Source organism: Eulemur rufifrons, chromosome 24, assembly GCF_041146395.1.
Source record: "Eulemur rufifrons isolate Redbay chromosome 24, OSU_ERuf_1, whole genome shotgun sequence".
NCBI classification, from domain to species: domain Eukaryota; kingdom Metazoa; phylum Chordata; class Mammalia; order Primates; family Lemuridae; genus Eulemur; species Eulemur rufifrons.
Genome location: NC_091006.1, coordinates 6,751,825 through 7,028,036, shown reverse-complemented (window position 1 = coordinate 7,028,036; position 276,212 = coordinate 6,751,825). Strand labels below are relative to the sequence as shown.

General features: G+C 50.2%; 17 protein-coding genes and 1 non-coding gene across 26 annotated transcripts; 8 read left to right on the top strand and 10 right to left on the bottom strand.

The window, feature by feature from the left end:
- The first annotated feature begins 71,044 nt into the window (after window positions 1–71,044).
- Window positions 71,045–73,066, top strand: LOC138374176 (galectin-16-like). The gene is made up of 3 exons (XM_069456892.1): window positions 71,045–71,101; window positions 71,331–71,572; window positions 72,892–73,066. The coding sequence occupies exons 1-3, from the start codon at window positions 71,045–71,047 to the stop codon at window positions 73,064–73,066; spliced, it is 474 nt and encodes a 157-aa protein (XP_069312993.1).
- A 3,836-nt stretch (window positions 73,067–76,902) lies between these two features.
- LOC138375091 (large ribosomal subunit protein eL39-like) lies at window positions 76,903–77,097 on the bottom strand. The gene has a single exon (XM_069458467.1). The coding sequence runs from the start codon at window positions 77,087–77,089 to the stop codon at window positions 76,934–76,936; it is 156 nt and encodes a 51-aa protein (XP_069314568.1). The 5' UTR covers window positions 77,090–77,097; the 3' UTR covers window positions 76,903–76,933.
- A 4,776-nt stretch (window positions 77,098–81,873) lies between these two features.
- Window positions 81,874–84,720, top strand: EID2 (EP300 interacting inhibitor of differentiation 2). Its single transcript, XM_069457043.1, has 2 exons — window positions 81,874–82,034; window positions 83,568–84,720. The coding sequence occupies exons 1-2, from the start codon at window positions 81,902–81,904 to the stop codon at window positions 84,110–84,112; spliced, it is 678 nt and encodes a 225-aa protein (XP_069313144.1). The 5' UTR covers window positions 81,874–81,901; the 3' UTR covers window positions 84,113–84,720.
- Window positions 84,721–88,721: 4,001 nt separating this feature from the next.
- On the top strand, window positions 88,722–90,250 carry EID2B (EP300 interacting inhibitor of differentiation 2B). The gene has a single exon (XM_069457689.1). The coding sequence runs from the start codon at window positions 88,729–88,731 to the stop codon at window positions 89,422–89,424; it is 696 nt and encodes a 231-aa protein (XP_069313790.1). The 5' UTR covers window positions 88,722–88,728; the 3' UTR covers window positions 89,425–90,250.
- A 4,000-nt stretch (window positions 90,251–94,250) lies between these two features.
- SELENOV (selenoprotein V) lies at window positions 94,251–97,573 on the bottom strand. Its single transcript, XM_069456891.1, has 5 exons — window positions 96,340–97,573; window positions 94,794–94,818; window positions 94,602–94,655; window positions 94,424–94,498; window positions 94,251–94,328 (listed from the first exon to the last, which is right to left on the bottom strand). Exons 1-5 carry the CDS (start codon window positions 97,464–97,466, stop codon window positions 94,251–94,253), a joined length of 1,359 nt encoding a protein of 452 aa, XP_069312992.1. The 5' UTR covers window positions 97,467–97,573.
- A 7,244-nt stretch (window positions 97,574–104,817) lies between these two features.
- On the bottom strand, window positions 104,818–112,885 carry DLL3 (delta like canonical Notch ligand 3). The gene is made up of 9 exons (XM_069457950.1): window positions 112,794–112,885; window positions 112,374–112,655; window positions 111,317–111,374; window positions 109,742–109,984; window positions 108,543–108,760; window positions 107,368–107,590; window positions 105,672–106,260; window positions 105,387–105,471; window positions 104,818–105,038 (listed from the first exon to the last, which is right to left on the bottom strand). Exons 1-9 carry the CDS (start codon window positions 112,860–112,862, stop codon window positions 105,033–105,035), a joined length of 1,773 nt encoding a protein of 590 aa, XP_069314051.1. The 5' UTR covers window positions 112,863–112,885; the 3' UTR covers window positions 104,818–105,032.
- A 4,509-nt stretch (window positions 112,886–117,394) lies between these two features.
- On the bottom strand, window positions 117,395–125,293 carry TIMM50 (translocase of inner mitochondrial membrane 50). Its single transcript, XM_069457097.1, has 11 exons — window positions 125,168–125,293; window positions 124,168–124,318; window positions 123,581–123,612; window positions 123,337–123,358; window positions 121,534–121,592; window positions 121,322–121,441; window positions 120,824–120,928; window positions 120,623–120,721; window positions 119,607–119,763; window positions 119,147–119,253; window positions 117,395–118,086 (listed from the first exon to the last, which is right to left on the bottom strand). Exons 1-11 carry the CDS (start codon window positions 125,273–125,275, stop codon window positions 117,985–117,987), a joined length of 1,062 nt encoding a protein of 353 aa, XP_069313198.1. The 5' UTR covers window positions 125,276–125,293; the 3' UTR covers window positions 117,395–117,984.
- Window positions 125,294–126,665: 1,372 nt separating this feature from the next.
- On the bottom strand, window positions 126,666–154,550 carry SUPT5H (SPT5 homolog, DSIF elongation factor subunit). Of its 2 annotated transcripts, XM_069458247.1 has the most exons (30): window positions 154,460–154,532; window positions 154,125–154,208; window positions 148,935–149,100; window positions 146,590–146,655; window positions 146,031–146,042; window positions 145,472–145,541; window positions 145,296–145,364; window positions 145,133–145,198; window positions 144,815–144,845; window positions 144,427–144,495; window positions 138,801–139,052; window positions 136,933–137,022; window positions 136,765–136,835; window positions 135,169–135,274; window positions 134,912–135,005; window positions 134,685–134,821; window positions 133,614–133,769; window positions 133,361–133,507; window positions 132,379–132,525; window positions 132,161–132,286; window positions 131,184–131,268; window positions 130,771–130,890; window positions 130,585–130,687; window positions 130,372–130,499; window positions 130,176–130,281; window positions 129,594–129,752; window positions 129,312–129,480; window positions 128,999–129,202; window positions 127,169–127,264; window positions 126,666–127,087 (listed from the first exon to the last, which is right to left on the bottom strand). In XM_069458247.1, the coding sequence occupies exons 2-30, from the start codon at window positions 154,197–154,199 to the stop codon at window positions 126,944–126,946; spliced, it is 3,264 nt and encodes a 1,087-aa protein (XP_069314348.1). In that variant the 5' UTR covers window positions 154,200–154,208; window positions 154,460–154,532; the 3' UTR covers window positions 126,666–126,943. The 2 variants fall into 2 exon arrangements, with proteins under 2 accessions (XP_069314348.1, XP_069314347.1); XM_069458246.1 differs by lacking the exon at window positions 146,031–146,042 and having other exon boundaries at window positions 154,460–154,550.
- A 5,896-nt stretch (window positions 154,551–160,446) lies between these two features.
- Window positions 160,447–163,034, top strand: RPS16 (ribosomal protein S16). Of its 2 annotated transcripts, none has more exons than XM_069457074.1 (5): window positions 160,447–160,555; window positions 160,694–160,744; window positions 162,477–162,573; window positions 162,671–162,718; window positions 162,824–163,034. In XM_069457074.1, the coding sequence occupies exons 1-5, from the start codon at window positions 160,508–160,510 to the stop codon at window positions 162,967–162,969; spliced, it is 390 nt and encodes a 129-aa protein (XP_069313175.1). In that variant the 5' UTR covers window positions 160,447–160,507; the 3' UTR covers window positions 162,970–163,034. The 2 variants fall into 2 exon arrangements, with proteins under 2 accessions (XP_069313175.1, XP_069313174.1); XM_069457073.1 differs by having other exon boundaries at window positions 160,448–160,555; window positions 160,694–160,795.
- Window positions 163,035–167,479: 4,445 nt separating this feature from the next.
- On the bottom strand, window positions 167,480–177,090 carry PLEKHG2 (pleckstrin homology and RhoGEF domain containing G2). 2 transcript variants are annotated; one of them, XM_069458586.1, is made up of 19 exons: window positions 176,535–177,090; window positions 175,752–175,880; window positions 174,678–174,949; window positions 174,500–174,600; window positions 173,636–173,702; window positions 173,460–173,506; window positions 173,062–173,212; window positions 172,587–172,724; window positions 172,190–172,390; window positions 171,681–171,773; window positions 171,504–171,590; window positions 171,082–171,115; window positions 170,889–170,990; window positions 170,742–170,789; window positions 170,624–170,662; window positions 170,458–170,474; window positions 170,149–170,325; window positions 169,113–170,028; window positions 167,480–169,036 (listed from the first exon to the last, which is right to left on the bottom strand). In XM_069458586.1, exons 2-19 carry the CDS (start codon window positions 175,858–175,860, stop codon window positions 167,532–167,534), a joined length of 4,104 nt encoding a protein of 1,367 aa, XP_069314687.1. In that variant the 5' UTR covers window positions 175,861–175,880; window positions 176,535–177,090; the 3' UTR covers window positions 167,480–167,531. The 2 variants fall into 2 exon arrangements, with proteins under 2 accessions (XP_069314687.1, XP_069314688.1); XM_069458587.1 differs by having other exon boundaries at window positions 174,678–174,946.
- A 600-nt stretch (window positions 177,091–177,690) lies between these two features.
- On the top strand, window positions 177,691–177,783 carry TRNAI-UAU (transfer RNA isoleucine (anticodon UAU)). The gene is given in 2 exon segments: window positions 177,691–177,728; window positions 177,748–177,783. It is a non-coding gene; the product is annotated as a tRNA-Ile (tRNA).
- Window positions 177,784–181,147: 3,364 nt separating this feature from the next.
- ZFP36 (ZFP36 ring finger protein) lies at window positions 181,148–183,694 on the bottom strand. Its single transcript, XM_069457098.1, has 2 exons — window positions 183,613–183,694; window positions 181,148–182,824 (listed from the first exon to the last, which is right to left on the bottom strand). The coding sequence occupies exons 1-2, from the start codon at window positions 183,652–183,654 to the stop codon at window positions 181,877–181,879; spliced, it is 990 nt and encodes a 329-aa protein (XP_069313199.1). The 5' UTR covers window positions 183,655–183,694; the 3' UTR covers window positions 181,148–181,876.
- Window positions 183,695–189,903: 6,209 nt separating this feature from the next.
- MED29 (mediator complex subunit 29) lies at window positions 189,904–194,590 on the bottom strand. Its single transcript, XM_069457300.1, has 4 exons — window positions 194,350–194,590; window positions 192,104–192,162; window positions 191,820–191,904; window positions 189,904–190,202 (listed from the first exon to the last, which is right to left on the bottom strand). The coding sequence occupies exons 1-4, from the start codon at window positions 194,563–194,565 to the stop codon at window positions 189,960–189,962; spliced, it is 603 nt and encodes a 200-aa protein (XP_069313401.1). The 5' UTR covers window positions 194,566–194,590; the 3' UTR covers window positions 189,904–189,959.
- A 293-nt stretch (window positions 194,591–194,883) lies between these two features.
- Window positions 194,884–199,974, top strand: PAF1 (PAF1 homolog, Paf1/RNA polymerase II complex component). 2 transcript variants are annotated; one of them, XM_069458346.1, is made up of 14 exons: window positions 194,884–195,171; window positions 195,711–195,740; window positions 195,836–195,928; window positions 196,249–196,370; window positions 196,460–196,526; window positions 196,623–196,724; window positions 196,808–196,913; window positions 197,005–197,073; window positions 197,159–197,262; window positions 197,345–197,461; window positions 197,556–197,684; window positions 198,781–198,886; window positions 198,997–199,087; window positions 199,166–199,974. In XM_069458346.1, exons 1-14 carry the CDS (start codon window positions 195,125–195,127, stop codon window positions 199,582–199,584), a joined length of 1,602 nt encoding a protein of 533 aa, XP_069314447.1. In that variant the 5' UTR covers window positions 194,884–195,124; the 3' UTR covers window positions 199,585–199,974. The 2 variants fall into 2 exon arrangements, with proteins under 2 accessions (XP_069314447.1, XP_069314448.1); XM_069458347.1 differs by lacking the exon at window positions 195,711–195,740 and having other exon boundaries at window positions 194,915–195,171; window positions 199,350–199,600.
- Window positions 199,975–200,652: 678 nt separating this feature from the next.
- SAMD4B (sterile alpha motif domain containing 4B) lies at window positions 200,653–237,843 on the bottom strand. 3 transcript variants are annotated; one of them, XM_069458344.1, is made up of 14 exons: window positions 237,691–237,843; window positions 227,298–227,390; window positions 224,999–225,398; window positions 215,165–215,635; window positions 208,922–209,161; window positions 208,297–208,406; window positions 208,049–208,135; window positions 206,988–207,327; window positions 206,123–206,208; window positions 205,534–205,652; window positions 204,751–204,949; window positions 204,437–204,560; window positions 202,262–202,345; window positions 201,990–202,053 (listed from the first exon to the last, which is right to left on the bottom strand). In XM_069458344.1, exons 2-14 carry the CDS (start codon window positions 227,373–227,375, stop codon window positions 202,025–202,027), a joined length of 2,367 nt encoding a protein of 788 aa, XP_069314445.1. In that variant the 5' UTR covers window positions 227,376–227,390; window positions 237,691–237,843; the 3' UTR covers window positions 201,990–202,024. The 3 variants fall into 3 exon arrangements, with proteins under 3 accessions (XP_069314446.1, XP_069314445.1, XP_069314444.1); XM_069458345.1 differs by lacking the exons at window positions 201,990–202,053; window positions 227,298–227,390 and adding an exon at window positions 200,653–201,846; XM_069458343.1 differs by lacking the exon at window positions 227,298–227,390.
- A 3,995-nt stretch (window positions 237,844–241,838) lies between these two features.
- Window positions 241,839–246,077, top strand: GMFG (glia maturation factor gamma). 3 transcript variants are annotated; one of them, XM_069457690.1, is made up of 7 exons: window positions 241,839–241,908; window positions 242,317–242,413; window positions 242,532–242,581; window positions 243,499–243,548; window positions 245,113–245,195; window positions 245,666–245,739; window positions 245,889–246,077. In XM_069457690.1, the coding sequence occupies exons 1-7, from the start codon at window positions 241,906–241,908 to the stop codon at window positions 245,958–245,960; spliced, it is 429 nt and encodes a 142-aa protein (XP_069313791.1). In that variant the 5' UTR covers window positions 241,839–241,905; the 3' UTR covers window positions 245,961–246,077. The 3 variants fall into 3 exon arrangements, with proteins under 3 accessions (XP_069313791.1, XP_069313792.1, XP_069313793.1); XM_069457691.1 differs by having other exon boundaries at window positions 242,294–242,413; XM_069457692.1 differs by lacking the exon at window positions 242,317–242,413.
- A 6,134-nt stretch (window positions 246,078–252,211) lies between these two features.
- On the top strand, window positions 252,212–264,393 carry LRFN1 (leucine rich repeat and fibronectin type III domain containing 1). Its single transcript, XM_069457065.1, has 5 exons — window positions 252,212–252,263; window positions 254,695–254,727; window positions 256,916–256,970; window positions 257,365–258,807; window positions 262,565–264,393. The coding sequence occupies exons 4-5, from the start codon at window positions 257,402–257,404 to the stop codon at window positions 263,469–263,471; spliced, it is 2,313 nt and encodes a 770-aa protein (XP_069313166.1). The 5' UTR covers window positions 252,212–252,263; window positions 254,695–254,727; window positions 256,916–256,970; window positions 257,365–257,401; the 3' UTR covers window positions 263,472–264,393.
- An 8,241-nt stretch (window positions 264,394–272,634) lies between these two features.
- On the bottom strand, window positions 272,635–274,384 carry LOC138374174 (interferon lambda-1-like). Its single transcript, XM_069456890.1, has 5 exons — window positions 274,199–274,384; window positions 273,931–274,008; window positions 273,008–273,151; window positions 272,824–272,907; window positions 272,635–272,733 (listed from the first exon to the last, which is right to left on the bottom strand). The coding sequence occupies exons 1-5, from the start codon at window positions 274,367–274,369 to the stop codon at window positions 272,635–272,637; spliced, it is 576 nt and encodes a 191-aa protein (XP_069312991.1). The 5' UTR covers window positions 274,370–274,384.
- Window positions 274,385–276,212: the final 1,828 nt, after the last annotated feature.

Genomic DNA, 276,212 nt, shown 5'->3' with positions numbered 1-276,212 from the left:
GAGGCTGAGACAGGAGGATCGCTTGAGCTCAGGAGTTTGAGGTTGCTGTGAGCTAGGCTGACGCCACGGCACTCACTCTAGCCTGGGCAACAGAGTGAGACTCTGTCTCAAAAAAAAAAAAAAAAGAAAAGAAAACACAACCATAATCCCTTGCCCCATGTCGTTCCCGTGCTGGCAAATTGACCACCTTCCTGATCCTCCATCCTTTCTGCTCATTTTCAAATGCAAAGTTTGTGCATGGTGTGACATTATCACCCCAGCGCCGTCCCTGGCTCGTTTTCTGTAACTCTGCACTCTAGACATTTCTCCACATCGCTCTGAAGCCTGAAAACAATCCTTCTTAATGACCGTGGACAGGCTGGGGGTGCTTGGCAGCCCTGGCCCTTGCGGTAGGACATCTAATCTGCTTGTGGCTTTCTGCCGTGATCATGGCTTCTTACCTTATTGGGTTTATTCTCTGGATCCCTCTCCACTCAAGCCAGGTCCGGCTTCTCTTAACGCTCTTTGCGCACTGTAACTTCACGTTAAGCATGTTCTGTTTACCATAGTCAAAATGAGACAGTGATTTGGGTACTCATTTATTAGTTGCTTGGGGGCTCCAGGAGGGCAGGAATCAGGCCTGTCTTTATCCCTGCGGTGTCCCTAGCATCAGTCGGCACAGGGCCTGGCACTCAGTAGGTGCTCAATAAATGTGTGAGTGAATGAATGCCAAGCTCAGTAGCTGGACATGTGTCATGAGGGCAGTTGGAAGCCACAGAAATGTTTTAAGCAGAACTGGACCCATTTTTCTCAGACTTTAGTGTGCACATAAATCCCCCAGGATTTTGTCAAATTGCCAGTTCTGCTTGAGTGGGTCTGGGAAGGGGCCTCAGATTCTGCGTTTCTAACAAGCTCTCAGGCAGTGCCAAGGTTCTGTGTAGCAAGCGCCTTGCTGTGCTGTTCAGCGCAGCAGCCACTAGCCACACGTGGGCTTGAGCCCTCGAAATGTGGCTAACGTGACTCAAGATGTACTTTAACACACCCACCAGATTTCAAAGACTTGCTACAAACATTTCTTTATATTGATCACATGTTGATATGGTAATATTTTGGATATCTTGGGTTAAATAAAATATATTATTAAAATTAATTCCATCTGTTTCTTTTTTTTTAATTTGGCTACTATCATAGAAAATTTTAAATTACATTTGTGTCTCACGTTTATGGCTCATGCTGTGTTTCTGTTGGATCATGCTAGTCTAGAACACTGCAGACTCACCGTGACCTCTAAGCATTTGTACATGTTTTCCCCTCTTATTGGAGCACTCCTCTTTCTCTCACCCTCCTCCCCACAACTAATTGCATGTATCTTTCAGGTCTCAGTAAAGACGCCACCTCCTCTGGAAAGCCCCCGTAGGTTCCCCAGGGTGGGTCAGGTGTCCATCCTGGGTTCCCACAGCTCCTAGGGTTCCCCCAGCCTGGCCTTGACGCCGCTGCCTGCGCCTCCCCAGACCCAGCCCCGACCACGATATCGGCATCTGGGTGCCTGACTCCCTCTTTGGACTGGCAAATCCGTGAAGATGGGGGCAAAGTCGGTCTTGGTCGCCACATTATCTCCAGAACCTGGCACAGAGTCAGGAAATATACTGAATGAATAAGTGACAAGTAAGCTGTGGGTTGTGCACGTTTTACAACTCTCGAGCTGGACTGTGAAGCCAGCTTTGGAGGTCTCGTTTTGATATCCCCTGCCACCAGCTCGGCCTCTTAAACTGCTTTTACTACTCTGCCGGGTGTACGGTAGGCATGGCATGCATCCCATCTGCCTCTGTCCAGAATGTTCCGTCTACTTGTGCCTGAGTTACCCTGTAGCTCCTCTCTTGGGACTTGTGCCAGTGGCACATTTCTGAGTCGGGACTTGGTCTTTTCCTTGTTAATTTTGTGTCAGCTTTTGATACAGCATAGATTTTGACAAAGAATTTTCCTCCCCAGAGATTTCCCTTATTATTTTCTTTCTTTCTTTAATTGCATAGAAGTATTGCTTTAAATAAACAGTCATTAAAAAATGGTCTTTTCCTTTGAGATTCTCCTGTTGCTTTAATAGTTTTACAATGAGATACGAAAAGATGTTCTAACTCATCAGTAATCAGAGAAGGACAAAGATATGGCAATTGGCCAGGCACAGTGGCTCATGCCTGTAATCCAAGCATTTTAGGAGGCCAAAGCGGGAGGATCACTTGAGTTCAGGAGTTCAAGCCTGAGCAAGAGCAAGACCCCGTGTCTACAAAAAATAAAAAAATTAGCTGGGCACTGTGGCACACACCTGTAGTCCCAGCTACTTGGGAGGCTGAGACAGGAGGATCGCTTGAGCCCAGGAGTGTGAGCTATGATGATGCCACTGCACTCTAGCTGGGGCAACAGATCGAGACTCTGTCTTCAAGATAGACGGATGGATAGATAGAAACCGAAACCAGCTTCCTTGCATTCCAGCTTGCTTGTTGGAGTCCCCCCACTGCCGCCTCTGCGACAGCACAGCCTACAGGCCATGTTCCCACTCTGTCCTTGCCCACCGCGGCTCTCCTTTTCTCATCCCACCCTGTCCGCTCTCCCCTACCCATTATTGATTGATAATTAAAATCACCCTCTAAATTCCCTGCCTCCTCAATCTTTTGTTCCCACCCATCTGACTAAAAGCCAGCCCTTAATTATATGAACATCTACAGAAAAAAAAAAAAAAAAAGCCATATTTAGATTCTATTTTACACTCTCAAACTGACAAAAGTTACTATGACCGTAGGTAAAAATGGGGATTAGCAGGACATCTCATGTGTTGCTGATGGGAGTGCAAATTAGCACAGCCCTCTGAAAAAGAGTTTTGTGTTATTTTGAAAAATTCAGCCAAATTTAAGATTTGAGTCTTCATTCCCAGGTACTTACCCAAGAAGAAATACTTGAACATGTGCCCCAGGTGAGTTGTCCGAGAACATTCCTAGTAGCACTGGTAGCAAAAAGTCAGAAACACACCTGATGTGTGTTATAAAGAGGATGGATAAGTAAATTGTGATATATCCACATGATGGAATACTGGACAGCAGTGAAAATGAAGGAAATGTGCAAGAAGATGAATCTAACAAACATAACGTTAGTAAAGCAAATTCCAGACGTCGTATAGGATGATATGATTTTTAAAAAGCTCAAAACCAAGCAAAAGGAAACATCCTTTAAGCATACAAAAGGCCAGGCACAGTGGCTCACATCTGTAATCCAAGCACTTTAGGAGGCCAAGGCGGGAGGATCGCTTGAGGCCAGGAGTTCGAGACTGCAGTGAGTTATGATCCCAACACTGCACTGCAGCCTGGGTGACAGAGTGAGACCCTGTCTCAAAAAAAAGAAAATTGTGATAAAACTGTATCTTAAAAGGAATGAGGGAACCTTTTGGGATTCCTTGGATTTTACACTTAAAGTGGGTATATTTTATTGTGGGTAAATCATATCTCAATAAAGTTGAATTACAAAAAAAGACACAGGCTAGAACAAATTCCCTGTTCTGCCCCTGGATATGGTGTGTAAGGAGGTGATGCTAGGGGCGGGGGCTGCTGTCTGATGGTGCAGTTGTCATGCCGAGGGTGACAGAGTGGAAAAGAGAAAGGTCCTAAGTTCTTGGTAATGTCACTGAGCCACCTAAGGGACTTTGCTTTCTTCTCTGCTATAACTCCAAGCTCCTGGAACAGTGCCTGGCATTTTGTTGTCACTCATCTGTATTTTTAAATAAAATTTTTATTGAAGTATAATTAAAATGTTTTAAATGTTTGAGTAGGTAAATTAATGAATTTAACAACCCTGGAACCCCCCTCTGCATTTCTTGATATGTAGAATGATACATTTCCTTTGGTTCAAGCCCTTTTGATTGGGGTCTTATCTGTAGCTAAACAACATTTTACCTGGTGACCTCCATGATAAGTGTGTTACAGCTCACAATTTAGGGGACACCCACTATATGTTAGGCCTTGTGTTGAGGGCTTCACCTGCATGATTTCCTTGAATCTTCACAACATCCCTGTGAACCATTTTACTGAGTGGGCCCTAGAAGAGACCATAGGTTATCATGCTTAGTCTTGTCACCCGTTGGATGCCTCCTGGGTGTAGACAAATTGTTGTGTCCACCCATCACCTTCAGGGAATTCCAACATTGCAGTTACATATTTAAGATTAGGAGAAAGCTTTCCATATTTATCCTACAGAAGCCATGGGAGACAGCCATGGTTCTATTTATCTACTGCTATGTAAAAAACCACCCCAACTCTTAGCATTTAAAACAACTTTGTTATTCTCTCTCACGGTTCTGTGAGTTGACTGGGCTCAGCTGGGCGGTTCTTGCTTAGGGACACTCATGCCATTGTGGTTGGATATCAGCTGGGACTGCAGTCATCTGAAGGTTCTACTGGCTGGACACCAGGATGGCTTGCTCACCTGGCTGACAGTTGATACTGGATGTGGCCTTGGGCTGTGGGCTGGAGTGCCACCCATGGCTCCACATGGCTTGGGCTTCTCACAGCATGGTGACTGGTTCTGAGAGGGAGCATTCCAAGAGTGAGCTTTCCAAAAGACCCAATCAGAAGCCTTCTTAATGGTCTAGCCTCAGAGGTCCCAGAATGCTACTTCCCCTGCATTCTATTGGTACAGGAAACCACTAAGGGCAACCTGGATCCACAGGGACGGCAAGCAACCATCCCTCGGTGGCAGGAGCAGTATGTGTGCCACACCAGGTGTCTATGCACAGTGACTTCTTACAGTCAATTATAAGTCATAACCAAGAATTACCCAGCATCAACCCCTTCTTATCTGGCTTCCCTCTCTCCATGGTGCCACTCACTGTCCAGGGCTCTTGGCTGGAACCTTCCAATATCAAGTCTTCTGCTGGAGAGGCCAGAGGTGATTTAAGTTTCATACCCCTTTGCTGTATCCTGACTTTTTTTCTCTGACGTCCTTCAGCTTTGAAAATTTTTATCTTTTTTGTTTCTGTTGTTAAGTAAACTTTTTTACTGTAGTATAATAGTACATACTAAAATGTGCACAAATCATAAGTTTGGTGTATGGTTGAATAAGTTTTCACATCTCGTTCAGGGGCTGGAGATATTGAGGTGGGCAAGACAAGGTTGTTGCCTGTCCTTGTGGAATTCATGGTCACAATAATAGCCTGTGAAGAGCATCTGCTTCTCTGGGTTTTCAAGACAAACCTTTTAGGTACAGGAAATATTAGAAAGCCTATTTGTGACCATGTTTATCTCATCCTTCAAGCATTTCTATTTTAGTATGTGATTGATATTGTGCATATTATACAGTACAACTTGTAAATCAGCTACATATACATATGTATACATATACACACATATACTACTGGAGGTGCATGCTCAGAAACTTTTTACTAATAGGGATGTGGTCAAAAAGCTATGAGGACTACTGGTCTAGAGTGGGGGGCAGACGTATAAGCCAGATGACTTAAGGAAGGTGATGTGTACTATAATAGAGGTGTCACTAAACCTGTGGAGCTGAGAGAACTAAGGTTCGGGAGGGAATGTAGGATGTCTAGTGGTTTTGTGGAGGAGAGGACAGTGAAGATTGGCAGTCTGGGACCGTATGTGCAGAGACCCCCAGAAATGACAATGTGGGGTAGTTAAAAAATTATGCAACTGTCTGTAAGCAGCACTCAGAGCAAGCAGAGCATTAATAGCCCCCTGGGATAACTCCTCATGCCTCTCTTCCAGTTGTCACCTCCCTGTGGCATATTTTACAAAAATGACTGTGGCAATGTCTCCTGTTCCACATGCTCTTCTGACAATATGCAACTCCCACACCAAGAGTGTGAGTCTGTGACCACTCCTCTTGATCCTGGGCAGACATTTATGACCAAGACAACCAAGAGAGTATGGCAGAAGTGACACTAGGTGACGTCTGAGGCTAGGTCATAAAAGACAGTACAGCTTCTGCCTGGTTCTCTTTCTTGGAATGCTCACCCTTGGAACCCGATTAGCATGCTGTGAGGAAGCCCAGGTCACATGGACAGTTAACATGTGCGTGTTCTGGCCAACAGCCAGCATCACCTCCCAGACACATGAGTGAAGCCTCCAAGATCCCGAGGCGTTGGTGGTATAGCGGTTAGCACAGCTGCCTTCCAAGACGACCTCAGCTCCAGTCACCATCTGACTATAACCGCATGAGGGACCCAGGGTGAAAACCTCCACGCTGGGCCCAGCCAACCCCCAGAAACATGAGTGATAATGATAATAATAAATTATTGTTGTTTTATGTCACTAAGTTTAGGGGAGGTTCATTATGGAGCAATAGATAATTGATATACCCCCTCTCCCCAAGGGCAAACACCATGCTGTCTTCTAACACCACAGATTATTTTTGCCTGGTTCTTTATATAAATGAAATAATAAAATACATCAACCTCTGGGTTTTCCCTTTGACCGTGATCTCTGTGCTTGGGCCCATCTTATGAGAGTCCAATGAGCTGGACACGTTTTGGCTTCCTAGTGCTTGGTCCTTTGAGGATGGTGTTGGACATTGGTTATATTGGCCTGTCCAACCTCTACTCCCTTTTTGGGTTCCAAAACCCCAGTTATTCTCCCCTGCTCTTGGTCTGTGTGCTTTGGGTACAGCTGAGCCCACCTTCTGGCTCTCTAGGGGTGAGAACTTACTAGTAAGAACACTCCATCTCCCTGACCACAGTGATTGTTCAGAAACGGGCCTGTGACCCAGGCCTGGCCAAGGAAAGCTGGGTGGGCTCCTGCTGGGATCATAAGGAAGGGGGACTCCTTTTCTATTTTTTTTTTTTTTTTTTTTTTTTTTGTTGAGACAGAGTCTCACTTTGTTGCCCAGGCTAGAGTGAGTGCCGTGGCGTCAGCTTAGCTCACAGCAACCTCAAACTCCTGGGCTCAAGCGATCCTACTGCCTCAGCCTCCCGAGTAGCTGGGACTACAGGCATGCGCCACTATGCCCGGCTAATTTTTTCTATATAGATTTTTAGGTGTCCATATAATGTCTTTCTATTTTTAGTAGAGACGGGGTCTCGCTCAGGCTGGTCTCGAACTCCTGACCTTGAGCAATCCACCCGCCTCGGCCTCCCAGAGTGCTAGGATTACAGGCGTGAGCCACCGCGCCCGGCCAGGGACTCCTTTTCTAATGTGGTTTTCCAGCTGGTAGAATCTAAGGCCAGAGCAGCTGGGGGCCCTCATGAGAGGAGAGCTTGCCTGAGAAAGAGGAAAGCAGAGCTGAGAGATGAAGAGAGAAGAGAGACTCCCAGCTACCTGCTTGACCCCTGGGTCCAGCTGTGCCTGAAGGCAGACTTACCCCATTTCAATTAGATGAACTATAGATAATCTTTTTTGCTTAATGCAATTTGAATGGGGCTTTCTGTCACTTGTAGCCAAAAGATCTGAGCAAGGGGCTCTGCACACGGATTTTCTCAAAAACACGTGGGCAGCAATTCCATTTGTTGACCAAATCGTCATGTGGGAAAGGCAGTGTGACATAGCACAGTGGTTCTCATAGTGTGGGGTCGGACCAGGAGCATCGGCATCCCCCGCGGCCTGGTGAGAAATGCAGATTCCTCACCCCAACCCCAGTGAATCACAGACTCTGGGATCAGGTTCCAGCAACAGGGTTTTGTTCCGGATCCTTCCAGGGGCTGTGCTAGGTCGGAGCATCACTGCAGTAGAGCACAGCAGTGAAGGACGGGCACGTGCTCTCGAGGTTCAAGTTGTGCCTCTTGTTCTGTCCGGCTCTCTGATTTTAAGTGAGTTACATAAATTATCCTGCCTCACATCTCCTGTCTGTGAAATGGTGTGCCTTCTATTTTATAGTGCCGTTATATGGATCAATGAGTTAACGGAGGTAAAACACTCAGAGTAGTTACGTTCTCAGACTTTATCAGGCATTGGAATCACCTGGGAAGGCTTGTTAAAATACTGATTGCCAGGCCCACCTTTTCCCCCAGATTTTCTGATTCTCACTGCGGGGAGCCTGAGAATTTCCATTTCTAAGGAGCTCTTTGCTCAAGCTGAGGATGTTGTTGGTCCAGGGTACCCTACTCTGAGAACCACTGAGTTAGGTGTTATTGTTACTGATCTCCAGCTCCCTTTCTGGTGGTTCTTCAGTCACCTTAGGTGCTCCGGACTTGCTCTTTCCGCTGACTCAGGCCTCTGTCTCCTCCTCTCCCTCCCCTCTGGCATCAGCTTTGATAGTTGGATTCCCCACGGCTGGTAACTGGAGCTCTGAGCCCAGCTTTCCGCTGAGAGTAGCCCCAGCCTCCACCTGTTCAGGGCCCCTGATTGATGGTTCCTTCAAGAGCAAGTGTTCCTTTTTGGGCAGCCTTCAGAACTGTCTCCAGCTTTCTTATATAAGCAGACACTTTTCCTCGTAACCTCTGGGAGGTTGCAATTGCCACATCACCCTTGGCACTCTGGCTGTCCATTCCAGTCCTCATTCAACCTCTATCACAGGCATTTCCTTGCACTGCTAATACAAATGCTTTTAAATACGGGCCAGTTAAATCTCCTCCCACACACTCCTCTGTAACTTGGCCCTGCTGGCTGGAGCAAGAAGGTCGATGTGAGTGGAGCTGAGAGTGAGGGGGAGGATGGCAGGAGATCAGGTCAGCGAGGTGAGCAGAAGATAAGATTGTACGAGACTTTATATGTTATAGAAAGAGCTGGGGCTTTATCTTAATAGTGGTAGAAAATTTTAAGTCATTTTAAAGAATTGTGAAAAATAGTACATCTGTGTGTGTGCTTATATTCATACATACACATGCACATGTTTACATGCAAATATAGTCAAAAACTTATACAATGAACACACATGTAGCCAAATGTAGATTAAAAAATAGGACATTTCGAGTCTCTAACATTTGTGGATTCCAGACCAAGAGTACAATGGAGGTTCCCTGTCCATAGCTCACGCACCCTTCTCTTGCCATCCCTGTCTATGTCCTGCACCCTTGTGGTGCTGACACCCACATCTGCACATTGGAGCTTGGTCCATGTCCCCCACATCAACTCTTGCCCAGCCCTTGGGTCCTGGAGTGCTCTGAGCATAGGATCGAAGTTGGACTGGGAAGAGTCCCAAACTGGTGCTGAAAGCAGGCTCAGGAACATTTGGGTCGGGAATTCTAGGGCATTGGTACTCGGAGCATGGCCTAGAATGGCAATGTTCAAGACAGACAGCCACTAGTCACGTTTGGCTATTTAAATTTAAATTAATCAAAATGAAATAAAATTCAAAATTCAGTTCCGCATTTACACTGGCCACATTGCAAGTGCTCAGTGGCCACATTTGGCTAGGGGCTGTGATATTGGACAGCGCAGATGTAGAACATCTCTGTCATTACAGGCTGCTGTATTGGACAGTGCTGGTTAGGAAGGAGAAGTGTATGGATTCTGGGAGAAATGAGAAAGTTGACCCCTAGGCTGGAAAAAAGGCAGGCAACAGCAACTTCCTGTGGGAGTGAGCAGGTGTCAGATTTAAAAGACAAAGACTTCAAAGTAGCCATTACAAATATGTTTAAATCACTAAAAGGAACTCATTTTTCAAAAAGTAAAAGAAAGTTATGATCAAATTTAAAAAATCAATAAAAAGTTAGATATAAAATAGAATGAAATAGAAATCTGGAGCTAAAAAGTATAATATAAAATAAATATATTAAAATAGATAATATAAAATATATTTATTTTTATATATTTTTAAAATATATTTTAAATTTTAACATAAATAAATACATAAAAAGTACAATAACTGAAATGAAAAATTTACTAGAGGAGCTCCATTGTAGATTTGAGCTGATACAAGAAAAAATTAGCAAACTTGAAAATAAATAGAGTTTATACAATCCAAAGAATGGAGAGAAAAAATAATGATGAAAAATAAACAGAGCCCTAAAGAAATTTGGGACACTATTAAGTAAAACAACATACATGCAGTTGGGAGTGCCAGAAGGAGAGGAGAGAGAGAAAGGAGAAGAAAAATTATTCTAAGAAATAATGGCTGAAAACTTCCTAAATTTATTGAAAAACAATAACGTACCTATCCAGGAAGCCCAATGAACTCCAAGTAGGATAAACATGAAGAGACACACAAACAGACACATCATAGTAAAAATGCTGAAATCCAAAGACAAGGAAAAAAATTGAAAGCAGAAAGAGAAAATGTCTCCTCACTTACAAGGGAACCCCAGTAAGATTGACAGCTTCCCAGCAGAAACGATGGAAGCCACAAGAGAGTAAGATAACATATTCAAAGTCCTCAATGCAAAAACAAAGTCAAACAAGAATCCTATATCCAGCAAAGCTATCTTTCAAAAATGAAGGCAAAATAGAGACTTCCCAGATGAACAAAAACTGAAAGAATTTGTGCCCCCAGGCCCACCTGACCAAAAATATGAAAGACAGTTCTTCAGGCTGAAAGCAAGTGATGAAAGCAAGTGATCCTCAGTGATAATTTGAATCCGCACTAAAAAACAAAGAGCACTGCCAAAGGTAATTGTGTAATGATAAAAGAGAGTATACAAGCATATTTTCTCCTTTCCTCTAACTGATTTTAAAAATAATTATTGTTAGGTCTAAAAGATATAGAAATGTAATATAATTGCCAATAACAGCACAAAGGAAGTACATTGAAGCAAAGCTGTATTAGGTGAAGGAAATAACTCCAGTTGGTGACTTGCAATGAAGAATAACAAAGGAAGAGAACCAGAAATGGTAAGTAAGAAGGTTAATATAACAAAAACCATAAATGTATACTTACCCTCCTTTTTTCTCTCAACCTCTTTAATAGCCATAAACCCATCAGTTATATTTCCTAGCTAACACCAGTTCTCTGTGGTACCTGTGTCCAAGCTACTAATACACACACCATTATGGTTAATTCTCCTATAGAAATCCCTTGATCCTCTCGTGACAGCTGACTATGGCCTGGCCACTCCAGTTTAAAAGAAATGTTTTAAAACTTTTGTATCTCAAAATGAGGGAGTCTGGATGCCAACCCCTTTCCTCCCAGAAGACCCATGTCCCTTAAGGGAATTTTGCTTTCCTGATTCCGTAGCAATCAGGGACAAACACTTGCTTTCCGTGTGTGTGACTCAAGATTCATTTTAGTGACTTTCTCAGAAGAGAGTTCTGTTCCAAGAAGGCTATTTCCACTGTCCAGAAGCAACTAGCCAGGATTTAAAAATCTTCTTTTTCCAATAAAGTAAAACATTAAAATGACAAAGGTTTTTAGGTACTGAAGGATACGAAATGAAAAGCAAAACATTCCTTTTTCGTTTTTTAATCCTATCTCGGTCTCTCTCATCAGGAAAAAGAATTTAGTGCACAGAACATCATGTAACTGTAAAAATAATACAAATAAAAACATTTATACAATGCTCAATGTGAGCCAGGCACTGTTCTAAGAGCTGGATACATTTTAATGCATTTACTTCTCATGGCAGTTCTACGGGGTGGATATTTATTATTATCTCCATTTCACAGATGAGGAACTGAGGCTAAGAGAAGTGAATCACTTGCTCAAGGTTACCCAGCTAGAAGTGGCAGAGATGGGACTCATATCTAAGCTGGCTGGCTCCATGGTGCTCACCCTTAACCACGATTGTGTCATCTCAGATGGAGGAACCAGAGAAGTGAATGATCTGGGGACTAGGGGCAGAGGGGAAGTGGCTAACTCTACCCCAGCACCTCTTGACACATCTGCCAAGGCACGGAGCAAAGAGGACCAGATCCCGGGTCACTCCCTCCTCCTCACCACTGCCGTCCCCCTCCAGGTCCTCCCTCCCTTCAACCAAAAGGCTGTAAACTGTCAAAGGAGAACATATTATAAAAGCCAGACAGCAGGTGGAGTGACATGATGCTCTCTGAACCTCTCCTCCCTAGGACTCTTCTCTTAGCCAGCGGCACCCTTTGCCCTGAGCTTTGGAAGAGCACCCAATTTTCTTGTCCATCAAGCAGTGTAATAAACCTACTCTTCAAATTAAGGCAGTTCATTACGAAGACTAGGCAGTAATGTGGAAATGGCCTGGAGTATAATACGATTTTTTAAAAGGCAGGAAACAAACTGGTTAATCACAATTTGCCCATTATGTGAAAGACTGTAACTGAGAAGTGTGAGGAAAAAGGGGACAGTCCTTTTGGACAGTGTAACAAAACTCACTCTTCAATAAATACTTTGTCTTAAAAGCAAACAAAAACCTTTACAGAACAACCAGGGATATTGGGAATTTTAAAAAAGCCTTTAGTGTTTCTAAGGGGTATTGGGTGGGGGCGTGTTGGATACTTTTTTAAAATAAACTTTTTATTTTTACAATAGTTTTAGATTTACAGAAAAATTAAGAAGAGAGTGCAATTAAGATCTGTCTGAATGCATGGTAGAATTGGCCCATAAAACCATCCAGTGTCTTTCTTGGAAGTAGATCTTCTTTGGTTATTGGTCTATTCAGATATTCAGATTCTGCACTTTTTCGTATGCTTTTTCGTAGGTATTAATACTTCCATGGAGAATTCCCCCATTTTCATTCAGATTTAAAATTTGGGGTACAAAAAAAAAAAAAAGCCTGTGCCCAGCCGGCTCCTGAAGGGAACCAGCCAGCCCTCGCTCCCGATTGGGCATTAAGGGTAAGGGCGGGTCTTGAGCACTGAGTGACATCTGGAAGCAGAGCGGGGAACTTCGTCAGAACGTGCTCGTGGAAAGCGAGTTGGGGCGGCTGGCTCTTCGCTCTGGTCGACACGTGTTTACCGACCAGCTGTGGACCTGGGAAGCAGCGGTCCCTGCGCACAGGGGAGGATGCTGCTTTGTTCCACTACCAGCATCGTCACCTAGCAACCAGGACACCATCTTTTATGATACGTGCGAGTGGCGCCCCCTGGAGCTCAAAGGTTGGTGGTGACCCTGGAGTTAGACCTCGCAGCAGCCCGGGCAGCGCCCAAGTGTGGGCTGCATTCACTCTCCCAAACTCTCAGGACGGGGCAATACTGTGAAAACCCGATACCGAGGCACGTGTACCCCATTTCCCCTCCCCCAAAACGCTCTGCGAGGGAACCAAGGCAACTTCCATGGCGGCAGTGGTACCATCTGCCTCAGTATCTTGACATTTGCTCTCTGTATTTAGGTGCTCCATTGTTGGGTGCACATATATTGACAATTGTTATATCCTCATGATGCATTGACCCCTTCATCATTATATAATGACCGTCTTTGTCTATATTTAAGATACACACATGATGTTATGGGATACATACAGATAGTAAAAAAAAGTTACTATAATGAAGCAAATTAACATACCCATTATCTCACATAGTTACTTTTTTTATTTTTGTAGCAAGAGCAGCTTAAATCTACTCATTTAGCATTAATCTCATCTACGGTACAATTTTGTTACCTATAGTTCTCACGTAGTACATTAGATCTCTAGATTTGTTCATCCTACATATCTGCTATTTTCCATCCTCTAGCCTACATCTCCTCATTTCTTCCTCCATCCCCCCAACTCCTAGAACCACTGTTTTTTTTTATCTCTGTATATTTAATTTTATTAAAAAGAGTCCTCGTATAAGTGAAATCATACAATATTTTTATTTCTGTGTCTGACTTATTTCACTTAGCATAATGTCCTCTAAGCTCATTCATGTTGTATCAAATGGCAAGATCTTGTTCCTTTTCTTAGGGCTGAATAACTTTGCATTGTATATATGGACTATACTTTCTTTATCCATTCATTCATTGACAGACACTTAGGCTGTTTCCATATCTTGGCTATTGTATATAGTGCTGGAATGAACATGAGCATTCAGAGCTCTCAACGGTGGTGATTTCATTTACTTTGGGTATATACACAGAAAAGGGATTGCTGGGTCATATGGTAGTTCTATTTTTAATTTCTTTGGAAACCTCCATTCTGTTTTCCACAATGGCTGGCTGTGCCAGCCTACATTCCCACCAACAGTGTACAGCAGTTCCCTTTTCTCCACACCTTCACCAACATTTGTTATTTTTGGCTTTTTGATTATAGCCATCCTACTGGGTGTGAGACGGTATCTCATAACCGTTTTCATTTGCATTTCTCTGATGAATAATGTTGTTGAACACATTTCATATACCTGTTGAGCATTTTGTCTTCTTTGGAGATATGTCTGTTCTGGTCCTTTGCCCATTTTAAAATCAGGTTATTTGTTTATCCACTATTGAATTGTATGCATTCTTTATAAATTTTGGACACTAACCTGTTTTCAGATGTATTGTCTGAAAATATTTTTTTTCCAATCTGTAGGCTGTCATTTCATTTTGCGGATTGTTTCCTTTCCTTTTGCAGAAAATTTTTAGTTTGATGTAGTCCCATTACTTATTTTTGCTTTTGTGGCCTGAGCTTTGGATATCATTGCCAAGACCAACATCCAGGAGCTTTTCCCCTGTTTTCTTCTAGGAGTTTTATAGTTCCTGATCTTATATTAGGTCTTTAATCCACTTTGAGTTGACTTTTGTGTATGGTGTAAGATAAGGATCCCATTTAATTCTCTCACGTGTGGGTATCCAATTTTTCCAGCACTCTTTCTGTGTTGAAGAGACCATCCTCTCCCAATTATGTCCCCTTGGTGCCCTTGTCAAAAGTTAGTTGACTGTATATGTGTGGATGTATTTCTAAGCTCTGTATTCTATTCCACTGGTTTATGTGTCTGTGTTTATGCAGGTACTATATTGTTTTGATTACTATAGATCGTATCTGGAAGTGTGATGCCTTCAACTTGGGTTTTCTTTCTCAGAATTGTTTTGGCTATTCAGGGTCTTTTTGTTTCCCCCTACCATCCTTAATTTATTTGTGGCAATGCAACTTAGTACTGTTTTGCAAACATTGGCATAAGTGCTGTGGAGTCCCTATTCAGTTTTAAGCTGAAGTGTAGGGACCACATGGGTTCCCAGGAACTGAAACTGTTTCATGGAGGAGGATCCTTTGATTCAGTTCTAAGCCAAGGGTGTTGCTGTCATGACATAGATTACTGCTGAAAGTAGCGTAGGGATGGCCCTTTGGTGGTGGCTGCAATGGGCTGGGCAGGCTACTCTCTAGGCCCACAGGTTGGTGCCACCTGAGATGGTAGTCGCCAGGTGGGTAGGCCCAACCTCAGGCCCCCAGGAGTGTTTGGATGCCCTGGAAGTGCTTGTGTATCGGTTTCAAATCCCTTCTTTGTTCTGTGATCTAGGGAGACTAGCAAATGCTAAGTTCCTCCACTTACCAGAGACAGGCAATATAGGAGGCAGTCTCTCAGGTGGGAACTGCAAAAGTTGGGGTGCTCACTGCATGCAAAAACTCCTTTCAGGAAGAATCTGTAGACCTGGACTTAACAGAGTAGGCCAGGGGGAAGGCTTAGGAAGCAGCTGATCTCCCACTTAGGCTCTCAGGGGTCAAGGGTTTCTCCTGTTAACTCCAAAGTGCAGGCTCATCAGAAGCCTGACTATCAAGCAGCAACTGGAAGAGCCTCTTGGCAAATCTTTTAGAAGAGAAACTGGGAGCTGTGCATTTTGGCCTCTTCTCCTCACTATTCTTGGTAGGGGGGATGTAGCCCTGACATGCTAGAGCACCTGTTTAAAACCACCTCTTTGTTCTGTGTTCTAGAGAGACTCACATGCCTAGCCCCTTCCATTCTCAAACCTAGGAGGCTTAGTTAGGATGCAGTCCCTCAGGTGGGAGCTGGAGAAGGTAGGGTGCTCCATGTGTGGACAAACTCCTTCCACGAAGAATCCGTAGACCTGAATTGATGGCTGGGCCGAGCTTGGAGAGAAGGCTTGGGAAGTGCTGAGCTCCTGCTCAGGCTCTTGTAGGTCTGTAGTTTGCCCAGTTAACTTCCTGATAGCCTAGTTAGGAACTCACTCGTCGGCAGCAGCAGTTGGAAGAGTATGCTGGCGGACCTCTTCCAGGGAGCAAGTGGGAGCTTTGAGTTTTAGCCCTTCTCCGCCCTGATCCCAAGGGATGAAGCCCCTGGAAGTGAGAGCTTCCATACAACATGCCCCCTTGTTCTGTGGACTGTAACAATTATGTATGCCTAGTCCTTTCCACTCCCAGAATGAGGAAAACGTAGAATTAGGGCACCAATGTGTGGTCCAAACCCTTCTCTCCTCAGGAAGAAGCTGGGTGTTGGGAATTCCTTCTTGATAGTATGGCTCAATGTCCACTGTGGGTTTTTTTTTTGAGACAGAGTCTCACTCTGTTGCCCAGGCTAGAGTGAGTGCCGTGGCGTCAGCCTAGCTCACAGCAACCTCAGACTCCTGAGCTCAAGCGATCCTCCTGCCTCAGCCTCCCGAGTAGCTGGGACTACAGGCATGCACCACCATGCCCGGCTAATTTTTTTTATATATATAGTTTTAGCTGTCCATATAATTTCTATTTTTTAGTAGAGATGGGGTCTCGCTCTTGCTCAGGCTGGTCACGAACTCCTGAGCTCAAACGATCCGCCCACCTCGGCCTCCCAGAGTGCTAGGATTACAGGCGTGAGCCACCGCGCCCGGCCGTTTTTTTTAATTATTATTTTGTTGTGTTTTCATTTTGAGACAGAGTCTGACTCTGTCCCCCTGGGTAGACTGCAGGGGAATCATTATAGCTCACTGCAACCTTCAACCCCTGGGCTCAAGCGGTCCTCCTGCCTCAGCCTCCCGAGTGGCTGGGAATGCAGGCACATGCCACCACAACCGGCTAATTTTTCTATTTTTAATAGAGACTGAGTGGCTGGGCGCCGGGGCTCACGCCTTTAATCCTAGCACTCTGGGAGGCCGAGAGACAGGTGGATCATTTCAGCTCAGGAGTTCGAGACCAGCCTCAGCAAGAACAAGACCCCATCTCTACTAAAAATAGAAAGAAATTATATAGAAAATTAAAAATATATATAGAAAAGATTAGCCAGGCATGGTGGCACATGCCTGTAGTCCCAGCTACTCGGGAGGCTGAGGCAGAAGGATCGCTTGAGCCCAGGAGTTGGAGGTTGCTGTGAGCTAGGCTGATGCCACAGCACTTTAGCCCGGGAAAGAGAGTGAGACTCTATCTCAAAAAAAAAACAAAAAAAAAAAAAAAAGAAAAAATAGAGACGGGGGTCTCGCTCTTGCTCAGGCTGGTCTCAAACTCCTGAGCTCAAGCAATCCTCCTGCCTCAATCTCCCAGAGTACCAGGCTTACAGGCGTGAGCCACCGCGCCTGGCCTCAGGCTGGGATTTGTTACTGAGGGCCTCGGCTTTTCCTACCTGTCTGGTGTGGATTTGTTCTTAATTGCCTGTTTCTTAGGAGTCTCTCACCTCATTTCTGATTTTCTCTCTCAGAGAACTGAGTCATGTGTAGATATTCATTCCGTGCATCTGTCGGTGAAGGGAGAGTCAGGAACCTCCTATTTTACCATAATGCTGACAATACTCCCCTGATGACTATCTTTAATACTGAAATTTGGGGTTGGCCCAGTGGCTCACTCTGAAAGGCCGAGGCGGGAGGATTGCTTGAGGTCAGGAGTTCGAGACCACCTTAGAAAGAGCGAGACCCTGTCTCTACTAATAAATAGAAAAACTTAGCCGGGCGTGATGGTGTTCTCCTGTAGTCCCTGCTACTCGGGAGGCTGAGGCAGGAGGATCCCTTGAGCCCAGGAGTCTGAGGTTGCTGTGAGCTACAATGACACCATTCTAGCTGGGGTGACAGAGTGAGACACAGTCTCGAAAAAAAATTACTGAAATTTGGGTGAGGAGGCACTCAAATGGAATACAGAAAATAGAGGCAAATCATCAAAGGAAAGGAGATTTTATTTTTTTCTTACAGAAAAAGATAAATCCCTAGGCTCTGATCTGTTTTGACTTGATTCTCTCAGGTAGCCAGGATGTGGGTCACGGATCTTTCTCATGAGCCGCAGGGGTGGATTTACCCTGCAGATCCGTGCCGGCCGTACCTCCCTGACCAAGGACCGCTGGGAAGAGGTACTGATCCCAGGTGCTGGGATCCTCCTCACCAGGTAGTGCATATAGGTCTACTAGCTCTTCTATGTCATAGGGAAGGGAGGCCCAAGGAGGGTCAGAATCCCCCAGATCGATCTGTTCAATGTCCCAAAGCTGAGAATCCCGTGATGAGTTGCACACGGAAGCACCAGCCCCTCCAGCTGTCTCGACACCATAAGGCTCCTGTGGGTTCTGGTTAAATGCATCAGAAACTGCAGGACTCGGAGGAGGGTTTGCTGCCCTTGTGGGGAAGGCGGTCTCCTCCTCCTTCTCTGCAACAGTCTGCTTTGATGCTCCAGCTGATGCCCTAGGCTGCGTTTGCTGCTGCCGCTGCAGCTTCCTCTGTTTGGCACACTGGTTCTTGAACCACGTCTGCGGAGAGAGGAAGAGGATGGTTAAAATAGTGAATGGAGTCCAAAGGGGAATGTTGCTGTTCCTCAGAAATTGGGTTTTTTGGTATGAAAAGCTAGTCTCATCTGTTTCTACTTCTCTGAACAAGGTCAGTCCTTCCTATCCCCTGCTGTCCTGGGGAGCAGAGGGCAAAGTGGGTGTGGGACTGAGGTAGCAATGGGTGGGATGTGACAGACAGCTGAAACCCTGGATCATGATGTGTGGAGTAAGGGGGGGGGTCTGTATGAACGGGGGCTCTGGGTGTTCAGAGAAAGAGTTCTAAGGTCTGAGAGGATGGGGTGGGAGTGTCGCCTGGGATGCCCTGGGGTGCATCCAGGACTTCTGCCCTGTTTACTCTGTGGGAACTTACTCGCCAGGCATCCGCAGGAGGATGAAGGTCCTGACTAAGCCGTCCCTAGAAATACACAGGAACAGACTCCAATGGGAGTAGCTGGGATCTGGCCTCAGAGAGTCCCCTGTCACACTGTGGGTCTGGAGCTGGAAAGGCATGGGTGCAGATTCCAGCTCTTGTGTTTATAAACCTCGGAAGACAATTCCTCTATGTGAGCCTCACTGTGCCTCCATAAGGTGGGTGGTCATGAGAATAAACATAGAAGAGCTTAACGTCTGTCCCGCACATCGCAATAAATAGCAAGTGTGAGAATGATGATTAAAAAGTAAGTGTGCTACTTACAGACACACCTGGGGACAGACCTGTATGACTGATTCCTCAAGGTGGAGCCTTGAAGCCAGGGCCAGTACGGCGTCCCAGCCTGGGTGCGTGGTCTTTGCGAACTGTGCTTCCAACACTCTGAGTTGTTCCGGAGTAAAGTGCGTGCGCGGCCGACGACTATAACGCTGAGGCTTTGCTGCAGAGACAACAGACCAAAGGCTTTCATCAAACACAAACCCATAGAAAATCCAAAGGCAAACTTCCTTCCTGACCTTGACCTGGGAATCAGGGGTTTAGGCTGAAAATTTGACTCATGGAATCCACTCCTCACCGTCTTCCTAGGATTGTTCTGTTCTCCCGGAAAATCATCTACCAACTTCCACGGAGTAAAGTATGTTTTTACTTCTTGTGGCCTCGCTCTACAGCTCCCTGTCTCAGTCCATTTGTGTTTCTATAAAAGACGACCTGAGTCTGGGTAATGTGGAAAGAAAGGAGGTTCTTGGGCTCCCAGTTCTGCAGGCTGTGCAAGAAGCAGAGCACCGGCATCTGCTTCCCGTGAGGACGCCAGGAAGTTCCAATGATGGTGGCAGGTGAAGGGGGAGCAGGTGTGTCCCATGCTGGGAGAGGGAGCAAGAGAGAGGGGAGAGGAAGGTGCCGGACTCTGGCAAACAAGCAGCTCTCAAGTAATATCACAGAGCGAGACCTCGCTCACTGGCTTGGGGAGGGCACCCCATTTATGAGGGATCCTTCCTCATGCCCCAGACACCTGCCACTAGAGCCACCTCCGACCCTGGGGATCAAATTTCAACATGAGATTTGGAGAGGACAGATAATTCCAAGCACAGAAGCACCCAAATGTGTCCTTTGACGTGAGAAGAGGTAAGGAGGGTTTCAGATACTCATGCACTCAGCAAACTCACCCCCCATGTACCTTTCAAAAAGCCCTGTGAGAATGTAGTTCAACTTGACAAAATAAAAAAGGGGGAGGACTTGTGTGGCAGGAAAGAAGGTCCACACAAGAGAGCAGCACAGGGAAGTCCCGGGTGGTGTCGGCACAGCAGCCCAGACGGCAAACTCGGCAGATCCAGGGGGGCAGGGGCAGTGCACTGGAGAAACAAAGTTTATGGGAAAAGAGTTTCCCTAGAAACATCATCATCTTCGATTTGTTGTCTGTTTATTGGACTGGCCTCCTGCACTGAGCCCCAACAGACCCCATCAAATCAGAATGGAGTCCTTTGTACCAAGTGCCGGGTAACCAAACCGAGCTTTTGAAATGCACCAGGTTTCTCAGAAAACTGGAGATTCCAGTGGACCTGCAGCAGCAAAATAAGGAAGTCCCTCTGTTTTAACCCTTTAGGGAAAGTCCATGTCAAATGACCAATCCACTTTTTGTCTCCTGTTTCTGATTTCTTCAGGCCTTTTCTGCCTGTAAAGTCAACCCCTTTGGGTAGCTCATCAAACAGTCACTCTGTTTCATACAATGAGGTGTCCCCCATTCTAGAATTCCAAATAAGAGCCCCATAGCCAGCCTGAGCAAGAGGGAGACCCTGTCTCTACTAAAAATAGAAAGAAATGATCTGAACAGCTAAAAATATAGAGAGAAAAAATTAGCGGGGCATGGTGGCGCATGCCTGTTGTCCCAGCTACTCGGGAGGCTGAGGCAGGAGGATCGCTTGAGGCCAGGAGTTTGAGGCTGCTGTGAGCTATGCTGACGCCACGGCACTCTACCCTGGGCAACAGAGTGAGACTCTGTCTCAAAAGAAAAAAGAAAAAAAACAAAAGAGCCAATTAGATCCTTCAACTAAGTTTGTTGTAATTTTGCCTTTTGGTAGAGACAATTAGGATAACAGGTTCAACTGAATACCTGATAGATTTGGGTATTAGGAGAAAATTCTGAAAATATTCTGGGCAGAAGTGATGGATTACGGACTTGAAAATCAAGATGAGTCTTAAGCATATGAGAAAAGGAAATTATTCACACCTCAGATTAGGAAGTTTCTGTTAGAGGAATCATTCTGGTGTTGACAGATTCATCTGTGAACCATATTTACATATGTAGATTAAAATAAATTGGAACTTATTTATTCAAATTTTTCATTTACCTGCCAGGCATGGTGGCTCACGCCTGTAAGCCTAGCACTCTGGGAAGCCAAGGCAGGAGGATTGCCTGAGGCCAGGAGTTCCAGACCACCATGAGCAAGAGGGAGGCCCCATCTATACAAAAATAGAAAAATAAGCTGGGCGTGTTGGCACATGACTGTAGTCCCACCTTCTTGGGAGGCTGAGGCAGTAGAATCATCTGAGGCCAAGAGTTTGAGGTTTCAGTGAGCTTCAGTGATGCTACTGCACTCTAGCCCTGGCAGCAGAGCGAGACTCTGTCTCAAAAAAAAAAAAAAAAACATTGGTTTTAATGTCGCTGTGTTGGTAAATTGTAAGGGGGAGAAATTGAGCATGAATGTGGTTTTGAGTCTAAAATCATCATCTACCAAGCTGAGAAGTCAATATATAAAATTAATTCACACTTTCATAAAGTTAGTATTAAGCACTACGGAAAATGGATAAGAGGTACAAGCTTTGATAAGTGGGCTTGTTGCTGCACAATTTTTCTATTAAAATAAAATCATTTAATGCCGAGTGAGATGGCTCCCGCCTGTAATCCTAGCACTCTGGGAGGCCGAGGAGGGTGGATCGTTTCAGCTCAATAGTTGGAGACCAGCCTGACCAAGGGGGAGACCCCGTCTCTACTAAAAATAGAAAGAAATGATATGGACAACTAAAAGCATATATACAAAAACTTAACCGGGGTTGGTGGCGCATGCCTGTAGTCCCAGCTACTCGGGAGGCTGAGGCAGGAGGATCGCTTGAGCCCAGGAGTTTGAGGTTGCTGTGAGCGAGGCTGACGCCACGGCTCTGTAGCCCCAGCAACAGAGTGAGACTCTGTCTCAAGAATGAAAAAAATCATTTAAAAAACTTTTTTTAAGAATAAATAAAATTATGTTTATATCCCCAGAGAAGAAATCAACTTCTAAACTAGGTTTTACAAATACTATTTTAAAAGGAGAATACTGATAAATATCACATCAACCTTTAAAATATGTGCACAATAGAACTCATAAGCAAATTGAAAAACACAAGCCACAGACTGGGAGAATATATTGGCAACCAAAACAAGAGATAAATGTTTAGTGTCTAGAAGACAACAAAAATATTCTACTAAGCGTCAGGGTGGAAAAGAAAAGGGAAACGATAGAAATAGGAAATTGGTTTAAGAGAAAAACAGAATGCAATTTAAAATAGAGTGGAGAGGCTTAATCACACTGATTAATGAAGAAACAGAAATTTGTTAAAAGACCAAGTACTACTTTATAGCAACCAATGGTTGACATTTAGACAGTATTACAGCACCAGGCATTAAAAGGATGTGGAGCCAGGTGCGCTGGCCTGCACCTGTCGTCCCAGCTACTCAGGAGGCTGAGGCGGGAGGATTGCTTTAGCCCAGGGGTTCAAGACCAGCCTGGGCAACACAGAGAGACCCTATCTCTAAATTTAAAAAAAGAAAAGGATGTGGAACTCCATCACAAATTGATTTTCAGATGCTCCGTGTGGTATAACCCAGTGGTTCCCAAACTGCATACGTGGTGTTGGCAAAGTCTAGAAGCTATTAATACCAAAGCCCCCCATCTCTCACCTGAATTTGCCCACAACCTAAACCCCTGGACCCCGGGCCTCCTGCCTTTGCCCAGCTTACCCTGCTGGAGAGTAGCCATGATGTGCCTCAGCCGTGTAGCTCTCCGGACTTCACTCTATGTGTCTGCTGGGTGTGAAGGCCCAATTTAAGCACAATTTTGATACAATCGAGCCCCCCCTATCCCACCCTAAATTCACACCCTCCACTAATCCAATATGACTGTTGAGAACCTATTCTATGCCTTGTGTGCGTAAGGCACTGGGATTCCAACTGGGATTCAAAACTGATTCCTGACCTCACATAGTGGAGTCAAGAAAATAAAAGTCAAGGAACCAGAAAATGGGTTAAATGTTCAAAGATTTGAGGCTGACGCCTGTATTCCTAGCACTCTGGGAGGCCGAGCGGGGTGGATCGTTTGAGCTCCAGAGTTAGAGACCAGCCTTAGCAAGAGAGACACCCTCTACTAAAAATAGAAAAAAATTATATGGACAACTAAAAGAATATATAGAGAAACTTAACCAGGCTTGGTGGCGCATGCCTGTAGTCCCAGCTACTCGGGAGGCTGAGGCAGGAGGATCGCTTGAGCCCAGGAGTTTGAGGTTGCTGTGAGCTAGGCTGATGCCACGGCTCTGTAGCCCCAGCAACAGAGTGAGACTCTGTCTCAAAGAAAAAAATCATTTAAAAAACTTTTTTCAAGGATAAATAAAATTATGTTTATATCCCCAGACAAGAAATCAACTTCTAAACTAGGTTTTACAAATACTATTTTAAAAGGAGAATAGTGATAAATATCACATCAACCTTTAAAATATGTGCACAACAGAACTCACAAGGAAATTGAAAAACACAAGCCACAGACTGGGAGAATATATTGGCGACAAATACAAGAGGTAAATTTTTAGTGTCTAGAAGACAACAAAAATATTCTACTAAGCGTCAGGGTGGAAAAGAAAAGGGAAACAATAGGAATACGAAATTGGTTTAAGAGAAAAACACAATGCAATTTAAAATACAGTGAAGAGCCTTAATCATACTGATTAATGAAGAAATGGAAATTTGGTAAAAGACCAACTACTACTTTATAGCGATCAACCGTTGACACTTAGAAAGTATTACAGCACCAGGCATTGAAAGGATGTGGAGCCAGGTGCGCTGGCCTGCACCTGTCGTCCCAGCTACTCAGGAGGCTGAGGCGGGAGGATTGCTTGAGCCCAGGAGTTCAAGACCAGCCTGGGCAACACAGAGAGACCCTATCTCTAAATTTAAAAAAAGAAAAAGATGTGGGACTCCATCACAAATTGTTTTTCCCATGGTCCATGTGGTAAAACCAGTGGTTCCCAAACTGCATACGTGGTGTTGGCAACGTCCAGAAGCTATTAATACCAAAGCCCCCCATCTCTCACCTGAATTTGCCCACAACCCAAACCCCTCGACCCCGGGCCTCCTGCCTTTGCCCAGCTTACCCTGCTGGAGAGTAGCCATGATGTGCCTCAGCCGTGTCTCTCTCTGGAGCTCACTCTATGTGTCCGCTGGGTGTGAAGGCCGAATTTAAGCACAATTTTGATACAATCAAGCCCCACCCTATCCCACCCTAAATTCACACCCTCTGCTAATCCAATATGACTTTTGAGAACCTATTCTATGCCTGGCGTGAGTAGGGCACTGGGATTCAAACTGGGATTCAAAACTGATTCCTGACCTCACATAGTGGAGGCAAAAATATAAAGGTCAAGGAACCAGAAAATGGGTTAAATCCTCAAAGATTTCACTTGGGACAAATGGGTAAATAGGGTATTGAGGGGCAGACTAGGTTCTGGGCCCGGGGTGGTGACTCATGCCTGTAATCCTAGCGGTTTGGGGGGCTGAGCTGGATCACTAGGGGCCAGGAGTTCAAGAACAGCCTGTGCAACACAGCAAATCCCGATCTGTGCAAAAAATGGAAATTAAAAAAATAGCCGGGGACTCCTGAGCTGACGGGATCCCTTGGTCCCAGGAATTTGTGGCTGCAGTGAGCTATGGTTGCGTCACCGCATTGTAACCTGGGTGACAGAGTGAGACCCTATATCAAAATGAAGTAATTAATTGTTTTATTTAATTTAATAAAGAATAAGTAGGTGAGAATACTCCAGGTTGGAAGGTAAGCAGGTACTCCGTGCTAGGGCAGCTTGTAGTGAAACCTGGAGTGCAGCCGGCACGCTGCAAGGAGCGTGGGGAGATGCCCGGTTCAGCCCTTCAACCACCCAGCGGTGCCTTGCCCAGTCCAGAGAGCGACAGATGACAGGAGAGACCTTGGCAGAGCCTGAATCATAGGGGACCTTGTAGCTTCGGTTGAGTTTGCATTTAGGGCGGTCGAGAGCCCATCAACAGTTTGAACAAGGGAACTCTCCATATGAATTGCATTTTGAAACAATCATGCTTCTCTCTTGCCTCTGAACATCCCTTTCTCTGTTCCTCTGCTACCCATTTTGTCCGCCTTCCAGGTGCCATATTTACCCAGTTAGTCGCTCTTCTTCCTGATGTTCTGTGTGACAGTTCTTATCTGTGAGGCTGGTGTAATTTGGAGGATCGAGCCCTTTTCCGTGAGGTCCTATGTGGACCTAGGTTCTCTGAAGTTATCCAGAGAAACGACTCTGCCTTTGACCCGTGTTTTCCTTCCCTCTCCATCCTCTCCCTCATCCTGCATCCCACCGACCACCAGCCTGGTTTGAGAAGGCTTGGACGAGCAGAAGAACTCCGGCTCTGGAAACATTGCAGGTAGCTCTAGGCAAAACGATGGAAAGAATCATCTGTGACTTTCAGAGGAAGAAAATTCTGGAAAATGTCTAAAGGTGTCAAGATTGGAAACGACCTTTTCAAATACTTATTTGAAAGGATAAAATGTGCCTCAGATTTTCTTAATAAATTTTAGAATCAGTCCCTGGAATCTCCCTATGGCACTAGCGAAGGTGAAAAGAGGGTGATATTTTCCAAGGGTGTGAGCCCCAAATTAGCAGGGGAGTTTGCAGGAGTGCAAGTTAAAACACCCCTGGCCCTTTTCATTGATTCCCTTAGCAATTCTTTTGGTGCCTGCTCTGCTCAGTTTTGTTTTGGTGAATAGGAAATCAGGATTTATAAAAATAGGACTCATCCCTGTCCTCCCAAATGCCGGCATTCTAGGGAGCAGAGGAGAACATTAAAAAAGCAAACAAGCCAATAAATAGTGTCTGATTATGATGCTACTGGAATCATGAAGGCCACCAACAGCACTGCGTTAGAGGGAGCACATTAGGTTGGAAAGCCGGGGAAGACATTTCTGAGGAAGTGTCATTTTCACTGAAGCACAAGGAAGAGCGTTCTAAGCAAAGGGAACATCCAATGCAAAGGCCCAGAGACACAGAAAACCTTTTAATCGACTGACTGCCACACTGGAAAATATTTTTTTCCTTGGGCCCATGGTGTTTAACTAGGAAAATACAATAAAAACTTTGAAAACAAAATGATCCTCTCTAATTTAAAAAATAATTTGTTATTTTTCCTTGTTTTGTAGTGTTTTTCTTTTCTTATTTTAAGCTTCACATACATACAGAAAATTTCGCACATGATTAGTGTATGGATCCATTATTTTTCACCCCTGTGTCGTAAGATCTAGAAACAGAACGTTTCCGGCATCCCAGAAGTCTCTGCTCATGCCATGGTAACTACGGACTTAGGACATCACACATCACTTATGCCTGCTTTCCAACTTCATGTAAAGCTCTTTCTTATTTTGAGTTGGCACGTAACAATTGTACATATTTATGGGATACAGAATGATATTTTGATACGAGTATACAATGTGTAATGATCAAGTCACAGTAATTAGCATATCTGTAGCCTCAAACATTTATTTCTGTGTTGTGAATATTCAAAACCCTCTCTTCTAGCTTCTTGAAAATATTCAATCAATTACAGTTAACCATATTCACCCTACGGTGCTGCAGAACACCAGAAATCATTCATTCCTCCTGTCTATCTTTAATCTTGTATTCGTTAACCAACCTCTACCCATTCTTGCCTCCCTCGTGCTCTTCCCAGCCTCCAGCACCCACAATTACCCTCTCTACTTCCATGAGCTCAATTGTTTTGAATGAGAACTCGCATTAGCTAATCTTTCTGTGCCTGACTTACCGTGATTAACATTGTGTCCTGCAGACTTATCCATGTTGCCACAAATGACAGGATTTCATTCTTTTATGGCTAAATAATATTCTATCGTGTATATGTACCACGCTTACTTCATTCATTCACCTGTTGATGGACATAGCTTAGCTATTGTGAATCGCGCTGTGATAAGTTCGGGGGTGCAGGGATCTCACTGATATACTGATTTTTTTTCCTTTCAATCAATATTCAGTTGTGGGATTGCTGGATCATAGGGTAGTTCATTTTCAGCTTTCTGAGAAATGGCCACACTGTTTTCCATGATGGCTGAACTAATTCAGATTCCCACCAACAGTGTATAAGAATTCCCTTCCAACCTCCTGACCACCAGAGGGTAATTTTTGTCTGTTGAGTAGTAGCCATTCTAAGTGGGGTAAGATGATATCTCATTGTGGTTTTGATTTGCATTTCCTTGCTGATTAGTGATGCTCAGCATTTTTTGGGAAATGTCTATTCAGATCATTTGCCCACTTTTCTTTTTTTTGAGACACAGTCTCACTCTATTGTCCTGGCTAGAGTGTTGAGGTATCAGCATAGCTCACAACAACCTAAAACTCCTGGACTTAAGCAATCTTTCTGCCTCAGGCTCCCGAGTAGCTGGAACTACAGCCGTGCGCCACCATGGCTGGCTAAGTTTTTCTATATAATTTTAGTTGTCCAGATAATTTCTTTCTATTTCTTAGTAGAGACGGGGTCTCCCTCTTGCTCAGGCTGGTCTCGAACTCCTGAGCTCAAGCAATCCTCCTGCCTAAATCTCCCAGAGTACCAGGCTTACAGGCGTGAGCCACCTCATCTGGCCTCAGGCTGGGATGTGTTACTGAGTGCCTCGGCTTTTCCTACCTGTCTGGTGTGGATTTGTTCTTAATTGCCTGTTTCTTAGGAGTCTCTCACCTCATTTCTGATTTTCTCTCTCAGAGAACTGAGTCATGTGTAGATATTTATTCCGTGCATCTGTTGGTCAAGGAAGAGTCAGGAACCTCCTGTTTTACCATAATGCTGACAATACTTCCCTGATGACTATCTTTAATACTGAAATTTGGGGCTGGCCCAGTGGCTCACTCTGAGAGGCCAAAGCGGGAGGATTGCTTGAGGTCAAGAGTTCGAAACCACATTAGAAACAGCGAGACCCTGTCTCTACTAATAAATAGAAAAACTTAGCCAGGCGTGATGGTGTTCTCCTGTAGTCCCTGCTACTCGGGAGGCTGAGGCAGGAGGATCACTTCAGCCCAGGAGTCTGAGGTTGCTGTAGGCTACAATACACCATTCTAGCTGGGGTGACAGAGTGAGACACTGTCTCAAAAAAAAAGATTACTGAAATTTGGGTGAGGAGGCAATCAAATGGAATACAGAAAATGCAGGCAATCATGAAAGAAAAGGAGATTTTATTTTTTTCTTACAGAAAAAGATAAATCCCTAGGCTCTGATCTGTTTAGACTTGATTCTCTCAGGTAGCCAGGATTTGGGTCACGGATCTTTCTCAGGAGCCGCGGGGGTGGATTTACCCTGCAGATCCGTGCCGGCCGTACCTCCCTGACCAAGGAGCGCTGGGAAGAGGTACTGATCCCAGGTGCTGGGATCCTCCGCACCAGGTAGTGCATATAGGTCTACTAGCTCTTCTATGTCATAGGGAAGGGAGGGCCAAGGAGGATCAGAATCCCCCAGATCGATCTGTTCAATGTCCCAAAGCTGAGAATCCCGTGATGAATTGCACACGGAAGCACCAGCCCCTCCAGCTGTCGCGACACCATAAGGCTCCTGTGGGTTCTGGTTAAATGCATCAGAAATTGCAGGACTCGTTGGAGGAGGGTTTGCTGCCCTTGTGGGGAAGGCGGTCTCCTCCTCCTTCTCTGCAACAGTCTGCTCTGATGCTCCAGCTGATGCACTTGGCTGCGTTTGCTGCTGCCGCTGCAGCTTCCTCTGTTTGGCACACTGGTTCTTGAACCACGTCTGCGGAGAGAGGAAGAGGATGGTTAAAATAGTGAATGGAGTCCAAAGGGGAATGTTGCTGTTCCTCAGAAATTGGGTTTTTTGGTATGAAAAGCTAGTCTCATCTGTTTCTACTTCTCTGAACAAGGTCAGTCCTTCCTATCCCCTGCTGTCCTGGGGAGCAGAGGGCAAAGTGGGTGTGGGACTGAGGTAGCAATGGGTGGGATGTGACAGACAGCTGAAACCCTGGATCATGATGTATGGAGTAGGGGGGGTCTGTATGAACGGGGGCTCTGGGTGTTCAGAGAAAGAGTTCTAAGGTCTGAGAGGATGGGGTGGGAGTGTCGCTTGGGATGCCCTGGGGTGCATCCAGGAGTTCTGCCCTGTTTACTCTGTGGGAACTTACTGGCCAGGCATCCGGAGGAGGATGAAGGTCCTGACTAAGCCGTCCCTAGAAATGCACAGGAACAGACTCCAATGGGAGTAGCTGGGATCTGGCCTCAGAGAGTCCCCTGTCACACTGTGGGTCTGGAGCTGGAAAGGCATGGAGGCAGATCCCAGCTCTTGTGTTTATAAACCTCGGAAGACAATTCCTCTATGTGAGCCTCACTGTGCCTCCATAAGGTGGGTGGTCATGAGAATAAACATAGAAGAGCTTAACGTCTGTCCCGCACATCGCAATAAACAGGGAGTGTGAGAATGATGATTGAAAGGGTAAGTGTGCTACTTACAGACACACCTGGGGACAGACCTGTATGACTGATTCCTCAAGGTGGAGCCTTGAAGCCAGGGCCTGTACGGCGTCCCAGCCTGGGTGCGTGGTCTTTGCGAACTGTGCTTCCAACACTCTGAGTTGTTCCGGAGTAAAGTGCGTGCGCGGCCGACGACTATAACGCTGAGGCTTTGCTGCAGAGAGAACAGACCAAGGGCTTTCATCAAACACAAACCCACAGAAAATCCACAGGCAAACTTCCTTCCTGACCTTGACCTGGGAATCCGGGGTTTAGGCTAAAAATTTGACTCATGGAATCCACTCCTCACCGTCTTCCTAGGATTGTTCTGTTCTCCCGCAAAATCATCTACCAACTTCCACGGAGTAATGTATGTTTTTACTTCTTGTGGCCTCGCTCTACAGCTCCCTGTCTCAGTCCATTTGTGTTTCTATAAAAGACGACCTGAGTCTGGGTAATGTGGAAAGAAAGGAGGTTCTTGGGCTCACAGCTCTGCAGGCTGTGCAAGAAGCAGAGCACCGGCATCTGCTTCCCGTGAGGACGCCAGGAAGTTCCAATGATGGTGGCAGGTGAAGGGGGAGCAGGTGTGTCCCATGCTGGGAGAGGGAGCAAGAGAGAGGGGAGAGGAAGGTGCCAGGCTCTGGCAAACAACCAGCTCTGAAGCGAACTCACAGAGCGAGACCTCGCTCACAGGCTTGGGGAGGGCACCCCATTCTTGAGGGATCCTTCCTCATGACCCAGACTCCTGCCACTAGAGCCACCTCTGACCCTGGGGATCAAATTTCAACATGAGATTTGGAGAGGACAGATAATTCTAAGCTCAGAAGCACCCAAATGTGTCCTTTGACGTGAGAAGAGGTAAGGACGGTTTCAGATACTCACGCACTCAGCAAACTCACCCCCCATGTACCTTTCAAAAAGCCCTGTGAGAATGTAGTTCAACTTGACAAAATAAAAAAGGGGGAGGACTTGTGTGGCAGGAAAGAAGGTCCGCACAAGAGAGCAGCACAGGGAAGTCCCGGGTGGGTGTCGGCACAGCAGCCCAGACGGCAAACTCGGCAGATCCAGGGGGGCAGAGGCAGTGCACTGGAGAAACAAAGTTTATGGGAAAAGAGTTTCCCTAGAAACATCATCATCCTCGATTTGTTGTCTGTTTATTGGACTGGCCTCCTGCACTGAGCCCCAACAGGCCCCATCAAATCAGAATGGAGTCCTTTGTACCAAGTGCCGGGTAACCAAACCGAGCTTTTGAAATGCACCAGGTTTCTCAGAAAACTGGAGATTCCAGTGGACCTGCAGCAGCAAAATAAGGAAGTCCCTCTGTTTTAACCCTTTAGGGAAAGTCCATGTCAAATGACCAATCCACTTTGTGTCTCCTGTTTCTGATTTCTTCAGGCCTTTTCTGCCTGTAAAGTCAACCCCTTTGGGTAGCTCATCAAACATTCACTCTGTTTTATACAATGAGGGGCCCCCATTCTAGAATTGCAAATAAGAGCCCCATAGCCAGCCTGAGCAAGAGGGAGACCCTGTCTCTACTAAAAATAGAAAGAAATGATCTGAACAGCTAAAAATATAGAGAGAAAAAATTAGCCGGGCATGGTGGCGCATGCCTGTTGTCCCAGCTACTCGGGAGGCTGAGGCAGGAGGATCTCTTGAGGCCAGGAGTTTGAGGCTGCTGTGAGCTATGCTGACGCCACGGCACTCTACCCTGGGCAACAGAGTGAGACTCTGTCTCAAAAGAAAAAAGAAAAAAAACAAAAGAGCCAATTAGATCCTTAAACTAAGTTTGTTGTAATTTTGCCTTTTGGTAGAGACAATTAGGATAACAGGTTCAACTGAATACCTGATAGATTTGGGTATTTAGGAGAAAATTCTGAATATATTCTGGGCAGAAATGATCAATCACGGACTTGAAAATCAAGATGAGTCTTAAGCATATGAGAAAAGGAAATTATTCACACCTCAGATTAGGAAGTTTGTGTTAGAGGAATCATTCTGGTGTTGACAGATTCATCTGTGAACCATATTTACATATCTAGATTAAAATAAATTGGTACTTATTTATTCAAATTTTTCATTTACCTGCCAGGCATGGTGGCTCACGCCTGTAAGCCTAGCACTCTGGGAAGCCAAGGCAGGAGGATTGCCTGAGGCCAGGAGTTCCAGACCACACTGAGCCAGAGGGACGCCCCATCTATACAAAAATAGAAAAATAAGCTGGGCGTGTTGGCACATGACTGTAGTCCCACCTTCTTGGGAGGCTGAGGCAGTAGAATCACCTGAGGCCAGAAGTTTGAGGATTCAGTGAGCTTCAGTGATGCTACTGCACTCTAGCCCTGGCAGCAGAGTGAGACTCTGTCTCAAAAAAAAAAAACATTTGTTTTAATGTCGCTGTGTTGGTAAATTGTAAGGGGGAGAAATTGAGCATGAATGTGGTTTTGAGTCTAAAATCATCATTTACCAAGCTGAGAAGTCAATATATAAAATTAATTAATACTTTCATAAAGTTAGTATTAAGCACTACGGAAAATGGATAAGAGGTACAAGCTTTGATAAGTGGGCTTGTTGCTGCACAATTTTTCTATTAAAATAAAATCATTTAATGCCGAGTGAGATGGCTCCCGCCTGTCATCCTAGCACTCTGGGAGGCCGAGGAGGGTGGATCGTTTGAGCTCAAGAGTAGGAGACCAGCCTGACCAAGGGGGAAACCCCGTCTCTACTAAAAATAGAAAGAAATGATATGGACAACTAAAAGCATATATAGAAAAATTTAACCGGGCTTGGTGGCGCATGCCTGTAGTCCCAGCTACTCGGGAGGCTGAGGCAGGAGGATCGCTTGAGCCCAGGAGTTTGAGGTTGCTGTGAGCAAGGCTGACGCCACGGCTCTGTAGCCCCAGCAACAGAGTGAGACTCTGTCTCAAGAATGAAAAAAATCATTTAAAAAACTTTTTTTAAGAATAAATAAAATTATGTTTGTATCCCCAGAGAAGAAATCAACTTCTAAACTAGGTTTTACAAATACTAGTTTAAAAGGAGAATACTGATAAATATCACATCAACCTTTAAAATATGTGCACAATAAAACTCATAAGCAAATTGAAAAACACAAGCCACAGACTGGGAGAATATATTGGCAACAGATACAAGAGATAAATGTTTAGTGTCTAGAAGACAACAAAAATATTCTACTAAGCGTCCGGGTGGAAAAGAAAAGGGAAACGATAGAAATAGGAAATTGGTTTAAGAGAAAAACAGAATGCAATTTAACATAGAGTGAAGAGGCTTAATCACACTGATTAATGAAGAAATGGAAATATGGTAAAAGACCAAGTACTACTTTATAGCGACCAACCGTTGACATTTAGAAAGTATTACAGTACCAGGCATTAAAAGGATATGGACCCAGGTACGCTGGCCTGCACCTGTCGTCCCAGCTACTCAGGAGGCTGAGGCGGGAGGATTGCTTGAGCCCAGGGGTTCAAGACCAGCCTGGGCAACACAGAGAGACCCTATCTCTAAATTTAAAAAAAGAAAAGGATGTGGAACTCCATCACAAATTGATTTTCAGATTCTCCGTGTGGTATAACCCAGTGGTTCCCAAACTGCATACCTGGTGTTGGCAAAGTCTAGAAGCTATTAATACCAAAGCCCCCCATCTCTCACCTGAATTTGCCCACAACCCAAACCCCTGGACCCCGGGCCTCCTGCCTTTGCCCAGCTTACCCTGCTGGAGAGTAGCCATGATGTGCCTCAGCCGTGTAGCTCTCCGGAGTTCACTCTATGTGTCTGCTGGGTGTGAAGGCCGTATTTAAGCACAATTTTGATACAATCGAGCCCCACCCTATCCCACCCTAAATTCACACCCTCCACTAATCCAATATGACTGTTGAGAACCTATTCTATGCGTGGCGTGCGTAGGGCACTGGGATTCAAACTGGGATTCAAAACGGATTCCTGACCTCACATAGTGGAGGCAAGAAAATGCAAGTCAAGGAACCAGAAAATGGGTTAAATGTTCAAAGATTTCAGGCTGACGCCTGTAATCCTAGCACTCTGGGAGGCCAAGGAGGGTGGATCCCTTGAGCTCAAGAGTTGGAGACCAGCCTCAGCAAGAGGGAGACCCCGTCTCTACTAAAAATAGAAAGAAATGATATGGACAACTAAAAGCATATATAGAAAAACTTAACCGGGCATGGTGGCGCATTCCTGTAGTCCCAGCTACTCGGGAGGCTGAGGCAGGAGGATCGCTTGAGCCCAGGAGTTTGAGGTTGCTGTGAGCGAGGCTGACGCCACGGCTCTGTAGCCCCAGCAACAGAGTGAGACTCTGTCTCAAAAAAAAATCCTTTAAAAAACTTTTTTTAAAGGTAAATAAAATTATGTTTGTATCCCCAGACAAGAAATCAACTTCTAAACTAGGTTTTACAAATACTATTTTAAAAGGAGAATACTGATAAATATCACATCAACCTTTAAAATATGTGCACAATAAAACTCATACGCAAATTGAAAAACACAAGACACAGACTGGGAGAATATGTTGGCAACAAATACAAGAGATAAATGTTTAGTGTCTAGAAGACAACAAAAATATTCTACTAAGCATCAGGGTGGAAAAGAAAAGGGAAACGATAGAAACAGGAAATTGATTTAAGAGAAAAACAGAATGCAATTTAAAATAGAGTGGAGAGGCTTAATCACACTGATTAATGAAGAAATGGAAATTTGGTAAAAGACCAAGTACTACTTTATAGCGACCAACGGTTGACATTTAGACAGTATTACAGCACCAGGCATTGAAAGGATGTGGAGCCAGGTGCGCTGGCCCGCACCTGTCGTCCCAGCTACTCAGGAGGCTGAGGCGGGAGGATTGCTTGAGCCCAGGGGGTCAAGACCAGCCTGGGCAACACAGAGAGACCCTATCTCTAAATTTAAAAACAGAAGAGCATGTGGGACTCCATCGCAAATTGATTTTCAAATGGTCCGTGTGGTATAACCCAGTGGTTCCCAAACTGCATACCTGGTGTTGGCAACGTCCAGAAGCTATTAATACCAAAGCCCCCCATCTCTCACCTGAATTTGCCCACAACCCAAACCCCTGGACCCCGGGCCTCCTGCCTTTGCCCAGCTTACCCTGCTGGAGAGTAGCCATGATGTGCCTCAGCCGTGTAGCTCTCCGGAGCTCACTCTATGTGTCTGCTGGGTGTGAAGGCCGAATTTAAGCACAATTTTGATACAGTCGAGCCCCACTATCCCACCCTAAATTCACACCCTCCACTAATCCAATATGACTGTTGAGAACCTATTCTATGCCTGGCGTGCGTAGGGCACTGGGATTCAAACTGGGATTCAAAACTGCTTCCTGACCTCACATAGTGGAGGCAGAAATATGAAGGTCAAGGAACCACAAACTGGGTTAAATGTTCAAAGATTTCACTTGGGACAAATGGGTAAATAGGCTGTTGAGGGGCAGACTAGGTTCTGGGCCAGGGCTGGTGACTCATGCCTGTAATCCCAGCAGTTTTGGAGACTGAGCTGGATCACTGGAGGCCAGGAGTTCAAGAACAGCCTGTGCAACACAGCAAATCCCGATCTGTGCAAAAAATGGAAATTAAAAAAATAGCCGGGGACTCCTGAGGTGACGGGATCCCTTGGTCCCAGGAATTTGTGGCTGCAGTGAGCTATGGTTGCGTCACCGCATTGTAACCTGGGTGCCAGAGGGAGACCCTATATCAAAATGAAGTAATTAATTGTTTTATTTCATTTAATAAAGAATAAGTTGGTGAGACTACTCCAGGTTGGAAGGTAAGCAGGTACTCCGTGCTTGGGCAGCTTGTAGTGAAATCTGGAGTACAGCCGGCACGCTGCAAGGAGCGTGGGGAGATGCCCCGTTTAGCCCTTCAACCACCCAGCGGTGCCTTGCCCAGTCCAGAGAGCGACAGATGACAGGAGAGACCTTGGCAGAGCCTGAATCATAGGGGACCTTGTAGCTTCGGTTGAGTTTGCATTTAGGGCGGTCGAGAGCCCATCAACAGTTTGAACAAGGGAACTGTCCATATGAATTGCATTTTGAAACAATCATGCTTCTCTCTTGCCTCTGAACATCCCTTTCTCTGTTCCTCTGCCACCCATTTTGTCCACCTTCCAGGTGCCATATTTACTCAGTTAGTCGCTCTTCTTCCTGATGTTCTGTGTGGCAGTTCTTATCCGTGAGGCTCGTGTAATTTGGAGGATCGAGCCCTTTTCCGTGAGGTCCAATGTGGACCCAAGTTCTCTCAAGTTATCCAGAGAAGCGACTCTGCCTTTGACCCGTGTTTTCCTTCCCTCTCCATCCTCTCCCCCACCGACCACCAGCCTGGTTTGGAGAGGGCTTGGAGGAGCAGAAGAACTCCGGCTCTGGAAACATTGCAGGTACCCCTAGGCAAAACAATGGAAAGACTCACCTGTGACTTTCAGAGGAAGAAAATTCTGGAAAAGGTCTAAAGGGGTCAAGATTGGAAACGACCTTTTCAAATACCTATTTGAAAGAATAAAATGTGCCTCAGATTTTGTTAATAAATTTCAGAATCAGTCCCTGGAATCTCCCTATGGCACTAGCCAAGGTGAAAACAGGGTGATATGTTCCAAGGGTGTGAGCCCCAAATTAGCAGGGGAATTTGCAGGAGTGCATGTTAAAACGCCCCTGGCCCTTTTCATTGCTTCCTTTAGCAATTCTTTTGGTGCCTGCTCTGCTGAGTTTTGTTTTGGTGAATAGGAAATCAGGATTTATAAAAATAGAACTCATCCCTGCCCTCCCAAATGCCGGCATTCTAGGGAGCAGAGGAGAACATGAAGAAAGCAAACAAGCCAATAAATGGTGTCTGATTATGATGCTACTGGTATCATGAAGGCCACCAACAGCACTGCATTAGAGGGAGCACATTAGGTTGGAAAGCCGGGGAAGACATCTCTGAGGAAGTGTCATTTTCACTGAAGCATAAGGAAGAGCATTCTAAGCAAAGGGAACATGCAATGCAAAGGCCCAGAGACACAGAAAACCTTTTAATCGATTGACTGCCACACTAGAAAATATTTTTTCCTTGGGGCCATCGTGTTTTGCTATGAAAATAGCATAAAAACTTTGAAAACAACAGGATCCTTTCTGATTTTATAAAAAATTGGTTATTTTTCCTTGTTTTTTAGTGTTTTTCTTTTCTTATTTTAAGCTTCACATACATACAGAAAGGTTCACCAATGATTAGTGTATGGATCCATTATTTTTCACCCCTGTGTCCTCAGATCTAGAAACAGAACGTTTCCAATATCCCAGAAGTCTCTGCTCATGCCATGGGAACTACTGACTTAGGGCATCACACATCACTTATGCCTGCTTTCCAACTTCATGTAAAGCTCTTTCTTATTCTGAGTTGGCACGTAACAATCGTACATATTTATGGGATACAGAATGATATTTTGATACGTGCATACAATGTGTAATGATCAAGTCACAGTAATTAGCATATCTGTAGCCTCAAACATTTATTTCTGTGTTGTGAATATTCAAAACCCTCTCTTCCAGGTTGTTGAAAATATTCAATCAATTATAGTTAACCATATTCACCCTACGGTGCTGCAGAACACCAGAAATTATTCATCCCTCCTGTCTATCTGTAATCTTGTATTCGTTAACCAACCTCTACCGATTCTTCCCTCCCTCGTGCTCTTCCCAGCCTCCAGCACCCGCAATTACTCTCTCTGCCTCCATGGGCTCAATTGTTTTGAATGAGAACACGCATTAGCTAATCTTTCTGTGCCTGACTTATTGCGATTAACATTGTGTCCTGCAGACTTATCCATGTTGCCACAAATGACAGGATTCTTTTATAGCTAAATAATATTCTATCGTGTATATGTCCCACGTTTACTTCATCCATTCACCTGTTGATTGACATTGCTTAGCTATTGTGAATAGCGCTGTGATAAGCTCGGGGGTGCAGGGATCTCATTGATGTACTGATTTTTTTTCCTTTCAATCAATATGCAGTAGTGGCATTGCTGGATCATAGGGTAGTTCATTTTCAGCTTTTTGAGAAATGGCCACACTGTTTTCCATAATGGCTGTAGTAAGTCACATTCCCACCAACAGTGTGTAAGAGTTCCCTTCCCACCTCCTCACCACCATAGGTAATTTTTGTCTTTTGAATTATAGCCATTCTAAGTGGGGTAAGATGATATCTCATTATGGTTTTGAATTGCATTTCCCTGATAATTAGTGATGCTGGGCATTTTTTGAGAAATGTCTATTCCGATTATTTACCCACTTTTTATTGTTTGTTTGTTTCTTTTGTGACAGAGTTTCACTTTTTTGCCCCGGCTAGAGTGCAGTGGTATCAGCCTAGCTCACAACAACCTCAAACTCCTGGGCTTAAGCAATCTTTCTGCCTCAGCCTCCCGAGTAGCTGGGACTACAGGCGTGCGCCATCATGGCTGGCTAAGTTTTTCTATATAATTTTAGTTATCCAGATAATTTCTTTCTATTTCTTAGTAGAGACGGGGGTCTCGCTCTTGCTCAGGCTGGTCTCGAACTCCTGAGCTCAAGCAATCCTCCTGCCTCAATCTCCCAGAGTACCAGGCTTACAGGCGTGAGCCACCGCGCCTGGCCTCAGGCTGGGATTTGTTACTGAGGGCCTGGGCTTTTTCTACCGGGCTGGTGTGGATTTGTTCTTAATTGCCTGTTTCTTAGGGGTCTCTCACCTCATTTCTGATTTTCTCTCTCAGAGAACTGAGTCATGTGTAGATATTTATTCCGTGCATCTGTGGGTGAAGGGAGAGTCAGGAACCTCCTGTTTTACCATAATGCTGACAATACTTCCCTGATGACTATCTTTAATACTGAAATTTGGGGCTGGCCCAGTGGCTCACTCTGAGAGGCCGAGGCGGGAGGATTGCTTGAGGTCAGGAGTTCGAGACCACCTTAGAAAGAGCGACACCCTGTCTCTACTAAAAAATAGAAAAACTTAGCCGGGCGTGATGGTGTTCTCCTGTAGTCCCTGCTACTCGGGAGGCTGAGGCAGGAGGATCCCTTGAGCCCAGGGGTCTGAGGTTGCTGTGAGCTACAATGACACCATTCTAGCTGGGGTGACAGAGTGACACACTGTCTCGAAAAAAAATTACTGAAATTTGAGTGAGGAGGCACTCAAATGGCATACAGAAAATGCAGGCAAATCATGAAAGGAAAGGAGATTTTATTTTTTTCTTACAGAAAAAGATCAATCCCTAGGCTCTGATCTGTTTCGACTTGATTCTCTCAGGTAGCCAGGATGTGGGTCACGGATCTTTCTCAGGAGCCGCGGCTGTGGATTTACCCTGCAGATCCGTGCCGGCCATACCTCCCTGACCAAGGACCGCTGGGAAGAGGTACTGATCCCAGGTGCTGGGATCCTCCTCGCCAGGTAGTGCATATACATCTACTAGCTCTTCTATGTCATAGGGAAGGGAGGGCCAAGGAGGATCAGAATCCCCCAGATCGATCTGTTCAATGTCCCAAAGCTGAGAATCCCGTGATGAGTTGCACACGGAAGCACCAGCCCCTCCAGCTGTCGCGACACCGTAAGGCTCCTGTGGGTTCTGGTTAAATGCATCAGAAATCGCAGGACTCGTTGGAGGAGGGTTTGCTGCCCTTGTGGGGAAGGCGGTCTCCTCCTCCTTCTCTGCAACAGTCTGCTCTGATGCTCCAGCTGATGCACTTGGCTGCGTTTGCTGCTGCCGCTGCAGCTTCCTCTGTTTGGCACACTGGTTCTTGAACCACGTCTGCGGAGAGAGGAAGAGGATGGTTAAAATAGTGAATGGAGTCCAAAGGGGAATGTTGCTGTTCCTCAGAAATTGGGTTTTTTGGTATGAAAAGCTAGTCTCATCTGTTTCTACTTCTCTGAACAAGGTCAGTCCTTCCTATCCTCTGCTGTCCTGGGGAGCAGAGGGCAAAGTGGGTGTGGGACTGAGGTAGCAATGGGTGGGATGTGACAGACAGCTGAAACCCTGGATCATGATGTATGGAGTAGGGGGGGTCTGTATGAACGGGGGCTCTGGGTGTTCAGAGAAAGAGTTCTAAGGTCAGAGAGGATGGGGTGGGAGTGTCGCTTGGGATGCCCTGGGGTGCATCCAGGAGTTCTGCCCTGTTTGCTCTGTGGGAACGTACTCGCCAGGCATCCGGAGGAGGATGAAGGTCCTGACTAAGCCGTCCCTAGAAATACACAGGAACAGACTCCAATGGGAGTAGCTGGGATCTGGCCTCAGAGAGTCCCCTGTCACACTGTGGGTCTGGAGCTGGAAAGGCATGGGGGCAAATTCCAGCTCTTGTGTTTATAAACCTCGGAAGACAATTCCTCTATGTGAGCCTCACTGTGCCTCCATAAGGTGGGCGGTCATGAGAATAAACATAGAAGAGCTTAACGTCTGTCCCGCACATCGCAATAAACAGGAAGTGTGAGAATGATGATTAAAAGAGTAAGTGTGCTACTTACAGACACACCTGGGGACAGACCTGTATGACTGATTCCTCAAAGCGGAGGCTTGAAGCCAGGGCCTGTACGGCGTCCCAGCCTGGGTGCGTGGTCTTTGCGAACTGTGCTTCCAACACTCTGAGTTGTTCCGGAGTAAAGTGCGTGCGAGGCCGACAACTATAACGCTGAGGCTTTGCTGCAGAGAGAACAGACCAAGGGCTTTCATCAAAAACAAACCCACAGAAAATCCAAAGGCAAACTTCCTTCCTGACCGGGACCTGGGAATCAGGGCTTTAGGCTACAAATTTGACTCATGGAATCCACTCCTCACCGTCTTCCTAGGATTGTTCTGTTCTCCCGCAAAATCATCTACCAACTTCCACGGAGTAATGTATGTTTTTACTTCTTGTGGCCTCGCTCTACAGCTCCCTGTCTCAGTCCATTTGTGTTTCTATAAAAGACGACCTGAGTCTGGGTAATGTGGAAAGAAAGGAGGTTCTTGGGCTCCCAGTTCTGCAGGCTGTGCAAGAAGCAGAGCACCGGCATCTGCTTCCAGTGAGGACGCCAGGAAGTTCCAATGATGGTGGCAGGTGAAGGGGGAGCAGGTGTGTCCCATGCTGGGAGAGGGAGCAAGAGAGAGGGGAGAGGAAGGTGCCAGGCTCTGGCAAAAAACCAGCTCTCAAGTGAACTCACAGAGCGAGACCTCGCTCACTAGCTTGGGGAGGGCACCCCATTCTTGAGGGATCCTTCCTCATGACCCAGACACCTGCCACTACAGCCACCTCCGACCCTGGGGATCATATTTCAACATGAGATTTGGAGAGGACAGATAATTCCAAGCACGGAAGCACCCAAATGTGTCCTTTGACGTGAGAAGAGGTAAGGACAGTTTCAGATACTCATGCACTCAGCAAACTCACCCCCCATGTACCTTTCAAAAAGCCCTGTGAGAATGTAGTTCAACTTGACAAAATAAAAAAGGGGGAGGACTTGTGTGGCAGGAAAGAAGGTCCGCACAAGAGAGCAGCACAGGGAAGTCCCGGGTGGTGTCGGCACAGCAGCCCAGACGGCAAACTCGGCAGATCCAGGGGGGCAGGGGCAGTGCACTGGAGAAACAAAGTTTATGGGAAAAGAGTTTCCCTAGAAACATCATCATCTTCGATTTGTTGTCTGTTTATTGGACTGGCCTCCTGCACTGAGCCCCAACAGGCCCCATCAAATCAGAATGGAGTCCTTTGTACCAAGTGCCGGGTAACCAAACCGAGCTTTTGAAATGCACCAGGTTTCTCAGAAAACTGGAGATTCCAGTGGACCTGCAGCAGCAAAATAAGGAAGTCCCTCTGTTTTAACCCTTTAGGGAAAGTCCATGTGAAATGACCAATCCACTTTTTGTCTCCTGTTTCTGATTTCTTCAGGCCTTTTCTGCCTGTAAAGTCAACCCCTTTGGGTAGCTCATCAAACAGTCACTCTGTTTCATACAATGAGGTGTCCCCCATTCTAGAATTGCAAATAAGAGCCCCATAGCCAGCCTGAGCAAGAGGGAGACCCTGTCTCTACTAAAAATAGAAAGAAATGATCTGAACAGCTAAAAATATAGAGAGAAAAAATTAGCCGGGCATGGTGGCGCATGCCTGTTGTCCCAGCTACTCGGGAGGCTGAGGCAGGAGGATCTCTTGAGGCCAGGAGTTTGAGGCTGCTGTGAGCTATGCTGACGCCACGGCACTCTACCCTGGGCAACAGAGTGAGACTCTGTCTCAAAAGAAAAAAGAAAAAAAACAAAAGAGCCAATTAGATCCTTAAACTAAGTTTGTTGTAATTTTGCCTTTTGGTAGAGACAATTAGGATAACAGGTTCAACTGAATACCTGATAGATTTGGGTATTTAGGAGAAAATTCTGAATATATTCTGGGCAGAAATGATCAATCACGGACTTGAAAATCAAGATGAGTCTTAAGCATATGAGAAAAGGAAATTATTCACACCTCAGATTAGGAAGTTTGTGTTAGAGGAATCATTCTGGTGTTGACAGATTCATCTGTGAACCATATTTACATATCTAGATTAAAATAAATTGGCACTTATTTATTCAAATTTTTCATTTACCTGCCAGGCATGGTGGCTCACGCCTGTAAGCCTAGCACTCGGGGAAGCCAAGGCAGGAGGATTGCCTGAGGCCAGGAGTTCCAGACCACGCTGAGCCAGAGGGAGGCCCCATCTATACAAAAATAGAAAAATAAGCTGGGCGTGTTGGCACATGACTGTAGTCCCACCTTCTTGGGAGGCTGAGGCAGCACAATCACCTGATCCCGGAAGTTTGAGGTTTCAGTGAGCTTCAGTGATGCTACTGCACTCTAGCCCTGGCAGCAGAGGGAGACTTTGTGTCAAAAAAAAAAAACATTTGTTTTCTGGGAGGCCGAGGCGGGTGGATCGCTCGAGGTCAGGAGTTCAAGACCAGCCTGAGCAAGAGTGAGACCCCGTCTCTACTAAAAATAGAAAGAAATTATATGGACAACTAAAATATATATATACAAAAAATTAGCCGGGCATGGTGGCGCATGCCTGTAGTCCCAGCTACTCGGGAGGCTGAGGCAGTAGGATCGCTTGAGCTCAGGAGTTTGAGGTTGCTGTGAGCTAGACTGACGCCACGGCACTCACTCTAGCCCGGGCAACAGAGTGAGACTCTGTCTCAAAAAAAAAAAAAAACATTTGTTTTAATGTCGCTGTGTTGGTAAATTGTAAGGGGGTCAAATTGAGCACGAATGTGGTTTTGAGTCTAAAATGATCATCTACCAAGCTGAGAAGTCAATATATAAAATTAATTCATATTTTCATAAATTTAGTATTAAACACTATGGAAAATGGATAAGAGGTACAAGCTTTGATAAGTGGGCTTGTTGCTGCACAATTTTTCTATTAAAATAAAATCATTTAAGGCCGAGTGAGGTAACTCCTGCCTGTAATCCTAGCACTCTGGGAGTCTGAGGACGGTGGATCGTTTGAGCTCAAGAGTTAGAGACCAGCCTGAGCAAGAGGGAGACCTCGTCTCTACTAAAAATAGAAAAAAATTATATGGACAACTAAAAGAATATATAGAAAAACTTAACCGGGCATGGTGGCACATGCCTGTAGTCCCAGCTACTCAGGAGGCTGAGGCAGGAGGATCGCTTGAGCCCAGGAGGTTGAGGTTGCTGTGAGCGAGGCTGACGCCACGGCTCTGTAGCCCGAGGAACACAGTGAGACTCTGTCCCAAAAAAAAAAATCATTTAAAAAACTTTTTTTAAAGATAAATAAAATTATGTTTACATCCCCAGACAAGAAATCAATTTCTAAACTAGGTTTTACTAATACTGTTTTAAAAGGAGAATACAGATAAATATCACATCAACCTTTAAAATATGTGCACAATAGAACTCATAAGCAAATTGAAAAACACAAGCCACAGACTGGGAGAATATATTGGCAACAGATACAAGAGATAAACTTTTAGTGTCTAGAAGACAACAAAAATATTCTACTGAGTGTCAGGGTGGAAAAGAAAAGGGAAACGATAGAAATAGGAAATTGGTTTAAGAGAAAAACAGAATGCAATTTAAAATAGAGAGAAGAGGCTTAATCACACTGATTAATGAAGAAATGGAAATTTGGTAAAACACATACTACTATTTTATAGCGACCAACCGTTGACATTTAGAAAGAATTACAGCACCAGGCATTAAAAGGATGTGGAGCCAGGTGCGCTGGCCTGCACCTGTCGTCCCAGCTACTCAGGAGGCTGAGGCGGAAGGATTGCTTGAGCCCAGGGGTTCAAGACCAGCCTGGGCAACACAGAGAGACCCTATCTGTAAATATACAAAAGAAAAGGATGTGGGACTCCATCACAAATTGATTTTGAAATGGTCCGTGTGGTATAACCCAGTGGTTCCCAAACTGCATACCTGGTGTTGGCAACGTCCAGAAGCTATTAATACCAAAGCCCCCCATCTCTCACCTGAATTTGCCCACAACCCAAACCCCTGGACCCCAGGCCTCCTGCCTTTGCCCAGCTTACCCTGCTGGAGAGTAGCCATGATGTGCCTCAGCCGTGTAGCTCTCCGGACTTCACTCTATGTGTCTGCTGGGTGTGAAGGCCGAATTTAAGCACAATTTTGATACAATCAAGCCCCACCCTATCCCACCCTAAATTCACACCCTCCACTAATCCAATATGACTGTTTAGAACCTATTCTATGCCTGGCGTGCGTAGGGCACTGGGATTCAAACTGGGATTCAAAACTGATTCCTGACATCACATAGTGGAGGCAAGAAAATGAAAGTCAAGGAACCCGAAAATGGGTTAAATGTTGAAAGATTTGAGGCTGACGCCTGTAATCCTAGCACTCTGGGAGGCCGAGGAGGGTGGATCGTTTGAGCTCAAGAGTTAGAGGCCAGCCTGAGCAAGAGGGAGACCCCGTCTCTACTAAAAATAGAAAAAAATTATATGGAAAACTAAAAGCATATATAGAGAAACTTAACCAGGCATGGTGGCGCATGCCTGTAGTCCCAGCTACTCGGGAGGCTGAGGCAGGAGGATCGCTTGAGCCCAGGAGTTTGAGGTTGCTGTGAGCGAGGCTGACGCCACGGCACTGTAGCCCCAGCAACAGAGTCAGACTCTGTCTCAAAAAAAAAAATCATTTAGAAAACTTTTTTAAAGATTATATAACATTATGTTTATATCCCCAGACAAGAAATCAACTTCTAAACTAGGTTTTACAAATACTATTTTAAAAGGAGAATACTGATAAATATCACATCAACCTTTAAAATATGTGCACAATAGAACTCAGAAGCAAATTGAAAAACACAAGCCACAGACTGGGAGAATATATTGGCAACAGATACAAGAGATAAACTTTTAGTGTCTAGAAGACAACAAAAATATTCTACTAAGCGTCCGAGTGGAAAAGAAAAGGGAAACGATAGAAATAGGAAATTGGTTTAAGAGAAAAACAGAATGCAATTTAAAATAGAGTGAAGAGGCTTAATCACACTGATTAATGAAGAAATGGAAATTTGGTAAAACACCTAGTACTATTTTATAGCGACCAACCGTTGACACTTAGAAAGTATTACAGCACCAGCCATTGAAAGGATGTGGAGCCAGGTGCGAGGGCCTGCACCTGTCGTCCCAGCTACTCAGGAGGCTGAGGCAGGAGGATTGCTTGAGCCCAGGGGTTCAAGACCAGCCTGGGCAACACAGAGAGACCCTATCTCTAAATTTAAAAACAGAAAAGGATGTGGGACTCCATCACAAATTGATTTTCAGATGGTCCGTGTGGTATAAACAGTGGTTCCGGAACTACATACCTCGTGTTGGCAACGTCCAGAAGCTATTAATACCAAAGCCCCCCATCTCTCACCTGAATTTGCCCACAACCCAAACCCCTCGACCCCGGGCCTCCTGCCTTTGCCCAGCTTACCCTGCTGGAGAGTAGCCATGATGTGCCTCAGCCATGTAGCTCTCCGGACTTCACTCTATGTGTCTGCTGGGTGTGAAGGCCGAATTTAAGCACAATTTTGATACAATCGAGCCCCACCCTATCCCACCCTAAATTCACACCCTCCACTAATCCAATATGACTGTTGAGAACCTATTCTATGCCTGGCGTGCGTAGGGCACTGGGATTCAAACCGGGATTCAAAACGGATTCCTGACCTCACATAGTGGAGGCAGAAATATGAAGGTCAAGGAACCAGAAAATGGGTTAAACGTTCAAAGATTTCACTTGGGACAAATGAGTAAATAGGGTGTTGAGGGGCAGACTAGGTTCTGGCCCAGGGCTGGTGACTCATGCCTGTAATCCCAGCAGTTTGGGAGGCTGAGCTGGATCACTGGAGGCCAGGAGTTCAAGAACAGCCTGTGCAACACAGCAAATCCTGATCTGTGCAAAAAATGGAAATTAAAAAATAGCCGGGGACTCCTGAGGTGACGGGATCCCTTGGTCCCAGGAATTTGTGGCTGCAGTGAGCTATGGTTGCATCACCGCATTGTAGCCTGGGTGACAGAGTGAGACCCTATATCAAAATGAAGTAATTCATTGTTTTATTTCATTTAGTAAAGAATAAGTTGGTAAGACTACTCCAGGTTGGAAGGTAAGCAGGTACTCCGTGCTTGGGAAGCTTGTAGTGAAACCTGGAGTGCAGCCGACACACTGCAAGGAGCGTGGGGAGATGCCCCGTTAAGCCCTTCAACCACCCAGCGCTGCCTTGCCCAGTCCAGAGAGCGACAGATGACAGGAGAGACCTTGGCAGAGCCTGAATCATAGGGGACCTTGTAGGTTATGTTGAGTTTGCATTTGGGGCAGTCGAGAGCCCATCAACAGTTTAAACAAGGGAACTCACCGTATGAATTGCATTTTCAAACAATCATGCTTCTCTCTTGCCTCTGAACATCCCTTTCTCTGTTCCTCTGCTACCCATTTTGTCCGCCTTCCAGGTGCCATATTTACTGAGTTAGTCGCTCTTCCTCCTCATGTTCTGTGTGGCAGTTCTTATCTGTGAGGCTCGTGTAATTTGGAGGATCGAGCCCTTTTCCATGATGTCCAATGTGGACCCAAGTTCTCTCAAGTTATCCAGAGAAGCGACTCTGCCTTTGACCCGTGTTTTCCTTCCCTCTCCATCCTCTCCCCCATCCTCCCCGCCACCGACAACCAGCCTGGGTTGGAGAGGGCTTGGACGAGCAGAAGAACTCCAGCTCTGGAAACATTGCAGGTAGCCCTAGGCAAAACGATGGAAAGACTCATCTGTGAATTTCAGAGGAAGAAAATTCTGGAAAATGTCTAAAGGGGTCAAGATTGGAAACCACCTTTCCAAATACCTATTTGAAAGAATAAAATGTGCCTCAGATTTTCTTAATAAATTTTAGAATCAGTCCCTGGAATCTCCCTATGGCACTAGCGAAGGTGAAAAGAGGGTGATTTCTTCCAAGGGTGTGAGCCCCAAATTAGCAGGGGAGTTTGCAGGTGTGCATGTTAAAACGCCCCTGGCCCTTTTCATTGGTTCCCTTAGCCATTCTTTTGGTGCCTGCTCTGCTAAGGTTTGTTTTGGTGAATAGGAAATCAGGATTTATAAAAATAGAAGTCATCCCTGCCCTCCCAAATGCCGGCATTCTAGGGAGCAGAGGAGAACATGAAGAAAGCAAACAAGCCAATAAATAGTGTCTGATTATGATGCTACTGGTATCATGAAGGCCACCAACAGCACTGCGTTAGAGGGAGCACATTAGGTTGGAAAGCCGGGGAAGACATCTCTGAGGAAGTGTCATTTTCACTGAAGCATAAGGAAGAGCGTTCTAAGCAAAGGGAACATCCAATGCAAAGGCCCAGAGACACAGAAAACCTTTTAATCGATTGACTGCCACAATAGAAACCTTTTTTTCCTTGGGGCCATCGCGTTTTACTACGAAAATAGAATAAAAACTTTGAAAACAACAGGAACCTTTCTGATTTTATAAAAAATTGGTTATTTTTCCTTGTTTTGTAGTGTTTTTCTTTTCTTATTTTAAACTTAACATACATACAGAAAAGTTGGCAAATGATTAGTGTATGGATCCATTATTTTTCACACTTGTGTCGTCAGATCTAGAAACAGAACGTTTCCGGCATCCCAGAAGTCTCTGCTCATGCCATGGTAACTACTGACTTAGGACATCACACATCACTTATGCCTGCTTTCCAACTTCATGTAAAGCTCTTTCTTATTTTGAGTTGGCACGTAACAGTTGTACATATTTATGAGATACAGAATGATATTTTGATATGAGTATACGATGTGTAATGATCAAGTCACAGTAATTAGCATATCTGTAGCCTCAAACATTTATTTCTGTGTTGTGAATATTCAAAACCCTCTCTTCTAGCTTGTTGAAAATATTCAATCAATTACAGTTAACCATATTCACCCTACAGTGCTGCAGAACATCAGAAATCATTCATTCCTCCTGTCTATCTGTAATCTTGTATTCGTTAATCAACCTCTAGCGATTCTTCCCTCCCTCGTGCTCTTCCCAGCCTCCAGCACCCGCAATTACCCTCTCTACTTCCATGACTTCAATTGTTTTGAATGAGAACACGCATTAGCTAATCTTTCTGTGCGTGACTTATTGCGGTTAACATTGTGTCCTGCAGACTTACCCATGTTGCCACAAATGACAGGATTTCATTCTTTTATGGCTCAATAATATTCCTTCGTGTATATGTCCCACGTTTACTTCATCCATTCACCTGTTGATGGACATAGCTTAGCTATTGTTAATAGCGCTGTGATAAGCTCCAGGGTGCAGGGATCTCACTGATATACTGATTTTTTTTCCTTTCAGTCAATATTCAGTAGTGGGATTGCTGGATCATAGGGTAGTTCATTTTCAGCTTTTGGAAAAATGGCCACACTGTTTTCCATAAAGGCTGTACTAAGTCACATTCCCACCAACACTGTATAAGAATTCCCTTCCCACCTCCTGACCACCATAGGTAATTTTTGTCTTTTGAATTATAGCCATTCTAAGTGGGGTAACATGATATCTCATTGTGGTTTTGAATTGCATTTCCCTGATGATTAGTGATGCTGGGCATTTTTCGAGAAATGTCTATGCCGATTATTTACCCACTTTTTATTGTTTGTTTGTTTGTTTGTTTGTTTGTTTTGTGACAGAGTTTCACTCTTTTGCCCCGGCTAGAGTGCAGTGGTATCAGCCTAGCTCACAACAACCTCAAACTCCTGGACTTAAGCAATCTTTCTGCCTCAGCCTCCCTAGTAGCTGGGACTACAGGCGTGCGCCACCATGGCTGGCTAAGTTTTTCTATATAATTTTAGTTATCCAGATAATTTCTTTCTATTTCTTAGTAGAGACGGGGGTCTCGCTCTTGCTCAGGCTGGTCTCGAACTCCTGAGCTCAAGCAATCCTCCCGCCTCAATCTCCCAGAGTACTAGGCTTACAGGCGTGAGCCACCGCGCCTGGCCTCAGGCTGGGATTTGTTACTGAGGGCCTCGGCTTTTCCTACCTCTCTGGTGTGGATTTGTTCTTAATTGCCTGTTTCTTAGGAGTCTCTCACCTCATTTCTGATTTTCTCTCTCAGAGAACTGAGTCATGTGTAGATATTTATTCCGTGCATCTGTGGGTCAAGGGAGAGTCAGGAACCTCCTATTTTACCATAATGCTGACAATACTCCCCTGATGACAATCTTTAATACTGAAATTTGGGGCTGGCCCAGTGGCTCACTCTGAGAGGCCGAGGCGGGAGGATTGCTTGAGGTCAGGAGTTCGAAACCACCTTAGAAACAGCGAGACCCTGTCTCTACTAATAAATAGAAAAACTTAGCCGGGCGTGATGGTGTTCTCCTGTAGTCCCAGCTATTCGGGAGGCTGAGGCAGGAGGATCGCTTGAGCCCAGGAGTCTGAGGTTGCTGTGAGCTACAATGACACCAATCTAGCTGGGGTCACTGAGTGAGACACTGTCTCGAAAAAAATTACTGAAATTTGGGTGAGGAGGCACTCAAATGGAATACAGAAAATGCAGGCAATCATGAAAGAAAAGGAGATTTTATTTTTTTCTTACAGAAAAAGATAAATCCCTAGGCTCTGATCTGTTTAGACTTGATTCTCTCAGGTAGCCAGGATGTGGGTCACGGATCTTTCTCAGGAGCCGCGGGGGTGGATTTACCCTGCAGATCCGTGCCGGCCGTACCTCCCTGACCAAGGACTGCTGGGAAGAGGTACTGATCCCAGGTGCTGGGATCCTCCTCACCAGGTAGTGCATATAGGTCTACTAGCTCTTCTATGTCATAGGGAAGGGAGGCCCAAGGAGGATCAGAATCCCCCAGATCGATCTGTTCAATGTCCCAAAGCTGAGAATCCCGTGATGAATTGCACACGGAAGCACCAGCCCCTCCAGCTGTCTCCACACCATAAGGCTCCTGTGGGTTCTGGTTAAATGCATCAGAAATTGCAGGACTCGTTGGAGGAGGGTTTGCTGCCCTTGTGGGGAAGGCGGTCTCCTCCTGCTTCTCTGAAACAGTCTGCTTTGATGCTCCAGCTGATGCACTTGGCTGCGTTTGCTGCTGCCGCTGCAGCTTCCTCTGTTTGGCACACTGGTTCTTGAACCATGTCTGCGGAGAGAGGAAGAGGATGGTTAAAATAGTGAATGGAGTCCAAAGGGGAATGTTGCTGTTCCTCAGAAATTGGGTTTTTTTGGTATGAAAAGCTAGTCTCATCTGTTTCTACTTCTCTGAACAAGGTCAGTCCTTCCTATCCCCTGCTGTCCTGGGGAGCAGAGGGCAAAGTGGGTGTGGGACTGAGGTAGCAATGGGTGGGATGTGACAGACAGCTGAAACCCTGGATCATGATGTATGGAGTAAGGGGGGTCTGTATGAACGGGGGCTCTGGGTGTTCAGAGAAAGAGTTCTAAGGTCTGAGAGGATGGGGTGGGAGTGTCGCTTGGGATGCCCTGGGGTGCATCCAGGACTTCTGCCCTGTTTACTCTGTGGGAACCTACTCGCCAGGCATCCGGAGGAGTATGAAGGTCCTGACTAAGCCGTCCCTAGAAATGCACAGGAACAGACTCCAATGGGAGTAGCTGGGATCTGGCCTCAGAGAGTCCCCTGTCACACTGTGGGTCTGGAGCTGGAAAGGCATGGGTGCAGATTCCAGCTCTTGTGTTTATAAACCTCGGAAGACAATTCCTCTATGTGAGCCTCACTGTGCCTCCATAAGGTGGGTGGTCATGAGAATAAACATAGAAGAGCTTAATGTCTGTCCCGCACATCGCAATAAATAGGAAGTGTGAGAATGATGATTGAAAGGGTAAGTGTGCTACTTACAGACACACCTGGGGACAGACCTGTATGACTGATTCCTCAAGGTGGAGCCTTGTAGCCAGGGCCTGTACGGCGTCCCAGCCTGGGTGCGTGGTCTTTGCGAACTGTGCTTCCAACGCTCTGAGTTGTTCTGGAGTAAAGTGCGTGCGCGGCCGACGACTATAACGCTGAGGCTTTGCTGCAGAGACAACAGACCAAAGGCTTTCATCAAACACAAACCCACAGAAAATCCAAAGGCAAACTTCCTTCCTGACCTTGACCTCGGAATCAGGGCTTTAGGCTACAAATTTGACTCATGGAATCCACTCCTCACTGTCTTCCTAGGATTGTTCTGTTCTCCCGGAAAATCATCTACCAACTTCCACGGAGTAATGTATGTTTTTACTTCTTGTGGCCTCGCTCTACAGCTCCCTGTCTCAGTCCATTTGTGTTTCTATAAAAGACGACCTGAGTCTGGGTAATGTGGAAAGAAAGGAGGTTCTTGGGCTCACAGTTCTGCAGGCTGTGCAAGAAGCAGAGCACCGGAATCTGCTTTCAGTGAGGACGGCAGGAAGTTCCAATGATGGTGGCAGGTGAAGGGGGAGCAGGTGTGTCCCATGCTGGGAGAGGGAGCAAGAGAGAGGGGAGAGGAAGGTGCCAGGCTCTGGCAAACAACCAGCTCTCAAGTGAACTCACAGAGCGAGACCTCGCTCACAGGCTTGGGGAGGGCACCCCATTCTTGAGGGATCCTTCCTCATGCCCCAGACACCTGCCACTAGAGCCACTCCGACCCTGGGGATCATATTTCAACATGAGATTTGGAGAGGACAGATAATTCCAAGCACGGAAGCACCCAAATGTGTCCTTTGACGTGAGAAGAGGTAAGGACAGTTTCAGATACTCATGCACTCAGCAAACTCACCCCCCATGTACCTTTCAAAAAGCCCTGTGAGAATGTAGTTCAACTTGACAAAATAAAAAAGGGGGAGGACTTGTGTGGCAGGAAAGAAGGTCCGCACAAGAGAGCAGCACAGGGAAGTCCCGGGTGGTGTCGGCACAGCAGCCCAGACGGCAAACTCGGCAGATCCAGGGGGGCAGGGGCAGTGCACTGGAGAAACAAAGTTTATGGGAAAAGAGTTTCCCTAGAAACATCATCATCCTCGATTTGTTGTCTGTTTATTGGACTGGCCTCCTGCACTGAGCCCCAACAGGCCCCATCAAATCAGAATGGAGTCCTTTGTACCAAGTGCCGGGTAACCAAACTGAGCTTTTGAAATGCACCAGGTTTCTCAGAAAACTGGAGATTCCAGTGGACCTGCAGCAGCAAAATAAGGAAGTCCCTCTGTTTTAACCCTTTAGGGAAAGTCCATGTCAAATGACCAATCCACTTTTTGTCTCCTGTTTCTGATTTCTTCAGGCCTTTTCTGCCTGTAAAGTCAACCCCTTTGGGTAGCTCATCAAACATTCACTCTGTTTTATACAATGAGGTGTCCCCCATTCTAGAATTGCAAATAAGAGCCCCATAGCCAGCCTGAGCAAGAGGGAGACCCTGTCTCTACTAAAAATAGAAAGAAATGATCTGAACAGCTAAAAATATAGAGAGAAAAAATTAGCCGTGCATGGTGGTGCATGCCTGTCGTCCCAGCTACTCCGGAGGCTGAGGCAGGAGGATCGCTTGAGCCCAGGAGTTTGAGGCTGCTGTGAGCTAGGCTGACGCCACGGCACTCAAGCCCGGGCAACAGAGTGAGACTCTGTCTCAAAAGAAAAAAGAAAAAAAACAAAAGAGCCAATTAGATCCTTCAACTAAGTTTGTTGTAATGTTGCCTTTTGGTAGAGACAATTAGGATAACAGGTTGAACTGAATACCTGATAGATTTGGGTATTTAGGAGAAAATTCTGAATATATTCTGGGCAGAAATGATCGATCTTGTACTTGAAAATCAAGATGAGTCTTAAGCATATGAGAAAAGGAAATTATTCACACCTCAGATTAGGAAGTTTCTGTTAGAGGAATCATTCTGGTGTTGACAGATTCCTCCGTGAACCATATTTACATATGTTGATTAAAGTAAATTGGTACTTATTTATTCAAATTTTGCATTTACCTGCCAGGCATGGTGGCTCACGCCTGTAAGCCTAGCACTCTGGGAAGCCAAGGCAGGAGGATTGCCTGAGGCCAGGAGTTCCAGACCACGGTGAGCCAGAGGGAGGCCCCATCTATACAAAAATAGAAAAATAAGCTGGGCGTGTTGGCACATGACTGTAGTCCCACCTTCTTGGGAGGCTGAGGCAGTAGAATCACCTGAGGCCAGGAGTTTGAGGTTTCAGTGAGCTTCAGTGATGCTACTGCACTCTAGCCCTGGCAGCAGAGCGAGACTCTGTCTCAAGAAAAAAAAACATTTGTTTTAATGTCGCTGTGTTGGTAAATTGTAAGAGGGAGAAATTGAGCATGAATGTGGTTTTGAGTCTAAAATCATCATCTACCAAGCTTAGAAGTCAATATATAAAATTAATTCATATTTTCATAAACTTAGTATTAAACACTATGGAAAATAGATGAGAGGTACAAGCTTTGATAAGTGGGCTTGTTGCTGCACAATTTTTCTATTAAAATAAAATCATTTAAGGCCGAGTGAGATGGCTCTCGCCTGTAATCCTAGCACTCTGGGAGGCCGAGGAGGGTGGATCGTTTGAGCTCAAGAGTTGGAGACCAGCCTGACCAAGGGGGAGACCCCGTCTGTACTAAAAATAGAAAGAAATGATATGGACAACTAAAAGCATATATAGAAAAACTTAACCGGGCTTCGTGGCGCATGCCTGTAGTCCCAGCTACTCGGGAGGCTGAGGCAGAAGGATCGCTTGAGCCCAGGAGTTTGAGGTTGCTGTGAGCGAGGCTGCCGCCACGGCTCTGTAGCCCCAGCAACAGAGTGAGACTCTGTCTCAAGAATGAAAAAAATCATTTAAAAAACTTTTTTTAAGAATAAATAAAATTATGTTTATATCCCCAGAGAAGAAATCAACTTCTAAACTAGGTTTTACAAATACTATTTTAAAAGGAGAATACTGATAAATATCACATCAACCTTTAAAATATGTGCACAATAGAACTCATAAGCAAATTGAAAATCACAAGCCACAGACTGGGAGAATATATTGGCAACAAATGCAAGAGATAAACTTTTAGTGTCTAGAAGACAACAAAAATATTCTACTAAGCGTCAGGGTGGAAAACAGAAGGGAAACGATAGAAATAGGAAATTGGTTTAAGAGAAAAACACAATGCAATTTAAAATACAGTGAAGAGGCTTAATAACACTGATTAACGAAGAAATGGAAATTTGGTAAAAGACCAACTACTACTTTATAGCGACCAACCGTTGACATTTAGAAAGTATTACAGCACCAGGCATTGAAAGGATGTGGAGCCAGGTGCGCTGGCCTGCACCTGTCGTCCCAGCTACTCAGGAGGCTGAGGCGGGAGGATTGCTTGAGCCCAGGGGTTCAAGACCAGCCTGGGCAACACAGAGAGACCCTATCTCTAAATTTTAAAAAAGAAAAGGATGTGGTTGTCCATCACAAATTGATTTTCAAATGTTCCTAGTGGTTCCCAGAGTGCATACCTGGTGTTGGCAACGTCCAGAAGCTATTAATACCAAAGCCCCCCATCTCTCACCTGAATTTGCCCACAACCCAAACCCCTGGACCCCGGGCCTCCTGCCTTTGCCCAGCTTACCCTGCTGGAGAGTAGCCATGATGTGCCTCAGCCGTGTAGCTCTCCGGAGTTCACTCTATGTGTCTGCTGGGTGTGAAGGCCCAATTTAAGCACAATTTTGATACAATCCAGCCCCACCCTATCCCACCCTAAATTCACACCCTCCACTAATCCAATATGACTGTTGAGAACCTATTCTATGCCTGGCGTGCGTAGGGCACTGGGATTCAAACTGGGATTCAAAACTGATTCCTGACCTCACATAGTGGAGTCAAGAAAATAAAAGTCAAGGAACCAGAAAATGGGTTAAATGTTCAAAGATTTCAGGCTGACGCCTGTAATCCTAGCACTCTGGAGGCCCAGGCGGGTGGATCGTTTGAGAGCAAGAGTTAGAGACCAGCTTGAGCAAGAGGTAGACCCCGTCTCTACTAAAAATAGAAAGAAATGATATGGACAACTAAAAGAATATATAGAAAAACTTAACCAGGCATCGTGGCGCATGCCTGTAGTCCCAGCTACTCAGGAGGCTGAGGCAGGAGGATCGCTTGAGCCCAGGAGTTTGAGGTTGCTGTGAGCGAGGCTGACGCCACGGCACTGTAGCCCGAGCAACAGAGTGAGACTCTGTCCCAAAAAAAAAAAAATCATTTAAAAAACTTTTTTTAAGAATAAATAAAATTATGTTTATATCCCCAGACAAGAAATCAACTTCTAAACTAGGTTTCACAAATACTATTTTAAAAGGAGAATACTGATAAATATCACATCAACCTTTAAAATATGTGCACAATAGAACTCATAAGCAAATTGAAAAACACAAGCCACAGACTGGGAGAATATATTGGCAACCAATACAAGAGATAAACTTTTAGTGTCTAGAAGACAACAAAAATATTCTACTAAGCGTCAGGGTGGAAAAGAAAAGGGAAACAATAGAAATACGAAATTGGTTTAAGAGAAAAACACAATGCAATTTAAAATACAGTGAAGAGGCTTAATCATGCTGATTAATGAAGAAATGGAAATTTGGTAAAAGACCAAGTACTACTTTATAGCGACCAACCGTTGACATTTAGAAAGTATTACAGCACCAGGCATTGAAAGGATGTGGAGCCAGGTGTGCTGGCCTGCACCTGTCGTCCCAGCTACTCAGGAGGCTGAGGCGGGAGGATTGCTTCAGCCCAGGGATTCAAGACCAGCCTGGGCAACACAGAGAGACCCTATCTCTAAATTTACAAAGAAAAGGATGTGGGACTCCATCACAAATTGATTTTGAAATGGTCCGTGTGGTATAACCCAGTGGTTCCCAAACTGCATACCTGGTGTTGGCAACGTCCAGAAGCTATTAATACCAAAGCCCCCCATCTCTCACCTGAATTTGCCCAAAACCCAAACCCCTCGACCCCGGGCCTCCTGCCTTTGCCCAGCTTACCCTGCTGGAGAGTAGCCATGATGTGCCTCAGCCGTGTAGCTCTCCGGAGTTCACTCTATGTGTCTGCTGGGTGTGAAGGCCGAATTTAAGCACAATTTTGATACAGTCGAGCCCCACCCTATCCCACCCTAAATTCACACCCTCCACTAATCCAATATGACTGTTGAGATCCTATTCTATGCTTGGCGTGCGTAGGGCACTGGGATTCAAACTGGGATTCAAAATTGATTCCTGACCTCACATAGTGGAGGCAAGAATATGAAGGTCAAGGAACCAGAAAATGGGTTAAATGTTCAAAGATTTCACTTGGGACAAATGGGTAAATAGGGTGTTGAGGGGCAGACTAGGTTCTGGGCCAGGGCTGGTGACTCATGCCTGTAATCCCAGCAGTTTTGGGGCCTGAGCTGGATCACTGGAGGCCAGGAGTTCAAGAACAGCCTGTGCAGAACAGCAAATCCTGATCTGTGCAAAAAATTGAAATTAAAAATATAGCCGGGGACTCCTGAGGTGACGGGATCCCTTGGTCCCAGGAATTTGTGGCTGCTGTGAACTATGGTTGTGTCACTGCACTGTAGCCTGGGTGACAGAGTGAGACCCTATATCAAAATGAAGTAATTAATTGTTTTATTTCATTTAGTAAAGAATAAGTTGGTGAGACTACTCCAGCTAGAAGGTAAGCAGGTACTCCGTGCTTGGGCAGCTTGTAGTGAAACCTGGAGTGCAGCCGGCGCGCTGCAAGGAGCGTGGAGAGATGCCCCGTTAAGCCCTTCAACCACCCAGCGCTGCCTTGCCCAGTCCAGAGAGCGACAGATGACAGGAGAGACCTTGGCAGAGCCTGAATCATAGGAGACCTTGTAGCTTATGTTGAGTTTGCATTTGGGGCGGTCGAGAGCCCATCAACAGTTTAAACAAGGGAACTCTCCATATGAATTGCATTTTGAAACAATCATGCTTCTCTCTTGCCTCTGAACATCCCTTTCTCTGTTCCTCTGCTACCCATTTTGTCCGCCTTCCAGATGCCATATTTACTCAGTTAGTCGCTCTTGTTCCTGATGTTCTGTGTGGCTGTTCTTATCTGTGAGGCTGGTGTAAGTTGGAGGATCGAGCCCTTTTCCGTGAGGTCCAATGTGGACCCAAGTTTTCTCAAGTTATCCAGAGAAGCGACTCTGCCTTTGACCCGTGTTTTCCTTCCCTCTCCATCCTCTCCACCATCCTCTCCCCCACCGACCACCAGCCTGGTTTGGAGAGGGCTTGGAGCAGCAGAAGAACTCCGGCTCTGGAAACATTGCAGGTAGCCCTAGGTAAAACAATGGAAAGACTCACCTGTGACTTTCAGAGGAAGAAAATTCTGGAAAAGGTCTCAAGGGGTCAAGATTAGAAACGACCTTTTCAAATACCTATTTGAAAGAATAAAATGTGCCTCAGATTTTGTTAATAAATTTCAGAATCAGTCCCTGGAATCTCCCTATGGCACTAGCGAAGGTGAAAAGAGGGTGATATGTTCCAAGGGTGTGAGCCCCAAATTAGCAGGGGATTTTGCAGGAGTGCATGTTAAAACGCCCCTGGCCCTTTTCATTGCTTCCTTTAGCAATTCTTTTGGTGCCTGCTCTGCTGAGTTTTGTTTTGGTGAATAGGAAATCAGGATTTATAAAAATAGAACTCATCCCTGCCCTCCAAAATGCCGGCATTCTAGGGAGCAGAGGAGAACATGAAGAAAGCAAACAAGCCAATAAACCGTGTCTGATTATGATGCTATTGGTATCATGAAGGCCACCAACAGCACTGCGTTAGAGGGAGCACATTAGGTTGGAAAGCCGGGGAAGACATCTCTGAGGAAGTGTCATTTTCACTGAAGCATAAGGAAGAGCGTTCTAAGCAAAGGGAACATGCAATGCAAAGGCCCAGAGACACAGAAAACCTTTTAATCGATTGACTGCCACACTAGAAAATATTTTTTCCTTGGGGCCATCGTGTTTTGCTATGAAAATAGCATAAAAACTTTGAAAACAACAGGATCCTTTCTGATTTTATAAAAAATTGGTTATTTTTCCTTGTTTTTTAGTGTTTTTCTTTTCTTATTTTAAGCTTCACATACATACAGAAAGGTTCGCCAATGATTAGTGTATGGATCCATTATTTTTCACCCCTGTGTCCTCAGATCTAGAAACAGAACGTTTCCAATAACCCAGAAGTCTCTGCTCATGCCATGGGAACTACTGACTTAGGACATCACACATCACTTATGCCTGCTTTCCAACTTCATGTAAAGCTCTCTTTTATTTTGAGTTGACAGGTAACAATTGTACATATTTATGGGATACAGAATGATATTTTGATAGGTGCATACAATGTGTAATGATCAAGTCACAGTAATTAGCATATCCGTGGCCTCAAACATTTATTTCTGTGTTGTGGATATTCAAAACCCTCTCTCCTAGCTTCTTGAAAATATTCAAAAAATTACAGTTAACCATATTCACCCTACGGTGCTGCAGAACACCAGAAATCATTCATTCCTCCTGTCTATCTGTAATCTTGTATTCGTTAACCAACCTCTACCCATTCTTGCCTCCCTCGTGCTCTTCCCAGCCTCCAGCACCCGCAATTACCCTCTCTACTTCCATGACCTCAATTGTTTTGAATGAGAACTCGCATTAGCTAATCTTTCTGTGCCTGACTTATTGCGATTAACATTGTGTCCTGCAGACTTATCCATGTTGCCACAAATGAGAGGATTTCATTCTTTTATGGCTAAATAATATTCTATCGTGTATATGTACCACGTTTACTTCATCCATTCACCTGTTGATGGACATAGCTTAGCTATTGTGAATAGCCCTGTGATAAGCTCGGGGGTGCAGGGATCTCATTGATGTACTGATTTTTTTTCCTTTCAATCAATATTCAGTAGTGGGATTGCTGGATCATAGGGTAGTTCATTTTCAGCTTTTTGAGAAATGGCCACACTGTTTTCCATAATGGCTGTACTAATTCACATTCCCACCAACAGTGTATAAGAGTTCCCTTCCCACCACGATAGGATAATTTTTGTCTTTTGAGTAACAGCCATTCTAAGTGGGGTAAGATGATATCTCATTGTGGTTTTGATTTGCATTTCCCTGATGATTAGTGAAGCTGGGCATTTTTTGAGAAATGTCTATTCAGATCGTTTGCCCACTTTTTTTTTTTTTTGAGACAGAGTCTCACTCTTTTGCCCTGGCTAGAGTGCTGTGGTATAAGCGTAGCTCACAGCAACCTCAAACTCCTGGGCTTAAGCAATCTTTCTGCCTCAGCCTCCCGAGTAGCTGGGACTACAAGCATGCGCCACCATGGCTTGCTAACTTTTTCTATATAATTTTAGTTGTCCAGATAGTTTCTTTCTATTTCTTAGTAGAGACGGAGTCTCACTCTTGCACAGGCTGGTCTCGAACTCCTGAGCTCAAGCAATCCTCCCGCCTCAATCTCCCAGAGTACCAGGCTTACAGGCGTGAGCCACGCTGCCTGGCCTCAGGCTGGGATTTGTTACTGAGGACCTCGGCTTTTCCTACCTGTCTGCTGTAGATTTGTTCTTAATTGCCTGTTTCTTAGGAGTCTCTCCCCTCATTTCTGATTTTCTCTCTCAGAGAACTGAGTCATGTGTAGATATTTATTCCGTGCATCTGTGGGTGAAGGGAGAGTCAGGAACCTCCTGTTTTACCATAATGCTGACAATACTCCCCTGATGACTATCTTTAATACTGAAATTTGGGGCTGGCCCAGTGGCTCACTCTGAGAGGCCGAGGCAGGAGGATTGCTTGAGGTCAGGAGTTCGAGACCACCTTAGAAAGAGCGAGACCCTGTCTCTACTAATAAATAGAAAACCTTAGCCGGGCGTGATGGTGTTCTCCTGTAGTCCCTGCTACTCGGGAGGCTGAGGCAGGAGGATCGCTTGAGCCCAGGAGTCTGAGGTTGCTGTGAGCTAAAATGACACCATTCTATCTGGGGTGACAGAGTGAGACACTGTCTCAAATAAAAATTACTGAAATTTGGGTGAGGAGGCACTCAAATGGAATACAGAAACTGCAGGCAATTCATGAAAGGAAAGGAGATTTTATTTTTTTCTTACAGAAAAAGATAAATCCCTAGGCTCTGATCTGTTTCGACTTGATTCCCTCAGGTAGCCAGGATTTGGGTCACGGATCTTTCTCAGGAGCCGCGGGTATGGATTTACTCTGCAGATCCGTGCCGGCCATACCTCCCTGACCAAGGACCGCTGGGAAGAGGTACTGATCCCAGGTGCTGGGATCCTCCTCACCAGGTAGTGCATATAGATCTACTAGCTCTTCTGTGTCATAGGGAAGGGAGGCCCAAGGAGGGTCAGAATCCCCCAGATCGATCTGTTCAATGTCCCAAAGCTGAGAATCCCGTGATGAATTGCACACGGAAGCACTAGCCCCTCCAGCTGTCTCGACACCATAAGGCTCCTGTGGGTTCTGGTTAAATGCATCAGAAATTGCAGGACTCGTTGGAGAAGGGTTTGCTGCCCTTGTGGGGAAGGCGGTCTCCTCCTCCTTCTCTGACACAGTCTGCTTTGATGCTCCAGCTGATGCACTTGGCTGCGTTTGCTGCTGCCGCTGCAGCTTCCTCTGTTTGGCACACTGGTTCTTGAACCACGTCTGCGGAGAGAGGAAGAGGATGGTTAAAATAGTGAATGGAGTCCAAAGGGGAATGTTGCTGTTCCTCAGAAATTGGGTTTTTTGGTATGAAAAGCTAGTCTCGTCTGTTTCTACTTCTCTGAACAAGGTCAGTCCTTCCTATCCCCTGCTGTCCTGGGGAGCAGAGGGCAAAGTGGGTGTGGGGCTGAGGTAGCAATGGGTGGGATGTGACAGACAGCTGAAACCCTGGATCATGATGTGTGGAGTAAGGGGGGTCTGTATGAACGGTGGCTCTGGGTGTTCAGAGAAAGAGTTCTAAGGTCTGAGAGGATGGGGTGGGAGTGTCGCTTGGGATGCCCTGGGGTGCATCCAGGACTTCTGCCCTGTTTGCTCTGTGGGAACTTACTCGCCAGGTATCCGGAGGAGGATGAAGGTCCTGACTAAGCCGTCCCTAGAAATGCACAGGAACAGACTCCAATGGGAGTAGCTGGGACCTGGCCTCAGAGAGTCCCCTGTCACACTGTGGGTCTGGAGCTGGAAAGGCATGGGTGCAGATTCCAGCTCTTGTGTTTATAAACCTCGGAAGACAATTCCTCTGTGTGAGCCTCACTGTGCCTCCATAAGGTGGGTGGTCATGAGAATTAACATAGAAGAGCTTAACGTCTGTCCCGCACATCGCAATAAACAGGAAGTGTGAGAATGATGATTGAAAGGGTAAGTGTGCTACTTACAGACACACCTGGGGACAGACCTGTATGACTGATTCCTCAAGGCGGAGGCTTGAAGCCAGGGCCTGTACGGCGTCCCAGCCTGGGTGTGTGGTCTTTGCGAACTGTGCTTCCAACACTCTGAGTTGTTCCGGAGTAAAGTGCGTGCGCGGCCGACGACTATAACGCTGAGGCTTTGCTGCAGAGAGAACAGACCAAAGGCTTTCATCAAACACAAACCCACAGAAAATCCAAAGGCAAACTTCCTTCCTGACCTTGACCTCGGAATCAGGGATTTAGGCTACAAATTTGACTCATGGAATCCACTCCTCACCGTCTTCCTAGGATTGTTCTGTTCTCCCGCAAAATCATCTACCAACTTCCACGGAGTAATGTATGTTTTTACTTCTTGTGGCCTCGCTCTACAGCTCCCTGTCTCAGTCCATTTGTGTTTCTATAAAAGACGACCTGAGTCTGGGTAATCTGGAAAGAAAGGAGGTTTCTTGGGCTCACAGCTCTGCAAGCTGTGCAAGAAGCAGAGCACCGGCATCTGCTTCCCGTGAGGACGCCAGGAAGTTCCAATGATGGTGGCAGGTGAAGGGGGAGCAGGTGTGTCCCATGCTGGGAGAGGGAGCAAGAGAGAGGGGAGAGGAAGGTGCCAGGCTCTGGCAAACAACCAGCTCTCAAGTGAACTCACAGAGCGAGACCTCGCTCACTAGCTTGGGGAGGGCACCCCATTCTTGAGGGATCCTTCCTCATGACCCAGACACCTGCCACTAGAGCCACCTCCGACCCTGGGGATCAAATTTCAACATGAGATTTGGAGAGGACAAGTAATTTCAAGCACAGAAGCACCCAAATGTGTCCTTTCACGTGAGAAGAGGTAAGGACGGTTTCAGATACTCATGCACTCAGCAAACTCACCCCCCATGTACCTTTCAAAAAGCCCTGTGAGAATGTAGTTGAACTTGACAAAATAAAAAAGGGGGAGGATTTGTGTGGCAGGAAAGAAGGTCCACACAGGAGAGCAGCCCAGGGAAGTCCCGGGTGGGTGTCGGCACAGCAGCCCAGACGGCAAACTCGGCAGATCCAGGGGGGCAGGGGCAGTGCACTGGAGAAACAAAGTTTATGGGAAAAGAGTTTCCCTAGAAACATCATCATCCTTGATTTGTTGTCTATTTATTGGACTGGCCTCCTGCACTGAGCCCCAACAGGCCCCATCAAATCAGAATGGAGTCGTTTCTACCAAATGCCAGGTAACCAAACTGAGCTTTTGAAATGCACCAGGTTTCTCAGAAAACTGGAGATTCCAGTGGACCTGCAGCAGCAAAATAAGGAAGTCCCTCTGTTTTAACCCTTTAGGGAAAGTCCATGTGAAATGACCAATCCACTTTTTGTCTCCTGTTTCTGATTTCTTCAGGCCTTTTCTGCCTGTAAAGTCAACCCCTTTGGGTAGCTCATCAAACATTCACTCTGTTTTATACAATGAGGTGTCCCCCATTCTAGAATTGCAAATAAGAGCCCCATAGCCAGCCTGAGCAAGAGGGAGACCCTGTCTCTACTAAAAATAGAAAGAAATGATCTGAACAGCTAAAAATATAGAGAGAAAAAATTAGCGGGGCATGGTGGCGCATGCCTGTTGTCCCAGCTACTCGGGAGGCTGAGGCAGGAGGATCGCTTGAGCCCAGGAGTTTGAGGTTGCTGTGAGCGAGGCTGACGCCACGGCTCTGTAGCCCCAGCAACAGAGTGAGACTCTGTCTCAAGAATGAAAAAAATCATTTAAAAAACTTTTTTTAAGAATAAATAAAATTATGTTTATATCCCCAGAGAAGAAATCAACTTCTAAACTAGGTTTTACAAATACTATTTTAAAAGGAGAATACTGATAAATATCACATCAAACTTTAAAATATGTGCACAAGAGAACTCATAAGCAAATTGAAAAACACAAGCCACAGACTGGGAGAATATATTGGCAACAAATACAAGAGATAAACTTTTAGTGTCTAGAAGACAACAAAAATATTCTACTAAGCGTCAGGGTGGAAAAGAAAAGGGAAACAATAGAAATACGAAATTGGTTTAAGAGAAAAACACAATGCAATTTAAAATACAGTGAAGAGGCTTAATCACACTGATTAACGAAGAAATGGAAATTTGGTAAAAGACCAACTACTACTTTATAGCGATCAACCGTTGACATTTAGAAAGTATTACAGCACCAGGCATTGAAAGGATGTGGAGCCAGGTGCGCTGGCCTGCACCTGTCGTCCCAGCTACTCAGGAGGCTGAGGCAGGAGGATTGCTTGAGCCCAGGGGTTCAAGACCAGCCTGGGCAACACAGAGAGACCCTATCTCTAAATTTTAAAAAAGAAAAGGATGTGGGACTCCATCACAAATTGATTTTGAAATGGTCCGTGTGGTATAACCCAGTGGTTCCCAGAGTGCATACCTGGTGTTGGCAACGTCCAGAAGCTATTAATACCAAACCCCCCCATCTCTCACCTGAATTTGCCCACAACCCAAACCCCTCGACCCCGGGCCTCCTGCCTTTGCCCAGCTTACCCTGCTGGAGAGTAGCCATGATGTGCCTCAGCCGTGTAGCTCTCCGGAGTTCACTCTATGTGTGCGCTGGGTGTGAAGGCCGAATTTAAGCACAATTTTGATACAGTCGAGCCCCACCCTATCCCACCCTAAATTCACACCCTCCACTAATCCAATATGACTGTTGAGATCCTATTCTATGCCTGGCGTGCGTAGGGCACTGGGATTCAAACTGGGATTCAAAACTGATTCCTGACCTCACATAGTGGAGTCAAGAAAATAAAAGTCAAGGAACCAGAAAATGGGTTAAATGTTCAAAGATTTCAGGCTGACACCTGTAATCCTAGCACTCTGGAGGCCCAGGCGGGTGGATCGTTTGAGAGCAAGAGTTAGAGACCAGCTTGAGCAAGAGGTAGACCCCGTCTCTACTAAAAATAGAAAGAAATGATATGGACAACTAAAAGAATATATAGAAAAACTTAACCAGGCATCGTGGCACATGCCTGTAGTCCCAGCTACTCAGGAGGCTGAGGCAGGAGGATCGCTTGAGCCCAGGAGTTTGAGGTTGCTGTGAGCGAGGCTGACGCCACGGCACTGTAGCCCGAGCAACAGAGTGAGACTCTGTCCCAAAAAAAAAAAATCATTTAAAAAACTTTTTTTAAAGATAAATAAAATTATGTTTATATCCCAAGACAAGAAATCAACTTCTAAACTAGGTTTCACAAATACTATTTTAAAAGGAGAATACTGATAAATATCATATCAACCTTTAAAATATGTGCACAATAGAACTCATAAGCAAATTGAAAAACACAAGCCACAGACTGGGAGAATATATTGGCAACCAATACAAGAGATAAACTTTTAGTGTCTAGAAGACAACAAAAATATTCTACTAAGCGACAGGGTGGAAAAGAAAAGGGAAACAATAGAAATACGAAATTGGTTTAAGAGAAAAACACAATGCAATTTAAAATACGGTGAAGAGGTTTAATCATACTGATTAATGAAGAAATGGAAATTTGGTAAAAGACCAAGTACTACTTTATAGCGACCAACCGTTGACATTTAGAAAGTATTACCAGGCATTGAAAGGATGTGGAGCCAGGTGTGCTGGCCTGCACCTGTCGTCCCAGCTACTCAGGAGGCTGAGGCGGGAGGATTGCTTGAGCCCAGGGATTCAAGACCAGCCTGGGCAACACAGAGAGACCCTATCTCTAAATCTACAAAGAAAAGGATGTGGGACTCCATCACAAATTGATTTTGAAATGGTCCGTGTGGTATAACCCAGTGGTTCCCAAACTGCATACCTGGTGTTGGCAACGTCCAGAAGCTATTAATACCAAACCCCCCCATGTCTCACCTGAATTTGCCCAAAACCCAAACCCCTCCACCCCGGGCCTCCTGCCTTTGGCCAGCTTACCCTGCTGGAGAGTAGCCATGATGTGCCTCAGCCGTGTAGCTCTCCGGAGTTCACTCTATGTGTGCCCTGGGTGTGAAGGCTGAATTTAAGCAAAATTTTGATACAATCGAGCCCCACCCTATCCCACCCTAAATTCACACCCTCCACTAATCCAATATGACTGTTGAGATCCTATTCTATGCTTGGCGTGCGTAGGGCACTGGGATTCAAACTAGGATTCAAAATTGATTCCTGACCTCACATAGTGGAGGCAAGAAAATGAAAGTCAAGGAACCAGAAAATGGGTTAAATGTTCAAAGATTTCACTTGGGACAAATGGGTAAATAGGGTGTTGAGGGGCAGACTAGGTTCTGGGCCAGGGCTGGTGACTCATGCCTGTGATCCCAGCAGTTTGGGGGGCTGAACTGCATCACTGGAGGCCAGGAGTTCAAGAACAGCCTGTGCAGCACAGCAAATCCCGATCTGTGCAAAAAACGGAAATTAAAAAAATAGCCGGGGACTCCTGAGGTGACGGGATCCCTTGGTCCCAGGAATTTGTGGATGCAGTGAGCTATGGTTGCGTCACCGCACTGTAGCCTGGGTGACAGAGTGAGACCCTATATCAAAATGAAGTATTTAATTGTTTTATTTCATTTAATAAAGAATAAGTTGGTGAGACTACTCCAGGTTGGAAGGTGAGCAGGTACTCCGTGCTTGGGCAGCTTGTAGTGAAACCTGGAGTGCAGCCGGCACGAAGCAAGGAGCGTGGGGAGATGCCCCGTTAAGCCCTTCAACCACCCAGCGCTGCCTTGCCCAATCCAGAGAGCAACAGATGACAGGAGAGACCTTGGCAGAGCCTGAATCATAGGGGACCTTGTAGCTTCAGTTGAGTTTGCATTTGGGGTGGTCGAGAGCCCATCAACAGTTTAAACAAGGGAACTGACCATATTAATTGCATTTTGAAACAATCATGCTACTCTCTTGCCTCTGAACATCCCTTTCACTGTTCCTCTGCTACCCATTTTGTCCACCTTCCAGGTGCCATATTTACCCAGTTAGTCGCTCTTGTTCCTGATGTTCTGTGTGGCAGTTCTTATCTGTAAGGCTGGCGTAATTTGGAGGATCGAGCCCTTTTCCGTGAGGTCCAATGTGGACCCAAGTTCTCTCAAGTTATCCAGAGAAGCGACTCTGCCTTTGACCCGTGTTTTCCTTCCCTCTCCATCCTCTCCCTCATCCTCCATCCCACCGACCACCAGCCTGGTTTGAGAAGGCCTGGACGAGCAGAAGAACTCCGGCTCTGGAAACATTGCAGGTAGCCCTAGGCAAAACGATGGAAAGACTCATCTGTTACGTTTAGAGAAAGAAAATTCAGGAAAATGTCTACAGGGGTCAAGATTGGAAACGACCTTTTCAAATACCTATTTGAAAGAATAAAATGTGCCTCAGATTTTGTTAATAAATTTTAGAATCACTCCCTGGAATCGCCCTATGGCACTAGCCAAGGTGAAAACAGAGTGATATTTTCCAAGGGTGTGTGCCCCAAATTAGCAGCAGAATTTGCAGGAGTGCATGTTAAAACGCCCCTGGCCCTTTTCATTGGTTCCCTTAGCAATTCTTTTGGTGCCTGCTCTGCTGAGTTTTGTTTTGGTGAATAGGAAATCAGGATTTATAAAAATAGAACTGATCCCTGCCCTCCCAAATGCCGGCATTCTATGGAGGAGAGGAGAACATTAAGAAAGCAAACAAGCCAATAAATGGTGTCTGATTATGATGCTACTGGAATCATGAAGGTCACCAACAGCACTGCGTTAGAGGGAGCACATTAGGTTGGAAAGCCGGGGAAGACATCTCTGAGGAAGTGTCATTTTCACTGAAGCACAAGGAAGAGCATTCTAAGCAAAGGGAACATCCAATGCAAAGGCCCAGAGACACAGAAAACCTTTTAATCGATTGACTGCCACACTAGAAACCTTTTTTTCATTGGGGCCATGGTGTTTTACTACGAAAATAGTTAAAAACTTTGAAAACAACAGGATCCTTTCTGATTTTACAAAAAATTGGTTATTTTTCCTTGTTTTTTAGTGTTTTTCTTTTCTTATTTTAAGCTTAACATACATACAGAAAAGTTGGCCAATGATTAGTGTATGGATCCATTATTTTTCACACCTGTGTCGTCAGATCTAGAAACAGAACGTTTCCGGCATCCCAGAAGTCTCTGCTCATGCCATGGTAGCTACTGACTTAGGACATCACACATCACTTATGCCTGCTTTCCAACTTTAGGTAAAGCTCTTTTTTATTCTGAGTACGCACGTAACAATTGTACATATTTATGGGATACAGAATGATATTTTGATACGTGCATACAGTGTGTAATGATCAAGTCACAATAATTAGCATATCTGTAGCCTCAAACATTTATTTCTGTGTTGTGGATGTTCAAAACCCTCTCTCCTAGCTTCTTGAAAATATTCAAAAAATTATAGTTAACCATATTTACCCTACGGTGCTGCAGAACACCAGAAATCATTCATTCCTCCTATCTATCTTTAATCTTGTATTCGTTAACCAACCTCTACCCATTCTTGCCTCCCTCGTGCTCTTCCCAGCCTCCAGCACCCGCAATTACCCTCTCTACTTGCATGAGCTCAATTGTTTTGAATGAGAACACGCATTAGCTAATCTCTCTGTGCCTGACTTATTGCGATTAACATTGTGTCCTGCAGACTTATCCATGTTGCCACAAATGACAGGATTTCATTCTTTTATGGCTAAATAATATTCTATGGTGTATATGTCCCACGTTTACTTCATCCATTCACCTGTTGATGGACATAGCTTAGCTATTGTGAATAGCGCTGTGATAAGCTCGGGGGTGCAGGGATCTCATTGATATACTGATGTTTTTTTCCTTTCAATCAATATTCAGTAGTGGGATTGCTGGATCATAGGGTAGTTCATTTTCAGCTTTTTGAGAAATGGCCACACATTTTGCCATAATGGCTGTACTAATTCACATTCCCACCAACACTGTATAAGAGTTCCCTTCCCACCTCCTCACCACCATAGGTAATTTTTGTCTTTTGAATTATAGCCATTCTAAGTGGGGTAAGATGATATCTTATTGTGGTTTTGAATTGCATTTCCCTGATGTTTAGTGATGCTGGGCATTTTTTGAGAAATGTCTATTCAGATCGTTTGCCCACTTTTTTTTTTTTTTTTTTTTTTTTTTGAGACAAAGTCTCACTCTTTTGCCCTGGCTAGAGTGCTGTGGTATAAGCTAGCTCACAGCAACCTCAAACTCCTGGGCTTAAGCAATCTTTCTGCCTCAGCCTCCCGAGTAGCTGGGACTACAAGCATGCGCCACCATGGCTGGCTAACTTTTTCTATATAATTTTAGTTGTCCAGATAATTTCTTTCTATTTTTTAGTAGAGATGGAGTCTCGCTCTTGCTCAGGCTGGTCTCGAACTCCTGAGCTCAAGCAATCCTCCTGCCTCAATCTCCCAGAGTACCAGGCTTACAGGTGTGAGCCACCGCACCTGGCCTCAGGCTGGGATTTGTTACTGAGTGCCTCGGCTTTTCCTACCTGTCTGGTGTGGATTTGTTCTTAATTGCCTGTTTCTTAGGAGTCTCTCACCTCATTTCTGATTTTCTCTCTCAGAGAACTGAGTCATGTGTAGATATTTATTCCGTGCATCTGTCGGTGAAGGGAGAGTCAGGAACCTCCTATTTTACCATAATGCTGACAATACTCCCCTGATGACTATCTTTAATACTGAAATTTGGGGTGGCCCAGTGGCTCACTCTGAGAGGCCGAGGCGGGAGAATTGCTTGAAGTCAGGAGTTCAAGACCAGCCTGAGAAAGAGTAAGACCCTGTCTGTACTAAAAAATAGAAAAACTTACCCGGGCATGATGGTGTTCTCCTGTAGTCCCAGCTACTCGGGAGGCTGAGGCAGGAGGATCGCTTGAGCCCAGGAGTCTGAGGTTGCTGTGAGCTGTGATCACACCACTGCACTGCAGCTTAGGAAACAGAGCAAGACCCCACCTCTAAAATAATTAATTAATTCATTAAATTTATGAAAATCAATGTTTGCAATAGCCCAAAATGGACCACTCAGTGTCCATCAAGAGTGAAATTGGTATGTATGTCTTGGCATGGAGCAGTAAAAATGAAGGAATTACAGCTACACACATCGGTATGGATGAACCATAAAAACAAAACAGGAACAAAAGTTGCATGAACCCAAAAAAGACCTCCAAGACAAAGCATATACAAACAAACTTCAACCAAGTGGTGAAACTCAAAGGAAAGCGAAGAATCAAGGCAAGAGAGCAATGATAGCCTGGGGGTGTGAGGAACTCAAGTAGTCAGGAAGGAACACCGAGGAGCTAAAGGTGTTAGCAACATCTCATGCCTTGAACGTGGAGGTGGTTACCTGGGTGCTAGTTTAATAGATACTTATCAAAATATACATTGTGTGGTAACTTGGATCAACTTTTCCATAAATGCTTTAAATTCACAGTCAATAAAACTGAAGAGATAAAGAGAGAGAGAGAGGGATGGCAGAAGGAAGGGAGGGAGGGAGAACTCTAATTCAGTCCTTCTTTAAATTCCCAATTCAGGTTTTAGGAATGTTTCCTCTCATCCCAAAAGGAGAACTTGAGAATGGGTCCTCAGTCCTCCATCCCAGGTGAAGACTGCATTACGGTTGCGGTCACACCACCTGGACCTGAGCCTGTCCTCAGACAGGTCTGCAAACAAGGATCACACAAATGAAGGGCTAGAACTTAAAGATGTCACCCTTCTGCCAGAATCTGTGGGAGAAGCAGGGTGTCTGAGATTTTGATGCACCTGGCCCCCCAGACAGAAAGGACAGGGTGCGGCTAGAGCCCAGTGTGGGGGACAGAGTGTGGGGCCCTCACACGGCAGAGCCAAGGGGCCTGGGTGGGGTGGAGATGGCACAAGGACTTCTCTACCTCTCTCTCCAGTCCTGCTGAGGTCAATTTCTATGCTCTCCCATGACCTCTGGAAGACAAAGGAGGAGGATTCCCTCCCAGGGCCAAAGGCCTTGTTCCGGGACCACCAGGCAATTTAGAAAAATGTGCACCTGGTGGATTCTGCACTGTGGGGAACAGGCTACGTGAGAGGGGAGGAGGCTGGACATTGTCCCTGCTCAACCCTCACCCCATCTGTGCACTTCCCCTCCCCCTCCTTCCTCCCCTGCTCCACCCACCCCCACTGGCATTGCTGCTGCCTCACAGACACTGGCCTGAGTCCCTTTCTGACACCCCACCCCTTCTCGCCCTGCTGGGAGGGGCTTGGGAACAGGAATGCAGCCAGATGCAGGGCTGCAGGGGTTATTTATAGGCTGCAACTCCAGGAGGCTCACGCAGAAGAGGAGACCCAACTCGGAGGAGCCCTCTGGAAGAAGACAGCGATGCAAGGGCTACCGGTGGGTTGCAAAGGCACAGCCATCAGTGATCCCAAGTCGCATAAAGAAAGGAAGGGAAACGGGGAGATTTTAGGAGATGAAAATATGAGCATTTCTAGTTTGAACGTTTTCCTGAGAGTTGTGGGTGTGTGGAAGAGAGCCCCTGGGGATACGGTGTGTGAGATCGTCGTGGGGCACGGTGTGTGGACCCTGGACCAGCGTGACCCTGTGTCCGCATGTGCTGGTGTCTGACTGAGAGTGAACGCTGTTGACACGAGGCGAGTTAGTGCGGGAGGCGGACAGCCCACCGGGATGGGCGGTGTGGGGAGGGTGGCGGTGGGACTGTGCTTTGCCGTGGTGACAGCGACTGTGAGCCTGTGTCTGAGTACAGCCGGGACAGTGCCCAAGCAACTGCGCACGTCTCAGTGAGCAGGAGTGTGGGGGGAAGTGTGTGACACCGAGTCACATGTCCCTGTGTGACTGTGAGCCCATGTGTGATGATCTGTGACTGGGTGTTGAACTGTGAACACGTATGTGGCTGTCTGTGCACGTGAAGGTTCTTCCCTACGTAGCAGCGACTCTGATTAAGTGCCTATAGGTTTCTCCATGTGTGGCGGCTTTGTCCTTCAGCAAGGACCCACAACTGCAGGTGGATTTCCACACTGGGACAACCGAGAGTTCAGACATCGCCTTCCACATCCGAGTGTACTCTGGTCACTTCGTGGTGATGAACAGCCGTGAGGATGGGGGCTGGAGGTGTGAGGTGCGGTCCTCCCACATGCCCTTCGTGGACGGCAGAGCACCTGACCTGCGCATCCTGGTGCTGCACAATGAGTCCAGGTGAGTGTCCCCAGGAACGTCCACACGCCGCCTCCGTGGGCTCTCAGAGGAGGACGCAGCTCCCCCTGGCCTGGTCCGGAGGGTCCCTTGGGGTCCATCTCCCATAACGACTCCTGCCCCAGGCTTTTGGTCACAGAGCACACCCTGCTGGTACTGCCATTCTCAGCTCTTTCCTAAACCTGACATTGTCAAGGTCGGGTCACATGCCCTTTCCCCCAAGGTGGAGAATCTCCTCTGTCTTCACCCGTAGCTATCCTTTCTGCATATGCTTTTATTTAAACTTTCATGTAGTTAAACGGTTGAAACATGCATATGAATAAAATTATATTAATCAGCCCCAAATTAAGTCTTTCTCTCACCCCTGAACCCCAATCCTCCGCCCCAGAAGAGCAACGATTATTAGCTTCTCTACTTTCCTTCCACAGATGATCTATGCTTGTGCAAGCAGTCATTTCTTTTTATTTTTATTTATTTATTTTTTTTTTTGAGACGGAGTCTTGCTTTGTTGCCCTGGCTAGAGTGAGTGCCGTGGTGTCAGCCTAGCTCACAGCAACCTCAAACTCCTGGGCTTAAGCAATCCTCCTGCCTCAGCCTCCTGAGTAGCTGGAACTACAGGCATGCGCCACCATGCCCGGCTAATTTTTCTATATATATATTTTAGTTGTCCAGATAATTTCTTTCTATTTTTAGTAGAGATGGGGTCTAGCTCTTGCTCAGGCTGATCTCGAACTCCTGACCTCAAGCGATCCTCCCACCTCGGCCTCCCAGAGTGCTAGGATTACAGGCGTGAGCCACCGCACCCGGCCTCATCTCTTTTTAAACAAACGGTGGCATAAGTTTCTCTATGCATTACAGCTTGGGAGCTAGAGTTTGTTGTTGTCAAAGACTATTCTTAGATAAATCATCTATCTGTGGCACTGCCTCACTTTGGAGTGATTGCATAGCATTCCAAAAAGATTACCAAAATTTATTGAACTTAACCCTTTTCATGGGCATTTAGGTTGTTATTTTGCTCTCACAAATGATGCTGTATTAGGGTTTCTGTACAACCATTTATTATGATCAACCTCCCAGTACTTATATTGGAAGATAATTTCAAAGAAATGGAATAACTGGTTCAGAAAGTGTGTGCATTTTTAATTTGACAAATTAACACCTAACAGTGACTTTTTCCAAAGCCTCAGCAATAAAGAATATGTTCAAATTTTCTTTTGCAAACGGGTGGGCCAAAAGATTGACATTTTATTAAGATTTAGATGGGGTGGGCATCTTTTCGTATACTTATAAACTGTTAAAAATATCCTTTTTTAAAAAAAAAATCTGTACTATTCTACCTCTTTAAGAACACTCAGGTTTTATTCTCTGCCACCACTAGCCCAAATCTGGGCTACTCAAAAGAGAAAATGGGCCATCAGCAGTACATGGCAGTTGCGGTTTGTGGAACTGAAACTTATGCACTCAGTGAAGGTGGTTGGAGCACTGACCCTGCAGTGACCTCTGTGTGAGACACAGGGATTCCAGGTTCAGGAGACACAGCCCCTGGCCATCGGGATCTTCCAGGCTAGTGAGAGGCTGAGCAAACAGAGACCTTGCAATACCGAGTGGTAGAACCTCACTGGAGGAATCAGAGGAAACACAGAAAACAGAGTAGAGCCACTGTCTGAAACAGTCACAAAAAGTAGTCTATTCAAAGAAGCATGTCTACTGGGTTCTGAAGTGTGAGTAGGAGTTTTCTGGGTGGATAGTGTAGACAGGTACAAGGGCAAAGTGGAAAACAAGGCTGAAAGGTGGTTTGGTGGCATGCTGTGTTTCTGACACATTTTCCCTTTTGTAGGTGGTGGTAAACGGCTAACACTGTTACAGCTTTGCCCATCGACTCCAGCCAGGGGATGTGAGGATGGTGCAGGTGTGGAGAGATGTCTCCTTGACCTCAGTGGATACCTCCTAGAGAAGGAGGAGGTGACCAGACTCTCCCTTGTCAAGGAGTCCCTCTTTCTACGTGATCATGGATTCCCAGAGCCTGTCTACAGAATAATGCCTCCTCACCCCTTCCCCAACACTTGGTCATTAAAATGTCACCAAACTTCACAGGATTTGGTTCTTGCATTAAGGGAAAAAAGGGAAGTGGTCATCACCAAAAGGGACCTGGAGGTTCCATGGGAGACATCAAGAAACCAAAGAGAGGGCTGGGTGTGGTGGCTCACACCTATAATCCCAGCACTCTAGGAGGCTGAAGCAGGAGGATTACTTGAGCCCAGGAGTTCAAGACCAGCCTGAGCAAGAGTGAGACCCTGTTAGGTTGGGACAAGGAGGAAGGGGAACAGATGCTTTGTCTAGGGGGTGTCCACTGGGGAGCAGATGGAACTAGGAGATGCTTTGTCAACTAGAAGGAACAAATTGACCAGAGGAGGCTTCAAAGGACTGAACGGATGTTTGGTCTACCATGGCGGGTCTCCAAAGACTGACCAACCAGAAAGAGGTAGAAAGGCCACAGAGTGGAGATATGAACAAGGCCACAAAAGAGGATCTTTGGAGCATGCGTACAAGTAAGGTAACAGTGTCCTTAAATGAACCACCCGCATTAGCACAGTAAAAATCACACCCACCTGTGCCATGGCAACCCCCGGAACTTGCCTTACAAGGTTAAAAACGGGAAGGGTTCCCAGTTCCAGGAATCCTCCACCCCCTCCAAGAAAAGCCTTCAGTAATATTATAGCTCTCCACATGTAGCATAAAAATTTTATAATAGTATATTTCCATTTCTCACCTCACAGACTTTGTACTAGTGTTGTCGTGTATGCTATAAATCTCACCATATATTATTATTTTTTAAATAACATTTTATTTTATTGGTTAACCACAACTTTGATATTATTTTTATTTTGCATATTCAGTTATCTTTTAAAGAGATCTAAATAATAACAAAAAAACATTTAGCCACAGATCGCCATTTCCAATGCTCTTTATTTCTTTGTATGGTAGCATTTTTCTTCTGTCTGGGACTTCCTTTAGCATTTCTTATAGCGTAGGTCTCCTGATGATGCATTCCTTCAGCTTTTGCATATCTGAAAAAGTCATTATCTCACCTTGATCTTTGAAAGTTATTTTCCAGTGTCTAGAACACGAGGGTGACAGAGTTTTTAGGTTTTTTGTTTTTTCTTTCAGTACTTTTGGCTTGCATTGTTTCCAACAAGAAGCAATGTTGCTGTGATCTTGTCATTGTTTCTTAATGTGTGATGTTTCCCGCCCCCCTCCTGGGGCAATTTTAGGGCTTATTTCATTTCTTCTTTCTTGGGAATCGCTGTTCTTTGTTGCCTGATGTCCAAAGTCTTAAAAAGTGTTGCTTCAGATGTTTTTGTCCAGTTTTCCAATTGTTTTATACAGGAAAGTAAATCCAGTCCCTGTTGCTCCATTTTGGGCAGAAAAGTATTACCATGCTGGTTGGATTTTAAAGGCAGTGGGGATCTTGTTCTTGTTGGAGAATAGGTGCCAGGAAGTCTCTGATCCTGAGTAGTAAAAACGTTATTTGGATGGTCTCTTGAAAGGAAGTGCCTAGAAAATGCAAGCTTTGGTAGATAAAGTAGCTGCTGTGATAGAACATTATGAGGTCAAATTAGGGCAGCCCCGGAGGTGCACCACTCAGATCCCTGTTCAAGAAAGAAATTTGTTTAGCTGCAAGGATTGCAGCTAGTTGACAGCCAATGATTGAGCATGGCGGGGGATACTAGGGCCTGGCCATTTCTGCCCAATGCGGGACCCCTCTAATGGGCAGTCTCTGCTCTGGAGCCCCCTATTGAGTTGTATGAATTTTTTTTCAAATCTGTGTCACTTGTGTGAGGCTCTCCCTGCCCAATCCTGCCTTGTCCTTTCTTTTTCTCTCTCATTAGTATTAACTTTAACAAGTCTCTTCCACTCCCGTCTCAGCATATGCCTCCTGGAGGGCTCAAATGACATAACAGTAAACGTGAGATGATCTGTGAGATGATGTGGCTGCTTCTTATGTCCTTGAAGCACCATCGAAGAAAAGTAAATAACAGACTCATGGATAAAAATTCTCAAAGTTCAGGGCATGGTGATTATGGTTAATAATATATTGTATGCTTGAAAATTGCAAATAAATAAATGCAAAAATTCTCAGTTCAAGGTATAGGAAGATAATACAATGCAATTTCCATATTTCTGTCCCACGAGCAAGACCTCATCTCTACAAAAAACAAAAAATTAGTTGGGCGTGGTGGCGCACGCCTGCAGCCTTGGGAGGCTGAGGCAGCAGGATCCACTTGAGCCCAAGAGTTAGAGGTCGCTGTGAGCTATGATGACAGCACTGCACTCCAGCCTGGGCAACAGAGTGAGACCCTGTCTCCAAAATTAATTAATTAGTTAATTAATAATTGCCATAGGAAACTCTTTTATTTTTCATCCTTGTATGGTAGATTGTCTCCAAATATAAACTCCTATCATTTCTTTTCTCTCATAAACATGCAGCTACTTCCATCAATAGGGGTAATCTATGTCCTCTCTCCCTAATAGTGTGTGGACCTGTGACATGCTTTACCACTAGAATGTTGTAGAAAGGTGACATGGTTGCCATTATCATCCTTGGAATTTCCATACTAACCCACAGGAAACAAACAGCATCAAAAAGCCTGGAATCTTGTTTGGGGTTCTGGAGTCTTCACTAACTCTCCCCTCCTCACTTCCCTGTAATTCTTAGGCTGGTTACAGAGGAGGGGTGTAAAAAGAATGAAAAGAAATGAAGCTCATGCAGCAGAAGAACATCACAAACTCTTGGCTAAGCTGGAGCCATGGAGGAGGCCCTCCCCGGTTCCAGAGGCTCTGCTTGTAGGGTCTCAGTCTGTGGGTAGCACTGACAGCTGGAGAACACTGCCAGGGCTCAGGACATGACACCCCAAAGTATGGCACCTTGGCATGCTGTGACTTTGAACTAAAGGCGATTGGGAGGGCCTCAGAAGGCTCTCTGACCTTCTTCTACTCTCCTTTCTCTCCCAAGTGGGTCACAGAAACTAGAATTCCTCTCCCCAAAGAAAGCCATAAGACCTAGAGAGACCACCCTCTGACCTCCCCCTCTCCTATGCCCCAAAGGTACACGTGTGGCGGGTGCCCTACCCTATACTCAGAGGAAAGAAATGCTACACAGGCCAAGAAGGTCAAACAAAAGGTCTCACATATTTATTACTGAACCAGCTTATGAGTGCAGAGCATATAAACAAAGAGAAAAATCACTTCCCCAGTGAAATGTGTCTGATTGTCCGGATAGTAATGACATTTTCAGCTTGTTATGGTAAGATGACAGTGACCTTGATACAGCACAAATATGTGTGCTATCTCACGTGCAATTCTTTATAGACCCAGCTTGGTTCTTCTCCAGTGTCTCCTCTTGGAGTTGTACCTGATTTTATGATCAGTTTTCATCCAGATCCACTGGGGAATGGGACGATTTTGCTTTTGTTTCTTGGCCAGAAATTGCTTGATCCTGAAAGTCTTGTGAGAAGACATGGTGAGAAATGGAGTCAACCGCACACACCACTATGGCAGAGAAGGGGAGAGAGAGTGAATAAGGACAATTCATTACCATTAGATCCTACCCTTTTGTCCAGTCATGGCTGTCCACAACTACCCTCTTCTTTCAACAGACCTGGCATAAAAATACTGTTTTCCCTGAGTCTTTGGTCTTCATTTCTAAAGGCTCCCATGTCACATAAAACTTTGTTGAGTGGCCGGGCACAGTGGCTCACGCCTGTAATCCTAGCACTCTGGGAGGCCGAGGCAGGTGGATCGCTCGAGGTCAGGAGTTCGAGACCAGCCTGAGCAAGATCGAGACCCCATCTCTACTAAAAATAGAAAGAAATTATCTGGCCAACTAAAATATATATAGAAAAAATTAGCCAGGCATGGTGGCACATGCCTGTAGTCCCAGCTACTCGGGACGCTGAGACAGGAGGATCGCTTGAGCTCAGGAGTTTGAGGTTGCTGTGAGCTAGGCTGATGCCACGGCACTCACTCTAGCCTGGGCAACAAAGCGAGACTCTGTCTCAAAAAAAAAAAAAAAAAACTTTGTTGAGTAAATTTGTTAATACTTTTCTCTCATTAATCTGTCTTTTGTTATAGTGCCAACCATGAACACTAGCTTTCTCCCCTACCAAGGCAAGAAGTTCATCATCAGAGACTATTTCTCCATGTTTTCAGTGGAAGCACTGGGCTTCAGTACAACAATTTGGCCAACAAAACTGCTCACGACTTGACCCGACTTGCATATTTCTTTGGAATGTCCCAGTTTGTCCAGAGAGAATGAAGAAAGACTGATGCCCAGGGAAGCTGCATCAGGTTGCTGTCTACGGATAAGTGTTGTGAAGTTTCCAGACCAGCTAGATAGAAACCAATCCCCGCTTCTTGTGTGTGTCTTTCACCTGCCACTCAAGGTTTTAAAATATTCAGAGGAGAGAACTCACCGCATAGAGACAGGGCTGCCCTGAGCTTCGGTGAACCACCCCTCTACCCACACGCCAATCCTCCTGGAGTAGCAGGGTCCTGCCCTCAAGGATACAGGTTTACCTCTTAGAGTTTCTCCCCTGCTAGCCCTGAGCAGAAACACTCACTCCATCAGGCCTCATCTCTCACAAAAAAAGAAAATCAGAATGATTTCCAAGCCGATCAGTTCCCAAACATCACACGCTATTAGAGCAGCATTGAATTTTTTAAATTCTCTTTGGCTCCACTTCCAAGGACTCATATGTGGACTCCCGCTAAATTCCATGGATCAATATTCAGGATCACGGGCCACAAGAAGATGAAAATGGCATTGAATGTGATACACGTGTAATTTTCTTACCCAATTTTCTTTTTCTCAGCACTTTCTCTCAGGAAAATGGTGTTTCAGTGGTCTTGGCCAAGCTGGTTACAGACAGACCGGCATCCCTGCTGGGACACAAAGGGCAGCGGGTCTCTCCCCTCCCTGAGAGCTGTTATTTAGCCACGTCAGGGCACTGGATTTTCCGTAGCTGAGCTCTCAGCGCCTTCTATCTGCTCAGTGTCAGAGCAGCATTTGGAATGTAAATGAGGTAGGCTTCCATATTCTTTGTTACATAGGAAATAGAGCAGAATCCTGGGATTTATTTTTTCATTCTCACATGTGGGAGAAAAGGATGGTGCCATAATCTTCATCAGATTTGCTGTAGAAGCCCTACAGTTAGCCATACCTTTTAAGAACACAGCAACGGCAGAGCATTAGTCAGCCAGTCAGAACCACAGACTGGGGGAGGGGAAGTATTACTAGCAACTTCCACATCACAAAGAGACAAATTCTAAAGTCCAGGTGTGTTTCTAGAATTCTTTGTTCCATTGAAATTTCCAAAAATATAATAATTTATATTAGCAGACAATTAAACACATAGAATCCATTTTACTCCAAAGAACAAGTCTGATATTTTTGTGAGTGCTCTTAATTTAACACCTTTTCAAATCAACTTATATGAGCTGGCATTTATTCTTCTTCAAGCTGCAGGGGAAAGGGGCTTCTTCCTGTGCTTCTTGCTTCCACCATGCTGAGACTCCTTTTGTTTGTTGACTAGGATGATTTAACTTTTTAGGATAGGGTCTGTTGTTGCATTTTGCTTTTTTCACTAAAAGAAAAGATGAATTGGCCTAAGATGATTTTATTTTAAAATAAGGGAATAATGAGCAGGTATTGTGCTTCAATATATATAAGGCAAGAATCTCGCAACCCACCACCCAAATGTTCACGATGGAAAGACAGAATGGTGCTACAAGAGGGACTCAGATTAGATGTTGGGAAGGACTTCCCAGTGAGGAAATGTAAGAGTTGGGAGGACTAGGCCAATTGAGTGGCCTGCTCAAAGCTCTCTGTTTGTGCTGTCAAAGTAGAATAGTTTAAAAGTTAAAAAACATTCTCATGCAAATATAAAGTGAACATGGTTCAAAGATTTATTTAACTCATTTATCAGGGAACCAGCAAGATATTGAAACCGGTTCAAAGAAAATTTGAGGAATTAGGCCAGGCGCGGTGGCTCACGCCTGTAATCCTAGCACTCTGGGAGGCAGAGGTGGGTGGATCGCTCGAGGTCAGGAGTTCGAGGCCAGCCTGGGCAAGAGCGAGACCCCGTCTCTACTAAAAATAGAAAGAAATTATATGGACAACTAAAATATATATAGAAAAAATTAGCCAGGCATGGTGGCACATGCCTGTAGTCCCAGCTACTCAGGAGGCTGAGGCAGTAGGATCGCTTAAGCCCAGGAGTTTGAGGTTGCTGTGAGCTAGGCTGATGCCACAGCACTCACTCTAGCCCGGGCAACAAAGCAAGACTCTGTCTCAAAAAAAAAAAAAAGAAAAAGAAAAAGAAAATTTGAGGGATTGAGGATATGATAGACTGAATATAGAATGTTAGAGTAAGAGTGCTGGGTTGGACACAAAATTGGTTTATATCCTGCAGAGCATTAACTCTCTAATCTTTGGGGTTATCTTTTAACTGTACAGAAATAACTTGTATCTTTATCAAGCAAAAATCTACAGGTTAACATGTAACTTACAGAGTCTGGGCCTAATCAGTAGTAAATAGCAAGTCAAACAACATTTCATTGCCCTGGGGCTTTGCTGTTCACTATGTAGCTATTATCCATATGACAATTTATATTTAAATTAAAATTAAATAAGATTTAATTTTCAGTTTCTCAGTCACACTGGCCACATTTCAAGTGCTGAACAGCCACATGTGCCTAATGGCTACTGTATTGGGTAACACAGAAAACATTTCTATCATCACAGAAAGTTCTATTGTACAGCGTTGCCCTAGAAAGCTAAATAACCCTTCAGTGGTCTGTTAGAGAATGCTCCAGCATGATAGTAAAGGGACATGCAGGAATCCTTTTGCCTTTTTTCCAAGTTTTGGATAATTCTTAACACTCTCTCCAAGAGCTTGGAGATTTTCTGTCAAGGTTTCTGAGGCTCCAACATCATGTTTTGTCTTCCCCTGAACAGAGATCCTGGGTGTCATGGCACTACTATTAAGCAAGGGGTCGAGAGGGAGGAAAGAGATAATTTTGCATCTTTTAGAGTTTGAAGTCCATTACAGCTGTACTTTCATGTTGTGAAAAATCAGTACGAAGTGTAGGGGGGAGTCTAGGTAGAACAGAGACTATTAGAGGAGGATTAGATGAGGTTATGTGTGTAAAGCTTTCTGGCATGTAGTACTGGAATAAATGTAGCAATGATGATGAGGGAGGCCAATGAGGTAGGAAGAAAAGCAAGAGTGTAGTATGGCCTTTCCTGTGGCTTGGGCTGCACACGGAATGGTAGCTGGGTTCCTGGATGAAGCAACCCACAAAAGAAGGTCTGAAGAAGGAGCATTTTAAGAGAGCAAGGCAGGAACTACAAGGATGCTTCTGACCTAGCCTCTGAAGTCACCAGCATCACTTTCACTGCATTTTATTGACTACAAGTGACTCCCTAAGGCCAGCCGGGTTTCAAGAGGAAAGAGATTAGACTCCACTTATCAATGGGAAGAGCGTCAAAGAATTTGTCACTATCCTTCATTAGTCACACCATCCTACTCAGAGTCAACGTCCTTAGTGTGATCTAATAACCAGAACAGCATGGTACTGGCATAAAAACGGACACATACACCAATGGCACAGAATAGAGAACCCAGAAATAAATGCATACATTTATGGTCAATTGATCTTCAGCAAAGTTGCCAAGAACATACAATGGGAAAAGGACAATCTCTTCAATAAATGGTGCTGGGAAAACTGGATATCCACATGCACAACAATGAACTTGGACCCTGATCTTACATCACATAGAAAAATCAACTCAAAATGGATTGAAGACTTAAACACAAAACCTAAAACTGTAAGACTACTGGAAGAACACAGGGAAAAACTTCTTGACATTGATCTAGGCAATGATCAACTTGGAAGCATCCTAGGATGTAATCTTGGGAACGCCTAAAGGAAAATATCTTGCAAAACTTTCCTTATAAACATTAAACTGGTTGAAACATAAACTATAGTCCCATCCTTTGACGTTCTGCTGTTCTGGTGCCTTGGCACTTCTGGCCTCCAGGTGACATCTGGAAGGGCGCGGGCGCCGGGATTACGCATGCGCAGTACTGCCGGGCTGCGCCGCACTGCCGGGCTGCGCCGCAGACTCTGCGCTCGCGCTCGCGATTGTGCACACGGCGCGTACCCGTGCGCCCGGCGCTCACGCACGCGCGCTTGCGTGGACGTGCGCGATCGCGCTGTCCCGTTGTTCCTGGTTTCCTGGGAGCAGTGGAGCTGACCCTGCGGTCCAAGATGTCCGAGCTCCCGGCAGACAACACTGTCCCGCAGACAGGCGAGGCAAGCGGTGACAGAGACGTCCCGCAGGCGGAGGTAGGCGGCGGGAGTCAGGAGCCGGCCCCAGCGCAGCCTGAGGAGGCCGGGGAAAGCCCGATGGCGGCGGCTCAGGAAAGCCCGATGGCAGCGGCTCGGGAAAGCCCGGTGGCGGCGGCCAGGGAGGGCCCGGTGGCGGCGGCTGAGGAGGGCCAGATGGCGGCGGCTTTGGAAAGCCCGATGGTTGCAGCTCAGGAGAGCCCGGTGGCGGCGTCTCTGGAGGGCCCGGTGGCGGCGGCTCTGGAAAGCCGGATGGTTGCAGCTCAGGAGACCCCGGTGGCGGCAGCTCTGGAAAGCCCGATGGTTGCAGCTCAGGAGGGCCCGGTGGCGGCGGCTCTGGAAAGCCCGATGGTTGCAGCTCAGGAGGGCCCGGGGGCGGCGGCTCAGGAGGGCCAGATGGTTGCAGCTCAGGAGGGCCCGGTGGCGGCGTCTCTGGAGGGCCAGATGGTTGCAGCTCAGGAGGGCCCGGTGGCGGCGTCTCTGGAGGGCCAGATGGTTGCAGCTCAGGAGGGCCCGGTGTCGGCGTCTCTGGAGGGCCCGATGGTTGCAGCTCAGGAGAGCCCGGTGTCGGCGTCTCTGGAGGGCCCTATGGTTGCAGCTCAGGAGGGCCGGGTGGCGGCGTCTCTGGAGGGCCCGATGGTTGCAGCTCAGGAGAGCCCGGTGGTTGCAGCTCAGGAGGGCCCAGTGGCGGCGGCTCAGGAGGGCCCGATGGTTGCAGCTCAGGAGGGCCCGGTGGCGGCGTCTCTGGAGGGCCCGATGGTTGCAGCTCAGGAGGGCCCGGTGGCGGCGTCTCTGGAGGGCCCGATGGTTGCAGCTCAGGAAGGCCCGGTGGCGGCTCTGGAAAGCCCGATGGTTGCAGCTCAGGAGGGCCCGGTGGCGGCGGCTCAGGAGGGCCCGATGGTTGCAGCTCAGGAGAGCCCGGTGGCGGCGTCTCTGGAAAGCCTGATGGTTGCAGCTCAGGAGGGCCCGATGGTTGCAGCTCAGGAGGGCCCGGTGGCGGCGTCTCTGGAAAGCCCGGTGGTTGCAGCTCAGGAGGGCCCAGTGGCGGCGGCTCAGGAGGGCCCGATGGTTGCAGCTCAGGAGGGCCCGGTGGCGGCGGCTCAGGAGGGCCCGATGGTTGCAGCTCAGGAGGGCCCGATGGTTGCAGCTCAGGAAGGCCCGGTGGCGGCATCTCTGGAAAGCCCGATGGTCGCAGCTCAGGAGGGCCCGGTGGCGGCGGCTCAGGAGGGCCTGGTGGCGGCGGCTCTGGAAAGCCCGGTGGTTGCAGCTCAGGAGGGCCCGGTGGCGGCGGCTCAGGAGGGCCCGGTGGCGGCGGCTCAGGAGGGCCCGATGGTTGCAGCTCAGGAGGGCCCGGTGGCGGCGTCTCTGGAAAGCCCGATGGTTGCAGCTCAGGAAGGCCCGATGGTTGCAGCTCAGGAGGGCCCGGTGGCGGCGTCTCTGGAAAGCCCGATGGTTGCAGCTCAGGAGGACCCGGTGGCGGCGGCTCAGGAGGGCCCGGTGGCGGCGGCTCAGGAGGGCCCGATGGTTACGGCTCAGGAGGGCCCGGTGGCGGTTGCTCTGGAAGGCCCGGGGGCGGCGGCCCGAGAAGTCCCCGTGGCAGCAGCCAGGGAGGGCCCGGGGGCGGTGGCCAGGGAAGGCCGGATGGCAGCGGCCAGGGGAGGCCCAGTGGCGGCGGCCAGGGGAGGCCCGGTGGCCAGGGAAAGTCCGGCGGCGGCAGCCAGGGATCCCCGGGTGGCAGAGGTCGCCCGATTGTTCGGGGAGCCAGTGGATGAGGAGGTTCCTGAGCCCAGGCCCAGGTCCAGGCACGGCATCCCCGGGAGCCTGGCTGCGTTGCCGTATCTACGCCTCCGTCAACCACTCAGCGTTTTAGGCCTTAATTACCAGCAGTTTCTCCGCCAATATCTGGAAAATTACCCGATTGCTCCGGGCAGAATACAGGAGCTTGAAGAACGCCGCAGGCGATTTGTGGAAGCCTGCAGAGCAAGGGAAGCAGCGTTTGATGCCCAATATCTGCGTAATCCTCAGAGGATGGATTTTGATATTTTAACATTTACTGTAGCTCTGACTGCATCTGAAGTTATCAATCCTCTGATAGAAGAACTTGGTTGTGATAAGTTTATCAATAGAGAATAATTAAGTGATGAATACTTCAAGAGAATCTCTGCATTCAAGACAGGTTTACCAATTCTGTAACTTGATGTTAAGAAGCCGGAGTATATTGAGAATAAGGCAATGCACAGTTGGGGAGGGGAGGGGGGAAAGAAGCTTATCACAAAAAAGCATCACAAAAGAAATAGAAAGCATTATAAGATTCCTGTGACGTTCTTTGAGTTTGTGATTGATCCACATTCTTTTCCCTGCATTATGGAAAATGTCTCTCAACATTGCTTCATTCAAAAGTGTAGAGTGGTTTTATAAAATTGAGACTCGATGAAGAAAAATCAATAATACAGCCAATGATGATGAAAGAAATGAGGAATAAAGAAAGACTAGATGAAAGGAATAAAGAATTACAGCTGAGACTTGAAGGCTATGGCCAGAACTTGAAATTGTCAGAATATGTGCTCTCTTCATGTCAGATTCAACAAAGTTTCTAGTGTAAGATTGATTTTGTGTTTTCTGAGGCATTTCAAGTGGCAAGCAAAGTAAATATTGTATATATTACATGACAAATCATGTTTTCAGGAATACCAAATTTCTGGATTTTTTTCTTTCAATTTTTATTTTTATTTAAAGTAGGTTTTTTTGGTATATAATGTATTCACAAGCCAAAAATATATAAAATATACTATGAAAAGTCTTCCGTTCTTGTCCTCCTTTACCCAGTACCCACCACAACCATTCCCCTTCTGCCCTTCTAGTTTCCTTAGGTATACACAAGCAAATACACATCTGCGTTTATTTGTTCCATTTCTTTACAAAACTTGGTATATTTACTGGTTGGTACATTGCTTTTTCATTGAGAACATATCTTAACCTTCCAACCCATTGTATTTACCCATTCTTTTTTAGAGCTGCATTTTATTCCATTCTGTAGTTATGTTGGAATTTACTTAACCAGGAACGTATTGATGGACATTAGGTTATTAGGTTATTTAGGACATTAGGTTATTTCGCGTCTTTTCGTACTGGCAAAAATAATAGAGCAGTCCATCTTGTGTGCATATCATGTGGCATGTTGCACAAATACAGTATTGCTTCGGTTCTAAATGCACTTTTCATATTTTATCATTTCTGAAATTGAGTTATATCTTACAGCTGATGGTGTAATACCGCATTTTTCCTTAGGTTTTCATAAAACTAATGATGTGTCTTTAGCTTCTTAGATTTTTTTGTTATATATAATATCTGTAGGATGAATTCCCAGAAGTGGGAATTCTGGCATAAAGGTACTCATTTGAAATTTTATAGATATTGCTAAATTGCCTTTCATACATGTACTGCTTTACATTCCCACCAGCATTTGATGAACGTGGATATTTACCTAGCCAACACAAAAAACCATCAAATATATCTGGATTTTGGCAATCTGATAGTTGAAAAAATGGCATATCAGTTTTAATTTGCTTTTATCTTACTATGAGTAAAAATAGATATCTTTTCATTTAAAGAATCAAATATATCCCCTTTTCCATGAACTATTATCTGTTCATCACCTTTATCCATTTCTCTCCTGAATAATTTTGTCCTTTATTGACTCTGGTAGCTATTTATGTGTTAGTGAAATGAGGCATGTAGCTTGTGAGTTCCAAATATTTTTTCCCCAATTTGTCATTTGTCTTTGGCCTTTCTTTCTTTCTTTCTTTCTTTTTTTTTTTTTTCAGAGACAGGGTCTTGCTCTGTCACCCAGGCTGGAGTACAGTGGCATGACCACAATTCACTGCAGGCTCCAACTCTTGGGCTTAAGTGATCCTCCTGCCTCAGCCTCCAAAAGTGCCAGGACTACAGGCATGAGCCACCACACCCAGCCCGTGTTTGGCTTTTATGAAAGCCTTTTGGGTGTAGAGGTTTTTATTTGTTTCCTGTTTTCCATTAAACCTGCAAGATTTTCAATCTCAAGGTTTTCTCAGTATGTGTGGGTATGTGTGGATTGGTTTCATTGTTCATATTTGAATCTTTGAATCATTTGGAATTTATCCTGAAGTACAATATAAAGTAAAGATTCAGTTGTTTTTTTTTTTTTTTACAGATGGCTGCCTGGTTGCTCTAACACCCGTTACTAAGTAGTCCATCTTTTCTCCATTAGTTTTATTTTAAGATGCCTTTTCATATAGGAACTTTTAGATTGTACTGGTTCTAAATCTAGTAAATCTGGTAATGCTCTAGGCCCTCATTATACTTCTTTTTCGTAGTGTTTCTGGCTTTTCTTGTTATTGTTGTCCATTATATTACTATATCAACCTTAAAGTCAACTTACTTTAAACAAAACATTTTATTAAAATCATGTTACACTTAATTAACTCAAGGATAAATACTATCTTTAAGATACTGTCTTCCTATCCAAATGATCTATTTTTCAAAAGACTTCCCTTGTATCCTTCAGGAGAGCATTAATGTTTGTCCTTAAATTAGTGTCCTTAAGGTAGGTCTTTCTCAGGTCTAGTCATTTATTTCTATTCTTTTGTGCTTTTTCTGTAGTACAGAGTATATTTCTATTTTCCAAAAGCTTGCCTGCATTTGAAAATAATTGATTTCTGCATATTTATTTGATAGTCTGTTTTAATGTACTGAGTTCTCTTACTGTTTAATTTTTCAAATGATTCTCTTAAGTTGAGGAATTAGTTATGTGCAAATAGTGATAGTTTTGCCTCTTTTACTTTTTTTTTTTTTTTTGAGACAGAGTCTCACTGTGTTGCCCGGGCTAGAGTGTCTTTTACAATTTTTAATACCTCTAATTTCTTTCTCTTTATTAGTTCTTGACTAATACCTTCTGTCCAGTGTAAAATAATGATGAATGACAGTGAAGCATCTTTGTCTTGTTCCTGATTTTGTGGAAATTCTTTACATATCCATCTATTATTATTTGTGTGTGTATGTGTGTTTTATCAAGAATGGTTGTTGAGTTTTGTCAAAGGCCTTTTCAGAATCTGTAAAGATCATCCTAGGGTTATTTCATATCCACCTTGATGAATTATGTTTAGAGTTATTGGTAATGCATGATCTTTGCATTCTTCAAATTTACTAAGGAAGTATTATTCTTTTAATGTGCTACTGGATCTCTTGGCTTTTTTTTTTTTTTTTTTTGTAGGCAGGAGCATCCCTTGAGCCCAGGAGTTTGAGGTTGCTGTGAACTAGGCTAACGCCACAGCACTGTAGCCTGGGCAACAGAGCGAGACTCTGTCTCAAAAAAAAAAAAAAAAAACACCCCACATATTTCCCATAATTACAATCATAAAAACTGGAGAGTCTATAAAAAAATTTTTAGCTCATCAGAGAGCTGAGGTCACAAGGCAACAAGTGAACTGAATCCTAAAGGGTGACAAGCCACCTTGAGAAGGAGGAAGCAACAGACAATGAAACAGGCAAGAAAAAAGCAACTGGAACTGTAATAATTTTTTTTTAGAGAGAGACAGGGTCTCACTCTCTTACCCAGGCTGGAACTCCTAGGCTCAAGGAATTACACAAAAGGCATGAACACCAGGTGGCAGGGATCATTGGGGGTCACCTTATGGTCTGTCTGCCACAGCATCAGCCTAGCAATGTTCCTAGAGGAACAACATTTTTTATCTTTTTAAAGAAAAATGATAGCTAATATTTATTAAATGCTGACTTTGTATCAGGCATTCTAAATTCTTTACACATTCTAATGCAGTGAACCTTCATAACAACTCTTTTTGTTTTATTTTTACTTAATACATAATAATTGTACATATTTATGGGGTACAGTGTGATGTTTTAATACGTTTATACATTGTGTAATGATCAAATCAGGGTATTTAGCATGTCTGTCACCTCAAACATTTATCATTTCTTTGTGGTGAGAACATTCACAATCCTCCCTTTATAGTTCTTTTGAAATATACAATACAATATTGTTAACTATAGTCACCCTATTGTGCAATAGAAACCAGAATTTAAGTTGGTACCTGTTGACCAATCAATCTCTCCCCATCCTCTACTCTCCCCTCCCCAGCCCCTGGTAACCACTACTATACTATATACTTCTGTGAGATCAACTTTTTTAGATTCCACAAATGAGTGAGATCACATGATATTTGTCTTTCTGTGCCTGGCTTATTTCACTTAGCATAATGTCCTCCACGTTTATCCATTTTGTCACAAATGACAGAATTTCATTCTTCTTATGGCTAAATAGTATCCCATTGTGTATATATCACATTTCCTTTATCCATTCATCCGTTGGTGGACACTTGGGTTGCTTGCACCAAAAACAGCATGGTGTTGGCAAAAATAAATACATAGATCAATGGAACAGAGAACACAGAAATAAATCCACACATAGCTGTACCAAGAGCACACATTAGGAAAAGGACAATCTCCTCAAAAAATGCTGCTGGGAAACTGGATAATCACATGAGACCCCCCTACAACAATAACGTTTTTTAAAGAGTAGCCAAAGAAGAGGTGCCTATGAGGGAGAAGACCCAATCTTGAGAAATTTTAGGAGAGAAAAGAGGAATGAGTTTCCCCAAGCAAAAGAGGGATTGTTTCAAGTTTACAGAATTAAAATACGCAGAGTGTCATTAAGATAGGAGCTGGAAAGTGATCTTAAAATGAACTCTACAGGAATGCCGAACTGTTTGCAATTTACAGAGCGGCTTATCGCACTCAGGACTGGAGGCGGCTACAGCCGTAATGGCACCCAGAACCGCCAGGGGGCGCTCGGGGATTGCGCAACGTACTCACGCATGCGCGCGCCCTTTGGCACGCACGGCGTTTGCGCGCACGCAGAGACCTACGCATGCGCACAGCCTTCATATAACGTCCCAGACTGTTATTCCGATTTCTGTGGAAACGCTCGGGCGGTTGCAGAGCTCACTGCGTTATTTAGGATGTCCGGGCTGCCAAGAGAGAGCAGTGTCCCAGAGATGGGAACAGCGAATGGCGTCAGCTACGTCCTGCGGGCGGCAGTAGGCGGCGGCAGTCGGGCACAGGAGGTCCGGGAAGGCCCAGAGGCCGAAGCCGCCCGACCCACGGCTTGGGTGCCGGACCCTGCTCTCCGGCACATCCCCCGCAGCGCCGCGGGCCTGCTGTGGATGCCCAGCTTACATCAGCAGCTGTTGTTCCGCGAGTACATGCAGAATTGCCCCTTGATCCCGGTCCGAGTGCTGCGAGACTTCGAAGAACGCCGCAGGGTGTTTGTGGAAGGCTGCAGGGCGAGGGAAGCCGCCTTTGACGCGAACCCGCCGCAGATGGACTTGGATGCTGCAGCTTTCACCCTGGCTCTGACCACATCGGAGGCCATCTCCCCTCTGGCCGACTGAGTCGGCTGTGACGAGATTGGTGGCAAGGGAGAGTCGGGTGCCTGTTCGGATCGAAAGGACAGACGGAGGCCTGTGCCGATGCTTTAGTCATCGGGGGGGAGAAATGCAAAGTAGGCGAGAATATGGCAATACACAGCTGAAAGGAGGAAGCGCACTCAGAAAAAAAAGAAACAGATACTCGAGAATGTCGTAGCTTGTTTTCAAAGAGATCCTGAGACATTTCTGACTTACTACTTGTCAGCGATTCTTTTTCCTGCATTTGTGGAAAATGTTTCAAGATTGTTTCACCGTACAGGATGGTTTTGCAGAGATAAGATCTGAGAAAAATTGCCAATAATGGAACCCATTGAAATTAACCAAGATGATGAAAGAGGTTAAGGAAATACAGTTGTTAAGAATCCGGTTGGGTATGCATTATAAGAACTGGAAGGCTATTGAGAAAACTCTGAAATTTCAGAATTTGTGGTCATACCATGTCAGTCAACAACTCTTAGACTAATGTTTGTGTTTCCTGGAGTACTGTAAATGAATAGTAAATATTCAAATAGAAAAAAACATGTCAGATAAATATGTTTTCAAGTCCGTGTGAACTTGGGTAGGTGTGGGAATAGATTTGTTTTTGTTAATTTTAAGCTTTTTGTTTAATTCTAGAATATGTAATCTCACAAGACTCAAAAAACGAAGTATCAAAAGATGCTGTGAGAAGTCTCTCTGATATTCATATCCTCTGTCAAATTCAACACTATTCCTCCTAATAAGTATCATTGTTAGTGGCTTGGGGGTTTATTTATTTGCTTATTTTGATTTTGTTCGTTTTTACTGTATGCTTTTCAGCATTTTCCTAATGTACATGCGAATAAATATCAATCTAAATATTTTGCATTTTTCCCTTTTTAAATCAAGGTAGCATATTGTATACCTCCATCAACATCTTGGGTTTTTTCACTTTCGTTGGAGAGATTTCTATATTAGTTTTTTGTTTTGTTTTGTTTTGTTTAGCAACCTCAATATAAGGCTGTATCATATAATGAACTAGTCATCTTTTGGACATCTGGGTTGTTTCCAAAATGTTTTAACATTTTCTATATATTTATACATGTTTACTCATTGTCCATAGAGTAGACTTCTATAAGTGAAAGCTCTTGACTCAAGGGCATATGCGTGGTATTTTGTATGGTTACTACAAGAGTGCTGTCTTTGGGTAATGGTCTGCCGGTGTACCTTCCATGCAACCAGTGATGAGCATGCCTCTTTCTCCACAGCGTGGCCAGCCAGACTTGGCTTTGGGAGAATCTGACAGTGAAAAATGGTTTCTCAGTGTAGTTTTAATTTGTGTTTCTCTGATTATGATCAAAGATGCACATGATTTCAAATTCTTAAGAGCCGTTTGTTTTTGCTTCTCAGTGAACTACCTGTCCATATCCTTTACTCACTTTTTTATTGGCTTGTAAGTTTATTTATATAGCAATCACTAAAGAAGTTAGCCCATTGTGATACGAGATGGAAATATAGTATCTCAGTTTTGACTGTTTATGATCCTTTTGCCATGCAGGGAAGTGTGTGTTTGTTTTAACGTAGCTGTATATATTCCGTTTTTTTCTTTTGTGGCTTCTAGACTTTGAGTCATGGTTAGAAAGGCCTTTGCCACTCCAGAATCATGAAGGACTACTTTTAAGTTTTAAATGTTAACATTAAAATTTTTTATTCCTTTGGGATGTTTTAGGTTCTGGTAGTGCTATTTCACCCACGTTGCTCTCCTTTTCCGAAGTTTTTCTGGCTATGTGCTTTTTTAATTTTTCTGTTGTGGAATTTTAGGATCAACTTGACTGGTTTCAGTTTTTACAAAAGCTGTTAGTATTTTTACTTGGAGTGCATTAAATTCATATACTTATGAGTGAGAATCGAGATGTTTATGCTATCCAATAATGTGGTAAGTCTTTCCATTTATTCAGGTACTTTTCCATGTCCCCACATGTGGTGGTGATTTTGTTGTTGTTGTTGTTGTTGTTTTTAACATGCTCCCTAGAAAAGTACCAGATGGGTTTTATAATTTCCTTTATATAGTTCTTACACACTTTTTGTTTAAAATATTCCAAGGGTACTTGGTTTGTTTGTTTATGGCTATTGTGAATGAGGTTTTGTTTGTAAATTTGAATGCTGTTGATTTCTTTATTTTTTTTTTTTTAGTGCTCTATTAAACTTACTCTATTCTCTTATTGTTTGTATTACTTTGGTATAATCATATTATTTACAAAGAGCAATGGTTTTATCTCCTCCTTTCTAGTTTTAGTATCTCTGATTCTTTTCTCTTGTATAATTGCTTTGGCTAGAAGCTCCATCCCAACATAAATAATAAAGTAAGAAGACATCCTTGTCTTTCTGGCTTTAGTGTTTCCCCACTAAGTATGATACTGACTTTTGAGTTGAAATCAATACATTGCATCATGTTGAAGTATACATCTATTCCTATTTATTGTTTTTTTTTTCCTCAAGAACAGTTTAGAATTTTGTTAAAGGTCAGTTCCATGTTTATGTATTTCTTTCCTCCCGTGATGTACTTATATGTTGAATTATGTTCAGAGGTTTTCTGGTAATCCTTTGGAATGACCCTGACTTAGACATGATACATTATTCCTTGGTATGACATTGGGTTCTGTGAAGATTTTATTTAAGATTTTATATTAGAATTCATAAGTGAAGTTGGTCTATAGTATATGAGCCTTTTCAATGTTTAGATCAGTTGTATACTCATTTCATACAAAGAATGTGGAAGTAATTTTGTTTTTTTCTGCGCTGGAAAAAGCTAGCATTGGATTATCTGGCTCCTAACGTTTCACAAATTTTTCTTATGAAAACAAGACTAGCCTTGTATCCCCCTCCCTCCCGCCCCTCAAGTCCAGAAGGTCAAAGACGCCGGGAGCACCACGGCAGGCGGCTTCCACAGACTTTAGCAGTGAGCGTGGTGACAGCAGACACAATCAGACCAGCACACAGGGAGGCAGACTCTATGTATTTTCCTCTTGACCCCTCCCCGACCCCGCCCCAGACCCAGCCACCGTCAGAAAAGGACCTGACTGGCGACATTTCAGCCCTTCTCATCATCCCGCTGAGGCTCCTGAGATGGGAGAGAGCAGAGAAAAACATTTAAAATAACAACGTTAACAACTCCATAAAAATAACAGTGTTTATATAGGATTTACTGTCTAGCGTTTGCCATAGATTACAATGTCCGCTCTAGTTTCCTTGCTATTTTTCAAACACATCGAGCACACTCCCGCCATAGGGCCCTTGCATGTGCTGCTTCCAATTTCTGGAATGCTTTTCCCCAGATATCTACATGGTTCAATCCTTCACTTCTTTCAAGTATTCAGATATCACCTTCTCAATGAGGTCTTCCCTGCCCATTCAGTTTAGAGTTGCAAAAAAACTCCCAGCAATCCCCACCCCTCTTCCCTGCTTTATTTTTCTTCTTAGCACCTATCACCCTCTAAAATGCCTTCTATTCACCCATGTCTGTTCCCCCCACTAGAAGAACCTCAGCGCCACTAGGGCAGAGGTTCTGAGGTTTTTTATCTGTAGGGCAGGGTTTGTATCTGTTTTGTTCACTGCTGTATCCTCAGGGCCCAGAACAGTATCCAGCACATAGTAGGTACTCAGCAAATATTTGTTGTATAAAGAAAAAATCCAATGAGGTAAAGGCTATTATAATCTCTCCTTTACAGAGAAGGAAACTGAAGCACAGAGAGTTGAAGGCATTTGCCCCAGGTCACACAGCCAGTGAATGGCAGAGCTAGGACTCAAACCCAGGCAGCACGGGCTTACCATTACTCCTCCTCCAGAACCCTAATGTAGTTAATTGCGGTTCTTGTCCACCCAGCACCTGGCCCCCACATGGTTCAGAAGGACTAACTCATCCCCAGCTCCAAGAATGGGCACGTGGCTCAAGATTGGCCAATGAGAGCACCACATTCCCTTGGGACTCAGTGGTTGGTTCAGGGATGGACATGTAACCTAATCTAGGTCAATGGGAACCTTCTGCAGGATTTATGCCACCAGGTGGGGGAGGCTGCCTGAGAATGATGCCAGCCCAGGAAAAAAAGCAGAACTCTAAGGAAAAATCAGGTTTCCAGTGGCAAGCTTATGGTACCCAGATGCAGCCATGCCTGAAGCCAGCAAAATTATACACTTGACTTTATTGTCAGGTGTCAATCTTTTTTTGTCTAAAGCCAGTTTGAGCTAAGTTTTCTGTTGCAATCAGAACCATCCTGACTTGTTCCAAAAACAACAGCTGTCACTTACTGAAGGCAGCCTTCGGCAAGCCCTTACCTCACAACATCTAACCTCACCCTACTTCAACCTCGCGTGGCTGATAGACCCAGGATCTGAACCTCAGTGTCCGTGACCCTGGAAACTGCATATGTTACCACAACCGTATTCTGCATATTGGCAGATGTAAGAAACAGACTTCTCCCCTGCCTCCCACCCCACTCCCAGCTTGGCTGCTGAAAAAATAGATCTACAGCACTTTGAGAGGCTGAGGTGGAAGGATCACTTGAGGCCAAGAATTTGAGACCAGCCTGGGCAACATAGCAAGACCCCATCTCTACAAAAAAAATAAAAAATTAGCTAGGTGTGGTGGTGTGTGCCTACAATCCCAACTACTCAGGAGGCTGAGGCAAGAGGATTGCTTGAGCCCTGGAGCTGGAGGTTGCAGTGAGCTATGATCATGCCACTGCACTCCCACCTGCAGCGACAGAGCAAGACCCTGTCTCTAACCCTGCTACCCCGACAGCTCCCCGCTCACCTCCAGTTCTGCCAGTCACCTGCTACCTTTTCTTGATCTCCTCATCAATAATGCTCACAATTTTCTGCAGCCTGGCCTCATCTACAAAGCCATCACCTTTCTGGGCACAGAGGGCAAAGAGGACAGGCATGTCCCCCCACCCCAAGACCCCATCACCACCCTTCCTCCCTGTCCCGGACCCTTGCCCAGAATCACCTTCTTGGAATGGACCAGTTTCCCTTCCACAAACACTTCAAACTCCCCTGTAGCCTGGGCAGCTATTTCCTCCTCCTGGGGAGGGAAGGTTGCAGGGCGGAGGCTGAGAGCTCCCCTCCAAGCCCCTGGGAGGCCTCAGAGCCCTGATCCCCCTCCCCCAGGCCACCAGCACACTCACAAAGAGCAGATGATTTGGAAATTGCTGCTCCAGACTCTTTTTCAACAGAATGTACTGAGGGGAGGAGATGGGGTCATGTGGTCATGGGCTCACAGGGTCATAGGGTCACAGGGAAGGGGACATAGGACATAGGAACTCCTCCCAGTCTTCATGCCCCACACTCCCCCCACCTCCAAAGCCAAAGCTACTCACCCGAAGGCCATAGCTTCAGAGCCCACTGGAGGCCGAGGGCGGGAGGAGGGAGGTAGAGAGACCAGGGTAGACACTGCATCAGTATCTTCCCAAGACCAGGGCAACCTTATAGACACTGAGTCAGATCGTGTCAGGACCCTGCTCAGAGTCCTCCAGTAGCATCATCTTACTCCCCAAGGCTCACAGGCCACCATGTGATCTGCCCCCCACCCCTCTGTCCCAGTCTCTTCCCACTCCCCCCATTCATTCACCTGCTCCAGCCAGAGACCTCCTTGCTTCTCTTCCAACACCCCAGGCACGCCCTGCCTCAGGGCCTTTGCACTGAGCTCCCTCTGCAGAATGCTCTTCCCCCTGTACCCACACGGCTCCTCCTCTCCCCTCCTCCAGGTCTTTGCTCACATATCAGCTTCTCAGTGAGGCCTTCCTGACCACCCGACTAAAACTGCAACTCCCGAGACATCATCTTTTGTGCACAGCACTGATCACCTCCTCACATACAAGATCATTCTCTATGTGTCGCACTGTTTGTTGCCTGCCCCTCCACACCAGCATGTCGGCGCCACAAGGACAGGGATCTCTGTCTTGTTCACTGCCGTGTCCCTGATGCCAAGCACAGGGCCTGGAACATGCTAGATGCTTAAGAAGTAGTTGTTGAATGAATTAATTAATGACTCCGTGGAGTCAGAGAAAAAGGAGAGATGGGGAGAGAAGGGGGAGGAGGGAATGACGGAACCAAGCAAGGGAGGAGAAAGAGACACACACACCCTGGGGAAGGGAAAAGAGAGTGAAGAAGGGAGGGAGACAGGGAGTGGAGACAGCCAGGGCAGAGATGGGAAACAAAGGCAGGAGAGAGGCCCAGAGATCAGAGAGGAGGACAAAGCCCCCGGCCCGGGCCACATTCAGCCCTGAGTCTCCGGGAGGTCGAGGAAGGTTATTACTATTACTGTTGTTATTGTTGCAGTTGACCCAAAGAGCTCTGGGATTGCAAATGAGAACTTTGGCCTTTGCACTTGCTGCCACCACTACTTGCTACCCTGACCACCCTCCTGCAGCTCAAGCACCTCCTGAGAAGGGCTGCCCCTGACCGCCTGTCTAAAGGCCCCACCCGCCGCCGCTGCTGCTGCTCCTCCTCCCTCTCCTCCTCCTCCTCCTCCCCCTGGGGGCAGCTCGTCTCCCCTCACCGGCACGTAGCTGTCTACGGGCCTGTATCCTGGCCTCGCCCAGGAGCGAGGCAGGCTGCTCCGCCCAGCACTCCATCCCAGCACAGGCCGGGCACACGGCCGCAGGGCACTCAGAAATGAATGAATAAATGAACGAATGAATGAGAGTGAATGAATGAAGCGCAGAGCAGAGCAGGGATTTGAATCCAGAGCTCTCTAGCCCCAAAGAGAATGAGCGTTGAGCCAAGTGTGCCACCTGCGAATAGGGACTCCCGGGTTCTACCCGACTCCCCGCCTCGTCCTGCCGCGGACCCGGCCCTCCATCCCCGCAGGGTCCCAGCACCGCCGCCACCGGAGAGGAGAGCAGGGGGTGGGGGGCCCCTCACCAGTAGATCACTCGAATCAAGATTTTGTTGTCCATTTGCAAGTTCTCGCTGGTGGAAGCGAACGTGTCGGGAGAGATCGGTAAGGAGCCGGTGCCCAGCAAGGGCGCCCCGATGAAGGGCTTCAGCTTGGTGGCCGACGGGTCCGCCCTCGGGGTGGGCTCCAGGGTGAGCTCCGGGACGGGAGCGGCCGGCGGGGTGAGCGCGGGAAGGGGCTGCGGGCCCGGGCTGGCGGAGCCGGCGACCGACGACCAGACCTGCCTCAGACCCGACGCCGGAGCAGGATCCTCGTCGGGCAAAGTGGGCTCCGGAGCAGGTTCCGGGGGCGGATCCAAAGGTAGGGCTGGGTTCGGGAAGGATTCCGGGGCAGGGACGGTGGCCTGGACCCAGGCCGGGGCTGGGATCCGGACCGGAGTCTGAGCTCGGACTGGAGTCAGGGTCCGGACCAACGCGGGAGTCTGGACCGGAGTCAGGGTCCGGATCCGGGTCGGAGTCTGGACTAGGGTCGTGGTCCGGACCGGGGTCGAGGCCTGAGCCAGAGGTGGGATCTGGACCGGGGTCGAGGCCTGAGCCAGAGGTGGGATCTGGACCGGGGTCGAGGCCTGAGCCAGAGGTGGGATCTGGACCGGGGTCGAGGCCTGGACTAGAGCTGGGGTCCGAGCCGGGGTCGAGGCCTGAGCCAGAGGTGGGATCTGGACTGGGGTCGAGGCCTGAGCCAGCGTTGGGGTCCGAGCCGGGGTCGGGGCCTGGACCAGAGCTGGGGTCCGAGCCGGGGTCTGGGTCTGGACCAGAGCTGGGGTCCGAGCCAGAGTCGGGGCCTGGACCAGAGCTGGGGTCCGAGCCGGGGTCGGGGCCTGGACCAGAACTGGGGTCCGAGCCGGGGTCGGGGCCTGGACCAGAGCTGGGGTCCGAGCCGGGGTCGAGGCCTGAGCCAGCGTTGGGGTTCGAGCCGGGGTCGGGGCCTGGACCAGAGCTGGGGTCCGAGCCGGGGTCTGGGCCTGGACCAGAGCTGGGGTCCGAGCCGGGGTCGGGGCCTGGACCAGAGCTGGGGTCCGAGCCGGGGTCGAAGCCCTGAACCGGGTTGAGGTCCGGGCGGAGGAGGGGGCTGGAGCCCGCGCCCGGTTGTTCATGGGGGCAGGTGAGACCCGGGTAACCCGGGTTGGGAGTCCCGCCCCGCCCCCCCGTCCTAGGGCGGGGAGAGCATCTCCCGCACCAGGGTTCTAAAATGGGGGCGACAACAAGGGGGCACTATGACACCGCGTTCCACTCTGGGGCGGAAGTTCCACAGCTCCGCACGGGGATGCGGCATGACCTCTAGATCCACCAGCAGGGTAAGAAACAGCAGATTGCCCCGGTGCTTCCCGCAGCTGTCGCTGACATTCAGTCGTTCAGTGTATGCTTACTGAGTGCCGACTGTGTGCACAGTCCTGTGCTGGGTGATTCTGCGGGCAGAGCAGTGATCAGGGAAGCCGGGGTCCCCGCCCTCCCCAGGCTCCCTGTCCAGTGGGAGACATGTAAACCATTACCAAAGAGTGACAGCCCCGAGTGTTCAGGGCCAGGTGAGCGAGCACAGGGACCTGTGGGATCCCAGGAGAGGCGCATCCAAGCCCTTCCTGCAGCAATCGGAGAGGGCTTCCTAGCATTGGTTTTCTTCCCTAATATTTTCATTTTGTGATTGGTTAAATCCACGCACATGGAACCTGTGGATACAGATGGCGGACTGTACTTACACGTTTACAAAGCAGAATTTATTAATCCCACTTTATAGATAAGGAAATTAAGGCACAGAGAGGTGAAGTGACCTGTCCTAGTATGGGGCAGAACCAAATTCTGAACCCAGGCAGTCTGGGTCACTTGGAGGCTTTTTATTTTTCAGTGGTATAAGTAGTATTAAGGAATTACAGTCTTAGGATATTCCCCCAATTAGAGAAGATTCCCTCTCTCTGCTAGCTCTTGGGTTTGTTCCATCTCATTTGGAAATCTTAGGACATGGAGAGACAGACACAAATCAAAGTGCTCACACTTTCCCTTTATTCCACACCCGAAACATCGCTAACCAACGTCTAGTCACTGCCAGTCTTGCTCCTGCCACTTGCCAAGAACTGGATTCAACCGTCTGAATGAATCCACGATTGCTGTCTTGTATTTTTGTTTTTGTTTTAGGCTTTTTTGTTTTGTTTTGTTTTCAGTAATTTGAGGGCAGACAAGAGAGGGGTGTCTGCGTCCAACAGCCTGGATGGTTTTACTTCCAAAGTGGAAAGGTGCTCCAGTGCTAGAGACTGAAGGCCCCAATTCTCCACCCTTCCCCGATCCGTGCCCTTGGAGATGTGGCTGTGTACCCTCTCCCATCAAAAGGTGGAGTCTATTTCCCCACTTCTAGAATCCGGGCTGGCCTTGTGACTGGCTTTGGCTAGTAGGATACAGGGCATGTGAAGCTGTTCCACAGAGTCCGCCTTCTCTCCAGGACCCCCACCTCAGCCATGGGAACACTCCAGAGCCAGCCTGCTGGGAGACAAAGGGCCCTGGAGCCCAGCAGAGCAGCCAGCCCCCAGCGGACCCCCGAGCTTGCTACATGCACAGTGGTCAGCCCCTCTCTCCTGGGCCCGGCCCAGCGCACAGAAGCCCAGCCAACCTGGAGACACGTGAGCAAAAACAAATGTTCAGTGCTTTACGCCACTGTGTTTATGCAGTGTTGCAACAACAGAAAACTGACACAACTGGCCACACTTGTTTTAAATGTTTTGTTGTTAAATATAATATGAATGCAGAAAACTGCATAAAACAACTTATATAACAACATAATGAGATATCATAAGGCAAACATCCCTGTAACCACCACCCATCAGAAGACAGAAGCTTCCCATGATCCGCCCGCAGGCCCCTCCGAAACACAATTCCCAGCGTTCCCCTACCACGAGCAACCATGACACTGACTTTCATGGAAGCCACTTTCTTACTTGCTTTATATAATGGTTTTCAAATATGCGTTCCTAACACAATAGCTTAATTTTGTCTCTTTCTGTTAATGTGTCTTTTAAGTCTCGTTTTATGATCTACAGTTTCCCCCTTCATTCCTTTTCCTCCATTGCTAATTATTTGCCTTTTAAAAACCAACTTTATTGAGGTATAATTTACAGACCATAAGATTCATCTGTTTTAAATGTACAGCTCAAAATAGTTTTAGCAAATTTACCAAGTTGTGCATCGTCTCCACCATCCAGTTTTAGAACATTTTTGTCATAGGCTCCCTCCTGCCTGTTTACATTTAACCCCCAATCCCACCCCCAGACCCAGGCAACCACTAACCAACTTTCTGTTTCTACAGAGTCGCCGCTTCTGGACATTTCATACAAGTGGAATCACACAATGTGACTGGCTTCTTTCCCTTGGCATGATGTCTTCAAGGTTCATCCATGTGGAAGCAGGTAGCAGTCCTCCACTCATTCCTTTTTTTTTTTTTTTTTTTTTTTTTTTTTTTTGAGACAGAGTCTCACTCTGTTGCCGGGGCTAGAGTGAGTGCCGTGGCGTCAGTCTAGCTCACAGCAACCTCAAACTCCTGGGCTTAAGCGATCCTACTGCCTCAGCCTCCCGAGTAGCTGGGACTACAGGCATGCGCCACCATGCCCGGCTAATTTTTTGTATATATATATTTTAGTTGGCCATATAATTTCTTTCTATTTTTAGTAGAGACGGGGTCTCACTCTTGCTCAGGCTGGTCTCGAACTCCTGACCTCGAGCAATCCACCCGCCTCGGCCTCCCAGAGTGCTAGGATTACAGGCGTGAGCCACCGCGCCTGGCCACACTCATTCCTTTTTATGGCTGAATAATATTTCATTGTATGCGGCCAGGTGCAGTGGCTCATGCCTGTAATCCTAGCATTCTGGGAGGCCAAGGCAGAAGCATTGCTTGAGGGCAGGGGTTCAAGACCAGCCTGAGCAAGAGCAAGACCCTGTCTCTACAAAAAAATAGAAAAATCAGCTGGGCATAGTGATGCACACATAGTCCCACCTACTCAGGAGGCTGAGGCAGGAGCATCACTTGAACCCAGGAGTTTGAGGTTGGAGTGAGCTATGATGATGCCACTGCACTCTGGCCCAGGTGACAGAGCAAGACGCTGTCTCAAAAAAAATAAAATATATTCCATTGTATGGATAAGACCACATTTTGTTTATCCGTTCAGCAGTTGATGGAGTTTTCACATTTTGGGTGTTCTGAATCATGCTGCTAGGAACATCTGCATGCATGTCTTTGTACGTACATATTTTTTCTCTTGAGTAGATACCTCAGAGTGGAATTGCTGGGTCATATGGTATCTATGTTTAATTTTTTAAGAAACTGCCACACTGGGCCGGGCGTGGTGGCTCACGCCTGTAATCCTAGCACTCTGGGAGGCCGAGGCAGGTGGATCGCTCAAGGTCAGGAGTTCAAGACCAGCCTGAGCAAGAGCGAGACCCCGTCTCTACTCAAAATAGAAAGAAATTATATGGCCAACTAAAATATATATAGAAAAAATTAGCCGGGCATGGTGGCGCATGCCTGTAGTTCCAGCTACTCGGGAGGCTGAAGCAGAAGAATCGCTTGAGCCCAGGAGTTTGAGGTTGCTGTGAGCTAGGCTGATGCCACGGCACTCACTCTAGCCCGGGCAACAAAGCGAGACTCTGTCTCAAAAAAAAAAAAAAAAAGAAACTGCCACACTGTTTTGCAAAGTGACTTCACCATCTTACATTCCCACCAGGTGTGTATGAGGGTTCCCATTTTTCCACATCCTTGCCAACGTTTGTAACTGTCATTTTGGTCATATTCTAGTGAGTCTGAAGTAGTATGCTAATTATTTCTTTTTTTTTTCTATTTTGTTTGTTTTTTATTTTATTAGATTTACTTCTCATTCTTTTTTTTTAATTCTTTTTTCAGCATATTGTAGGGGTACAAAAGTTTAGGTTACATTTATTGCCCTTGCCCTCCCCACCTCCCAAGTCAGAGCTTCAAATGTGTCCATCCCCTAGACTGTGCACATCGCACTCATTATGTATGTATACACCCATCCCCTTCCCCACCCACATCTGGCCGACACCTGATCAATGTCATTCCTAAATGTGCTCTTAGGTGATGATCAGTGAAACCAATTTGATGGTGAGTACATGTGGTGCTTAGTTTTCCATTCTTGGGATACTTCACTTAGTGGAATGGGTTCCAGCTCTTTCCAGGAAAATACAAGAGGTGGTATATCACCATTGTTTCTTATAGCTGAGTAGTACTCCATGGTATACATATACCACATTTTATTAATCCACTCATGTATTGATGGGCACTTGGGTTGTTTCCACATCTTTGCAATTGTGAATTGTGCTGCTATAAATATTCGGGTGCAGATATCTTTGTTGTAGAATGTCTTTTGTTCTTTTGGGTAGATGCCCAATAATGGGATTGCTGGATCAAATGGTAGGTCTATTTGTATCTGTTTAAGGTATCTCCATATTGCTTTCCACAGGGGTTGCACTAGTTTGCAGTCCCAAGCTAATTATTTCTTGAAGAAACCAATTGTTTGTTTATCCCGTAGAGTTCCCACAGTCTGGATTTTCTTCATCCTGTGGTGTTTTTTAACATGTCCTTCTGTCTCCTGAATTTCCTGTATTTCAGTGTTAGATTGAGCCATAGCAAAATGCCAATATTCCACCTTTTTACCTGGGCAGATCTCAGCACACCTCCCTGAGGAATAACAGAATCAGTCTGCTATTCTACCTGCTACCTGTGAGAGAAGAAAAGTTGTTGCCTGGTGATGTTGGAGGGAACCTTCCCGAGATGTTCCAAAACAGTATGTGCACATGGGGACATATTGGGGGCAAAAGTTTAAATACAACAAAGTTGTGCACAGTGAAAAGACAGTGTCCCCAGGAATTCTTGCGCAAGCTGGTGGGAATAAGGACAAAGGAAGCATCTGTCAATACCTGGTGACACCGGTAGCTATGCCCTATGACCATGCAGTCTCTCTACTGGGTACACATCTGTGGCAGACCCTCCTCTGTTCAAAATATTCACTGTCCCTCCCTGACAGTGGATTATAGTACTGCCCCACTGACACCAGGCTTAGCCTTGTGGCTTGCTTTAGCCCATGAAATGTGGGCAGAAGTTTTAAAAGCCTCAGCATGGGGCTCACTGTTCTTCCCTCTTCCATAGTGCCTGGCAATGTTCCAATAGACGCTGCTCTGTTTGCCTCGGTCCTGGAGAAAAAGCAACGTGGAGCAGAGCCTAGTGGGGGGGGGGGGTGTCATGCAGAGGAAATAAACCTGTGTTTTTGTAAGCCACTAAGATTTGAGGGTCATTTGTTTTTTGTTTTTGTTTTTGTTTTTTTTTTTTGAGACAGAGTCTTGCTCTTTTCCCCTGGCTAGAGTGCCATGGCGTCAGCCTAGCTCACAGCAACCTCAAACTCCTGGGCTTAAGCGATCCTCCTGCCTCAGCCTCCCGAGTATCTGGGACTACAGGCATGCGCCACCATGCCCAGCTAATTTTTTATATATATTTTTAGTTGTCCATATAATTTCTTTCTATTTTTTTTAGTAGAGATGGGGTCTCGCTCTTGCTCAGGCTGGTCTCAAACTCCTGAGCTCAAGCAATCCGCCCACCTCGGCCTCCCAGAGCGCTAGGATTACAGGCGTGAGCCACCGCGCCCGGCCCGGAGGGTCATTTGTTACTGCAGCAAAACCTAATGTCTTAGCCAGCTCAGGCTGCTATAACAAAATACCATTATCTGGGTGGTTTAAACAATACACATTTATTTCTCACAGTTCTGGAGGATAGAAGTCTGAGATCCGGGTGCCAGCACGGTCGGGCTCTGGTGAGGGCCCTCTTGCAGGCTGTAGACCTCACTTCTTTTATCCTCACATAGTGGGAAGACAGCCAGCCAGCTGCTTCTTAGAAGGGCACAATCCTATTCATGAGGCCTCCATCCTCAAGACCTAACCACCTCCCAAAAGCCCTATCTCCAATATCATCACATTGGGGATGAGATTTCAACATGTGAATTCTGGGGGGTGGGCACAAATGTTCAGCCCATCACACTGGCCCATCCTGAGTGATCTGACAGCCCAGAGAATTCAACTGATACAAATGCTTTTTAAACCAAGTGAAAAAAGGAAAAGAAACATGCATGTATACAATAGCCCCCCCTTATCTGCAGTTTTCCTTTCTGAGGTTTCAGTTACCCTCAACCACAGTCCAAAAATATTAAATGGAAAATTCCAGAAATAAACAATTCATATGTTTTGAATCGTGCACCATTCTCAGTGATGAAATCTCGTGCTGTCTGCTCCATCCCACCTGGGACGGGAACCCTCCCTTTGTCCAGTGTGTCCACACTGTCTAAGCTACCCACCCATTAGTCACTTCGTAGCCCTCTTGGTTGCAGATTGACTGTCGAGGTGAGGTACTGGAGTGCTTGTGTTAACCCTTATTTTACTTAACAATGGCCCCAAAGCACAAAAGTAGTGATGCTGGCAATTTGGATATGCCAAAGAGAAGCTGTAAAGTGTTTCTGTTAAGTTAAAAGGTGAAAGTTGTCGACTTAAGGAAACGAAAAAAAATTGTATACTGAGGTTGCTAAGATGGAATCTTCTATTTGTGAAATTGTGAAGAAAAAGAAACTCATGCTAGTTTTACTGTCACACCTCGAACTGCAAAAGTGCATGACAAGTGCTTAGTTAAGATGAAAAAGGTGGCCAGGTGCAGTGGCTCACGCCTGTTATCCTAGCACTTTGGGAGGCAGAGGTGGGAGGATCACTTGAGGCCAGAAGTTTGAGACCAGCCTGGGCAACACAGCGAGACCCCATCTCTACGAAAATTTTTTTAAAAATTAACCAGGCATGGTGGTGCGCCTGTAGTCTCAGCTGCTCAGGAGGCTGAAGCAGGAGGATCATTTGAGCCTAAGAGTTTAAGGTTACACTGAGCTATGACTGCTCCACTGCACTTCAGCTTGGGCAACAGAGTAAGACCCTGTCTAGAAAAGAGGCTTTCAGTTTGCCTACCCAGTACAGTGCTCATTTCTGGTAAGAAACCTTGATCGGAGGAGGAAGGCAGAGATACCCTCTTGCCCAGACAGTGCACATCATTTGGGCAGGCTGACCTCACTTCCTGCCACAGGGCAGGCACGTGACCAAGCCAGGCCAGAGTAAGCCATGATGCTACTGGTTCCGGAGGCCTCCTGACAAGCCAAGGCCAAGGAGAGGCTGCCTACATTGACGTGGATCCAAAGGTTAAAAAAGCCAAGTGGAGAAAGACCCTGAGCCCAAACCCAGCCCTGCCTGAAGCCACACCTACCACAGGATTTTTCCTTTTTATGAACTAATAGATTATCTGTTTAAACCAGTTTGAGTTGTTTCTGACCCCTGCGACATAAAGCGTCCTATCTATTATTGTCCCAGGAGACAAAATCTCCTCCCCTCAGCCCCAACACCAAACACAAAGTATTCACCCTGGTAAGTCACAAATGACCAAAGTAGGAGCCTTTATAGATGTTTCTGGAGAGATGGGGAGAGAAAAAAAGAAGACATAAATAATCATTATTTACAACTTCCACAGTAAAGTTCTCCCAGCTACCCCTTCCAGCTTGAACTCCAAGGCGTCTGGGGTAGAGACTGGGCACCACCAAGCGAACACAAAACTATCCGGGCTCCGACTCCAGGTGCGGATGGAGAAGGGCAGGTCAGGCCTGGAAAGGAAGCGAGTAGGAAGCATCAGAAAGGGCTCCCCCTCCCCGCCCCTCATGCCCTGAGAGCAGAAATCAGAGGAGGAGCTCTGGCCAGGGCTCCCCGCGGTGACTTCTTCAAGCCCATAGCTTTTCCTAAGAGAAGACCGACCGCAAGCAGGTCAGAACGACAGCAAGAGGGACGCAGAACAGAATTAAATTAAGTCAGAATTGAGACGTGGGCTTAAAAACCTTCCAGAGACTCTGCCCTCCTCCTTTCACAGACAGAACGGAGGAGGCCCGAGCGGCAGCAGGGGCCGCGTCCCCAGCGCGCGCGGTGCGTGTGTGGCGGGGTGGGAGGGCTGCGGCTACCTCCCGGGCATAGATCGCAGGAGCAGAGATGACGTAAATCGTTCGAGAGTCTCCGTCTTCAGGACGACTCCAGTCTACGGACGAACTGTGGAAAGAAAGGAGGAAAGGTCCAGGCCCTTTAAATCCTCAGGCCTTGTTTTCCCGACCCATCCGGAGAGGTGAACCAAAGCCACCTGGGGATAAAAGAGACCCATCAGGAAGATGCATCAGGAGTGACATGGAGATTGCTGCAAGTAGCCAACAGCGACAAGACGACAAGACGTACGTCTGCGCCCAGCCCCTCACCTCGGGCCATCCTCGGAACCCTCCTGCGTTCTCAGGTTGTTGAGTGCTTCAGGGAGCGCGTGCACCGATGGCTCCGGGGTTCCCGCCAGCAAGCGAGACCCAGTATCCCGGGCGAGGCCACGGCGGCGCACGTGGACCAGCAAAAGCGCAGCCCCGGCCAGGCCCGCGGCCGCCAGGAGTCCCAAAGCCGGCGGCAAAAGGAAGCGCTGCGCGTCCCCCTGCCTGAGGCCTGGCGGAGCTGCAGGCAACGCGCCAGCGCCGTCCGCGCCACTGGGGCGAACGGGGAATTCGCACCGCGCGCCCATGTAGCCGGGCGCGCAGGCGCAGACGAGGCCGGAGAAGTGGGCGTAGCAGCGGCCTCCGTGGGCGCAGGGGCGCGCGGCGCAGGGGTCCGCGCGCTCGCGGCAGTCGCGGCCGCCGAAGCCCAGCGCGCAGGAGCAGCGGCGCGCGCCGCCGCCCTCCACGCAAGTGCCGCCGTTGGCGCAGGCCCGGCCGGCGCAGTCATCGAGGTCGTGCTCGCAGCGGGGACCGGCGAAGCCGGCGCGGCAGCGGCAGCGCAGGGCGTGGCCCAGGTCCAGGCAGAGCCCGCCTGTGGGGAAGGGGACATCAGGGGGCGCAGGCCGGGGACAGGGGACCCCACGCCTGTCCTTGCTGTTTCTCAGCTCTGCAATCCCCTTCCTGGGTCCTCTTTCTCTAACTCAAGGGCCAACCTCTGGGAGTTTGCCTGGAAAACCAGCTCGCTTCTTTTTTTTTTCCCTGATGAAGTCTTGGAATAATTCAGTGTCACCTCTTTGGCTCTCTGTGCCTGTCTCTCTCTCGGCTTCAATCATACTTAAACAGTTAACAGTTCCCAGAAGCACCTGGCCTTTGCCCATGCCGCCTACCCAGAATGCTCCCCCTTTCCCCTCCCTCCTTTTCGCCCATCTTTTTCACCTTTTCTCTTCCCTAGTTCAGATCTCTGCGCAGATGTACCTTTCTCCAGGAAGCCTCTCTGACTCCCCCATCCCAGCCCTGATCACTGTGCCCTGGGCTTCTCCAGCCCAGCCCTGACCACTCTGGGCTGAGGATGAATCTGTCTTGCCCTCTAAGCTGGTACCCCCCGGAGGGCATGGGGTCACTGCGGTGTCCCTAGTACCATTCATCCCAGAGTGTTTTGGAGAAAATTAGTATGTCCACTAGCAAGAATTTGCCAGACCCTTTACATTCATGATCTCCTTTAATCTTTTAACACCTGTATCAGATCAGGTCTCTCCCCTGCTCACAACTCTCCTATGGCTCCATCTCACACAGAGTAAAAGTGAAGGTTCTCCTTCTGGCCCAGGAGGACCCACAGGATTCACCCCAGTCACCTCCTTAACCCCATCTCTCACCCTTGAGCACCTGCTCCAACCACAGTGGCTTCCCAGCTGACCCACAACACACCAGGCAGGTCCTACCATATCAGCTCCCCCAGGGCAGGGTTCCCTGCTGTAGCACCAGTGCCTAGGATAGGGCCTGATACACAGTGAATTCTCAGTAAATATTTACGAGATAGGGACTATCCCCTTGCCCTTTTGCAGAAGAATAGGTTGGGCAGAGGGGGGGAAGGCCACGTCCCCAGGCCCTAGGGCTAGAAGAGGCAAAGTCACCCAGGACTGTCTGAGCCATGCAGGGTCCCCCACCCTCGTCCCTAGCTGTTCTAGTCCCCTGACCTCACCATTGCGGCACGGCTGCAGGCTGCACCGGTCCACCCTCTTCTCACAGTTGGAGCCTTGGAAACCAGGCGGGCAGTGGCAGATGTAGGCAGAGTCAGGGTCTGCGCCGCCGACACACAAGCCCCCGTTGAAGCAGGGTCCATCGGCGCATGTCACCCCGCTCACCTCACACCGCAACCCGTAGAACCCACGGGGGCAGGCACATTCAAAGGACCCGGGTGTCTCCTGGGCAAGGGCAAGAGGACTTTGGAAGGGAGTTTCCTTGGAGCAAAAGCCCATCCCCCTCCTCAATTGGGGGCTGCTCCTTGTCCAGTCCCAGGTCCCAGTATGCAGGGGCCTCGCCCTGGAAGTCCTCCCCAGACAACCCCGCGCTCCACTCCATGTTTCCGTGTCTGCCCTTGTAACCCCGCAGGGAGGAGGCTCTGGAGACCCAGAGGGATCTCATTCCCAGTGTCACGCCTATCCCACCAAATGCTGCTCACCACTCTGCCCTTCTTCCGACTCCCCCCACATGCAGGAATCCTGCTTTGACGTCCTAGAACTCAGCCCATCTCCTCCATGAAGCAGTCTCTGGATCGCCCTTTCCCAGGCCCTCCCCTTAACCTGAACCTGAGAGTTTCTCACTCTCCCATGGTGGCAGTGTCCAGGGGGCCCACCTGGGCTCCACTTTATCCCAGTACTACACACCAGGCTCATTCCCACCTCCTCACCTTTGCTCCCCGCAAGCCACTCACCTGGCTACCCTCTCTAATCACCTCCCCGAAGCCAAATCACACTTGAGAAGCCCCAGCCCTGGGCCATCTCTAGGAAGTCTTCTCTGATGTCTCCGCCACCCCCCCCCCATTTCCCATCCCAAATCCCCAACCCACCTGGCCTCACCACTTCCTACCTTGGGTCCTGAGTTCTCTATCTCCCTAGGAGGTGGGGGGGCAGTTGTGACCCCACATAAATCCTTATCATTCCACACCTTTCGGCACCACCCACTGAGTCTGTTCTCCCCAGTCCCAACCCCATCACCTAACCCTACTGCAAGGCCCCGGATGCAGGCTAGACAGCTCCGGGGGGGCCTTCCTGACAGCTACTCCCAGACCTCCTCCCCAGGAGCCCCAGAGAGGGCGCCTTGGGAACTCCCAGGTAAAGTCCTAATCAGGATGAGGTGGGAAGGGGTGATACTGACACTACAGCTGCCCCCATTGGCACACGGGTTCCCATCACAGGGCCCAGGCCCAGGTATGAGGCATCCGGCGGTGGCAGAGGATGGACCCCTAGGGCCAAGGCAGCTGCTGGCTGAGACAGGAACCGTGCAGAGGGGCCCAGTCCAGCCCTCCAGGCATCGGCATTCGTTGGGCTGCTCACAGAAGCCGTGCTCTGGGCTGCAGCCTGCTCGACACACTGCTGTGGGGGACAGAGAAGCAGAGAGAAGAGGAATGGCACTGTTGGAGAAGGCCAGCATCAGGATGGGAAGGAGAGAAGTGTCTGGGCACTTTCCATGTACCACCTTGTTTCATCTTTGTGACAAACTTCTGGCCTAGATGTGTGACCCCTGACCCCCGTTTTCCAAACAGGGAAACTGAGGCTGAGAGAGGTGAGGTGATTGATCTGCCCAGCTAGGAAGTGGAGGAGTGAGGAGGGGAACTCAGGACGCTGGGCTCGAGTCTGTGCTCTTGGGAGGAGGATGGGGTAGGGGCCCCCAAGTCAGAGCATGCAGAGGGGAGACTGAGGGGAAAGGGAACTGGGGAGGGACCCCGCCCCTTCAGGGAAGATGGGAGAGTCTTGGATTAGGGCAGGTCTGGGAAGATCTGGATTAGCCTTGGGGTCCTGGGGACCTTCGTGGGGCTCTGGAATTTGGGGAGGGGCCTGAGGGGACCCAAGGTGGAGGTTGGGGATCCCAAGTTTTAAAAAGCAGTGAGTTCTGGCCTGCAATCTCAGGGAGGGGATGGAGTGGACTAGGCAGAGTTTCCGAAGCTCCTGGGTGGGAACAGGACGGGCCCCAGAATGAGAAGAGCTCTGGGATCCTAGCGTCAGGAGAGGGTGCGGGTATGGTTAGGGAGGGAACTGGAGGGTACCGGCGTGGGAAGTGGGTGTGGGCTTCCTATTTGGGGCAACAAGAGTGTGGGAAGGGGGCAAGGCTGGAGCGAAGTCTATTGTCCGTCCTCAGTTTCCCCGAAGGCGGTGGCTGGATCGTGGGAGGGGACTGAGGGGGCTGCCGTCAGCGGCTTTCCCCGGTTCACCGGATAGGGGTGTCTGGGGTACGCGGAGAGGGCTCTAGAGTCCCCCAAAGAGGGTAACAGGGTCGTGAGAGGTGACGGGGGGCCGCAAATGACGCTAAGGAGGGGCCGGGTTCCCCGGTGGAACGGGGTGGGACGCGGGACTCACTGGGCGCCTCACACTCGTCCTCGACGGGCGCGCAGGGGCGCAGTCCTGGGCCGCACCGCGAGGGGGCGCTGCGCGGGCGGCAGAGGCGCGCGCACGCGGCCCCGACGGCGGGCGGCTCGCAGCGCGCGCGGTACGAGAAGCGCAGCTCCCAGGCGCCCGCGCGCCGCACGTCCCGGGCCCACGGGCTCCCGGCAGCCAGGCGCCGCCGGCCGGCCACGCGCGCGAGCAGGCTCCAGGCTGGCCCTGCAGGGAGAGGGGAGGGAGGGACGCTGGGGTGGACCCGGCCGGACCCAGGTGTTGCGACGGACGCCGAGCGCGCCGGCTCGCGCTCCCCCGCCCCTCCTAGCGAGGCCAAAGCACCTTTGTCAAGCCAGTTACCCTCCTTACTTAGCAAGGCTGTCAACTCTGCTAATGCACCTGGGACTTTCCATGTCGCGATCCCCTCTAGTACCCTAGGACCCTCGCGATGGTGACATTCTCTCACGGAAACCGTAATACCGGCCCGGCGCGGTGACTCACGCCTGTAATCCTAGCACTCTGGGAGGCCGAGGCGGGAGGATCGTCTGAGATCAGGAGTTCGAGACCAGCCTGAGCAAGAGCGAGACCCCCCCCCCCCTTACTAAAAACAAAAATTAGCCGGGCATCGTGGCGCACGCCTGTAGTCCCAGCTACTCAGGAGGCTGAGGCAGGAGGAGCCCAGGAGTTTGAGGTTGCAGTGAGCTATGATGATGCCACTGCACCCTAGCTGGGGCAACAGAGCAAGACCCTGCCTTGAAAAATAAAAATAAATAAATAGGAAATAAAGTAATAAGGCCTCTAGCACCCCGTGATATTTAATATCTTCATATGGACAAAGGACAACAACAGGTCTCCTGAAGTGAGGTCATGACACCTCAAATTAGGCCTCAGGATCTTCCTATATCGAAATGGTGGCAGAGACCTCAATTACTAGACCATTAATTAGCCCCTATTGCCTGAGACCTTGGCATACTGGGAGAGTGACAGTTTGTGCCACACTTTTCTGTATCTAAACAGTGACCAAACCCCGACTGCAGGGCCTTACATAGCAACAGAGTTTCCCAAATTGAGGCTATAAATCAGCCTGTATAGTTCCCTGGAACTTTTGCTCAATATTCTCCCTGGTGAAGCTGCAACATCCCTTAGGGCTCCCTGGGACCAACATATGAAGAAGGTGGCACAGCCTCACATAGAAGAGCCAAAAGTAACTCATATTGTGTCCTGGGTTCTCAAAATCATATGGCGCTAGAGCAGGGCTGTGAAATGCTGTATCCTGCTCTGGTGGCTTGATCCCAAGATAGTAAGAGAGCTTCTCCCACTCCGCCTGGTACCAGGACCATGGACTCCTACATCCAGTACCTGGGCATCTCTCTGCCTGAGATGCCAAGAGCCCTTGAGTTGTTAACACCCAGCACCACGCTCCAGGAGCTGCAATGACATCATAGGACCCACCCTACAGACAACCCCCCATGTCACTATCCTGGACCTCATATTGGACCCCAATTCCCTGGAGTCCCCTCAACCCCACCTCACAGTCCCAAGATTGAAGACACTCACCTCCAATGTGCTCTCCTAACTCCTCTCTCCAGGTTTCAATGATGAGAGAGAAGGTGCCCTGCTCGGGTGGAGGAAGGGGGAGAGGAAAGAGTGGAAGACTCCAGTTAGGGCGGGTACTCAGTGAAGGCCAGTGTTCGGGGGAACAGTTCCCAGAGGGACTAGCCCAGGGAAGGAGTGACATCTGTGGCTTTCTTTATTGAGCACTTTACTCAAGATACCTGGCTGAATCCCTCAAAAGGGACCCTTATGAGATACCAGGATGATCCCTCCCACTTTTTTTTTTTTTTTTTAAAGATAGAGTCTCTGTCACCCAGGCTAGAGTGCCCTGGCGGCGTCAGCCTAGCTCACAGCAACCTCAAACTCCTGGGCTCAAGCAATCTTCCTGACTCAGCCTCCCGAGTAGCTGGGACTACAGGCACGTGCCACCATGCCCGGCTAATTGTTCTACTTTTTGTAGAGATGGGGTCTCGCTCTTGCTCAGGCTGGTCCCATTTTACAGCTGAGGAAACTGTGGCTGGAAAACAGAAAGTCACTTGCTCAAAAGGACAAGGGTCTAGAATTCCAATACAGGTCTGTTCAGCTCTGTGCCTTTGGGTGGTGGGGAAGGGAGATAGGATTTTGGAGGTGAAGGAGTAACGAATACAGGTCCCCACTGGAGACAGTGAGGACAGAAAAGGTGAGAGATTAGTGGTCCCCAAGACAAGGTGTGGGGGATCCCTAGGTGCAAGGAGATTGAGGGAGAAAGGGGAGAATCCTAGGTTTTAGGGATCCTTAGGGAGGAGAGGTAGGGTTTTTTGAATTTAGGGTTTCCAGAGGTTGGGTTTGGGGTTCTGGGAATTTGGGGCCCCCAGCATGCAGGGGACCGCCAAGGGTAGGGTTCAGGGGTCTGGGAATGTGCGGTTCCAGGTGGTAGAGTTACTGGTCTGTCAATTTTCTCCCCCGTCCACGCCCCCGCAGCAGGGTTAGAGTCTCGGAAGCTGAGGGGCAGAAGGGGGTGGAGGTTTGGGTGGCAGAGTTAGGTCTCCAGCACCAGGACTGCCCCAGGGCCAGGTCTCACCGGCCAGCCGTCCCGGAAGGGCACCCGCATGAATCCGTTGGGCAGCGGCAGGTCAGGTGCGGGCGCTCCGGGCTGCTCGGTGTAGACGGGTCCACGCGCACTCAACGCCGCACCCAAGGCGCACGGGGACTCGGCGGCCTCCTCGGAGACCCCCGGCTTCAGGCAGACTCTGAAGAAGAGGCGGCAGGGCCCCCGGGTGCTGCAAGGGGACCGCGGGGCCCCCGGGCCTGGTCCCGGCCCGAAAGAGTGGATCTGCAGCTCGAAGACGCCAGCGGGCCGAGCCTGGGGCGGAAAGGGGAGCAAGGTGAGGCGGCGGGGACCCAGGCGTCCTGTCTGCCCCGCGCTACCTCCCCAGGACCTCCAGGTCGCGCCCCAACCCCGATTCATCCCTTTCTACGCCACCTCTCGCCCGGCTCTGACCTGGGGGAGGAAAAAGAGCGCTAGGATCACCGTCCGGAACCGGAGCCGGGGCATCCGTGGGAAGACCATGGCCTTTCGGGGGTCTCGGGAGTCGCAGCTGCTGGCTCCGCAGCCTTATATCCGAGGGGACGGCCCCGCCCCTTCAGGCAGCCGTCCGGCCCCAGGGGACCAAGGGGAGGGGGCCACAAGGGGAAGGGGTCCGTGGAGGAGCAGCCACGAGATTCTGTATGTGGTCGTGGGCAAGGGCGATGTCGTGAATGTATGATCCTGCGTGTGGCTATGGGTGCGACTTTGTGTGTGGCTGGGGTGGGGCGAGGTTGGGGAGTTAAGCCAGTGTGTGAGGTTGTGTAAGATTTTAAGATTCTGTGAGTGTGTGTGGTCTGGGCGAGAGCTACTGGAGGGTGTACTGACTTTGTGACGGTGTGTTTATGTGGTATTGTGTGGCTCAACGTGTGCCTGAAGTTGTGTATGATTAACACATTGTGAGGTAGTAAATACTTCCAAGATCCTGTGTGTGTGTAAGAGAGAGAGCGCGCACACCTGAGTGGGAGACTAGAGGTACACGTGACTTCATTGATGCTGGACGTTTTGAGATTGTGTGGCTGTGTGGTTGCTTCTCTATACACGTGTATGTGTTTATGTGAGATCTTATGTAGTCGTGTGAACCTGTGACTTTGTGGCCTGTGCCTGTGTCTCCAGGTGGCTGCGTGGGTGTGTAGCAGAGGCTCTGCAAGGCTGTGAGCGACTGAAGGTGTATGTGTGAAGGAGACCGGGTTTGGGAGGCCCATGGGGGTAGCGGTGTGTGGATTCGATGAAGATCCGCGGTTCTGTATGGCCCCGTGTGCGTGTGTGTGTGTTCGTGTTCACGCTCCTCAAGACAAAGCCACCCTCCCAAACGCCGCATCACGGACGCACCAGACGCCGGGGCGCGGCGCCCGCGCCTCGGAGGGGCTCCCAGCTGTATGTAAATGCCGCCATCTGCCGGGCGGCGCGCCCCTCCCCCGCGGGCCCGCAGCTGGGCCGCCCGTTTGGCCTCCGGAAGGTGCGAAGAGCAAATGGGCAGGAAATTCCGTCTTCACATACCAGGGGCCCGCTCCCCCCAACCCCGGGATGAATGCGGGGGGCACCCCCGGGCCCTCCAGGAGCCCCTTAGTATTCCAGGACCTCGGCAAGAAAAGCCAGTTAGGAGCAGATGTTCCAGCCCTCTGGTCATAATCGCTCTGTGCCTGGCGTGGAGCAAAGCCCTTCAGATGGAGCAAACTCATTTTCCAGAGTAAAAAATTTTAATGCTTATAAAATATAAGTATAGGGGAAAAATACAGGTTCAATTTATATTCATGTTTTCCTTCTATAGGTATATGATACCGTGATCAATGAAGCATAGCCCAGCAGAGCCAGGCATACAGTAGGCACTCTAATTTTTTTAACGAAAGAATGCCAGTCTAAAGTTTTCTCTTAATCCTGAGGACACTGGAGTTTGACCAAGGGCAGCTGATGGGTCAGATTGTGCAGAACATCCCAGGCTCTTTCTCCTCTGTTAGTCTTTCCGCTCTCTTCTTTAATTCTGTTTTCACCATTCAGATTTCACCTTTTCCAGGAAGCCCTCCCTAACCCTCCCCAAGGGGATCACACATCTCCTCTGAGCTTCCACATCCCCCTGTGCCTCCCCCATCCTGGCCCTGACCAAGTCCTTCGCCTGCATAGACTCTTCCATGGCTCCCCAGTGCCTTCAAAATATAGTGTGAGCTTCTAAGGCTGACATTTGAGGCCCTCCTTCCACATTCCCCCTACTCTGACAGGTTCTGTGGCCCCAGAAGGTAGAGCCAGAACTCAGGGACTGACGTTACCAGGAGGCAAATTGGGTTAGGTGGAGGAGTGAGCTTCTTTCTCATCATAGGACATATTCAAACAGAATTCGGGCAGCCAGCCGTGGGAGGAAGAAAATTTCTGGCCTTGATAACTTGGGAGAGTAAGATTCCAGGTCTGAGAAATCTTAGCCATATGGACCCTGGGGGAAAACACTTCTGCCCACAGAGGGAGCAGCAAGTGCAAAGGCCCTGGGGTAACCATGCCTGGCACACTCAGATATCCCCATGGCTTTCCTTCTCACTTCATCCAACCTCTGCTCAAATATCCCTTCCCAAGAGGCCTTCCCTGGCCATTCCATCCAGTCTAAACAGTATCCCCAAGTCCCCCTCCTTACCATACTTTTTCTTTATGCATTTCTTACCCCCTGAGAAATACCTGAGTGTTGTCTGTCTCCTGCATGAGAACATCAGCTCCACGAGGGCAGAGCTTTTGAATCTCATTTGTCCACTGCCGCACCCCAATTCTTACAACAGGGCCTGGCAGTCGGCACTCAGTAAATATTTGTTGAATACTCGAATGCATGCAGGAGGTACTATTATTGGCCCCTTATGGATGAGAAAATAATGCCAGGACCTTGTCCAGGGTCCACAGATGCTGCTGGAGTATTACGCCTGAATGCCAGCGCACTCCTGCCCACCAGACGATACCATGATACGATGCAGCCTAGTGACGAGAGCATTTTAGGAAAACGTCGTAGGCCATGTTGCATGTGTCCCAGAGGCCTCCTGTGCACAAGTCAAGCCTTTTCCTCACCTCACCCTCCAGCTTTGAGCAGGTGTGCCATGACAGCACCACCCCTGAGTCAGCACCGAGGTGGGGGGAGAAGCCAGGGGGACCCACTGGGCACTGACGCACGTGCTACCCAGAGTGCCAGAGCCTTAACTCCCAGAAGCCACTGGACAAACACACACTTCTTCCTTTCATGCCCTGGAGGGCAGACAGATCTGAGTCACATTTCAAAAGGCCCCTGGGAAGGTTGCGTGGGACTGAGCTTGTCCCCCACTGTGGTAGGCAGGTGCACACTTGTGGTGGCGCTCTCTGTCCTCAACTCATTCTCCCCAGGACCGAATTTGCCAGACACACAAGGTCTGCCTCCACCTCTGCTTCTGGTTAGGACGCAGGCTCCATGCTCAAAGCTACGGGCAGAGAACACACAGCCCCCTCCCACCCCAATCCTGGGGACTTCCCAAGCCAGGGAGTGCTGTGGACATCGGGAAACCCACCCCCTCACCCCAATTATAGACAGTACACCCCGGGGCTGCAGATGGTAGTGCACATTTTAATTCTTTGTGGATGCCTGTGAGCTGTTTAAAAAAATCTAGAGTGCAGAGGTTCGATCTGGCCCACAGAGTTTCAAATGCATTTTAATTGTAACAAACACCAGGGAAGGTCTTTCAAAAATATTTAACTGGTACCATCACTAGATGCTGGCTGGAGAGGAGAGACTGGGACAGTAGAGGGTGGCAGGGGGAGACAGTTAGTGAAAGTCAAACTGGTTCAAGATATTTCAATCTGTGAGTAACAAGCCCCATGTGAATATATGCGAATAAAACCTGACATGTATAAAACCCATTTACAACCACTCTACTGAAATACTAACCATCACCATTTTATTTTTTTTAGAAACGGGGTTTCACCCCATCACCCAGGTTAGAGTGCAGTGATGTGATCATAGCTCACTGCAGCCTTGAACTCTTGGGCTCAAGTGATCCTCCTGCCTCGGCCTCCCAGTAGCTGGGACTACAGGCATGCACCACCATACCTGGCTAATTTTTTTTTTTTTTTTTTCATTTTTTTAGAGACAGGGTCTCGCTATGTTGCCCAAGCTGGTCTCATCTCCCGGCCTCAAGTGATCCTCCTGCCTCAGCCTCCTGAGGTTGCTGGGATTATAGGCCTAAACCATGACTGGCTCATCCTACACCATTTTAGAAATAAGGAAACTGAGGCAGAGGTGGCTTGCCTAAGGTTCACTTCGCTTCCATTTGAGTGCCTACATGGGACTGCCTCACTGAGCCCTCAAACCTAGCCTATGAGGTAGGAGCTATTATTTTATAAATGTAGAAAGAGAGGCACTGAGAGGTGTAGTAACTTGGCCAGGATCATGAGCCAAGCAGGAAGTGGTAGACCTTGGAATTAAACCCAATCTGGAACTCAATACTCTTAAACAATACACAGTGGTGCCATTCAATGCAGGAGCCAGGAGGCACATGTGGCCATTTAAATTTAACTTAAAAATAAAAAATTCAGTTTCTCAGTCACAATAGCTACATTTCAAGTGCTCCATAGCACTATGTGGCCACTGTACCGGACAGTATAAATATAGAACATGGACCAAACATCACAGAAAGTTCCACTGAAGATCACTACCATATAGTCTACCTGTTTTAATTACATGCCAAAATTTAAAAATAAGGAGATTTGGCCAGGCTTGGTGGCTCACACCTGTAATCTCAGCACTTTGGGAGGCTGAGGTGGGAGGATTGCTTGAGCTCAGGAGTTCAAGACCAGCCTGGGCAACATAGTGAGACCCTGTCTCTACAAAAAGTAAAAAATTAGCTGGGTGTGGTGGCACATGCCTGTAGTTCTAGCTAATCGGGAGGCCGAGGCAGGAGGATCACTTGAGGCCAGGAATTTAAGGCTACAGTGAGCTGATTGTACCACTACACTCCAGCCTGGGCCACAGAGCAAAACCCTGTCTCTATTTACAAAAAAAGGAGGGAGGTACGGGGGGAGATTTAATAAAAATTCCAATTTCTAGCTTTTGAAAAATTGGAAGGTTGGACAGTCGGGCAACTCTAGGCCCACCTTCCCCCAGCCACAGCAGGGTGGAGCTAAGCAGCAGTTGTCCTCTTGAGAGGGGGCAATCTGTGGCCCACCGGCGCCCCACTGGACCCGCACCTTACATTATTCCACAGCAGCCTGGCAGCTACCTGTCTTTAAAACCCCAGTTGCCATCCTCTCTTCTCTTCTCCACCATGGGGAATCTGGGGTTGGCGAGGGAGTTGTACTTTGTGCAGAGCACACAGCACACAGAAGACACAGCCAGTCAGGGACCCAAGTTTTCAGATTCACAGATCAGGGTTAAAATCCAGCCCTGATCTAACAGAGCACCCACTCTGTGCTTCGTAGCTGATCAGCCACTGTGAGACAATGACCCAGAGTCCCAGACCTCACCCTGATGCCCCATCCGGAGACTCTCTGGACACAGCAGTTGTGGAGTCTGGATGCAATTTATTGGACACGTGGCTGCCCAAGCCTTGGTCTGGGAGCACTGGGGCCTGGGGCTCTGGACCCAGGCACTGAGTTTGTAGAGGCCCAGAGGTCAGGGCTGTTTGGAGCGAGGCCACAAGCGGCTGGTGAGTGAGCCGAAGAAGAGGTTCTGCTTGTTGGACTTGGAGAGCTCGGCCAGGCGCTGCTGCTCCTCCTGGTGTCGGGCGGGGACAGACAAAAGACCGGCAGGGTCAGCCTGGGGTGGGCAGAGCCTCCTTCCAGACTCTCAGGTTCCCAGGTCTCAGCCCACCTTTCCTTTGGACCTCTACCCAGCTCAGACCCCTTTCCCGAAACCCCTCACACCCCAAATCCCCAGCCCAGACACTGGTAAGAGCCACCAACGAGCCACAGAAACCCAGGCTCCGATGTTGGGGGGACACCATACTCAAATCCCAGGCCCTCAGGGCCTTCAGTCCTGAACCCCAGTAGCTTCTCAGGCCCCAAATTCTCAAATCCCCTTCCCTACATCCCAAGGGCCCTTCCCCTGAACCCTGGGATCCTATCCCAGACCCCGTTACCCCAACCTGGATGCTAGTGACACCCTAGACCCAAAGCCCACCACCCTCTTCCCTAGACTGCATCATCCTGCTCCCTGGGCCCCCCAGTGCCTAGCCCTGAGTCCCATGACCCCTGTCCAGATGCTGGAGGTCCCCCAAGCCCAAATCTCCAGGGACTCCTTCTCTGGCACTCAAAGGCTCTAGCCCTACCTTCAGGAATCAAACCCAGAATCTGGTCAACCTCAGCCTAGAACCCTGGGAAACTCTTTCCCAGACATAATCCATCTCTTAGCCCCACTTCCAAATTAGCAGGGTCCCACCAAGACCATCAGAACTCCTTCCCCATACCCTTGGATCGAGTGCCCAGGGATCATCTCTCTTTCCAGACCTATCTAAATCCACAGTCTATCTCCACAAGCTACCGCCAGACCTACTCAAGACCACCAAGGGCAACCCCTCTCCCAGACCTATTTCAAACACGTGCCATTTCCTGCCTCCTGTCCTCACAGCAGGCTGCAGAATCAACTCACCCCTCACAACAGCCCTACGAGACAGGCTGTGCTATATCGCCCTGGTCAGACAGACACTGGGGCAAAAAAGAGAAGGTGTTTGCTCAAGGTCAAACAGCCAAGCAAAAAGCACGGAGACAGGCTGCTCCAGGGCTCCTCCTTCAGGAGCCTCAAAACTGATCCTGTGGTCTGAGATCTGGGCACTGACCTGCTCTAGCCGGCTTTGCCGCTGTTTGAAAGCCGCCAGTGGGTCGTCCTCCAGGGCATAGTGCTCCAGCACGGTCCGGACATCCTCCACACCATTCAGTGCGATTGCTGCGGGCACAACAGGTGCGTGGTCAGCCAGGCTCCTCAAGGCCAGGGGGAGGCAACGCCCACCAGGTAAGGTCAGACACTGGGCCGGGGGGTGGGGGGGGGTCAGTGCCACCTAGAATGCTTCTCAACGCTCTGTAAAGGGTCCCCTGAACTTTCTCGAGTGTCCCCTAAACATTCCAGAGGAGCACCACGAACATTCTAAGAAGCTCCGAAAGACTCCAAGATGCTCAAGGACCTCCCACACTCAATTGTCCAGCTTTACATGAAAAGCAAGCAGAATCAAGCATCCATCATTCTTCTTGAGGGTCAGGGGCTCTGGGGTCAGAGGCCAGGAGGTCAGGGGTCAGCCTCACTCTTGAGGAAGGCAGACAGATCCAACAAGACCCGGTCATCAGAGTTGCCGTCCCAGGGCCGCAGGGCAACACCATTGTAGGGCTGTAGGCTGAAGGCCTCCTTCTTGCAGTCCACGACGACTACTCGAGCTGGGTCCCGATTCAGACATGAAATGTCCTGGGAGTGAGTGAGAGGTCAGGTTAACGTCCCAAGACACCAAGAACGCGCAGAGGGAGACAACACACACACACGGATCACCACGGCACCGAAAGACCTCTTGGATGATGAAATGAAACATCACAGGGATCTGGGGAGCTAGTCACACAGATTCCTGGACCCAGGGCCCAGGCACACAGAGGCTGATTCAGAGGTTCTCTGCGGAGGGAGGTGGGCACTTGCCTGTTGAACCACTGTCGCAGGTGACTACGATACGTTGCAGGTGCAAGAACCTCTCACCCAGATAAAGAAGTAGAGAGATCTGCAACACCCAGGGAGCCACACAGACACCCAGACAGAGACCCTTCAAGACCTTTAACCACAGCCCACAAACTTCTAAATCTCCCAAAACAACACAGAAGCCCAGATCCACGAAGACACAGACAGAAACCAGCAGACACCCAGACGCATGGATACTTAAAGCCAGACCCACAGACCCCTGAATAGATCAATAGCCACAGTAACAGACCCCAGGTCAAACAAACCCCAAACAGTCTCACATGGGTGATTATAATTACACATAGTCCCAGAAACACTCAGTTACAGTCACAGAGAGAGAAACCAGCTTCCAAATGCTACCTCCCTACCATTCACCCAACTGTCTTCTTTAGGGAGACCCCTCTTCCTCCCCACTCCTGCCCCTGGATTCTGGGGAAAGGAGAAAGGCACAGAGGCCCAGCGAAACAGACTTGTGTCCTGCCAGCAGAAATTGAATCTGGGAAGAACCTTGAGGCCAGGCTCAGAGCTGGGCCCTCTTTCCCTCAGGCAGTGCCAGCCCGCCACAAATCCCAGAGGCCCACCCGTGACCCCCACATGGCACCTTAACATGGTGCCCATCCATGTATCTCGTGGCGTCCCGGAATAGGCGGTAGGAGATGAAACCATGGGGGTCCACGCTGTCAATGAGTGGAAATGCAGTCTGGGTGGGAAGGGAGAGAAAAGGTCAGGCCAGGCCCTGGCCCTCCGGATCTCCCACACCTCCTGCCACGCTGACCATCCCTGCTCTGTCCCCGAGTCTCACCATGCCCGTCTCTGAAGTGAAGATGACGATTTCATACAAAGGGGCGAGCTGCTGGAACAAGGTCTCAATGCCTGGGCGCTTCTTAAACCTCCAGCCAGTGGCCAGCTGGGGAGACAATGAAGACAGTGAAACACCGAGACCCAGAGCCCCTTAGAGTTCCCAAGAGCACAGAGACCCAGGCTGAGGGATTCCCAGAGCCAGAGTTCTCCCCTGTCTCTGTGGCTCTTAGGGATTCAGGAGCACATGGCTGTGACTGAGGGTCTGGGTCCCAGAGTAAGAGCCGACTCCTTTATGGCACTTACTGTGCCAAGGCACACCTACAGCAATCCCACAAAGTGGGTATTATCATTATTGCCTTTTCCCAGTTGAGGACAGCGAGGCAGTGAGAGGTGACACCTCCTTGCCAAGATCACAGCAGAGCTGGGGTTGAAGCCCATGTCATCACAACCCAGCCGCCCCAGGTCTATCCCCAACCAGCTGCCTTCCACCAGGACACACCGACCACTCAGGGTGCAAGAGGACGCCCGTGAGCTCCAATACAAGCGTGTAGGGCGGCTGGTAGTACGGCTCCTGCAGAGGGTCTGGGAGAAGGCAAGGGCTGGTGGGCTCGATGATCATCTGTGGGAGAGGGACAGGACAGGGGCACTCAGACAAGGAGGCCGGGCACTGGAGAGGGAGGGACGGGGACGGGGCCCAGGGCTCCTGCTCACCTGTCTATAGTCTTTGAAATATTTGTATGTCCGACGCAACTGCTGTACCAGAATTGGATCTAGGAGAATACCAGGCACAAAGGGATTCCAAGATAAGCCACTGCTCAACCTCCCAGACAAACCAGGGGTTTATTATCTACTGGATACAAACAGGTCTGCACACCTACCTGGTATGAACCAGCTCATTTCTAGGCCCAAAGGTAAAAGATAATGATATACCACCGGATAGGAACAAAGATACTTATTTACCTGCTCCCATTTTAAGCTGAATACTCATATCCACAGACTACCCAGGTATAAAATAGAATGTTTATACACATCAGCCCACTTAAAACCCACATTCATATAAATCTGACATTATTCCAATATATTTAGTCCATTTTGAACCACTAGGCTTCTAGATCTGCCCACTTTAAGCCAGCATGCTAACTCTAATTAAACCACGAATATATTATTATAAACACATCTATATACTTTAAGCCAGGGCTTCTCAACTAGGAACAACTTTGTCTCCCTTTTCCCCTGAGAAATTTGGCAATGTCTGGAGACAGACACAGACACACAGACACACACACACACACACACACACACACCCACACACGTTTTGAGACGGGGGCTTGATGTTACCCAGGCTGGCCTCAAACTCCTGGGCTCAAGTGATCCTCCTGCCTCAGCCTTCCAAGTAGCCAGGGCTACAGGCACACCATTGAACTAACTTCTGAAGACATCTTTGATTGTCACAACACTGGCATCTAATGGATATACGCCTAGGATGCTGCTAAACATCCTACAATGCACAGGGCAGTCCCCCACAACAAAGAATTACCTTGCCCAAAGTACCAAACCAGGTGAAAAACCCTGGTTTAAATGAATATACTGAATCCAGTTTGAAACAACAAACTTACATGATTGCTTGCCTACTTCAATACAGTATTTTTAGTCCAGTTCTATCTGTGGGCCTGCCTCTTAAAAACCGCAATATTAAAACCAGTTAAGAGCTACATAAGAGTGATAGGATATCAAAAAAACAACAACAACAACAACAACAAAAAAAACACCACCCAAAACCAGTTAAGCAAGTAAACTTACACATTTTAAACCTACATGTTTACCTGCCCAATTTAAATCAGTATATTTATTTAAGCCATTATGATTCTACATCTATCCAGTTAAAATAGCACTTACCCACCTGCCCAGCTTAAAACAATCAACATATTAACATGCCTGTTTGCAAAATTCCCCAGCACAAACAGGTGGCTTTCTGGACCCACCAGTTTTATTTTTCTCCTGGGAAGGGCCAGGTGTAACAGAATTGACAACTACTCTCTACTATCCAATTTGTCAGAAACTCCCCACCAAAAGCTGGTTAACCAAAGGGGGAAGGAGGAAGGAGGCATTGTTTTGGAAATGAGGAGGGAGCCGGATGGGGTAGGGACTTGTGGGGGGGGCGGGTAACAAAAAGAGGCTGTCATAAAGAGGAGGGGGTTAGGGGCTGCAGCTGCTCAATCTAAGGCACAGGAAGCCATGTGTCTGGAGATAGGCATCCCTGTCTCCCCAGGCCCTCCCACCGGGGCTCCCCTCCCCCATCTGTCCCTGACCATCTGCTCCAGGGGCTGAGGGGCTAGGGAAGGGGGCTGGGGCTTTGTAATGCCCCTCCCCCGAAGGCTATCCAGCTGCTGGCCCCCCACACCACCCATGGAAAGAGGAGAGGCCAGGGACATCAGATGGGGAGGGAGATAGCCCTACAAATGGCAGGGCTGGGAGGGTCAGGGGACCCCAGAATCTGTGCTTATTTATACTCACCATTGTCGAACTCATCAGGAATCTGGGAGGTAGAGAGAAAAATGAAAGGTTTGGGGTGGCAAAGGCAAAAACCCCATCACACCCAGAAAAGGAATCTCCAGGGCCCCAAGAGGAGTAAAAAAAGGTCCCTGGGAGGGACAGGCTCACTCCAGACCAGAAATGAGCCTAAACAAACCAAAAGGGATCCCCTCTCATACCCATGGGTTAGGACTCCTGGCAAGTCCTCAGTCTCTTTCCCCCTCACCTTGGCACCGGTTTCATCCACAGGGTTGTTTCCTGCAAGGGAGACAGGGATGAACAAGAGGAACTGGGGCCCAGTCTCCGAGGTCTTGAGGAAGGGGATGAGTCTGGACTCTTGGGTCTGTGGGAAGAGAGCTAAAAGCACAGACTCCTGGATTCAAGAGAGGAGGGTGGGAGCCAGGATTCCTGGGTCTTTGGGCAAAAGAGGGCTAGGGCAAGGTCTCCTGGGTCTCTGAGAGATAAAGGAACTAGGGGAAGGGCTGGGCCTTTTGGTGCTGAGGGAAGACAAAGCTTAGGAAACTGGTGCAGGCCTGTCCTTCTCCATCTTCCCCTCTTCCCTGTAGCCTAGTACAGGAACCAACTAGAAGGAGTAGAACCTTAAGCAGAAGGAGAAAGCAGAAGAAAGGAGACTTCCCCAGTTTCCAAAGTGGTGTCCTAGTTGGCTGCCCTACTGAGGAAGGAGCCAGGCCATGAAGATGAGAGAAGTTCTTAGGGAGTATGAGGGGGAGGTTCCACAGTGGAATCTGGGAGGTCAAGAAAACCAAACAAGGGCGGGGTGGGGGTGGGGGGTGGCATGGGTGTGTCACTCACCGAAGATATAAACAACACTCACGGTCCCACCAGCTCCAAGCAGCCCCGCAAGCCAGAGCGCAACTTTTTTGGCATAGCTGGGACCCTCTGAGCGCGGCTGCTGCTGTGGCCCCTGTGCCTTAGTGCCCCCGCGGCTCCCAATCTCTGCGGCCTGTGATTGAAGAAGTGGAGGTCGGCCAAGAGAGAAGAGAGGTCAGGAAGATTCCAGCATGTCGGTCCAAGAAAAATCAAGGTCGGGATCCAAGAAGCAGACATCCACATAGCTCTGGACATTGCGTCCTTGCAGGGGCTGCCGAGAGGCTGGGCCCCTCAGAGGGTCAAAACGGTGAAAACTAGACTGCTCGGAGCCAGAATGCCGGCGGGTGAAAGGCCGACAGGCCAAGTGCCCAGATTGGGATGCCTGAAGCAACGGGACCAAAGGCAGACAAGGGACAGGAAGGGGAGTTAAGATATCCAGATGTCTGGGGCTCAAGGTAGCCGAGTACAGAGAGGAAGGGATGGAAGCAAGGTGGGGAAAGGCAATCATCGTCTGGGGCTTGGGGAAGTAGGCCACGGAAACGATAAACTTGGAGGTCAGAATGGCCGGGTCTCTGTCAACATGGAGGCAGGTCGAATCGGAAGCCTGAACATCTACCTCACCACACCACCACCACCACCGAGGAGATAATACCCCCAAGGCCAGGCTGGGACCTCAGCGTCCCAAGCCCGTCCCCCTCAAGTATCACCTGAGTGGTCATTGAAATGGGGAGCAAGTAATCCCCTTCCCCGGCGCCCACGTGGGTGGGAGGTGGGGGCCTAGAGGATGCACCTGGGCCCCCAGCATCCAGCCCCAGAGAGCAAGCGTTGTCCACTCAGAAGGCGGGGAAGCGCCCCAAAACGCCGGCGGCGTTTCATTCAACACCCTGAGGTGCGGCGTCCCAGAACCCCCAAGCGGCGGCGATATGTCCGTAACTCCAACAAGAGGCCCCTGCACCGAGGGCGCCACACTCTTTCGGCTAACCTGCTCTGGGGTCCGCGGGGGCGGCGTCGCCAACCTCGTGCACAGTCCCCGCGCGCCCAGCCGAAGACCGCTCCGCAAGCGCGAGAACAGTGCAGCCGAGGCCGCCATCTTGCGCTGACGCCACGCGGCTCCGCCCACTCGCTCCCTCTTCGTCCTCCCCGGGCCCGGACTACGGCCAATAGGAGCGCGGAGGCGGGGCGGGTAGACGGGAGCCCGAGAGAGACAAAGGACTTCAGGACGATTGCCGCGGGCGAGCTCGACTCTGATGACTCTCCTGGATGCCCTGGGGTGCGCCAACTGGGATACAAAGTCATATGGCATTATGCTCCGATTCGGCCGCACAGAGCGCCACCTCCCCTGCAACTTGACGTGGCGGGGACAGGGATCACATCCATCACTCAGGGGTGAAGCTAAGACCATATGAAGGAATCCATTATCTGCCTTTGTCCAAAAAGCAAATAGTCACAAGTCAGGTGGCTCCTCTCACCCTCTGTAGGAGTCTGCCTTCACCTCCCAATTGTCAGAAGTAGAAACTGAGGCCCAGAAAGTGGGCTGAAAAGCCAGCCCTCAAAAACTATTTTCCTCACGTGGAGGTGGTCTCTCCTGTTCCCTCCTACCCTGAGTTTCTGTAAAGGATCAGAGAGCCAACCATTTCATCTGGGGCTCAGCCCAAGGCACAGCAGCATGTCTGGCTGGGTAGGGCTTATTGAGAGTGAGCGAGAAATCAAAAACGAATCAGACGCTACAGGTGAATCGCCCCCAAATTATTTTGAGTGGCAGGCAAGTCCAATTCTACTTATGTAAACTTTGAAAACGTAAATACTAAGGTAGTAAAAGTACAATGTCAGGGAAGGGAAACAATTAATTCAGGGCTGTGGTTACTTTCAGAGGAGAATGGATTGGGGGGCTGCGGACGGGGGTCCTAACTATATGGTGGTACATACTCTTTCCTAAGCGGTGTGATGGGGACATGGGTGTTCCTAGAGTATCTTTTTGAACATCTAAAATATTTTATAATACATTTACATTTGTAAAAAGACATGAAAAATGAGGAAGGGAAAGAGGTTCAAGGTGCTAAAATCACATTCTCTACACTGCTCCCATTCACTCCCCAGGTCATCAGACAAGCTACTGCAATTTTGGTGTCACTGCTACTAGGGCTCAACAAAAAGGACCATCAAGTGCTGTATGCTGCAGCATGGGAGGAATTTAGGTTTCCTGGGGAATACTGACTGTGATTTCACGTAGCATAAGTCATGCCTGAGTAAGACACCACTTCATCAATCACATGGCAAGTTCTGTTCTAATCATCTCTTTCTGATGTGGTCTCATACACTCCTCACAACAGCCCTCTGAGGCAGGGACTGTAATTATTTTCTAGATGGGGAAACGGGACTTAGGTAGGACCCAGTTATTTGCCTCAACCACAAAGCAAGGAAGCAGAGTCTGCAAATAACTCCACTTACAAAAAGATCCCCCTGTCACACACACGCAGGACTTTTGACCAAACAGCTTCTTTTTATTGAAAGAACATAACACAAAAGCAAGCTGGAGGGAGGAGGTATAAGAAGTTGGGAATCAGACTCTACTCTGACTCCCATGAGTATCAGGGAGGGAGAAGATGGAAACTCAGAAAGGAAAAGAAAAGGAAATCCAGAAAAATCAGCCTAGTCCTGCCCCAGGCTCAGGATCTTGCGTCAGGGCCAAAGCGCCAGGGAAGGAGGGTCGCTCTTCATCTGCCAGATTATCTGCCAAAGTCCGCCCACCCTGCCTGACTTAGGCTTCCAGGAGCTTCCCCAGGAAGCGGAGGTTGAGAATCTTGAGCTGCTCGTCAAGGTCCATGCGGACAATGCCATCCTCACCATCGATGCTCAATAGGACACCTGTGGCTTCCCGATCCTCACCCAGGATCACTTTTACCTGGGGGTGGGGGGAGGCATGTGGTCAGGGTCCCACGCCAGCAGCCCACTGCCCCCCCATCTCCTTGCCCCCTCCCCTTACCTTGTTATTCTTGGTGGGGGTGATGGGCTCCAGGTGCTCACTGGAAATGCTGACAACCTTCTCACTGTCCTTCAGGTACACGGAGCACATGCCTCCCTGGGGGGTGGGGACAGCCTGGTCAGCTTGTCTTGCTCCTGACACAGGACTAAGGCCCCCACTACAGGGGACACAGGCTCAGGACTCATTCTGAGAAATCAAGTCACTTTCTGACACAGGGACAGGAAAGGCCAAAGCTGGGCCTGGTTCCAAGGCCTGGGGCCTGTGGTTTGTGGTTTGTGGGAAAGGGTGGGTAGAGAAGGGCAACCTGATCAGCAAAGGAAGCACAAGAATGAAACTAACTTAGGCCTAAAGGGAGACTGCTGCTCAGGCACTTGACTCTTATGTCCCAAACTGGCCTCAACTTCTTCCCCACACCTCCTCCTCCTGGGCCCTGGTCCCAAAGACAGTCCCCAGCCAGAGCTCTGAACCTCATCTTGGTCATCTCCCTCACCAACCCCACAGCTCTGAGGCCTGTCCATTCTGCCTCCTGAAGGTCTTTCTCACCCACCTCCCACCTCTCTTCCCTACAGCCCCACCCTAGTGCAGCCTAACCTCCCCTTGGGCTCCCGGCCGATCTCACCACCCCCAATATATCCCTGATACACCAACACAGAATTAATTCCAAATCACAGATCCCATCCCACCACTCTGCTGCTTAGATTCCTCCATAACTCCCCAGTGCCTTCTGGACAGTCCAAGTTCCCCAGGCTGGCACATGGCCTGGCCCTGGCCACTTCCCTGGTCTCATCCTCCCCGTTCCCCTTGGCTCTCTATGTTCCAGCCAGAACAAGCATACTTCAGCTCCCCATATCTGCCAGGCTTTCCCTCACCTCCAGGCCTTTGCACATGAAACTGCCTCCATTTGGGACACATTCAACCCAGTCATTTCTTGGCTCACTCCTATTCATTCTTCAGCTCTTCGCTCAGATGTCTCCTTCTCCAGAAAGCCCTCCCTGATTCCCCCCAAAGTTGAGTAACATGCCTCCTGATAGCTCCCCTTGCCCTCTGGCATTCCTCCACCTCAGCTCTGCCCACTCTGGGCTGTCACTGTCTAGGGACATGTCTAGACACGTCTATCTCCCCCAGTGGAATGTGAGGTCCATGAGGGCAGAAACTGTCTTGGTCTCTGGTGGTTGTTTAATTAATTCAATTAATATTTATGGAAGGGCCAAAAACGTGCCAGTCCTTCATCTAGGAAGCAGGAATCCCATGGAATAAAACATAGGCTTTATAATCACACCATCATACCAGGGCAAGTGTCAAGTTTTCAGGCAGGAGGTAGACGACATGAAGAATTACACGGACCTGTCAGAGGCAGACCTGAGACAGCCTAGGCGCTTCCCCAAAGGGTGAGCAGGCGTTAACTAGACAAAGAATGGCACTAAGACAAAGTATACGTGCAAAGCCCTGAGGCTGGAGGGAACTCGGTGAGTTTGGGGAAGGGAGAACCTGGGGGTGTGGGTGCCTGGCGCCAAGCCTGAGCCTGGCCCAGAGGCAGCACTCGGTACGTGTTGCTGAACTATCTCTCAAAGGAACACGTGAAAAAGCAAACACTCCTGTGCCAGGCACTGTTCCAGGCTACAGGGCCTCAGCCACGAGCACGACAGGCAGAAGTGAGCAGAGAAGGCAGAAATCCCTGCATTCCAAACCTTTCCTCATCTGTTTCTTCAGCTGTAAATGGTTACTTGAACATGTAGTTAGACAGTTAAAAGAAAAAAAAAAGTAACCACAGAGATCAAGGGGCACCAAGGAGAGGATGCCTGCCTACCCACCACCCTGGGCCCCACATACCGTGACGCTGCGGATGACACCCGTCTGTCCCACCACCTGTGTATCCAGGTAGGTGTCCCGCACCTTCACCTGGATGTCAGTGGTTACCCAGTCGCTAGAGTTCTGCTCAATGCCTGAGCCTGGTGTGTGGGGGTTGTAGCCACCAGGGGAGGGGGCTCCGGGTGTCATCGGACTGTACCCAACAGGGCTGGGGCTGGGGCTAGCCTGCAAGGGAGGGAACACCATTGGGAAGAGTCATCTGGCCTGGCTGTTCCTACAGGCCCGAGACCCGCCCTAGCCCACCACCCTCAAGGGCAGGCAGGCCGACCAGTACCTGATAGGCCATGGGCGAGGGCGTGGGATGGTAGCTGGCCGGAGAGTGGGTGTTCTGGTACCCAGCTGGGCTAGGTGCCACCTGGTGGTAGCTCTGGGGGCTGGGGCTAGGCTGATAGGAGCCTTGCGGGGAGGGGGCGGCATAGGGGGAGAACTGGTCTGTGTTATACCTGCAGAGACAAGGAGAGATGCGGGTATTTGTTGGGGCAGGAAAGGAAAAGGAGGTGGTGGCAGTGGGAGGGTTTGGGCAGGGGGAGCTTAGTGCTGGCCCCAGTGGACTCACATGGCCGGCGTCCCTGGCGTCTGTGGGTTGTACTGTGGGTTGACCTGTGGGGATGAGGGGTCTGGGTAGCCAGGTGTCTGGGGATTGGGGGTTCCCCCATAAGCCTGTGGGGACGGGGTGGGTTCATCATCGAAGGCATACTCATATTCTTCCTCGGCCCTGTTGAGGAGAGAAGTCTGTTGAGGATGACTGTGGTGATAATAAGGCTGCAGATGCTTCCAGAACGGCACTGTATACCAGGCCCAGACTGAAGGAATTTCACTCTCAAACGAGCCCCTCCCTGAGGCGCTCCTGCCGCCGTCTCCACAGCTGAGACCGCGATGCGGAGAGAGGAGGCTGCCTGCCCAGGATCACGCAACCCCCAGCCCCAGGGCAACCACAGGTCGCTCCCGTGGCTGGCGCTGCAGAGGAGGCTGCTTTCCCTGCCCGCAGCCATGCCCACTCCTTCCCGTGGACCAGCCTGGGCCGGAAGCAGAGAATCAGGGCGGGGCCCACAGACCCCTGTGTCCCCCAGACACACACGACCACTCCCACCCACCCACCAGCCCACACCCCGGCCTCACTCGGGGAACCTGCCCTCACCGTGACGGCGTGTTGGGGTTGTTGGGGTCCCAGGCCCCGCTCTGGGCAGGAGTGCGGCTGCCGTCATGCAGGGGCGTCTGCGAGCCGTAATGTGGGGTGCGGCTGCCTAGAATCGGGGAGAGGAGTGTGTCCGTCAGTTCTGTCCTGTCTCCAGGTCCTCTCATCACCCGTCCTCCCTGTCCCCGAGAACACTCACCATCCTGGAGAGGTGTCTGTGAGCCGTACATGGGTGTACGGGAGCCAGAGCCGTACATGGGCGTCTGGGAGCCATACATGGGTGTCCGCCCATAGGTCGAGGTCATGCCACCTGGGCGCCGTGAGCCCCTGTGGACATGGAGAGTAAGTGGGGTGAATAGGACCCTCTCACTGCCCAGCAAGCGCCCCCCGACCCTCCCGGCCCTGCCCGTACACTGTGGTGAGGCGCTGACGGTCCACAGAGATGGTCTGGCAGGTGGAGTGCAGCTCCACACGGGCCGTGGACTCTGTGGCATCCTTCACCACGCCAATGTAACCTGCGGTGACGGACAGGAGGTCAGGGCGGGGGCTTTCTTTCACCGTGCCCCTCCCCGGGCCTCCACACCGTCTGGAAGGTCACCTTTGTAGGGCCCCTGGGAGATGCGCACAGTCTGGCCGATGAGTTCGTTGTCTCTCCGACCCCGGCCCCTGCTCATGCCGCCACCGCCACCACCTGGGCTACCAAAGCCACCACACTGACCTGGGAAGGGAGAACGTCACCAATCCCCCAGAGCCCCCCAAACAGCCCTCTGCACCTGCTTGACTCCCTCCTACTTAGGTGAGGAACCTCCTCTGCCCGGCCCCCACCCCTGGGCTCACCCACCACAGACCTCACCACTTGGATGGGAGGTCACTGTGGGGTCAGGTCTGTCCTCCTATGGGCGGAGCCCCCTAATGGCAGGGCCCAGCCCCAGGGCGGGTGCTCAGTGTGGGCTGAATGACCCCGGCTCTCCCCCAGCCCCACCCGGACATACCCCGCCCCTGACCTCTCACCTCCAGCACTGGGGTGCATGGGGCTGCTGATCCGGGGGCTCATAGGGGAAAAGCCACCCATGGTGGAGTTGGTCACATCTCGGGGCTAGGGGAGGGGCAAGGAGTAAATTTGCAGGCAGGGAATGGGGGTGGCAGGGCCTGGGTGACAGGCCCTCAACCCCCATACCACAGACTGCCTCCACCCTGGCAGCCATCCCTCCCTCCTTCTGGTTGACAATGCCTCAACTTCTTTTTGGGGCAACTGCCACCCCTCTGCTACCGTGGGCCGGCCTGTCAGTCAAGAGGCCTGGGCCTCCCCTGCCCAAAGTGCGGGACAGAAATTTGACTAGTTAGAAATTTAAGCCCCCAGAGACACAAAAACTGCAAGCCATGGGAAGTCATGCCATGTGCAGGGCCCTGAGGAGACGACACCTCCTGATGCCAGCTTCCCAGGCCCGATTTCCTATTGGATGCCAACTTCCCTGCAATCCCGCCCTCAGGGTCTTTGCACTTGCTGCTCCCCCAAGATATTCATGTGATTCTCCTTCCCTCATTCAGGTCTCTGCTCAAATGTCGCCTCCTAAGGAGGCCTTTCTTTATCCTCCTGTCCAAAGCAGCAGTCCTGTCATTCCCTGTCTCCTTACACGGTTTTATTTTTCTTCACCATGCTTGCCATCACCTCACATTGTATTATTACGTAAGTATTTACGTGTTCGTATCGGGGTATCAGCCCTAGGAGGGCAGAGATTTTCGTCTCGTTCACTGATGAATCTCTAGTGTCTGGCACCTAGTAGGTGCCCAATTAAATTAAATGAATGAATAATTTGGCAAAGAGCTCAGAATCCCAAATAAACCTTTTTCTCACTCTTTGCCAAGGACCTAACAATAACATTTTGTCTCCTAATCCCTCACAGGCCCAATCTTTTCTCTCCTAGGACCAGGCAAGGCTGGAGAGCCGAGCCAGGTACCCGACACAGGGTCTACCATGCCTGCCTCACCTTTGAGCCCCCGGCCAGCACCAGGTGGCGGGTCTTGCAGACAAACATGCCCCCGTTCTCCACCAGTTTCTTGCAATGCAGGAAGGCGAAGCTGCGATAAAGATGTCGAATCTCCCCCTCCCGGCCCTAGTGGGGGAGAGAAGAGTCACCCTCTCGGCCAGGCCCTGCCCCACCCCAGCTCTTTTAGATGCAGCTCAAGGGCAGGAACTTGTACTCACTGAATGGGGGCCGTCAATGACCTTGACGATATCTTTCACATGAATGTTGTTCTGTTCTGAGTCCAGGGCCACAGCAAAGCGGTTGTCCTTCTTCCGAGTCACAGCCTGATGCCTGACAGTCACCACCTTCCCGTGCATGTTCAGCACCTACGGAGGAGGTGGGGAGGTGGAGGGGGAAGGAGTAGAAGGGAGTGACATGGAGCAGGGCTTCCCTAGAGTGGGATGATCTTTCCTTGTGGGAAACTGTCCCCAACTCTGCAGGACACCTAGACTCCCTGGCTGTGGGGCAGGCCTTCAGAGTGTCACCCCTTAGGCACTAGGTCAACCCCAAAATGCTCCCAATCATTCTAAAAAACTCCTTAGGAGGAGACTCCACCCTGATTGAGCATGGGAACCTTCGAGATGGGGACAGGGGCTGATAGTAATACAACAGCCAATTGTTTACCTATCTCTCTGTGTTAGACTCCTCACGACTTCACTGAAGCCTCAAAACTGCCCTCTGAGCTGGACACTACCATGATTCCCATCTTACAGAGGGGGAACCTCAGGCCCAGAAAGGGTGAGTCACTAGTGTAGGGCCACAAAGCCCAGGAGCAACAGAGCTGAGATGCGGATCTGGAGTCCAGGGTCGTAAGTACTACGCTCTGTGACGCCCACACCCATGAGGAAGGCGTGAAGAGAGGAGGGCAGATGTAGCATTCTGTCCTTGAGTGAGGACCAAATGCCAGGGTACGTATCTAATCTCAGGATTCACTCACAACAAATGAAGTAGATGCGGCTACTAGGCCCATTTTACAGGATGTGAACACGAGGCACAGAGAGCATAAAGGACTTGCCACTTGCCCAGTATCACAGAGCCAGGCATGAGTGACAGAGTCAGGTCTGGGTTCCTAGCTACCATGCTCTGCCACCTCCTGGGATTGCGGCATGAGGGAGGAGAAGTCCGCTTAAAGTAAGCCCCGCCGCGGAGCAGAACACACACCTGGAAGGTCTCCCGCTCCAGTCGCACGATGACACCCACGGTCTGGGGGTCCAGCTGAACCAGCTCACCCCACTCATGCTGGCCCCCAACATCCACACCTGATGCTGTCTCCGAGCAGAGCTGCAGGTCCCGGGGCAGCACCTTCAGCTGTCAGGAGATACAGCACAAGGGCTGAGAAAAGGTCCCAGTGGCTTGCCTAGCTGGGTCTCCTCCTGGCATGCACGCCCGCCACCCTACCCTTCCATCCGCCTACCTCATGCATGGTGAGGTCGGAGAAGAGGATGACAAAGTTCTCCTCCACCCGCACGATGAGGCCCGTGTCGCCTTCAAATCGGCCGGCAATCACCTTCACATGGTCCCCCATCTTGAAGTATTTCCGAAGTTCCTGGGCCGGGAACTCCAGCATGTCCTGGGGAATTGGATGTGGGAACAACCAGCAGGTGAGGGGAACCCACCATATCCCGCCTGCCCCTCCCATCTTCAGAATCCACTTGTGTTCTTGGAAAAGACCCTGGCCAAAACCCACTCCAGCCCCAGGCCACCCAGACGACCTCTCAGACTGCCCCAGAGACAGCTGACCCAAGACACAGGACATCGACCTGTACAACCCTTTACCCCACAGAGACAGCCTGCCCCTCAGACACAGGACACCAGACTAGACAACTGCTCGGACGCACCAGGAGACAGCCTCACCCCAGACACACACAAGCTCCCTGCCGCAAGCGAGCAAAGCCAGGCATCCCCCTCAGATTACACCATGGTTCATCAGACTCTCAACCCAACACACACCCGGATATCTTGCTTTTCAGAAACAAAAGAGTCAAGTCACTCTCCAGTGACAGACACAACTATGGCCACACATCACGACACCCTTGGATGCCCATTTCTTCCTCTCTTCAACAGCCACAGGCAGGTGTGACACACACTGTCCTCCTTCAAAACCCAAGATATGTTACACTCACAGCTTAAAAAAAACTAAAACTAAAAAACAAAATGAAACAAAAAACCCCCAGCATAGAAGTGTTGAACACACACCCCACATATATACAGCACAGTTGCCCCCAAAGACACACACCCTAGCAGTCCCCTGGAGACAGGACCTACATGCCAGGCCTCCAGAAATGGTCATCAGACATCCCTTTCCCCAAATCACAAAAGCAGCCTGCACACGCCCACCCCACGCTGAGCTGCACACAGGCATCACTCACCTCATCAGACATACCCTCTCGGGCACCCGACAGCACGAGGAAGGCCTAGACATGCCCTCAGATGCTCTGACCCCTGCCTCTCAGACCCACATGCCCTGGGAAACCTGGGTGCCCACCTTGAGGTCCTCATGCTTGGGCATGATGGTGATCTTGTTGCCGTCCACGCTGAGGATCTTGCCCTGCAGATTGATGAGCTCACCCTCACAGACCTCCACATTGTCCCCAGGTTGGAAGTTGTGCTCCCGCTCCTTCCCTGCGGGGACAGCCGTAAGGCTGACCTGGGGGCTGTCTGCTATGGGCCGCCCTCTCCTCCTGGGCCTGGGTTACAGATGGGGTCACGTACCTGTGCTCTCAGTCACCACCTCCAGGTCGATGCCCTCTGGCTGGTCCTCAAACTTCTCCAGCTCCGAGAGCGTGGGCTTCACACCCTCCGTGATCTGAGCCCCGGGGGAAGGGGGAGGAGGAGGAGGAAATGGACCAAGGTCAGTGCAACAGGCAGCTGAGTGGGCTGGAGAGACCATGAGAACTATTCTCCTGGACTGCAGGTGGGGAGAAAGCTTGCCCCACCCCCATCATCAATGCCCCCTCTGGGACCCTCACCACAGCAGACATGGCGAAGCTCTTGAACAGAAAGCCCTTCCGGCTGTAACGGTTCCCCTCGAAGATGAGGAAGTCACCATCAGAGGCAACATCACCCCCCAGGGACCTGGGATTTTGTGGGAGAGATGAGAAGGGGGCATCAAAAAGAGAATGTTGCTGTCCCTCGGTATCCTCAGCTGGCAAAGTGGGGAGAGGACCACCGGGGGAGGGGGCCCAGCCCAGCACACACCTCCTTAGGGAGAGTGGCTACTCACAAACCACAAAGTCCCCACCCCGCCCCTTCCCTGCTCCATCTTTCATCAGAGCCCTGGCCACCATCTGATGAATTAGTGTCTTATCTGTCTTCCCAACTAGTATGTCAGCTCCAGAAGAGCAGGAATTCCCACGCACTGCCATTTCCCCGATTTCACCAAGAACAGTGGCCAGCACCACGTAATGCTCAGTAATTATTAGTTGAACAAAGTATTATCATCAGACAGCGATACCAGTTAATATTCACAGAAGGCTCAGCCTGGCCTGTGCATTCACGACCTCGCTGACTCCTCCTCAAACCCCGTGACATCAGTAACATGCTCCTCGTTTTCCAGGTGAGGGAACGCAGGCTCCCGGAGGCCACGACACACACCCAAGGTTGCTGAGCCAGCAAGTCTGACCGTCAGGATTCAAAATCGGGTGGAGGGACTCCCAAGCCTGTGCCTTAACTATACTGCCCTGGTCTATCTGTGCCCCTTGGCCCTGCACGTGGGGTGGGGAACATTAGTTCCTGCTCCAGGCCTCCTGAGTGGGGAAGAAAAGTCTCCACCACGCCCCAAAAGAGAAATGCATGGGAGAAACAGGTCAAGTTCCTCCTGCTGCTCAACCACCTTCCCCACGTGATGAATCTGGCAGAAGGGACCATGCTCTGGGCATGTCAGGGGCCTATGCCCAGCAGAGACTGGGGCTGTAAATGGGTCCGATTCAGGCATGTGAAGTATGAGCAAGGCCCTCGGGTGCAGACTGAAAAGGTGCACTCATCACCTTATCAGAAGGCACACCTGACTGGCGGGCTCACACAACTGCTTCCAGAACAGGACCAGAGGGAAGAGTGTCACCGGCACCTTGTTTCTCCATTTGCCCTCCTGCCCTCCTCACTGGAGCCCCAGGCTGGCCCTAGGCTACTGCAATTCTCCTCCCCGCTGGGGGGGCCAGGGAAGACATCTGAGGGTAAGGGGCTCTATACCTGCATCTCAGGTGCGCATAAGATCAGGGAAAGAGACTTTATAAAGCCTGCCATGATCAGTAAGTCCCATTTCAATATCTGATACCTTTAACCACATATACTAAGTGCTGGGCGCTGCTCTGGGCACGCGTGCATATTAATTCCTTTAGTTCTCACCACAACCCTGGGAAGCAGGGGTTGTTATCATCAATCTTTACAGCAGATGACACTGAAGCACAGGGATGTGAAGTAACTTGCCTGAGGCCACACTGCCAAGCTAACCACTCACAAACTGAACCTGCGGAGGGGCCCACCCCCGAGGAGGAACCTGCAAAAGGCTCATTCTACACCACAGGCCCTGGGGACCCATCCCAGCCAGCCCCCAGGGACACACTCACCTGATCTTCTCAGCGTCAAACAGCCTTTGTGGAGGCCGCTTAAACTTCTTCCTTTTGGCAAACCAGTCTTTCTATGGAGGAAGGGGCGTGGGTGGGACGGTGAGGGACGAGGGCTTGGCCACCAGCAGGAACCCTGCCCTCCCCGCCCCCAGCACATGCCCATGGTACCAAGCTCATGCGGGCCTTGATGCGGTCATAGTCAATGCGCGGGATCATCTTCAAGGAGATGGTGTTCTGGCTGGGCTCCACGTAGTCCACCTGAGCAGGGCAGGCAGGAGGTCAGTAGGGGCCCGGCTCTCCCTCCTGGACCCTAGACACAGGAAGGGCAAGGAGATGCCAGGAAGGGGAAGGGACAGAGGATGATGGGGAAGAAATCAGGCTGCTGACAGCCCCCAAAAGTCCCTCTCTAGCCTGACTGTCTCCCCTCAACTCTGGCACTGAGTATCTACTGCCTGCTGGACGTCTCCACGTGGATGTCTACAAGGTCCCTCAAATCCAGGACAACCACAGCTGAACTGCTGATCTCCCCCAAACCTGCACCTCTCCCCGTGTCTCTGCTCCATGCTTCCTTCAGCTCAGGCTCAGGCACACAACCTGGGAGCCATTCTCGCCCCCTCTTTCTTACACCCATATCAAGTCTATCAGCAAATCCTGTCCGTTCTGCTTTCAAACTATCTGACCTCTTCCCCTTTTCCACTATAGGCGGAGCATCCCAAATCCAAAAATCCAAAATGCTCCAGGATACAAAACTTTTTTGAGGAAATATTCATTGGAACATTTTGTATTTTGAATTTTTGGATTTGGTATGCTTAACTGGTTTAGTGTAATGCAAATATTCTAAAATCTGAAAAAAATCCAAAATCTAAAACACTTCTGGTCCCACGCATTTCGGATAAGAGACACTAAAACCTGGGTCCCGTCCCACCACCACCTGCCACCTAGGCTATGGCAGCAGCCTCCTCACTGGTTTCCCTCGCTCCTACCCATAGGAGCCTATTCCAGGGTCTTTCAGTCTCCACACTATTGACCTTTGGGCCAGGTAATGCTTTGCTGTGGGTGGCTGTCCTGTGCATTGCTGGATATTACTAGCATCCCTGTCTTCTACCCGCTAGATGTCAGCATCATCAACCTCTCCCATTCCAGCGGACATAACCAAAAATGTCTCCAGACATTGCCAAAGGCAACATCACTCTTGCTTGAGAACCAGTGGTCTCAACACAGTCACCAGAGAAACCCTATTAAAACCAAAATGAGGCCGGGCACGGTCGCTCACGCCTGTAATCCTAGCACTTTGGGAGGCCGAGGTGGGCGGATCGGTTGAGCTCAGGAGTTCGAAACCAGCCTGAGCAAGAGCAAGACCCCATCTCTACTAAAAAATAAAAAGAAATTAGCTGGATAACTAAAAATATATAGAAAAAAATAGCCAGACATGGTGGCGCATGCCTATATTGCCAACTACTCGGCAGGCTGAGGCAGCAGGATCACTTGAGCCCAGGAGTTGGAGGTTGCTGTGAGCTAGGCTGACGCCACGGCACTCTAGCCAGGGTGACAGAGCGGGACTCTGCCTCAAAAAAAAAAAAAAAAAAAAAGATAAGTAAACAAAACCAAAGTGAGACTGTGTCCCTTAGAGCCCTCCCATCTCACTCCAGTAAACACCAAAGCCCTACAACAGACTGCAAGGCCCTGTCACCTCCCTGAACTCATCTCCTGTCATTCTTGCCCTCACTCACTCTGCTTCAGCCAGTGATGGTCCCATCTCACATGCTGTCCCTTCTCCCTACAACACGCTTCCCCAAGAATTCCACATGGCTCACTCCCTCACCTCCTTCAGATCTTTACTCAAAATGCCTTTGAACACGCACAGAAGATGGCCATCCATTTCCTGCGTGCTCACAACAAAATCCAGGTTCTGCTTCACCTAATCTGAGTGGGGTTCTGTTCTCTGCAATAGAAAGGGGGATGGGAAGGACAAAAGGAATAGAGGGGAGGACAGAAGAGAGAAGCCCCGGCCCCTTCGGCCGCCCCGCTCCTGGCACCTGAGCGATGTCATCCTTGTAAATGCCCCGCTTGAGGCGGACCCAGGACTTTGGTTTCAGGTTGGCCACCTCCTTCACCACTTTGAGCACGTCTGTCATCTCCTTGATGGGCACCATCTGCTGGTTCCAGTAGCCAAGCCGCAGGTTGCCCACACCCTCAATGGCCTGCTTCACGTGGGTCTGCTTGTAGGCCTCCACGTAGATGTAGCCCTTCACATGCTCTGGTGCCACTACTGACTTAATCTGCAGGGGCTGCAGGGTGAGCCGGTGGAAGGAGGCAGTGAGACACAACTGCTAACAGCAGTAACGACTGCCACTCCTCAGCAGTCCCTCTGCCAGGAATCTATCCCATAGAAACATGTTGGCACAATGACATGGACACGAGGCTATTCCTTGCACAATTATTTAATATAGCAAACAAACAAGATTAGAAACTTAAAAACGCTCAAAAAGAGAGGCTGGTTAAATTATGGCTCAACCAGACCATGAAATACAGTATAGCACTTAAAAAAAACAATGAGATATGCACTAAGATAAAAAAATATATATATCCAACATATGTTATATGTAAAAAAAGGAATCAGAACCAAAGAGAGGTAGAGTGGTTACATCAGGCAAAACATACATGAAGTGGCCGTGCCTGTAATCCTAGCACTCTGGGAGGCCGAGGCAGGCGGATTGTTTGAGCTCAGGAGTTCGAGACCAGCCTGAGCAAGAGCAGACCTCGTCTCTACTAAAAATAGAAATTATATGGACAGCTATAATATATATAGAAAAATTAGCTGGGCATGGTGGCACATGCCTGTAGTCCCAGCTACTCGGGAGGCTGAGGCAGAAGGATCGCTTGAGCCCAGGAGTTTGAGGTTGCTGTGAGCTAGGCTGACGCCACGGCACTCTAGCCTGGGCAACAGAGTGAGACTCTGTCTCAAAAAAAAAAACAAAAAAACAAAAAACAAACAAACAAAAAAAACATACATGAAGACAAAAATTGTTACCAGAGACAACGAAAGACATTTTGTAACAGTAAAAGGTACAAGTGTCCATCCATCAAGAAGATTTAAGAATTATAAACATACATGAAATTAACAGAGCCTCAAAATATATGAAGCAAAAACTAACAGAAATGAAGGAAGAAATCGACAATTCAACAATAACTAAAGACTAAAATACCCTGCTTACAATAACGGACAGAACAACCAGATCAACAAGGGAACAGAACACGTGAGCAACACTACAAACCAACTAGGAATACCAGACAGCTATAGATAGAACACTCCACCTAACAACAGCAGAATACACATTCTTATCAAGGGCATACAGACCACTCTCCGGGATAAACCACATTAGGCCAGAAAACAGGTCTCAATAAATATAAAAAGATCGAAATCATATAAAGGACATTCTCCCCATACATGTAATGAAACTAGAAATCAGTAACAGAAATAGATTTAGGAAATTCACAAATATGTGGAAACATATTCCTAAATAAGCAATGAGTCAAAGAAAAAAATATTTTGAGATGAAAGTAAATAAAAACACAACATACTAAAACTTACGGGATGTGGAGAAAGCTGTGCTTAGAGGTAAATTTACAGCAGTAAAAACCAACTTAAAAAAAGACAAAAAATCTCAAATCAATAACCTCATATTGACATTTTGGGCTAGATGAATAAAATAACCTCACCCTCCACTTTAAGAAACTAAGAAAGGAAAAGGAAACCAAACCCAAAGCTAGCAGAAGGAAAGAAATAATAAAGATAAAAATGGAAGTGAAACAGAGAATAGAAAAACGATAGAGAAGACTGTCAAAACTAAGTTGGTTCTTTGAAAAGATAAACGAATTTGACAAATCTTTAGCCAGACTGACCAGGAAAAAATGATAAAAGACTCAAATTACTAAAATCAGGAGTAAAAGAAAGGACACTACAAGCAGTCTTACAGAATTATATGAACTACTGTATGCCAACAAATCAGACGCCTAGATGAAATGAACATATTTGTAGAAAAACACAAATTACCAAAACTGACTAAGAAGAAATGGAAAATATGAATAGACCTACAAGAAGTAAAGACATTGAATTAGTAAAACTTAGTAAAGCAACATATAAAAAGGATTATACACCATGACCAAGTGGGATTAATTCCATAAATAAAATATTGGTTCAGGTTGGGTGCAGTGGCTCACGCCTGCAATCCTAGCACTCTGGGAGGCCGGGGAGGGAGGACTGCTTGAGGTCAGAAGTTCAAGACCAGCCTGAGCAAGAGCAAGACCTGTCTCTACTAAAAATAGAAAAAACTAGCCAGGCTTGGTATGGCCTGTAGTCCCAGCTACTTGGGAGGCTGAGGCAGGAGGATCGCTTGAGCCCAGGAGTTTGAGGTTGCTGTGAGCTATGGTCACACCACTGCACTCTAGCCTGGGCAACAAAGCAAGACCCTATTCCAAACACTAAATAAACAAAACTTAAAAAATTAAAAACACTAAAATTAACAAAGTAAAAAGACAATCCATAGAACAGGAGAAAATATTTGTAAATCATGTATCTGAAAGGTACTAGCATACAGAGTATATAAATATAGAACTTCTCCAACTCAACAATAAAAAGACAACCCAATTAAGAAATTGGCAAAAGATTTGAATATCCAAGGAAGAAATCCAAATGGCCAAAAAGCACATAAAAAGATGCTCAACATCATTAGTCATTAGGGAAATGCAAACCAAAACTATAATGAGATACCATGTCATACCCTCTAGGATGCCTATGATCAAAAAACGAAAAATAACAAGTGTCGGCAAGAATGTAGAGAAATGGGAACCCTCTACATTGCTAGTGGGAATGTAAAATGGTGCAGCTGCTTTGGCAAACAGTTTGGCAGTGTTTTCAGAACTTAAATTGCTGGGTTACCACATGACCCAGCAATTCCACTCCGACGTACTGACCGGTGAACTGAAAACTACATCCACACAAAAATGTGTACACAAATGTTCATAGCACCTTATTCAGAATAGTCAAAAAAATGGAAAGAACACAAATGTTCAATTGATAAATAGCTACTCAAAATATATACCCACACAATGGAATATTATTCAGTCATAAAAAACGAAGTCCTCCTAAACGCTACTACACAGACAAACCTTGAAAACATCATGTTAAGTGAAGGAAGTCAGTCACAAAAGGCTACATACTGTATGATTCCATTTATATGAACTGTCCAGAATAGTCAAATCCATAGAGACAGACAGTAGATTAGTAAGCACCAGGAGCTGTGGGGAAGGAGGGGTGGAAGTGACTGCTAATGGGTATGAGTTTCTTTTTGGGATAATGACAATGCTCCGTAATTTGACAGTGACGATGCTTGTGGATATACTGAACATACCAAAATATATTAAAACCCACCAAATTTACACTTTACAAGAGTGAATTTTATGGTATGTGAATTATATCTCAATTTTTTAAAAAGCAACTGGTTTGTTTTAGCATTCGTGGTAATGGTAAAATATGGAAACAACCTAAATGTCCGACAGAAATTATTTCAATAAACCATGATCTGGCCGGGCGCGGTGGCTCACACCTGTAATCCTAGCACTCTGGGAGGCCGAGGCGGGTGGATCATTGGAGCTCAGGAGTTTGAGACCAGCCTGAGCAAGAGCGAGACCCCGCCTCTACTAAAAATAGAAAGAAATTATATGGACAACTAAAAAATACATATACAGAATAATTAGCTAGGCATGGTGGTGCATGCCTGTAGTCCCAGCTACTTGGGAGGCTGAGGCAGTAGGATTGCTTGAGCCCAGGAGTTTGAGGTTGCTGTGAGCTAGGCTGACACCACAGCACTCTAGCCCGGGCAACAGAGTGAGACTCTGTCTCAAAAAATAAATAAATAAATAAATAAATAAAAAATAAACCATGATCATGATCTAGCCAACTGATTATGTTACCCTTAAAAAGAGTGAAGTGGTTCTAATTGATGTGACATGAAAAGATATCCAAGAAATAGTGTGTTAGGTGAAAAAAGCAAGATGTTCATTGCAACAGCCCCAAAGTAGAATCAACCTACACATTCATCAATGAGGGATTCAACAAACCAAACTATGCTGGTCATGAAATCCTACCCACTTAAAAAGAAAGACACAGCACTTCATACTAATGTTAATATGCACAGCTTTCTAAAATCCTAGTGTTAAGGGAAAAGGGGAAAAAAGTGCTCCACGCTGTTTTATTTACAATAGCTAAAAACCAGAAAAAAAACTCTGTTCTTGGGGCAACGGGTAAATACAGAACGGTGCACCTCCACATGAAAAAACATGCGGCCATTGAAAAGAACAAGGTTTACTTAGTATTTTCTGGGCACAAAAACGGTATTGAAAAAAGGCTGGCCTTGCAAACTGACCACAGAAAGAAAGAAAAGAAAAAAGGCTGGCTACAGAATGGTATGTATATAATACCATTTTACTTACCAAAACAAACACACATAGCTTTCAATATGCCGAGAAAATGGTCTGGAAAGACACACAGACCAACACTAGTGACTTCTGAAAAACTGGACTCGGGTTTGGAGAGATTTGGGCTTTTCAATATACATGTCCTACTTTGGTCATTAAAAACAAACACTATAATCAGAGTCATAACTCAGATGAAGTGACTAGAACTTTACCCCAGGACAAAACGTAGGGGGGTTTGAACACATTTAAAATCATGACTTGCAAAGCCTGCAACTGTCCACTTGGTCCCACTGGCTCACACCAACTGCCTGGACAGGTGAGGGCAATGGACTCATCTGACACAGATCATGTTAAATGAGAAAGGTACCAGCTGGCACAGTTTTCCCAGTTTTGAGGACCCCCTTCATAGGGTTTCCCCTGGTTCCAAAATTGCCAATTATGCCTTTGACAACAACTGTGCTTACTGACAAGCTGCAGGACAACTCTTGGCCAAGAGCTGGACACAGCCAAAGCCATTTAACCCTAAGGACGCTGAGGGGCAACCAAAGGGCCCAGAGAGGGGAAGTGGCTTCATCAAGGACGCAGCCAGCGAGTAGCAAGGGCAGGGTTCAAACTATGGCCGTCTACAGAAAGATCTGGGCCCTTCAAATGCAGCATTTGCTGGCCTGCATGCAGGGGCGCTACTTCACGTTCTGTGTGCTGTGAGTGAACCACGAAGGGCAGGCACTGGCTCTGGCATGGTCACCACTGTACCCTCAGCACCTCTCAGTGCAGGGCCTGGCACAGAGGGGCTCGGTGAACGTCTGCTGACTCCATGAATGAGAGAAGGAAGGAAGTCTCCTCTGGCCAGGACTGTTCCCCGACGGACTTAGCCACACTGCCCTATCCCTCCCCAGCAATGAGAGGGTGACAGTTGCCCAGCAGGGTGAGAAAACAGGCAGAACTCACTCTCATGCAGAAAAGGCACAGGGAACTAGCTAGATGACTTCTGTGCCAGAAATGCAGAGAACAAAGACAACATGTCTGGCAGGGTGCAGGAGAGTCCTTCCACCCAGGCAGTGGTCTCTTCTAGCCGAAGCAACTCATTCAGCACAGGGACACCCGGTGCCTTCAAAGCCTACAAGGTCCTTCCCTCTGGGTTTTGCCCTGTCTCTCCCCACCAAGCCACCTGACTACCCAACTTACTGTGTCTGTGAACTGGTAGGCAATGAACTTGCGCATCAGGGAAATGGCTGTGGCCCGTTCCTCCCCAATCTGGAAGAAGAGAGGCAGACTTGAGCGAGATGACAAGATGGAGGACAGGAGGCCCAGCAAGAAAGATAAAGCAGGAGAGAGACAGGAGCAAGAGGGACGGAGAGACACAGAGCGAGGCTGATGGACAGCAAGAAAGGGTGGGAGATGGCGAGTAAGGGAGGGGTGGGGGAGGGGGAGGGAGAGAAGGAGGGAGAGGCAGAGACAGAAGGACCACGAGGCTGGCAGGCCAAGGAGACCCAGGACACACAGGACCATTCTCCCCCACACAGCGGCCTCTCTCATTCTCTTGCCTCCTCCAAGCCTGAGCCAGAGCACGCACCTTACACTTGACAGTCCACAGGTTGGGATCCCTGGACAGCAGGAGAAAAGGAAGCACTTTAACGAAACTGTCTCCTCATCACAGAACACACATATCACCACAGCCATCCTCCTTCTCTCTCACCAAATCCCCGGCTTCCCCATCCTTCTACCCATAAGCAGGAGGGAAGAGAAGTGCCAGGGTGCTCTCCCCATCCCTGCTATCCACCACTGTCCATGTCACTCCGTCCCGACTGACTTTAGGGAGCGACCTACATGGGAACCTCCGCCCCATGCATGTGAGGTTTGCACCCCAGCCCTCCTGTCCCAACCCCCTTACTTGACTCCCGGGAGCAGCTGCTGCTGGGTGATGTCATCCGAGAGCTCATCAGATCCTCCGTACACCCTGCAGGGAGGAGGGAAGGAGGGGCTCCGTCAGACTCCCACCCTTTCCCACTTACGGACCACCTGCTCCCCACCCTGACCCCCCGCCATGCCCTTACGTCTCGCCCACAGACGACTTGGCATATTTCTTCATGTAATACTCGCCCAGTTCTTCTTCTCGCTGGTCCCTGGAGTGCAAGGGGGAAGCAAACATGAACTGAAAGTCGAGGAGAGAGGTGGGCTGACCCCAAATCTCCCCATGGGAGCCTGTCCCACGTTTCCCTCCCTTGCTCACCTCCAGAGGTTTTGTAGGCGGCGAGCCCCAGAGCGGTCTTCATCCAGGACGACATTGTCAATATTGGAAGCTGAAAAAAAAGGGCAGCCAGGGTAAGGAACAGTGGGTGGAAAGCAGGGGCCTGGAGAAAGTGGGGGGTGGGCTAAGAGGACCAGGGTTTGGCCCTGGGGCGGGAACAGATCTCACTGAGGAAACCCCGCCCCTCACCCCTACTCTGTCCTACTCAGCATCCTACTTCTCATCAAAAAGACTGGGGATAGGGCCCAGCAATTGGGGGACATCCAGCTGTTCCCATCTCCCAACCACTGTCTAGGCACGCCCTGAACTCCATCCCACCCCCACATCCCTGCCGCCCACAAACGCTCAGTGGCAGACAGAAACACATCCGTACTTTGCCAAGCCAACAACTGCTGGAGACCTGGCCCCAGAACTCCCTTACTCTGGACCCTACGTGAGTCAGAGCCCCCAGGGGTCGGGGGTGAGGGCAGGGTGCTGCAGGAAGGAGGAAATGTCAGGATATGGGAGGAAGGTCAGGGAATCACACTTTTCAGAGTCTTACCTTCAATCTCTTCTACTTGGAGGAAGAGGAGGTGGTGGTGGTGGTGGTGGTAGTGGTGGTGGTGGTGGTGGTGGGCGAGGGCAGACAAAGTATGAGCCAAATTATAGCAGCGAAATCAACCAATGGGTTGGGGGACGGGGAAGGGAGGGACACAGGAAGGTTGAAAATCAAAAGTAAAGGCCAGGCACCAGGTGGTTGGGGAGAAGCCGAAATGTATGAGGCGCACAGAACGGAAAATAACAGGGAGGGGGGCACTGGCCCAGGAAGTGGGGGGTATCTTGGGACAGAGCCAGCCCACCCTGTAACCCCCAGAAAGGATTCACTGGGGCCCTGGGATCCAGAGTTCTCTCCCCACAAAACCCACTACCCCACGATCCCCACCCCCCACTCATGGGCCTAAAAGGAAAAGGGGGGAGCTGGTCTCTCTGGCAAGGACAGAAAGAAGCGAGGTGAGAAGGGTGGGGGTTGGGGTGGTAGGGCATGGGGGTGGGGGGATGGGCTCTGAAGACCCTCTCAGCCACACCCCTCCCAGTGGTCTCATGGAGGCAGGCCCACATACCTTTCTCTAGGATGTCCTCTGCTCCATCCTCCCACTGGTCCTCGTCCTCATATTCATCGTCCACATCTGAAACGGGAAGGCCAAGTGGTCAGCGGCACTCATGACAGTAGCTCCCGGGAAAGAAAGCATTTGCTCTGCGAGATGAGCACTACAAATCCCAACTCACAGACCAGGACACTGAGGCTCCCGTAAGTGAGGCGCTCGTTCCAGGCCATGCCACAGAGCTGGTATGATCAGCAGGGTCAGGTGCCACTGACACGCCAACCACCAACATATGGGTGTCCCCAGTGGCCCACACTTTTGGCACACAGCACAGTATACATTCTCTTGATCTGGGCCCATCTGCTAAGACCTTTTCTCTAGGCAAGATTCCCTGCCCCCTCAGCCTTTGAGGAAAGGGCCAAAGACCACCCAGAGCACCTCCTGTTCCTCTGCTCTCTGTGACAGTAAACCCATTTTCCTCTCAGGTAAAGGAGCCCCAAGAAAACAGATGATAGTGTCCTAAGTTACTATCATCTGTTGTCGCTTCCCATGGTTAAAGGACAACAAGCATGTTCGTGTATCGTCACGGGAGTATCAACTAGTGTGACTTTTTTCAGGGGCCAATACTTGGCCGTGAGTATCAAAAAGCTTGAAAAAAATGCATCTCTTTTGTGTAGCAGTTTGACTTAATAGAGATTTAGTCTCTGGAACAGAGATTTTTAATCTGAGGAGGGTCTGTGTTAGATGAAAACTACTTCCTTTATTTTCACTGGTCTGTAATGAAGTTTAGCATTTACATCAATTACGTACAATGGCAACAACCACGGCTGCGTCAGCGGTGAAATCTGCTTTTCAAAGCACACTGTGACTGCAGCTATGTCAAAGTATCATCCACACTCACTGCTACTCAATGAGATTGTTTGCCAGGCGCAGCGGCTCATGCCTGTAATCCTAGCACTCTGGGAGAGACCAAGGCGGGAGGATCACTTGAAGTCACCAGCCTGAGCAAGAGCAAGACCCTGCTTCAACTAGAAACAGAAAAAAAAATTATCCGGGCAACTCTAAATAGAAACAAAAAATTAGCCAGGCGTGGTGGCAAGTGCCTATAGTCTCAGTGCCTGTAGTCCCAGTTACTCGGGAGGCTGAGGCAGGAGGATCACTGGAGCCCAGGAGTTTGAGGCCAGCCTGGACAACATAGGAAAATCCCATCTCAAAAAAAGGAAAAATGGCCGGGCGCGGTGGCTCACGCCTGTAATCCTAGCTCTCTGGGAGGCCGAGGTGGGCGGATTGTTTGAGCTCAGGAGTTCGAGACCAGCCTGAGCAAGAGCGAGACCCCATCTCTACTAAAAATAGAAAGAAATTATATGGACAGCTAAAAAAAATATATATGTAGAAAAAATTAGCCGGGCATGGTGGTGCATGCCTGTAGTCCCAGCTACTCGGGAGGCTGAGACAGGAGGATCGCTTGAGCCCAGGAGTTTGAGGTTGCTGTGAGCTGGGCTGACGCCACGGCACTCACTCTAGCCTGGGCAACAGAGTGAGACTCTGTCTCAAAAAAATAAATAAATAAATAAATAAATAAAAAAAAGAAAAGAAAAGAAAGAACAACCTCATCACCTCAACTTTTGAGGGCTTACTCTAGGTCCAGCATTATACCATGGGTTGGTTGTCATCAACTTGATATGCTTTACACACATGGTCCTGCAAATCCTCTAAATATCCCTGCTGCAATAAGAACTGTTTGTCCCCCTTGTACAGAGGGAAAAAGAGGCTCAGAGATACAGTAACTTGCCCAGGGCTACATGGAGGAAATAGTGGAACCAGCCCAGAAGAGACCTCAGCTTCCACTGCCGTCCTGTTGCCTACTTCTAGCAATAGGAGCTTATCATGACAAGTACAAATTATGGCCAGATTTTTGAAGAGACCATAATGGTACTGTGATTGTGGGTTTTAAAAGAATCCATTAGCCAGGCATGGTAGCACACACCTACTCGGGAGGCTGAGGCAGGAGGATCACTTAAGCCCCAAGAGTTCAAGACCAGCCTGGGCAATGGTAGCTAGACCCTGTCTCAAAAAAAAAAAAAAAAAAAAAGTCTATCTTCTAGGAATTCATACGGAAACATTTTGGGGTAAAATTATGTATTTGAGATTTGCTTCAACATCATCCAGTGGTGGGTAGGAGTGAGAAAAAATAAGCAAAATAGGTTCGTACTAAGTTGTGAGCTGTTGAAGCTAGATGACAATGCTACATGGGCTTTGACATACACCAAAAGAAAATGTTTTCTGTCAAACTACATTCGAGACATGGAACTAAGGGTGGAAGTCCAGCCCCTGCTCAGCGCTCATCCAGCCCTGTGACATACCAGCCTCATCCAGAATGAAGCCACCATGGCGGGGTTTCTTGGGAGGCCGGTCATCATCTTCCTCCTCCTCTTCTTCATCATATTCTTCCTCCTCTTCCTCCTCTTCTTCTTCCTCAGGCTCTTCCTCCTTCTCACTGCCTGCTGCACTCCGCTGCTCTTCCTCTACCTACAGGGATCAGGCAGGGTTGGGGCACCAGAATTCTACTACCCCAAAACCCAGACACCCAGCTCCTCACCCCTCAAATCTGACTTCACATCTGCCAGTCATGGTTCCCTCGGCTCTGCGTACATGCCGTTCCACTCTGGCTAGGCCTCTCTGGTTACCATCCTATCCTGGTGACAGCACTGCCATCCCCCCAGTTGACCCAGACTCCTCCCTCCATTAGACCTTTTGCTCACCTTCCACCTGGCCTTTAAGGATTATAGCTCAGTCAGGCTTGTTCCTTGGCCCTCTTCACAGCCCCAATCACGCCCTCCCTATAGAAATGCTCCTCTCCTGGCTTCTGCCGTATCATACTCTCCTGTTTTTTCTCCAACCTCCTCCTCAAGCTCCTTCTACTCTGCTCACCCCTTAAAGGTTGGCCTCAATCACCAGGGCTCAGTCCAGGGCCCACTTTGCTTCTCCCTCCACACGCTCTCTCCCTGGCCACTTTACCTCCCATGACCTCAGTTCCTGTCTCTGAGGACAACACCCCCATCTGTCTCTAGTCCCCCACTTTTTTCTAGAACTAGAGACCTCCATGTGCCAGCAGCCTCCTGGATGCCTCCCCCAGACCAGATGTCCTCTGAGCCCTTCAATACACCATGTCCCAAAATGACCTCGGTGTCTTCCCCTAGACCTGTGCTGGCTTCCTCTGGCTCCCATAAGGCACTAAATCCTCATCCTTTCTGCCTGTGAACATCATCTCTCCAATCTGTCTCTTCCCCCCATCCCTACATCCCTAAGCCTAGACCAAGAGATTGCCCTCTAACACCTGGACTCTTACTCTAACCGCCTTCCTAGTCTCCTGGCCTCTAACCCCTCTTTCCATATCAGTAACAAAATTAATTGATCCATACCACACAGTATTTCTCAAACTTTAATCTTTAACTTATTAACTTCATGACTTCTACCATGTCACCACTATAACCATTTTATCTAATACAGGTTGAGCATTCCTAATCCAAAAATCCAGGCCAGGCATGGTGTCTCACACCTGTAATCCTAACATTTTGGGAGGCCAAGGTGGAAGGATCACTTGAGGTCAGGGGTTAGAGACCAGCCTGAGCAAGAGTAAGACCCTCATCTCTGCTAAAAATAGAAAAAAATGAGCCAGGCATGGTAGCATGCACCTGTAGTCCCAGCTACTCAGGAGGCTGAGGCAGGAGGATGGCTTGAGCCCAGGAGTTTGAGGGTGCTGTGAGCTAGGCTGATGCCACGACACTCTAGCCTGGGTGACAGAACAAGACTCTGTCAAAAAAAAAAAAAAAAAAAAGCAAAACTCCAAAATGTGAAATGCTCCAAAATCTGACACTTTTTGACATTATGCTCAAAGGAAATGCTCACTGGAGCATTTTGGATTTTGGGATTAGGGATGCTATAATATAGTGCAATTTTTCCCAAATCCAAAAATCCTAAAAAATTCAAAATCCAAAACACTTCTTATCCCAAGCATTTTGGATGAGACACTCAACCTGTATTTTCTTTAAATCTATTCACATTTTTACTAAATGTAAAAGAGAAACATTTCTATGTTTTAAATGTTTCACAATTAAAAACTTTTTGAAGGTTTCCTTGTCATAAATAGAAGGCAACTATAAAGGTAAAAGTAAAACAATGTTATTAAGTCCCAGCAAGATACTGTTGCCTGCTACAGGCTCTAAGCCTGCTCTCCTTAATAAACTAGCAAATGCTAGAGAGGTGTTCAAGACACAGTAACACCACAATGAAACTTTCTCCATTATCCACTGGAAAGACAAGATGCACAACTGGAAAGGAAATAACCTTCTCACTAAATGATTCAACGTGGTTTAAAGTCTTGTCCTTATTCTACCTAGAAGCAGCTCTCATCACCCCCGACCTGGAATGCATCCTACAGTTGGGAAACTATGATCTAAAAACAAGAATCTGACCATTTGGTCCCCTGCCACAGCTCCTCAGCCAGCCTGAACTAGCTCACACTCTGTCAACTCCCTCTCTCTCTCTCCCCGCCTTTTAGGACTCCCCGTCCCGGCGCTAGGTCCCAGCTACGCTGAACTACTTGTATCATGCTCTTGCAGCGCCGGCCATCATCCATGCTGGTCTTCTGTATAAAAACCCATTCTCCTCTGCCTCCCACTCATACTTCAGTCAAAATACTCCCTCCTGCAGGCAGTCATCCCTGCCCCCACTTCCCCAAGCAGAGTCAGGCACGTCCTCTAGCTCACAACCCGCTGGGCTCCCTTCATCACAGCCCCGACCACTTGTGAGCACCGCCCAGGCTATCTCAGGCACTGCTGGGTCCCCCAGCATCACCCAGCCCAGGGCTGGGCACAGAAGAGTTAAGAAATATTTGCTTATTACATAATCCTGACTATCCCCCAATGTGCTACATTTTAACAACCCAAAGTACAACAGGACCACAGCCAGATTTCTAGGTACCTTCTTATCATTGTCCCCCTGCGGGGTCCCAGAGAAGCCTTCTTTCCAAACCTGGCTCCTTCCTCCCGGTGAAGAGAACTCCCACTACATATTTGTGTTACCTCAGGGCTTGAATGTGCTCTTCCTCTGACCTCGACATCCCCTGCAGTAACCAGCTGTCTATAAAACTATCCCTCCCCTAGGACTGAGAGCTCTGTGAGGGAGGCTGTGATCCCAACACAACAGGAACTCAAGGAACAAGTGTAATTAATAAATGAACAGGTTACTGGGACTATGAAGGGTAAACCAGCTGATCTTCCAAATAGTACCGCATTATTTGCCAACCCCACTTGTTCAGCCATAGAACCTCACCTTTCAAGGTCAATGCCAACATCTGGCTGTCTGAAAAGCCCACCTAGCCCTGTCTCTGGCAGTGGGGACAGGCCTCACACTGCCCTCCTGGCTCACCTGGTGACAGAAGACAAGCCAGCAGGTGAGTCAAAGTCAGGTGTAGTACTGGGGAGGTGAGACTTGTACAGTGCAATCCAGACTGTTCCAGACAGGAAAAGGCCTGGGGATCTTCATTTCATTACCACCTGGCTTAAACCATCAAGCAATGTGTCTTTTTTTTTTTTTGAGACAGAGTCTCACTCTGTTGCCCAGGCTAGAGTGCCGTGGTGTCAGCCTAGCTCACAGCAACCTCAAACTCCTGGGCTTAAGCAATCCTTCTGCCTCAGCCTCCAGAGCAGCTGGGACTACAGGCATGCGCCAGCATGCCCAGCTAATTTTTTCTATATATATTTTTAGTTGTCCAAATAATTTCTTTCTATTTTCAATAGAGGCAGAGTCTCGCTCTTGCTCAGGCTGGTCTCGAACTCCTGACCTCGAGCGATCTTCCCAACTCGGCCTCCCAGAGTGCTAGGATTATAGGCATGAACCACCTCGCCCGGCCGAAGCAATGTATCTTAAAGCCATGAGTCAGAGACCAAGGACTAAGTGCCACAGCTTGAAGCAAAGCTCCCACTCACCCCGCCCCCACCACAGCATCCCAATTCCTCCAACTCTTCACTGGAAACTGAGAAATTCCCAAACGGCACAAGGACTGACAATCAAATGTTGGTTTGAGGAATAAGCAGGCAACAGACAGTGCAAGTCAATGGAAGCCCACAGCACTCTCTGTCTACCTGACATTTTCCAGAACACAAGCACATGAAATCTTTCCTTTTCTTAACTGCCACAAGGCAAGCATGATGATAAATAGCAACTGATAAGTATTGGGAACTGGAGAAAACTCCAAGATCTAAATGACGCAGCCACTTCTTGAGCAAAGAACTACTCCGTAGAACAACCCTGGGTCCCAGATTGCTGGCTCCTCCCATTTTCCCACAAAAGTAAGAAACCTCAATTTTTTATGTGTAATCTCCCTTATAAGTATTAGCAATTAACTTAAAAAGTAATTTTAAGTTTCTGTGCATCAAACAAGACATCTACAATCACCCTGTCACATGTTTGTTGGTTTGTAACTGCTACCTACTAAACGTGAACTCTAGGAAAGTAAAGATCTGCCTTGTTCCACTCTTTCCCACACTCCTGGGAAGTAAGTGGAATATAGTAGTAGATGCTCAAACAGTTATTTGTTCAACAAATAAATAAAACAGAAACAAACTTAATAAAAGAATATTTAAAATCAAAAACGCCCCAGGAAATGTTTGGCTTTTGGTTCCTGAAACAGAGGCATTCAACAGACTCAAAGCCAAAGCAGTCCTTTCAAAACATTAGATCACATCTCTCCTTTGCTCAAACCTTTTCATGACACTATTCAACTCAATTAAGGCCAAATTCCTTACCACAGCCTTCAAGAGCCTCTGTGATCTGGCTGCTGTTACTTCTCTGTGGCACTGCGCCATCCAGCCAAACTGGACCCCATGTTTCTCCTTGTTATTCCTTGAACATGGCAGATACTTTCCCAACGTTGCACTCGCTGGTCCCCCTTACTGGAACATTCTTCTTCCAGATAGCCACATGACTCACTCCCTCACCTCCAACAAGTCTTTGTTCAAATGTCACCCTCTCAGACTCATCCTGATCACCCTATTTCAAGCGCAACCAGGACTCCCTGTTCCGCTTCTCTGCTATACTTTCTCCACACAGTGCCTTCTAACTTGCTATATGGTTTATTCATCATTTATGTTTGTTTACGTTAGCAAAGGTAGAGATTTTTAAAATGTTTTGTTTACTGGTTGTAGACCAAAGGTAAAGAATTGTACCCAACACATAGCGGGCACTACAAATATATTAATATTTCTAGAATGACTAAATATACCTAAAAATAAAAACAACTAAAAGTGAGTGTTTACTATAGTCACACACGCAGTAAACTTTAAAATCATCACCTGTTATCTCACTGTACCTGGTGCATCCCCGGCCTCCAGAACCTACTTGTCCCTCTGCTTGACTTTGACTTGCTTACTTCTCTCTCTCTCCCGACAATCTGGAAGGTCCCCAAAGCCACAGCCTGTTATGAACCCCTAAGGGCTCCCACAGGGACCGTTCTGGCCTCGGTCCTGTCCCCCAGCGCCCCTTCCACAGACCTCGGCCTCCTCGCCATCACTGCTGCGCTCGCTGTCCTCCTCCTCGGAGAAGTTGCTATCGTCGCTGTCGGACATCTTCCGCTTCTGCAGGGAAAGACAGCGTGCTCAATGCGTCCCACAATCTCGAGCTCCACCCGGAGACTCAGTTTCTCCGCCGGTTCCCAGGGTGAAGACAACCCCTTAGCGCACTTCCGGCAGCCTCGTTTTGGCAATCGTGAACTCAAGTGGGAACCCCCCAACACCCCCTGCTGCACCTCCCGAGTCTCTGAATCCGGTCTCTACACCTCCCCGGCTCCCGACGGCCCCGGAACTGCCACCTCTGCAACCCCTCTCACCACTCGGGTGCCACCTCCGCCTTCGGTAATAGCTGCTGTTCGCACGACGCCTGGCTGGGACAGAGGGGTCGTCTCGCGAGAACCTACTCGTTGGCCTCACCTAACGCGAGATTCCCGGAGCTGGCCCAAGGAAACCACTGCCGGGTCGCCGCCATCTTGAGAGTGGCCGAGCCGGCGGACGCAGTATGTGGAGCCACCATCTTGCGAGGGTCAGGAGGGGTAAAGTTTCTTTCCCTACCCGACCCGGCCTCTTTCAGCCTGGAATTCGTGTTTCAATTTACTGTGCCATTTATTCGTTAGTCCAGACCACTAACACGGTGTGCTAAGCCACGAGGAGTCAGGGAATTAGCCAATTATAACAAAATAACAAATGAATCAGACTTTATCCCAGATCCTCTAAAACATCACTAGGAGACAGGCATGCCCGTTTTGCAGAGGAGGACACTGAAGCTTAGAAGAATAAACTAAGTGAAAAGCGGCAGACCCGAGCTTCCTCAAGTTCGAGTGACCCTGAAGCCCATGTTTTTCTTTCCAGTCTCCCTAAAAGTTCATTTAAAGGTGAATTTATGTATTAGTAATGATGTGTAAGAGCGGCGGCAAAGAGTACAGATGTACAGGAGAGAGAGAGGAAAAATTAACCTGCTGGAATGGAAAAAAAAATCAGAAGCTTTTACAACACAGCTAAAATTTCTCACATAAGCTATGATACACCTGGATTCAATTTACAGGAGTTTTTGTATGTGTTTTTTGTTTTGTTTCCTTTAAGAAGGAGGGAGCTGGGGGGAGTGTTTCCCTATGTTGTCCAGGCTGGATTCCAACTCCTGGGCTCAAAGGATCCTCCTGCCTCAGCCTCCCTAGTAGTAGGGACTATAGGCGCGCCACCACGCCCAATTTACAGACATTTCATATGTATCTACTTAGTTACAGAGGAATAGGGTGTGGCTGGGGCAGAGGCTCACCAGTCAGCTACCAGGAAGAGGACATACCACAGGTGCTTCTTCCCATAAGCACACACTTTTCAATCCAACAATCCCAAATTGAGCCCAAGATAGATAAGGGAAGGATGGACAAGCCACAGAAATGTGTTTCCCCTTCTGTAAACTTGGCTCCTCTAAACAACAGCTCTTTACAATAGGATTCTACATATGAAATGATTAATGGGCACTGCCGCAGAAAGGCGTTTACCCCAGGAAAGAGAGGGAACAGTTATGAGAGAGACAAACTACTGATACACACATGAATGAATCTCCAAAACATTATGCTGAGTGAAAGAAGCCAGACACCAGGATATGTGCAGTATGATTCCATTCACAGGAAACTCTAGAGCAAGCAAAACCAATCTGTGCAGACAGGAAGCAGATTAGTGGCTGTCTGGGGCTGGAGGTGGAGGCTGACTGGGAAGGGAGATGAGAGGATGCTCTGGAGTGATGGAAATGTGGCAGTGTGTATGCATTTGTCAGAACTCATTGAAATGTACACTGAAAATGGATGCCTTTTACTGCATGCAAATTATACCTCAGTAAAGTTTATTTTAAAAATATAGATGCTCAGGCTCTACCGGCGACCAGTTATGAAATTCTCTGGGCTGGGGTCTGGCAATGAGTAGGACTTGAAAGTTGTCCAGGTGGTAATTATTTGCAGGCAGGGGTGTGAGCCCCAGGACTCTCCCTGTCCTCAAGGGATGGGAGGGAGGCTAGAGGACACCTGGGCACTGCTTTGTCCTTTCTTGGAAGAGAAGAGGGAGTATCTGAAAAAAGACGGAGCATGGGGGCAGGTAGGGGGCAATTTATCCAACCCCTGCCCCAGGAGGACAGAGGCTTCAAAATGTCACCTTATTTTCCTCCTCCTCCTCACCTCTTCCCCTTGGCGCCTGGGGCTCCAGGTGGGGTCCTCTGGCCTAGAAGGAAGGGAAGGCTTAGGGTTCAGGAGGTGGGACTGGAGACCAAATTTCCTCCCCCTGTCTCCACCCAGCCTCTTTGGAGTACCTGGGAGTCTATGTCCTCCAGGGCTCATGCTGTGGGAAGGCACCGAGCACAAGCTCCCTGTAATAACTCCAAGAGTTTGGCCAGGAAGAGGGGGACAGGCCTCTGGGGATGTCCTTCACAAGGCAGGCAAGGACCCTGGCTGGCCACCCACAGCTGGGACCCCAGAGCATCCAGCAGGCGCTGTAGCTGGAACACAGCAGTCCCCACAGATGAGCCCTCCTCAAAACCAATCACAGACAGCTCCAGCCTGAAGCAGCCTAGAGTCTCAGCAGGACACACCTGTGGGGAGAGAGTGACCTGGTGTCTCCCACCAAGGGCCTGATTCCAAATGCCTACTCCCAAGGTTTCTTGTGGCCTGGAACAAGCCCCTTCATTTCTCTGGGCCTCAGTTTCTTCATCTGTAAAATGGGGCTCGGAATAATTTCTACCTTAAGGATTTTTTTTTTTTTTTTATTTGACAGAGTCTCACTCTGTTGCCCGGGCTAAAGTGAGTGCCGTGGCATCAGCCTAGCTCACAGCAACCTCAAACTCTTGGGCTCAAGCGATCCTACTGCCTCAGCCTCCCGAGTAGCTGTGACTACAGGCATGCGCCACCATGCCCGGCTAATTTTTTCTATGTATATTTTTAGTTGTCTATATATTTTTAGTTGGCCAGATAATTTCTTTCTATTTTTAGTAGAAACAGGGGTCTTGCTCTTGCTCAGGCTGGTCTTGAACGCCTGACCTCAAGCGATCCACCCGCCTCGGCCTCCCAGAGTGCTAGGGTTACAGGTGTGAGTGAGCCACCACCGCGCCCGGCCTACCTTAAAGATTGACATTAGCCCATATACCGTACTTTGGGGCAAGTTAGTATCATTCTTTAAGATACCTGTAAGTGCTGCTTTATTAGAACAAGATGCTTTACTGCCATCTGCTGGACATTGACAAACATGCAAATGTACAAAATCCAGAATGTGAATACAGCACTGTCTTTGCAGATGTGGGATCCTTGTGCAGTGTACAACCTTCACATCCATACATGGTGGCCCTGTCTACCTTATAGGGTTTGGTGTGAAGAGTAAATAAGTAGATGCTTATTATTGCTCAAAGCATTTAGACCAGCACCTGGCACAGAGTGAGCACTATTTAAGTACAGCTATAATCAGCATGATCACCATCATCATCATATCACCATCATTTGTTTTTTTTTTTTTTTTTTTTGAGACAGAGTCTCACTCTGTTGCCCAGCCTAGAGTGAGTGCCGTGGCGTTAGCCTAGCTCACAGCAACCTCAAACTCCTGAGCTCAAGGGATCCTCCTGTCTCAGCCTCCCGAGTAGCTGGGACTACAGGCATGCACCACCATGCCCGGCTAATTTTTTCTATATATATTTTTAGCTGTCCATATAATTTCTTTCTATTTTTAGTAGAGATGGGGTCTCGCTCTTGCTCAGGCTGGTCTCGAACTCCTGAGCTCAAACGATCCGCCCACCTCGGCCTCCCAGAGTGCTAGGATTACAGGCGTGAGCCACCACGCCCGGCCACCATCATTTGTTATTAATATGTGTCAGTCACTGTTCTAGGTGCTGGAGACAGCAGGAGCTAGACAGGCGGAAAACTGCTCCCACTGCCACCTCCTCCCAACATACTGATGCATTCACGCACCTACTCATGCAAACCGAGCCCAGTGGGTTCTCCCTAAACTTCCAGCTTCAGGAAGAACTAATGAAATACTCACCGAGAGATCATCTGGAGTGTAGAGAGTGCCATCATTTTTGTTTCCCTACAATTGTGGGAGGAGAAGAATCAGATAAGGAGGAAAATCAGATATTGGAGGGAAAGAGCCTGACCCTTCCTCAAACACACCACCCACCCAACCCCCTCAACTGCCCCCCACCCGGCCTTGCACCAGCATCTTCATGATAGCAACAAGAAAGTAAAAAGGCTCCCTCCAGCAGCGGGGGGCTCCTAGGCTCCCCCAGAGCTGCATGAGCAGGACGATGGTCCAGAGAGGCCACATGGGCACTTTGTTCACTCCCAGGCTTTCTCTGGCCCCAGCCCAGGTTTCTGCAAGAGAGAAGTACAGAAAGAGGGAGCAGGTTGGAAGACTGGAGTAAGGGGAACTTCCCGACTCCCCTGCCAGTTCCATTCAAGCCACAGATTTTCTGGGAATGTGTCCTAAGAAGCCAGGCAATATGGTGACCCCAAAGTGGGCAGGGCTTAGGTCAGAGGGTTCCCTGACCCCCAAGCTCAGGGAAGAAACAAGACTGAGCAAGGGTGTGAAGGTCAATCTGGAGAGATTGGAGAACTCGAACTCTGCCCCTTTCCCCACAACAGACCCAGACAGAACAGTGTGCATTCTGTGGTCTGTCTACTCATTGGAAAACACCTGTGCTAGGCATAACCCATGTTTGCAGGTGCATATTTGGAGGGTTCTCTGCTCTTGTTTCCATTTTTATTTCCATCTCAAGTATTTTAGAAACTTTGTGCTTACCTGGATCTGTCTTTTTTTTCCCTCTAAGCGTTGACCTCTCTGCCTTCAAATCTCTGTCACCGGGCTTGTGTTTTCTTGGTCAATCTCTGACTACTCCAGTAACTCTCTTTTCTCCTTTTCTTCTCTCTTGCTCCCTTCGTCTTTCCCTCTCCATGTGTGCCTACCTCTCTTGTACTGTGTCTGTGTCCCCCCAGATCTGCCTCTGGGCGCTCCCTTCCTTCCACCCCACAACCCCTCTCCCTGTCTCACCCTTTTGGAGCTGGACTCTGGGCTGGAGGCTCTTCTCTGTGGCCCCAGACCTGCCCTCCAGTCTCCACCCTCTGTGGCCACCACACCCCTTTGAACCTTGGACCCCAGACCCTGTGCTGCCAGAGAAACTGAGGCAACTGTGGGCTCCCTCAGGCCCTAAGAGAGGAGCCTCTTGGCTGGGAAGAATCTTGGGGGGGGGCATCTGGGGAGGAAACAGGGGACAATCTTGGGCTTCCTCAGATGGGACTTGGGGGACTGGGGATGGAGAATTCAGTGGGGAGGAGGCTAGCGTGGAAGGTGATATTGGGGAGAGTAAAGAGATGATTTGGGGGATTCTGGACAAAGAGATTCTCGGGTACGGACCCTGAAGAAGGGAATTCTGGCCGGATGGCTCTGAGGAGAGGGGGATTCTAAGGAGAGGAAAGTTCCAGGGGAGGCAGTTACTTGGGAGGAGTCTCTAAAGGGAAGTAAATTCTGGGGAAAGGCAGATTTTGAGGGAGGGGTCTCTGGGAGAGAGGAAGATTTTGTAAAAGGGGATTCTGGGGGTGGGTGTTCCGGGATTTGCTGGGAGAGGGAGATTCCAGGGTTGGCGGGTTCTGAGGAGAGGAAGATTCTGGGGAGGCTGGCTGGGTGAAGTGGACCCTGAGTGGAGGGCGAGTCACGGAGAAAGGAGTCTAGGGTGAGGGCTCAGAGGAGGGGCATTTGGGGACGGGTTTCTGAGAGGATTATGGCAGACGGAGATTCTGACAGAGGAGACTCGGGAAGGAGGCAAATTCTGATGAAAGGTAGATTCTGGGGGAGGGGTCTCTGGGGAGAAACGATTCCGGGAGAAGACTCTCGAGGGAGGTGGGTTCTAAGGGGGATAGGATTCTGGGAATCCAGACAGATTTCTTGCAGTGGATTCGGGAAGGAAGATTCTGATGGAGGGGAATTCTGAGAGGAGGGAATCTAGAGGAGAGAAAGATTACAGGTGGCGCGAGGGTGAGAATCGATTATATTAATATTATTAGAGAGCCGGAATGCAAACGAGAGCCAACAAGCACCGAGGCTGTTCGCCACACGTCTGTCCGCCACCAGGCTGTCCTCGGTCTCCACGCTGCACTCCTCAGGCCCCACTCCTTCCGCCTCCCAGGTCCCGCCCTCTTTGAGGTCCAGGCGGCCTTCCCGCCGTAAATCTGAGGCCCCGCCCCCTAGCTATAACGTGAGCCGTAAAGCTCCATCCCTTCGCGACGCAGCGCTCAAAGCGCCTGCGCAGACCCTGAAAAGCGGCCTGGTTAGGCCTGCGCCTTCCTTTTCCGGCTGTGGAACCTCGCGGTGAGGAGCTTCGGTCTACGCCCGTCACCATGCCGTCCAAGGGCCCGTTGCAGTCTGTGCAGGTCTTCGGACGCAAGGTAGGCCAGACGTCGGATGGGAGGAGTCGGTAAATACCGGGGTCTGGGAAAAGCCGATGGGCAGGAATCTGGGGTCGGCCTGGGAGCCGGGGCCCGCCCGAGTCTCACGCGGCCCTGCTGTCTCTCGTCTTCCCACAGAAAACGGCCACAGCCGTGGCGCACTGCAAACGCGGCAATGGCCTTATCAAGGTGAACGGGCGGCCCCTGGAGATGATCGAGCCGCGCACGCTCCAATACAAGGTGCTGGGATCGGGGACGGGCGCTGAGTGGAGGACTCTTGGAGATGTAGCTCTTGGAAGCTGAGAGAGCTGGTATTAACAATGGGATGTTTAGAGGCTGAGCTGGTGGTAGAAAAGTGGGATATTTTACAGTAGAGCTGGGCTTGGGATTCAGAAGATGTAAAAATGAGTTAAGAAACTGAAAACATGGATGTGGAACATTCAAGGGTTGCCTTGAAACGTGGGTTATTTGGAAGCCCACCCAAGGGTAGGGACGCAAGTAGCACGGGGAAAACTAGTTTATGTGACCTGATGGAGTGTTTTCACTCTTACAGATTTCCTGAGGACAGGAATCAGTGTTTTGTTTCAGACAAATCTCAAGTGTCTAAAGCAGGTTCTGGATACTGTAGGTACTCGAGAAGTATTAAAAGAAGTTGAATTTGGGGCTGTTTAAATTTTTGCCTGTGAAAAGGGGTTCCTTAGCTCCCTGTTTGGGCCTCTCGATTTCTTTGGCTCAGAATGGAGAGACCAGGGTCTGATTTCTGCTTCTACCTGTGTTATTTCAGACAAGTGACCATTTTACAGACGATGTAGGTTTACCATCTGTAAAATGGTCATAGTTTCTGTCCTGACGCATTGTTGTGAAAGTAAATCAAGGTTCTTTTTGTAAGCTTCCTGACATGTATGAAGATGTTTTCATTTCTTTTTGAAGCCCATTGATTTTAAAAGGAAAGAATGTCTACATTGCAGGGTCAGTTAGAATTTAATAAGAAACATCTCTTTATGTGGCAGATGTTGAATATGTGATTTATTGTTATTGGCTGTCAGTTTATTTGAAGGATTTGTGTGTATACCCTATGGTGAGTTTGGGGGGACACAGCCACAGCAGTGACCCAGATGGCCCCTCGTGGAACTCCCAATCTAGTGGGGGGATTGACTGGACCAAATACCAGAAACTGATCCAAAGTAGTCAGGGCTGGAATGTGGATCCCAGGGAAGGCTTCAAAAAGTCGGGGGCGGGGAGGGGAGTGGGGAGAGAGGAGGAGACCTGTTAGATGAGACTGGAAGTTGGTGAAGCAGAAGTGTCCAAGCTGGGTGCAGTGACACTCGCCTTTGGTCCCAGCTACTGAGGCCGAGGCAGAAGTTTGATACTAGCTTGGGCAACATAGGGAGACACCATCTCTTAAAAAACCAAAAAAGAGGCAGAAGCACTGGTAAAAGACCTAGAGCTGGGGAGGGAAGACCATAGCACAGGTTGTAGTGTGATTGTAATTTCTCTGGGAATTGGGGTGAGGCTCAAAAGGCAGAAAGTTCAGGTGGGGAACCCCAAAAAAGGCACCTGAACAGCCCAGGAGTGACTTTCCACGGTGTGAAACAGCCTTGGTGGTTGCATTAGAGTGCTCCTTACTGTTCAGCATTCTAAGAACCAGTCTTAGAGATGAGGAATCTGAGGTTCAGAGAGGGTGGCAAGTAGGAGGAAGCCCAGATCAGGTTGCCTTTTTTGTCAATTCAGCAGTCTCTTGTTTGGCTGCTTTAAGTCTTCGCTTCTCCCCTGACTCTGCAGAGGGGCCTGTGACCCCCTTCCACTAGTACTTTGAGGCCGGTGGTAGCAGAAGCTACACAGAATAGAGGAATGCCTAGTGAGATGGCTAAGCTGCCCAGGTTGTGGCTTAAAATCTTACTCATACTCCCTGTTCCTCTAGCTGCTGGAACCTGTTCTGCTTCTGGGCAAGGAGCGGTTCGCTGGTGTGGACATCCGTGTCCGTGTGAAGGGTGGTGGTCATGTGGCCCAGATTTATGGTGAGTCCCAGGAACTGGGCATGTGGCTCTGGGAGTGGGGCCCTAGTCTTTAGCCTTCACAGAGCTCGTGTACTCTTTTATTGTGTCTTCCTTGCAGCTATTCGTCAGTCCATCTCCAAAGCCCTGGTGGCCTATTACCAGAAATGTGAGTGAGGGTGGGTCCTTCCCTTTGGGTGGGTGGGTCTGTGGGGACCGAGTCAAGGACTTTCCTGATTATCTTCTACATCTCTACCCCTACTGTTATCTCCAGATGTGGATGAGGCTTCCAAGAAGGAGATCAAAGACATCCTCATCCAGTATGATCGGACCCTGCTGGTAGCTGACCCCCGTCGCTGCGAATCCAAAAAGTTTGGAGGCCCTGGTGCCCGTGCTCGCTACCAGAAATCTTACCGATAAGCCCATCACGAGGATCGGGGTTCACCTGTATAATAAAAAATGGTTGTAGCATTTTAAGGTTTTAAGGACTGTGTTGTGGTCTTCTGTGGTAGTGGATCTTTTACCAGACGAAACACAGGAAACGCCCTCAGCCTGTTGCCAGTCTGGATTTTAACCCCTCTCAAAAGTGATCACCCTGGGCTTAGTGTGGATGGGTGGGGAGTGGGGAGTCTCTGTCCACTTACACCTCCAGTAGAGTCCGGTGCGTAGGCAGACCTTGGTGGATATGAGTTGTCCTTGCAGGTTTATTGTTTCAATCCGTTTGCTGCTGTTTTAATGGTATGTCAGGGAAGAGCAGAGGCAATGTGTAAGGTCAGTAATCTTTCATTCAAAAACAATGAGAGAAACTACCTGGGTGGAATCTGTGAAATCAGCAACTAAGGGCCATGCCTGCATTAGGAGAAGAGTATTTTTTAATTCCAGTTTGTGGTGTAGGTATTAAGACCTGGCGGGAAGGGGGATCCTCAGGCTTAAGAAATCCCCCATCTTCTCCAGTCACTATCCAGGCCATGTCAACCTTTGTTTCTGTTCTTTCCCATTAGGGTCTTTGTATGTTATTCTCATGACTGGCTTCATCCTTTGGGTGTCAACAGTACCTCCTGGTGAAAGGCCCTCACTGTCCTCTTTAAAGCAAGTCCCCACTGTGCTCAGCGTGGCAGCTTGCTCTTTGTGGGGTCTAAGGACTTGTCTGTTGTGCCTGCTGTGTGATAGGAGCCAATGTATAGTGAGCTCTAAGCTGCCACGCCAGGCTACACAGCATGTTTCCGTCGTCAACAGTTGTGTGGAACAGCACTGGTGTGGACGTAGGGAATACCTAAAAGTAGTGTTGCTTGTGGAGTAAAAGTCACCTTTAGGTGTTTTCCCCCATTTTCTACAGGAGAAAGGAAAAGTACTAGGAGGTAGCTTGCCCAAGGGCACGCAGTAAAAGGAAGGCGTGGCATTCAAAGCCCCACGGGCACCATATACTTGCCATCAAATTGGTTTTAACTGATCAACACTTAAGTGCACATACAGTAGTAAATAAGTGGCATTCAGACAGGCATTTGAGTTATGGAAGAGTCCAGGTTCTTACCGCCATGTTAGGCTGCCACAGATCTGCCCAAGAGCCCCTGTCCCTACTGTGTGGCCCTAATTTGGGGAGAGTGCTCAGGGTACCCCACTTATGGGAAAAGCAGAGGGGACTGTGGGACCCACAAGAGGTACTTGACCTAACCTGGAGAGGTCAAGTGGCCCACACTCCTTGGGAGAGATGACATCTGAGCCAGTGTCTGCCGGAGTAGGAAATAAGCTGGGGGACCCTGTCTTGTTGACTTAGTTTTCTGACGTTTATCTCCTTATTTGTCATTCGCTCCCCTTGAACCCCTGTGCTGATCTGGGGGCACTGCAGTGACCACAGCCCATTTCCCTTTCCCAAGAAGTCACAAACAATGGAAAAACTGCTGCTGGAGTAGGAGTTGGGCAAGAACTCCTCACTTGATGTCATGGATAGATTCTTGGAAACTGCGACTTTAAGCAAAACACGAACAACAAACAGGTCCTAGAATAACAGTGGTTTCCTTCAGCGTTGTTTCATCACAACGAGGGAAAAAATGGTTTCATTATACGAATTTTCAGTTAAAGTCACAGTTTCCAAAAACCCATCGATGTTAAGAAGGACTTACTGTAGCTGTGATTCACAAGGGCGTAATCTCTATTTCCAATACCAGCACTCTGCCTGTTGGGAAGTGCTGCACTTGAATGTTGATTGAGGGAGAAAGTTTTACAAACTTGAGACTTTCCGTGCACTTGCCTTTTTTGTATATGTCCACCCTACTTGATACTATAGCCACGCTTCAGGTGCTCAGAGGCCACGTATGGCTGCCACAGCTGGCAGCACTGATGACAGAACAACATCATGGAGGAAAGTCGTATGGGACAGCTCTGACTTGGAGGATACCCAAAAGGAAAGGAGAGGGTCCATGGTGCATCAGCTAGGTGCCAGGCTGTGCTGTTGGATGTATCTACATCCCTGTGAGCCCGGTGAGTGGGTGTCCCCATGTTACCTGAGAAAACCCCTACTAGCAAAATAATGTTCTGCAGCTTGCCAAGTTTTGCACTGGAGCTGGAGTTAACTTGGGTTAACTGGGTTTAGCTGGCATTAACCCAAACGTCCCAAAGAGAGCATCGGCACCACCCTTATCCTTTTTGAGCCTGATTTGGCTGTAGCTCTAAAGAGGATTGGGCTGTCACTGTGGCAGGCCAGCAAGAAAGATATTCCTGAGGAGGCGGTGGAACTGGGGCCACAAAGCCGAGGTAGGAGTTGGGCCGGAGGGAGGAATGGAATTCACGGACGCCAGGAGGAATGGACAGAGGCGGGCCTGGCGCCCATGGTTCTCCCAGAGGGTCCACAGACCCCCTTATTGAGGCTCCTGGCTCCCTCCCAGAGGCACAGCTGGGACACATCTGGAGAGGGGGCTCGCCTCTCCTTCCCCACTCCAGGCCTTGAAGGAGACAGCCCCTTCTCCCTCCCTGCCTCCTCGAATACCGGGAATTCCGGCGGCGCCGCTGGGAGCCCAAGCCAGGCTGGGAACTTTCCTTCAGGGAATGTGCAGCTGGAGGCGGCTGGGAATGTGCGGCGGGGACGGAGGAGGGGAGGCCGGCCTGGGTCCTGACCTTGGGAGGCAGCAACACGGAGTCCTCGGTCATTTCAGGCTGAGGAGTCCACTTCGGCCACTATAGGGGCCCCCAGGACTCAGCCCAGGCCCTGACGCACAGTAGCCTTCAGTAAACAATGAGTAGAAACCAGCAGCTAACGTTTACGGAGCCAGGCCTGTGCCGGCCACCTTCCTCAGCTGAGCATCAGAACCCCCGGGCCCATGGAGCACCGTGCTACAAACATCAGCCAGGCAAGGCAGTGCTCCCTCTTGTATCCCCAGTGGCAAGAGCACCAGGACAGGACACACAAATTGAAGAGCACAGCCAGGCTGTGTGGACTCCCAGCTGTGCGACTTGGGCAAGTCCCTTTTCTGCTCTATGCCTCAGTTCCCTCATCTCTAAAATGAGGATTAAAAACCATCCTCACTTACCTTTTAGGGATGTTGTGAGGACTCACAGCGAGCAAGTTCATACAAAGCGACTGTAAGCTCCTAATATGTGGTTAGTACTCAATATAGCTCAGCTTTTTTGCTGTAGCCGATTGCTAAAATGTCAGATTCCTAGGCTTCTGCCCCAGAGGTTGTGATTCAGTAGGTTGGGACTAGATCCTGGGGATCTGTGATTAGAACGATGACTTCAGTGTCAGAGGTTCAAACCCGCAAGAGGTTAAGTGTTTGATGAAAGCTAATATCACCAAAGAAACTGCTTAAATTATGCTTCTCGCTGGGCATACCACTGCTGGAGCAAGGGGCAGAAGGACCCTAACATAAAAGCCTTTTGTCTCTGCAACCTCAATTATGTGCAGGCGGAGGGGGCATGTGGAGGAATTGTAGAGGCCTCAAACTGTGGGGGAGGGTGACAGATCTGACGCATGTGGGTGGGCACAAGAACTGGGATTTTCATGAGGATGGTCGGGGGGAGGGTTGCCAAGGGAAATCAGACATGTGGGACAGACTCTTCCCTAAGCCCAAACCTGATCCACCCTGCTGTTAGCAAGGAACAGTCTCTGAAGGAACGTAGACCCAGAAGAATCCAATTAAGGAGGGCTTTAGAGATGGTTCGATGGATGGCTGGGTGAATGAGGTGTACGGAGCCAGTATGGATACTGAACAGATGGACGAATGGACACAGAGTAGGGAAGGAGGGAGGGACGGCTGAATGGAGGGTGCTGGGTGGAGAAGGTGAGTACGTGGGATGGGAGAGGGATCGATGGATTGATGGGGGATGGAATGCTGGATGGGGGCAGGATGATGAAGGATGGACGGACGGATAGGGTAGAGACAGCTGGACAAGAAAGGCAGATAGATGAGATAACGATTAGAAGGACAGGTGGACAAAGAGGGAGAGATGGCAGGACAGCTGGATGGACAGATGAAGAGATGGCGGGGGTGGGTGAGATGAATGGGTGGGACACACGAACTGCATGAATTGCTAAGGCCGTGAATTTCCAGGGCTTTCCTTTGCTTTCCTGGATGGACATCAATCCCGCAGTTCATAAACCCCATGAAATCATATACCAAATTGTACAAATTGTAGTGGGTCCACTTTCTAATCATTCTTAAAGGAGTTTGAGATTCTCAGATTTCCAGAACGACTGATTTGTTCTGTGTCAGACCTTCCCATTCCTTGTCTTGTCATCTCCCGCCACCACCTCCAGAATGGAAAACACACGTAATTCCACAATGCGAATGAATAAGATATTAATGACATCCCTTCCCCACCCCTGTTGTATCAAGGCAAAAAGGGCCATTCCCCAAGGCAGACCCCAGGAGTTGGAAAGCTGTAGCAATTTTAGACCTGTGTTCAGTGTCTGGACGTCTGAGTGAAGTTCTGAGGGTCTGTGGCATCTGGCTTGAGTCCTTGCTTTCTGGGAAGCCCCATGTCCCCTCTCATGTGTGGAATGGGGCATCAGGAGCCCCCTGGGCCCTGCGAAGGCCCACAGATTCCTGGGTGGGGGCCAAGAGAGCAGGGTGGTTCAACCTGACCTGGGCTTTCGCTGGCCGCAGCCGCCCACCGCCCCCTACGTGGATGCTGACTGTGGTGGCGTAGCTGAGCCGCCTGGCTGGGGGTGGCGGGGGCTGGGGTTGGGGCGGTGGCGAAGGAGCCCGTGACGTGGGGGCAGAAGAGGACCAGGGGCCCCGGGAGGCCTCTCCCCCAGGCCCCTGCCGCCGAGCCAGGCTCTGGCTGATGTACGAAGCTGCCAGGTATCTTGAGAGGGCAGCTGCGTTGGGGCCGAGGAGCTGGCGGCTGGGGGGTGGGGGGCTATGGGGTGGGGTCAAGTCTGAAGACTCTGACCTGGTGACATGAGAGAACGAGTGGCCTCCTGGTTTGGACAAAACCACAGTGGTCTGAACTGGGCTGGGCAACAGGCCCTGAGTGTCTGGAGAGCCTCCTTGCTCAGGTAAAGGTGTGGCAGCTGGAACGGGAACGTTTGTGGGGCTCTTCTGCTCCAGCAAAGGTGTGAGTTTTTGGACCTGTACGTGTGAGAGACTTTGCTCCTGAAGCAGAGGTGCAACAGCTGGACTCTGGGTGTCTGGGAGGCCTTGTGGTGGGGGCAAAGGTGTGACAGGTGGAGCCTGAATGTCTGGGAGGTCTTGGGATGAAGACAGTGGGGCGTTGGCTGGGATCTGATGGTCGAAGTGGCTTCCGTGTGCAGGCAAAGGTGAGGTACCATGAACCTGAATGTCTGGGAGGTCACACGGCAAGGGCAGTGGGGCACTGGCTGGGGCCTGATGGTGCAGGCTGCTTCTGTCCGTTAGCAGAGGGCCGATGGCTTGACCGCAGAGAGTGGCTGGGCCCTCAACATCCCTGGAAACTCCTTGCTCAATTACTGGGATGCTGGTTGTGCTCTGGCTGTCCAGGTGGCCTTCTGGTTCGGGCACAGGAGTAGCAGCTGAAACCGTAACATCAGAACAACTCTGCAGGGGCAAAGCTGGGGTGGCTGGAACTTGACTGTCCACGTGGTGTCCTGGCTCAGTCAAGAAGGTGGTAGGTGGAACCTGTATATCCACGTGGCTTCCACACTCAGGCAAAGGGGTGGTAGCTGGAACTTGGATTTCCAAGTGTCCCTGAGCAGGCAAAGTTGTAATAGCTGGACCCCTGATGTCTGTGGGGCCTTCCTGCTTGGGCAAGGGTGTGGCGTCTGCAGCCTGGATATCCGGGAGGCCTCCGTGCTCGGGCAAAGGGGTGGCAGCTGGAACGCGGATGCCCAGATGGTCTGGCTCAGGCAAATCTGAAACATTCAGACCCTGGCCATCCAGGCGGCCTCCCTGCTTAGACAAAGGTGTGGCAGCTTGAACCCGGGCAGCAGGGACCAGAGGGACAGATTCCTGAGCACAGGTCAGTGGGAAGGCCAGCTCACATACCAGCACATGTCCAAAGGCAGGCAGGGGCCCTGTATACAAAAAGATCGAGTCAGGACTGATGCCCCAGCTTGGGCCACCCCTGCCGACCACATACCCAGACCTCACCTGGCTCAGCCTGCTCCTCGGGCAGGCAGGGGGAGGGCTGGGGTTGGGCCAGAACCCGTGGCCGGCGGCGGGGGGCGTTGGCTGATGCCCGTGTCTCCGCCCGCTGCATCTGCTGGATCCGCTCGCTATAAAGCCGGGCCAACTCTCGCACCCGGGACGCTGCCCTCTCTGAACTCGGGGCTCCTGCCTTGCCACTCCTGCTGTCTCCACCTATATCTGAATCCTCCAGGATCAGCAGTGGCTCTGGGAAGCCTGGCCGGGCCAGCTGCCCCTGCTCCAGTGCCTGCCAGGCGCTCCGGATTTCTGAGCAAGAGCGGAACTCCAGCTCATCTGGAAATCCCTGATGTCGGCTGCCATCCTCGGGCTGGAAGTCTCGGAATGACGCGCCTTCCTCATCCTCCTCCTGCCCTGCCCCGCTTCCTAGTGGGGGCTCTCCCAGTTTTCTGGGATTGCTTCCAGGGAACAGTTCTCTCCTGGAGGCTAGAACCTCAGCTGGCTCCTGCAGAGGCCCCTGGAGCCAGGCGTCACAGGGGAGGGCAGGAGAGCTGGAAAGACTGGGAACGTCGGGGACACTAGGTATGGCTGGAAGGCAGGGCATTTCAAAAACACTGGAAATGTCTGAGAGACTAGGAAGGCGGGGAACTTCGGGAATTTCAGAATGGCCAGGAATTTCAGGGAGGTTGGGTACATCAGGAATTTTGGTAAGGCCGGGAATGTTGGGAATTTCAGCTGCATTCGAACTTTCCAGCCCTTCTAGGACGTGGAGTGGGGAAGGCCCCCGTTCGTCCATCTCCAGCTCTTCCTCCTCCTCCTCTTCTGAAGAGTCCCGGCTGGGCAGGGCTTGGAATGTGAGGGTTTCACTGTCGCCTGGCACCTGGGAGTCTCCTGGGAACTTGGGAATGTCGTGGGCGGATGGCTGTAGTGGGCACAGGGAAAGAGACCAAAGATTTCAGGCTGGACTGACCCACCTGGGCCCTGGTCTGTGTCTGCCCAAGCTCAGGGCCCCAAGGGCACCATGATGGGATGCCCAGCTCACCTCTGGGTCCCGAAGGCCTCTCTGGTTGAGCAGTTCCAGAATTTCTTCAGTGATTGAGGTTCCAGAAGGGTCCAGCGTGGGGGGCCCGGTATCCTCCAGCTCCTCGGGGGGTCCGGACGCCGGAACTGGCAGCTGAGGTTCTGCAGGGGAGTAGAGCTCCCCTTCGCTGCCAGCGTGCTGTGAGGGGGGGAAAGGGGTGGAGGGCAAGAGCCGAGACGCCTCCCCAGGCAGAGGAATCTGAGCCCCAATCCCTTCTCCGTCAGACCCAGGGGTCCAGGCCCCCTGACCCTATCTCGGGATATGGCTTACCTTGAATCCAGGCTTGGCTGGGGATGGAGAGATGAGAAAGAGAAAGAGTTAGTGAGATGTAGGGGAACAACAGTTACCCCTTAGAACTGCTGAGCTGCCCCGCCCACCCGGGCAGTCCATGGGGACAGACGGCGACGGACCAGGCTGGGCTGGGGCAGTCACTGACCGTTCTGTGGGAACACGGTGTCAGGGTCCTTCACCGGCTCTGGGGGGAGGACACAGTGATGTCAGGAGCCCAGATGCCACCCCGATCCCTTGTTCACCTTTAGGTGGTGGGTACTTACCAGACTGCCTGCGGCCACGGCGACTCACAGAGGGGCCCGGAGAGGGAGCTGCGGGAGAAGCGGGTCAGAGCCCACCACGAGCCCCGCTCCGCCGTCCTGGGGAGGAGGGAGCTGGGGAGCCGGGTGTCAGGGTTCCCCCTCCTTTACCTGTGTTCCTCCGTCCAGGAGTGAAACTTCTAGCATCTCGAGGTCGGGGAGATCCAAGTGGGGGTGTCAGGGGCTCTGGGACAGGTTTACTTTTTGGAGCACCTGGAGGGAGAGTTTGGGGGCTAATAGCCTACTTTTTCTTACAAGTAATTCCTCTACTTCCACATCCTCCCAACCCAAGGCCCCGACTCACAGTGCACGCTGTTTTCAAGGAGAACTTGCTTTGCCTAAAAGAGAGAGGAGGGTTGAGCGGGGCGGGTCTCCGAGCACCACAGGGAGGATGCTCCGAGCACAAGGCACTGCCATGAACGGGGTGCTTCTACAGGTCAGAAGAGTTACGAGGCTGATGACCACTAGTCCTCACCACAACCCTAGGAGGTAGACGCTATTATTCCTGCAGGTGAGAAAACTGAGGCCCAGAGAGGTTAAGTTACTTGCCCAAGGTCACAGAGCAGGATGTGGCAGAGCTGGAGTTCAAACCCAGGAAGCATAACTCTGTACTTTTAGCGATCACGTTATAAGAGGATGCCCCTGCACCCAGAGGGTCTTCTAGTACTCTCAGGGGAGAGGTGTCTCTGGCACTCCGAGGGCCCCCAGCTGTGGCAGGAGCCGTACCTTGGCAGGGATGGAGGCGGGGTGGTTCTCAAAGAAGAGGCGCTGGAGACAGTGAATCCACAGCCTCTTCTCTTCTTGGTTCTTGGCCTGGGGGTGGGGTGCGAGTGGGGTCAGGGAGCCAGTGTGAGGTCTCGGGGCCGGGGGGAGCCCTGCTGGCCCAGCCCACCCTGTGCTCACCTGGAGCAGGTGCCTGTGCTTGGGAATGGTCAGGTCAGACACCTTGAACCCTAGAGGGTCTCGAGGATTCTCGCTCACACTGAGGTTGCAGCACTGGATGGGGGGCAGAGAGGGGCGGCGCGCCCGGAGCCCTACAGTCAGAGACCCTGTAGGTGTATGCGGATCCCCATCCCCTAGGAAGATGTGCCCCGTATGGCAGGTCCCCTTTCAACCCCCCCAGCTGAGTTCGGCTCTGCTCTCTCCCTTGCCAGACCCCTCCACACGCTCATGAAGACATTTGCCTGGAGCAAAACCAGGATCCCCGCTGCAGGCCTCACTCCATCACTATCTCTGCATCCCGCTGGCCTCGTCTCTCCTTAATGAGCCATGTTCCCATTCTTGAACTCAAGAAAACGTGGCCCTTTTAAGCCAGGTTGTCCCCCAGCCCACCCCTTTAGGCATGCAGGTATAGGTCCATGGAATATATTTCGAGGGTAATATTCTGGCCTCACCCCCATCCGCAAACTCACAAAGATGTGGCCTTTGTAGGTGTATTCTGGCCCCCGGCGCTTGGCCACAAGCAGCATCCGCGAGAACAGGAAGAGCAGCCGCTCACCCCCTCGGAGCCGGGGGCCACCCCCTCCACCGCCTCGGAACGCGCCCTCCAGCACCAGCTCCCCGAAAGCACTGAGCTCCGGGCCAGTCCAGCCGCCCAGCCGCCGCTGTACTTCCTGCCGGACCGCGCCAGGCGCACAGGGCACAGAGACACGCGTGGGTAGGTGGCGCGCACACACACACACACACACACACACACACGCCAAAACAAGGGGGTCAGCAACAGGGTGCGCTGTCCAAGCCAACCCTCTCGGGCTTCCTCTGAAGCACTGACACCCACCCCGTCCAGCCCCCAGCCCACCCTGGGGCCACCTGGAGGCGTGCGGCGTGCTCCTGCTTGCGCTTCATGTCATTGATGTACCAGGCAACCGCTGTCATGGACACAATAGCTTCCTCCACCATCTCGCGACCCCCACTGCCTGGGCCCTCCGCCCAGTGCTTCCCTAGTTCCTGCCAGGCAGCCGCCAGGCACACAGGGAGGGGAGGAAAAACAGAGAAAGGAGAAAGAGCAGGAAAGTGACAGCAGCCAGAGAGAAACAGAAAGGTAGAGGCAGAGATGGAGAAAGAGACAGAAGATGGGCTCAGCTGGGGCCAGGCCCTGCTGCCAGCAAGACCCTCCCGGTTTCTAGGGACCACAGTGCACGGGCGCACGGTCTGGCCCCGAGAGTCAGGGGAGGCCTGCTCACGCCTTCCCAACCCTGGGGGTCCACCCCCCAGGCATACCAACAAGTGGTCAGTGGGCAGCACCCTGCCCCTCCCCAGCCAGGCGCCCAGGGCCACCACTGACCTGCAGCAGCAGATGGTACTTGAGGATGCGCTGAACAGGTTTCAGCAGGAAGCTCTGCAGAGGCAGCGAGTGGTGAAGCTGGGCCTGGCGCTCCTGCAGCCACAGGGCTGCTGGTGGAGACAGGGACAGCTCCCGGAGGAGGGCCAGGGAGCTGGGGGCACAGCACAGGTCAGCGGGGGCTGGCAGCTCTAGTGGGGAGGGCTTGAGGGGGTCAGGGAGTGGCCAGGGTTTGGGAACAGTCGGGGTCTGGCAGGGGTGAGGGGCAGTTAGGGAGAGGTCAGTTACTGTCATGGCCTGGCACGGACTGGAGCTGGATGGGTCAGGGGTGGAGGGAGGTTGGCTGGCACATCAGCTTGTGGGCACGGCCTGGGGCCCAGCAGGGGCTCCCCACCCCTCACCTCGGGTAGTTCATGCAGTACAATGTGTAGATGTCAAAATCCTCGCTCTGTGGGTGATATGGGCGTCAGGGAGACCCCGGGTCCCAGCTGCCCACGACCCGCTCCAGCCTAGCCTGGGCCTGCTCTCCCCCTCCCCAGGCCCCAGCCCAGACCAAGGGCCCTGCCCCTCGCCTCACCCTCTGCACGAAGCACTCGGCAATGCCTCCGGCACCGCTGCTGCCCTCCAAGTCCTCCAGCAGCTCGCTACAGGGAGAGGGCAAGGGTGAGGACCCGCCCCACCTTGGTGATCCTGCTGTGGGAGGACTCCAGGAGGCAGACACCCCAATGGTCTGCTGGGGCTGGGGGCTTGGTGGCTGCCAGGATCTAAGGGGATGTCATGTCCTGAGGAAGGGTCCACTGATGGCTACATGGGCGATCATAACCTGCATAGACTTTGACCGTGAACAGTATCACACTCCTCAGCCTGAATCCAGTCACAGCTGCTGTGAGCCTAGGGGTGTCGTGTCATGACCCAGAGAGGGGCGCCACGGCCGGGGGGAGGGAGGTGCTGTGATCCCCGGAGCTATGATGATCTTAAGATCTGCTGTGATCCTGAGATCTCGTTGCTCCTTGGACCCTCCTTACTAGACGGACCAACCATCCTGGTTTGTCAGGGACCGAGCAGTTCCCCAGGATGACAGACTTTCAGCGCTAAAACTGGGAAAGGTCCTGGCAAATCGGGACTTAGGTGGTCATACAAATGCTCACATTGTCATGAGCTTTGGGCCCCACATGATTCTCAGATTCATTGTGAGCCCGGACCTGACAGTACTGAGACCCCATCCCGATGCCTGGACCCTGTCCCCATATTGGGCCTCAGCTGGGGCCTCTGACTCCTGTCTCCTCCACCACTCAGGTCCTCACTCCCGACCATGATCCCTGCCCAATGTCATGACGCCCCATGTACCAGCTTGGACAGGGCACTATGGGGCTCCAAGGTTTGGGTTAGGACATAGTTCTCTCCACCAGCCAGTGCCCCACCTGTCCCACCTGCCCCTGACCTGCTGAACTCATAGATGTCCTCGATGTTGGCGAACAGCGTGCCCACCTGCTCCACGCTCAGCCCCAGCACCCCGCCATCCAGCAGAGGGCCTAGGTAGTCCTGTGGAGATGACTGGGGTTACAGGGGCCCGAGGGGCTGGCGCGGGTCCCCACTGCCCTCAGGTGCTTGCCCCTCACCTCCACGATGCTGCGGAGGTCCCGGACATAGGCCCGCTCTGTCTCCACGATCTCTCGGGCCACTCGCTCCAGCCTTGAGGGTTTTGCTGAAGCCGGGAGCCCCACAGGCGACAGATGCAGGCGGATAGGGGGCCCCGGGAGGGGCTCTGGCCTGGAGGCTGAGCAGGCTGGGGTAGGCCCTGGGGCTGGGTCTCCCTCAGAGCCCACAGTGCTCAGAGATGTGGAGCTCCCAGAACCTCGGGGGGAGGCCATGGCGGGGGCTGCAGGGGCTGCTGGGGTGTGGAACAGGAGGTGGGGGGGAGTGTCTCTCTAAGTATCACCTCCCACAGCCCTTCATGCACTTTGCCCCCACTCCCATACACACCTGGTCAACAGCTTTCCCATGGGCCCCTCCTCCCCTCCCCACTGCCCTGCCTTAGTCCAGTCCCGCCCTCTCCCATCATCGTCCTCTCTGGACTTCTGGCCTCAATCCTTCTAATCCACCTCCATGTATCAGCCAGGGAGATCTTCATTAATTTGATCATCTGATCCTGCCACTCCCACGAGTATAACCCCTTCACATCCTCAGGATAAAGTCTAAACTCTTTAGATCCACAGGGCCCTGCGCAACGTGGCCACTACAGATCTCTCCAGTCAGCTCTCTTGCCATGCCACACCTCTTGTTACAGTCCCTGTTCCAGTCACAGCTTCCTCAGTTACCTAAACCTGCAGCCTTTCCTAGCCTCAGGGCCTTTGCACGTACTGCTCCCTGCATATGGGATACTCTTCCCTGTCTTTTCCTTAACTCTTTCCTCCTAATCTTCAAATTCTCAGTTTAAATGTTTCCAGCTCCAGGAAGCCCCCCGGACTTCCCAGACTGGGCTCTCACAGCCACCCTTGGGCTTTCCCCACCACAGTCCTGTCACTTCCCTGGGCTTCCCCCTCTGGCCTGTCACTGAGGGGGCATGGGTCCGCCTCCCCACCAGACTCGGAGCTTTGTGCTCCCACTGTCCTGGGCCAGCCACAGAAGGCTGCTGTGTCTAGAGGGAATAAGGAACAAGGGCCCCACAGGCTCGGCCCGCGTCCCACGCTCACCTGTCCGAGTCTCACACTCAGTTGCACAGTCACACACTTCACCTCTGCGGCCACACCCGAGGCTGGCGCTAGGTTTGGACCGGCTCAGAGCACGGGCTCCCTCAGGCATGGCTGAGCGGCGCAGCAGCCCTGCAGAAAGACCCGCTGCTTGGAGATCAGGACCCCATAAGCTTCCCTGCCGCCCAAGCTCTCAGGCTGGGGGCTGGGAGTCAGGAGCGCAGTCTAAATCCAGGAAGGAGTCCCTGGGAGTAACTAATGGGGGAAGCACAGGCAAAGTGACAGAAAAAGGGGGACCAGGAGAGGAAACGTAGAGAAAAAGATGGAAAGGTTGAGACAAAGAAGAGTGAAGACAGCAGAGTCGCAGAAGCTAGGAGCCCCGTCTGTCTGGGGCGCAGGCTCAGGATCCTGGGAATGCTCGGGCTCCGGCTGGAGCGGAGGGCGAGGGGCAGGGCTGGGAAAAGCCGTGGGCGGGAGGCCGAAGGGTCCCAGGGGAGGGCGGAGGCTGGGGGACCGGATGCCAGGGTCCTGCAGACGGCTCCCTCCCCCGCCAGGGACTGCGCGCCGGGGCGCTGGCCCTGAGCCCTCGATCCCCCTCCAGCCAGTCCCCCCGCGTCCCGATCGCCGGCCCCACAGCCGTAGCCTCCCCAGAGCCTCCCCGCACCCCTCCAGCCCCTAACTCCCGCCGGCGTTCGGGCTCGGCCCCCGCCGGCACGCCCCCTCATTGTTCAGCAGCGGCGCCGCCCCCTCCCCCAGGCCGCCGGGGCCCCTCGCCTCCCCCCTCACCTCCCGGGGAGCCTCCGGCCCGGGCCGCGGCAGCCGGCTTTCTATTCGACCCGAACGCGGTCCCTGGGGAGTGCGGAGCCCAGACTCAGGGGCGTGAACTTCAGGCTTTCAGACTCCAGGAACCAGAATCCGGGTCTTCCGGAGAGTGGGGTCCAGCAGTCCGAATCTCTTGGTGTTCTCAATAGGGAATTCTAAGAGCCTCGACTCTGGAGGCTAAGATGGGGGCGCTGGGGACCCAAATTCCTGAGTCCTCTAGGTAGGGCCGCGATGGTGGTAGGCGGATGGATCCTCGAGTTTCCCTAACTCTAGGGGCAGGGATTAAATCACCGCCCGGGGGTCCCAAATTCCTGTGTCCGCTTGAAGTGGTCGACGCTGCAGCCCCAGACTGGTCGGAGCGCTAGCGGCCTGGCTCTCAAATTCCTCTAACCTGGCGGTCTTCGAATCGAATTTCTCGGAAGCCCTGGAAGGAATCTTTGGTCCTGGATCCTGACTTCGTCCAACCGGGATGCGGGACGGTCGCCCTCCAGGGTCCCACTGGGCCGAAGTCCCGGACTCCCGGGCGCTCCAGGAGGGGGCGCTGGGCACTTGGATATCTGAAGTCCTCTAAACTGGGCGCAGGGGCCTGGATTGCGGGGTCTCTCAAGACGCGATGCAGAAATTCTGGGCGCCCGGGTCCGAGATTTTGGACCCCTCGGACTCTTGGATGGGTGGCATGGGGCTCCGGTGACGGCGGCGGCGACACCACATCTGGGGCTAGAGAGTTCGGTCCAGCTGTGGGGCGGGGGGCGGTCGCCCGGGGCTTCCCCTCCCCCCTGCCGCTCGGGCTCACATCCTGTTCCCGCCTGTGGGGGGGAGGGGCCACCTTCCGGCCAGCCCGCCAGCGAAGGGTTAAGACCCCTCTTCCCCTGATTCTGAATATTCATGAGGAGGCGAGTCCCCAGGCAGGCTACTCCCTCACATTCCAAGCGCCTCACTGACTTTTCCCTTTTACAGCAAGGGCCTGCGAGGCGTGAGAAGCCGGAACTGTTCATGCGCTTTCTCCTATTGGTCAACCCAAAGATTTCTATTTGCATATGTAATACAGGGCGGAGCTGTCCAGTGAGGTCACGTGGCTCTGAACGACTGAAGTAATCTGCGGCGCGGGGGTGCGGCCGGAGCTCCAGTGGCGCAATCGGTTAGCGCGCGGTACTTATATGACAGTGCGAGCGGAGCAATGCCGAGGTTGTGAGTTCGATCCTCACCTGGAGCAGTTTTAGTTCTCACCAGATTTTATGAATTTAGACGTCTTATAAAGCAACCAAAATATCTACATCACTTGCAGTGGTTCTCAATCTTTTCGTCACCAAGGACTGGCTTCATGGAAGACAATCTTTCCGGGGATGGTGGGGGTGGGGAGGGGAGGCGTAGCTCAGGCGGTGATGCGAGCGATGGGGAGCGGTTGTAAATACAGATGAAGTTTCGCTCCTTCGCCCATTGCTCACCTTCTGCAGCGCGGCCCCCTTCCCCCGCTTCCAAAGTTTCATGGAAGACAATTTTCCCACCGACTGAGAGGTGTGACGGCGGCGGAGCTCTGCGGCCCGGGGGTTGGGGAGCGCAGACTTAGAGGAATGAACATTTCCACCTTTTGAATTTTCAGGCTGGAAAGATTCTCAGGGCTTTGGGACGGTTGGTCGGATATTCTGTATTGTGGGAAGATGCTGTTTCCGTCCTAGCCGCCAGGGGGTGGTATCGCCTCTTATTAGATGCCTTGGGTATTGAATGGAGTCTGCAAATCTCAGTTCAAGACTTCTGTAGAGACGTTTCTGTCCTGCAAATGGTACATATAGTGAGTGCCTTTTTCTTTATGTTTTTCTGTCTTGGAGTTTTCAAACCTCTGTTGAAAACCAAAACTACTTTTCCTCTCTGTTTCTGAGTCGACATTTTTTTTCGTCAAGTATTGAATACTATGTGCCTGGCTCCTTTTAGGTGTGGCTAACACAGCGGTGACTAAGTAGACCCTTACCCCTAGGACTAGACATTCTAGTGGGGAGGCAGATTGCTAGGAACATAAGAATTAAGTACACTGTGTTAGGTAAATAAATGTCATGGGGAAAGGAAAGCAGGGAGGAGGGGGGACTAGGAGATGGGGTGTAGTTTGCAATAGTAGTGGTCAAGGACAGTCTCACTGAGAAGGCAACATTTGAGCAGAGACCTGAAGGAGGAGAGTGAGCCACGAGGACCCCAGGGGGAGTGTTCCAGGCAGAGGCAACAGCTAGTGCAAAGGCCCTGTGGCTGAAGCATGCCAGACTAGACTTGTTGGTGGAGCAGTTTGGAAGCCAGTATAACTAGGGCAGAGGGGAAGGGCAGCAGCCAGGAGACAGACTGCGTGAACTGTGAACTGTGGAGAGGACTTAGGACTTTTATGTGAACTGACTCAGGTCTCCTAACAGGTTTCCTTTGATTGTCCCGTGTGTGTGTATATGGGGAAAGAGACCGAGGGCAGAGGCAGGAGCAGAGACCGGGGGAGTGGGGGACGGCTGCTATGAAGGTACAAGTGGGATAGGTCCAGGGTGAGCATCGTGGGGGATGAGGACTGGAGGGTAGACTCTAGATCTATTTATATTTTATTTTCAAGACATGGGGTCTTGCTCTGTCACCCAGGCTAACGTGTCGATCACAACTCACTTCTGCCTCGAACCGTAGTGCTCCAGCCATCCTCCCACTCAGCCTTCCTAGTAGCTAGGACTACAGGCAGGTGCCACCGCACCGGTATTTTTTTTAGACATGGAAGGTGTCTCGCTATGTTGCTCAGGCTGGTTTCAAACTCCTGGCTTCAAGGGATCCTCCCACCTCTCCCCTCCTGCCTCCTGCCTTTCCAGCCAGCAGATATTTTAAGGGTAGATCAGACAGGGTTGCTGTTGGCCGGGGTGTGGGTTTGAGAGAGGAGTCAAAGGGACTCCCACGTATGTGGCCTGAGCACTGGTAGCTGGTGGTAGGTGTCATTTTCTTACTTGAGAGTTTCTTTCGTTTTGTTTTGTATTTTTGAAAGGGCAGAGAATGTGTTTGGCTGAAGGAAGGACCAGAGATCTCTCTCTCTTCTTGTTCTTTCAGTGTTCAAGTCTGTTTCTGCAAAAGTCTCTGCATTGCTTGCTCTTGCTCTCGGCCTCTCCAAAGCCTTCGGGTCTCTGGGTTTCTAGCTCCTTCTCTCTCCTAACCCTTTCCTACATTTCAAGGGCCTGAGCCCTTTCCCACAAGGGAGGCTGTTTCCAGGAAGAGGAGACCAAAGGTCTAAGTACGCCAGTGGGCAGTAGGAGAGGGCCACGGAGGCAGGAGAGAGCAAGGAAGGTTTGAGGAGGGGAAAAGGGGAGAGAGGAAGAGGAGGAGGGGTTGGGGAGGGGAAGGGGACAATGGGGAGTGAGAGGGGACAATGGGGAGTGAGAGGGCAGGGAAAGGGTGGAGGAAAGCAGAGAAGGAGGACTGGAAGGAGTGGAAGGGTAAGGGACAAGAGGAAGAGGAGGCTGGAAGGCAGGGGGAGAGGAGGAAAGGGGTAGGGGTCGAGCCGGAGAAGGGGAGAGAACAGAAAGCGGGGGAAGGGCAGGAGGGTTCACAGAGGAGGAAGTGAGAGGCAGGAGTAGGCGGGGTGAGGGTGGAGAAAGGAGGAGAGGAGGGGAAGTTGGGGGGAGGAGGAGGGGAGGGAGAGGAGGGGAGAGGGAAGAGGGGTCGAGGGAGGAGGCCGGCGGGGGGCGGGGCGCGGGCGCTGACGCAGGGCGGCTTCCGGGCGAGGGCTCCCCCCAGCCCGGGGGCGGCGCCCGAGGCCTCTTGCCTTGTATGGTCCGAGGCGGCGGCTCCCAGTCCGCCCGTCTGGCCGCGCGGCCGCGACCCGGCCCCCGGTCTCGCGAAGCCGACCCCTGGCCGACTTCCTGAGGCCTGGGGCTCCCGGAGTTCGGAGGTGCCCAGATCCGGGAATTGCGAACTTCTAGAGTCCCAACAGGCTACGATGCTGTCATTCCGGGGTCCCAGAACGGCAGTCGTCTGCGATTCTGAGCGTCTCCATTCTAAATCGCCTGGAGACGATTCTGAGATTCCAAAACGTTGAGATTCTAGAATCTGGAGACTTTAAAGCCTCTTTCCGCAACATTCCAAAAAAGTCTTAATTCCCCCAGCTCAAGTCCTGAAAGGCCGCATTCAGCGACCCCAGGGTGCCCGGGTTGGCGACCTGTCCCCGCCCCGTCCCCTGCAGCGCCGGCTGCCCCCGCCCGCCCGGGCTCGCGCTCCGGCACATTCCGTCCTCCCCGCGCGGCCCCTCCCGCCGGCCTCGGCCCCGTGGGGACGGAAACATCCCGTCCCCGCCCGCGCCCGCGAGCTGGGTCAGGGAGCCCGAGACGGGACGCGAGGGCCGCGCCCCTGACGCCCGGGAACTCGCTCTCCCGGTTCCTACCCGGTGACCTCACCTGGCCCCGCCCTCGCAGGTGAACGGCCGGGCCCGGTGACGTCACTTCCTGCCAGGTAAGCGCCGCAGGGCAGCTCAGCTCTGGGAAGGTATTAGAAGGAATCAGTTGACTTCAAAAAAAGCCACACCATCCTTCCCCTCTCCTCTCACGGGCTCTAGCCGGAGGAAAAGCCAGGATTCCAGGTTACACGCAGATTTCTTTTATTTAAAAATTCCAAAAAAACCACAAAAATAAACATTTAAGGTAACAATATATATTACTTAATATATTATTATAGTATACTTACAACAATAATTATGCCATCGTTTCCAACATTACAAAAAAGAGGAAGTAAAATACAAGGGAAGCAGACAACCCAATATATATAAATACTATAAAATCTTATTAGAATAAATAAAGTCGTCATAAATAAAGGGCCCGTTGATTTGGAGGAGGGGTTTGGCAATGGCTTTGGCTACTTGCTTTTGGAGGGAAATATGAGCACCAGGATTCCCCCTCGGGAGGTTCCAGTCACCACCAGGCACTGGAACCTCAAGTCTAGAAAAAGTTGGGAGGGGGCAGAGAGGGCCTATTATTCACAGCACGTGTAAGATCCCAGGAGACAGATTTGGGCAGGGGAGAGATGGGAAGGGAGGGCTCACCGCCTCCCTCAAATATGCTACATTTTTTTTTTAAAAAAAAAAGAACCCCAGAAAACACTCCATCCCCCAACACCATGAACACTGAGCTTGCACACTGAGGACCTGCCCCAGCGTGGGGTCAGGGGGAATAGGTTAATGCATTTTGGAAGGGGGGGACTACTTAATTAAGAGTCCCCCCGGTCCCCACAGCCCTGGGGCCCATGTGGAGCCCAGGACACAAGAGAAGTGGCTCCCCTAAAGATCCAGCTGATCTGCACTGGGCAGGCACTTGTCACTCAGAAACCGAGATGCGATTGAAGATGGGGAGTCTCCGGGGGGCTGCAGGTGCAGGTGGCTGGGGTGGCCCAAAAACCCCTGCCTCAAAGACAGGCGAGTCAGATCCCCCCAAGCTGCTGCCGCTGCTGGCATATTCATCGGGGTCAGATCCCAGGGACTGTGTAGAGGGGCTCCGAGCCAGGCCACCCAAGGGCCCCCAGATGCTGATAGGAGTGGCCCTTCGGCAGGAGGGGCAACAGGCTGGGGTGGGGTCTCTTCGGGCCACAGGGGTCCCAGGGGCAGCAGAGAAGGCAGAGGGTGAAAGTGGAAGCTCCCCAGGTGGTGGTGGGGAGCTGGAGGGCGAGAAGGACAGGGAAGAGCCTGCCAGGCCGGTTGGTGGTGGCGAGGTTCGGCGGCCTGAGGGCAGGCCAGAGAAGCTGATGCTCTGGCGAAGCACATGGGGTTGGCCCGGGGCGGCCAGGTCCTCGCTGGGGTTGTGGATGAAGTGGCAGCGTGAGCCATAGGGGCAGCGGCCCTGGAGGTAGAACTTGTGGCAGAGTTCCGTCTTGTACTTCGGGTGGCGATTGGCCTGGCGCAGCTCACCCAGGCCATGGGCAAACTGGCACTTGGCCCCGTAGCGGCAGCGCCCGCTCTCTGAGAAGGTCCGACATAGCTCAGTCTTGTAGCGGGAGGAAGCCGTGGGGGTCGCGGTAGGCGAGGTGGGCGAGGGCGACAGCTCGGAGCCCGAGCGGGGAGCCAGGGGTGCGAAGCCAGGGGGTGGGGGCACCCAGCTACAGCTGCGGCCCTCCACCAGGCTGGTGGAGCGGCCAGGCAGGCGGGAGGTGACCCCAGACGGGCTGGAGTCCGATGAGCTCAGGCTCCAGAGTCCCGAGGGGCCCCAGCCTGGGCTGGACTCACTCCCTCCGTGGTCGGATGGCATGTCAGGGCTCAGCGACAGGAGGCTCTGTAGGAACAGGGGTCGGTTAGGACACCCGAAAATTCAGGGCAACACCCCGCCCCAGCTGCGGGGCACTTCAAGAGCTTGCCGGTCCAGTTTGTGGGCTCCCGGTCTGCGCCCCGCCAGCCCCGCAGAAACCCCTGGGTTCCGGATCCCCGGATCCCGACTGGGAGGTTCTGAGTTATGTACTGAAGCCTGAAGCCTATCCCGAGGGACCCAGGAATCCCGACTCCCCCGACTGGGTCAGGAGAGGGCCCCAAAGTCAGGGCGCACCACTGTGTCCCAATTTTGAGCCTCTGGACCTCCCCGGATATGACCCGCGCGGCGGGTTCTCCAGTTTCACAACAGGAGGAGCTGGGCAAAGTTGACCCAGGACTCCGAATCTCTTCGGTTTGAGAGTCCCCAGAGAACTACGGTCAGGGAGTGGAGGGACAGAAGTCGGACTCCCCCGCCCTGGGACTTCAGCCCCAGTTACGCCTCCGCGCAAAACCGCGCCCTCAGCAACTACTCGGCGTAAGCCAGGTGCGGGGCCGTTTCCGCCTCCTGACAGCCCGGGTCTGAGAAAAGTCTCCAGCTTTCCATCTTCAGGGGGCCGCCGCACCCATGTTTGGGCCAAGATCCAGGAGTGACGGGCTCCATTAATAAACCAGATCATGACAATTAGGCCGGTCCGAGAAGGGCAGCAGGGGCCCCGGCCGGGTGAGGAGTGAGGCAGGCACCCGGGCCAGAGTTTGCGGTGCTAGAGAGCCAGGGACGCGTGCGGACCCTGGGGCTGCGGGACGGCGGGGACTCACCTCGTAGATGGCAGAGAGATCCATGGCGGCGCGGGTGGCCATGAGGGGCTCGGCCGAAACTCGGGAGCGCTGAAACCAGGCTGCGGCTGGCGGCGAGAGCCCACTTCTTATAGGGGCCGGGACCGGGGCGGGGCCAGGAGGGGCGGGGCCAGGAGGGGCGCTTCCCGGACGCGCGCCCCCGGCGCAGCCCGGCGGACCTTGGACCAGTTCCCTTCCGCCCGGCCCCGTGCCAAGATGCGCCTGGGCTGGGCCCGCGGAGCGCCGCGACCGGGCGGGGAGTGCGTGGGGTGGTGTGGGGTGTCTGCCCGGTTTTCAAGGCTGGAGACTGAGGCGCGGAGACGGGAACTGGGATGAAGGCGGGGACAGGGCTCTAGGGGCAACTGACGAGGGCAGAGGCCCGAGGGCGTGCGCGTGCGGGACAGACGGACACGGGCCGAGAGAGACTCGCAGAGTGGAAGAGACAGAGACATGCAGAGATGCAGAGAGAGAGATACAGACGGAGGGAGAAACACACAGCAGGAGACACGGAGAGGGAGAAATAGGCGAGGAGAGGAGGGGAGGTGGCAGAGACGGTTCCAGAGAGAGAAATTCAGGAGAAGCGGGACGGGAGGGTCACATAAAGAAACAGGAAAAAAGGAGAAAAATAGAAACAAACACCCACAGAAAGACATAAATCCTCAGGGGCAAAATGCAGAGAGGAGGCCAGTAGGCCTTGGAGGGGACTTCTCTGAGACCTGCCTGCCTGGCGCGATCTCACGCCTTAACAGCCCACATAGGGAGACCTGGACCGCCCTCCCTGTCCCCACTAGCAGGGGTTGGGTGGGTCGGTGGGATCTCGGATACCTGGCGATGCTGGAATGGGACCTCTGTCGCAGTTCACAGGGCCGCTGTCCCCTCACTCTCACGCAGATAATGGCACTCCTGATTTCCTCCTTTGGGCTGGGCTTCTAAGTGCTTCATATGTATTAATTATTGTGCCCATTTAACACAGGAGGAAACCGAGGTCAAGTTACTCTCCTAGTTCCAGCTAGTGAATGGCAGCGGCTTAATACTGTGGCCTTGAATTATGTTAAGAGGTTTGCCCTCTGAGAAAACTCCAGATCGGAAAGATGGAGGTCTTTTATTATGGTGGAGGGTTGCCTTGATTGAAAGCTGTTTTAAGATGGAAGAAATGGGTCATCCCCAGCTGATGGTTGGATGGTTCTCTTATAATGGGCTCTGTCTTTCCCATACTGGCAAGTCTTTTCTTATCAAAGGGTTGTCCTAAGTGAAAACTCTGTTAAGATCTGGGAAGAAAAGTTATTTTTTAAGGGGGTCTTGGTGAGCTGGCCGGTCTGAGTTAAAATAATTGGGGTAGAAATCAACGCAGTGTCAATGGCGCAAAGCTCATTCGTGGACGCGGCGGCTGCGGGCTTGTGTATTAAGGTGGGGAGATTGTGCCAGGTTCCACGCGGACTTGCCTCGTCGAGAGCGGGGGGAATCCCTGGTGCGGCGCTTTCTGGGGCCGAGGGGCCTTCCCGGGCCGGTCCCGTGAGCTGGGCGGGCCGCGGGCGGCCCTGGCACGGTTGCGGCCTCGCGCTCGCCCGTGACTCACTCGCAAGGGGGGGGGAGGGGGGCTTCCTGGAAGCCGTGACGAGGAGCTCAGCCCGGACACCCGGGTTCCTCTCCTGTAACCAGGGCTCCCGTCTCCTGTAAACAGAGCCTCGAGGGCAACGGGAAAAGGGGGGACGGAAGGGGACCTGGGACCTGCCTCCTGACCAGACTCCAAATCCTTGTGCCGCCTGTAGAACTAAGGCAGAAAATGGGAGTGGGGGGAACCTTGGGGGTCCTCGGAGCTCAGCTCTGGCAGCGATCTTGGAGGAGCGATTCCAGTTTCAATTCCCCGTTGACAGGGAGCATTTCCCATCCCTGAGTCAGGCTGTCCCTCTCCCCTCTCTCATCTGCTGAGTCATCGGCCTGAGAGCCAGGTCGCTTGGGATTGGGCCACTCTCGAAGGGGAGGGGGGGTTGGCGGGTGTTAAGGAGAGACTCCCCCACCAAAAAACCCCACAGACCTGTGGGACCTAGGAGTCCGGGCCCCCAGCCCCTCCTCCCGCAGACCTGGAGTCGGGCTCCCCCTCCCCCCACCCCCAAGCCTCGGGCGTCCTGGCCAGGGGGAAGTTCACGGCCGGACTCCTCCCCGCCGTCCACGTAGCCAGCGGGAAAACCCGCGGCCTCAGCGGCGCTGGGAATCCCCTCTGGAATGACGGTGGGGAAGGGGACGGCCGGGGTCCCCCGCGGCGCGCTGGGGCCGGGTCCTGGGCGGGCGGGGGTAGAGGGAAAGGGGCGGAAACCAGAGAAGCTAAAAATACAGCCAGCACTTCCGGCCTAGGGGGAGGGGAACGGAGAGCAGAGTTTCCAGAAAAACAAGCGGGGACGGGAAACGCGGGGGTGTGAGAGCCGGTGCGAGTGCGCGGGCGAGCCGGGGACCGTGTACTCGCAGCACGTGTGCCCGGGCCGTGTGTGCGCCTGGCGTGACTGTCTGGGCTCGAGCGGGTGTGGCGGCGGGCAGCGCTGGCTGAGTGCGCCAGGGCCTGCGACAGCGGCGGGTGGGCGGGGGCCAGCCTGCTTGCGTACTGCGCGTGGTGCGAATGGCGCGTGCATGTAGGTGCAAAAGTGTGCGCTTTGGTGTCAAGGGGCGTGAGATCTGGTGAGCCTGGATATGCAGTTGGGGAAGTAGGTGTGGGCCACAAGTGTGCCCAGTTTCCTGTGAAGGCTGTGTGCATACAGCCCCGTATGACATGGTGTGAGAATAAATGTGTGAAACCACCTGTGTCTATGTGATTGCCTCGACCCTGTGTGCGTTAGCCATCTCAGTGCGGGGTGGACACCCAACTGTAACTGTACTGCAATTGTCTTTGAGGTGGCATTCGTGAGAACATGTGACTTCCACCTGTGTGTAGCTCTGAACCACTGAGATCTGGAGTTACTAAGTGTGTGTAACTGCTGCCAGGTGCCTGGGTGAGGGAATGACAGTGCCCGCTGCTGTGACTGAGGGTCTGTGCACACACAACTTTGAAGCTCAGTGTGTCAGCATCCATGTGACTACGCAGCTGTGGCCGCGTGCAAGGCCCCCATGGCTAAGTGTGTGTAGTCCTCGGGTTGTGAATAACGTTCACATTTGTCTGGGCCCTTAGCTGTGCTTGTCTGAGATCGCATGAGAACATGGTAGGCCAGCCTCTGGATGTGGTTCCTCTGAGCCAGTCACAAGGCAGTGAAACTGATGAACTTTGGTTCCTGACGTCTGCAGCCCTTGTGATGGGGAGGGCGGCTGGCCAGATCCCCTTTCCCTGTCACTGTTCTGCACGCCTCTGTGGGCAGAGCAGACATGCGTGCACACACCCTCACCTGAGAAGCTGGGGCTCAGCCTTATCTGTCCCCAGCCGAGGAGGCTGCTTGCGATAGTGAGATGGGCTGAGGGCAGGGCTGAGTCAGCGGGTGATGGGCAAAGTCTGCTGATGGGGCGAGAGATAGCTGGTTAAGTGGTGGTTAGAGGGTTGTTTGTGTACTCACATGCTTGGGATGTTCCCTTAGAGTCTGTGGGACTGCCAAAGGGTCCCTGGGGGGCACCGTGGCTGGCGTGTTATGCTGCTAGTCTCTGCTGGTGTGGGGGGGTATGGTGTGTTTGTGGGTGCCCATGGTCTGTTTTGCGATGGCTGTGAATCTCATGTATACCACCTCCCTGGAGTGTGGCTGTGCACCAGGCTGTATCATCTCTGCCTGGGCCTAATAATCTAGCAAAGCCAAGGCCTCACCAGGGCCCTCCATGACCTGTCTGGACTTCCTCTCCTATCCCTACTCCAGGATGGTGGCCCAAGCCTCCTGTTGTTCCATAAACACACCAGCACATTCCTGCCCCAGGGCCTTGGCACTTGCTGCTCCCTCTGCCATGACTTACTCCCTCTCCTTCAAGTCTGCTCTCGTATCACCGTCTCAGTGAGGCCTTCCTTGACCTCTGTCAAAGATTTAAAAATTAAAAAAGTCTTGTCATCTAACATTAATACGTGTAACATCTAGTTATAGACCATACTGAATGCTCATGAAACCACTGTTCAACGTAAGTCCTCAAACTATTCATGTTTTTCAATAAAGTGACATAATTTGCCATTTGTATTTGTTGTGTTAGATTTGTTCCTAAGTCCCATTTTGTAAAAATTTATAAATCTCTCTCCACTTTTGATCTCACTTCTCTGCTTTATTTTTCTTCTCGGACCTTCTCAGTCCCTGACGTGCTTTGTTTTACTTTATCACATTTACTGTCCTTCACGGGAGTCCAGGGCTCGGCCCACACAAGGCACCTGTTCAGAGTCTGTTGAACGAATACAACTTCCTGGTACACACCTTCCACCCTGTATGTGGCTACTGAATGTACACCCATCACCTTGCTACCTACTGTGCGTCTCCGTGTGGTTTGAAGCACTGTGGGACCCTGAATCATGCTGAGATGTCATGCTCCCACCTGTTGTGATGTTGTGTTGACACCACCCCATTGGGCCAGCTGTACCTCAGACTGCTTATGCATGTAACTGAGGACCGACATCGCCACCAGTATGCGGCATGTGCCCTGGGCTGGAAGCCAGTAGGCTCTGCTGGGGAAAGGGTTAGTGGCTTTCAGTTGCACGCAAGGTAATTGCATCATGTTAGGTGGAAATATGACTTTGTTACACTTATTTGGAAGATTAAATATGGTTAAGGAGATATATGTGGGTACCCAGTTGACAAGGACTAAATGGTTAGTTTTATGTGACAACTTCAAACTGTATGGGCTACAGTCCTAGTTATTCAAACTGGAACTGTAATCTAGGTGTTGCTGTGAAGATGTGATTAAAGCCCATAATTGGTTGACATTAGGTGAGGGAGATCTAGGATAATCTGGGGGGGGGTTGGGTTGGGGACTGATTCAATTACATAAATGGGCAAAGCTGTGGCTTCCCTGAAGAAGAAATCCTACCTATGGACAGTGCTTCAGCTGCCTTCCTGCCCTGAGCACCTTGGCACTTCAAGGAAGGACAGGGGGAAGAATTTCCTGGGACACCCCCCCGCCCACCGCTGCTGGCCATTTACTAGTTTTCCAGTGTGCAAAGTTGGGCTCCTGGTGAATTGCAGAGGTCTCCATGGGGCGGGGTGGGGGGTGGGGGTTCCTTGCAGAAGTAGGGTCCAGGACAGGAGGCCACAGGACATGGGGACCAGGGTGCAGAGGTGCTGGGTGGGGTAGTTCCCCCACAGGCTGAGTCACTTGAGCCTTTCACACCCCAACAGCTGGGCCAGGGCTGGTAGCTCCGCCCTGCACTTGCCCAGGCTTGAAGGCCATGGCTGAGCTCCCGGGCATGTGCGGAGTCTGCTGGGGCACTCCCTTCTTGAAGCCCCCTCCCCAGGGCCTGCTTCCCGGAGCTGGGGCTCAGGTGCCTGGGTTCTTCCCCAGGACCAATGATTCACCCCTGCTAGGGCCTTTTCACTTCTCTTTTGGGGCTAAAAATACAGGGACCCAGGCATCCAGCTGGGCCAGGCCTCACCACGGATTGCACAATGCCCCTCTCTTAAGTTCCGCTGACGCAGGCCTGGGTAAGGGTGGGGGACCCCGGTTTGCTCCCTAATCAGGCGTGCTGCGGTCAGTGCCCAGACTAGACCCCTCTACTTCTCCTTTCCTGAGCCAAGGACGCTGGGGGCTGGGCTGACATGGGAGGTTCTGGGGTCGGACTCTGGGCTTGGCTGTGGCCCCTGGAAATGAAGTCCCTTCCCCTAGTTCCCGGTGACCCAGGGGTGCTGGCCCCCCTTCATAGACACAGAGTCCCAGTTAGGGGTTGGGGACAAAAGACAGCAAAAGTGGACTGAAGAGAGAGGTCAGAGAGACAGGGGGACACAGGACCACAGGGCCAGAGACACAGAAATAGCAGAGAGAGAAGGACAAAGAGAGACACAGGATATGAGAGAGGGACACACGCAATAGAGACACAGAGCAAGAGCTAGAAAAAGGAGCAGAAACAGGGACTACCCTGCACCTGGGACAGAGTCAAGGAGAGGTTGAGGAACAGGGGCCCAGACAGGACTCCACACCCAGGCCAGGTCGGGGAGGGCCCCTGGAACAGAGGCCATCCACACACGCAGTCCAAAGTCTACCCTAGACTAGGGAGGGGCGCAGGAAGGGGGGCAGCACCCGCAAGGTTCCGCCCTGCGCTCTCCCTGCTGGCCTCTGCTGCCCCCTGCTGGTCGGGCCGCGGTGCTGCGGCGGGAAGAACAGTCAGACAAGGCAGCGCTGGCTTAGGCTCTTCATTCCCTTTGTCCCTCCCCACCACCGCCTGCCCCACCACTTCAGAGGGTGCCCCCTGGCCCAGTAGGTGGTGCAGGTGTCTTGCCTGTGACCTTGTTAGCACAGTCCAGCAGGGCGGTGTGAATGTCCTTGGCACAAGCAATCTGGGCTTTGATGACCGCCAGGTACTGAGGGTAGGGCAGGCTGTCAGGTTGCACCGCGTCTGGCTTGGTGGCCGTGGGCACCAGTGTAGGAGAATGCTTGGCACTGTCACAACTCTGCGACAGGCACTCGTGTGCCAAGCGCTGTGAACAAGCAGGCAAAGGCGCAGTATCAGCCTCACTCCAGGTATTTGTAGCCCTACCCTAAGGGCCAGCCTAGGGTGGCCTGCTTGGCCTCTGGACTCCCAGGGTCTTGGAGTCAGAGCCTGGCACTGCCAGTCACTTGCTGAGCAATCCTGGGCAGGCAGCTGTTCCTCTCTGAGGCTCAGTTTCCTCCTCTGGAAAACGGTTTAATAACTACCTCTTCTACCTCATAAAGTGAGAACAGCAAGAGCAGGTGTGTGTGACACAGGCACAGGTCCTGGGACATCATTTTAAGTGCTGAAAAATGCCCAGGCTGCCTGTTGGTAGTGGCATCCCTGATGGAGGTACTTCTTACTCTACCCAAGACCTGAATACAGCAATTCCCAGGCCCCGTCTCCTTTCATTCCTCAAGTCCTCCTAGGGCTATCACATCCACACACACCACTCCGTTCCCACCTTTGCAGTGATGGCACCCGCATCTGTCCCCAGCCTCCCCTGACAATCCTAAGACCCTCATACTCTCCCACGAAACTGCTCCTCCTTCTAGGTCCCTGTCTCAGGGACAGACCCCCCATTCTAACCAGAGCCCTGGGACACAGCCTGGACATTCCTTCTCCCCCTAGGGTACATCACTCCCATGGCCTGCACACACAGGCTCTCAAGTTCCCATCTGCCTTTTCCCCCGTCCTCATGGCCCTGCCCTGGTGGAGCCTAGTCCAAGCCCACCTGGATCCTGCGTGGCTGCCTCCTTGGGCTCTGGACTCTAGTCTTGGCCCCCCTAACCCAACCTTCACTTGCCAGGCAGAAGCATATTCCTAAAAAGGAAATGGGTCCATGTTCTTGCCTGCTTGAAACCTTCCATGGGTACCCAGTGCCCTCAGGGTTATATTCAAAATCCAAAAAGCCCATGCCTACTACACCTCAGCCAGATTGAACTTCGTGACATACCTAAAGCAAATTTAAGGCAGAAGTTGTCATCTCTGGTTGGAACACAGTTCTACCACTTACCAGGCTGCTCAAACTCTGACGTTTCCTTCAAAACCGAGTCCAATATAATGAAGATCATGACACTAAACATTTGCTATATGTCTAGTATCATGTTAAATACTTTACAGGCATGATTTCCCTGAGTTTTCCCCAAAACTCAATTTTCCTAAGGAGGAACCCAAGGCTCAGAGGTAGAGACTGCTGGTCCTTCTGATCCCAGAGGCTGTACTTTTAGTCACTTGCCCTCCTCTCAACTCCTGCCCCTCTTCCCTCCTTTGTTCCAGCCTTGCTCAGATGTGCTCGCTGAGCCACTCCCTCCCCATCCCAACCCCAGGCTCCCACAGCCCCCTGTGCTTCCCCCATCCTGACCCCGACCCCTCTGCCTGTGCCTCCTCTACCACAGCCCTGACCACTCTGAGCTGTCACTGTTTGGGAGTATGCTTGTCACGCCACTGAACTGGAAGTTCTGTGAGGGCAAAGATTATGGCAACGCTGCGTCCCCAGCATTGGTGGGAGCACCAGTGGAGGTGCCTAGTGAGCGTGGTGAGTTCACTGATTGAATGAGGGTTCCTAAAGACCCTGGGGATTAAGGCGGGGATGTGGTCACACAGTGCCCAGGAGGCCCCTTACCAGGCAGAGCTCCAGCTGGTCACAGAGTGCGTAGAACTCCTCCAGGCACTTGTCAAAGCGCTGTATGGGTCCGTCACTGCTCTTTCTACAGCCCGGGAGAAAAGGGTGACTTGAGGAATGGATTCCCCATCTCTAGGACACCAGTATCTACCCAACCAAGTGTCCATCAGGAAACCAGGTATATTCCCAGGACATCGAGAATAGGACAGATGGGGTGGGCATGGAGAAAAGTTTCTACGGCTGGGGTGGTGATACGATATACTGGGGAAGGGGGCTGTACTCACTGTCCGTTGTCAATGTTAGTGTTCTGAATCAAGTTCTGGGCTGCAACCTTCATCAAGGTCTAGTCCAAAAAAAGAAAAAACAAACAAAAAAAAAACCACAAAAGAAAACCATGAGAGATGGAGAAAGTGAAGATACCTTTGGTAGAATCTACACTCTTCCTTAAGACCAATCTCAGGCCTCCTCTTCACGGGGCACCTCCAAGCCTCCTGACACTCCAGAGAGCTACACTCTTCCTTTCCATTCCTATAGTACAGCAATCACTACCCCATTTCCTTTGAGGCCAGTCCTCACCTGTGATTCTTGCCAGTAACCTCCTGGATATTCCTTAGGGTCCCCGTTCATCCACCCACCACAGAACCAGTCTATTCCTCAGGTTTTTTTTTTCTTTTTTTTGGAGACATTGTCTCAATCTGTCACCCAGGCTAGAGTGCCATAGTGTCAGCCTAGCTCACAGCAACCTCAAACACCTGGGCTCGAGTGATCCTCCTGCCTCAGCCTCCTGAGTAGCTGGAACTACAGGTGCATGCCACCATGCCCTGCTAATATTTTCTATCTTTAGTAGAGATGGGGTCTCGCTCTTGTTCAGCTGGTCTCGAACTCCTGAGCTCAAGCCATCCTCCCAGAGTACTAGGATTACAGGTGTGAGCCACCGCGCAGGCCTTTCCTCGGGCTTTTTTTTTTTTTTTTTTTGAGACAGAGTCTCACTCTGTTCCCCGGGCTAGAGTGCCATGGCGTCAGCCTAGCTCACAGCAACCTCAAACTCCTGGGCTCAAGCAATCCTCCTGCCTCAGCCTCCCGAGTAGCTGGGACTACAGGCATGCGCCACCATGCCCGGCTAATTTTCTATATATTTTTAAATTCTTTCTACTTTTAGTAGAGACGGCGGGGGGGTGGGAGTGGGTGTCTCGCTCTTGCTGAGGCTGGTCTTGAACTCCTGAGCTCAAGCAATCCTACTGCCATGCGCCACCATGCCCGGCTAATTTTTTCTATATATTTTTAGTTGTCCAGCTAATTCTTTCTATTTTTAGTAGAGACGGGGGTCTGGCTCTTGTTGAGGCTGGTCTCGAACTCCTAAGCTCAAGCAATCCTATTGCCTCAGCCTCCCGAGTAGCTGGGACTACAGGCATGTGCCACCAAGTCCCGCTAATTTTTTCTATATATATTTTTTAGTTGTCTTTCTATTTTTTTTTTTTTTTTTTTTTTTTTTTTTTTTTTTTTTAGTAGAGACGGGAGTCTCACTCTTGCTGAGGCTGGTCTCGAACTCCCGTGCCCGACTCGGCCTCCCAGAGTGCTAGGATTACAGGCTTGAGCCGACGCATCTGGCCTTTTTTTTTTTTTTTTGAGACAGAGTCTCGCTTTGTTGCCCAGGCTAGAGTGAGTGCCGTGGCGTCAGCCTAGCTCACAGCAACCTCAAACTCCTGGGCTTAAGCGATCCTCCTGCCTCAGCCTCCCGGGTAAGCTGGGACTACAGGCATGTGCCACCATGCCTGGCTAATTTTTTCTATATATATTTTAGTTGGCCAGATCATTTCTTTCTATTTTTAGTAGAGACGGGGGTCTCGCTCTTGCTCAGGCTGGTCTCGAACTCCTGGCCTTGAGCGATCCACCCGCCTCGGCCTCCCAGAGTGCTAGGATTACAGGCATGAGCCACCGCGCCCGGCCTTTTTTTTTTCTTTTTAAACGGAGTCTCAGTTTGTTGCCAGGGCTAGAGTGCCGTGACGTCAGTCTAGCTCACAGCAACCTCAAACTCCTGAGCTCAAGCAATCCTACGATCCTACTGCCTCAGGATCCCAAGCAGCTGGGACTACAGGCACGCGCCACCATGCCCGGCTAATTTTTTCTATATATTTTTAGTTGTCCAGCTAATTCTTTCTATTTTTAGTAGAGACGGGGGTCTCGCTCTTGCTCAGGCTGGTCTCGAACTCCTGACCTCGAGAGACGCTCTCGCCTGGGCCTCCCAGAGTGCTAGGACTACAGGCGTGGGCCACGGCGCCCGGCCCTTTCCTCGGGCTTTAACGAGAGCCTGGCCTCTCCTTTAAATTCCTTCTCACTCAAGTTCCAGCGAATCGCAGCCCCAACATCAGCCGTCAACCGCACAGCTTCGTTTTGGCCTCACAGAAAAGAGCAAGTCCCACTCCTGTTGCCTGCCTTAGCGCTCTCTCCCTGCCTAAACAGCCCCTCGGCCCGCCTGCTTGGATTCAGACTACCAAATCCCGCTGGCTTCTCGCAGCTGCCAGCCAATCACCTGTAGACTCTCCTTCAGCTGTGGTATGAGCATCTTATAGCGCTGCACAGGATCGAAGTCCTGTTGCTGTTGCTGCAGAAGCCCGCTCTGGGCAGGGCCCACCAGTTGTGCCGGCGGTTGCGGCTGCTGCTGGGGACCCGGACCGCCAGCCGAACCCGGACCGGATACACCAGCAGCCGAGGAAGCCGCTGAAGCCTGCTGCTGGGGCGCAGCCATCCTCCTCGCTTAGAGCGCCGGAAGTGCGTCACAAGTGCGTCTCTCCCAGTTTCTTTCTAGCGTCTCCATCTCTAGTCCCTCGTTTGCTAGTTAGCCCCGCCTCCTAGACAATTCAGCCAATGGGGGGAAGACGGTACTCCCACCTTCCATCGCTCTCAAATCCATCGTTCAGACTGAGATATTTTTGCACCAATCACAGGAGGTCTACTCTTCCTCACTCCGCCCTTTACACTGCCGCTCACCAATCCGTGTGTGGTTCCGATCCGGACTCTATTTCCCCGAAGGCCTTGCGGCCTGAGGCGACCTGTCGGGTCCTCGGCGTCTTGGCGGCAGTTGGTGGAGCCGGAGCTTCGAGTCCGTCCCCGGTGCTGCCTGCACGTTTACCTGAGTCTCGCCCGGAGCTGTTCTCGGCAGCTCACCTCATCCCAACCCTCTCCCGACAGAGAGGGCGCCAACCCGAGCCCTGCCCTGATCAGGCGTCCACCGAAGTTGGCACGCCCCTCTGCGTCTCCCTGCGGCACAGCAAGGACCCTGTCCGGGCTGCCGTCGCCTCATCGCTATGGCGCCCACCATCCAGACCCAGGCCCAGCGGGAGGATGGCCACAGGTAGGCGCCACACCGCCTGGCTCTACCGCTTTCCTCTGTGTCTGTCAAGGTTTCAGAGGGCGGGGGATCGGGCGAGGGTTTCTGTTTAACAACGTCACCAGCCCCTCAGGTCTCCACGTTACGACACGGAGCGCTCACCTTTGACGGAGGGGGCGGGTTCCTTCTGGGACGCAGGTGTTGCCCCCTCCTCTGCCATCAGGTTCGGTAATTAAGCTCTTGGGGACTCTCTTCAGAAGGGATTGAGGTTTGGAGACTCCTCTTCCAAAAACGAGTATTTGTTTCTTTATTAAAGTACTAGAAGATATCTCCTCCAAAAGGGATCGAGCACTTGGCCTCATTCATTAAAGCATTTGGAAACAACTTTCTCCAAAAGGAGTTGAACACTTGGCTCCCTCCATTAAAACATTTGGAGCACCCCTACCAAAAGGGATTAGCATGTCACCCCTCCTGCCTTTTAAAAGTTTGGAGAAGCCTTTTTCACTCTCGTCAAACCCATCCTCTCCATCTTTCTATCATTGTTTCTCTGTCTTGCCCACCAGGCCCAATTCCCACCGGACTCTGCCTGAGAGGTGAGCCCCACTGCGCTTTCCCAGGAGTAGGGCAATGGGGGCTGGGAGCAGAGGTGGGGCAGCAGGGGCCCGGTTTTGAGGCACTGTGTTCCCAGGTCTGGAGTGGTCTGCCGAGTCAAGTACTGCAATAGCCTCCCTGATATCCCCTTCGACCCCAAGTTCATCACCTACCCCTTCGACCAGAACAGGTGAGACCAAAGTCAGGGATGGGGAAACTGAAGAATATTCAGAGTTCCTTGAAGGCAGGGACTGCTTGTCTCATTGCTTTCTCTTCAGGGCCTAGCACAGTACCCTTAGCACACAATAGTAGGTGCTCAATGAATGTTTGTTATTGAATAAAGCAAACAGTGCCCAAGTCCCTTCCCATTGGGGAGCCAGCCTTCAGACTCCAACATGGGGGTCACTCTGATCTGAATTCCTCCCCGGAGAAGCTTAGCCTCTGGGAAGCAGGGACACAAGGAGTGAAGCTGCTTTCCAGAAATCATAATGGGCATGTTTCTTCACCCAGGTTTGTCCAGTACAAAGCCACTTCCTTGGAGAAACAACATAAACATGACCTTTTGACTGAGCCGGACCTGGGAGTCACCATTGACCTCATCAATCCTGACACCTACCGAATTGACCCCAATGGTGTGTGGGTAGACAGGGAGAGTCTGCTCTAGGCCAGCAAAGGCCAGGCCTGGGCCTCCTCATGGTCCTCCTGCCCCCTTGTTCTCTAGTTCTTCTAGATCCAGCTGATGAGAAGCTTTTGGAGGAGGAGATTCAGGCCCCCACCAGCTCCAAGAGGTGAGAGCATACCAAGTGGGTATTAGGGACTGGTTGGATGGGCTCTACAAGCAGGAGGGTGGTGGGGTCCTGAGCGTACCTGATCTCCTACCCCAGATCACAGCAGCATGCGAAGGTGGTACCATGGATGCGTAAGACAGAGTACATCTCCACTGAGTTCAACCGTTACGGCATCTCCAATGAGAAGCCTGAGGTCAAGTAAGTTGCAAACAGGAAGGGAGAGAAGGTGAAGCTTTCAGGTGTGTCTAGGGGCCTCTAAAAGCCTTTCTCTTTACTCTTAGGATTGGAGTTTCTGTGAAGCAGCAGTTTACCGAGGAAGAAATATACAAAGACAGAGATAGCCAGATAACAGCCATTGAGAAGACTTTTGAGGATGCCCAGAAATCAGTAATTGAGGGACTGGGATGGGGAGAGGGCAGACAAAAGTGTGGTTCCAGAGTTCTTCCTCCTCTTCCTCACCCTGTTTTGCCCCCACCAGATCTCCCAGCATTATAGCAAGCCCCGAGTGACACCAGTGGAAGTCATGCCTGTTTTCCCAGACTTTAAGGTCAGGCCCAGGGGAGGAGGTGGAGAAGGACAGCCTCCCATGTCTGCCTGTTCTGGTCTAACCCCAGTGCCCTCCATTTCCCTAGATGTGGATCAACCCATGTGCTCAGGTAATCTTCGACTCCGACCCAGCCCCCAAGGACACGAGTGGCGCAGCTGCATTGGAGATGATGTCTCAGGCCATGATTAGGTAAGTGGTCCTGCTGCCCACCTTGGCTTGCCCTTTGCCCCTTTGTCCTCACATTTCACTGCCCCTTCTCTCCCCGAACCAGGGGCATGATGGATGAGGAAGGGAACCAGTTTGTGGCCTATTTCTTGCCTGTGGAAGAAACGTTGAAGAAACGAAAGCGGGACCAGGAGGAGGAGATGGACTATGCACCAGATGATGTGTGCGTGGGCTGGGGTTAGGTTGTGGGGATTGAGAAGTGTGTTCCCCTTTCTCATGAGGAAAAAATGGGACTGAAACTGTGCCCTCATCCACAGGTATGACTATAAGATTGCTCGGGAGTATAACTGGAACGTGAAAAACAAAGCCAGCAAGGGCTATGAGGAAAACTACTTCTTCATCTTCCGAGAGGGTGATGGGGTTTACTACAACGAATTGGAAACCAGGTACTCGGCACACTCCTATCTGAATAGCCTGGATCTGTGCTTCTCAAGACCCTGGGGCATGCAAGAGCCACCTCAGAGGTCCTTTGTATTTAATGATTTGTCACATGCATTCATAAGCAAGAGCACCAGATGCCTTGGCACGCACATGGGCTGGACTTACATGAGAAGCCAGAAAGAAAATCTTTACATAATGCTGGAGACATTTAGAGCTTTTGTGCAAGGTAGACAGCCAAGTTTCCCCAGGTATTAGTAAGAGACTTCATGTGAAAGTAAACAGAGCCAAAGTATAGAGTGATGCATAAGGTTAACATGAATGTTTTAAATGAAATGCTTGATACTCAAGTCCAAAAATGACTTCAAAACTCCTTCCTGATGGCTGAAAGTTACCGCAGGGGCCCTTGGTGTCAGAGTTGGGAAAGCTTGACTTGAGTTTTTATTTAAAGCAGAGATCACAGATTCTGACCCCATAAGACAGGCAGGAAATGTAAAAGCAGTGGGGTGCTAGGGTCTGAGTGACCTCGAACTCTGGGCAACCTCCAAGGGGCACCACAACGAATTTACCACAGTGGTCTCACAAGATACTAATACCCTATGTTTACTGTACCGTTTCTATGTTTAGACACATAAATATTTACCGCTGTGTTATAACTGCTTGCAGTATTCAGTATAGTAACACGCTGTTCAGGTTTCTAGCCTAGGAGCAATAGGCTATACCATAGAGCCTAGGTGTGTAGCAGGCTGTTCTATCTAGGTTTGTGTAAGTACACTGTGATGTTGGCATGACGGTGAAATTGCCTAACAACATATTTTTCAGAGCATATCCCCGTCACTGATCAACACATGACTGTATATATGTAAACACCTGCCCCCCCCCCCCCACATACACATATGGTATAGGGCAACCAAACTGGTACCATGGGAACCATCATCCTTCCCCCCTTGCCTCCAACCCCTCAAGTCCCTTTTATTCAATGTGTCTTTATTCTGGTCTATTGTGGGCTAAGTATTGACTGGAAACCAAGTCAGACCAGACCCCTCACTGGGTAGGGTCTTCAAATACATCTTCCATTCCTCCCCCTAAACTTGCCCACTGCAGAGTCCGTCTTAGTAAGCGCCGGGCCAAGGCTGGGGTTCAGTCGGGTACCAACGCCCTGCTTGTGGTCAAACATCGGGACATGAATGAGAAGGAATTAGAAGCCCAGGTAACAAGCACCATTGGCCCAGGGCACCCATGAGGAGGGCGGTGGTGGGGGAGGGGCAGAGGTCCAACAGAACACCCTCCTTCCTCTCATGCCAATCCTGCTGCTTTCAGGAGGCACGGAAGGCCCAGCTGGAAAACCACGAACCCGAGGAAGAAGAGGAAGAGGAGATGGAGACAGAAGAGAAAGAAGCTGGGGGCTCAGGTAAAGCTGGACAGGCCAGATTTTGGGAGCCCGGGGAGGGTGGGAAACTGGGTCTCACCTCTCCCTGCTCCCTCCCAGATGAAGAACATGAGAAGGGCAGCAGCAGTGAGAAGGAAGGCAGCGAGGATGAGCGCTCAGGCAGTGAGAGTGATCGGGAGGAAGGTGACAGGGATGAGGCCAGTGACAAGAGTGGCAGCGGTGAGGACGAGAGCAGTGAGGATGAGGCCCGGGCTGCCCGGGACAAAGAAGAGATCTTCGGCAGTGATGCTGATTCAGAGGATGATGCTGACTCTGACGACGAGGACAGAGGACGGGCTCGAGGTGGCAGTGACAATGATTCAGACAGCGGCAGCGATGGTGGTGGCCAGCGGAGCCGGAGTCGCAGCCGCAGCCGCAGCGCCAGTCCCTTCCCCAGTGGCAGCGAACACTCAGCCCAGGAGGATGGCAGTGAAGCTGTAGCTTCTGATTCCAGTGAAGCTGACAGCGACAGTGACTGAGTCCAAGGCTTTCAGGGCTGGTGCAGATGCCGTTATTGAGCAGGAAGGCTCTTTTCTAGTGGTTTGTGAGCCCTTCACTCTGTTCATCCCCACCCCAAACTTTGCTGTTAATAAAGCCAGCTTCTCTTTACTTCCTCTCCCAGCCCCTGTCCCGTTCTGCCCACCCCCCACCCCAGGCACTCAAGGACCTAGAAACAAGGGCCAGAGGCAGGGCCACAGGGGTTCCCATAAAATGTAGCACAACAAAGGTCAGAATTCTTTTTGTTTTCTGTTTTTTTTTTCCAAAATAAGCCCAGACCATTAAACAAGTGAAACTCAACAAATAAGTCTTCTCCAACAGCGAGAAAAACTGTACAGTTACTCAAAGCTGATTCTGCCAGTGGGGCTGGGGACAGAAGTGGGTGGGGAGGGTGAAATCATGGAGGAGGGCCTGGGGAGTGGGGGCGGGAGCAGGATAGGGTCAGAGTCCTGCCCATCAGAGTGGGGCCGCCTGCGTCCTGCACACTCTGCTGTCAGGTGGGGGGAGGGGGGGCGCAGCTCTTGCCTCCCTTTGTGTGTGAGAAGGCGTCCCTCACCGCCTCCCAGTGCCAGGCAGAGTCAGCTCACCCTGATGGGGCCTGAACAAGACAGGACTGGCTAGGGAGAGGCGAGGGTCCCATGAGAGGGACACCCTGCTGATTCCAAACGAGGTGGCCCGTCCATCCCACTTCCCACGGCTAGTGGGAGGGGGACTAGAGAAGCCCTGGGAGCTTGAGGGGAATGAGCAAAGGCACAGAAACACGGAGGGGCCGGGGTGGGGGACTTGCATAGGTTGATGAGTGTGCAAGAGGTACATAAATAAACCTGACACCCCACCCAGCCCGGCACTGGGAGAGGAGGTGGGGACCCAGAGGCAGGTCCCCAGGGCCACCCTACCCGCCTGGTTTCTTCCCCCTCCCTGGGCTCAGAGCGGAGGGAGGTCCATGACCAGGAGAGTAGGAGCAAGGAGGTCTGGGTAATGGGGTGATAGTGCAGGAGGGCGGTGGCTTTAAAATTTTTTTTTTTTTGGTTTTTTGTTTTTTCCCAACATTTTGTATCTTTAATAACATACACAATGGTTACCAGCCATATTCATAACAAAAGTTATTCATAAAATGTATCTAAAAATAACATTTTTTTCCTTTTCGGTGTGAAAAGCTTGAGAATGTCCCAGTGAGGGGGGGATGAGTTGAGGGGGAGAAAGGGGTTGGAATAGGGGGGACCCTGGCCTCCCACAGTCTGAACCCCCAAGTCCCCTCCCTCCACCTGGGCCCCAGCACAACCCCTCATTAGGAATAGGGACCGGAGGGTCTGGCTGACTCTGGGGCTGGGACGAATCTCTGGGTTATGATATAGTGTTCCACTTAAGTGAGGTCATGACATAATGGGGGGTTGGGGAAAGGCTAAAAGAAAAGGGGGCGGTTCAGGGAAAAAAAACAAAAACCAAACAATCCCCTTTCCCTTATTCCTTACCCCCAAGTCTTTCACCAAGCAGACCTGGGGGTGGAGAAGGGCGTGTGTTGATGGGGGAAGGGGACGTTAAGGCAACAGACTTCCTGACCTCACTGTCTGCCCTGGCTGCCCACCTTCTACCTCTGCATCTGGGGAGCCAGGGCTGGGGAAATGGGGAAGGGCTTGGGGGTCTGGTCTGGAGGAGGGGGCTCTGCCCTCTCCCCTCATAAAGTTCAGGCTCCCCGTGCCACCGTCTTGGCTCAGAGAGAGGCCTGGGGATTCTAAAAATGACAGGGAATGATCAGAGAAAAACTGTTAAGAACTATATAAATATGTATCTTAAATAGGCCTAAGAAATTAATTGTAGAGAACCTCTGGTAAACAGGGGAAAGGGGGGTGAGTGAGAGGAAGGTGGCTCCTGTCCTCAGGGAATGATGATGGGAAGGGGGAAGGGGAAGAAGGTGGAGAGGAGAGAGAGGTTCTTCTCCCCACCCCTTCTCTCCAGCTCCTCTCAATAACATTCTGGAGAGCAGATTATCTACCCTGCTCATTTCGCCCCAAATGTCAAATATTTCTGAGCAGGCTCCACAAGGTAGTGGTCAGTTTGTCTCTGGGGGAGTCTGCTCCCTCAGGGAGGGGCAGGCGGTCAGCGGTCTGGAGGAGGCAGGGGCAGGACGGGGCCAGGTGGGGATGAGGAGGAGAAGGAAGGGGCAGGCAGTCTGGCCAGTCCCTGTCCCCTTTATCCTGGCTGCCCCCAATTCCCCCGGCCTCAGCAGAGATCCCTCGACGGGCCTGGGAGTGAGCAAGGCATGTGCCAATGTTAAACAAAAGTTAAAAGGGTGAGAGAGTAGAAAAATATTAGAATGTATAGCTGAGCCAGCCCACCCTCGCTGTTGCGGAGAAGCCCGTTGGGGGTTGACCCCCGCCCGCCGCCCAGGGAGCCTATGGGTGCGCTGGGCTGTGGGTCCCGTCAGATGGTGGAGGTTTTGTCTGTCCCATCTGTGGTAAGAAAGGGAGGAAGGGAGGAAGATCAGGATCTGGCGGGAGGCCCAAGAAAAGGCACTCAGGTAGCCTGTCATCCCAGTCAGGCCCTCCCTGGAGTCTGGCCTCCCCTAGGAGCCCCTCAGGATGACTCTGAGTTGCTCAGGTTCAGAGGTGGAGACGCTGGGTAGGTGGAAGCTGGGTCAGGGGAAGAGGAAATGCTCACCACCCAAGGCGTGTTCTGTCATGCTCAGACACAGAGACTCCAGAGTGGGATTGATCTCCAGGTCAGGCCCAGGGACCGGGCAGTCTGGGTAGGAGAGAGGAGAGCAGAGGTGGTAAGGACTGGACTGGGGTGGGGAGGCGAGCTGGGAAGGCAAAGCATGCTGGTAGGGAGAGGGGGACGGGAAGGGACACTGACTGAGACTTCCAGGGGAGAGGGAGGAAGAGGCAAGAGACGGGGAAACAAGAGCCTGAGAGACATGTGCACACTTGGATGGAAGATATGACTGGGCAGAGACAAAGGACAGAGACAGGCCTAATGTGTCACATGGCAGGCAGAGGAGACGACGGCAAAGGTAGAGGCTTGGTGATGCAGAAAAAGCCTGACTCGCAGAGAGAGGAAATGAAGTGAAGCTGAGGGAGCTTCCTGGAGGCCACACACAGGCTGTGACTATTTTGGGCATGGACTGCACGTCGCCTTAGGCACAGTCTGGGCATCTGCCCTGGACACTGGGTGGCCCCATGCCTCCTAATTGATGACCTGCTCTGTACTTGGTGAAAAAGCTAAATTAAGACCCTTCCTGTCCCCACTTGGACTCGCTCCTCTGAGCAAGACACGATGCAGGCAAGCCAGGCAAGTGGGGCAAAGTAGGGTAGCAGCCACAGGGCTTGTCCAGACCACTTCAGGAAAGGGCCCTTGTTCTGGTATCCGGGAAACAACCCACCTCCCTGGGCAGACCTGATCCTACCCCACACTGCTTAAAACCTTGGCTCCCCACTGCCATCAAGAGAGAGTCTGAGCTTTTACCTGGGCTTGGAAGACCCACCTCCCATCTTCAGCCTCACTTCTTATCACTGTCCCATCTGAACCCTGAGCTCATGCTGTGTGGGGCCACCTAATTATCTCTCCTTAAACATTTTTTTTAAACTTGGGCAAGACCTCTCTCAGATTGGTGACTGGTAAGATAAAAACAGTATTAGTATTAGCCCTGACATGTGCAGCTGGGAGGATTCAGTGGAGAAAAGCCATGTGACAGAGCCTGGCACACAGCATACCAGTAAGAAGAATGGTTCTTATTTTTTGCTCCCATAGTTCATCCCTCAGCTCATTTAAGATCACTTACAGATGCCTCCCGTGTGCCAAGCGCCGTGCTAGGAGGAACACGAGAGAGGGGTTCCCCTGGCTTCAACAGATGGCAGAGTCCACATAACCTCATAAATTAAGACCCCCTACCGATTTGGCAGTTTGTAATACCAAGAGCTTAGGATCCCCTGCAAATCTAAGACCTCTCCAGAGCCAGCCTATTCCAGACCAGCCTCATCTTCTCTGCAGCCCTAGTGCCCAGCAGTGGGCTCAGCACAGGGCGAAGGAGTTAACCCCCTACCTGCCGAGCAAGGCAGGGACCCATAGCTGGCACGTCTCTAATTTCCCTTTTGCCCACTTGGCCCTACCTCTGATCTCCCATCTCCAGGCTGGTCTGTGAGCAGCGGTCAAAGAGCCCTCTCACCTCCGACACCCCTTCATATAAAACCTCATCTACGAAGCGAAGTGCACTGGTTCCTGTGTGGTCAACCAGCCTGAGAGAATGCTGGTAAGCAGAGGGGCAGGACTCCTATCCACTGAAACCTTACACTTTGACCAACCCAACCCCTCAACCCCTTCCAAGTTGAATAATTATAAAGAGATGGTGACAACCCAGGTGTGGTGGTACACACCTACCATCCCAGCTACTCAGGAGGCTGAGGCAGGAGGATCCCTTGAGCCCAGAAGTTTGGGGCTGCACTGAGCTATGATCACACCACTGCATGCCAGCCTGGGGGACAGAGTGAGACCCTTCTCTAAAAAAATAAAAATAAAAATAAAAAAAGATGGTGACAGAGACTAACACGGACACTATGATTATAACAACAGGGAGGGAAACATATGGAGATGAGGGTGGGGATAAGAGGCGAGAGAAGTTTTGGGGGTGGGGTGGGGCAGAACCTGGGAGATAAAATTAAAATAGAGGGGGGAAAAAACCTCCCCTGATAGGGGGAGATGGGTACAGAGTGGTGGGAAGAATGGGTACAGAGAGGTGCCCACGTAGTCACGAAGGCAGAGTGGATATGAGACCCAGGAGAAGAGAAAAGCCAGCTGAGGGTGTTGCTGAGGCAGAATCCCAAGGGTGGGGCACCTCACCTGGAGGGAACATGAGAATGGCCTGGGGTGACGAGTGGACCGGGAGCGAGTGGGTGCGCTGCACAGAGCTGCGGCTCTGGCTGGGCATGCTGTTGCTGCCTCCAGGGTTGGCAAACCACAGGTTCTGTACAGGGCATGGGAAGAGAGAAAGTGGGGGATGAGTGGGGAAGAGGCCCAGACCCAGGAGTGGTAGAGCCGGCAAAGGCCCCCCCCAGCCTCCAAGCACGGCCCAGACACAGCGATACACACACACATCCCAGGCACTGCCACCCCAACTCCAGGAGCACCGGGGCCTCTGCTTCCAGACAGCTCACCTGTCGGCCCTGGCCCCCAAGGCTGGGGCTGGTTAGGGCATGTCGAGGGGAGACGCCCCCAATGCCTGAGGGGCTCAGAAGGCCCATCCTGCCGGGTGGGAGGGCCCGGGGAGGCATTGGGAACTGCCGCTGGGTCCGCCGGGCCACCCCCATCCCCACAGAGCCAGCTATGGGGAGCGAGTTTGAGCCGAACGCCCAGCTGTGAGAGAGCAGAAGGAAGGGTGTTAGCTTAGGTGGATGCAGCCCATCTGTCCACCTCTTGCTCACCTTCTCCCACAGCCCCAAGGGGTAGGACAGAACACCAGCCTGCTCTGAGCAAGGATTTCCCGACCAGATCCCTGCATCACACATTCTGTCTCCTCCTGCCCCGGGGGTACCCCCAGGATGGAGATGGGGAGTATACAAAGGTTTCCGCACTGTCCACTTAAAGCAGTTCTCTGCACCTCAGTTGTCAGGGGGGGTATTTCTGTTATTTGTTTGGTGACTCAGAAGTGAGTTCTGAGCCCTCTGCATACAGGTGAAGAGCAGAAGGTACAGGCAAGGTGCCTGCTCTTGGGACACGTGTTGTTTTCTGCCAGCTCAGCATCCTATTCTAGTGGTAAGAACACCCTGATTTTCTTCTGGGAAAGTCTCCACTGGGCGACCTGGATAAGGTCACCCAGTGACTGAATGAGTGCAACTGGATCCCCAGCCCAGAATGCAATTACCCCTGTAAGCACTGATCTGCCAACCAGCAAAGCCTAGGGAGGGCAGGTCCCTGTCCCCTGGTCACCATCTGCCTACCCTTTCTGCTGCCGGTAGTTCTGCATCTCTAGTGCGGCTTTGCGCGGGAAGGTGCGGAGGAGCTTCAGCACTTGCTGTTTCCAGGACAGCAGCCGTTTCTTCTGCGTCTCCGTGAAAGCCTAGAATTGGGGGGTGGAAGGGGGGGAGGGTGAAGCAAGGGGGATGTGCTTCTTTCAGACCTCCCTTCCAGCCTTTCATTCATTCTCTCAAATATTTATCACTCATGCGCTCTGTGCCAGGCAACAGAGATGACAGTGCTCTCGGAGCTAACAGTGTGGCTGGGGGAAGACACGCATGTAATGGTAACGATGAAAAGCTATCCCTCCTATGAGGGAGAATAGCTGGTACAAGAAACCTGAACAGGTATGAGGGGTTGGTGAAGGCATCCCTGAGGTGCAAATGTTTGAACTGAGAGTTGAAGGGCGTGCAAAGGCTCTGAGAAGAGGCCTTTGAACCTGACACTGATGAGATGAAAGGCTGGAAGGGCGGGTGGTGCCAGGTCAGGCAGGCAGGAGCCATGGAAGGAATGTTGGTCCCAAGAGGGACGGGGCAGCCTTTCCCTTCTTGGGAGCCCTAGAGAAGGCCTCACCTCATGAGTCAGGCACTTTTCGATGAGCTGGAGGTAACTGGTGATGTTCTCCTCGTCCGGTCGGGACACCAACAGCTGGGTGCACACTGGGGGATATGGAAAAGGGCAGGAGGTTGGCCCCAGCATGCCCTCATCCATGCTCCAGCTCCCCAGCCCCCGCTGGCTGATAGAGGAGGGAAAGGATCTTCAGGCTGGATGAGTTTCAACTACATGCTAGGCAAGGCACCTGGGTTACCATAAGGGTGTATAAAGCACCCACCACAGTGCCTGGCACAAGGCAGATATGGAGTCAATAATACCTTCCTCATTTTAACTCTTGCAACAATCTTTTCAATGTAGGCAATTTTAGCCTGAGGAACTTAAGGCTCAGAGAAGTTGAGTTACTTGTCCTAGGTCACACAGCTAAAAAGATCTGGATCCATTAGATCTAGAGTCTCTCGTGAAAAAGAAAAAAAAAAGAAAGAAAGAAAGAAAGAAAAGATCTGGATCCAAGTGTGAAGTCTGCCATGTCATGCTGCCTTAGGAAAGGCTGAACCCATTATGAGCATCACCATCCCCACCCCCTGGAATCTGATCCCCTCTCAGAGAGACTGATGGATTCCTCTTATCACCTTTACTGCACACAGTTTTCACTGACACACTGTATCATCTTCTAAGGGTAAGCACTGTCATCCACCATCAGCCCAGGCCTGCTGGAGGGCAGGGGACATGTCACCTCCTGTCTCAGTTATTCTCTGCAATGCTCCAGGCTCCAGCGGGCTTTCAAAAGCCCTGCTCCCATCGTCTAACTTGGATTCAATCCCCGAAGCCTGGGTTCACTTGGCTTTCTGCCTCAGTGTTTCCTGCTAGGCCCTGCCCATCTCACCTTTGCCCATCACCCGTGTAAACTGGCTGGGGATGTCTCCGTCGGCGACGGGAACTGGGGCAGGCTCACTGCCATCAGTGGGAGCTGGAGCTGGTGGAGGAGGGTAGTTCTCCGCAGCTGGAGGGTCCTTGGCCTCGGTGCCCTTGTCTGTGTCAGGGTGGGCTAGGGGAGGCTCAGCACCTGGCAGCGGTGGCTCCCCTCGGCTCCCATCCTTGGCAGTAGGGGTGGCAGCAGCGGCAGCCACAGTGGCCTGGAGGACACTGTAGGCCTTGATGGGAGTGATGATGATCTGCTGCAGCTCCTGCAGAGCATTACGCAGATTCCCGCCTTCCAGCACATCCTGGGTGGGGAGGACAGGGGCCGGGGTCACATGCAGACCCCCACAGCTAGGCACAGAGAATATCTATACAAGGGGGGAGGGGTCAGACAGGGCTTGGAGAAGACTGGGAGGGACCCTGGGTTCCAGCACATAGAGAAGGCAGGCAAGGGCATCCCAAACCTGCACATACATAGGTACACATCTGTACACACACATTTCCTTTTCCCCTTCAAGGTGAAGTCCCACAGAACTCAAGAGGATGTGGTCTAATGCTGGGGCCTCAGGGATGTACCAAGATGGAATCAGAGATTCAGAACAAGACACTGAGGGGGCAAGTGGCAGAGAAAGGGAAAAAGGAATGCTAATCAAGGCAGATCTAGAAGGAGAGTGAGTGGATGAGAAACAATAGAGGGGAAAGAGAGATCACTCACACAGAGAGACACCCTGCTGTACCAGAAGGATTAGTCAGAAATGGAAGAGCAAAGGGGAGAGAATGGGCAGAGTGAAAAGCTGGAGAGAGATCTAGAATCACAAACCAGGACGGAATGGGGGTTGGGAGCCTCTTAGCCACCAGGAAGTGAGCCCTTTGACACTAGTTTGACATGGTCTCTGGAGTGTGGTTCCCTAGGGCTGGGGCAGTGGTGGTCAGACCTGAGGAGTGGGAGGCCAACTCAGAGCCCTCGGTCTACTGGTACCCCTGGGTGGCTGGTTGGCTTTGGAGATGCGGATACCAGGTCCTCACCTTCTCTAGGGACTTGAGGACGCTCTGCCTTTCGCGAAGTTTCTGGATGCTGAGGGCTATCTTGTGGCGCGCACCTTTGGTGACATTCTGTGATTAGGACAGAAGGGGACAGGAAGCTGGAAATGGGAGGCTGAGGTACTTGGGGGTACCCTAATAGAAATCAGAGAGACAGAGGAGGGTTGGGCTGCAAGAGTAGTGCCAAAATGTTGCTGCCCCTGGCACGTCCCTGATGGTTCCCTTGGCTTCACCTGAGACTCCAGGTGCTGCTCAGTCAGTGTCATCATCTCCTCATAGCTCATCTGTGAGAAGAGGGCCGCATACTTGTGCAAGCGGAGGCTCTTGAGCCATGAGGGCACGTCTGTGGAAAAGGAGGGGGGTGAAAGGTGACGAGTTTGGCACTGGTGATCAGGGCAAAAGGAAAGGTTGTGGAGAGGGACCAGGCATAAACCACAGGCAGTCTGAAAAGTTGCAGAAAACTGGGAAGGGGCAGGGGAAGCCAAGGGTCCATAAGCTACTTCTTTGTCTGCCCGGATAGACCCCATCAGGTAGGGCTGGATGTGCACTAGGATGACCTAACTGAGTTCTCCAAGTCTTCCTGGAACTTCTGTCCCATCAGTTACTTGTGTCCTGGCTTCCTTGTCAGACTGGGGTATGTGAGGACAGGGGATCCTCCCCGATCAGACCAGCGGCTGTGAGGGTGGACCTGGAGTCTCTCTGCTCTGCCTCAAGCCCTAAGGGCAGGGACTACCCACTCCCCTCAGACCTGCCCCTCCTCAGGGGGATAGGCAAGTGGCAGCTATGAGCTCCTTTCTGACCTCTAAGCTATGCAGAAGCTCCTGGAGAAGGGTCCCGATACTGCCCTCCCCATTGTACCTTTCATGCCACTGCCATCCTCCTGGAAAGTGTTCCGGCTGGAGCCCTGCTCCTCCGTCTGCTCACTGCCAGAGGAGGCCACGCTGCTCTGGGGTGAGAGGGGTGCGTGGTCGGGCGTGGTGAAAGCAGCCCGTGCCCCAAGCTCCTCTGGACTCGGCCACTCACCAGGGGCCTGGGGGCTCGTAGGGATGAGTGACATGGAGCGCTTCAGCGGGCTAGGGTGGATTTGGCAGGGGAGACCTGGCCAGAGTGGGAGAGAAGCAAAAGGTCAGGCTTCGGGATCTGACCACAGGATACCATGGCCCCCAGTCAGTGCCATGATGGCTCTTCAGCCCATACTCTTCCAAAGGGAAGGGGCTCTGGGACCTAAGGGGAACTGCCTACCAGATACTGCTCATTCCCTCACCCCCAACACCCACCCATCAGCAAGCTGTCATCCACTTCCCTGAACTTCTCCACTTCTTCCGCCAGCACCCTGGTCCAAGCCATCAATGTCCTTGGTGGGGGTTCCCATCACAGCCTCCTCACTGGTTTCTTGCCTTCACCCTTGCCTCCTACATCCCCTCACAACAGCCACACTGCACTGACCCTTCTAAAACTGCAAACCTGAAAAAGTTGGTCCCCTGCGGCTTCCTTTCGTGCTGAGAACAAAATTCAAACTCGTCCACACACCTAAAAGGCCATAGAGGACCTGGCCCCTGCTCCTCTCTGATCTCTCATCTCCCACAACCCAAAACTTGGTTCATGCCTCTCTAGCCGTCACCTCCTCCCAAACCCCCATTTGCTCCTGAAACATTCAAGCTTGCTCCAGCCACAGGACTTTGGTACTTGCTGCTTTTCTTTTCTCTTTTTTGGAAACAGAGTCTTGCTCTGTCACCCTGGGTAGAGTACAGTGGCGTCATCATAGCTCACTGCAACCTCAGACTCCTGAGCTCAAGCGATCCTCCCACCTTGGCCACCCAAGAATGCAAGGATTACAGGTATGAGCCACTGCGCCCGGCCTTGCTCTTTCTTCTTATCCCTCCTGATCTTAGCAGTTGGCTCCCTCAAGTCTCATCTCAAGGGTCACCTCCTCTGAGGACTACCCTAAACCCTCAATCTGAAGTTGCTGCCTCCAGCCCCCATCCCAGTTATTCCATCACATTACTCTGTCTTATCTTTCTTACAGCACCTGTCACAACCTGAAATTATCTTATCAAGTTATCTGTTTACTTGCTTATTAACTGAATTCTCTGCTAGATAGAAGATCTGTGACAGCAGGGACCTGTCCTGTCTTAAACATCCTCAGCAATTACAGTGCTGTCTGGCCCAGAGGAGTTGTTGCATCAGTATTTGTAAATGAATGAAGTACATGAACTGTTTCCTCAACATCCTTGTCACTGGGCCTCACCACCTCCTGTTTTTTTCTGTAAGGATCTTGAACTGGCCACTCATGAGGCCTGGTAGCTCAGAGTGAACCCAGACTCTCTTGCACAGGACGTTTTGCACCCTCTGTCCATCCCATTTCTGAAGGGGGCAGAGGGATCGAACTTGATTTTTAACCACTCCCAGGACAGAGCAGGTTCTCATGAGCTCCCAGACCTTTATCCATACTTCTCCCTCTGCCTCGCTCACCATTCTCCCACCCTTTTCCACCAGCCCCTTCTGCCTTCATGCCTCACTGAAGCACCCCCTCTGCAGCCTGCCTCTTGCACTGGACTGTGGGCCTGTGGAGGATGGCAACCCTGCCTCATCATTTCTGCATCCCAAGATGAGGCACAGGGCCCAACACACAGGAGTCTTCCAATAAAGTTCCATAAATGACAAGAGTGCTAAGAGGGCCTCTTTAGCAGGGAGTCCAGAAGTACTCCAAGTCAGCCGTACCCTGGGTAGGTGAGAACATCAAGGCCCAGGGAGCTGAAGTCCTTTGCCCTGGTCCCCACAGGGAGCTGAAAGGCTGAGACAGAGCCCAGGCCTTGTTTCTGATGGAAAGGCTGGGGTTCTTGCCAGTGCTCCACTGACACCCAGCCCAGGAAGGAGGGCCAGCCTGGTGCAGGCCCCAAAACACCTTTCCTCATCTGTGACAATAATGATGCTCCTGGCCAGGAAGTCACCTGAGGGAGAGGCAAATGCACTGGCCTGTCCCCTAAGGCCAGTCTCTGCCTTAGCCTGGGATCTCCGGAGTCCCTACTCAGGGCTCCTTCAGCCTCTGGACTCCCTCAGCCCTGGCTTTTGTCCCCACTCAGGACTCAGGAGGAAGATAGCACACTCTAGGTTCTGGAGGGCTGGGGAATCCTAAATACAAGCCTTTTTGCCTGTTTTGGTGCCTCTGGCTTCCTCCTTCCTCCCTTCTCAGCCAAGGGGCAGGCAAGGCTGAGAGGGCAGGAAATTACCCTGATTGGAATGATCATGCAGTTCCTAAGGAGCCCTGCTTGGCCCCGCACTGGGGTGGAGGCTAGCCACAGCATGAGAATTATAAAAACAAGAATGCTGGCCAGAGATCCAGGGCCTCACACTCTCCAAGAAACCCTGGTCTGTCCTTGGCATCACCCCAAACCCACCCTGCCCCCCTCACAGACCAATCCTTGCTCCCCACTCAAAACTATTTTAATGGTTTCCTGTTTCCTACAACTGCCTGAATTCCAAAAGCTTCGTCGTGCCCTGCAAGGACCCCAGAATTAGGCCCCTACACACTGGGGTCTGAGTCAAGACAGATCTGAATTTAAATCCTGGCTCTGTCACCTGTTAATTATGTGATCTTGAGCAGGTTACTTCATTTGCCCTTCTGCCTCCATTTCCACATGAAGTCCTTAGCATAGGGATGGTACACGGTAAATACAAATCTCTGCCACGGCTATTACTCATTTAAATCTTTCTATTACTCATTCAAATCCACCCCAGCCAGACCCATCTGCATACTGTCCTCTCTAATTTGCCACTCCAGTGCCTTTAATTCATTCTATGCCTTCTACTTGGAATGCCCAATTCTTCTCTATCTTTTGGTCCAAACCCCTACTACCCAACATTGTTCAAGCCTGGTCTTTTAATAGCTCCTGGGGTCCTCATCATGGGGAGCACAGAAAATGTGGGGAGACAGAAAATTATGGGCACCCTGAATGGGTGATGAGGTCTGAGCACCTCCAGGAGGGTCACTTTGAGGTGGAGGTAGTAGAGCATAATAATTAAAAGTATGAACTCTGGAGCCAGACTGCCTGGACTTAAATTCTGGCTACACTACCTTGGGCGGGTGACTTTTCTGAGACTTAAGCCAATGAGTTTATATATATAAAGTTCTCAGAATAGCTACTAGCAAAGACTAAGTGCCCAATATTTTTAGCTAGAATAATCATTATTAAAATATCCTCCCATCCTGGAACTGTGATGCTCGAAGACTGGAAAACAAGGTCCATAACACCTCAGGTTGCTAGAGTTCCCTGAAAATGCCCTCCTCTCCCTCTATCTTCCTAGGTTCTCACCAGCACTGGGAGGGAGGTAGATGGACCAGGACATCCATATTAACTGAGGAAAAAATTGGCTTGGGAGTAACTAATGTGCACCAGGTAACACAGAGCCGGGCACCAGAGACCCAGGGCTCCCCCATTCTGTGGCACACAAAACATTTCACTGCTGCACTCTCCTGTCCTGCTTTAACCAGTGCCTGCTGAAGGGAGCTGACCACCTTGAGGTTAAATCATGACAGCTTCTCTCACCATATAAAAAAATCAACTCAAGATAAAGACTTGAATGTAAGATCTAAAACTATAAAAATACTAGAAGAAAACCTAGGGGAACCTTCTGGACGTTGGTCTAGGCAAAGAATTCGTGACTAAGACCTCAAAAGCACAGGCAACAAAAACAAAAATAGACAAATAGGACTTAATTAAACAAAGATTCTGCACAGCAAAATAAGCAGAGTGAACAAACAACCCGCAAAATGGGAGAAAATATTTGCACACTATACATATGACAGGGGATTAAGATCCAGAATTTACAAGGAACTGAAAGAACTAAACAAAAAACCCTCAAATAACCCCATTAAAAAATGGGCTAAAGGGGATGACTAGACATTTCTCAAAAGAAGACAAATGGCCAACAAACATATGAAAAAATATTCAACATCAGTAATCATCAGAGAAATATAAATTAAGACCACAATGTAGGCCGGGCGCGGTGGCTCACGCCTGTAATCCTAGCACTCTGGGAGGCCGAGGTGGGCGGATCGTTTGAGCTCAGGAGTTCGAGACCAGCCTGAGCAAGAGCGAGACCCCATCTCTACTAAAAATAGAAAGAAATTATATGGACAGCTAAAAATATATATATAGAAAAAATTAGCCGGGCATGGTGGTGCATGCCTGTAGTCCCAGCTACTCGGGAGGCTGAGACAGGAGGATCGCTTGAGCTCAGGAGTTTGAGGTTGCTGTGAGCTAGGCTAACGCCACGGCACTCACTCTAGCCTGGGCAACAGAGTGAGACTCTGTCTCAAAAAAAAAAAAAAAAAAAAAAAAAGACCACAATGTAATACCATCTTACACCAATCAGAATGGCTATCATGAAAAAGACAAAAAATAACAGATGTTGGCAAGGATATGGAGAAAAAGGAACTCTTATAATGTTGTTGGTGGAAATGTAAATTAGTGCAACCTCTGTGGAAAACAGTACAGAGATTTCTCAAAGAACTAGAGATAGAACTACCATATGATCCAGCAACCTCACTACTGGGTATCTACCCAAAGGAAAAGAAATCAATATATAAAAAAGATACCTGCACTTGTGTGTTTATCCCAGCACTATTCACAATAGCAAAGATATGGACTCAACCTAAGTGTCCATCAACAGAGGACTAGATAAAGAAAATGTGGTATATATACACAATGGAATACTATTCAGCCATAAAAAAGAATGAAATCATGCTTTTTGCAGCAACATGGATGGAACTAGAAGCCACTATCTTAAGGGAAAAAACGCAGACACAGAAAGACAAATACTCACATATGATTGGGAGCTAAATAATGTCTACACATGGAAGCAGAGTGTGGAATGATGGACAAAGGAGACTGGGAGGGGTGGAGAGGTGGGAGGGGAATGGACGATGGGAGGGTGCTTGGTGGGTACCATGTGCATTGCTCCAGCGATAGATGCACGAAGGCCCTGACTTCACCACAATATAATACATCAATGTAGCAAAACTGCACTTGTACCCCATGAATATATACAAATAAAAAATAAATTAAAAGGAAAAAAAATCATGACCCCCCCCCCCCCCCACCGCAAGTTAGGTCATGCCACTTCACCATGGCTTTGAAAAGCCACCCTCCCTTATCCTGCTCATTTCAATAAACACTGCAAAAAGTCACTGAGATAGCAAGTCTTCCTGTTCACCCCAATCTTTAGGGCCTTTACTAAGAGAGTCCTTTCAAACCCACTTAGTTGGCAGGACAGTGTAGTGGTCAGAGGCAGGCGCTGGCATCAGACTGAGTCTGAACCTTGGCCAGTTCCATGTACTACTTGTGATCTTGAATACACGACTTCTCCTCTTTGAGTCCCAGTGTCCTCAACTGTTAAATAGAGCTAATGATATGGTGGTAATGAGGATTAAATGAGATCTGAAAAGTGCTTATAAAAAAATACCTAGCATAGTCAATGCTCATATTACTAATGCCTGCAGCATACGTTTTGTCTTATATAGACTGACAAATAGATTTTGAGAAAAAAGGCCAGATAAAACAATTTGGAATGTCTGAGTTGGAAGGGCCTCGGATGATGGTAATGATCCCTCCATTAGGGGGTCATAAGGGTCATAAGCATAATGTCCCTAGAGGCCAGGGAGGTATCAGAAATGCCCAAAGTGGGGCTGTGGGGTAGAATGGGGCAAATGTGCAGGTTTAAAGGGCATGGCCTATATTCAGCTCCACATTATTGTTGTCACTGGGAATAGAGGCCTTGAGTTGCTAGATATTTTGACTTTTTAAGAGAAGCTGGAAAACTTATTTTTAAGGGAAAATTCCTGAATCCTTATACCATCAAACTTATTTAAAAACACACCAAAAAAAAAAAAAAAAAAAAACCAAAGTGTGGGTTTAATAAGACATGTCCATAGGTCAGATTTGGCTCTGGGAAAACCAGTTCACAGCCTTTGCACTGCCTCATAAAGCTTAGGCCCAGAGAGGGTATGCAACTTGCCTAATGCCACAGAGTGAGTGAGCTCTGACTGAGCCCAGTCTGACTGTTGTCAAGCAGACATGGCCCCCTAGGACACCCCCTCACCTGTGTTTGCGTTGCTCCCAATACTGTTGATGGCTGGCGGCACTGAGCTGGAAGGGTGGAAGGGCACATGTCCATTTTCCCGGGGTGGCTTGTCCTGCCAGCCTGGCCCAGCCTCCCCAGGGCCCAGCTCTGCAGGGCCCCCCCACTCATCTGAGCCCTGGCGTGAGTGGTAGGAGGGCTCTGGCCGGGTGCGGAAGCCGCTAGCCAGCCGCTCTTCCAGGTGGCTCAGCCAGAGGGCCAGTGCATTGCGGTCCTCCAGTGTGGTGGCTGGGTGGATGAGGGCATATGAGAGCAGCTGGCGGCTCTCCTCGATGAAGGCATTGCTCTCGATCGAGTAGGCCAGCACCTTCTGCAGTAGCCTCATGTACTCCGACTTGGCCTCCGTGTTGCCTGGCTGAAGCAGGGGTAGGTGAGAAAGCAGGAGGGATACCACCTTCTCTTTGGACTCCTGCTGCCACTGGCTGACAATAGCTACAGAGGGGAAAAGAGAAAATGTCAGGAGAGCCAGGGTGGGAAACTCCTATAAACCCAAGAGAGCTGCCTATGGTCTACTCCTTCAGCTCTGCTCTCCTCTCCCTTACTTGGTTCATGACCCCCAAGACCTTGTCCCTCATACAGGTGAGATCAAACACAATCACCCTGCTTCCAGAGTAACTTTTCCTGGTTCTGTCATTCCTGTTCTCAAAAACTAGTGGCTTCCAATCAGTCAAACTTGCTATACTCTGGAAGCTGAGCTCCTCCTGCTGCTCCCAGGCCTGCTCTTTCTGCTGTATCTATCCCCAGCCCCCAATCCTTTTAACTTCATGGCCTCTACACCCTTTTCCCTATCAAAACAGCCTTCTTCCTGATTGGGGAAGGCAGTAAAATATAGAAGTATAGAAAACCTTGGGCTCTGGAATCAGAGTTCTGGACTCCCCAACTGACTAATTGGACCTTGGTAAGTCACTTTGGACCTCATCAAGCACCGACTTCTTTATCTTTAAATAATTTTGGAGATAATTACAGTACCCTATTCACAGTGTTGCTATGAGAGTCAATGAGCTAATAAAGAATGGCAGGTATTTTTGGCATTTAGGACATACTTAATAAATGCTTGCTGTTGTTTTTTAACTGGTCTCTCTTTTTAGATTCTCGCCCGTCACTCCATCCCATACATTCAGATGGACTTATCTTCCTAAATCACATCAGGATGTCATGTTCCTGACCAGGAGTTTACAGTGGCAACCAGCACCAACAGACTAAAGTCCAAGAACTTCTAGCCGAATATCACTTTCGTTTCCAGGGTACTTCCCATCTCCTGTTCCTCCAGATAAAGACTCAGCTCAGGATACCTCCATCTTCCCTGGGGTTCTCTCCACACTGTATTTATTCAGGCTTCCACACTCAGGCTGGGATTCAAGGCTTTATCCTGCAAGAACCTCTTTTCTCCTCTACAAATTCTGTCTTTTCTAGACTGCCTAAACTTACTGTCCTCCTCCAGGAAGTCTCCCCACTGGATGTTCCATGCCATGGTAATCCTGATCTCTGCTTTTTACCCTACCATCTAAGAGCCTGAGTCTGTCCCGTGGAGATAAACCAGGTTTTCCCTCAACCTAGAAGGGAGCTGCCAAAGAATATGGCCCCTGGCTGGCCACATAAAGGAGGCCTTGGGAAGAACTGCTACAGATCTGACTATCCCCCCCAAAACCTTGTTAGCACTTCTGTGATGACCTAAACAGAGTGTGGAGGATGGAGATGATGCTGACAGGGCAAAGGAGAGGAATAAAGAACACCAATACTTGAGAAAAGAGACAACAATTAAGGGCCAAGGCCAACTATGTCCTCACTCTTCAGCAATTGAGCTCATACTTGTAGCCAAAGTCAAAGTGATGATTCACAAATACATCACAATAAGGAGTTCTGAGAGACCTGCTAATGTGAGGTCCTAGAAAGGGACAAAGGCTCCAACTGGACAGGGCTAAGACCCCAGAGGGGCAGGTGATGAAAAAGAACAGGCAGAGATATGGCATATGTCCCTCTCCACCATGTACTGGCCATGTGACTCTGGGCAGTGTTACCACTTCTCTGAGCTCTACTTTATCTGTAAAGTGAAGCTCAGAATCAGTCCTATTTGGCATGGCTCTATGAATTAAGTAAGACCACGGCATAAAGTCCTTAGTAAATATCAGTTGCTTTTACTAGTATCATGGTTATTTTATCTTACTATGGATTCTTCCTTTCAAATACACACAGAGTTGTAAAGGTACAAGCCAACCTCCCAGCCCAGGAGACAGAGAGGCTGGGAACAGGCACATATGAGGAAAGCCTCAGAAATCCAGGCATCTGAGGGTCTTTCCACCCAAGTTCCTTAGGCCTTAAGATTCAAGGACCTCAGGTCTCCTCTGCCCACACTGCAGGCCAGCCACTTGCACAAAAACTTGAGAAATGCCCCTTCTGTACTCCTCTTCCTCTTAATCACCTGCTTGGAAATCGGTGGCCTGGGATTCACACACATTTTTAATTCTGCTTAAATTTTCAGCCTAGGAAAACAAATCATGCAACTTCCAACTCCTGGCTACGTAAACTGCATTTTCTTTGGCTGGGGCTCTCTGCTCCAAGCTTCCTAAAGAAGCCCTGTTAAAGTGCCCAGGAATTCATCCAATGAAAGTCATTAACTCATGCTATGGCCACAGCATTGGTCAAAATTAACCATAGCACCAACAGTAGCAGTAGCAGTGGTGGCAGTAGTGCTACTACAACCACCACTACTGCTAACAATGACAGCAATAATGGATAGCACTTGTTGAGCACTTACTATGTGCCAGACACTATGCTAAGAACAGGACTGTTTTTCATACCTTTCTCAATTCTGTTTTAGCATTCCCATTTTGCAGATTAGGAAACAGATTTGGGAAGGTGAAGTCACTTCCCCCAAGTGACAGAGCTCGTAAGTGACAGAAGTGAGATCTGAATCCAAGTCTGTCTGACTCCACAATTGGGAGGAACTTTGACCCACAACCTTCTATCTCTCCAATGCCAAGTCTCTTCTTCCCTGGCTTTCCAGATTCCCTTCAGTATTTGTCACTCAAAGCCAGGAAACCTCATTATCCCCTCAGTCCGCTCCCCATAACCAACTGCTTCCCCTCAGGCCATCTCCATATCTAAAGATCAGTCCAAGGTGGAACAGATCTTCCTGACATTAGAGAACCTTTTCCTTTCCTGCCCTCTCACATGCATCTGACACTGGACCAAATGGTAAGGAACTCTCTGGTAGACCCTTTTGCTAACTTAACCCGAGTTTTTAGTTCTTGATGAGAAGGAAGAAGAAATATAGTGATTAATATTAGGGACAGAGAGTAAAGGACTTGTATTACAGCTGTGTCATGCAGTTACCTGGGCAATATGCTTCCTCCCCTGTAAAATAGGGATTCTAGGGCTGCTGAGAAGATCTAGAGAGATGATGCATGTAAAGCATCTGACAGAGTCTGCCCATAGCACTTAGCATGTGGCTCAGTGATGGGTGTTTTTCTCCCTTCTCCAGTAGAGTCAGTCTGCCCCTTCAGCCCTACCCGGACATTCTCAATTGCTGTTGTTTAGGCCTTGCAGGGTAGCCAGAGGCATCTGAGACAGAGAGAAGCCTTGTCTAGTCCCTCCCCCACTCCAGAGTACTGCCAGGACCCCAGGGCTAAGGGATACAGCCTCTGGTACTGCCAGGGGACGTGACAGAGCAGCCCCAAGGGTTGGGCTCAATGAAGAACCTTGTTCTACTGCTGAGAAAGGAGAGAGTGGTTTTGGACGAATGGAAGCTGGCCCTGGGGAAATGTGTGTTCATGTGTCTGTGCGGTGGTGTTGGTGGGGAGGGCAGGCCTCCCATGACTGGGAAGCATCAGTGAGTACTGGAACTGGTCCAAGGAATTTGCGCAGCCTCAGGCCCCTTGGGGTGAGCCCAGCTGGGGCTGCAGATGACGGGTGGGGATGGAACTTCTAGTTTCCTGCCCAGATCCAAAAAGTCTGGCCCAGAGTTGAGGCACAGCAGGGGCCCAAGGAATACCTGCACAATTGAACCCAGATGGTCCCCTGGAAGGTGGTAGTGTCTATATGTATATAATGTGCTTCCCTAGGATTCCCCAAGCTCAGGTCACCCTGTCTCAGGTCCTAGCAGAATATACTGAGTAAGAGCACAAATTCAACAGGCAAACTTGTCTGGGTTCAGGCCAGGCACAGTGGCTCACACCTGTAATCCTAGCATGCTGGGAGGCCAAGGTGGGAGGATCACTTGAGCTTAGGAGTTCAAGACCAGACTGAGCAAGAACGAGACCCCATCTCTACTAAAAATAGAAAAAATTAGCCGGGCATGGTGGCGTGCACCTATAGTCCCAGCTACTCGGGAGACTGAGACAGGAGGATCGCGTGAGCCCAGAAGTTTGAGGCTGCTGTGAGCTAGGCTGATGACACAGCACTTAAGCCCGGGCAACAAAGCAAGACTCTGTCTCAACGACAACAACAACAACAACAAAACAAAACTCGTCTGGGTTCAAAATCCAGCTCTGCCTCCACAACCTAGGTCAACGTAATAGTGGGCCAGTTCTTTAACCTCTCTGAACCTTGGTCTCCTCTTCTGTGCAAAGGGGGTTGTAAAAGCCCCTACCTTCCAGGGTTGTTGTAAAGAGTCAATGAGACAATCATGCAAAGCACCTAGCATGTAATAAGTGCTCAGCACATTTTAACTATTATCGTCCTGGGTGAAGATCTGGAACCCATGCTGTTCCAGGGCGAGGTGGAGGGCAGCTCATGTAGAAGAGCACATCTGGTCCTCCCCCTTAAGATTCCCAACAAGGGTGGGGAATTTCACACAGCTATTTACCAAAAACAGACATATCTCTGGTTCTTCAGAGCTAGATACACAACAAGCAATGATGAAATTCTAAAGGTGGGTGGATGGGGGAGGGGACTGGGGAATGCCAGGACACCAATGGCTGCTTCTTGCCAAGCTGCAAACCTGGACTCCACAGACATGGAGAGGACCAGGGAGACTGTGTGTATGAGTGCCCTCTTTGGCTACAGTGGCAACTGGGACAGGGCTGGCTGGCCAGGTGACCAGAGCTAAGTAGGTCATGACCCTGGGTCCTGGCAAATCACAGGAGCCAAATATATCTTTGAGATTGCCATAAGAGCAACCCCATTTTTACGTGCCGGGCTGGCGAAACAATCGTGGCAGCCTCAGGCACCAGAGGGGCTGGGGTTTGGCTACAAATGTGCCCTTCTCTGCCTCACCCTAGCTCACACAGACATGGGGGAGAGCCAGGGGGCCCACATTTTTGTTTGATGAACTGTCGGTACAGCTTGAAAGAGGAGGGTGGAGGCATCAGGGCTAAGCTCTGGTGACTCACTTGCTATGGCCCTCTCCTGACCTCAGTTTCCCCACCCAGGCTCAGTGAGCCAGAGAGGGAGGAGCTTAAAACCTGCTGGATAAAGAGACTGACTCAGAGGACAGGAAGTGGGAAGAAAATGCAGGAAATGTATCCCAGGAAGCTACAGGACCAGGGAGAGAAGTGGAATTCAGCTCCTTGGTCCCAGTTTCCTCCCTCCTGTCCATGGGAACACTCTACTGGTCCAAGTCAGCATTAGGAAGGAAAGGGCCAGGATTACTTTCACAGCTCCAAACAGGCAAAGAAGACAGCACCGGGAGAAGGAGCAAGAATCACAACAAGGGGAAACTTTGGGCCTCTTCTTCCCTGTTCCAGAGACCCTCAAAGTATTGCTTTTCTGTTCCTAGGTGTTGCCTCAGGTTCTGCTTCCATGAAGTCGATGCAGGCCACCTGGGCTGGAGGACCTCCCTACACCTTCCCAGCTGCTTGAGAGGAAAGGATAGCCCAGGCCAGTGCCCCCTTCCGCAGCTGTAAGGCTCCACTCCCCACTTCTAGTAGGTCACATGACAGTACCCTGACCACCTTCCTAGGCCCACCCAGAATGAGCATCAGCATCAAGACATGTGGTTCTCCATTAGGTGTACACAAGTGTCAACCAGGAAGCTTTAAATCTCTGGGGCAGGACCTAGGCCTAACAATATTTTTAGAAAGTCTCTAGGGGATTGTGACATGAAGCTAGGATTGGGACCACTCACCTAGGTCAATTCCTCTGTGCTCCCTGCCCTACCTGAGGAGATAGGCAGGCGGGCAGCTTCTGATCTAAACTCAAACCCAGGGTCTCCCTGGAGAACTGGAGGAAGTAACAGGGTTGGTTGGGTGGGACGTGGAGATAAAACCCAGAAAAAAGCAATGGATCTGCTTCACTGTTCAGTCCTCCTGGTTTGAAGGAATCTGAAAAGCTGGAGAAGGGCGTCAGACCAGTAACAGGTAGCTCTTAACCAGGGACTGGTAGACCAAATGAACTCAAAATTTGGTCTGTGGGATAAATGTGCATCATTTTTTGCAGGGGCGAGGAAGGGCAGATTTTCTGAGTGGTCAACCCATTAAATATTAAGAACTGTTGCTCTAAAAGAATGTGCTAGACCCCCCCAAAAAGAAAGTAGTATGCTTGCCTTTGGCTCTGCCTTCTTTGGCACATTATTTCAGAGCCCAAGACATACCTGGAAAGTACCTAGAACAACCCCTTCACCGTCCAGATGGGCATCCTCAGGCCTAACGGGGAGGGAGTTGACCCAGGTCACAAGAGGTGTTAGTGGCAGAGCTGGATCTAGAACTAAGCATCCTGATTCCTAGTCTCATGTGCCCCATGACAAATGAATCATCCAGCAGGGCATCATCTCTCATGCTGCCTGGTCATCAGAAGAACCTGGGTACTTGCTTGTTCCCAGGTCCACCCCCTCAGGATTTTGATTTAGTGGGTCTAGGGTGGAGGGCAGAAGAGTCTGGATTTTAACAGTCACCCTTCCTCCCCTGTGATTCTGACGATGACACAAGTTTGAGAAACACAAGGGACGGAGAAGGCCATAATGAATAGAGGAGGAGAAACGGTCAGAGGAGGAACAGCTCCTCCCATGAGGCAGGTCCCCAGGCCCAGGAAGCAGGGCCTTCTTTCTTTTACAAATAGGATGGGTTGGGGATGGGGGTGGTTCTACTTGAGGGTAGGAGTGAGAGAGGAGACACCAGCTTCTTTAATCTTGGAGCCCTCAGGTCTACCAGGAAAGAGGCATTCAAGGCCCTACAGAATTTACCTCTATGATCCCTTCCCTTTCAAGTCATGCTGTGCTCTGGTTCTGGCAGGCTTCCTACTGACTCCTGAACACATGCCCCTCCCTCTCTTCCTTGTTCCAAGTTTTTCTTACCTCTACACCCATGTAAGTACCAGCCTGTTATATTCTCACCATCTGACATGGGGGCTGTGGATAAAGACCTTGATTCATATATTCATTCATCATTCAATTCATTCTGTGGTAGTTCTCGAACCTGGCTAGGCATTACCCCCAATATCCCAATGCAAATCATCTGAGAAGTGCCTCAGGTTTTTTGTGCAAAGTGTAGCATATTTTCAAGGGCAATGTGGTGAGAACAAATATTTTAAATGCACACAGCTCCAAATTAGCAGTTCCACAGAATCCTAGAAATTTATCCTAGAGATGCTTAAAGGGTACTCATTACAGCACTGTTTATAAGGGCCAGACCACACACACACACACACACACAGCCCATGTGGTAGAGCCTACTGGTCAAGAGCTCTAAAGAGCTCTAAAGGCAAATTTAAGCTCTACCTCTGACCAACTGTGTGACCCAGGGCAAGTCACTTAATATCTCCAGACCTCAGTGTCCTCATCTGTAAAATGAAGGAATAAAAGGTTCTAACCTACAGGGTTGCTGTGAGAGTTAAATGAGCAACAAAGGTAAAGCACTGCTACAGGTAGGGCTCTATAAATGTGACCTATTCTTGTCGTTATGCAGGCATTAACCATAGTGAGGTATATACCTAAGTGCTGAATATGGAATGATCTTCAAATTATAATAGTAAATGAAAGAAACTGGTTAATACGTGTGATGTTTGGCCATATGTATTAAAACAATGACAAAATTGGAAGGAGAATATGTATGCACTTATATATACACGGAATTTATCACATAAAAAATAAACAAGAAAACGGGAACATGGAGTCTGGAAGGGAGACCTTGCTTTTCACCCTTCTGTATGGTTTGATTTTAGCACAAGTTCTGAAAACCAAGGCAAAAACTAAAAATACTCAAATAAATAGCAATAAGCGTTACTGGGGATTCTGATATACAGCCAAGATTGGCACCCAGCAGTTATCCAACTGCGTGCTCAGGATGAGGTGATGGGGATGTATGATAAAGCTGTGTGAGACACTGACCGGACCTAAAGGAGCCCCTACTCTGGAGGCAGAGCCATACCACAAACAGAACGCCCAGTGCTGGTGACAGAGCAGTGGGAAGGGTGGCGGGGGTGAGAAATGGCTGAGCTCTGAGCCTGCTGCAGCTGAGCTGGGTTCTTACTGCTCTTTGACTGCCACACAGGGAATTAAACCAGAGTGACTCCTGGCCTGAGTAACTTGTCTTCCCCTTCTGTGACTTGTATATGAAAACTCTGTAAAATAAAAGCGACTGTTGCCAAGGCAGGTAGGCCTGGGGAGATGAGGGAGGCTAGGCAGCTCTATGGTTCCCCAAATCCCAACCCTAGCATCCCATCCTTGTTTCCTCACCCATAAAATGGGGCTAATAATAGTACCTGTCTCATGGGGTTGTTGTGAGGACTAAATGACTTACTGACAATAAATACAACAATTGACAGTTCATGCTGGGCCATGTTCTAAGTGCTACACGTGCGTTAACTCAGTGAATCTTCACAATTACCCTAGAAGGTAGATAATTATCATCTTGATCCTAAGATGAGGGAACTGAGGCACAGAAAGGTTAAATCCCTTGGTTACAAGTCTAGTAACAGAACTGGAATTTAAACCCAGACAGGCTGACTGGAGAGCCACCCAATAACACTGCTTTTCAAGTTAATATACAAGTAAAGATAGTACATTATTTGTTGTAAGGGCTCAATGTGAACTGTTATTATGGAGAAAGTGGTGGGAAGAGTTAGGGTGACTAATTTGGAAAAATTCTACATGGGTCTCCTTCCCATGTAGCTTTTGGGTACCCACTATCCTCCCTCTTGTCTGGTCTCCGTCTCTCCCACCCATCTCTAGGGTCAACAGCTCTCCATCTAACCCCAGAATTGCTTCAGCAGTGGTCATCTCATCTGTGAGACGGTTCTCTGACCTGACTCCTGTGTACAACTGGTGCCCTAGGGACAGGTTCTAGAGAAGCCTGGATCACCCATCCCAGTGCCAAGCTCAAGGGACACAAAGCGCTTCTCTACTGAGTGCTTAGGGAACTGATGTGAAGAATTGGATCTAAATTCAAAACTCTCTTGAAGTGGCTTATGCCTTAAGTCCAACCTACCTTTGGGACTAAAAAATAGTATAGGATGACTTATGGGTTTTGGAAGAGTTCTAAAATTCCCTCCTAGCTCTGACATCCTGGAGCTTGAGACATGACTTACTGGTTACCTTCACCCCCCTTTCATTGGTAATGACTTTCCTCTGTTCCTTTCAGCCACCCACATAAGCAACCCTACATGATCCTTCCTCTGTTGTGGGTAGTTCTCAGTTTGCAACATCCTCTCCAAGGAGTCCCCCATTCTATGCCTGAGGATATCCAGCAACAAAGCCCCAGGAGACCCAAGATGATGACTTGGAAGGTCAGGGACTCCCCACTCACCAACAAGCCTAGAACCTACATTTCTTAGCACCACTGCTGGTTTACTCTCCTTAGCCACCTGACATCTGTTCTGGGTAGCCCTCCTGCTGCACTCCCATCTGTAGGGGTGGAGACTTACCAGCACTGTTGGCCTCTGATTCCAGCAAGTGGATGTCATTGCAGTCTGCCAGTGAGTGCTCTAGGCAGAGCTGTAGGAAGCGGGCCTGGGTACGCGTGACCCGTTTCAGAAGTGACAGGAGGGCCACTGTTTGCTCACACTCATTCCAGCCCTTGAACCAGCCAGCGAGGATGCCCACCTGGTCTCGGAACATCATGGTGCCGGGCCCAGGGCCAGGGTGAGGGGGACGGCGGTGGCGAGGGCCAGCGCCGTCACATGGTCCCGGCTCTGGGCTCCTGTTACCTCTCCCCTGAGGGCCAGGGCTTGAGGATGTTCCCAGGCGTGGTGAAGGATGGTGGGGGGAGGAGGAAGCTTGCTCACATTGGGGGAGGTCTTGGTCCAGCCACACCTCTCCAGTCTCCTGAAAAAGGAAGCAAAGGGGTCAGACAGAATGAAGGGGATGAAGCTGGCCAGGCGAGTGTGGGCTGAAGGGGCATGGAGGCCTCATTCCTTCCTCTTTCAGGGTACTTGTTCTGCTGAGCTCCTGAGAGAAGGATGAAGCCAACACCAGATACTAAACCAACTTTCCTCCCAGTCTCCAGATCCAGAGAAAAGGCTTAATTGGGATTCAGAGACCCATCCCAGAGACTAAGGAGAAGATGCTGCCCCTCACACCTGGCTGTCACACTGCCAAAGGAAGTGGATTTAAAGCAGAGAGTAAGCTGGAAAGATTTTTCAGAAATGGGAAATGAATTAATGGAGATCTGGCCCAAGGTGACATGACTAAATAGACATATGACACCGGGGACATCCCCGACCTTGCTGGTTTCTGGCCACCTCCTCTGAGTGTTGGACAGAGTCATTGCTCACCTGCTGAAAGGACCCCAAGGGCTCTTCAAGCTAAGATCCACAATGCCAGGTAGGGGATGGATGGGAGGGCAGTGACCCTGGTGGAGATCTCATGTACACAGAGAGGATCTGATCAGTAACTGGCTGGGTACCTGTCAGCTCTTAGGCACAGGCATGGACAGAGGCCCTTTCAAAGATCAACAGGCTGAGGGGATCTTATCCCCTCCAACCTAGCTCCCCCACTCTGGAAAAGGCATAGCTCTGATCCCTACAATTCCACCTATCTCTACTCTGAAGTGAGTCTCTCCCAGCCCTCTTCATTCCCCTCAAGGCTGCTCCAGACCTAAGCCCTCTGGTTAGAAAGTCTCCTTGGCTTCCAGAGACACCAGCCTGTCTCAGGCTCCTGGGAGTCAAGAGGATGCCAGGAGGGGAAGAGGACAGATTAAAACTCAAAAACTCACAAGCAAGAAAGTGTCCAAATCCCCCTCTTAGGCAGGAATTACATAGGAGTTGTTTCAACTAGGCAAACAACAGGCCCATTTTTCAGTTGACTGGTTTCTAAACACTACTCTTGAAACCTTTTTCTAAGCGCCTCGAGTTCCAGGTCTCCACTCAACATTTCCCCTGTCTGCCTCTCTTGCAACCAGTGCCCTTGGCTCTATCCCCAAACCACATTCAGCTCCATTCCCCTCCTGACTGCCAAAGGACTGAGGTGCCCTGGACTGAAAGCTCCATACAAAGACCCATAGAACCCTATCAGTCTCAGGTCTAAGGGAGCCACTCACACCTCCCTGATCTGCCGTGTGCCTGCTGAGGAGGGCCGCGGTGTGCATCAGGCAATGGCTGACCTGCCTCACAGATCCCCTTTGGGACCCCTCAACAGAGCAAACTGACCTGGGTGTCAATCCCTTTGGATGTAAGAAACAGGGAAAGGTATGAGGGAAAACAAAACCTTGCTCCAAGTTAAACAGGCCTCCTAGCAGTCTTTTTAAAGGGGAAATCAGAAGTCACCTTCTTGGCTTAAAATCCTCTAATGACTTCCCATTGCACTTAAATAAAATCTAAACTAAAACCAAACTTCTTATCTTGGCCTACAGGGCCCCGTAGGACTCCTGTGGCCTCTCCAACCTCAACTAGTACCAAATTCTTCCTTGTTCACTAGAATCCTCTTCCCCTAGAGGCTGGCTCCTACTTGTCATTCAGGTCTTGGCTCAATGTCACTTCCTAACCATCCAATGGAGTCTCTCCTCTGGTTACTCAATTATATTAACACTATTTCATTTCTTTTACATAATTTGGCATCCTTCGGTATTATCTTATTTACGTTGTTTCTCTCTTCCCACCAAAATGCAAGCTATTAATATATAGTCAGCCAGTGCCTAGAACACTGCTTGGCACAGAGAAGATACCTTACATTTTTTAAAAATTAAATTCTTCTTTAAAAATTACAAAAATAGGTGGTGGCTCATGCCTGTAATCCCAGCACTTTGGGAGGCTGAGGCAGGAGGATCACTTGAGCCCCGGAGTTCAAGGCTAGCCTGGGCAACATAGTGAAACCATGCCCCTACAAACATTTTTTTAAAAATTAGCTGGGCGTGGTGATGCACACCTGTAGTCTCAACTACTTGGGAGGCTGAGGCAGGAGGATTGCTTGAGCCCAAGTGTTCAAGGCTGCAGTGAGCACTGCACTCCAGCCTGGGTGACAGAGCGAGAGCTTGTCTCAAAAAAAAAAAAAAAAAAAAATTTAAGGCAGGATTCTACTTCCTGGCTCAGTGAGAAAGAGTGCTGTGATTAATTATCAATATTTGCCCTGGATGCAGGGTGGATGAGTGGTAGCTCATGTGCCTGAAAAAAAATCAGTGTGCCTTCCCAGCTCCAGTATTTTGTGCCTTTCAGTCCCAAGGAGACAGCAGCTGCCTCAACATAAGGAAGAATTTTAAAATAATGTATCTGTCCAAGAATGGAATTGGCTGCCATGTGAGGAGGTAATAAGCTCCCTGACTGCTGGAAGTGGTCAAGCGGAGGCTGGATGAACATCCCTTGGGAGTGGGAGGGATTCCTTCACTGGGTGGCAACTCATAAGATAGAAGGACATGTTACTATTTCAGAGGGAACATTTGTGACAGGAGGTTTGATATGCCAACAGCATTTACAGCAAAGATGACCAAATCCACAAACAGACCAAAGTTGTGCACACTCTTTCCCATAAATTCTTTTACTGGGGGGCTACTTTTCCTAAGCAACAGCACTGTACCCCCCAAATAAGGTGTTGACTAAACATTAATCCAGCTTCTTCCTTCAAGGCAAATACCTGAAGCAACGCTTTGGGATAGAACAGGGTCTTAAACGTGATGCTCACAAGGCCAGGCTTTGAACAAAGCAGGCCTGTAGGGACCATGGTAAGTTAGAAAGTCTACACCCTGTTTAAAGGGAGAGTCATTATCCATCTCTAAACAACTGTTACCAAGTAGGAATTTTTTTTAATTTTTTAAAAAATTTCAGCATATTACAGGGGTACGAATGTTTAGGTTACATATATCGCCTTTGCCCCACCAGAGTCAGAGCTTCAAGCATGTCCATCCCCCAGATGGTGGGTACCACACCCATTAGGTGTGTATATACCCATCCCCTCCAAGTAGGAATGTGGTCCCAGTATTGTTAGGTCTTAGAATTTTTTTTTTAAAGAGGAGCTGGAAATCTAGATTTTTAGATAAAATCCCATTTTTAAATGTGGGAAACTAATTCACATTAAAATAGCAACAGTGAACTACTACTAAACAGAACAAACAAAACCTGTAGCCTGGGGTCCTTAGAACAGAGGTATACAAACTAGGAAAAGACCAGAAGTTCCCTATCTCTCCCTTGGGCCTCTCTGGTTGACACTTTCAAGCCACACTACTGCTCACAGAACATCATTGATGGAGAGGGTCTCGTGACGGAGGATGGTTCTGACAGTCTTCAGTAAATACTTAGGGCTTTAGGGAAACAGTCATTTTTAAGATTTCACTGTTAGAAAAAAATCACCCCTAAAGGAAGGGTTCCTGTCTTCTGGATGGGAGAAGGATGCTGTGTGTTTGGTCTGGATGGTAACTTGAGAGGAATGGACGGCCTTCTTCCATCAAAGGGCCACAGGTACCCAGCTACCTTCTATCCCAGGTGCTTGGCTGCAGTGAGAGAGTAAGACCTGGATGAGGCATCTCACTGTGGTAGCAGCTACTGTGATGGACGCTGGTGGAATTGCCTGCCCAACATCCATTCCCATCTTCTACTATCGGCATTCTGGGTCACTCTTGAAGAATTAACAGTCTTCTTTGGTTCCAGAAGTGGACATGGGGTAAGGTCTAGCCAAGGAAAGTCCTTCCTGGACTTTCGTTGGAACTACAAGGGAAAATACGTTCTTGGTTAGGGTTGCTCAGATTATACATCTAATACTACTGGTTGCAACCTCTTCTACCTCATGGTGGAATCCTGCTTCAGAATGAAGCCAACACAGATGAAAGTAGAGTAAAGAGATGGGAGAGGGAGGAGGAAGACCTGTTCACATTATTTGAAGACCTGGATCTACCTAGCCTGAAGCCTCCCATGGGTCCAAACTTTTCAGTTACATAGACCAATAAATACCTTTTTGGCTCAGGCCAGCGTGAGTTGAGTTTCAGTTAAAACTGAAAGCGCCTTAATGGCTCCCATATTAAAACAAAATTCACCTTCACTCTGGTCTCTTTATCCTCATGTGATCAAAAATGACTCTGTACATTTGAGGAAAGACACAAGAGGAGAACCCCTGTGGCAAAAGTCTCTCAAACAGTCCAGCAATATTGCTGCTATATTTGAAGGGGACCAAGTAACCTTGGGAAGCACCTACCAAGCCCAGAGGTGGGAGATGGAGCCAACAAAATAAAATGGCTATGAGGTTCCAGAGAAAACTGCCCTCTAGGCTTCTTCCCTGGCCCCAAACAGTGAGAAGGGGCCCATAAACAGACAGTGCCTCTTGAGGCCAGCTCTCCTCTTTCAGAAGGAACACAGAGGAGTCAGTCAGATCTGGCAAATCCTGGCTTTCCTGTTGATACTTACTTGCTGAGTTGGCCTTTGGTAAGTAACTCAGTTTCCTCCTCAGCGAAGCTTGCTATAAGAATTGAATGAAACAATGTATATATAACAATACCTAGCACACATATATATCTCTCATATATTGTCATGTGCCAGACCCTGTGCTAACAGCTCCCCATGGATAAGCTCATTTGATGCTAAAACTCTATTTAAAAATATATATGATATAAATATATTACATATATGATAGATGAATATAATATTATCCTTATTTTACAGAGAGAGACACTAAGCCACAGAAAAAGTGTCTTAGAAGGTAAGTCATTACCCAAGACTGCACACACAACTAAACTGAGATTTTCAAGGCCAGGCAGTCTGGCTTCAGAGTCCTTGCTTGCTCTTAACAATGCTACAGCCTCTTATAAGTTCCCTTCCACTACCTAGAAAGTTGGGCCTAAGGGTACACCCTTTAATGCCAACATCTCCAGATAAATAAGGGAATCCTACCAGACTTCCTAGCCATTCCTAGCTCTTCTACACACCCACCCAGGCCTTTGAGGAACACATACTTCATGAACAAGACAACAGGCTTGTTCATATAGGATAGTTGACTCACTATCCTAACCTGAGAACAGGAGAATATCAGAAACCAAGGGAGCCCAGCTTCTCTCTTGTAAGAACCAATCATTATCTTCAGAAACTCCTGAAATATGTACACAAAATATGTATACTATTGCCTCAGCAGCGAATGAACCTTTTGTATGAATAGTCCTGGTGAAGGGAGGGAGAGGTGGGGAGAAGCCAGACAGGGCCTCCTGGAAGATAAGCACAGCATGGGGAGCTCTGGGAACCCCTGGAATAGAGAGGAAGCTAGTGCTCTTCTTTCTACTAAATGTGTTGACCTCTCCCCCCTAAAAGTCTATTCTTTGCTCCCTTTCCTTTCTCTACATTTGTATTCTCTCACTTAGGAATGTAATTACCTTCTGTAAATACAATTATCACCTCTTTGTGGACAACTCAGAATTTTTTGAATCATCTTTGACACCTTTCCCTTCCTCAAGACCCCAGTCATCAGGCCTCGATATTTCTTTTTTCTGATTTTACTTTGTTGTTGTTTTTAAATTTTTGCCAGGTTCTAGAAGGGAAAGGAGATATTTCTTTTTTCTTAATGTCAGCTAAACATTCCCTCCTTATCTTTCCCACAACCCAGTAGCTCTAGAACCAGACTGCCGAGTTGGAAACATAATCCTATCACTACCTATGTAATTTTGGGCAAATGATTTCACCTTGCTGTGCTTGTTTTCTCATCTGTAAAATGGGTTTAATAATAGTACCTGCTCTTATAGAGTTGTGAGGCATAAATGACTTAGCTATTACCATCATCTTAGAGTCCTCTCTTTCTCTAATCCCATCAGCAAGCCCTGTTTATTCTATACCCAAAATCCATCCACTTTTCTCCACCTTTATCACTATATTCATGTCACTATCCTTCTCATTTGGACAAATGGATTGCTTCCTAATTCGCCTTTTTGCTTCCATTCTTGCCCCTTTGTTTTTCTTGCAGAAACCAAAGTGAACTTTCTGGAGGAAAAAAAAAAAAAAATCTGACCACATCACTGTCTTGCTTTAAAAAAAAACCTTTCTAATAGCTTCCCAATCCCCTTAAATGAAAATGTAAACTCCTTATCACGGCCCACAGCCCCAAGTGATTTGGCCTCTGCCAACCTTTCCAACCCCTTGCCCCTCTCCCTCACTTATGCTCTAGCCACACCGGTCTCCTTGCTGTTCCTGGAACACAGCTCAAGGCTGCTGCACCTGCTGACCCCTCTACCTGAAATGCTCTTCCCCAGGTCATCACACGGCTGGATCCTTCTCATCAATAACATCTGGGCTCATCTGTGCTCCATCCTCTCCCATTTCCCCAGTAAGGAGTCTCTGATATCACCATCAGTAAGTGTTTCTTCAAAGGCCAAAGCTCTTCCAAAAACGCTTAGACTGTAAGATCCACGAGGGCAGGGAAGACTGTGGCAATATTATTTATTCACTGCTACATCTCCAGTTCCCAGCACAGCACCTGGCACATGGCAAGTCCTCAATAACTATCTGTGATAAATTTCTCCACCTTGCAGCAGTCCTTTCTCTGCATGCAACAATGTGCAGATTAGAAAGTCCCATTCCTAGATCTTCACACAACTGGTGCCTTCTCATCTTTCCAGTTATCAGGGTCAATTGCCACCTCCCCAAAGAGGCCATTTCTGACCACCCTGTCTACAGTGGCCACTCCCACCATCGCTTCTATTTTATTTCCTTCATAGCATATACCACATTCTGATTTCTTTTACTTGTTGTTTGTATATCCTCCCTCCATCAGAACATATGCCCCATGAGTTTCAGGATCTTGACTATTTTATTCACCGCTGTATTTCCAATACCTAGAATAGTGCCTCCAAAAATTGTTTAATGAATGAGTGCAGGCTGGAAACATTTGAGACTTGTGTAACTCCATAAACTGCTGTTCTGTAACATGCCCTCAACCAGACTCTATTCAACAAGTTTACACTAGAACACACAAAACAAAACTCCCCTCCCAGCAATCCTACTTAACTCTCTTCCAAAGTTCTGAGCTATGGAAACCCAAAGCTAAGGCAAGGGGACCGAATACCTGCACTCTTGGATTCGACTGCCCTGAGGCCACCACTAAGCCAGGCTGATCACCTCATTCCTGCCTCTCCCAGTGATATCCCAAAGCAAAGTCTGGTTGGGTCAGACTAACCATAAACTCTCTCTGGAGCCAAACAATCAGAGTGGAGAATGATTGGAGTTGAGGGACAGTGGGGACAGAGACTATCATCAACACCAGAAAGGTCAAGGGAGAGAATCACAGTCCTATTCGGCTCAGCAATCAAGAGACCGAGTTCCAGGGTAAAGAACCCAAAACTTCTCTCTAAGGATCTTCTGTCATCATCTCACACATATTCAGTAAAGAAACTGTTTCCAAACCGGGACTCTCAGGAAATAGTTCTCCTTCCACTGAGGCTGCTAAGGAGGTAGGATTTAAACCTACGGTTGCTGAGGGCCACCTTTGACACCACAAAGCAGAAGCTTGTTGAGGATCAAGCTAACTCAGGAGAGAATGGGGAGAGATGACTGAGAATATTACGTGAACTCCTAGATGCAGCTAGGTCTGAAGCCATGCTTGCTCTGGACTTGTCAGGAACATGAGCCAATTAATCCCCTTTTTTGATTAAACCACTTTGGGCTAAGGTTCTGTGGCTTATGTTCAGTTCTGGTTTTTTTTGAGACAGTGTCTTGGCTCTGTCGCCTAGGCAGTGGCACCATGATAGCTCACTGCGGCCTCAAACTCCTGGCTTCAAGTGATTCTCCTGCCTCAGCCTCTCGAGTAGCTGAGGCTACAGGTGCATACCACCATGCCTGGCTAATTTTTAAAAAAATTTTTGTAGAGGCGGGTCTCACTACGTTACCCAGGCTGGGCTCAAGTAATCCTCCCACTTCAGCCTCTCAAAGTGCTGGGACTACTGGTGTGAACCACCACGCCCAGCCACATATATTTTTAGAGTCCTGATATGAGCTATTTTTCGCTAATGATGAACACTTACGCGAAAGGTATTGTTCTAAGTACTTCACAAGTATTAACTTCTTCAATCCTCATAACAATTCTATGAAACAGGATATCATCATTACTTATCATTCTTTACCTGTGGAAACTAAGGATCAGAGAAGTTAAGTAAATTGTCTAGGTCACAAAACTGGTAAGTGACAAAATGGGATGCAAATTCTGTCCAGCCCCAGAGTCTGAATATTAACCACCACACTATAATGCCCCATTGCAGTCAACCCTATCCAAACAGAAAATCTAACTCCCTAACCCAAGGCACTATCGTCTTGGAACAGACAGGGCCCACACACATTCTATTTGTCCTAGCTGTCCTCAATTTCATCATATGCAAAACAAGGATAATCGTAGCTTACCTACCTCATATGGTTCCTATGAATACAGGTAAAGCACTTAAGCAGTGCCTGGCACTCAGTAAGCATTCAATAAACAGCAGTTATTATATTAATATTATTACTCTGTGGGTCACTAAAGTACAGCTGGCAAATACAATGCAAACGGAGGAATCTGTCTTCTTTCATCCCTATCCTTTGGGTGAAGCATGGGTGAGAGATAAGAAGGCTTTCTTGTCTTTGACCCATTGCTTAAGCCATTTCCTCTGCCTGGGTGGCACCTCATCATTGTCCCAACTCCTGTGGAACACTACCCAACCCAGATACCACCTTTTCTGTCAAGTTTTTCCAAATAAAAGGCTCCCTCTCACCACTGAACTTTTGTAGCATATAATCTGCACTTCATGTTCTGCCCTGTGTACCTGCCCAAGCCTTCTACTGTACTGTGAGCTTCCTGAAGGCAGGCCCCAGTGTTTAACCTGGAGTCTCTGTTTCTTCTTCTGGGCCCTGGAGAGAAACAGAATCTCCTGAAGAAAGTTGACAGCCCTGTGGAGGCCCCAGACTTAGAGGCTGAGGCAGGCTGAGAAGCCAACCAGGATAGAATGAGGCAGGTCACCAGGAACAGGACTTAGGGTAGCAGCTCAGAATCAGGAGATAGCACAAAGAAAAGCTATATAGTTAGGAGCAGCTGGGGGGGGGGGGGGGCTGCATAAAGAAGAAAGGAGGTGAGAGGAGAGGAGGGAGTGAGGAAGGTGTGCTAAACGCAAGTGGGAGTGAGATCTGAGGAACTTGGAGATTTTTGGTCTAAAGCAGAAGAGCGAGTTGTTTATTCTCCAACGATTCCCAATAATTCACAGAAGCTAGCTCCCACCCTGCGGGCTTCAGAGAGGAAGACGACACATCCCTGTACTTTCAGAGCTGCCAGTCCAGTGAAGGTGAGCGGGTAAGTACACAGAAAACTACAAGGGAGAAGACGAGTGGTGTACAAAGGAGGGCTCCTGGCAGTAAGACACAGGATAAAAAGACCCGAGGGTGCTTCAAGGGGAGGGTGCCTATGTGGAGAGAGATGGAGATGGATGTGTTCAAAAAGGTAGCAATTTAAAGCAGAAGCACAAAGGACTGGGAGGTGGGCTAGAGAGGCAGCCAGAAGGAGAAAGCACTGAGGAAGACCTGAAAGGCAATCATCCAAAGGTAGAATCTGAAGTAACTGCTCAGAGGGTCGGGGGTTATCTGTGTGGAGATGCCAAGATCCTTTCAAGGAGGGTAAGGAGTCTTTCTGGAGGATGAGTACTTTGAAAAGAGGACTCCCAGGAAAACGGAGGTGAGCAGCAGGGCACACAGGCGTACCCCGAGGCATCTTTCCCAGGGCTTTTTGTGGGGAAAAGGAAATCACCCTAGAAGGCAGTGGTTCTCAAACTTGAGCAGCATTAGAATTACTAGGAGGGTTTGTTAAAAACTCAGATTGCTGGGCCCTACTCCCAGGTTTTCTGATTCAGTAGGTCTGGGTAGGACCCAAGGATCTGCATTTCTGGCAAATGATGCTGCTGCTCCTGGTCCAGGAACCACACTTTGAGAACCACTGCTATAGGGGAAGGGATTCTTTAGTGAGGAGGCCTCAAAGGGGAAAAGGAAGGTGACTTCTGAAAGGGAAATGGGGAGAGTCCTCAAGAAGTCCCTAAGGAGGGTGTTGAGGAGGAGGGGTCTGTGAGGATGGGGCCTAAGAAAAAGGGTCTGAGAAAGGTCTCTGGGCGTTGGGATTTCAACGGGGTGGGGTCTCCCAAGGATCTTTAAAAGGAGACAGCAGCTCTGTGGGGAGGAGTCTGGAGGATGTTGGGGGCCTCTGAAGGGATAATGGTGGAAGGAAGCTTAGACCCAAAAAAGGGTCTTGGAGTTGATTTCAGGGGAAAGAGAAGGGGGTAAATCTGACAGGGTCCAGAGTAAGGTTCCTTGGGAGTATCAGAAGGGGAATGTGAGCGAGAGTTCTGGGGAAGCCTCAGGAAGCACTGGGGTGGGTTGCTGATGCAGGGCAATTTGGGAGAAAATTCTCTAAAGGGTGTCCGGGGAAGATGTGATCTTCTGAGAGAGGTCTTGGGGGTACTGGAGTGGGATAACAGAGGGATCTCTTTAGGAAAAACTCTTCAGAGATCTCAGATAAGGAGAAACCTCTGAGTAAAGTCTCCAAAAGAGTTTTGGAGAAGGTGAGTCTTCTGAGAGGTACCTGGAATATCAAGAGTAGAGGGTTTTTCAGAAAGAATTCTAGGACTCTCCAAGAGGAGGAGCCCAGAAATTTATTTTGAGAGAAAATTAGGTATGTGTGGGGGTCTTCTACAGGGGGTTCTAGGGGATTTGGGAGACTTATAAGGGCAAGGTCAGGGAGGGAAATCTCTAGAAAAGTCTCTTAGTAAGCCAGGAATTCTCTGAGTAGTGACGCAAGAGGTTCTGGGCCGGGGGGTCTCTGGGAGGGATTTCCACTGCAAATGCTCAAGGGGGTCCTGAAAAACTGCATCTCAGAGGGGTCATGAGGAGAATCTTAAGGTCTTATGAGGTTGTGAGGAGGATTTTTAGAAGGTTCACCTAAAATAGATCTAGAACGGGGGATTCTGAAGGGTTATCTAAGAAGGGTTCAGAGAGTGTGAGAGAGAAACTATGAACACAGTTTTGGAACTATGTGGTGTGGGTTACTGGGAAAGATTTGGGATATGCAAAAGGGGGCTTGGAAGAGGCTCCTGGAACATGGGAGAAGAGTCCTTCGGAGATTTCAGGCAATATCTGGAAAAGATTTTTAGAATAAGTGGAGGTAGGGGAGAAGGTCTCACGAAGACTGTTGGGGTACATGTCCCCTAGGGCATTTCGGGGTGTGAGATTTTGGGGACATGAGGTCTCCGGAGAAGATTTTTTGGGATCTATGGAAGGGTTCAAAGGGATACGTGAAGGAGGAGCATGTATGGGAGATGGCTGCAACATGGTGGGGTGGGGTGGGTCTTCCAGGTCAGTTTTGGGGATCTAGGGCCATTTCAGAGAGTCTCTGAGGAAGATTTTTTGGAACATGGTAAGGAGATCTTCAGGGAAGACAATCAGGGCACATGGGGGCATTCTGAAGGATGGGGAGGGGGTTTCTGAAATGCAAGGGACATAAGTGAAAAATCTCCAAGGAGATTTCTGGAATGGGGGGTAGGTGGGAGGGAAAATTCTCAGGATATGTGAGGGGGAGATTGTTGGGATTTGCGAAGCAGGTCTCTGGGGGAGATTCTGGAATGTACGGGGTCTGGAGGGGATTTCAGGGAGTCCTGAAGGAGGTCTGGAGGGTTTGTGAGGGAGGCTGCTGGAGGAGATAGCTGAGATACGCGGCTGGAACACCCGAGGAGGGGCCTCCGCGGAGTATTTTTGGAGAGAGGAGGACGAGGGATCCGGGGCCAAAGGGCGGGGGTCCGGGAGGAAGACTGTTGGGACACATGAAGGTCCCTGGAGAAGACGGTTGGAGCGTGAGCGGTGGGCTCCGCGAAAGCCTTTCGCAGCACCCGAGCGGGGTCGGGAGGGCTTGAGCGGCTCTCGGAGGCGGGTCTGTGGGGGGTCATGAGGAAGGTCCCGGCCCGGCCCCTCGGCGATCGGAGGCGTGAGGACGATTTCGGAGGGAAGCCGCTGAAGGGGCCCGGCAGGGAGATTCGGGGACGGGTGCGGGGATTCTCCCGGGGCCCGGCCGCGGAGGCCCGCGCTCCGCTCCCGCCGCCGCCCGCCGCTCGGGGTCCCTGAGGGGGCGGGGCCGCCCGCGCGGCCTGGGTCGCCCTGAGGGGAGCCCCGCGCGCCCCGACTCGACACCGCCCCGCGCCCGCCCGGCCTGGCCCGGGACTCACCGCCTCGGCCGCCGCCGCCCCTGCCGCCGCTCGGGCCTCCTCAGGCCACCGCCGCCGCCGTCGCCCCCTCTCTGGCCCGCGAGCTCCCCTCCCTCCTCCCGCACCGACCACCGCCGCCGCCACCGCCGCCGTCTCGCTGCGTCACCGCGCCGTGCGTCACCGCCCCTAGCCCCGCCCCGACGGGGCCGCCGCGCGCCGGCATTAGCTTGTGCCCCGGTGACGAACGGCGCGCCAGCCAACGGGCGGCGAGGGCAGCCCGAAGGGCGGGAGGTGTGCGCCGGCAAAGGCGGGGTCCTGGCGAGGAGCGGAGCGACGGGGGTGGAATGGGGCCCTAGAGGCCCGCCCCCTCCTCAGTGGGATTGGTCCGACGTGGGGGTGACGGGCAGTCGGCCAGGCCCGGACTCGGGGCCGACGGGCGGGGAAGGGGAGGGGCGCGCGCCGCGTTGCCCAGGGCAACGGGCCCGGCGGAGCCTGGGATTGGGCCTCCAGACCCGCAGGGGGCAGTGTTGCGCCCGTCTACCTCAGCTGCCCCGAGCTAAGTCACAATTCCTTATTCTGGCGTTCAGGGCCTCCTCTTCCCCACCCCTCTGACCCGCCCCACCCGAGGACTTTGCCCAGCTCTGCCCCGCGTCCAGGGTGGGAGTCCGCACTCAGGCTTCTGGGATCTCAGTTTCCTTCCCTCGCCACTCTGAGCCCTCTCAGATGGGGACAGCGAAGCGAGACTACCCTTTAGGACTGAAAGGGAGAATGCATGCAAAGCGCTCGGCACAAAGGAGGCCGTCAATAAATGGGAGTTGTTGCTATGACTTTTGTCGTAATTTAGTCATTCCACAAACTGTCCTGCATCAGGGTGAACTAATCAGAGGGGGAGCCCGCACTCAGAAGGCTCTTGGGTGACAGACATGGCTTGTTACAGGAACTCGAAGAAGTGCAGTCAGGGCCGGGCGTGGTGGCTCATGCCTGTAATCTCAGCACTTTGGGTGGCCGAGGAGGGAGGATCGCTTGAGGCCAGGAGTTGGAGACCAGCATGAGCAACACAGCGGCACCCGTCTCTAAAAAAAAGAAGAAGAAGAAGAAAGAAAAATTAGCCAAGCCTGGTGGTGCATGCCTGTAGTCCCAGCTACTAGGGAGGCTGGGGCAAGAGGATCGCTTGAGGCCAGGAGGTTGAGGTTGCAGTGTGCTATGATGAGGCCACTGCGCTCTAGCCTAGGCAACAGAGTGAGATTGTCTCAAAAAAGAAAAAAAGAAAAAAAAAAAGAGTGGTTCATTGATAGATGCTGGTTCATTTATTCGTTCAGTAATATTTCTTGAGTATCTAATATGTGCCAGGCTTTGCTCAAGGTGCTAGAAATACAGCAATGTACAAGACAGACAAAAATCCTTGTCTTCAGCAAACTTACATTCTAGTTGGGGGACACAATAAGTTAGCAAATACAATGTAACTTGGTGATAAGTGCTGTGGAGAAAAAAATAAAGCAAGCTAAGGGGATAAAGTGATGGGGTCACAATTATTTCAGGTGAGGAAAGGTCTCTTCTCATCAGGTGAGATTTAAACAGAAATCTGAAAGAATGACGGGGTAAACCATGAGGGAAAGAGGGTTTCAGAAAGAGGGAACAGCAAGTGCAAAGGCCCTGTGGTAGGATCATTCACAGAACCACAAAGAGGCTAGCATGGCTGGAGTGGAGTGAGCAAAAAGGAGAGTAGTGGAGGAAGAGGTCCAAGAGGTAATGGGGTAGGGGTGGTGGCAGATAATTTAAAGTTCATAGTAAGGACTTTGGCTTTTAACCAAATGATGTGGGCAGCATGGGAGGGGTTTGAGAGAGAAAGGATGTCATCTGACTTTGGTTTTATGAGGGAGGCAGGGTGGGATCGGGGAAACAGTGTAGAGGCTGTTGCCATAGTTCAGGTGAAGGTGCGCAGGACTAGGGTATGGGCTGTAGAGTGGGGAGAAGTGGGCAGGTTCTAGTTATATATATTTATATACATATGTATAATACACACACACATATATATTTTGAAACAGTGTCTCGCTCTGTCACCTCAGTTAGAGTGCAGAGGCATCATCGTAGCTTACACCGTAGCTCACTGCAACCTTCAAACTCCTGGACTCAAGTGATCCTCCTGCCTCAGCCTCCTGAGTAGCTGGGACTACAGGCATGCGCCACCATGACCAGCTTATTTTTCTACTTTTTTGTAGAGACAACATCTTATTCTTGCTCAGGCTGGTCTCTAACTCCTGACCTCAAGCAATCCTCCCACCTCAGCCTTCTAGAATTACAAATGTGAGCCATGGTGCTGGGCCAGGTTCTGGTTACATTTTGAAGTCCAGAGTTAAGTTCTGATGTACATTATAAGGGGAAGGAGAAGGGTCTATCAGGATGACCCTAAGACATGCAGGTGGAGATGTCAATTTGGCAGGTGGATGGAAGAGTCTGGAGTTCAGGAGAAGCGCAGGCTGGACAAACAATTTGGTCTCCCCTTTGAAAGCCTGGACAAGATCTGGAAGGGAGTAAGGTAGATGGAAAAGAGAAGGGGACCGAGTACCGCGCCATGGGACACGCCAGTGTTAAAAGCAGGAATCAGCAAGAGAGGCTGTGAAGGTGCATCCAGAGGAGTAGGAAGAAAACCAGGCAAGTGAGATGTCCAGGAAGCCAAGTGAAGAAAATGTTTCAGGGAGCAGGGAGTGACGACAGAATGTGCCAGATGCAGCCGATGGGGGTCATTGGTAACCCTGACGAGGGCATGGTGTAGAGGGGCAGGGGTGAAAGGCTGGTTGGAGAGGGTTTAAGAGAAAATTAGGATGAGAAATTGGAGGCAGCAAGTGTAGATGATTCTTTTGAGAAATTTTGCTGAAAAAGGAAGGAAATGAATGAGCATTGCTGGACGGGAAATAGGGTTTTTAGTTTTTAAGATGAAGGAAATAACACTGTGTGTAGGCTACGGGGAAAGATCCAGTGGGCAGGGGGACATTGATGACGCAGGAGAGAGGGGGAGAATAGTTGCAGAGGTGTCCCGGAGTAGGGGAGGGGCGGGATCCCAGGCAGGGTAGGGGGTGGCCCACCGTGGGGCCAAGCGGGTGGCTCAAAGTGGGGCTAGGACCCTGTGAAAATTCTCTTTTGTTTGCTTATGTTTTCTCACTGAAATATATATGGTTTTCTTATAAACTGCTTTCCTTTTATTTCTCCTTTATATGACAGTTAGGACATTATATTGATTTTTTTTGAATTTATGTATGTAAGTAGGTTACATTACCCAGGAATTTTAGTTCAGGATGAGAAAGGGGGCAATATGAAACACTCAACAAAAAGGGAACACTGCTATGACATGACTGAACTCCATTGTTGCAGGGCTTCCTGGGCCACGGTAAAGGCCACGGGCTGAATAAGTGCAGGAAAAAAGTCATCGTTGCCCAGGCGATGTGGAATTGCTTGTCGGGTCTCCATTTTGCCACCAACATAATGGATGGCTGTCTGAGCAGCACAGACTCTAAACTCCCGTTTTCCAGCTCTGCAATTCAAACATTCCCGTTGGAGCTGGGCGCGGTGACTCAAGCCTGTAATCCTAGCACTTTGGGAGGCCGAGGCAGAAGGATCCCTGAAGGTCAGGGGTTCAAGGCCAGCATGAACAAGAGCAAGACCCCATCTCTACAAAAAATAGAAAAATTAGCCAGGAGGCTGAGGTTAGGAAGATCACTTGAGCCCAGGAGTTTGAGGTTGCAGTGTGCTATGATGATGCCATTGCACTCTAGCTTGAGCAACAGAAGCAGACTCTGTCTCAAAAAAAAAAAAAAGATTTCCAGTTGGGAGTAAATCCAGGAAGGCCTCCTGGAGGAGGGGAGGAGCAAAAGAGCTCATTATTAATTTAACATCTTATGTTCATTGAATTTATCCACCATGCTGGGAGGTACATGAAGCTATTTTTATCCTCAAAACAATCTAGAATCCAAGGGGTGAAGTTACTTTAGCTAGGGTCACAGAGCAAGGCAGCTTTCGAACCCTGGTCTGAGCAATTGCAAAGCCTGACAGGTCCTGGAAGATGAGGGGAAGGAAGGAGGGGGAGGAGCCCTTGGTGACAGTTGTCTCAACGGGCATAAACAGGATGTGGTGTTGCATGAAACCTTCCCCCTACTCCACAGCCCGCCCCCCACAGCCCTGATCCCCACCCCTAGAAGACTGCGGAACTGAGAAAAGAAGAGGCCTGTGGACAGCAAAGCCATGGTCAGGGGCCAGGGGTCATATGGAAAGGGCTGGGGCTGAGGCTGGGGCTGGGAGGGCACCTGGGGGAAGGTCAGGCTGTGGGATGAAGGTCACAGGCTGGGAAGGGGACCCAAGTGTGGCAAGGGGCCTGGCTGGGTGAAGAGAGATATGGTGGCTCTGGGTTTAAGGCCCAGGAAGCGGATCTCTGGGTCTCCCTGAGAGTTGCCCAAGGGTACCAGCCTCTGCTCTGCTCCCCACGCTGTGTGCCCTGGGGAGGGACAGCGTCTGCTCTGAGGAGCGTGCCTTTTCCTAATGTCCACAAAGGCATCGGATGGGCTTGCATGACCCTGCTCTTCATTAGTGGATGGAGAAACTGAGGTTTGGGGACGGGGCCAGGCCAGCTCAGCTCTCACTGGCTTCATCCGGCAGTCTGACTCCCTGGTGGTGTGTGAGGTGGACCCAGAGCTGAAGGAAAAGCTGAGGAAATTCCGCTTCCGAAAAGAGACAGACAATGCAGCCATAATAAGTGAGTGACATCTTCCCCTATGGAAGGGTGGGAGGGGGTGGGGACAAGCAGGGAGGGTGGAGCTCGTGTCTCCCCAATGTGGGGGAAGCGTCTAACCCCTGTGTGCCACCCTCTGCAGTGAAGGTGGACAAAGACCGGCAGATGGTGGTGCTGGAGGAAGAATTTCAGGTGAGGGGCTGGGGTGGATGGGACCTCCCAGAGGTACAGGGTGGACCTGGGAGACCCAAGTGGCTGGAACTGATGCTCAGAGCCTGGCTTGGAGGACCAGAAAGACCTGGAGACCAAGTTCCGGCTCAGTTGTGACCCTAGACAAGAGATTTCACCTGTGTGCTTTCATTTTTATGAAAACTGGACTGTCAAGATTTTCCATCTCGACTGAGTTCATTTTGGGTCTCTAGGATTTTGAGCCTCAATCTCAGACTTTGTTTCCTCATCTGGGAAATGGGACCTCACAGAGTTGTTTGCAGATGCAATGATTTAATCCTCGGAATGGTTTTAGAACAGGGCCTGGCACATAGTATATGCTCAATAAAGTGACACTGATGATGACAATGATTATTATCATACCATTATAATACTTTATTGGCACTTAATTGAAAGAGTTTCCAGGTAAGGTAACGAAATGCTAGCTGAAATCCTTTATGAAAGGGTAGACCTCACCCTCTCGTGGCCTCACCATCTTTATCGGTACCGTGGGGATGATAAGGTTTACTTTCTAATGTCGTGGAAGGACTTATGAGGGGGTCCATGGAGACTGAGGCTGGGCTGTTTGACAGGAGAGGGCAATCGGCTGGGAGCTGGGCTCCCTCAGGCCCTCTGAAAGGAAATGTCGTGAAATGGTCACAATTTTAACACAGATTCAAATCTGAACACTGCTGCCTCGTACCTGTGCAACCTCGGGCAAGTGCCTTAACCCCTCTGGGCCTCAGTTCCCTTAGCTTTCAAGTGAGGACCCACCCCATAGGGTTATGGGAGAGTTCAATGAATGAATCCACGTGCATTTCTTAGAACAGTGCCTTGGTACATAGTAAGTGCTCACTTAAAAGCAGTCATTGCTTTTCTTCTCTCCTATTTTCTTGCCTCAGAACATTTCCCCAGAGGAACTCAAAATGGAGTTACCGGAGAGACAGCCCAGGTATTCTGGGGGAAAGGGGCGGATCCGGGGCTGGGGAGAGCAGTGACGTTGGAGGTACAGACTGAGGGACTGCTCGGAACCAGCCCCATTCATAGGTTTAGGATCTCTGTGTTCGGGGCCAAGAGTTTGTACTCTAGAAATTTTTGTTGGTATAGTAATATTTTATTGCAGAATTTTACACTGATCATTTACACATGATATTGCTTTTGAGTTTGATTTTTTATACAAACCTTATCAGGGTTTGGTCGCAACATTACACTGGCTTCATTTTTTTTTAAATGAAATTTTCCTTCTTTTTCAATATTCAGGAACACTTTAGGTAGCAAAGAAATCATTTGACCTTTGATGATTAGGAAGAATCCTTTGTGAAGCCACATGAGCCCAGGGCTGTTTTTGGTGATGGGCTCTTGGACCATTTCTATGAAAACTTCTGTTAAGATTTTTCATCTCAGCTGAGTTCATTTTGGGTCTCTAGGATTTTCTATTTTTTCCCTTTCTTTATTTTTTAATTTCTTTCTATTTTTAGTAGAGACGGGGGTCTCGCTCTTGCTCAGGCTGGTCTCGAACTCCTGACCTCGAGCGATCCTCCCGCCTCAGCCTCCCAGAGTGCTAGGATTACAGGCGTGAACCACTGTGCCTGGCCAGGGTCTCTAGGATTTTGATCCTCGATCTCAGGCTCCAGGACTCAGCTGGGATCATCTTCACCGGCGTATGACAGTTATACAGGGCCCCACATGGGGGTTAATGCTGACGTTCTTTATATAATAGTTTTATCTTCGAATTTGCATTTTGTATGAAGTCCAATGGGACAATGGACTTCATACAAACGTGCCAGGAGCTTGGAGCTAGGCTCACATGTAGTCCCATCTCCTGCTGCCTCCCAGGAGACCCATCAGCCAGCCACTCTCTGACCCTGCCCAGTGACTGCTGCTGTCCTCAGGCCCCCTGCTGGTGTGGGGAGATTCAGGACCTAGTAGGTACCCTCTGCGTGACAAGTTACAGGGTGCTCCTGTGAGCATCTGTGCTCTCCCTGCAAGTATCCCCATGCCCGAGAGAGCACGACTTTAAATAGCAAATTTAAAAAGACCATGCAGTCTAGAGAGAGATTTCAGAAGAAAGGAAAAAGGGCTTTCCTGCTTTTTTGAACAAGGGGCCCCATATTTTCGTTTTGCACTGGGCTTGCCAAATTATGTAGCCATCTCCGGTCACAGCCAGGGTTCTAGTTCGCTGGACAGTATGGCGTAGTGAGTGAATTTTCCGGGGTTAAATTTCTCCCTTGTCTGTAGAACCTTGGGCAAGCAACTCTGGGCCTCAGTTTTCCCATCTGTACTATGGGAATATTAATAGCACCTATTTCATAGGGTTATTGTGAGTCAAATAAGCGCTCAGTGTTATCATTATTTTAAATCATTTACTGTGTTTGAGGCCAGCACCCCAGGGCCCAGGCATTGACCTTAGGTTCTCAGACTCAGTCAGGCTTTCAAGGTTGTGGACTCGGGTAATGGCTGTTGGGCCTGGACTCCAGGCCAAAGTCCTGAGTTTGAATTCCCTTTCACTGGTGTAGGTTCGTGGTTTACAGCTACAGATACGTGCACGAGGATGGCCGAGTGTCCTACCCTTTGTGTTTCATCTTCTCCAGCCCTGTGGGTGAGACACAGCTCTGCTGTCTGAGGAGGGGGTCTTCAATTCGGGTGGGGGGTGTAAGTGTGTGTATGTGAGTGCAGGTGTGTGCATGTGGGTGCGTGTGTGTGACTGCGGATGTGTACAGGCACCTGAATTAGAGTGTGAGCATGTGATAGTGTGTGTGTGGCATGTGAGGACAGTGACATGGAGATGGAGGCTCAGACTCACCAAGAGTCCACCCATCCTCAGTCCTGGGGCGTAAGCCAACCCCCATTTTCCTTTTACCTAGAAATCCCTGTCTGGCCTCTAAATCACCTCCAGAGACCCTCAGAATAACCTGAAGCCCCCAAACAAACCTAGGAACTCTGAGTACAGCACAGGGACCACCTTAGAACAGCTGCTAGGACCCTTAGAAAACTGCAAGGCCTGCAGGACATTACTAGAGAACGTGCCTGGGTCCCCCACATATGTCCCTTCTCCTGTTTTCCACGCAGGCTGCAAGCCCGAGCAACAGATGATGTACGCGGGGAGCAAAAACAGGCTGGTGCAGACAGCAGAGCTCACGAAGGTCTAGGCTGGGGCAGGCTCCCGACTACGAGGGGGAGGAGGGGGTCTGGGGGCCTGGAGTCCTGGGTCTAACGGAGGCGGGGGCGGGGCGGAGTCCTCACTGTCTCAGTTCTTGAGTAGATCATAACGCTGAGACCTCTTTCTGCCCAGGTATTTGAAATCCGCACCACTGACGACCTCACCGAGGCCTGGCTCCAAGAAAAGTTGTCTTTCTTTCGTTGACCACCGGGCTTGGTACTTGAATTCCTGAAGTCTGAGTTCCCAAGGGGACTGGGGATTCGGACCCCTAGGACCTGAACATCCAAGATCATAAAGAAATTAAAAATGCAAGAACTCAGAGATCCTCAGTTCTGGCTCCGTTTCTGCCCCACCTTGGGGGCTCCAGCCCACAGTCCCTGCAGTGCCAGCCCTAGGCCGGCAGGGGGCGAGCAGACCTAGTGAAATGCAAGTTCGGTCCCGGGAGGAAAGGAGGGTACCTGTTTCTCTGAAAAAAAGGGAGGGGCCTATAGGATTTTCTGGGGTGGAGGGTGGGGTGTTGCAGGAGATGGGGGTGGCCTGGGTCTGGGTGTCCTGGAGGAATTGGAGGAATAGCTGAATCCATGGAGGGAGGTCACTCCCAAGAGGACCGAGGACACCTGAGAATGAAGGAGACAGAGTTCCTGTTTCCCTCTCCTCCCTCCCCAGCGAGGGGCTAGCAGGCATCAGCTGGCACTGAAGTCGATTTTTCTTAGCTGAGCCCCTGGGTAGGAAGAATTTAGGGCCAAAAAGGATCAAACATAATTGCTTCAGGGGCTTGGGAGTTGCTGAGGATGGATGGTTTGTGTGGCTGGGTCTGTCTTAGGGCCCAGGGCTGAGGAAGATGAAGAAGATCCAGGACCCTCAGTGGACCCCCGACGGCTGTGAACTTGAGAAGACAGGGAAGGGACAGCTGTCCCCATTCTAGAGATTCTTCTTTCCTTGCTTCTGGCATCTCTGGGCATTGAACTCTCTCAGGCTTTCTGTCTCTGTCTTTGAGGGACATATATTGAGCACCCACAGTGTACCAGGCTGGGAGAATTCCAAGATGGGCAGGTCTTCGTAGAAATGAATTGCACTCTTTTTGTATCTCTCTGCTTCTCCTCCATGTCTCTGACTGTTCTTCTCTGTCCCTGGATTCAGGAACCTGGCAACTCCCTCCCCCCTCCCCTTTCCAGGTTCCTCGTAGAGAGGTGGCTGTTGCCATGGTGACAATGACACAGTGACCTTGGGCCTGGGCTGCCCCTCCCCCAACCCTGGCATTCCTGGAGGGAGGGTCCAAAAGCCCAGATCCAACCCCCATCAGTAGCCATAACACACTATCCCCTCACCACCCCACTCGGCCCCATTTCTTGCTCCCTTGTCTCCAATCAGGATAAGCTGTGAGAAGGATTCAGGATAGAATCACTCTACGCTGGGCCATAGAGAAATTCCCCATGCCCTTAATTTTCTGGGGGGGTTGGGTGGAGCTCCTCTCCTCTCTGCTAGTGCCCTTCTCCCTGTCCCCATCTCTCTCTCTCTTCCTCTGATCACAGGCCCAGTCCCTGATGGCAGGAGTTGGAAGAGGAGGAGGGCTAGGTATAGGAGAGGTCATTCAATTCAATTCAGAGGACAAGGAACTCCTGGCCTGTAGAGGTCAGAAAGGCAAAGGGACTCATCCAAGGTCATGCACTTACACGATCAAATGATAATAATAGCTAACCCTTCTACTGAGGGCTTCCTATGTGCCAGGTACTTTTGTAAGCATTTTATAGGTATTAACTCATTTAATCCATATGTTACCCCATGAAGTAGGTACCCACTATTATCCCCAATTGAAAGATGAAGAAACGGAGGCACAGAAGTCAGAAATAGTTGCTTAAAGCCACAGGGATAGTGGTCTGCACAGTTAGAACTCTAGCCCCACACTATCTTGTGGTCAGTGGTCACACCCTCTCTTAGGCAAGAGATTTAGGGAACCATCTCCTCCTCCAGCTCCTTCTCCTTCCCCGGGCACCCACCTCTTCATAGTGGAACTTCGGTTTGCATCCAGGCTCATGACTGCAAACACTCCAGTCAGAAAGAAGCATGTACAAGGATTTGCCCAATCAGGAGCAAAGAATTTGGAAAGCAGGGGCCAATCAGAGAAGTGACTCAGTCCAATGCAGAGTGAGTGTGGCTGGGGCTTGTGGAAGGACCGATTAGAGAGACCAGAATACAGTACACTATCTAATGAAGAGTCAGCAAAATGGGGAGTACCTGAGGTTGGGGTGACTCGCTCGAGAGGCGGTGTAAACTGGGGATCCCCTCCTCTAGTTCCACCAACTTATCCTGCTCCCTAACTTTTGAATCCAGGCCCTAGACTTTCCTTGGGGGACTTCGCCTGCCTAACCTTGAATGTGAGCCCAGCTCAGGTTGGAGAGGCGGAGATTGGACTTTAGGACGGAGCTGACAGTGGAGTCATTAGGGACCAAGTAAGTCTAAGCTGAAAGCTAGTATGATTTAGGAGTGGAGCCTAAACTGGAGGGGTGGGGCTTGGATTGAAGGGTGGAGCTTAGGCTTGTAGGCGGGGCCTAGGCTGAGGAAGTCTGAATATTATATATTTCGGGGTGGTCTCTAAGATAGAGGAATAGGGACCGAGCGGAGTGGGCGTGGCTTAGGTCAGATAGGGCTGGAGTTTTTGCTTTGGGGCGGGGCCTAAGAGACAGAGGGTGCAGCCTAGGTTTGGGCACGGGTCCTAAATTATCCAAGAATGGGATTGGTCGTGGGTCTGTATTAGGTTTGGGGCAGGAGTTAGGGCCCCAGGGACACAATTAACACTACTTCAACCTGCTGCCTTCCCTTTCAGGCCAACTCACACTCACTCCCTGACCTTATGGCTGCGGTCCCCAATCCCAGGCCTGTTGGGAACCGGGCTGCACACCAGGAGGTGAGAGCAAAGCTTCATCTGTACTTGCAGCTGCTCCCCATGGCTCGCATCACCGGATAAGCTCCGCCTCCTGTCAGATCTATGGTGGCATTAGATTCTCATAGGAGCGCATGCAAGGGATCTAGGTTGCGCGCTCCTTATGAGAATCCAATGCCTGATGATCTGAGGTGGAGCTAAGATGATGATGCTAGCACTGAGGAGGGGCTGCAAATACAGATTATCATTAGCAGAGAGACGTTTGACTGCACAATACATGTAATGCACTTGAATCATCCTGAAACCCCCCCCCCCACTGTCTGTCCGTGAAGAATTGTCTTCCATGAAATAGATCCCTGGTGCCAAAAGGTTGGGGACTGCTGCCTTATGGGACATTCTCCAGACACTGGGGTATACCCCTTTCTTCTAGTGACCCTGGGCTGGGAGGTCGTGTTTATTCCTTACTGTGGTCTCTAAAGTGAGTCTGGAGCAGCCCTAGCTCCCCACCCCTTTCCCCAGATGCATCCAAGAACCCATGTTTACTGAGTTACTGGGTGTCGATCACTGTTCTGGGCACTGGAGAGAATCAGTGCCCGTGCCACTCTCCTCCTTGACAAGCTTACATTTCAACAACTAGACAGTAAATAAATAAATTAGTAAACAATAAATAGGTAAACAAGTAAGATCCTTTCAGAGAGTGCTACCAGGGCAAGAAATGAGGTGATGTGCTAGATAGAAATGGTGCTACCGGCGGGGATATTTGTTGCCTCTTTAGTCTCCAGAAGAGTCCTACTTCCCCTCCACACAACATTTACTATGAAAAATTTCAAACTTGCAGGAAAGATGAAATAATTTTATAGTGAACACCCATATGCCCACCACCTAGATGCTACCACTGACATTTCACTGTACTTCCTGTATCACACATCCATCCATCTATCCATCCACCAATGCATCTTATTTTTTATATATTTCAAAGTAACATAAGAACACTTGGAGGGGGCCCAGGTAGGGGTGATGTATGTAAATAAGGGATGGAAAAGGAGAGTCTCTCTCTCTCTTTTCTTTCTTTCTTTCTTTTTTTTTTTTTTTTTTTTTTTTGAGAGAGAGAGAATGTTGCTTTGTTGTCCAGGCTAGAGTGCGGTGAGATCATCAGAGCTCACTGCAACCTCAAACTCCTGGACTCAAGCGATCCTCCTGCCTCAGCCTTCCGAGTGGCTGGGACTACAGGCACATGCCACCACGCCCAGGTAATTTTTTCTATTTTTAGTAGAGAAGGGGGTCTTGCTCTTGCTCAGGCTGGTCTCGAACTCCTGAAGCTCAAGGGATCCTCCAGCCTTGGCCTCCCAGAGTGCTAGGATTACAGGCATGAGCCACCGCACCTGGCCAGGAAGGTCTCTCTTAACCCGCCTGAGTTAAGACCTGAATGAAAAGAAGGAACCAGGCATGGAAAGGGGAGAAGAGTGCAGAGGCCCAGGGGCCGCTATGACAGGTGTATTGGAGGAACAGAAAAGTCGTTATTGAAGCTGGAAGACAGGGTGGTTGGGAATGAGGTCAGCAGGGGCCGGAGCTCACAAGGCCAGAGAGGCTTTATGAATGAGGCTGTCTCTCTGTCTGGGTCTCATGCGCTCTGTTTCTCCATCTCTGTGTATCGCTGTCTCTCTTATTATTATCTTTGTTCTCACCCTCCCCTTTCCACTCCTGTCCAGCCCAGGCCTGTCCTCACTGTCTTTCCCCTTCAACTCCACTCTGTTCTGCCATGTACTATCTGTGTGACATTGGGCAAATGACTGAACCTCTCTCTGCCTCAATCTTCATCCATAAAATGGGGATAGTAATGGGACCTCCTCATGTGGCTGTTGTGAAGATTGAATGAAGTATTATATGTGAAGCCCTTAGAATCCTTCCTGGCACAGGAGGGCTGGATATGTGTTCACTTTTGTTGTTGTTATTCTTCCTACCTCTGTGCTCCAGTAGGGAGCACTAGAAACCATGGGAGGTGGGGATGCTGCCTGGGTGGTGGTGAGGAAGGGTGGAGTCTGGACACTGGAAGGATTGTGAGTGTCCCCAGAGGCATCTAATGACTGTGAGTGGGGTCAAGGTTCACTAGAGGGAGGATCTGCAGAAGTGACTTAATCTAGGGGGTAGGGCAGGCTTCATGTGAAGAATTTAGGGAAGGGGTTTGGGGGAGGACCTCGATACAGAGGGATCCAAAATGGGAAGGGTTTGAGACTCCAGGGATCTGGGGGACTGCATACAACAAGGCGGATTTTTAGGGGAGGACTTGCTGGGTTTGGGGGTACTGTGAGTATCTCAGAAAGAGATGTAGAGTGGTCTGAGATACTCAGTGGGGTTTGAGGGAAAGGCTAGAGGTGTCAGCTATGGGGTAGGGGTTGGGCAAAGGGCTCTGAACAAGGAAGGAGTAAGGCATTCTGGGCTCCATGGAAGTCACAGGAAGGGGACAAGGGTCTGCAGTTTCCAAAAGAGATAATGGGAACAGGAAGAAGTCAGGGTCCTCAAGGGGGCAGGACTGGTGAGAGGATAGGAAAGAATCTGGGAGAAATTTGGGAACCAAGTGATGCCTTGGAAGGGTGGGAGAGAGAGAAAGGTCTAAGGTCCCGAGGAGGTTGGAGGATGGTCTGGGGTCTATGGGGGTAGTGGGGAAAGCTGAAGGGGGATAAGAAACATTTTGGGTCCCCTAGAAGTTATACATGGTTTGGAGTCCCTCTTGCGGACCAAGGAATGGTTTTAGGGTCCTTGAGGGTAGAAGGACATGGATGGGGGTCCCCAAGAAGGAGTGGCATATGGTTTGTGGTTCTAGATGGCTATAGAACATGGTCTGGGTCCACGAAAGGGGCAAGGCATGATCTGGGATCTCCCTGGCTGCTGACATACGGTCTTAGGCCGTCCTGGATGTTGGGTTATGGTCTGGGGTCCCTGAGGGAGGGGGTGTGGTCTGAGGTCCATCTGAATGTTGGGGTATAATTTAGGGTCTCTGGTGGGGTGGTCTGGATCCCTTCGGATGCTGGGATATGGTCTGGGGTCCCCCTGGATTTTAGGACCTGGTCGGGGGTCCCTCACAGGGTGTGGGGCATAGACTGAGGTCACCAAGGAGAGTAGGACATGGTTTGCGGTCCTGGGCGGCTTTAGAACGTCGTCTGGGTCCTCCAAGGAGGTGAGGCCTGGTCTGAGTTCCCCTGGGTATTCGGACGTGATCCGAGGTCTCCGTAGAGAGATCCGGGGTCTCTGGGCCAGCTGGGGCGTGGTCTGAGGGTCTCTGGGGAGGCCGGCGGGGCTGGGGGTGGGGCTGGGGAGGGGTCGGGGGCGGGCCCGCGGCGGCTCCGCAGTGGAGAGGGGTCTGCGGCGGGCCCGGGGCGGGGATCTGGGGCGCGCGGCCGCCCCGCCCGGCCGCCCCTCCGGTCGGCGCCCCCTCCCCCCTTGCGGCGGCGGCGGCGGCGGCGGCGGGCGGCGCGGAGGGCGGAGCTCGGCGGCGGCTCGGGAGGGAGGGCGGGAGGCGGGAGGGAGGCGGCCCCGCGGCACCGCGCCCCCTCCCCCGGCCCTCCCCCCACCATGGCGCGGAGCGAGGCGGCGGCGGCGGGGCCGGGCCCGGGGCCCCCCCGGGCTGGGTGAGCGCGGCCCGGGAGGCGGCGGGCGGGGGCGCCGGTGTGTGCGCGGGTGTGAGCGTGCGAGCGTGTGAGTGTGTGTCCGCGGCGCTGCGGCGGCCCGGCGTGCGCCCGCGCGGCCCTGTGTGTGCCCGGCGCCGGCGTGTGCGGCGTCCTGCTTGTGTGGCCATCCGGGTGTGTGCCGGGTGTCGAGCCGAGCTGGTGCGTCCGGCTGTGCGTGTGTGTCCCCGCGAGTGGCTCCCCGTCCGCTTGTGTGTCTGGGGGGCTGTCGCGCGCCCATCGGAGGGGCTGTGTGCAGGTGTGTGTGCGTGGGTTGTGTGTCCAGGTGTGGGTTCCCCCCGGCCGGTGTGTGTGCGTGGTTAGCTGCGTTGGGTGTTTGTCTCCAGGTTGTATGTCCATCCGAGGGTCTGTGTCGCCGGGTGTGCCCGCCCGGGTGTCCATTTGTGTGTGTGTGTGTGTGTGTGTGTGTGTGTATCTGCGGGTTGTGTGTCTCCGAGGGTGTGTATCTGTGAGTCCACGTCAGGTTCCCAGCTGGGGGGCTGAGGCTCGGCGCCTGGTGGGTCCAGGCCTCTGTGTGGGTTTGGGGGAGGGGAGTTCGCCGCTCTCTCGGTCCATGTCCATGTCAACTGGGGGGTCCTCAGCGGTCCTTGGGGGAGGCGGCCATGTCTTCCCCTTCCCGGTGGCTGGGTGGGGGGGATGGGCGGCCAGGAGGTGGACAGATGGAGGGAGGATGAGAGGCCGAGGGATGGACAGATGGGCCCCGGGGTGGGGGTGGGGGCGAAGACCTGGCCCTTCCCCACCCACCCCACCCTAATTCCCCCACCGGCCAGATATCTGCAGATGGGGCCAGAGTTGCCTGCATCCTGTTGGCCAGGCTGGGGGACCTTTGGGGCTGCTGGTGGGAGGATCTCCTTGGAAGGGTGCTCTAGGACTCAACCCCCCAAACCCTCCGAGATTCCACCTGCTGAACTCTGACCTCTGGCCCTGGCTTGTGCCCTGGTGTGGGATGGCATGAAGAATGTGCTAGGAGGAGTGTTAGGATTTCTTTGGCCTGGGAAGTAGGTGGGGTGGGGGTGCCTCAGGGCTGGGAGGGATGCGTGCCCATGCCTGTGTGTGAGTTGAGCATGAATCTGGGTCTGTCTATTGACTATGCTGCTGTGGTTCGGTATTTTGTGTGCATTTGTAAGTGTGTAAATGTCTCCCAGGACTGTTGTGTGAGCGTGTGTCTGCTGTGAGTGAACATCCCGGAGTCTGAAAAGGTGAATCTTTTTGTGTCTGTGTGTTTGCTCCAGTATGTGGCAGCCTTGCAAGTGTCTGTATATGTTTGTGGTCCTGTGTATGTGTGTGAGGTGTGTATCAGCTGGTGTGTGCAGGTTTTATCTGTTGGTGTGGGAATGTAGCAGCTTTCTGACGGCACCATGGGAATAGATGAAGTTGTATGAGTGTGTTTGGACATTTAAGAGTGCACATCTGTGTATCTTTGTGCAGGTGTGTTTCTGTTATATGTGCGTGCCCTGTGTGTTGGTGAGCATGCAAGGTATATCTGTTACACATGCATGTACCTGGTTGTCTGTTAGGGGGCACATCAGTTTCTCTGTTGTATCTGTACATCTGTGTGTGTGAACACGTGAGGGAAAGTCAGTGTTTACGTGTGTTGCATGCAAGTGTCCATCTATGTTGTGAGTCCATTTGTGTTTCAGTGTTGGTTTCTGGGGAGTGGGGTTGTGTATGTTCAAACATGTATGTTCAGGACACACACGCCTGTGCCCCTCGCACAGGGCTGACCCTACTTCTGGGCCCTGTGGGATTGAGGCTCATGTGGCCTGACCTGTGGTACGCTGGGGTCCAACCTGGGGTCCCTGGACACAAGTATGTCCACATCCCAGGCCAAGTGTCCATGGAGGGTGGGGAGCATAGATCATGCTGGTGTGTCCATGGAAATCCAGATGTAGAGACTTGGGTTGTGGGCCCGTGTGGGTTTTGACATGTCCACACATGTTGGTGTGGGCAATGGTGTGATGACAGGGATAGACACCTCTGGCCCTTCCCCTGCTCCTGGTACTTTGAAGTTGAACTCTTGGATTCTAAAGGTCCAGACTCCTGGATCTGAGGGAGGAGGGGGCTGGGTCCCAGACTTTAGGATCCTGAAGGAGGAGGGGGCTAGGGTCCTTAGCTCCTGAGACCCCAGAGGATAGACAAAGGGCTGAAGTCCTGGATTCCTGAGTTTTGGAGGGTGAATAGTCCTGAGGCCCAGTCTCCTGGGTCTCCAGAGATGACTTCTGGGTCCCTCTGAGACTGTGCGGAGCCTGCAGCAGGAGGGCTGAGAGAGTGATCACACTAGGGACTTCCTTGGTAGATATGGTCTCTGAGGCAGGACCTGGTACCCAGAGAAGAGCCAGAAGGATGCTAACAAGGTGATTTTGTTCCTTTGCAGGTACTGGCCCAGGCCCTGACTCCCTGAAGAGAGGTGAGTGGAGCCCTAAGATTGGGTAGAGAGATGTGGGGTGATGGGGCTTGTCCTGAGCCAGCTGGAGGCCTGGACCCCTGCCTAGCATGGATTTTAGTGCAGGGTATAACAGTGTCCCAAGAGACCAAATGCCCCTGCCCCGAGGCTGGGGAGCGGTGACAAGGTCAGAAGCATCATGGCTGGGTAAGGGCTCATGGTGGCTGGGAGGTTCTCCAGAGCAGGTGGGGTCTTGGGCCAGGAGGCATCCCCTCTCAGGATGGGGAAGGTGGTCGAGAAAGTAGCATTCCTCATGATACTAGTGAAGGCTACATGTGTGTTTCAAGACATAAAATGACCCTGGCATTGGGGAGTTGAATGGCTGTGCTTTAGTATTTTGTGTGTGCATGTGTATATTTGTGGGGGGATGTTCTGACACCCTGACCTGCTGGTGGCCGAGCAAGCCGGAGAAAATAATAAATCAATAATCATAATAGCAGCAGCTGACATTTATGTAGTGCTCGCCTTGTCAGGAACTATTCTGAGCGTGTTACAAAATATTTTCTCATTGACTCTTCCCAACAACCCTAGGAGATAGGTGCTATCATCAGTCCCATTTTACAGATGAGCACACTGAGACACAAAGAGGGGAAGTCACTTGACTAAAGTCACACAGCGGGGAACTGGGGTGTGAACCCGGGCAGCAGGGTCCAGATTCTATCCTGCAATGAGGCACTGCCGCTCAATCGATGGTAGCTATCTATTTTCATTGCTATTATTCCTTCAGTTTGAGTCCCAGCCCAGCTGCGGGAGGCGGAGCTCTGTGCTTCTGTTTCCTAGATCAGGGTTCTGAGTCCTGGAGACCCCACAGCTGAGCAGGTGCAGAGCTGGGGCTCCTAACTCTGGAGTCCCCGTTTCCAGGCCAGGATTTTCGGTATGATACAGAACAGTGTCCTACAGGGAGTGAAGGACAAATTGGGGGCAGGTGCGGGGAGACTCAGGGATGGTGGGACACCCTGATCCTGCCTCTTTTTCTCTGTTCAGCCTGGTCTCTGTCTCCCTGTCTCTCTTTATCCCTCTGTCTTTCTCTCTCTTACCCTCGCTCTCTCTCCCTCTGCCTATCTCTCCCTCCCTTCCTCTCTCTATCTCTGGGTCTCAGTCTCTCTTCTCCACGTTTCCTTCTTCACTCTCAGTTTTCTGCCTCTTTTGGCTTCAGTCTCCCTCCCTCTCTCTTCACCTCCTTTCAGACGCTGCTCTCTGTCTCTCTCTCTGCCCATCCATCTCTCTCTCCCCCTTGCCTGTCCCTGTCTTTCTTTACTTCTCTGTCTGACCCTGTCCCCCTTCCCATGGGCAGAAAGATCAAGGCCACTTAAGGCCACATCCCCAAACGCAGATTCCCAGGAGGTGGGCCAGCAGGGGCTGGGGTGCAGGGCAGGGTGGGGTGAAAACAGTTTCAGGGACGCCCCCTTCCCATCCTTTCCTCTTCACCCCCCACCCACCCGGTGTTGTGATGGGAGCTGACATGCCGTGGGCTGCAGCCGCCGCAGGGGGAATCCCCGCTGGAAGGTTTTGCCTGGAGCAGAGGCATAGTGTGAGTGTGAGTGTGTGTGAGAGAGAGTGTGCATGTAGGCATGTATGGGGCCTTGTGTGTACCCACCGATGGGAGCATGAAAGTCCGCCCTGCTCGGGAGGTCAGCTGAACCTGGGATGAAACCAGACTTGGAGAAGGACTCCCTGGGGCTGAGCTGGGAGACTCTGGAGGTGTTTCTCAGCCCCTCCCACCTTCACATTCTCTCTGCCATTGCCAAGGTTGGGAGCGCAGTACCGTCACATTTATTGGGTACTTACTGTGTGCCAGGCCCTGTGTTCAGTGGTTCATGAACTCAATGAAGACGGTACAATTCTCATCCCAATTTATAGATCTAGGAATTATGCTCTAGTTAGAGGAAATCATTGGTTTGGGGTCACAGAGCTAGCAAATGGGGGAACCAAGATTTGAACCTGAATCTGTTTGATTCCAAAGTGCTTGCTCTTTGAAATAATGGCGCACAGTTTTATGCCTGGTACATATTAGGCACTTGATGATGATGATGATAATTGCTAACATGTATTAAGCACATTTTATGTGCCGGGCACTGTTCTAAGTACACCATGTTCATTAATCAATTTAGTCCTCATGGAAGTAAGGCCTGTTTCTATCTCCATTTTACAGATGAAGAAACCGAGAATCAGAGAGGTTCAGACACTTGCCCAAGGTCACACAGTTAGTAAGTATCAGAGGTGGGACTTGAGCCCAGGGAATACTGTTTTGACATCCATGGCCTTGCACCATAGTTAACAGTGATTTTCAAAATATTTAGTGGGTACTGGAGGGCCCAGGCTGGGCCAGGGGTCAGCCCTCTGGTTGGGAGATCATGAGAGGTCCCGGAACTCCTAGGGGAGGGGCAGAGGCGGGGGTAGAAGACTCCAGAGGGGCAGTGGTAATTTACCAAGCAGCATGGAAATGTAGTCTGCCAACTGATGATGAGTCTGTCACCGTCCTGTAGCACCTAATGGTGCGTGTTGGGTTGAGATCCAGGTCTGAGTCCCGGGGGGACATCCTAGGGTGGTCAGGCTGGGGGCCAAGCCCTGTGCCTGGGTAACCAGCTCCTCCCCTCGCAGGTCTCACCCCCCACTCCTCCTGCCTTCCCTGCACACCATGGCTCCGGGCCCTTTCTCCTCGGCGCTGCTCTCGCCGCCGCCCGCTGCTCTGCCCTTTCTGCTGCTGCTCTGGGCGGGGGCATCTCGTGGCCAGCCCTGCCCCGGCCGCTGCATCTGCCAGAACGTGGCGCCCACGCTGACCATGCTGTGCGCCAAGACGGGCCTGCTCTTCGTACCGCCCGCCATCGACCGGCGCGTGGTGGAGCTGCGGCTCACCGACAACTTCATCGCGGCCGTCCGCCGCCGAGACTTCGCCAACATGACCAGCCTGGTGCACCTCACCCTCTCCCGGAACACCATCGGCCAGGTGGCAGCCGGCGCCTTTGCCGACCTCCGTGCCCTCCGCGCCCTGCACCTCGACAGCAACCGCCTGGCCGAGGTGCGCGGCGACCAGCTTCGAGGTTTGGGCAACCTCCGCCACCTGATCCTCGGGAACAACCAGATCCGCCACGTGGAGTCGGCTGCCTTCGACGCCTTCCTGTCCACCGTGGAGGACCTGGATCTGTCCTACAACAACCTGGAGGCCCTGCCGTGGGAGGCGGTGGGCCAGATGGTGAACCTGAACACCCTCACGCTGGACCACAACCTCATCGACCACATCGCCGAGGGTACCTTCGTGCAGCTTCACAAACTGGTCCGCCTGGACATGACCTCCAATCGCCTGCATAAACTGCCGCCCGACGGGCTCTTCCTGCGGTCCCAGGGCACGGGGCCCAAGCCGCCCACGCCGCTGACGGTCAGCTTCGGCGGCAACCCGCTGCACTGCAACTGCGAGCTGCTCTGGCTGCGGCGGCTGACCCGAGAGGACGACCTGGAGACCTGCGCCACCCCTGAGCACCTCACGGACCGCTACTTCTGGTCCATTCCCGAGGAGGAGTTCCTGTGCGAACCCCCGCTGATCACACGGCAGGCTGGGGGCCGGGCTCTGGTGGTGGAGGGCCAGGCGGTCAGCCTGCGGTGCCGAGCGGTGGGGGACCCCGAGCCAGTGGTACACTGGGTGGCACCTGACGGGCGGTTGCTGGGGAACTCCAGCCGGACCCGGGTCCGGGGGGACGGGACGCTGGATGTGACCATCACCACCTTGCGGGACAGTGGCACCTTCACTTGCATCGCCTCCAATGCCGCAGGGGAAGCGACAGCGCCGGTGGAGGTATGTGTGGTACCTCTGCCTCTGATGGCGCCCCCGCCGGCTGCCCCGCCGCCTCTCACCGAGCCTGGCTCCTCGGACATCGCCACGCCAGGCCGGCCTGGTGCCAACGATTCAGCTGCTGAGCGCCGGCTGGTGGCAGCCGAGCTCACCTCGAACTCGGTGCTCATCCGCTGGCCAGCGCAGAGGCCGGTGCCCGGCATCCGCATGTACCAGGTCCAGTACAACAGCTCTGTGGATGACTCCCTCGTCTACAGGTGGGTGTGGGTGCTGCAGTCCCAGGGCCACCTCCCCACCTGCCCATTCCCCTGGCCTCTTGCTCTGGCAGGGTTCTAGAAGGCGGTTCACAGTTGTCCAGGCCCTGGTTCGCCTCTTCCCTTCTCTGTTTCTGTCTCACTGTCTTTATTTTTCATGCATTTAGCAAATATTTGTTGAGCACCTACATGAGCCAGACCAGGGCTGGGCACTGGAGTGATAACAGCGACTGAGCCCAGCGTGATCCCTGCTCTTCCAGGCATGGTCATGATTACTGCCTGCCAAAGGGGTCTGATTGTGTCCCTTGTCACCTAAGCATTCTGGAGCACAAGATACACACGCACATTTATAGTTACATTTTATTTAGAAGTTATATATCAGTGTTACCGTACCAACATGTTTGGTACATTATAGAAACAGAAAACAAAAACTATAAGAAAGATATAAGTTATTTCCACTCTCCCTTGGGTTAGAAGCCAATACCCTGGTGTGGACAGCCCTGTGTGGTATAGACAGACAGAAAAAAAGTTACTTTCTCCCACCATCTCCATTATAGAGAATAATGCTCTCTCCTCTGTCTCTGCCTTCTGTCCCTCCTAGAGGCACCAAGCCCCTCTCCGTACGAGGCCCTGAGCTGGGTGCTTGGGGACACAGACTAAGAGACCCAGTCCCTGCCCTCAGGAAGCTCACAGCCCATGGGAGGGGGCACACAGTACACAGTGAACTCCGAGATGTGTTAGTATGGCTCTTGGCCACAGACCTGGCACACTGGGCATGGCACACAGTGGGCACTTAATAATTGGTCGTTAGCAGTGTGGATGTCTCTCCTTCTCCCTGTTTCTGTCTCTCTGCCTTCCTCATGCACATTGCAGAGTGCCTGCTGAATGCTCAGCCCTGCACTTGACTTCACTTGGGGGTGGCAGGGGGCCGGAGCCCCAGCTCTTGGCCATGCTCAGCCATCACTGAGAAGCCCGCCTCTTGGCCTCCACCTCCACCTTCCGCAGTATTCTCTTGGCCACAGACCTGGCACATAGTAGGCACCTTCCCAGTGTTGGCTGAATGAATAAATGCCTCTCTTTTTTCTCTTGTCTCTGTCTTCTTCATTTTCCTCTTTTTTGGATTCTGATCACCAAACACTGAGTAGATGCCTACTGTGTGCCAGATCCTGTGCTGGGCCCCGGGCCTGCCGAGATAGATTAGACTCCAGCCCAGTTGTATGAACATTGGGGCAAATGAACAAAACAAAAACCTTCACAAGGTACTTCCGAGGTCGCTGCCTCCTTTGATTTTCCCAGCTCTGCTGTGAGGCAGCAATGATCCCCCTCTCATTTCACAGACAGGAAAATCGAGGCTCAGTGGGGAAGTCACTTGCCGAAGGTTACACAGACAGTAGCAGGGCTGTCCTTTTTATGCTGAACACACATTTATTAAGCACCTACTGTTTTCCAGACAGGGATGGATAATATATTTCTATAAATAACTCCCCATTTCTGTGATTCTCCACCTCTCTGTTTCTCTCTTCTCCCTGACCCATGGCCACCACATGGGGGGGGGGGGTAGGGGAGGGCTTGCAGGCCCCCAGACCCTGCATGTATGCAGGTGTTGATGGACCCCATCCCCAGCTGGGCACCAGACTCTGGAACTCCTCCCGTTTCCTCAGGGCCACAGTTCCAGTCCTCCATTCCAGATGTCTGTGCTATGGCACTGCAGGGGTTAACTTCCTCGCTGCTGCCATGGGTGGAGGTGACATCCAACCAGAAGCCTGCTTAGCTGCTTACTTGGGTCTTGCAGCCAATTAGAGGCACATGGGCTCAAGCTTTCTTAAGGAGCCAGCCTGTCCTTGAAAAGGGGGAGCCCCTAGCAACTGGTTCTTTAGGGGAAGGAGCAGGAGGAAGCCAAGGCTCTCAGAGAGGGGAGATGAGGAGAGGAAGGGGAAGACCTGAAACCAGGGCAGCCAAGGGCGATAGGGGTGGGGTGGCATTGTCTGTCAAATGCCAGGCAGGGGTAGTTGGAAAAGTGGCTGGGTCCTTATGAAGGGGTGCAGCCCTTGAAGTCTTTTGGTTGGAGGGTGGCTTTTGGTGGTGGGGGAACCTCTTGGAGGTGAGATGACTGAGGTGGGGCTTCAGGACCAGAAGGCTGCCCTGCTGGAGGGGAAAGTGAAGCTTCTGAAAGAGAAGCAGGCTGTGCAGATGGGGGTGTGGCCTTTCAGAGGAGGTGGAGCATGTGCAACATAGTTCCACGCAGAGGAAGGGGCAGTCCTTGTCTCTGGTGACCCACTAAGAGCCTTTGCAGGAGAAGAGAGCTTGGGAGGTTGAGTGCTGGGCATGCACATAGACGTGGACGTGGCAGTCCTGGTGTCGCTGAGGCTGGAGGTGGCCAACAGTGTGGAAGGGATATGCTCAACAGAAGAGAGCAGAGGCTAGTAGGAGTGATCCTCCGGAGGGGCGGTCTTACAGCTAGGGAGAAGTGTAATGAGCAGAGTGTGAGCCACTGCAAGGGCTGCTGGCCAACACTGCATGGGATGCAAGCTAATCATATTATTAAGTGCCAGGCTTTGGATGTGTTAACTCATTCACCTCTCACACCATCTCTATGATGTAGGAATTCTTATTATCCCCATGGGGGGAAATGAGGTACAGAGAGGTTAAGAAACTTGTCTGAGGTCACAGAGCTAGCAAGAGGCAGATGAGAGATTCAAACCCAGGCAGTCTGGTTCCCAGACATTGTCAGCTGAACCCTTTCTCTATACTGACCCTCATTTGAGGGGAAGGGCCGACAGCAAGGAAGGAGCATTGTGCTTGCGTGGCTACATTTGACCCAATTATGGAGGAACCTTACCTGGGTTTGTGATTTGGTGACTTCTAGTGGTACAGGGTCGGACATGCAAGTAAGGAGGGGTTGCCTCTAATATCTGGACAAGGAGCGGCCATGCACAGAGAGGACATGGTCCTAAGCACAGCAGGGAACCATCCCTAGTGGACCACTGTGGGTGTGGCCCTCAATGAGTGGGAATATTAGATGAGGGGCTGGGAAATTGTGCAGAAGCTAGACAAAGCTAGATGCTTTTCCCAAAGGTGGGGCATCCAGATGAGGGGGAGTGACCTGTATCATGCTTTTCCCTGAAAGGCAGGAATATGTATAAAAGAGGAACTAAAAGAGCATCCATTGTCACAGTAGGAATAAGACAAAGGCTGTGAGTTGACCTCAATGTCCACCTGAATGGAGGTGGGCCATACAGGTAAGGGGCGTGGCATGTAGCATCTGTCTCCTTAAAGGGTAGAATATGTAGATGAGGGAGCTTGAATGGCAGTTGTCCTGGTAGGCGGGAGACACTACTGGATGGCATGTCCCTTGAGGCCAGGCCATAAAAGCTATAGCACTGCTTTTGTTCTAGTAGAGTCAAAAAAAGAAAAAGCATAAAAAAAAAAAAAAAAAAAAAAAAAAGCTGTAGCACTCCTCTCCTGCCCCAGGGCTAGGATATGCAGATAAGGCAACCTGAATGGCAGATATTGTCCCAGTGGATGCTGAGAAAGCCGGGAGGGTGTGGCAGGGGGTGGGGCATGCAGATGAGGGGCGGGGCCGGTAGCCGAGGTCCTTAGAGGTGGGATATGCTGATGGGCAGCTGTGGTCTCAGCAGTGGGTGAGACACCCCACCCCGCAGCATGGTTTAGTCCCCAAGTTCGCCACCTGTAGAACCTAAAGCCAAGGGGCGTGGTTCAGAGCGGGGCTAACTCCGGCCTGATCCCGCCCCTCCTGCAGGATGATCCCGTCCACCAGCCAGACCTTCCTAGTGAACGACCTGGCAGCGGGCCGCGCCTACGACCTGTGCGTGCTGGCGGTCTACGACGACGGGGCCACCGCACTGCCGGCCACGAGAGTCGTGGGCTGCGTGCAGTTCACCACGGCTGGGGATCCCGCGCCCTGCCGCCCGCTGCGGGCCCATTTCTTGGGCGGCACCATGATCATCGCCATCGGAGGGGTCATTGTCGCCTCGGTCCTCGTCTTCATCGTTCTGCTCATGATCCGCTACAAGGTGTACGGCGACGGGGATGGCCGCCGCGCCAAGGGCACCTCCAGGTCCCCTCCGCGGGTCAGCCACGTGTGCTCACAGACCAACGGCGCGGGCGCGGCGCAGGCCCCAACCCTCCCGGCGCAAGACCGCTACGACTCGTTGCGCGAGGTGGAGTCTCCGGCTGCTTCCACCGTCGCCGTCGAGGCGAAAGCCACCGCGGCCGAGGCAGCTTCCGCGGAGCCGGAGGCGGTCCTTGGACGCTCTCTGGGCGGCTCGGCCACCTCGTTGTGCCTGCTGCCATCCGAGGAAACTTCTGGGGAGGAGTCTCGGGCCGCGCTAGGCCCTCGAAGGAGCCGTTCCGGGGCCCTAGGGCCGCCAGCTTCGGCGCCCCCCACTCTAGCTTTGGTTCCTGGGGGGGCCCCGGCCCGGCCGAGGCCGCAGCAGCGTTATTCTTTCGACGGGGACTACGGGGCTCTCTTCCAGAGCCACAGTTACCCGCGCCGCGCCCGGCGGACAAAGCGCCACCGGTCCACGCCACACCTGGACGGGGCTGGAGGGGGCGCGGCCGGGGAGGATGGAGACCTGGGGCTGAGCTCCGCCAGGGCGCGCCTGGCCTTTACCAGCACCGAGTGGATGCTGGAGAGTACCGTGTGAGCGGCGGGCGGGCGCCGGGACGCCTGGGTGCCGCGGACAGACGCCCAGCCGCACGGACGCCGGGGCGGGAAGGGGGAGAGCGCAGCGCGGAGACTTCTGACTGCCGGGGAGACGCCTGCCTCTCCCGCCCGACCCGTCCCGGCAGGGGCGGGGCTGCCGCAGGCTGCGGCTGGGCCACGCCCCCGCGCCCGGGGGGTGGGGCGGGCGCCGGCCTCCCCTCCCCCACGGACTCCTCGCTCCCCTCCTGCCCCTCCCCCCGCGCGCTCGCGGACCTCGCTGGAGCCTGTGCCTTACACAGCGAAGCGCGGGGAGGGGCAGGGCCCCCCGATACTGCAGCACTGAGACACGAGCCCCCTCCCTCAGCCCGGCACCCGGGGCAGGGGCGAGGGGCCTATTTCTTGTATCTGGCTGGACTAGATCCTATTCTGTCCCGCGGCGGCCTCCAAAGCCCCCACCCCACTAACATCCCTGGTCCCGTCGGGTCTGGCTTGGGGTCCCCCTTTCTCTGTCCTCCTCGTTTGTCTCTGTTCTGCCCTCTGTCGTCTGTCTCGCGTCTCTGTTCTTCCTTAATTGTCTCTCCTTTCTCTGTCTCGTCTCTTGTCCCTCTTGCGTCCCTTATTTTGTCCAGTCTCCCTGTTTCTCCCTATTTCTTCTCCCCACTACCCATTCTCCCGGGCAGGTCCCACTGGAAGGACCAGACTCTCCTCTATTCCTTCCTCGTACCCCAAATAAATCCCCACATGAACAAAATCCAAAACCAAATCCCCCTCCTTACCGGAGCTGGGACCCTCCGCCGCAGCAGAATTAAACTTTTTCTGTGTCTGAGGCCCTTCTGACCTGTGTGTCCGTGTGTGTGCGCCTTGCGGGGAGGGTGACCGAGATTGCAGCGTAAGGACTCTAAGTGAGACCGAAGGACGATGACTAACCGGGGCCAGGGAGACTGGCAGAGAGCTGCCTACCCCTCTGAGAGACTTAGAGGTGGGGAATAATAACAGAAATAAAATGATCATAATAGCTAACACTTAGTGAATGCTTCCTATGTGCCAAGCACGTAAGTCATTTAACCCTCACAACAACCCTAGGACATTCCGTTTTACAGGTGAGGAAACTGAGGCCCAGAAAAGTTAAGTAACTTGCCCAAAGTGGCAAAACCGATTTAAAAAGGCAGGCAGCAGGGGCCAAGGGAAAGCTTCCCCTCTGCCTTCTGAAGGTTTGCTGAAATGCACTGACAATAGACAAATCAAGGCAAAGTGATTAGCCAATAACCCAGTGAGGTTTTTATTTTTTTATTTTTTTTATTGATTTGTTATTTTTTTAGAGACAATATCTACTCTGTTGCCCAGGCTGGAGTGCAGTGGCACCATTGTAACTCACTGTAAGCTCAAACTCCTGGGCTCAAGCCATCCTCCTGCCTCAGCCTCCGGAGTAGCTGGGACTACAGGTGCGCGCCACCACACCTGGCTAAATATTTGTAAAGACCAGGTCTGGTTATGTTGCCCAGTCTGGTCATAAACTCCTGGGCTCAAGTGATCCTCCTGCCTCAGCCTCCCAAATTGCTGGGAGTATAGGTGTGAGCCTCAGGCCCGGTCCCAGTGAGGTTTAGATACTTATATACCCTTCTTCTCAGGGGAGAGGGAGAGAGATGAGGGGATGTAGGTAATTTTGAGGGGTAGCAAATTATTTTAGGGAAGATGAATGGACCTGGGAGATAGAAATTAGCTTGTAAATGGTTCGTTTTGGAATTTGAGCCTGAGAGACAAACAACATCTTGTGACAAAGTCCATCTGGATGTGGTTGTATTCCTCGGTCTTTTTTCCTGCTGCAGATAATGAACTTCAGGGAGGGGGTGGGAGGCAATTGCGTTTGGTGGGCCTTATAGGCAGATAAGAAAATATCAGAGTAAAGCTTCTTCCAGCATTTGCTGATCTCCAAGGCCTTTCATTTCAATTGTGGCATACCAGGGTGCCATATTTTAGGGTGATGTTCCCTGAACTACTTCAGCGCTCTTATTGAATGTTTACTACGCTCTCTGAGACCTGACAGCTGTGTGAGGTAGATAGCCTTGGCCCCATTTTACAGACAGGAATCGGAACCAGAGAGAGATGAAGTCACTTGCTCAAGTTGCACCCAGACCCTCGCATGAATAAATAGTAGAACTGGCAGGTTGACCTCACCACGCTGTGTGGCCTCTGGGCTGTGTCTGGAGGGTGGAGTATGGCCCCGCTGACCTTAGCTGAACTTGATTATCTAAAGCCAGCCTGGGGAGGGAAGGCACAGGGGAGAGATCTTTGGTCGCTCTGTCTGGAATCTGAGGGACCCTCGGTGGAGAAGAGGTCTGTTGGGGGTTTGAAGGATGCTGTGGGGAGGGGGGCTTCTCAGGTGAGGCTGAGGGCTGTGGCAGGGGAAGGAAGGCTGGTTGGTGGGGAGAGAGGGACAGGCATCCCAGCCCTGGCAGGGGCCCTGCAGTGAAAACGCCTTCCTGATCCTGGGGAAGAAGGAAGAAGGCTTCTTGCCAGCCAGGGGCCCCCTGAGGCCAGGGGAGGAGGAGAGAAAGACAGAAATAGAACCGAAGCAGGAGGGCGGGGTATGGATCTGGGCAGACAGGGTGGGAGGCAGCAAGGACAGAGGCACCAGAGAATCACAGGCCAAGAGGCTCCCTCACCCTCCAGCCCAGCCACACTTACCTATGTCAGTCATGACAGCTCCTAGATACTGAGGGCTTCCCACAGCCAGACACTATGCTCACAAACCCTCCCTGATGCTTGAATAAACAGCATTTAACCCAGAGCACAGCACATAACACTCACGACGTGGAGTTACTCCAATAATAAGCGTGATTGCATTTAAAGTCTGCAACAGACATGAGCAGTGTGTGCACCCAATTTTCTAGGTGAGGAAACTAAAGCTCAGAGAGGTTAAGCAGCTTGCCCAAGACCACACAGCCAGTAAACAGAAGAGCCATGATTGGAAAGCTGACTGCCTCCAAACCCTGCACCCCTAACCATCAGAATATACGGGCTCTGATTCACACGATAAAGCTTTATTGAGCATGTATTATGTGCTTTGCCCTGTGTGGGGGCTATAGCAGTGAACCAAATAGGCAGAATAAAACAAGAAAGCCCTGCTCCATGGAGCTTGTATTCTAGAGGGGAAGGAAGTAAATAAATAAGCAAGTAAATAATGTATGTCTGATGGCAAAGTGTTTTGCAGAGAATGAAAACAGGATGGTGGCACAGGGAATGACTAAGAGGCCTACTTTAGTTTGGGAAGTCAAGGAGGGTGATGCTGGAGCTGAGGACATCCACTGTGGGAAGAGCAGGGAAAAATATTCCAGGCAAAGGGAATAGCATGTGCAAAGGCCCTGAGGTGAGAGTGTGTTGATGTGTTGGGGGTAGTGTGTCTGACCTGGGGTGAAGAGGCAAGTGAGAGGAGAGGAGGTGAGAGAAGCGAGTAGGAAGCAGTTTCTGCAGAACCTTGTGAACTGGAGTCAAGAGTTACCATTTTATTCTTCAGAGCTGTGAGGAGCCAGTGGAGAGTTTTCAGCAGGGGTGGTCTGTAATCTGATTTTCATGGAGACCCCAGCCTCAGGATGGGGTATGCCTGCCTTCAAAACAAAATCAGGGGCTGGGTGCAATGGCTCACACCTGTAATCCTAGCACTTTGGGAGGCTGAGGCAGGAGGATTGCTTGAGGCCAGGAGTTCAAGACCAGCCTTAGCAAGAGCGAGACCCTGTCCTTACAAAAAATAGAAAAATTAGCCAGGTGTGGTGGTGTGTGCCTGTAGTCCTAGCTACTTGGGAGGCTAAGGCAGGAGGATCATTTGAGCCCAGGAGTTCGAGGCTGCAGTGAGCTATAATTATACCACTCCACTCTAGGCAGAGCAACAGAGTGATACCCTATCTCAAAAAAAAATAAAAAAATAAAATAAAAAATAAAAAAAAGAAAATCAGGAACTGCCATCTCAGAACTTGGTATTCATTCATCAACATATTTGGGGCCCAGATGGTTCCTGGTCCAGGCCTTTGGATGACACCCTACCCACCTTTCTTCTCCTGTAACCCCACCCTTTGTTTAATAGAGAGGTATCTATCAATGCCAATGTCATGCTTGTCTTTCAAAATTGAGAACTTTAGACCCAAGGAAGAGATATGCTAGGTGAGGGAGAGCATGGTATCATCCAAAGGGAATGTTTGAGCATCTGCTCTGTGCCTGGCCCTGTGCTGGGTGCTGGAGACATGCTGGCGATCAAGACAGACCCAGCCCCTGCCCTCCTGGAACTTGGACAGACAGACGGCTGTGGCAATAGGGCTGTGATGGGGGAAGCACAGGGACCATAGGAGCCCAGAGGAGCTGCCTGACCCAGCCTGGAGGAACACGGAAGTGTTTTAGTCAGTGTCTTTTGGTGGCAACTGACAGAAACTCAGCTCAACTCTATTAGACATTAAAAGGGAGCATTTGTTTGCTCATGCAGCTGGGAAAGAAACAGAATTAAGGGTAAAGCTACAAGGAACAGGGCCTCAGGGACAGGAACCCAGACTCACGCCCACCAAGACACTCTCCCTGCGTGTCTCTCCCCTCTGCTTGTCTCAGCTCAGATTCATCCCTTTCAACTGCATGTGGTGGGGAAAGTGGTCATTTATTTACAGACACAGACTCCATCCTTCCAGAGCCCAGAGGTAAAATGGCAGAATCTCTAGTCCTAAGAGAAAAATCCCAGGGAAGGGCTCTGATTGGCCTGACTGAGGTCACATGACCACCCCTGCACTGATTGTGGCATTCAAGAGAATGGGAAGCTTTGATTGGCTGGGGGCAGGGGTATCATATGTCCAGCTCGTGTGTCTTGGGAAAAGGGCATTGCCAACTATTAAGTTGAAAAAAAAGAAAATCAGGAGCTGCCACCTCAGAACTTGGTATTCATTCATCAACATATTTGGGGCCCAGATGGTTCCTGGTCCAGGCCTTTGGATGACACCCTACCCACCTTTCTTCTCCTGTAACCCCACCCTTTGTTTAATAGAGAGGTATCTATCAATGCCAATGTCATGCTTGTCTTTCAAAATTGAGAACTTTAATGAAATGAACTTGCCATTGTGTAGAAATTGTAGGATAGTGGCAATTCCATATGGTTAAACCCTAAATAATCATCAGAAAAAGTAGGATAAGAAAGCTTCTTGAGCATATAAAAGCAATAGAAACCCCGGAGCATGATGCAGAAGGATTTTTGGAGGAGGAGGTGATATTAGCTGAGACATGGGTGATGAGCGGAAATTAGCCAGGTGGAGATGTGGTGGTGGGACAGTGGTGGCAAATGTCCCAAGAAGAAACAGCTTAAGCAAAGGCTGTCATGAGAGAGGACAAGGAAAGGCTTGTTGCTGTGCTCTGGGGATGGAGTGCTGTAATTGATCAAATCTGAGTCATGTGTCCAATCAAATGAGGCAGTGGGAAAGGGGGTCTTTCCAACAGGAAAACAGGGGAACTGTTACCAGGAGAAATAAATGCAAGTCAGGCAAGACCAAAACACACAGTTCAAAATTTCTTTTCTAAGGCCTTGGCATCTTCAAGCAGGGATTTGCAAACTTATTTCCTTCCATTGCAATACCATAACTGGAGAGGCTCATATGCATGAGTTCAGATATGCCCTGTATGATTAAAATTTTTATTATTAAATATCAATTGACCACTTTATCTAGGTTCAGTGCTGGCCATACAGGGATGGATTTGTGGGGATACCTTTGGCTGCAAGAAACAGAGAATCAAATTAACATGACTTGAACATTAAAGACACCTGGTTGTATCATCTAACAAAAAGTCTGGAGTTAGGGGGTTCTGGGGTCTGGTGAAATGGCTTGTTGATATCAGCAAGGACCCAGTTTTCTACTCTTTTGTTCTCCCTTTCTCCAAATAATAACTTCTCCTAAGCTTGTTGCCTTGTGGTCACAAAATGGCTGCCACAGCTCCAGATCTCATATCCTCATACCAGTGAACTATGTAGAAAGGAAGGGAACAAGTGGAAAAGGGTTTTCTTTGTATCAGGGAATAAAAAAAGAAATGTTTAAATAACAACAGTAACAGCAACAAACACATACATGGGGCTTACCCAGTGCCAAGCTCTGTTTTCAATTCTTTACATAAATTAACTTATTTAAGAAGCCCTTAGTTGCACGGCCACTCCAAGGTGTGAGGGAGTCTGGGAAAGCAGGTGTCAGGCAAAGGGGAGAGAAATTCATATCCTAGGCTGGGCACCTTGCTGCCTCCCACCCATGGGTTGTGCCAGTCACAGATCTTATAATGTGTTGGGAGTGGCTACGGGGTCATGTGTGATTTTTCTTGTATGGCAGTACTCCAGCTCTTTGTCTCCTAATCATGAAAACACTCAAGAATGCAAACTCAGTGAGAGTTATAGGGTTATGGGAATACTTCTGAAACCCCTGCAGGGTGACAAAAAAACCAATCATTCAGAAACTTTGGCGGGTTACTCTTGGTAATAAATTTCTTGTGACATACCTCACAATGTATTATGAGGAGCTGGCGGCTGTCCCACTGTTCCAATTGTCTATTGCCTCATAGCAAACCAAACTTAGTGACATAAAACAGAAATCATTCTGTTAGGCTCACAGATTCTGTGGGTCAGGAACTTGATCAGGGCCCGGTGGCTATATGGCTTGTCTCGGCTGCAGCTGGGAGCTGGAATCCTCTGGATGTTTCTTCACTTGCACATCTGGTTCCTGAGCTGGGGTGACTCAGAAACTGGGCTGGCATTATCAGCTGGAGCATGTATATGTGGCCTTGCCGTGTGCTGGGCTTGTCACAGCATGGTGGTTGTGTTCCAACAGGGAGAGCGTTCCAAGACAGCTGGGTGAACTTGGTGTTTGAAGTCTCCCAGCTTTACTTCCACTGCATTCTACTGGTTGAAGAAATCACAAGTCCACATTCAATGAGAGAGGGACATTGACTTCACCCTTTGATGGGAGGAATGTCAAAGAATTTGCGGCCACTTTATTTTATTCATTTATTTATTTTTATTTATTTATTTTTTTTGAGACAGAGTCTCGCTTTGTTGCCCGGGCTAGAGTGAGTGCCATGGTGTCAGCCTAGCTCACAGCAACCTCAAACTCCTGGGCTTAAGCGATCCTACTGCCTCAGCCTCCCGAGTAGCTGGGACTACAGGCACGCGCCACCATGCCCGGCTAATTTTTTCTATATATAGTTTTAGTTGGCCAGATAATTTCTTTCTATTTTTAGTAGAGACGAGGTCTTGCTCTTGCTCAGGCTGGTCTCGAACTCCTGACCTCGAGCGATCCACCCGCCTCGGCCTCCCAGAATGCTAGGATTACAGGCGTGAGCCACCGCGCCCGGCCATATTTTATTTGATTTTTGAGACACAGTCTTGCTCTGTCACTCGGTTAGAGTGCCGTGGCGTCAGCCTAGCTCACAGCACCCTCAAACTCCTGGGCTCAAGCGATCCTCCAGCCTTAGCCTCCCCAGTAGCTGGGACTACAGGCACGCACTACCATGCCCTCTAATTTTTTCTATTTTTAGTAGAGATGGGCTCTCACTTTTGCTCAGGTTGATTTCAAACTCCTGACCTCAAGCAATCCTCCCACCTCGGCCTCCTAGAGTGCTAGGATTACAGGCGTGAGACACCGAGCCTGGCCTGTGGCCACTTTTTAAAAACCATGTATGAGCTGGAGATGATTTGCAAACTATTTCACAATTGTCATTGACAAATCAGAAGGCATGCTGGCCACACTGTTGGAGCAGATCCTGGAAACTCTCCCACCTCCCACTCTACCCAATATTAACTCTTTTGCTTCTGAATTGGAGGGAGATCTGGGAGACCCAGGGGAAAGGCTGGGACAACATGGGGGGTAGGAGTTAGTTGTTCCGGAGGATCTTGGGGAAATAGCTATTTACCAACTGGTATGAAAGTATTTCAACATTTTAACAGCAGAAACGGTGCTACCATTGGAAACCCATTGGACATCAGTCCTCCAAGAGATCCACAACTTTGGAAACTCCATGTGCCATTTTAGGCGGCTACCTACGTCCATCTCTCACCTTCTCTTTGCTGGAGCTCTAAGTTTGTTCAGGTGTCCACCCTCCTCGGGGCATGTTTTCAGGGAAAGGGGTCCTCTGGGGTGAATCTTGATTAGTCTAAGACTATCTTTGTAGTTCTGTCTTCCTTGTCAGTGTTTGGTTTAGGTTTGGGTGCATGACTAAATTCTAGCCAATGAGACAAGCATGCACGTCTAATGGGGAGTTTCTGTGAAAGGTTTTCCTTCCTTCTAAGAAGAGTGGAAGAAGAATCAAGACCCCAGGTATCGTGGAGCAGAGGCAAGCTATCCACACTCACCTTGTCCAAATTGTGACCCGCAGAATCTGTGAGCATAGTGAGATGGTTGTCATTTTACTCCCCTAAGTTTGGGGTGGTTTGTTATGACTTGGAGGTTGTTGTTAGTGTGTGACAGCTGGAGCTGTGGCTGCTATCTTGGGACCATGAGGTAGCCAGCGTAAGAATCAGACAACAGAAATAGAAACGACCTGGTTCCCCAATGACATTATCAAAGGAATTAATTAATCAGTCCTAGAACTGCTCTGCCAACTTTTTGTTATGTGTGATTATAAACTCATTTTTGTTTGGCCTATTTGAGTTGGGATTTCTGATTACTTATTACGGGATAAAGCATCTTAACTGATATAGACTCCCATCTGTCTTAGATATACATGGAAAAGAGAGCTATGCAGTTTACACAGACAGGGAGCGACAGAGAGCCATATAAACATGTGCACAAGTAAGCATACATGCTTGCCCGCGTGTGGGTATGAATGTGCACAGTTGTGCATCTTCAGTCAGACTCAGGCTCTGGCAGACACGTGGGTACAAATACGCACCGTCACAGAGTCAGGCACACCCAAACAAACACCACACAGGCATCCACACTCGGTCACAGACCCACAATCATACGCACTCTTAAGGATTCACTTATCACAGAAGGTTCCGATTCCTTTTATTTGTGCATATTGTATAAAAGTAGAAAAATAAACTCAGTCCTGGGTCCAAGTCCATAAATAATGAGAGAGAGGAAATAACTTAAGGCGGGGTGGGGCTTAGTCGGTAAATAAGGTCTGGGGTCCCAGACGGGCTGGGGGCGGGGTCCAGGTTCTCAGGCACAAAGGTGTCCGCTGGCAACACATTTCAGGTCCCGGCTGAGGAGGCGGAAGAGGTTGAATGTGACAGAGGCCTCCAGGCAGTCCGGGGACTCCTGTGGGGGAGGAAGGGCTGGGTTGGTGGCTGCCCAGTGTCTGGGCTCCCAGGTGCTCCCTAGAAAACAGTCCCCCTCCTGGTCACTCACCTTCCTCGGGGCCTGCTGGAGCCGGTCCAGCCAGTGCTGGAGGCGGCCCCGGGGCCTGGGGCCTGCCGGGGGTGGAGCCGGACCCTGTGGGCAGAGGGGGCAGGTGTGAGGCAGGGCCTGGCCGCAGGGGGAGTGCGGGGGTCACAGCCCACAGACATGGGGACCCCGGGGCCCGAGCACTCACACAGGCCTGGAGCTGGGACTGGATGTGGCGCAGGGTGCTAAGGGGCTGGTCCAGGACGTCCCCCAGGGCTGGGTCAGCCACGGCCCCCAGAACCTTCAGCGTCAGGGCCAGCTCAGCCTCCAGGGCCACGGGGCGCTCCCACACCTGAGACGGGGGAAAGAACAGGTGAAGTGGCAGGTGAGGAAAGGTAGGTGAGAAGGCCCAGGTAAGTGGGGACAGGGAGGGAGTACGGGGTGGACGGCTGGTGATATGGGACATGTGGTGGGGACAGGTAATGGGTCCAGTGACGGGGAGACAGGAGGAAGGATGGAGATGAAGAGGATACAGGTGAGGCAGAAAGATAAGGGAGAAGACAGGTGAGGGGACAAGGGACATGGGGAAAGGTGAAGGGGACTTATGGAGATCATAGAAATTTGGTGGCACAGGGATTGGGGACAGGTGAGGAGAGGACCATTAGGGAGGCAGGGGACAGAGGGCAGCTGGATGCACCCGTAAGAAGGGTGGGTGGAGGAGCACGTGGGAGATGAGTGCAAGACGCTGAGTGAGGCAGGTGAGAGTCATCACGGGGGAGGAGGTCGGGGAGGGGAGGGCACCAGAGTTGGGAGAGACAGGGAAAAGCAGGACGAGGGGCACAGGTGGGGGACAGACTGGGCACATGTGGGAGAGAAAGGAGGAGAGAGCCCAGAAGGAGCTAGGTAGGGGACAGGTGAGTGAGATGGCGAAGTGGGACAGACAGGAGATTACAAAGGAGACCCAGAGGAAGGACAGTGTCAAGGGAGCAGCTGAGGGGTGACAGGGGCACAGGACAGGTGAGGAGAGAGCAGAGAGAGGGAAGGACCGGGGACGGAGAAGGCGAAGGGGCCACTGATGGAGACAGCGGAGGGGGACAAGGGAAGGAGCAAGTGGCCTGACGTGCAACTCACCTGCAGCTGCCTCAGGTCCCAGGGCCTGGGGAAGAGACGGGAGCCACAGCGCCAGTTTTTCAGCAAGAGTGACTCTTCCTAGAGGGCAAGGGCACAGGTTAGCCCCGAGCAGGAGGGCCGGAAGCTAGCCCATGGCAGCCAAGGTGAAGGTTGGCCTCACAGGATGGGTTTAACCCATAGCAAAAGGACAGAGGTTGGCCATAGCTAGAGGGCCAGAGCTAGCCCACAGCAAAAGGACAGAGGTTAGCCCACCGCAACAGGAACTCACCAAGGCATCCTTGGCCTTCTTGAAGGTTTCCAGCTCCCGTGGTGACAGAGATTTGAAACTGCCAATGTGGCAGCCCCTCCAAGTTGTGATGGGCTTCGAAGTGGGGACAGGGCCAGCTCTGGCCAAGCCCAGCACCACAGTCACGAGCACCAGGATCCCCGCTGCAGCCATCGCCAAATCGCAACTGCCTCCCGAGCTACATGGCTCTGCTATTTAACCCTCTAATGCACATTCCTGGGTGATGTACGTAAAGCAAAAAAGGCAATCGGAAATGGGAATCTCCGCTTGAAAGGCACGCGTCGTGTCTGACCCAGGTGATCAAACAGGCGTAGGTGGGGCCGAGTCAGCCTGGAGCGGCACCAAGAGGGAAAGAGAAACTGAAATGTAACAAGAGCCTGAAGAATTTCATTTAGGACTCCGTGGCCACCTTTTTTACTGCCTGGACAACTTTTAGGACTTCCTGGGCAACTTTTTGTACTGCCTGGGCAGGCTCTAGCCAGTTGACCTTGGGGGCCCTTGACGGAGGCTGCGCTGGAGGGATGGGAAGCCGGCCCGAGGACTGCCGCGGCAGGGCAGAAGCTTGCAGGGGTGTGTGGTGAGGTTGCCCGAGTGGCAGAGACGGAGCCTCCACCACTGGCTTAAGAATGTTCCGTGAACTCACTCACTTACACTCTTAACATTTCCATGAGCAGTTACGTTTATAATTGTGATGAGTAATTTAGGATGTCAACCTGACTGGCTGAAGGACACCCCGACAGCAGGTAAGGCATTATTTCTGGGTATGCCTGCGACGGTGTTTCAGGAAGAGACTGGCATTTGAATCAGAGTAAGGAAAACCCACCCTTACCCAGTGGGCACCATCCAGTGGGCTGAGGACCTGAACAGAAGGACAAAAAGGCAGAGGAAAGGTGATTTGCTCTCTCTTATGAGCTGGGACACCCTTCTTCTGCCCTTGGATGTCAGAACTCCAGGCTCTCTGGCTTTTGAACTCCAGGACTTGTACCCGCAGCCCTCCCCGCTCCCAGGGTCCTAAGGCTTTTGCCTGTGGACTGAGAGTGATACCATTGGCTTCCCTGGTTCTGAGGCTTCCCGTTAGAACTGAATCATGCTGCTGGTGTCCCAGGATCTCCAGCTTGCAGGTGGCCTGTCGTGGGACTTCTTAGGCTCTATTACTGTCTGAGCCAATTCTCCTAATAGATCCCTTCTTTTCTATTAATAACTATCCATCCATCCTTCCTCTTGGTTCTGTCTCTCCAGGGATCCCTGACTAACACAATGATCATTCCCATTTTAGCGATGAGGTAACTGAAGCATAGGAAGCCTAAGGTCCCAGAGCACAGTGGTCCCCAACCTTTTTGTCACTAGGGACCGCTTTCATGGAAGACAATTTTCCCCCCCGGGGATTGGGGACATGGTGAGCAATGGGGAGCGGCTGTAAATACAGACGAAGCTTTGCTTGCTCGCCCACCCACTGCTCACCTCCTGCTGTGCGGTCCTGGTTCCTAACAGGCCATGGACCGGTACCAGTGTGCAGCCCAGGGGTTGGGGACTGCAGCCACAGCAGGTCAGTGACAGAGCTGGGGTTTGAACAGAGTCCTGTGTGCTCACCCCCTATTCTATTTGCAGCCAAGGGATGAGATGAGAACCTGTGGGGGTAACAGACCCACTTCTCCTTTTGGTCCGTCTTGGGTAGCATGAGAGGGGTGCGGTGCTCCCCTGATCCTGGGGAGAGGCAGAGAGGAGGGCTTCCGGAAGGCAGCCAGAGAGTCTGTTTGCTGTCATCGCCCCTGCAGTCACAGTAATTGTGTAGCAGGTAAGAAATCACTCTGATGTGCAGGCACTTCATATTTTTTATTTCTTTTTACTTTTCCTTAGCCCTTTGGTGCAGAAAGTTATTAATCATACTCTTCAAATCATAACACAGACTCACAATAGGCCCATGAAAGACCCTCCAAGGTTTTGCCCACCCATCCCCAATTCCACTCCCACCCACTACACGCCCACTTTAATGCAC

What these genes read in the sequence shown, in the direction of transcription:
- SUPT5H (XM_069458247.1), bottom strand. Translation starts at nt 154,199, where the DNA reads ATGTCCGACAGCGACGATAGCAACTTCTCCGAGGAGGAGGACAGCGAG. An exon ending in CAGCTGCTCCCGGGAGTCAA is followed by an intron (nt 144,846 to 145,132) that starts GTAAGGGGGTTG and finishes CCTGCTGTCCAG; the next exon opens with GGATCCCAACCTGTGGACTG. An exon ending in CATGCACCCCAGTGCTGGAG is followed by an intron (nt 130,891 to 131,183) that starts GTGAGAGGTCAG and finishes CTCCCTTCCCAG; the next exon opens with GTCAGTGTGGTGGCTTTGGT.
- ZFP36 (XM_069457098.1), bottom strand. Translation starts at nt 183,654, where the DNA reads ATGGCCACCCGCGCCGCCATGGATCTCTCTGCCATCTACGAG. An exon ending in ATCTCTCTGCCATCTACGAG is followed by an intron (nt 182,825 to 183,612) that starts GTGAGTCCCCGC and finishes CTGTTCCTACAG; the next exon opens with AGCCTCCTGTCGCTGAGCCC.
- LOC138374176 (XM_069456892.1), top strand. Translation starts at nt 71,045, where the DNA reads ATGGGCGGTGTGGGGAGGGTGGCGGTGGGACTGTGCTTTGCCGTGGTG. An exon ending in TTGCCGTGGTGACAGCGACT is followed by an intron (nt 71,102 to 71,330) that starts GTGAGCCTGTGT and finishes AAGTGCCTATAG; the next exon opens with GTTTCTCCATGTGTGGCGGC. An exon ending in GTGCTGCACAATGAGTCCAG is followed by an intron (nt 71,573 to 72,891) that starts GTGAGTGTCCCC and finishes TTAAAAAAAAAA; the next exon opens with TCTGTACTATTCTACCTCTT.
- PAF1 (XM_069458346.1), top strand. Translation starts at nt 195,125, where the DNA reads ATGGCGCCCACCATCCAGACCCAGGCCCAGCGGGAGGATGGCCACAG. An exon ending in CACCGGACTCTGCCTGAGAG is followed by an intron (nt 195,741 to 195,835) that starts GTGAGCCCCACT and finishes CTGTGTTCCCAG; the next exon opens with GTCTGGAGTGGTCTGCCGAG. An exon ending in GCCCCCACCAGCTCCAAGAG is followed by an intron (nt 196,527 to 196,622) that starts GTGAGAGCATAC and finishes CTCCTACCCCAG; the next exon opens with ATCACAGCAGCATGCGAAGG.
- DLL3 (XM_069457950.1), bottom strand. Translation starts at nt 112,862, where the DNA reads ATGGTCTTCCCACGGATGCCCCGGCTCCGGTTCCGGACGGTGATCCTA. An exon ending in CCTTCCGGGACGGCTGGCCG is followed by an intron (nt 111,375 to 112,373) that starts GTGAGACCTGGC and finishes CCACCCGAGCAG; the next exon opens with GGCACCTTCTCTCTCATCAT. An exon ending in CCAATGGGGGCAGCTGTAGT is followed by an intron (nt 107,591 to 108,542) that starts GTCAGTATCACC and finishes GCCCTTGCCCAG; the next exon opens with GAGACACCCGGGTCCTTTGA.
- EID2 (XM_069457043.1), top strand. Translation starts at nt 81,902, where the DNA reads ATGTCCGAGCTCCCGGCAGACAACACTGTCCCGCAGACAGGCGAGGCA. An exon ending in GCCTGAGGAGGCCGGGGAAA is followed by an intron (nt 82,035 to 83,567) that starts GCCCGATGGCGG and finishes CGGCCCGAGAAG; the next exon opens with TCCCCGTGGCAGCAGCCAGG.
- LOC138374174 (XM_069456890.1), bottom strand. Translation starts at nt 274,369, where the DNA reads ATGGCTGCAGCGGGGATCCTGGTGCTCGTGACTGTGGTGCTGGGCTTG. An exon ending in AGAAGGCCAAGGATGCCTTG is followed by an intron (nt 274,009 to 274,198) that starts GTGAGTTCCTGT and finishes CTTGCCCTCTAG; the next exon opens with GAAGAGTCACTCTTGCTGAA. An exon ending in TCCAGCAGGCCCCGAGGAAG is followed by an intron (nt 272,734 to 272,823) that starts GTGAGTGACCAG and finishes CCTCCCCCACAG; the next exon opens with GAGTCCCCGGACTGCCTGGA.
- RPS16 (XM_069457073.1), top strand. Translation starts at nt 160,508, where the DNA reads ATGCCGTCCAAGGGCCCGTTGCAGTCTGTGCAGGTCTTCGGACGCAAG. An exon ending in TCATGTGGCCCAGATTTATG is followed by an intron (nt 162,574 to 162,670) that starts GTGAGTCCCAGG and finishes TCTTCCTTGCAG; the next exon opens with CTATTCGTCAGTCCATCTCC. An exon ending in GGTGGCCTATTACCAGAAAT is followed by an intron (nt 162,719 to 162,823) that starts GTGAGTGAGGGT and finishes TGTTATCTCCAG; the next exon opens with ATGTGGATGAGGCTTCCAAG.
- SAMD4B (XM_069458344.1), bottom strand. Translation starts at nt 227,375, where the DNA reads ATGTTGCCCAGGCTAGCCTTGAACTCCGGGGCTCAAGTGATCCTCCTG. An exon ending in TCCTCAAGTCCCTAGAGAAG is followed by an intron (nt 207,328 to 208,048) that starts GTGAGGACCTGG and finishes CTCCCCACCCAG; the next exon opens with GATGTGCTGGAAGGCGGGAA. An exon ending in AAAAGTGCCTGACTCATGAG is followed by an intron (nt 205,653 to 206,122) that starts GTGAGGCCTTCT and finishes CCCCAATTCTAG; the next exon opens with GCTTTCACGGAGACGCAGAA.
- LOC138375091 (XM_069458467.1), bottom strand. Translation starts at nt 77,089, where the DNA reads ATGTCTTCTCACAAGACTTTCAGGATCAAGCAATTTCTGGCCAAGAAA.
- MED29 (XM_069457300.1), bottom strand. Translation starts at nt 194,565, where the DNA reads ATGGCTGCGCCCCAGCAGCAGGCTTCAGCGGCTTCCTCGGCTGCTGGT. An exon ending in ACTAACATTGACAACGGACA is followed by an intron (nt 191,905 to 192,103) that starts GTGAGTACAGCC and finishes CCCGGGCTGTAG; the next exon opens with AAAGAGCAGTGACGGACCCA. An exon ending in ACCAGCTGGAGCTCTGCCTG is followed by an intron (nt 190,203 to 191,819) that starts GTAAGGGGCCTC and finishes GCTTGTTCACAG; the next exon opens with CGCTTGGCACACGAGTGCCT.
- GMFG (XM_069457690.1), top strand. An exon ending in TGCTGGAGGAAGAATTTCAG is followed by an intron (nt 242,582 to 243,498) that starts GTGAGGGGCTGG and finishes TTCTTGCCTCAG; the next exon opens with AACATTTCCCCAGAGGAACT. An exon ending in AGACAGCAGAGCTCACGAAG is followed by an intron (nt 245,740 to 245,888) that starts GTCTAGGCTGGG and finishes CTTTCTGCCCAG; the next exon opens with GTATTTGAAATCCGCACCAC.
- TIMM50 (XM_069457097.1), bottom strand. Translation starts at nt 125,275, where the DNA reads ATGGCGGCCTCGGCTGCACTGTTCTCGCGCTTGCGGAGCGGTCTTCGG. An exon ending in TGGATGGGCACCATGTTAAG is followed by an intron (nt 119,764 to 120,622) that starts GTGCCATGTGGG and finishes ACTCACTCCCAG; the next exon opens with GACATTTCATGTCTGAATCG. An exon ending in TCTGTCTGCCTTCCTCAAGA is followed by an intron (nt 119,254 to 119,606) that starts GTGAGGCTGACC and finishes TTGTGCCCGCAG; the next exon opens with CAATCGCACTGAATGGTGTG.
- PLEKHG2 (XM_069458586.1), bottom strand. Translation starts at nt 175,860, where the DNA reads ATGCCTGAGGGAGCCCGTGCTCTGAGCCGGTCCAAACCTAGCGCCAGC. An exon ending in GACATCTATGAGTTCAGCAG is followed by an intron (nt 173,703 to 174,499) that starts GTCAGGGGCAGG and finishes CTCTCCCTGTAG; the next exon opens with CGAGCTGCTGGAGGACTTGG. An exon ending in GAGGCCTTCGGGACCCAGAG is followed by an intron (nt 170,029 to 170,148) that starts GTGAGCTGGGCA and finishes TGCCCACTACAG; the next exon opens with CCATCCGCCCACGACATTCC.
- LRFN1 (XM_069457065.1), top strand. Translation starts at nt 257,402, where the DNA reads ATGGCTCCGGGCCCTTTCTCCTCGGCGCTGCTCTCGCCGCCGCCCGCT. An exon ending in GATGACTCCCTCGTCTACAG is followed by an intron (nt 258,808 to 262,564) that starts GTGGGTGTGGGT and finishes CCCCTCCTGCAG; the next exon opens with GATGATCCCGTCCACCAGCC.
- EID2B (XM_069457689.1), top strand. Translation starts at nt 88,729, where the DNA reads ATGCCGAACTGTTTGCAATTTACAGAGCGGCTTATCGCACTCAGGACT.